Source organism: Ambystoma mexicanum, chromosome 3p, assembly GCF_040938575.1.
Source record: "Ambystoma mexicanum isolate Mex_15411 chromosome 3p, UKY_AmexF1_1, whole genome shotgun sequence".
Classification (NCBI taxonomy): domain Eukaryota; kingdom Metazoa; phylum Chordata; class Amphibia; order Caudata; family Ambystomatidae; genus Ambystoma; species Ambystoma mexicanum.
The window spans coordinates 185,287,604-185,575,961 of NC_090925.1; the positions used below are offsets into that span (position 1 = coordinate 185,287,604).

The 288,358-nt window shown below is 46.6% G+C and overlaps 1 protein-coding gene across 2 annotated transcripts; it reads right to left on the bottom strand.

Annotated features, from left to right (window-relative positions):
- Nucleotides 1-27,523: 27,523 nt before the first annotated feature.
- On the bottom strand, nucleotides 27,524-215,350 carry LOC138580224 (solute carrier family 2, facilitated glucose transporter member 3-like). 2 transcript variants are annotated; one of them, XM_069650588.1, is made up of 10 exons: nucleotides 215,111-215,350; nucleotides 109,509-109,607; nucleotides 108,668-108,828; nucleotides 108,309-108,549; nucleotides 40,694-40,856; nucleotides 38,862-39,049; nucleotides 38,261-38,365; nucleotides 37,836-37,937; nucleotides 36,821-37,024; nucleotides 27,524-33,073 (listed from the first exon to the last, which is right to left on the bottom strand). In XM_069650588.1, exons 1-10 carry the CDS (start codon nucleotides 215,129-215,131, stop codon nucleotides 32,705-32,707), a joined length of 1,653 nt encoding a protein of 550 aa, XP_069506689.1. In that variant the 5' UTR covers nucleotides 215,132-215,350; the 3' UTR covers nucleotides 27,524-32,704. The 2 variants fall into 2 exon arrangements, with proteins under 2 accessions (XP_069506689.1, XP_069506690.1); XM_069650589.1 differs by lacking the exon at nucleotides 215,111-215,350 and adding an exon at nucleotides 213,555-214,933.
- Nucleotides 215,351-288,358: the final 73,008 nt, after the last annotated feature.

The window sequence follows — 288,358 nt, forward strand, 5'->3', positions numbered from 1 at the left end:
ATTACCTCACCATTGCCCGTGCTCTCATAGGCTCAAGACTGGACAACTGTAACATCCTATTTACAGGCACCTGCACACAAAACATTGACAAACTGCAGGGCTGCCCTTAACATTCCGAAACGACATCACATTACAGCCGCCAGGAGAAATGCCCATTGGCTTCCTATACCCGAGCGTATCATTTTCAAAACTCTAGCCATCACCCACAGATACTTTGCAAATACAGCTACACATTACCTTCCCAAAAAATCAAAAAAGCTCAATCTTTAAGACCTACCTGCTCCTATCACTCTACGACTGGCAACGCCAAAATTCAGACGAAAGAGGATTGGCAGGCTTAGCTTCCCGGTCATCGCAGCCAAGAACTGGAACTCACTACCCGCCTAAACTAAGAGCAGAACAATCATACTGGTCCTTTCGAATGCACCTCAATACATTGCTCTTCACTCAAGGCCCCTCCCTGGTGGGAGCTAAGCACCTGTGACTCTGCAACATTTGACTCCCTTATCTTCAATGTAACCGGATTTCTTTCGTATGAGTCTATAACCAGTGCCTTGATGCCTCTTGGTTTAGAGCGCAAAAATACTCTATCTCCTCTTTCGCCCAAGTCCCTCACTGATGTTTCAAGACTAAAGGTCTCCTTACTTAACACCCGCTCCCTTGTGCAACATGCACTGGAGCTCTCCCATTTCCTAGTAGACTCAGGAATTCTGGCAGTCACAGAGACCTGGGTTCCATGAAGCGGCTTTCCATGCTGCTGTTCTAGCTACCCTGGAAGGCTATTCTTTGCCAGGGCTCCGGTCGGTCCCGGGGCGAGATGCCTTCTTCTTCAAAAGTCATCTTAATATACATATTTCTAACACTGTGTCACCATACAATTGTGAATCCCTTCTAGTAAAATTGAGACTTGGCCTGCACTCTTCCATTTCCTTCTTGATTTTATACAGACCGCCACATAAAATGCCACATTTTTAAGAACAACTTCTAGCCATCTGTAGTGAAATCTTGAAACCATCCTCTCATTTGTTACTCTTAGGTGATTTCAACTTATGGCTGAGGATGATCAAGGCTTGGATGCTGTCTCCCTTATAAATGCCTTAGAGGCGTTAGGTTTTAGCCAGCATGTGAAGTCTGCTACCCATAAAGATGGTAACATACTTGACTGGATCCTAACCTATAACATCACCATCTCGCCATTGATGGTTTCTCCCTGCCCGTGGTCGGTCCACTTTTCAGTTCACTTTGACCTTTTTCTACCACTGAGTCTTCCAGCCTCTATGCCCTTACCAAGAAGAATCAAAAAGGTCCAAAGGTTTAAGCTGGTTACCCCTGAGGCTTTGGCGCCGACTGCCATGTCTTACCTATCCAGACTGCCAATCTCAGGAGATGTTAATGTTCTTGTTGTACATTTTCAACAAGCCACTAGTGAGGCTGTGAATACCCTTGCTCCTGCCACAGAAATACAACATCAAAAACAGTGCCAAGAAAAACACTTGGTATAATAACGAGATCATTGACTGTAGGAAACTGAAACGAGCGGGAGAACTGCTTTGACGAAAAAATCTGTGCCCTAACACCTTACTCAAATATAAAGATGCTATTGCATCCTATAAATCAGCCATTCCAGCTTATAAGCAGGCCATCCATAACTTCAGAATCCTAGAAGCACAATCAAGCTCGAGGGAGTTTTTTATCAATCCTTCAAGAACTGGAAGGAAAAAATAAGAGGCCCATGATTGATAAAGGCGACTGTTGGTGCAAAGCAATACAGGATGTACTGTTCAGGAAAATATCTGGCCACCAATTGTCCATAAGATTGTGCCAACTGACCCTAGCTGGCTCGGCCATTGGGCCAGCTGAATACACCATTTATTCTGACCAACTATTATCTCTGGATCTGTCTTTGTTTTCCATTACACAGTTCTCTGAGAGGGAAGTCCATGACATCTTGAGCAGCATGAAAAACACATCTTGCCTGGGAGATATATGCCCGGCAAGTATTATCAGGGACTCAGCTAACCTTATTCCCTGGATCACTAAGATCGTTAATGCCTCCTTTGAACGATCTTGTCTTCCAACTGTGTTAAAGGAGGCCTGAAGAACCCGCTCCTAAAAAAGGACAATTTGGACCCTGCAGTTGTGAGCAATTACAGGCCAATAACTAACATCCACTTCCTCCTTAAAATCTTGGATAGGAGTGACTACATGCAACTGCAGCAGTTCTTGGAGACTCAAAATCTTCTGTGTGTCCGACAGTCGTGTTTTAGAGCCAAACATGGAATGGAAACTGCCCTCATCTATTTAAAATCCAACATTGTGGCCATTATTGATGATGGTCGTATAGTTTTTTGATGCTCCTCAACTTATCTGCTGCATTTGATCTTGTGGATGACTCCTTTTCATCTCAAGACTTACTGACATTGGGCCTCATCATGAGTCTGGCCGTATACTGGCAGTAATACTGCCGGGATACCACCAATACAAATAGCCTTACCTCTACTCGGGGCCTAACGGTTATTTCCCATTTCCCATTGGGTCAATTGGACCCAACAGGGATTTCATGGCGCTATTAGCAATGGCACAATAAACACCCAGCCTCGGGTTGGAGATGAAGCAAAAGAAGAGTGAGAAACTTCCAAACCTGATGAAGCACTGAACCATGGACTTTTCCATCAATACCATTTCAGAGGTAGGAGATCCCAGTAGAAGATACAGAAATACTGGAATACCATCCTCCCCAGTTGTACCCCTCAAAGACTTGTTAGAATCAGAGTCATATAGTGGTTCTGAAATCGAGGAACAATGACAGAGCCATTGAAGGAATGAGAGTCTCTCTTCTCTTTCGACATCATTAGAGGTTGAGAGACCCTACTATTCCTGCGGAGAGATGGGCCATCATGATGAACCATGTGCTCTAGATCTCCTCAATGGGTTACAAATAGAAACCCGGGAAACCAGTATGATAAAATCACTGACTTCCCTTAGGAATGAGAAAATCCTTGAGCTGGAAGAAGAAGAGAAGCCTTCCTTTGGGAAAGAAGAGAAACCAGGGAGTGGTTCGCAAATGGAAAATTTAAAAATGTTCCTTGCCCAAGCAGAGCCCCGACTATCCAATGGAACTAAGGACCAGATCCAAGTGTTTGACCCATCAGATCTGGGAGTAAGGGGGACAGCACTCTTCGGTCCTGAGCTTAAACCTTGTTTTTCCTGTAGAAAGGTTGGACATGTGGCACAACACTGCCCCTTAATAAAACAAATCTCACCACTGCCTTGTCAGAAAACCCCACTCAGGACAGATCAAGTAGAACGGAAATATCGTGCTTTAGTAATCTTTCTACCCCATCCAGTGAAACACCAGTTGAGAGGGAGGGTAAACCATATCATTTGAAAGACCAATTTGATGAATGGACAATCCAATAGAGGGAGTCCAACCGGGTAAATATGCAATGGGTCTTGGACTTGCAACCCTGCTGCTTCCCAGTTGAACACCAAAAGGGTCAGGAACAAAGCAACATCATTTTTTCTTTTTTGGTTCCCTTGTGAAGCAGTTTCGTCCACATTGCATAGGGGAAGGGTATGTGAAAAACCAGAGGGCTTTTCCCTACCTACTTCCTGGGGATCCTCTGTTCAGATGGCCAGGGGACGGCCATCGCTGTTGGATCCAGAACCTGGGGGTGGACAAGTGAGGGACGATCACCTGGGTAGAGGGTCCTCGGGGATTGGAAAGGAGGAACCTGAAGGTGAGACATGGTATCCCTCTTCCATAAACTATTTTGAGTCCAATCCCATTACCCCCTCCCCATTTGCAACAAGTACCGGGATAAACAGGAGGCATCCGAGAAAAGGGCATTAAATGAAGTACCCCGTTTTCTAAAACAATGTGTTTATGCCCCCTTTCCTGACAGTTATCTACCTAATTTATACACAATCTCTATGGGACACTATGAATCCGAAAACACCTCTTCCCCATTTCCAACAGACACTGGGAAGAAGAAGAGGTGACTGAGAGCATTAAGGATTGCCTCTGAAAAACACATTAAGAAACAGAGGGAAGACTGCTGCCAGCCACCACTAGCCTGTCCTTCTAATAATGCCAGGAAGGGTCAGGCAATCAATACCAACCATGCACACCTGATTTCACTTGACTTCCCAGCAAGGCATAAAAGGTGTGGTTTTACATAGAGAGGGTGGGAACAAGATGGAACAGCTGTTTCGGGACTGATGCGAACCAGGCTGTGGAAGTTGGAAGGCCAATGGGCTGATCAGCAGTTGTACAGATTGAGAGAGATCCAGGCGAGAAAGCCACACTTTTGGGAAACCGTAAGAGTTCCAAGGCTGAAACCGAGTGAACGGAGGATGGAAACCTTCAAGGTGCATGAAAGCAGTCCATGACCCTCCTGGGTGAATGGCAGAGTTGGGGAGGAGCAGAGGAGGCGTTGGTAATGGCCTTGACTGCTGCGTGAATTAGATGAAAGAAGACCAATTAACACTACTGGTGAGTTATCGAAGGCAACAAAAGTCTGGTTTGTGTTAAAAGCAAAAGTGAATATAAATTGAAAGTTGAAGGGTGTGCATGTGCCGATAAAACGCAAATCAAAAGGACAATTGCTGAATTGTAAATGGAAAGGATACAAAGTAAAAGAGTGATACTGAGAATAAGGTGAAAGAAGACTAATTAACATGGCCGATGAGTTATCATGTTAATGTAAATTGAAAGTTGAAGGTTGCCGATAAAACGCAAATGAAAAGGACAATTTCTGAATTGTAAACCGAAAGGATACAAGGTAACAGAGTGGTGCTGAGAAGCGAAGTCATACATTTGAAAGTCTCTGTGAAATGTTATTTTTTATTTTTTTTTTAAATTACTTGTCTATAATCAAATCAAAATTTGATTTTTACAAGAAATCACATCTCATATCTCACATCGTGGAGGAAAAGAAAAACCGTTGCACGAAGACAAAGTAGAAATGAGAGAAATGTGAAATGTTATGTGAGTGGAAAGATGTTACAGCAGGAACCAAAGGAAAGAAAGTAACCACGAAAAGGAAAGAAAATTAAATAAGAGGAAAGCGAAGCATCAACAGGGCGCTAGAGGGCCGACCAAGATGGCCGCTCCCTTGTGAGCTCCCGGCTGCCTCCCGCATGAATCCTGTTTAATCGCGGCAATCCTTTGGCGAAACTACTGAATCTGCACAAATAATGTATCCTAGCACGGCATCTCATCCCTGTCGAAAATCGGACTTGCCTTCTGTGAGAAACTCGCTGCGTAGTGTGGCCTGCACTGCCGCGACCTGCGTGAGGCCTGGGAGTCCCGCCCGCCTGCCCAAAATCCTTCGTAGACGGACGTGAGCCATCCGAGGGACCTGCCGCGACCACCTCCAGCAGAAAGCGGCGAAGGGGGAATCGCTCAGAGTTGGGGCACCCACAGCCGGTGGCGGAGCGGGAGGTGCGAGGAGACCCACAGAAGCACGCAAAACAGGCAAGTTGGCCGCAGCGTCCCCGCCATCTTGACTCACAGCGTCTCCCCGCGTGCCTTGATCTCAGCCCCTCGCACCAGATCCGGGTACCTCACCCGCGTCTTGACCAGATGTTCCAACTCCATAGTCAAGCTCATGATGGGGAAGCCGGACAGGTCCCAGAAACAGCTCAACTTTGATGCAGGCCCAGCGCCTAAAACACCCAGGCCGGAACACCGCCCTGAATCCCCGAACAACCAGTCGGAGGCAGAATTGCAGCAACAAACGGACATCAGGGAAATCCTGATGGAATTAAAAGCTGGCATAGGCGGTCTGGACAGCAGGATAGACTCGCTCTCGTCCAAGGTAGATCTGATACAGCACCGGCTCGACAAACACAGCGACAGGCTTGACTCCGTCGAACAGAGAGTGTCAGATCTGGACGACGGCACAGCAGCACTCACCTCCCGGGTCTCCATGCTCGAGGGGCAAATGAAAACTGTACTCGCCAAAAACGAAGACCCGGAAGGCCGCTCCAGGCGAAATAATATCAGGATTATCGGAATCAGAGAAAGACAACTACCAGTCAGAATGGAAGAACACGTTGAAAAATTATGCACAGAGCTTTTTGGTCCCACAGTCCTATCGCAAATGTTCGTAATGGAAAGAGCCCACAGAATCCCTTCAACAAGACCGGCGCCAGGAGCCCCTGCCCGCCCGATCATTGCCAAGCTTCTAAGCTACAAAGACAGGGACTCCATCCTTAGAATGGCAAGGGAAAAGGACAAACTACACTTCGATGGGGGCGACATCCAGTTTTTCCCGGACTTTTCGCCGTCTGTCCAAGCCCAAAGGAGATCGTTCACCCAGGTGAAACACAGACTGCGCGCCAACCAGATCACATACTCGATGCTCTTCCCGGCGAGGCTCTGCATTCAAATAGAGGGTAATACCCACTTCTTCAACTCCCCAGAAGAAGCCTCACTATACCTCGACAGGCGGGAATGCAAGTCCCCAAACCAGACTCCCGGCGCCTCAAACAGAGAAAGAGCAGAGAGAGTTCCGCAGTGACAAACACCCACACTACTGCACCAAAGCAAGCAGGAACCAAGCCACCAGGACAACCTTCGCAAACGGGAGGCTGGGGACTGTGCCTAGGACAGCCACCCGCACCCACGTGCACAGCACACAGTATGTTCCAGTTGGGGGGATTCCAAACGGACGAGTTGGGGGTTGTCCGTGTAAGGAAATTTGTTTGATTGTTGTTGTCGGTCGAAAAACGCTCAGAGCGCCACCGCCTAACCGCGGGCCTCACCCTGAGCCCAGCCGCCTCCCCTCTCGAGCCCTCCCACCTAACGCTGCTCCCATATGCCCGATCTCCGACTCCGGTCTAGCTGCATTTCGGTGTTATATAGATCATCACTGGTACGTTCAAAGTAGCAACCTGGAACATTAGAGGGGGCAACATCCCGGCTAAGACACGCAAGATCCTGCAACTACTCAGACGTCACAAGGTCGAGGTGGCTATGATTCAGGAAACCCACCTCTTGCCGCAAATTGAGCACCTGTGGGCCCGCAGCTGGGGTTGCCATCGCTACTTTTCTTCATACTCATCCTATGCCAGAGGAGTCGTTATTCTTCTCCACTCTTCACTGGGGTTTCACCTGATCCAAACAGAGAGGGACAGCGAGGGAAGGGCGCTTATGGTTCGGGGCATGGTGTAGGGTGAGGAGTTGGTGTTAGTCAACTCCTACGCCCCCAACACAGATGGCGCAAACAATTTTGACTGGGTGCTATCCCGCCTCTCGCAAGTGCGAAACGCGACCATAATCTGGGGTGGAGACCTGAACACCCACCTCGACCCACAGAAAGATAAATCAAAGTTAACAACAGCTCACCCGTCCAAAGCCAGCCTACAAGTGCAAGAGATATGTAAAGCATTTGACCTTTCAGACATTTGGAGGACCCAGAATTGGGAAGCCAGAGACTACACATATCACTCAAGTGTTCATAACACAAACTCTCGCATTGACTATCTGTTAGTCTCCGCTCACAGTAGCTGGCAATAGGGAGCATGCCAAATACTCCCCAAAACCTTCTCAGACCACGCCACGGTAACACTCGAATGCCACCGGCCGACCACCAGGCCACGTCCTCCACAATGGCGCTTCAAACCCAGATCCCTCGCCGATCCGACATTCGCCACCAAGCTAAGCGAGGAAATCAACTCCTTTCTTGACATTAACGAAGGCACCGTCAACTCTGCCGGAGTGCTATGGGAATCTTTCAAATGCTACATAAGAGGCGTCTGTCTAGCCAAGGAAAACCGAATCCTGAAACTTATTAGACGCAAACTAGAAACCTGTGATACGCACCTGAAGGAATTGGAAAAGCAGCAAGTCGCACACAATTCAGACCAAATCCAGGCAAGGCTGAAAGAAGAACTTCTGAACTTTAGAAAACTGGCTGAACGGGAGATAACATTTCTGGGGCACAACCACAGAATTAGACAATACGGTGAAGGCCAGAAGCCTGGAGCCCTTCTTGCTTGCCTCATAGCGGCAGACAGGAGGCCGACAAGGGTGGACAGTATCCGGACACCACAGGGAAATATGATGCACAAAGAAAAAGATATAGTCAAGGTTTTCAGGGCTTTCTTCCAGGACCTATACAGCACCGGGGGCCCTACAGACTCTGTTGCGATCCGCAACTACCTTAATGACAATGAACGTTATTGGGTGGAGGGAGAACTCTGTGAGCCACTGAATGCACCCATAATGCTGGAAGAGATTCAAGAAGCCATCAAAAATCTGCCATCTTCCAAAGCCCCAGGACCAGACGGGCTAACTGGTGAGTTTCATAAATACTTCGCCCCTCTCGTTGCCCCTCTCATGCTAAATATCTATGAGGAGGCGATCGAATCCGGCATTCTCCCACAGACACTAAGAGAAGCGAACGTAATCCTGCTACACAAAAAAGACAAGCCCCCCGAAGATTGTAAGTCCTATCGCCCCATATCATTAATTAATCTGGACAACAAAATCCTGGCCAAGATCCTCGCCAAAAGGCTTCTCCCATTAATGCTTGCACTGGTTGTCGCCGACCAAGCGGGATTTGTGCCTGGCCGAACCACCACATTCGGGATACTGAAAGGAAGCGCCCCCCATTCAGCACGATCCTCCCCGCAATGAGAGACAATAAGGGACTCTCCCGTAGTGGGAATAAGACCAAGACAGAGTGCGGGTGAGCGTAAGTGGGAGTTTATCCAAGGATAAGGCATGCAAAGAACTCTGCAACCTACGAGAGCGCTCTGCCTGACAATAGCAAAGACAGGCGTATTTCTAATACAAAAAACGTCATCAACACCTAAACACTATAGGGGGCACAAGTCAATTGGGATTGGGTGGTGTCGACTAACTATAGGTGTTGCTGGCGCGGGGTTGGTCTTGGCGGGACGACGTCACTGGTCAGCCTCGTGGGTTGGGTTGGGCCTGGCCGGCCGGCTTGAGGTCATCCATGCGGTGTTGATGTGCTGGGGCAGCCTGTGACAATAACGAATACCTTTCCTGTCTCATTTGCCCTAGGCCATGCACACTACAGTTATTCAGAAAATGACATTTACGTTCATTAATAAATCGCTTCACTAGCTTATCTTATAAAATAAACACAACACATGAGGAATGCACCTCGTGAGAGGTCTGGTGGTTGTTGGTTGGGGTGAGATTTACCTGTGTCTTATTGACCGGTATTTTAGGTCACGGGACGGGGCTCTGGGACCTGGGCCGAGTGATACATGTCTGTCTGCTGCGTTAGAAGTTATTATATAGATGGGTCTCTGTGTCTTGTCCCAATGATGGGGGTCGTCCTTACACGGGGTCAGGATTCTTGGGGGGGTTCGTGGGGATTTATGAGAGGGTGCTGGTAGATCAGTGGGTTCATCCGTGGGTTTATTACCGTGCTGTAAATAACACAGGTGGCGGGCTGTGGCCTTGGTTGCGGCGCCGGGGCCTCTGACTCTCTGAAGTAACGCCAGCTTGGTTGGGGGAGGTGAGGGAGCGCAGCACAAGTCTTAGCTTTTTTATCTGGCAGGCTTGGTGGGGTGGGAGAGGGAATGACCTTGCATATACTCACAAAGGTATTTTCCTCGTGCGTTGCTGATCAGTGAATGCAGAAGTTTTATACTGTTCTGCCTTATTTTAACGTTATTCAGACACACATATATATATATATATATTTCATTTTCGTTACACATTTCTTTAATACAGTCGGTTCCAGTACCTTTTCATTACCTAACATTATGTTCACTACATTGTGTGCGTATTGTATGTACATTAGACGTTATACGAGGGATATCTAGGTTATGGCCTACAGAGATTGATGCTCGCCGCTTTGGGTGATTCAAAACATATATGAGTTCAAGTTTCTACATACTATTGAAAAACACTTTTACAAATAGAGGTTACACGTTTGGTCAACATCTTTCTCCGTGGTTATAGCAGCATTAGTCCAGACCTGGAGGGATATCATATAACGTTACATTTTTATGGTTCGTTCACATTTTAAACAGAGGTAGTTCATTAACACCAATACTTGAACTATTTTCTACCTTCTTCAGATAGTGATGCTTCAGCTTTTTTCCCCGTTGCCCCGGCCTTGCGGTCCGGGTCATACGGGGTGCAATATCACATTGTTACTAATATAATGTTGCCGTGTTGGCATCTCGGGTTTAGCTCATCTCCGACTTTCTCATGGGAACGCGCTCGCAGCGGATCTGCCAGGGCTGCTGAGGCGGCAGAGATGCATGAAAGGCCCTCCAAAGGTGGGGGCCTCGTTACAGTGTGCTGAACTCACACCATGTTTGCTGTGCACGATGGCGTCTAGGCCTAACTTAAGTTTCGGTAAATGCAAAGACAGGGTGCGTGTGGGCAATGTCGTCGGCGGGTGAACCCCCCTCCACCTGGGCCCGGGTGGCATGAGGGTGCTCCCACCGAGCCATGGTCCTCACCTGGGGAGGGAGCTGTAGGTGAGGAGGGCCTCGTGGCCATTCCTCCCCTACATTTCCCCCCTTTCGTTACTTAAAGTAACGAATTTCTTTAGCTCTTCTAATCTTCTACATTCTTGTTCTTCTAACACTGCACCATCCCATGCAGGGGTTCCTTTTATAGGCATCCATGCTCTGCACACCCCCCTTAAGCTCTCACCTCTCCTGGCATACTCGTCTGGTGTACATGTCAAATATATACAGTCGCCGGTCTCTTCCAGATCTACCCAGACCTCCTCATACCATTCCAGTTCTACGTCTCGTGGTTCTTTAATCGTGGTGTGCCATAGCTTATCTACTATGTACTTGTCACGGCACATAGGCACTAACTGGTACCTGGGGGTGTTGTCTGTTCCTGTCTGCACATGTACTTCTTGTGTTGCTTTAATTGTACCACCGGAGTTGCCCATTGTCACCATCATCATTGCACCGTTAGGGACTGCATTAGCACAACATCGGAGGCCCACCTGGCACAGGCAGAACATCACAAGGATGATCACCACTATTGGTATCAGGAACTTCATTGTCACTCCAAGCCATGAGGGAACCCAAGAGAAGATATTGTCGAACCACGAGCTATCCTCAGCTCCACCTTCCATTTTCATCTTCTCGCCCAGGTTATGTACTGCTTCAATGACGTGGGACAGGGACCCATTTTCTGCGTCTTCGGAAGGTACGAACGTGCAGCATGCACTTCCTATTTTTCGGCAAACACCTCCATCGATTGCTGTTAACAGGTCTAGGACATACCTGTTTTGCATGGTCATTAATCGCAGAGCTCGTAGTTCCACCTTTATTATGTTAAACCCTTCTTCAGTGTCATTGGCCAACTGGATCAGTTCCCACCGTGTGATCTGGAGCCATTTTGCATTTGCTCTTGCTTGGACACTTGATACTAGTGAAGCAAAGAATGTTTCCACGGAGCTGAACAGGCGATACTTGTCTGGGATCTGTGCCAATAAATCAGATGATGCTTGTGATATGTAGTTCGAGGCTCGCTTGTTCCTTGAGAGCTCTTCTCCTTTCCCTCCGGAGGACAGGACATAAAGGTGCGCTTGTGTAGTTGGAGACGCTGCATTCTGGTTCAAGCCTTCGTTCATCGTGTTACTTCTGTCAATATGGCTTTCGGGAATCACCATTAGTGTTGAATGCAAAGTGGCCATTGAGCAGCTACCACTCCATGATTGGGGAAGGTGCAGGTACGCCTTATTCCCGCATACCCAGTAGGTGTCCATTAGTGCTGCTGTTCCTTTTTTCATATCTGGGATGGTGAGAGTTTTGTTACAGTTCTTGTTCGTTCCTATTGCCATTTTTCCTTCTCCCTTGAAACATAGTTTGTTTTGTATTTCACTTTGTAGCTTAAAGGGTTTTTCCATCGCTGTTACCCATGTTAATTTAGGGATGTGTTCTTTCCATATTGGCAAGCACGTTCTTTCCATCCACCGCAACTTTTCCGGTTGAACACCCTTCAGTGCTTCTGCCTTGCACAGCACTTCTTCGTCTTTCCATTTGCTTTCGGAAAACAGTGTCCCTTGTATTGCAAAGAAAGGTTCTTTAAGGCAGATCACTCCAGACGCTTGCGAATAGCACGTTTTGTTGTTCTGTACCATTCTGAAAGAGACATCGTGTGCTTGGAAAGTGTTCTTTATTCTACACAGCGTGAGATGAAGGAGACATTGGGCATCCACAATGGGCAATTCTCGTGGCAACAATACTTTAGGTGTGCCTGATGCATGGGGGATAAGTGAGCAGACATAACAGCTCTCATTGGTTGTTTGTTTAGCTGTTGTGCTCATATCTGCATACCATTTATTTGCTTGGTGAGGGTGTCGTGGGTCTTCCATTTTGTCTAACCCTAGCCCATAATACTCATCATACCCTTTTCCACCAGTCTCTCTTCTCCGCCTACTTTTCTCCCTTCTTCTGTACCTTCTCGTTATAGGAGGTGAAGAACCAGGCCCCCCTTCCTCCCTCCCACCCCCCTTTTCTAATTCTTCATATAGGGACTTGTGTTCTGTCATCATAATCACTTTTCCATCCTCATTAATAAACAAGAGATCGTTGTTTGAAATTGGGGCGGGAGGGATCGTGTGGTTGTTGTATGTTCCAGGTTGGGACATTGTGTCATTATCTACATTTTTGGTTCTCCATTGTGAGAGGACAGCAGTGGGTGGTGTAGTATAGTATCCCCACACAAAGTGTGATCCATCCCAGATCAAGAAATCACCTTCTTTGATACCTACAGTCGGAATTGTTTTCGTTCCAGGAGCAAGGGTGGTGTTGTTCCCCCCTCCCCCCTCGTTCATCTCGGTAGAGATGAACGCTATAATCCAGTGTAACACCAGACAAAACATTGAGATGAAGAACACGATAGCACACATTGATAAACCACATTCAAATTAATATGTTAATCTAGCCACTAACATTTCTCTAAATCTAACATATCTATTAGTTGCAGGCTGCCCATTCGATGCCATGATAAATCCTGTTTGAGACACAAAAGTTCATTAAATACAAACATGTAAGCATTTCCACATTGTAACGTTTCGGTGATAAAATATAGGGTTGGGTGAGGAAGGGGGTTTGTTGACAGACAAGGTAGCTTTCAGTCAATATTATTCGTACCTTACTATATATATATATAAATAATAAAAAACATGACATTTTTAAAAACAACAATAATAAAAAACATCCTAAACAGTACAGGAAGGGAAAAAAGAACCCCACGCAAAACTTTCAAAAATTGTAAAAAGAAAATTTACATATACATGTGTACATGTTTTAGTCCAGGACATTTGTTGCGCGCTAATTGTGTTCACTGTTCATCTCATGAAGCACACAAAATTCAAATCATTCATTCCGCACAACTTCATCGTCCGCTGTTGCCTGTGCCTCATCCTGCACCTCACTCTCCGCAGCGCTGTAAGCTTTACGTACATCTGTCAAATGCACCCAATATCGCAGGCCCTTAACCTTTACTGCTGTAGGCGTGCAAAACACTACCTCATAGGGGCCATGGAAGCGTGGTGCGTTCCACCTCCGCACAAAACTTCTAACATATATAAGGTCACCAGGCATTAGCTGTAGTGGTTTTTCAGGCAAACCGTTTGGTTCAGTCGCGTTCCCCTCCTCTCTTGTCGAGGGGGGGGCTAGTTGCTTTGAAATTACGCGCGCTGCCCGTGTCAATTTTCGCAGGTATTCTGTGAACTCCTCCCCCAATATGGCTGCGCTTCTGTGTGCATCAGAACGCTCACGGAGAGGCGAATGCGCTGTGTGCATTCTTCTTCCCGTGACGATCTCGTGCGGGGACAAATGGTGATCCTTACTTGGCTGGTTTCGTAGCTCAAACAAGGCCAAAGGCAGGCAGTACATCCAAGTCTTTTTAAGGGAAAAACAAAGTTTTGATAATCTGCTTTTTAACAGGCCGTTTATCTTTTCTACGACGCCATTACTTTGAGGATGATAAATCGAACATAATTTGTGCTTTATTCCCAATAATGTAGTCACTTCTTTAAAGAGTTCATTAACAAAATGCGTCCCGTTATCTGAGCGAATAACGTCGCAAATTCCCCAGCGCGGAAACACTTCCCGCACTAGGAACTTCGCGGCGCCCTTCGCGTCAGGGCGGGCACATGGGCCTGCCTCCACCCACCTCGAAAATGGACATACAACCACAATCATGTATCGAGCCCCGTTACACCTTTCTCCCATGTCTACATAATCAATGTGGAGCTCTCTGAATGGGCCACTTGGTTTTGGTATCGTACCCCTTAGTGTACGCAATGTCATACCTGAGTTGTAAATTTGACATGTCGTGCATTCTAGAGCTAACCTTGTGACGTGTTCCTGGAGGCAAGGTGTAAACCAATCTTCTTGTATCTCTGCCATTATGTGTTTCTTTGTGTTGTGTGCAGGAAAGTGTAGTTGTTGAAATGCTATTTCTAACAGCGTGATTGGCATTACCACTTTTCCTGAACTCTCTTGTCGCCACAATAAATCAGTCGGTGATTTGCTGCATCCTCTCTTAGTCCACAGCAATTTTTCCTCTGCACTAGCTCCCTCTTGCAGCTCTATTATCTCCTGTGTGGACATCATGTTGTATCCTGTGGGGACTTCTTGGCTTGCTGTGTGGTGCAACATGTACTCTCCTATTTCACCTTTTTGTAGATATGAAGCTGCTTTGGCAGCGGCGTCTGCTGCCGCGTTCCCCAAAGATATAAAATCTGTATTTGCGGTATGAGCTTGACATTTTACGATGGCCACTGCCGTGGGGTCTTGCAGGGCCTCAATCAGTTCTTTCAATAATTCTGCATGCTGGACTGGCGTTCCGTCTGCTCGCCGAAACCCTCTCCGCCCCCACCGGGCCAACCCGCCGTGAACTGTTGTTGTCATGTATGCTGAGTCTGTATATATGGTCACTGCGCACCCCTTGGCGGCATGCAATGCTTCTATTAGCGCTATTAGTTCTGCTGCTTGCGCTGAATAGTGCGATGGGAGGCGGTGTTGTACTAGTATCTCATATTCATCTTCCTCTAATCGTACCACTGCCATACCCACATGCTTTTCTCCTGTCTCCATGTCGATTGATGCTGACCCGTCCACAAAATACACCTCACCCTCGGTCAGGGCATTTTCAAAAATCACTTGATCCTTACTTTCGTCACCTGTGTACGTGGCGCAGTTGTGGTTTTGCATGTCCTCTATGGTGCATGCCTCTGTGATGAATGTGGCTGGGTTCACTGTTTTACATCTTACTATATGGATGTTAGCGCTGGACAGTATTATCTCATATGCTGTGGCGCGTTGTGTTGTCAATGTGCTCTTTGTTCGCTCTAATATTGCAAAAAGTGAGTGTTCCACGAACAGTGTCACCGGGCAGCCCATTACTATCGTGGCACTTTTTTCAATTGCGAACGCGGCCACCACTGAAAGGAAGCGCCCCCCATTCAGCACGATCCTCCCCGCAATGAGAGACAATAAGGGACTCTCCCGTAGTGGGAATAAGACCAAGACAGAGTGCGGGTGAGCGTAAGTGGGAGTTTATCCAAGGATAAGGCATGCAAAGAACTCTGCAACCTACGAGAGCGCTCTGCCTGACAATAGCAAAGACAGGCGTATTTCTAATACAAAAAACGTCATCAACACCTAAACACTATAGGGGGCACAAGTCAATTGGGATTGGGTGGTGTCGACTAACTATAGGTGTTGCTGGCGCGGGGTTGGTCTTGGCGGGACGACGTCACTGGTCAGCCTCGTGGGTTGGGTTGGGCCTGGCCGGCCGGCTTGAGGTCATCCATGCGGTGTTGATGTGCTGGGGCAGCCTGTGACAATAACGAATACCTTTCCTGTCTCATTTGCCCTAGGCCATGCACACTACAGTTATTCAGAAAATGACATTTACGTTCATTAATAAATCGCTTCACTAGCTTATCTTATAAAATAAACACAACACATGAGGAATGCACCTCGTGAGAGGTCTGGTGGTTGTTGGTTGGGGTGAGATTTACCTGTGTCTTATTGACCGGTATTTTAGGTCACGGGACGGGGCTCTGGGACCTGGGCCGAGTGATACATGTCTGTCTGCTGCGTTAGAAGTTATTATATAGATGGGTCTCTGTGTCTTGTCCCAATGATGGGGGTCGTCCTTACACGGGGTCAGGATTCTTGGGGGGGTTCGTGGGGATTTATGAGAGGGTGCTGGTAGATCAGTGGGTTCATCCGTGGGTTTATTACCGTGCTGTAAATAACACAGGTGGCGGGCTGTGGCCTTGGTTGCGGCGCCGGGGCCTCTGACTCTCTGAAGTAACGCCAGCTTGGTTGGGGGAGGTGAGGGAGCGCAGCACAAGTCTTAGCTTTTTTATCTGGCAGGCTTGGTGGGGTGGGAGAGGGAATGACCTTGCATATACTCACAAAGGTATTTTCCTCGTGCGTTGCTGATCAGTGAATGCAGAAGTTTTATACTGTTCTGCCTTATTTTAACGTTATTCAGACACACATATATATATATATATATTTCATTTTCGTTACACATTTCTTTAATACAGTCGGTTCCAGTACCTTTTCATTACCTAACATTATGTTCACTACATTGTGTGCGTATTGTATGTACATTAGACGTTATACGAGGGATATCTAGGTTATGGCCTACAGAGATTGATGCTCGCCGCTTTGGGTGATTCAAAACATATATGAGTTCAAGTTTCTACATACTATTGAAAAACACTTTTACAAATAGAGGTTACACGTTTGGTCAACATCTTTCTCCGTGGTTATAGCAGCATTAGTCCAGACCTGGAGGGATATCATATAACGTTACATTTTTATGGTTCGTTCACATTTTAAACAGAGGTAGTTCATTAACACCAATACTTGAACTATTTTCTACCTTCTTCAGATAGTGATGCTTCAGCTTTTTTCCCCGTTGCCCCGGCCTTGCGGTCCGGGTCATACGGGGTGCAATATCACATTGTTACTAATATAATGTTGCCGTGTTGGCATCTCGGGTTTAGCTCATCTCCGACTTTCTCATGGGAACGCGCTCGCAGCGGATCTGCCAGGGCTGCTGAGGCGGCAGAGATGCATGAAAGGCCCTCCAAAGGTGGGGGCCTCGTTACAGTGTGCTGAACTCACACCATGTTTGCTGTGCACGATGGCGTCTAGGCCTAACTTAAGTTTCGGTAAATGCAAAGACAGGGTGCGTGTGGGCAATGTCGTCGGCGGGTGAACCCCCCTCCACCTGGGCCCGGGTGGCATGAGGGTGCTCCCACCGAGCCATGGTCCTCACCTGGGGAGGGAGCTGTAGGTGAGGAGGGCCTCGTGGCCATTCCTCCCCTACAATACGCAGAATGTTTGGGGTTCTGGCAGCACTCGACCCTGATCAGCAGGCAGTGGCGGTGCTGCTGGACGCCGAAAAGGCATTCGACTCTGTTGAGTGGCCCTTTATGTTCGCCGTGCTACAGCAGCTCGGACTTGGGAAACAGTTTATCAGGCTAGTCTCACTCCTCTATACCCAGCCCCTTTCAGCAATCTCGCTCGGGTCGACCCGCTCGGCTCAGATCAACCTCCAGCGTGGCACTAGGCAGGGATGCCCATTATCCGCTATGATATTCGCCCTTGGCAGCGGGCCTTAGGGAACGACATATCCAGAGAGGTCTTAAAATGGGTCCTCACCGGCTAATAATATCACTCTATGCCGACGACATAGTCCTGTTCATGCAAAACCCCTGCAAAAACCTTAATCCAATAATGCGTGAAATAATCAAGTTTGGGTTGGTATCTGGCTTGAAAATTAACCAATCGAAATGAATCGTCTTTCCCTTAAACACAAAAACCAAAATTGTCCAAGACGATTTTAACTTCCAGTGGGAGACAGCTCACGTCTGATATCTAGGAATTAAGGTGTCCCTAAATCACCAAGATATACTGAAAGACAACTACGATAGCACACTGAAATTATTAAGAGACAAGGTAAACATGTGGAAATCGCTACCACTCACCATCTGGGGGTGAGCTTCATTGGTAAAAATGGAAATCTTACCCAAACTCCTATACCTTTTCGCTAACATCGCCATCCTGCTGTCCCGACGCTTCCTGGGTAATCTGAGAAGCCTAGTTCTAGACCTTATATGGTCTGACAAACCTGCAAGGATGGCTTACTCATCCCTAGTGCTTCCTGTTAATAAGGGTGGCCTGGCTCTACCCGATCTAGAACGGTACTACTGGGCAGCACAAGCTCAGTTTCTCAGTCATTGGTACGAACCAGACAAGATGGGAAACCACGCTTCAAACCCCCATTCCTGATGAAGACTGGAGCTATATTTTACAACAGACACAAAAAGTGGCACTGAATTCCCGCTTCAAACAAATCCACTTTGACTATCTGCATCAAACCTATTATACCCCTAACAAGAGAAACAGACACCACCCTGGGTCCAATGCATCTTGCGACCGTTGTGGGTCCCCGGACGCTGATTTCCTGCACCTAGCGTGGAGTTGCCCGCCAGTGTCTAAATTCTGGTCAGATGTGCTTGACGAAACTAACGCAATTATCGGCGAGAGAATGGGACACTCACCACTGGTGGCGCTCCTTGGCCTAACGAGACCCCTGTCTTCACACATCTGGAAACTGGCAAGCTTGTTATTGGTTTTGGCACGTAGAAGAGTGGCTATGGCATGGGGACGGGGCACACCCCCTACCCTAGCAAACTGGAAGAGGGACATCACATACTGCCAAGAAACGGAAACAGAATTCATAAAGACACTCCCTCTCCATGCAAGACCCCCATATATATCGGCCCATACATCTCGTACCTCCTCTCTAGCGCAGCACCAGCCGGGACAACCGATCAGCCACCACAGACGTCTCTTGTGTAAATGTAAATGCGTTAATTGCCTGTTGTGTGATGGGACTGTCGGAGGGTGGGAGGGTGGGCGTGAGGGGGGCATTCGGCGGCTTGTTATCAGCCCACTGGTTGGGCTTGTTGGTACTCATGTTCACTAAAATGCAAAAATAAAGTTTTTTAAAAAAGAGGAAAGCGAAGCATGTGAATTCTGAATATGCCAAGAGGGCAAATTATATACATTTTGGAAAAGGCCAAGAGGGCAAACTAAAGAGAATAAGAACTACAAATACCAAGAGGCATTGATGGTACAAGATGAGAAAGATGAAAGAATTGCAGAACTGTTGAAAGAGAGGTCGAAGTGGTCATGCTGAGGTCTATGTAAAATCCTTACAGTTTCGAAAGTCTTCTACAGTGAAAAGATACCTAAGATAAAACGTGGGGAAGAGAACCCTCACAAAGAGACAGGCTTGAGCCCGGCAGAGGGAAGTCTGTGCAGAACTGTGTGATAAAGTGACAAGAGATAGGCTTAAGCCCGGCAGAGGGAAACCTGTGCAGAACTGAGTGATTAAGTGAAAGATGAATGGACAAGCTCGAGCCCGACAGAGGGAAGCCAGTGCAGAACTGTGATGTGAACAGAGTATTGATGACAAGGCGCACAAAGCCTAAGGAAGTGATTCAACTACCAGAAATTTGAAGCCTTAGATTAAACCGTTGAAATGTACCAGCAAGCCAAAGTGTGCAATACTGATAGAACTGAGCCATCCACCTATCCTTTTTAAGAAACTCTCTAGACCCCGTGGGGCTGAACGTGGGGGAGTTGTTACTTAAGCCATTTTGACATTTCTTTTGAGACACTATTTTCCTTTGTATTGCCTTAACACATTTTTCATTTTAAGAAGGAGGGCAAGGTTAGGTTTTCTTAGTATAGGCCTTTTTTATTTTGACTAGACTGACATGGACTTCTTTGTTATTTATTTAATGGTCGAGACTACTCCCATTCTCGAGTTAGGGCCAGTTACGAATTCTACCAACCCAACCAAAATACTAAATAAAGGTTTTCAAAACTTGTATTAGTTGTGTCTGTGTCTACTGCTCGATACCATGCCTTCTGGTAAGCCATACCTCTTTGATAAGGACTAATGCTGTTTCCTTCCCAGGTTGATGGTCAGGCTAACTGCATGTTGTTGGAATGTCTTGTTTTTTTCCGTGCGCTCTGAGGGCTACGGGAGTGGTACAAAAATAGTGCCCAAAAGAAGAACTTTACAATGTCAATCCTTCTGTGTAAGATTAAGGTAGATAATGTGCGTGCTACGTGCCACTCTCTGGGATCTTAGATACCCCAACATCTTAGCTGCACTTTGGACCCTAGAAATGGTTTGCTCCTCCTTTCTCTACATTACGCAAAGCCACTCTGAAGACCATTTTTGTGTTTGCCCATTTTCTAAACATTGTTCCATACTGCAGTACAATTGCCATAGTATTCAGCTTGCATATCAGTATATATAACCATCGATGTGATGGGTGCATTTATCCTTCCAGCGTGGGTTATTTTTATAGAGCCTTGTTGGACATTACTTTCATTTTTGTGCTCATGGAGTTATTGTTGTTTGGAAGCTTCTGCTGGTGCTCCACATCTCAGGAGAGTATATGATATGATATGATGTGGCATTTATAACACACCTATACACAAGTGTTTCAAAGCGCAACGAGGCAAGGAAGGGGGAATAGAGGGAAGACAGAGAACAATCTTACTAGGCCAAGTGTCATTCAGATCGCACAAGTGCAAAGGAAGGGGGAGGAAGACAAGTGCAGGGGGGTGTGGGGGAAGTGCAGTGCATGGGATAATAGAATAAACAAGATAAATAAACGGCCAGCTGGTGGCAATTGCACAGTGAGTGAAGTGCTAGTGGGGGGACTGTAGGGATACAGAAACCAGTCCACAGGTGCAGGGGTGCCAGGGAGGCAGTGCAGGCGTGCATCTGGCAGGGCTAGGGCCCGTGATAAGATGGCTGATCAGGTAACCAGTGCAGTTTCGGTAACAGCCAGGACTTTAGCAGGGGAGAGGGGGAGAGAAAGCAGAAGCAAAGGGTTTTCAGGTGCTTCCGGAACCGCAGGTGGTTCTCCTCAAGTTTCAGGGAGGCAGGGAGGCTGTTCCAGAGGGAGGCCCCAGCCAAACAGAGAGATCTGCCACCAACTTGTTGCGTGGAGAAGCAACTGACCGTGAGGGAGTTGGAGGCGGATGAGCGAAGAGCTCGAGAGGGAAGATATCTAGGAAGAGAGAGTTGAAGGTATTGAGGCCCCAGACCCCAGAAGGCCTTGTGGACGATGCAGAGGGTTTTGAACTTAATCCTCGCAGCCACTGGGAGCCAGTGCAGAGATTTCAGTCCTGGAGAGATACGATCCCTGGGCTTGAGGCCAAGGACAAGTCTCGCAGTCCTGTTCTGGATGAGTTGCAGAGGGCGTAGAGTGGAAGCAGGCAGATTTAGAAAGAGGCTGTTGCAATAGTCGAGCTTAGAGAGAACCACAGCTCTAGAGACAGTGACCTTCTGGGGGAAGGAGAGGAAAGGAAGAATACCTCTGAGGAGGTGCAGCTATTAGTGTGACTTCTTAGAGACGTCAGAGATGTGAGGCGAGAAAGAGAGTGTGGAGTCGAAGATGACCCCAAGGTTTTTAGCCTTGCAGGTGGGAGCGGGGAGTGGGCCAAGAGAGGCCGGCCAGAGAGCTACAGGGAAGGGGGTGTGGGTGTGCCAATGAGGAGAATCTCAGTCTTACTGGCATTAAGGCAGAGGTCATTGGCAGCGCACCACTCCTGGATAGAAGACAGACAGTCAGAGATCAGGGATGGAGAAGAGGTGGCCGAAGGTAGCCTGAAAATGAGCTGAGTGTCATCCGCATAGCACTGATAGTTGGGGCAGAGAGCGGCAATGCGGTGGGCAAGGAGTGCCAGGTATTGGTTGAACAGCCAGGAAGAGAGGTTAGACCCCTTGGGGACACCACAGGTAGAGAAGAAGATAGCGGAGAGGAAGGCTCCTAGTTGGACCTGGGAGGGTCGGTCAGAGAGGAAGGAAGTCAGCCACTCCAGGGCCTGACCGGTGATCCCTAGGTTAACACAGAGACAATTAAGCAGGATGGCATGGTTGACGGTGTCAAAGGCAGAAGAGAGATCAAGCAAGATGAGGACACAGGGGGTGTTAGAGTCAAGGTTGGAGAGCAGGTCTTCACGGATGTTCAGGAGAGCAGTTTCCGTGCTTCTGGCAGCTCTGACGCCAGACTGATGGTCATGAAGACAACCAACAGATTCAGTGTGGAGATTTAGCTGGGAGATGGCCAGTTTGTCCAGGAGCTTGCCCAGGAAGGGAGTGATGGATATTGGGTGATAGTTAGCTGGGCAAGAGGGATCGGCAGAGGGTTTCTTAAGAAGAGGTTGCACCAGGGAGTGCTTCAGGGGGGAAGGGAATATTCCAGTGGCGAAGGAGTGGTTGCAGAATTCAGCCAGGGCAGGGGCAAGGGTGTCAATGTGGTCCTTGATGGTTTTGGAGGAACAGGGGTGAACCTGTTTTGACAAGACTTTCATAGATCAGACTTGTCTAGAAACCTTGTCAGCGGAGAACAGGGGAAAGGCGCAGAAGGAGGGAGGAGAGGTGGCTGCAGAGGGGCCAGAGGAAGAACAGGGAGTATTAGGAGGGAGGGGAGAGGAGGCTTGTGAGGACAGGATGTCCTGAGTTTTAGAGATGAAGTGAGACGCCAGTGCCGTGCAGAGGGCCTGGGAAGGGACAGGAGAGGTAGAGACTGCGGCAGGATTGGCCTGTTCCTTGCAGATTTTAAAAAGTTCAGCCGAGTTGTTAGATGCCGCGGAAATGCAGGCTTGGATATGAGCTCTCTTCTTGGTGAGGACAGAGAGCCGATATTGCCTTTGGAGCAGGCGACAGGCCAGTTTGTCAGAGGATGAACAAGAAGCACACCATGTCCTCTCAGCCACCCTGCACTTGCGTTTAAGGGCGACAAGGTCTGAGTCATACCAGGAGTTGCACTTGGCCTTGGGCTTCAGACGGATCCTCATGACAGGGACAAGGATATCAGGAGTATCAGAGATAGCAGAGTGGAGCGTGGAAAGGGCTGTGTCAGGGTGAGAGTCAGCCAAAGGGGATGGGGGGTGAGAAAGTGGCAGCAAAAGCCTCAACTGATACACGCTTCATGGGTCGGATGAACGGGAAGGTGGGGGGCAGTGATGGAAGTGGCTTGGCCTGAGAGGTAGAGAGGGTGAGATGGGAGGAAAGGATAAAGTGATCACTCCAGGAGAGGGGAGTGGTGAGGGTGACAGAAAGGGAAAGGTCTGAGGAGATCAGAACATCCAGAGTGTGCCCTGCAGAGTGAGTCGGGCCAGAGGGGAGAATAGTGAGTGAGGGAGAGTCACAGAGGTCACGAAAGAGTCCAGAGGAAGGACAGGAAACATCCAGGTGGATGTTGAAGTCTCCAAGAAGGAGGAGTTCAGTGGTCGAGGCCAGGAGTGAGGAGAGGTCTGTCCACTCAGAGAGGAAGGAGAAGATTTGACCATGTAGCCGATAGATAGTGGCCACAGTAAGGGAATGGCTAGGGGAGAGAGAGAGCCTGCAGACGAGGCATTCAAAAGAGGAGTAGGCCTGCGTAGGAATGACAGAGGCAGGAATCCACTCGGGGAAGATCAGGGCTACACCCCCTCCGGAGCGGATGGACCTGGGCGCGGAGAGGATCTTGTAGCCGTCAGGGAGGAGTGTGTCAAAGCTGGTGACAGAGCTTGCCATGAACCATGTCTCAGTGAGACCGAGGACATCGAGGTCAAGTTCTTCCAGAAGGAGGCAGATGTCGGAGGAGTGTTTGACAGCTGAGAAAGCGTTAAGAGTGGCAATGTGGAGTAGGTTGCCATCCTTGAAGTACTTACGAGGAGGGGTACAGATCAGAGGTACGCCCTGCGGAGGTGTGGAAGGAGCCAGGGGGGGCAGAGAGGGAATGAGAGGGCAAGGTAGCCAAGGAGGGGGCAGCAGGGGGAGGCAAGGAGGCCGTGGAGGGGGGAGAGAGGACAGAGGGAGAGGAGAAGAAATTGATGAGGTGCGGAAAGCGTCTATCAAAGAGGTGAAGGTTAGCCTTAGGGCCTTGGACCAGGACGGTCCCATTTGAATAAACATTAATGATGACCTTAGAGGAGTGGAAGGAGGCCAAGAGGGCATCCCACCGGGTGCCACCATTAATGGGAGAAGAGGGGAAAGGAGAGAGCACAGAGACCATATGTAGGGTCCATAGGTCTGGCGAGGGAACGACAAAGAGGATGTCAGTGAGAGTTTCCTTGAAGGAGGCACTGGTATAGGTATAGGTGTCAGCGATAGGGAGGCCTGGGTTGGAGACCATCCTTTTTAAACTTCTTCCTACCAGATTTCGTGAGGAGAGCAGGATAGTCAATAGAGAAGCAGTTAGAAAAGATTGGAGAGACAGAGAGCACCATAGAGTAGGAGGGGAGAGGAGAGGTGGAAGGGAGAGGGGGACACTAGGCAAAGGACAACGGGTAGGGTGTAGGCAGACGAGACAGCGAGAGGCAGGAGGGTGGCAATAGGCCAAGACGAACAACACTCAGGATTAAGGAACTATCAAAAAGCACGTTTTTGACGGTGGGAGAAAGCCACCTAAGTTTGAGAATCCTGAATATAGGGAGAAAGGCATAGGTTTCACAAAGCATTTTAAATACTGGTACAGTGCAAATGGTAAGCAACAGTGGGAGAAAAAGCCACCTAAGTTTGAGAATCCTGAATAGAGGGAGAAAGGCCTATGTTTCACAAAGCATTTTAAATACTGGTACAGTGCAAATGGTAAGCAACAGTGGGAGAAAAAGCCACCTAAGTTTGACAATCCTGAATAGAGGGAGAAAGGCCTATGTTTCACAAAGCATTTTAAATATTGGTATAGTGCAAATGGTAAGCAACAGTGGGAGAAAAAGCCACCTAGTTTTGAGAATCCTGAATAGAGGGAGAAAGGCCTAGGTTTCACAATGCATTTTAAACACTGGTACAGTGCAAATGGTAAGCAACAGTGGGAGAAAAAGCCACCTAAGTTTGAGAATCCTGAATAGAGGGAGAAAGGCCTAGGTTTAACAATGCAGGTTTCTCAATAGGACAAGAACGACACACACAGGTTAGGAGGACAATCACAATGCAATTTAAGAGGACAGGAGAGAACACCTAGGGTTTGGGCCCCTCAGCCCACGATACTGAACCTAGGAGAAGGTAGTATACTGTCACTTGTATCTGTTCAACCCTATGATTGAAACACCTCTGAGCCAAGTTGTGGGCACTGTGCATACACGCCTTTGTTCCCCTGTGTACTGCTTCTCGACAAAGAAGGATTTTGGGACACGCCTTCTACTCCCACTAACATCCAATCAAATCTGTGTCTTTGTTCTTATGTCGCTTGTCTGACAATGTGCTCATTTTGTTCAATAGTACTCTTACCCAGAGACGTTTTTTTTGGGAGGGCAAAAGGGGCACTTGCCCAGGGCCCCAACCTTGGAGGGGCCCCACAAGGCTGCCTGATCTAACGATGTAAGATTTGTTTGTTCACCAGACTTAAATAGCACACATCAGGATATTGTATTGCATCGTGCTGAGGCTCTAAACCTGTTGCCTGTCTGTTTTGGCAAGTACATTCTGCCTCAATCAATTAATCATGTAATTCTTTCAGTGTTCACTATGGTATATATAGTTTGTGTATTCCTTGTGGCACAACTGACACATTCTTTCTTTCCTGTGGGAATCATGTTGATCATGTGCAATAGCCACATTTGAAATGCATACTGGTAAATTGAGTGCCACAATGGTTCAGAAGGTAGCTCAGTGTGTTAAGCACTTATTGCAGTGATAGGTGTTCCTATGCAAGATTAGAATAGCACATTCCTGTAAGGCTGGTTGAGCCTTTCCTATGTCTGAAGTTTATAAACCTGCCTGCATATGTACTTGGCCTTGCAGCACAACAGGTGCTATTATCAGCAATATACCTGCACCAGATAGGGGTTGCTATAAAAACAAACATGTCATCCTTATGGTGAAGGTCTAGAAATTGGTTTGTTCAGATGAGGTGTTGTAAAACCTAGGCAATCATCTCCAACAATGAGCATAAACTGTTAGTCCAAGAGATGTGTAAGTATCAGAATTTGTAACCAAAGCATTCATGCTTGTATCCTGGCTTTGCCAGCAGACAATACAGTGATCCTGATCAATCATCTTATATCTTGTACATTATAGCAATGTCTTCTGTGAAGTTTGCCTCCTTGCATGCTGGTGGCATTGTTTAGCCCATTACTTGATCTTTCTTCTTATGTAGGCCATTTGAGTGGAAGGGGTGGTAGGCAGAAGGGAGTGGACCAAATGGTGAAGGACTCAGGCAAGCATATTTTAAAGTCTGCTCATTTGACACAAAAAAACGCTTTGGATTTTTGTAAAAGTCAAAGGTTTTTCTGTCTGCACATTTATAAATGACAATTTGACAAGCCAGTGTTTGGGAAGTATGTAAAGCTTTATAATACAAAATACCAACCCAGATTAAATCTGTTAAATCACACTGATTGGTATGCTGGGACTTATATATGTCTCTAGAATCATTATGTGTTACACCCTTCTATAACATTTTGTTTTTAAAAATGGTCATGTTTGGTAATGTGCTGTGTGTACTTTCCAAGTCCATTTTATAAAATGAGATTATTTTAGTTCATGGTGAGAACTGGTAATAAAAGTGTTCAAATGCAGAAATTGCAGAGTTGGCACAAATCCCAGATTCACCCCTTAACCAGTGTGGGTAATGTTGGGCATCTAATTTAATCTTGTTATGCCTAGCCTCTTTAAATTGTCAGTCCCTAAAACTTTCAAAATTGTCAGCCCTTCAGAGAGATTTCCTTCTCAGGGTATGATCTTCAAAACAGCCTCACTCATGGTTTCACTGGCTATAGTGTTGATTCCACTATAATAGTGAGCATTGATATATTGCACACCACAGGCACTTTATTCTTTTGATCTCTAAAGACAACACTATTTGAAAAACAGGTCTCATTTATAATCTCAGCCTGTCTGCATACTGACACCTTCATGGTAGCTTCTAATTTGCATCCACTATCCATGCTATGGTATGTGTAGCTTTCTCTTTCCTACCAATTGATCTCCTCTACCAATGCTTGAGCACGTTTGCATTCTGTGAGACAGCAAATGTGAGTTATCTGTATATTCTGGGTTACATGTACCTTTTACATATTGTCCTGCATTAATACTACAGGCTGCATACCTTCCTGGATTATACCGATAAAAAGTCTCCTGTATCTATGCTAGAACAGAAGTAACCTCTTCGTATACTGATAATGTTGGCCTTCAAATGATACTTGTTTATCTGTCTGATTAGAGCAAGACTGAAGAGGGTAAGGGGACTTAAAGGGAGTAAACATCCTTATTTTTAATGCTGTGAGGCAGCATATCAACCTATGGGTTGTGATTGCGGCAGGGGGGGTGGGCAGATATTCTTGATCACTTAATTCCTTTGGTTTGGTGGAGGGGGGGCAAAGATGTCCCTGCCCAGGGCCCCAACAGTGCTTATGATGGCCCTGTTCTTAACCCAGCGTGTTAACGCTCAGTGATACACATGAATATGATCAAAAAATAACTGCACAACACGAGGACTTTAACCACCAATAGATTTTTTTATTGTCAAATATAATAACTTACACTGTAACAATACTTGGATTGCATATAAAACTCTTGTTTAACTTTGGAAACAAACCGATAGGACACACAGACATACACCAAACGACGATCATAGCAAGTTTTCATCACTGAGGGGAATGCTGGGGATTGGGATTTCTAATGACGGCAACCCTCATGGTCGTTGGCCACTAATGCCCTTGCCCAGTCCTTAATTGGTTTGGTGGCAGTGAACGCTTTTAAGTAATGGCTCGGAAACATATTTGGCAAAGGATGAGCGCTGTCATTGAGATGTAGTCAATGGCCCAACATGGCAAAACCCTGTATTCCGTCTCCATCTGGAGCACAGTGCATTGTGGGGTTGGTGCCAAACATGGCAACCAAAAATCTCTAAGAGGGGTTCTGGCTGTGACTATCCAAACCAAGATAAAGGAGCCTCCGCGACCTGTGGTCCTGCAAAATATTTGGCATCGTAAAGCCACAAAGCCATTGCTCTTAAACGTGGTGTTCAAATATAGACCCAGTGATGCCACCAATTTACCCACATTCATGTTTTATTCCCACCAGGCCTTCATCCCCTGCCTCAATTCTGGCATGGCAATTTGAGCCTTGATTATTATTAGCCACTAAATAGAGCACATCCTTTCTGAAGGCCCATTATCCTTGTCCAGATTGCATTATATTCATCGTGTCCCCTCCACTATAATTATTATATATACACACATAAATATACTACTCATCTATATATATATATATATATATATATATATATATATATATATATGTATTTCTTTATTTACATATATTTTATCTAGAATATATATCTGGACACGCAACACAGACAAGACAGGTCAACGCACAGTCAAGTCATTCACCAGTGTACAGCCCCTTCTAGGACTCTGAAAATACAGACAGTGAGAGATGTAGAAAATACAAATGCAGACAGTGAGAGATCCTTGGAAAATGCAGACAGTGAGAGATTAGGAAAATACAAATGCAGACAGTGAGAGATCCTTGGAAAATGCAAATGCAGACAGTGAGAGATTAGGAAAATACAAATGCAGACAGTGAGAGATGAGGAAAATACTAATGCAGGCAGTGAGAGATCCTTGGAAAATACAAATGCAGACAGTGAGAGATGTAGAAAATACAAATGCAGACAGTAAGAGATCCTTGGAAAATACAAATACAGACAGTGAGAGATCTTTGGAAAATACAAATGCAGACAGTGAGAGATGAGGAAAAATGTGGAAAAAACGAATGCAGTGAGCGATGAGGAAAATACAAAGTGAGAGATCTTCTTCCGTTCCCTTCCCTTCCCTTCTCTGTGTGGTTGGTATGCGTGTGCTTTCCTGCAAGTAGGGGCTTTATTGGGTCATTATTTTGGGTACTCATGTTGGTCTTGGGTTCTGTTTTAAAGCTCTGTGTTAAACAGGGTATTCTTTGTTCCTTTATTCACTGCAACTGATCGGAAGGTGATATTACAACATTGGAACTAACCCAGTCATCCCTTGTTTTATGCAAAATTACTCTTTGACCCAACTAGAAACAAAAAACTCCCTTGAACCCAGTAAAACATGCAGGGGGTTTTACTACTGATGTTGCTTCTATGTCGAACAATACCACCTTTTGTGGTCTGTGTAACAAAGTCTAGTGTGAAAACTAAACTTACAGCATGCAGTCTGAACACTAGTTTAGTCTGAAACTATCTTTCCTCCCTATCTACTTCATCAATGTGACCAGCTGATCACACTCCCAGCTCCAAGCAGTCTTCAGAATTGTGAATCATTGTATAGACTTTTCAAACAGAGCTAAGAGGACTCAGCAAGTTAGTAGGACCGGATGAATAGCTCACAAGCTAAGCACTCTCCTTACGCAAAGGACCAGTCTAACCTTTGCAAGTTCAAACCCCAGTCGTTCTCATATCAATAATATGAGCACCATTAAACTGAGCAATACAAACACCTGCCATTACAGTGCTTTGAAGCAAGAGTAATATGGCATGAAGCTCTACAATTGTAGCATGGAGGACTTGAGGTCTACATAAATTTGTGGTACAAAAACAAAAGAGACACATTTCCCCACCTTAACTGCTAACAAGAGAAGTCATGAAGCCATTTACATCTGATTTACTTGATTGACGGGTTATCTTACATATTTATAGAACGTCTATTTTACCAATCAGTGGGTTCCAGTGAAGGCATAAGTCAGCAAATAATTCCGAAATCCAAAATTGCATTATCTGTGCAGGTGAAAACTATGAGTGGGTGTTCTTCTAAATAGCACCAGGACATGCTGAATGGAGTCTGTGCCAGCAATTTCCTTTGCTCTAAAAAAATACTTTAAGCCAATACCTTTAAAATGGTACTTTTAAACGGCAAAAACAATGTTTTTGTCCATTCTAGGAATTGGTATTTCCCTAAGTTGACATAATAGCTCATATTTAGGGTCAGTGCCCCAAAACCTTCATTGCTGTGTTTCAACGCTCAAAGAAGATTCCATGTATACGACCAGAGGCCAATGGCATGACTTTGAGATTCACATCAGCAATTCTCAAAAAACGAGGCTTGTCTGTTACGCAAAATGCATGTTTGTATATGCAAACCTAGGAGAGGAAAATAAAGGAAAACTGTTAACTGAAATGAACAGAGACTCTTGAGACAGCAGTAACATTAATCGTAAAGTTTTCTAAACAGGCCAGAGGACCCCGTTAAGTTTTTTTTCAAGTAAAAAAGAATGGCTCGCTTTAAATCTCGGGGGGAACACATCACTTAACTATCTCTCTGAAAGGATGAACCAGAACCATGTTTCTTTAATATGTTGATAAACGGAGGCCCCAAAGCGATTAGTAGACGCACTCCTTAGTTGAAATCAACTTTCTCTTTGGGGATCATTATTGAAAAACCCAGGGCCCCTGAGAAAATAATGCAGGGTTCTGCTACACGTATTGTGGTTCCTTGCCAAGGTGCACAGAAACCATCATAATTCTAGGTTTACTTTACACAGCTGGTGGGCAGGCCTCCATTAGGGGCTAGTCCAGGATAAATAAATGTTGCCCATCACAATTAACATCTAGCATCAATACCTTTTGTTGTACACATTTCTAAGTCCAATTGTGCATGTGCTGCCTCTCACTTATGCTGTCTTGCAAAATATAGTCCCTGTTTGACCTAGAGCGTAAGTCACTAGACACCATGCCAGCCAGCTCTGTCCTATTTATAGCATTTTCATTTCAAAACTGGGCCAGTGATTTAATTTAATAATACAAATAGGAACTGCAAGTTGCTCCACCAGACCACTCCGTATGGTTGTGCGCCATATGATCTCATATGGTGCAACATCGAAGCAAAACATATGGCGATATATTGTTTAAAATCCCTTTTCGTGTTTGCACCTGTGTCTCTTAATTGTCTTCCACCACTTTATCACCACTGATCTAGTGTCCAATGTTGTAATATGCCCACAGACAGAGGAAATTGCCTATGCAGCTTTTGGAAAGGTTTCACCTCACTTACCACTTCATTTACCATGATCCAAAATCACTATGAAGCCAGCATGTAACCAATAGGCCAGCAGGTTCTACTTACATCTCCTTAATTATCTTCGAACCCAATATTTGTAGACTAAAATCAACCGAACAATACATAAAATAAAAGTAACTTCTTAAGTTTCTGTACACGTTTCATCACTTCTTAGAATTGTTTGGATATTTTACTTCATGGCAGTGTAGTTTATGTTTTAAAGTGCGTGCAAAAATGTTCGATTTGTGCTGCTCCTTAAAAAACAAATTATGATTAGAAGAAACACAATAGTAAGACGTATGGCGTACACCTCCCTGCCACTGGAGACTGAAGAATCCAACAGCAACTTATCTAGATACAAAGGTACGACGTCATTTCATCGCCTGCCTGTTCATCCCCAGGCTTTTTAACGTGCACATTCCATCGAATGTGCTCATGGTTTTGTTTTTTTTTTGGGGTAGGGGGTACCCCCCAACCCCTCCAAACTTATTTTTTGCTATTGCCAACCCGCCCAAACCCTTATCTGCCCTTTCCCACCCCCCTAAAAAATTTGATGAGCGCATTCCTTGGAATGTGCATGTTAAAAAGCCTGGGGATGAACAGGCAGGCGATGAAAGGACGTTGTACCATACAAAGACATACACACACCCACACGCATACAAATGAAATGCCCCTCCCTGACCACCAGGTAGCACCAGAAATAAGGCGATATGCACATTTGCAACTATTGTCCATGGGCAGTGCTTAACTGGAGAAGTCTGACATCTTTAGCAGTAACACGTTTCAGTTCTTCGAGTAGCACAAAGGTTTTGTGGGTCAACAAAATGTGTAACTGTTAAACTGTGTAACTGTTAAACACAACTTGCACTGGCACTGAAAATAATGAATTGCATCAAAAGTACTTGAAAAACCTTCAAAGTCCCTTCAGCTTCCTAAAAAAACATAAATATGGCCATCTTTTTATAATTAAAATAAAAACAAATATTTAAAAACAATAACTCTGCGTCAGATCCTTTTCCTGGCTGCTCCTCCAGGCAGCTGGCTGATTGAACCACTTAGGCTTTGGTTTCACAGCTTTGCACCATGATTACCCAAAGTCTTCTGGGCCCCGTCACTTCCATTTGGACAGGCTGGCATGGAGTACTCGGAGGGATGCTCGCGATGATGTCACACTTCTTGAAGGAGGCGTTTGTGATGTTGTTCAGAAAGAACGCGGTTCATTCCTGAAACATGTCCGAAAGGAAACCTGGTACCTGAAATCGGCAGCTCTTTTTTGTACTCTCTTTAAAAAAAATGTAAATTGGTTTAGATCAGACCTGAACATCACTCTCTTCTATAAGAATGTCCATTTCACAGAGAATATCTCCTGCTTCTGTAGACAGTAGAGATCAATCCTGCGCAGGTTTATATTTCCAATATGGGTGGATTTTCTAATTGTTTATCAGGCAGTCTAGATTTTTTCCAAAAATAAGAGATCTGTTCTGGGAAGTGGTAACCCACCATGTGTTTTCATGCACCTTTTCGACTTGTCATAATGACAGGGGGCACAACTTTACAACATAAGTATCAACCATTTAAACAAGTTCACTGGAGCTTCCTCTTAAAAGACCCACGAGAGGATGGGGAGTCCTCTATCTCCTTATACCGGCGGTGGGGATTTTGGCTCTCTGTCGGCAACAGGAAACTCCTCCTTTGGCTCTCCATTGGCAACAGGAGAATCCTCTTTTGGCTCTCCGTTGGCAACAGGAGAATCCACTTTTGGCTCTACGTCGGCAGCAGGAGAATCCTCTTTTGGCTCTCCATCGGCAACAGGAGAATCCTCTTTGAGGTTGCCCAACTCCATCATGGGACCTTTATCCACTGCGGGCCCAGCGCGCTTGCTTTCGAAATCCTGTGAGATTTCATCAAAAGTCCGGCCCTTAGTTTCAGGTACTTTGAAGAAGGTGAATATGAAGAAGATGAGGAGCAAGACTGTGAAGATGATGAAAACGTAAGGACCACAGTAGTCCTAGGTGTAAGAGAATGGAGGCAAGAGATTGAAAGTATGTCAGTCCCTGCATGAGATCATAGCCAAAGAGTAGATTTCCTGATGGTTCCCATAAGAGACAACAGAAAAGCCACCCCCAGTATTATTAAAAAGTCAAGAGCAAACTCATAACAGCTGGGAACACCTCTGAAGTTTTCCCACACACTGAGCCCCCCAACCCACATTTGTAATATCAAATCCAGTGAAAGCAAACCTTCTTGAAAGTTTTTCTTAACATTCCTTACAATTACACTTACCTAATGACTCCCCAGCATCAAAACTAAATTTTTTGCAAATTCATAGCAGCCCTAAAGACCTCACAAGCGCAACCCCCTTGAAAACAAAGCTAATCTCCCCTACACATATTATTGCTAAACTCACAGCACAGGTCTGGGGGGTACAAAGAGGTTCCAGAGAACGACATAAGTAGATCTCTTTCCACTTTTAATACCACATGCTGAGCAACGTAACGAGAGTGTCCCCACCGTTGGCTTCATGCTAGAGGCAAACCTTAAGCATCTGGGAAGATCTTGTAGCTGCGCGCCAATAATGGCATCAAATAAGCATTTCTCTAGTCGTCTCTTTTCATGAGCTTTAAGATATAGATACCAACCTGGGGTTTTCCCAAAACATCATATACTCCCTAAAGTCAAACTAGTCTGTCACTTCTATTCACAGGCCCGCACACTGACTGACACCAAACTAAGCTCAACCTAGTACGGCAGCCTCGTTTGCCTCACATTCATGGACAGTAAACCAAGCTCAACCCAGAACTACAGCCACACACCCAAAAAAACTAAATTGAGCTCTAGGAAGAACTATAGCCCCATTAACCATGCACTCAATCCAACTGAAATAAGCTCTAGCCAGCAAAACATCCATCATTAACCGTGCACTCAATTCAACTGAACTAAGCGCTACCCATAACTACAGCCTCATTAGCCACGCACTCAATGCAACTAAACTAAGCTCTACTAATACCTGCAGCCTCATTTACCATGCTCTCAATTCAACTGAACTAAGCTCTACCCAGAAATACATCCCTCATTAACCATGCACTCAATTCAACTGAACTAAGCGCTACCCATAACCACAGCCTCATTAGCCACGCACTCAATGCAACTAAACTAATCTCTCCCAATACCTACAGCCTCATTAACCTTGCGCTCAATTCAACTTAGCTAAGCTCTAGCCAGAACTGCAGTCATGTAGGACGCACAATAAAAGCAGCTAAACTAATTTCCATCCAGTATTACAGCCTTATAAGCCAAACACGAAATTGACCTCAAACCAGAACTAGAGGCACAGGAGCCTAGCATCCAGGCTAAACTATACCAACTGCAACTATTTCACGGATCCTCACACTCGCTGATCTCATTGATCTGCGCCCTTCCCTCTCGCACACCCTCAGGAGCCACAAACTCTGTGAAACTATACACAATACTACACCTTTTAAACCACACACGAATACAACTTAACTACAAATTTAAATAGAATAACAGCCCCCTGTGTCAGACACTCAATGAAAGTGAAATAAGCTCTCTCTCAAAACTATGCTCTCATGTGCCACACACGAATTTGATCGGAAGTACGCTCTAACGAGAACTGCAGGACCACAAGCCTCCCGTTTATTGATGCTAATCTTCAATTCGACCAAGAGCGATGGTTTTATGGACACTGGCTGACAATAATCCGGGCTCTACCCTTTAGTACAACCCCATGGGCTACACATTCACTGACATCATTCTGAGCTCAAAAAAGCACTAACACTAAGATGCGCTCTCCCCACTACACAACTGCCTCCTGCCCACCGAAACCAAGGAGAGTTCTCCCTTATACCAGAGCATCATGGACTCCGTGCTCCACGTTATTACTAGGTTTTTAGAAATGACTAGAGTCTTGTGACCCTCACACTCACTGGCACTATGCTAACATCTACCTTATTTACAGACTCATAGGTCCCACATTCAAGAGCTCTCCCAAGTACAAGTGGGCACCAAACTCCCTATGGCAGCCCTCTTCATATTACTATGGACTCATGGGCTTTACACTCAATAAGCTCTTTCCAGTACTCATTATCCCTATTCTCATTAATATGTAACTAACACCCCCCAGTACCACAACCTAACTGGCCCTGCACTCACTGATACACAGCTTGACTCATCCCTGCACCACAGCCTCATGGAGCTCAAACTCCTTGATACTGAGCAGCACTTTCCCTTTTATTATAGGTGCATAGGTTCCACATTCACTGACACTAGGCTGAGCTCTCTATACAACATCCCCATGGATCCCTCATTCCCTGACACAAGCTCTCTTCTATACTATATCCTCATCGGTCATACATTCACTGACACTAGGCTGAGCTCTCCTCTTTAGTAAATACACATTCACCTAGACCGCACTCTCCTCTTTACTACATCTGCATGGGTCCCAAAATTAACTGTTACCAGGCTGAGCTCTCCTCTTTACTACATCCTCATGGATCCCACATTCCCTGGTGCTAGGCTGAGCTCTCCTCTTTAGTAAATCCTCATGGGTCCCACATTCACTGATTCAAGGCTCAGCTCTCCTCTTTACTAAATCTTCATGGGCCTCACATTCACTGACGCTAGGCTGAGATTTCCTCTTTTCTACATCCACATGGATCCCACATTACCTGTAACTAGGCTGAGCTTTCCTCTTTACTACCTCTCTTCATGGGTCCCTCATTCACTGACATTAGGCTGAGCGCTCCTCTTTTCTACATCCTCATGGGTCCCTCATTCACTGATACTAGGCTGAGCTTTCCTTTTTACTACATTGTCATGGGTCCCATATTCCCTGGTGCTAGGCTGACCTCTCCCCTTTAGTAAATACTCATGGGTCCCACATTCACTGATACTAGCCTGAGCGCTCCTTTTTTACTACATTGTCATGGGTCCCTCATTCACTGATGCTAGGATGAGCTCTCCTCTTTACTACATCTTCATGGGTCCCACATTCACTAATGCTAGGGTCAACTCTCCCCTTCAGTACCTCCATGGGACCCACATTCACTGATGCTAGGATGAGCTCTCCTCTTTACTACATCTTCATGGGTCCCACATTCACTAATGCTAGGGTCAACTCTCCCCTTCAGTACCTCCATGGGACCCACATTCACTGACGCTAGGATGAGCTCTCCTCTTTACTACATCTTCATGGGTCCCACATTCACTAATGCTAGGGTCAACTCTCCCCTTCAGTACATCCATGGGACGCACATTCACTTTGACTACGCTCTGCTCTCCCATTCAGTACAGACTCCTGGACGCCACATTCACTGATGCTAAATTGAGTTCTCCCCTGCATTACACTGTCATGGATCCACATTCACCATTGCCCTACCTGAACGCTCCCCTTCGCTCCAGCCTCCTAGGCCACACATTCACTGAAACTGAGCTGGGTTCTTCTGTGTGAAGCAGCCTCACTTGCCCAGATTCTCGCAGCACTGCTGCCTCAAGGATCCTGCACACAGTCACATGAAGCTGACCTCTTACCTTTACTACAGCTTCATAGGACCCACACTCACTAAAAATCAGCTGGCCTCCCTCCTTCCCCACAGTCTTGCAGGTCCCAGACTCACTAATACTGAGCTGGACGCTCCTCTTTAGTACAGTGTCATGGGTCCCACACTTGCTGATACTTAGCTGAGTTCTTGCTACGATCTTTGGCCAAGAGGAGCCCTTGTACATAACACTTTCTTACCGCTGCATAGGGGAACAGCATGCCCACAAGAAAGTTTGCTGTCCAGTTTGAACATCCGGAGACAGCCATGGCAGCTGGTCGCGGCCCCTGGCTGAAGAGCTCTGCCACGATAAACCATGGTATAGGGCCGGGCCCAATTTCAAAGAAGGCCACAAAACCGAAGATGGCCACGATGCTGACATAGCTCATCTGAAATATGGTCTCCTGCGATGACGAGAAATGGAAGTCTGTTAGACCAGTTGCAACAAGGAAGTAACATAATATGTGTATAAACCTACAGATGAGTCTATACTAACATGCCTCCTTTTTTGTAAATCACAATTAACTCTCGGATATAGTGCCCTTAATCACCACATATCTCACCTGAAAACACAGACACAGCAGCTCACCCCAGGTATATCACCACTAAGGTAATGGGCCCCATTATAACTGTGGCGGTACAGTGATAACGGCGCCGGTAGTGCTGCCTGCGCCGTTATCACTTCACCGCCACATGACGAGTTCTGCTTGCAGGTGCCGTTCTGCATGCCTGGTCAGACCATGCATGCAGAGCGGCACCCGCAAGCAGAACAGGATGGTAGCAATGGTAACGTTATGAACGGTACCGCTGCTACCATCCTCCCCATTCCCATTGAGCCCTATAGGGGCTCGAATGGGAATGGGGACGTACCGGCTCCGGGTCCCGCGAAAGGGGAATTACCGGGCCCGCTGAGGTCGGAATGGCCCGGTAATTCCCCTTTCACGGGACCCGGAGCCGGACCCGAGTTTGGGGGTAGCCATGCCATTTTTAAGGGCCTGGCTACCTCAAAACTCGTAATGAGGCCCAATGTGTATCAGTTCTCAGCCTACATATAGTTTTACTACAGGCTTGTTTCATGTAGATTACGTTGCAGTACCTTTAACTTCAGTCATATTCCTCGACCGTGCTACTTCATACTTGGTTTATCCAATGTATTTCCTCCCTAAACAGTACCCCTAGGCGAGCAGGTTATGAAGAGTCATACAAGGGCCTTACATTGAGTTTGAGCGCAATGGTCATCAGTAGAGCACAGAAGAACATGCCGCCAAGACCAGTTAAGTGGAGGGTCCGGCGTCCTGCTCGGTCAATCAGAAACAGCTGCAAAGTGGAAAAAAGCAAATTAGAGATAAGGCATCATTATTAGTGCCAGCCCTGATACTACGTCCAGATCAGTAACATGGCTTACCACACAGCAAAGTCTACAGTCTGGAATAATCCAAAGACATTCCATCATTCGTTGGACTCTGTGCATTTGATTGTCAAACCATTAGCATCAAAACTCTCAGGGTATCTATTTATTTCCTCAATGCCCACTTGCCACTTTCCTGCATAGATTTTTTTCATATACAACTTCTCATTATCTCCAATGCCCGTTCATTGTCTACTGGAAAATCAAACAGATATTTATCCCAGTGCCTTACCGAGACGACGGTGAAGGCTACATTAACGATTCCCGCACCAATGGTGGCATAAACTGGATGAGGGACTCCAGCGTCTCTGAAGATCTTAGTTGAGTAGTAGAATACCTGTTGAAGACAAAAAGGCATGGTGGCTTCTTAATGCATCTAGGTGGATAACTACAATTATTTTTGATGGTCTCAAATTTTTGCCAAATGCTCGCTATGCTCATAGAACATTCCTAGATGAAGCTGCTCAAAGGCACTTTTGCACTACTATTAATTGCACCTGTTTCAGAGAGATGGCACGATCAGCTGCCCTAGGACTGTATTAGTAGTTAGCGCATTATGCAACTTTTGGGATGATAACCCATTTCTCCTGTTTGTAGAGACTGTAACTAGCTCAAAGCTTTTGTGGGCAAGTTTGGCCTTATCTCACTGATAGCGGGCAACGTTTTTTTCTAAACTATATTGTGTACATGCTAATTAAACCAATATTCTTTGCTTATCCTGTTGAAGGAACATTTGTATTATTATTCAGCCTCCCCCTGCCTCTCCACATGCCTAATACTTATATTGGACACTCAGAACCTTGGGTTTGCAGGATGGCACGTGCATCACTCACCGCGTTGATACCAGATAACTGTTGCGAGAGTTGCAGCACAATAGCGATGAGGATTGGTTGGCGATAGTTACTGGAGAGAAAGAGCTGTATGATGGACACTGGCTTCTCTTGCGACATCTTGGCACTTTCCTCTTTCATCTCCTGGACATCTTGGTAAACATCATTTGTGCCTCGCAACCTTTTCAATACTGTGATTGGGGGTGGAGAAGAATCAGAATCAATTTAGCTGCAGCTGGCATGACAAGATGCATCGTCCACGCCCTTCACACAGACGTAGTCCTGCACCTTTTTCCAACATTGGCACATGCAGTAACTCATTATTCAATACCTGAACTACCCACGTCAATCTCCCAATAGCTATCAAAGACACCATCCCACAGAACTATCTCAAGAGTGCTGCCGGAAGCCCCACCACACTCAGCAATCTCCAGCGAGCTATCGGTAACTGGCAACATGCTCAAAAATCTACAGAGGGCTATTGCAAGCCCCACCACACTACACAACCTCCAGGGAGCTATTGGATAACACGCCACAATAAACAGCAATCTCCAAAAAGAATTGGGAAAAAACAACCACACTCAACAATCCCTAGAGAGTTATCAGAATCCCCACCATTCAACAATTTTGAGAGAGCTATCAGAAAACACAAACACACTCAACAATCTCCATACAGCTGTTGGAAACCCAACCACATTCAACAATCTCTGAAGAGGTGTCAGAATCTCCAGCAATCAACAATCTCTGGAGTGCTATAGAAACCCCAACAATTTCCAGAGAGTTATCAGAATTACAGCCACTCAAAAATCTCCAGGGAGCTATTAGAATCCCCACCACACTCAACAATATGCAGAAGGCTCTCGGAAACCCATCCACACTCAACAATCGCCACAGAGCTATTACTACACCCCCCATTCAACAATCGACAGAGAGCTATGAGAAGCCCCACCCCACTCAGCAATCCCCAGTGAGCTATCGGAACCCCAAAGCATTCAACAATCTCCACAGAGCTATCAGAATATCCCAACTCACTCAACAATCTCCAAAGAGCTAACTGGAGTCCAACTGCAATTAAGAATCTTCATAGAGCTATCATAAAACCCCAATACACTCAACAATCTCCAGAGAGCTATCAGAAAACTAAGCACACAAAACAATCTCCACACAGACATCAACAACACCTCCACCAGCAACCTCCAGAGGGCAATTGGAAACCCCACCACACTTAACAATCTCCAAAGAGATACCCGAAACACTGGCACTCCCAGCAATCTCCAGCAAACTATTGAAATCCTCAACAAACCAAACTATTTACTGACAGCTAACATAAGCACCACTACTCTCAATAATGATCAAGCAGCCATCACAGCTTATCACCCTTAAAAGTATCCTAACAGCAGTCAATAGTTCCTACACTCGCAACAACCTCCAGAGTCTTGATATTTACCACCACTCTCAATAATCTTCTGACAACTCACATATGTCCCATAACACTTTACTGCAAACTTTCAGAAATCTAGCCATCATTAATAACCTCGTTAAAGAAGCTTTCAAAAACCCTAAAACCCTCAATGTCAGCAGATATCAAAGGTCTATGACAACTGTCAAAAGCCATACCATCCTCAGCAATTAGTTGACGGTCTACCATCCCGCTAGGTAATAAGGATTTGGCCTGGCCAGTTTTATGTCAACCCTTTGGTCTTCAGCCCTTGGCCAGAAGAGAACATTCGGCTTCAGTGAAACCCCTATTCCACCCACCAGGATATATCGCTCAGAGCCTGAGACCAACATGCCCAAACACACAGCCAGAGAATGAGCAGGAAAAGCGGACGTACTAGACTGTGCGCGCTCTTCATCCTTCTTGATGATGAGCAAGAAGCGCGGGCTCTCTGGGCAGAAGGGCAGAAGTGCAATCTGGAAGAAGGCTGGGAAGACGGTAAAGGCCAGGAGCAGGGGCCAGAGGTGTTCCGTGCCCATGATAACATTCAAGCCGAACACCTGAAGAGAGAGAGAGAGGGGGATTTAGGGAGGGAGGGAGGGAAGAAGGAAGGAAGGAAGGAAGGAAGGAAGGAAGGAAGGAAGGAAGGAAGGAAGGAAGGAAGGAAGGAAGGAAGGAAGGAAGGAAGGAGGGAAGAAGGAAGGAAGGAAGGAAGGAAGGAAGGAAGGAAGGAAGGAAGGAAGGAAGGAAGGAAGGAAGGAAGGAAGGAAGGAAGGAAGGAAGGAAGGAAGGAAGGAAGGAAGGAAGGAAGGAAGGAAGGAACATAAGAAAAAGGAGAATGAGAAGAGTGAGGAGAAGCCAAAGGAGAAGATTCATAGTCAAAATAATAATGTAAGCAAGTTATTATATATTCCTGCATGCATGATTCCTCCTGCTTCTAAGCATTTTATTGATAGATGTTATTGTTACTCAATTGAATGACACTCAATGTACTGGTACTGCTGACGGTGCCTTCATACTCTAAAATGGCTCCTTATGTTATCAGGCCTTGATGATCGTTTCCGATTGTGGGGGACCACATGGTGAGATGACCAGTGTGGAGAGCCTGAGACTCTTCAGGAACAGGGTGACTCACTACAGCTGCTCATGGAAACTATATTCCAAACTGCCTTTTCTGCTCGCGTTAGTAATCATAAGAATCCTAAAAGGTAGTAACCGCCCCATCCGCCACCCAACAAACTGCACTGAAGAGTAAATCATGGGTGGAAATAGTTCATATTTTAGCAGAAAACTCTAGCTTTCTTTCTGCTGGACGTAGCTAACCCCGTCTTCAAAAACCCATGAATCATCCTGTATTCATTACACAGTGGTACTCCCATCAAGATGAGGCCCTTCAGAATGACTGCAGCGTGTAAGCAAGCCTGCACAGCCAGCTTTATAAAATAAAATGAAAAGCAATCATTTGTGGGCCGGAAGCTAGGGCTTCCTTTTGTCTGCCGTTGAGGTTTCCTATCCAGATTTTAGCAAAGTGTTTTCCATCATCTTTGTTGGTGTTTTTTTAGTTGCTTAGAGTTGACCTGCCATGAAAAGACAACAATAAATAGATAATTGAGTTGGAATCAACATCTATTGATATGAAGAGGGAAGATGTAATTCGCAGGGGTTTACATCTACGTAAGTAACGTCCACAGTAGCAGCCTGCGAGTGTAAAGGTAATTTGTAAAAAGATGTTTCAGCCTGCAAAACCAGCTGTCTGACAGGTTGCGGGTTTATTGATGATGCTGTTAAGTCTCTCCCCCATCTAAATGCTGTCCCCCTAGAGAGATTTAGCACTAAGGCAGCTGTTTGGATGGTAATAGGTTAACTGCAGCTAATATAGCCTTATATACCAAGGAAGGGGTCATTATTGCAGGATAACGACCAGCAACAAAGGTTTAACATGAGCATACATTAGTGTCAATTCAAAGTAAAAGCAATTCCCCATGTTTTGGCTTTCTCTTTGTAGTGTTAAATAGGATGTTGGAGCAGAAAAATCTCCTCTCAGAGTGGAAGTGCCTTGCTGAATAAAATATTGCCTAGAAATTACATTGTTGTTTGCCTGTTTACTTTGGAAGACAGACTGTTTAGAAGGCAGTCAATGCCAGTAGTTACTGACTGCACACTGAACTTGCTGATTGGCTGAGGGGAGGTCAATAACAATCTCCATGTGCTAATAAAACGTAAACAAACTTCTCCACAAAGCGTCCCCTTTTCAGCCCCCAACACGACATCCCATTACACTACTCTGCATTAAAGTACTTGTACAAAAACAAAAAACGTATTTAATAGCGAGTGAACTGTTATTTCAAAAGGTTCATTATTTTAAATCAATTTGAAAAAATATTAGTAATAATGATGCATTATGGCAGCTATACTTATTTTGACCCTTTTAACATGCTGCATGCATAACAGAGAAGCGTCCAGCCTCTTTGGGTAAAAGAGGGTTGGGGGCAGGAGAATGTTTGTCAGGAAGTGCTAAAAAGCTTAATAACAGGGTAGATTTATTTACAACATTTAGAAGAAATGCATTTCAGACAGTGGTCGAAGTGGGCGGGAGCGGTCGGAGCGGTGCTCCTCTACTTCTTTTATTTAGGTTTTACCGTTCCTATACTTTTATTTTAAAAAGAAACCGTTCCAGAACGTTTTCGTTTTAAAATAAACGTGCAGGAAGAAGTTGAAACTTGTTTGTGGTGAGCGGTGCAGGCCAGTAGGGAACATAGTTGCACTACTTCTTTTCGTACACTTCGACCACTGATTTCAGATGACCTGATACATTGACTTTTAGCTACAGTTGTGGGAAGATAGCTCAGTGGCAACAAACTCACATTAGAAACAAGCCAACGTTGAGCAACAGATGTTTGATCCCCGAGTCCGCCCTTCACCACTTCTGGGCATTAGGCGCGTTGTAAATAACCAATTACAGTGAACGGCTTGCTTAAAAATAAATGAAATAAAATGCCAATCAGAACTAATCATCAAGGCTTCAAGACCTTTTGGAACATTCGAGTTTTTAACGCATTCCTGAATTTAAGCTGTTCATGATCTGAGGCCTTATTCAACAGGTCAGTCCTCTGAACGCGATACTGTATTCGTTTTTTCAAATTCAATGGTCCGGTAGGATTATGTCGTTCCCATAAATGACCACTAGAGGGTAATATAGGACCTCTAACTGTACATAAATGGCATTCCGGCGCCGGCCGTTTTGGCCTGTTGGACATATGTCTCTTTTAAGCATATCATGTTGGCAGTGGAGTAACTTTGCTGAAAATGTGGGTGGGGGGTGGTCATGACAACTGAAGGAGAGGGGTGGGGTGAAGGGAAGGCGGATGGTGGCTCTGAGGAATCGTTTTGGGCAAATTGTATACAAAAAATGTGGTTGAATGGTAGATTTGACCGAATTCGGTCACCACCATTAGTTCAAAGCCGAAGATACCGAACACGAAGAGCAGTGGTTGCAGGGGTGGCCCCCTCAGCCCATGTTCGGTATTTTTGGCTTTGGCGGTTGTGGGGGTGTCGCCCGCTTCCTCAGCATTGGTGGCAGAGGACCCAACAAAAAAAAAAGAAAAAAAGGGACGCTGTAGCGTCAGATCCGACCCGCGTTAAACTGATGGATCTGACGCTGCAGATTACAGGTGAGGCAGAGGATAGAGAAAAGTTAAGTGGGGAAGTTTATGGGTGTACTGGCGGTTTGAGGGGACATGGGTTTGGTTTTTTGTACCGAGGTAAAAACTTATTCGCAGCAAAAATGACTACGGTTAATTCCGCCGTGATTTTGTACGTCGGTCAAACAACCTAAATCCCTGTGGGAAAACATTAAACTACTATACCACAAGAGTCCATTGCTGACTCTCTATTATAACTTTCCTAAGACTAGTGGCATATCTTTAAAATTCAGTTGGGCCCCCACACATCTTCGGCCGGCCTGCCATGCATCCAGTGACACAACATAACATTCACAAACTTAATTCCACTAGAACATACAAACAATGCATTATTTATCATTCATTCACACAAAAGTCAACACACATATGCTTGCACACACTCTCACTCACACACAAATGCACCCGGCACCTGCACTGACATACACTGTGTGCACACAACATTTATATGTACATTTAGAATAACACATGGAAACAGTGGCGCAACGTCCATTGAGCAGACCAGACTTTATCACCCCCTGATACCTGACATTTTGGGCTAGGTTGACTAGACCTAGCTGAACTATAAAGCCATGGCCGAAAGGAACAGATTCACTGGAATGTCAGCAATTTGCCTGATTTTTCCATTCATTCAAAGGCAGAAACCATTGGTTAATGCAGTGCAGTGGGTGACCAAGTATAATTGGTATAAATTTTTTAAATGCCATATATTTCCAATTGTGGGTTCTGCACAGCACCTTATATGTCTACGTGCTGATAGATGTTTTCTACAAGATTCTGACTGATTAAAATGAAGGTATGTTTTCCTGTGTTCAAATGGCTCCAAGCAGTGGAGTACCGAGCGGGAGAGTCGCAAGGGGGTGGACAAGCTGCACCCCCCGTAGCTCTTTTAAGAGCCAGACCGGGACATTTGTCATTGGGACACCTCTCCCATTTGGCACCTCAAAGAGGGTACCAACTGTAAAAAGAGTCCCGCTGGCAGGACGATGGGCCTCATTATAAGTTTGCCGGTCCGGTAGTAATGGTGCCTGACGGTACCAGACCGACAAACTACGAGTTCTCCTCGCGGGTGCCTTTTCACCCGCCAGGTCTGACCTGGCGGGCGTACCGGCACCCGCGAGCAGAGCATGTCGGATGCACCGGCACCATTCAGTAATGGTGCCGGTTCATCTGGCTTCCCCATTCCCATATAGGCTTCAATGGGAATGGGGAAGAATATTGTCTGGCGAATGAGCAATTACCGGGTCCTGCAAGGCCATAATGACCCGGTAATTGCCCATTCGCGGGCACCAGAAAAAAAATGATACCGGCGGCAGCTGTGCCGGTTTTACCAGCGCGGCTACTGCCAGTATCATAATGAGGCCCAATGTGTGCTGAGCAAATTCCTGCTCAGCACACTCATTGTCCTGGCAGCAGGACACCTTACCCGTTCCAAATGGTAGAGGTGTCCCGCTGGCAGGACAATGTTCCAAGGAGCGCCGGGCAGCAGAGGGTCCTTACGTTGCTCTGTATCAATAGAGTTTTGCAATGTGAGCCATTAGGCACTGACAGGAGTGGGGGGCTACTATTAGCAGGGACTTTTGTCCCTTTAGAAATGGGAATGGGAGGGAGTAATCGGAAGTGAGAAGGGTGCATAATGTTGCATACTTTATGAAATAATTACTATGGCTTTAAAATACAAGAAGGATTTGTTAGGCTCACATCTGCATGATGCTATTGTGACCTTGCATGCAGAATGGGGAGAATTAAACTAAAGCCATACTCCAATTGCTCAACATATTTCTATGACAATGTATATAGTGTATGGTTATTTTACTATGAAAGGCACGTTTATTATGTCATGTGGTTTGCTTCCAATGCATTGCTATAAATCATTATATGTTGTATGTATTATACAAATAATAAGCACATGAAATAATATATCTATATCAACTAAGCCTGGAAAGATGTGCACGGTCGCTTAAATTGTCCACATCCCAGTTTCACCATTTAACCAAGTGTGTGATCCTGAGAAAATTATTTAATCACATTGGCCCTCATTACGACCCTGGCGGAAATCGAAAAACGATGGCGGAAATGCAATACCGCCATCGAATAGCGCTCGGTGCGATTATGACCCGTCACCGTAAAGTACGATGCCATTAGCGACACCGTAGTGAACGCCAACGCTAACTGCACCAAGTACGCGCACGCGCGCCATGCCAAACCGTAATTACCACCATGGCGCAACGGTACGCGAATTCTGACCCTAGCGGACATATACCTAACGCCATCAAGCATGGCGGAAAGTACCATTCCGCCATGATGAGAAGTACGGCATCGCGAACCAACCGTAAAAGGCCCTACTGAGTGCCTTTACACCACTCCCTGGCCACATTGCACAACTCCTCGTAGGTGCAATGAAGTCACAATGCAACCAGTGAAATGTACAAGTCACCCATGCATGCCAACGAACAAATGAATCTAGGGGCTCCAAGTGCCTTGTGAGTGGCCATCCATATTTGCCATGGCACCATTGCCGTACTGATGCAGCACAGGCATGTGAAGGTTCAAGTCCAGCAACATGAACTGAAATATGAGACAAACAAAAACAGGCCCCCCATCGCTTGACACCAGTGTAAGGCAACATTCAAAGCAGTATCCTGAGTGAGACTGCACCAGCCCTGTACTCCTGCCAGTAAACAAACCAACCATCAGCATAAGCATGTACCACACAAGTTGGCAGAGTGACTGAGCAGCCAGGCTCATCTCAAGAGGGGCCAATGGGAGCTGCAGGGCACAGATGGCACGAATACAGAAGCTATTCCAATGGACATGACCACAGTCTCCCTCCAAGAAACGCACGCAAACACAGGCACCTGTGACCAGCCATATTCTGATAATCACATCATTCCACCAATCCACCTGGCTGACCGGCATCTGTTACACAAAAGCTAATCCCCCGCCCCTGAGCATGACATCATTAAAACAGTCATAATGGCAGCCCCTATCCCTGACCTCACTGGGCTTCGTAGGCAAACGCGCCCAGTATAGTACCACTCAACTATACTCAGAAGGCGGAACCCAATGCAGATCTTCTCACAATACATCGCTCCACAAATAGGAATATGCTACATTACTTGCAAAGAATAACGCTACACGGTCAATATCATAATCAAAATTTAATGCACAACAAAATCACCAAGCCCATACAGCTATTAGGTCATGAACTCCAAAATATATTTCATTATTGTGGGCTGCATCCGCAATAAATGACCAGCTTCTTCTTGTGTGACGCCCTGTTCCTTCATGGTACACAGGGGCTACATTCACGTTCAAAAAGGCAACATGGAAGCGCCTAGAACCGCAGGGCCATCCCATTAGGTAGGCACTAGTCCAGCTGAAAGGTCGATATGTTGCTCCTAGCCACTAGCACTGCGTAAGGGCATGTGGCCCATTGGCGATCGTCCCATAAGATCGTAATGGTGCTCCACTGATTAACACGAAGCAGCAGGTGTCGGGAGTAAAAGCCATCTGCAGGAGTGGCATACAGATGGCAGCGGCAAAAGGGGAGGAGATACCTGTCACCCAAATGAAATGAAAAAGAATAGTATGGGCATCAGAACTTCATTTGAATTACTCACTTCAATGATCACACTAAATCCACAGCCATATGCATGCTAGCCCACACAAAAGGATTATTCCCACCCAAAATTCACTTGCGAATCATAACTATATAAATCGAGGTGAAAACACTATTACAAACGAGTGTTTGTGTGCATGCGTCTGTTAAAACAGAATCCATTAGATGGGATTAGTAACGTGCATAGACACAAGTGTTGGAAGGCACGTCGAGACAGGGAGGGTTCAACAAGGGCAGATAGACGATGGTCCCACTATGGCAGCCCTGCATCACATAGCGCAGGGGAAGTGGATAGATTCCAAAAAGCCCTGTACATGGCAAACTCTCCATTAAATCATCTGTCCATGCATCCATACATCATTCCCTCATCCCGGTATGAAAACGCCTGATTATTTACTCACATAACATGTGAAATTTCCATTGAGTCTGTGCGTAATGCAGTCTGCAAAATCCACTGTGCTCCAGCCCGGAATTCCAGTGTTGTGAAGTAACATGTATTTGGGAACGTCCTGCCTTATTGTCCACTACGCTATTGCGCATCCCATACTATTCATATCAATCATTGCATTCTCGCCATGGCCCCTGTCCAAAGGACATTAAACAATAGAACTTTATATCTGCAGTCAGACCTGTGGGCGTCTCCTCGCCGCTAGCTGAAAACCGAAAGCGCTGTCCTTCGAATTCCTCATTTGCAACATCACGTCGAAAAGGCATCTGTGACCGCTTGAAATCACAAATCCATCCATGTAGTGCGGCAGTGTGTGAAAATGGCAACTGGCTTCACTCACAAATGGGACGCCCCGCCCGTCGGTGAACCTCGGTACAGTGCTGCATGAGGGTCCAGCGTTAATCGAGTACTACATTCCACTGACCCTTCACAAGTTTGTTCGCGACTGCAAAGATAGTATGTGAAACAATGGGACCATAGCAGAATGAACATATGAACCAATATTTCACTGCCATCGGGATTAAATACATGATTGTAATAGCAAGATGCCATGCGTCGAATTGCAGCGTTGTGTGCGGGACGTGCTCGCCCAAAGGGGATTGCAGCTTGCACAGGTGGAATGAATCACCACAGGTGGAGGCTATACAGCCTGAAAACACATAAATTGCACACCCAACCCCCTCCCACAACCACACTCCAAAATGCTACCGGCAGGACTAGCGATGTTGGCCCTGGGGGACCTGATAGCACTGCAAGTACTCCAACTTCAAGAAGAAGACGAACACCAACTACTACAACAACCGACCGCACAGAGGAGACGCAGGAGGAGGGCAAGGCAGGGCCAGCAAGGCCCACCAGCACAGCCACTACCACCACGCAGGCAGCCCGTAATCCCACGCCTCCGAGCACATCCGTTCAACCTCACTGATGAGCAGATCCACACCCTCTACCGTTTGGACCGGGACACCATAACCGCCATTGTGGACATGACACACGCTGACCTTGTCAGCATGATAGATAGCCCAACCGCCATCCCACCCCTACTGAAGGTGGTGTCTGTACTCCACTTCCTGGCCACAGGCACCTACCAGCACACAGTCGGACAGTTGCATGGCATTTCACAGCCACTGTTCTCACGGACACTATTGCAAGTGCTCGATGCCCTCCTGAAGCACGCAGACGACTACATCTCTCTACCACGCTCGGAGCAGGAAATTACGAACACAAAAGTGGGATTCCATGCACTTGGCGGCATACCGGGTTGCATTGTTGCCATCGACTGCACCCATGTGGAATTGGTCATCCCACATGCCATGGAGGCCCAGTACCGCAACCGAAAACAATTTCATTCTCTTAATGTACAAATGGTGTGTGACTCCAACAGGATCATTACACATTGTTGTGCACGATTTCCTGGATCAACCCATGATTCTATGGTCTTGAGGAACTCTACAATACCACGCTACATGGAGCGACACGCAGGGAACAGATCCTGGCTACTCGGTGAGTCTCATTTCATGCATGATAATGTGGGGTATGTGATGCGGCAATGACCTGGCAGGAAGGGGGGGGTGCGTACGTAGCAATGTCATTCCACAAACATCCTTTATTGTCCACATACAGGTGATGCCGGGTATCCACTGAAGAGATGGCTCCTTACACCACTCCGGAACCCACAGAACCAGCATGAGGAGGACTACAACCATGCCCACTCACGTACCCGTGTAGTCATAGAACAGGCATTCGGCCTACTGAAGACTCGTTTCCGCTGCCTCAGCAGGTCTGGCGGGGCACTCCTGTACCGCCATGAGAAGGTTGCAAAGATGGTCATGGCATGTGTCATGCTACACAACATGTGCGTACGTAGAAATGTGCCCATGCCCCCTGACGCAGAACTGCAAGCACCTGAAGATGGTCATGATGAGGGTGGGGCTGTGGCAGCACCTCAAGGAGTCCGCGAGGCACAGGAGGGCCGTGAAATTCGTCAGATTCTCATAGATTCATGCTTCTAGCACTCAGGCCTGGTGGCTGATACATGGACACGGGACTTGTGGCACTGTGTGTGTCTGGAACATGCACAATATGGACTGTACGCCTATAAAGGCCTCGTACACAAAGATCAATGTCCACACATCTCATTGGATGATTGTGCAATGTTTATAGCATATGTGAAATTATGTTACACACCCCATCGACCCGCCACCCAAGTGAGCCCAACACACCCCCTCCACCCTCCTACCTCCCCCCCGAACACCAGTGTCCAAAGATGCTCATTGTCAGTGGGCAGACGCTATTGCAAGCCCCCTCTCCGGGTATCAGGGGCACCCCTGCCTGTGGAGCGCAGGTTCCTCCCAGATCTACGTTGGGGGCTGCCCTGGACGGAACTTGCAACGGATGATGTCTCTGCCTGCTCACGTCCATGCATGTCCCTAAGGGTTTGTGAGAGCTCAGTGAGCACACGGCGCACAGCGGCAAGTTCAGCACATACGTCTTTGGACGTCGCATGCAGTTCCCCCCTCAGGCTCTCGGTGCTTCTCTCCATTTGTACTCTCAGGCTCTCGGTGCTTCTCTCCATTTGTGCCCTTAGTGTCTCTGTACTTCTCTCCATTTCTGCCCTAAGTGTCTCAGTTGATGTTTCTATGGCTGCCTTAGTACCCCCACATTCATCAGCATGGTCCTTGAGGAGCGTGGCCAGTTGCTGCTGTTGCACGATCACCTGGTCGAGGGACTGTTGCCTCTGCTGTGCCATGGCCATTTGCGGTGGTGTCACAGAGGGGCTGATCACCTCATGTTGCCTTGCCACAGGGCTTGTGGGGGATGGCCAGTCGTCGTCTTGTGGGTGCCCCTGCGTGGTATCCTCATGGTGTACGGGATGAAACAAACAGGGGGATTGAGACAGGTCATGGATGGATCCTACATCGACATCACTGTTTTCTGTGTCGGAGCATGCTGCCATTAATGCAGTGTCACCTTTGGTGCTGCTGCCACCAGAAGCAGTGCCTTCTGTGGCATCCATTGGGGGGACCTGTGGTGGTGCTGTTGTGGGCATGCTGGCTGCTGGGGTGCCTGTTGAAGTCCCCTCCTGTGTGCTGCCACTTGATTTGTGCTGCTGCCGTGTCTTGATCCGTGCAGCTGAGGTGGAGGGTCTTTGGCCGTTGGTCTTGGCCCTCTTTGCAGGTGTGCTGGTAGGGGTGTCCTGGAGCTCGTCGTTTGAATCGGACCCTGTGGTGGAGTAAAGGAGGGCGACCGTTATTAATAGGTCTGTGGAAATTGGAATGGCAATGTATCACATGCATTGGAGTGGTACCTGAGGGTGATTTGGGTCAGGGCCTTGGAGGTGGTTTCATTTTTGTGTGGAATGAGGATGCAGTTGTTTTGCAGCCTGCAGTTAGGGTGTGCCTGCTGCACGTGTAGAGGGTGTTTTTAGGATTTTTAATTATTTATGTATTTAATGTGACTTTTAAAGTGCGCTATCAGGCCAATGTATGTGGACGTTCTCCTGGCCATGTGTTTCTGTTGCACTATGTGGACACATGGTACTTCACATGATTGGACATTGTGGATTTAGCATTGTTTTATTTGGGCCACCTACCTGATTCTTCGGATGTCTGCACTCCTTTCTCCATCCCTCCGACTCCCTCTATACTCTCCATTCCAATGGTGGAGGCACAGATTTCTTCCCAGGGGGTCAACTTGATGGGTGATTCCGATCCTCCCCCGGTAGCTGTGGCAATGTTACGGTTGGCGGATAGTATGCTCCGTACGCGTATCCGCAAGTCGTCCCATCGCTTTCTGCATTGCTGTGGGTTGCGGGGTGCGGTCCCCACCGCACTTACCCGCTGTGCCACCAGGGCCCATATGGCCTTCTTGTTCGCAAGTGCCGTCCTGGTCATTTGCGTCGAGAAGACGACGGCAGCATTCTCCTGGAGGGTCTCTGTGAGCACGGTGAGTTCCTCACGGGAGAAGTGGACCTGCCGCTTGCGGTCGCACGCTTTTTTCGCTACTTTTCCCATTTTTATTGCTTTCACTAGGGTGGATGACGGGTTGGGATGTGTCTCAGGGTAGTATTTTTAATGGTTGTGTGGGAATTCTGATTTTATAGGTGTACGGCGTGCTGTTTCCCGTTCCGGGACCATGTTTTTACTTCCGTTTCCGTATATTTACGGTCACCGTATTTTCCGATTGCCGCTCATTACGGTGACCGCTATGATGGGTGGCGGAATTGCACCTAGGGCGCCGTACGACGGCGGTGAGGGGCGTTTTGGGGACATTTCCGCCATCGCGGACTTTGCACTTCCGCCATGGCGTAGTGCTCGTGCCCGATGGGTCGGAATTAGCCGCACTTTACTCCGTCGTGCAATGGCGGAAACGCTATTTACGCTATGGCGGTCAGGTCAGTTACTTTCCGCCAGGGTCGTAATGAGGGCCATTGTGCTTTATCTGCAGCGCTGTAAGTGATTCTGATTCACTTCAAAGCTTATGTTAATTTATCATGCTATTATAATGGAAAAGCCTAATGACTATAGAGTTGCTCCACATATAACAATAGTGCAATTTAGGTATTTTCCACCACAAAGTTATTTGTCACTTGACTTATTTATGGCAACTTATTCTAAAGTCCCTTCCATGGTGCCTCCAAGTATCAAATACTGATTATGCACCTTCCAATGTCCTTTTCTGTAAAGTCACTTCTGTTGGTGTAATCCTTATGCTAATTAGGAAGTTTGCATGTATTTTGACCCAGAGGGCTTGGACAGAGCTCCCCTACAAACATACATAAACACAATTAAACATTGTTTTTTTTTTTTTAAAGTACCTCTGCTCTGCTTTCAAATGCTGCTCGGGCCTCGTCTCATGTTACACCGACCTAACCTCTTCACACTCAGGCGCCTCCAGACAGAAACCAGGAGCTTCCTAGTTCCTGTCTGTGTGTCGCATGAACACGAACCCGGAAAGCGATGCTCTGTGCAGCTGGCGCCCGGAAGTGCTGCTGCTAGCGTGACAGCACAGGCGCCAGGCCCTGCAACACCCAGTTCTGCAACCTGGCTGCTGACTTTGAGTCAGGCCAGGCGGGGTGAGGGACGGAGTAATGCAGGGCATCCTAGCCCTGAATGTGTTGCAGCGCGGCTGCCTGGCAACTCAGAATTAGGTAATGAGACAGTGCAAGCCTGGCTGAGCACCCCAGCCGGGCTTGCACTGTCCAATTACATAATGGATGATTGCTGCCCCACTGCCCTGCCTCCAAAAGATGGGGGGACAAAAAGGCATGCCAGAGAAGTTGGGGGGACAAAACCCCCTGTCCCCCCCTATAATTACGCCCATGCATGTTGGCCGCGGCCATCATGGTGCAGGGATCTATCGCTGCAGGACATTACCGTGTCCTTAAATATGTTGTCAACCAAAGCACTCATAAATGCAGTGCCTTAAATGACAGTATATTTTATAAGATTTGGGGTTGATTTACCGAGGCGGAAATGTTTGAGGGCGAAAAGACTGAAGATTATTTTTTCGAAATAATCTTCGGTCTTTTCTCCCCTGAACATTACTGAGTTACCCAAACCCCTACCCCCACACCCTACCCACACCCCAACACACCGCTACCCACACCCCCCACACTCCTACTTACCTAGTATTCCCTCTCATGCTGGTCCCTGCAATGCCTGTTCCCTTCCACTTCCGTGATCAGGAACCGGCGCCGCAGGGTCCTTTACTTTTTTTTCCCGGGTCAGCTGCGGAGGTGTCCCCCGCAACTCCCGCTCACTATACTGTATACTGTATAGCCCCTCCAGCCTTTTTTTGTTTTGTTTGTGGGACTGTGGAACAGCTGCAGGGGACACCCCCGAAACCCTTGCTCACAGTATAGTGAGCAGGGGTCGCAGGGACCCCTCCGCAGCCTTTTTATTTTTATTTATTTTATTTTTTTGGATGGCAGCCCCCAGCACCAAATGCGTGATTTGGTAATACTTTTCAGCCGTCGGATTTTTCGAATGGCTGAAATTCGGCCCAATCACGCATTCGCTATTTTTTATTTGGTCATTTTGGCCGAAACCTTTAAAAAACACAATACACTAAGTATATGGAGCTGTACTTAAAGAGAACGATCCATGAACAAATGGGGTCGCTGTGTCTCGCATACAAGTCATGCGGAACACAGCAACGTATTTGTGCGTGGAGCGTTCAGTTAAAGTACAGCTCCATGTACTGAGTGTATAGCGTCTTCCTTAAATATACTATCATTCAAAGCACTGTATTTATTAGCGAATTGGATGAAATATATTTAAGGAAACTGTAATATCCAGATGCGGAAAGACCATGAACACTACTGGCCGCGACCAACAGGGTGTGCCTTAAAGCAGCGCTGATCATTGGGATGGATTTTCCTGGGATCCGAGATCTATCAAAACATTTCTCCCCGGTTCTCAGAAAACTATTTGTGCTCATTAATGTAACCAATATACTTTTTGTTCCAGACCAGGATTTGAACTCGGATCATCAGGACCAAAACGGAATAACTTATCTACTAAACTACAGGAACTTCTGGCCGGAATGACTTATCCACTAAACTAAAGGAACTTCTGGCCGCCAACCTAGCGAACAATTGTAAAGATGTTCACCTTTTCACATTTACTTCAAACATTAAAGGAAACTTTCTCCTTTCTTTAATAATTTAAGAATTACTCTCCTGAAATGTAAACGTTTATTTATGCGGAGAGGGGTGCTGAGAAAAATCTCCAGAGTTCCCCTTCTCTTTAACTTAAAACCCTGCATGCTCCTAACCTCCTTGCCCCTCCCTCCCCCCAGATGCTGTGGCTAGTGGGATCTCACAGTTAAAGGAATGGTTTCTTTTCCATTCCTCTCACTGTATTTCTTTGAGTATTCTGTGACTCGTTTCTGTGCTCTGGTCAGCTACCTTCGTTGCTTGCAGCCTGTGTGAACAGATACCAGTACCACCCCTATACATTATTTTCGTTTGTTTACCACACAATGGCAACAATAATGCCCTACCTGTACGAGCCCGAGTATTCCGAGGAGGAATTACTGGAAAGAGAAAGATGCGGAAACGATGGGGCTTCGGACAACCGTTGGGAGGACGATTCAACAGATGAAGAGCCTGGGCCTAGTCGCATGGACGGTGTTTCCACCTGGTGTAACTGCAATCAGTGCACGCTAATGACAACCGAGGAGGAGAACTGCTGCTGCTGAGAAAACTCTGGATGCTTGTCCTACATATCGCAAGGCGTTACCGAGCTTCCAGACTTCAGGGCAGCCTGCCTCACATGGTCCGTGTTTAGGATTTTGTGGTGCTTATGCACAAACTTCGCGCAACAGTTCGCCTCCGTAATCCAAGTAACAAGTAAGTATACTCTGGTTGTGATGTCAGTTAGGCCACTATTATTTCATGGTTGTCGCCTATATTCTCGTAACTTCAATATATCATTGTCATATTAGTTTAGTCTTGCAATTCTCTAGTAATAGTCGCATAAAAGTCGTTCAATATTGTGCAGTGTCTAGTTAGCATTTGTCCTGGCAAAAATGCCATTGGATACAAGAATTGTCATTGACAACTAAGGTTTAATATACTTATATTGGTCATTTAAAAACAGTTTCTATCTTTCTTTTTCACAGGTGGCACAGGCTGGTGGCCTATCGTTCGTTTACATGGTGGCTTCATGGGAGGCTTGGACACCGTGTTCGACGAGTAATGTGTCGTTGGTGCCATTAGAGAAACTTTCCCCAGTGACAGCGGTCAGTACAGGGGATTTTCCCTCGCTGTGCTGCAATCTGACCTTTACAATGTGTAGTAGTTTTGTGCTATCAAAATAAGAAACAAAATAAAACACAACATATTTTTTATCAATGGTTGTTTCAGTTTTTAAGTGAATCAAGTGTGTTTCCATTCAGCAGTGTTCCGGTGCCTTGTTTGCACGCCCCAGGCCCATCCATCCCCCCTCCACTATCAAAGTCAGTTCGCACCAGTGGATGTGCACTGCCAAGGGGTGCTGTCAGGGGCGCGAACGGCCAAAGTGCCAAACACCATGTACACTTCAAAGCTATCTTTCGCGCAGGGGTCATTGTTGACAGGGCCTCCTCAGACCCCGTGTCTCCAGGCAGGCTCCCCTTCAAGCAGGCCGCCCCAGTGCAATCCACATAAGTGAGACTCCATTCAGCAGTGTTCCTGTGCCTTGTCGGCACGCCCCAGGCCAATCCATCCCCCCTCCACTATCAAAGGCAGTTTGCACCAGTGGATGTGCGCTGCCAAGGGGTGCTGACAGGGGCGCGAACGGCCAAGGTGCCAGACACCATGTACACTTCAAAGCTATCTTTCGCGAAGGGGCTGTGTCTCCAGGCAGGCTCCCCTTCAAGCAGGCCGCCCCCGTGCAATCCACATAATACCACGACATATACACGTCATTCATTCACAAACACACCCCTTTTTGTAATTCTTTATAAACCACTTGATATTTATCATGAGAACATCTTTGAGCACTGCAAGTCAACTTGTGAACGTGCTGCTTGAGAAGCCTGGTGACCGATGCTAATCTGCTCTTCGTCGTGTTATCTGTGAACTTCTGTGACCGCTTCGAGTGAACTCATCAGTGTGTTACCTGTGAACATCTCCCTGTTCTCCACTAACCGCTCTGCTTGCTGAATCTAACTGTTTGTTGGTCAAGGTAAGGGCATGTATCCTAATCATATCTCATTCATTTGTAAATGTATATCTATTTCGAAGTAACGTAGTCAGTAGTGCTATGTTAATTTGTCTCATTGCTATTGACTTGAGTTTCTTTTGTTATGTTGTCGATATATCAATTTTTATCAGTGTCAATTGCCATCGAATTGCATCCTTCGCAGACCGTGTCTATAGTATAAGCATGTTTCCTTTTCATGCACGATAGTACATTCATGGGACGAGTAACATGTTCTGATTTTCAACACATCAATGAATTGTTTGTAAAAGTTATCCTATAATGCAGCCGCCCACGCTGCACTGGTTTTGCTGTGGTGCCCAAAAGAAAGCGTGCAATGAACAATGTATGGTCCAATTCCTTCTTTCTCACATTTGTATGCAAAATAATTTTTGAATAATGTTGACCTTTATTTTGCAGAATTCACAACAATGCCTGCATGTTCTATTTTCGGTTGCCATTTGAAGACCCATGACAAATCTGAAGGCATTACAGTGCATGTATTCCCTAAGACCGTTGATCGAATAAGAGAATGGGTCAGATATTGCGGATATCCACCGGAAGAGCTTCAAACAAGTCTCGGAGGACAAGAGGGGTCATCGATACCGCATCTGCAGCCTGCACTTTACCCCGAATATGTACGACACATCCTTGTACACAAAGAAGAATCAACTGAGAACAACTCGAAAATTGCTCCCAAACACTATTCGAACTTTATTCTTGAAAATGCCGCCACAGGTGAGTCACGCTTCCGGATTTAGCTTTACGCCTGTATATTCGGTGTAAATGTCACTTATAATACTTTAGATATTTATATAATTGAATAGCTGTTTAAATAATGACCATTTTGCTAAACATCAGTCCTTGTTTTTGAGAACCCTCATAGAAAAGTGATTTATGGGCACAGATAACTATGCTATATTATGCATTTACATAAGCATCATTTTCTTGTATTCAGTCTCCTTACATGCCACTTTTTAATGTTGGCATTTCTAAATCGAATAATACTTTCCCTTTACAACTCCAAGACTATCCACCGAATTTGAAGCAACAAGATTCAACATCCATGTCTTGCCTGGAGTCAACAACCACTTTGAGCGCGTATCAGGTAATCTTACTTAGCTATTCTGTTCCAGACTTGTTTTATGCATGGAATTTAAGATAATGTGATTATATTTTCGCAACGTATCATTGCTTTACACAATGTTTTTCATGGTTTGATATTGATATGTACCTTTGTCTGCGTCCCAATGTGTCCAATATTTTCATCCTTACTAATGCAAGTACTGTGTTTCAGGGAGATGCTGAAGCGTCCACTACAATTACAACATCCCTCGTAGTAGATACAGAGCCAGAGGTATGATTCTTGACAGTTCAATCGAACGAGATAATCTGATCATATTTCCATATCGTGCAATTGTATTACGCAATGTTTCATTCGTACTTTGTTATTGATATGTACCTTTGTCGTCTTTCCAAATTGTGTGTCCAGTTTCCAATATTTTAATCCATACTAATGCAAGCACCGTGTTTCAGGGAGATGCTGGAGCGTCCTCTACAATTACATTATCCCTTGTAGTTGTTGCGGAACCAGACCTTGTAGTTGATCAGGAGCCAGACCTTGTAGTTGATCCGGAGCCAGAGGTATGCGTACTGACAGTACCCTCTAATGAAAGAAAGTCAGTCTAATTTTATGTGTAATGCAAATTACTTATTTTAAATGGATACTCTTTTTTGTAGGGATGTATACAAGATCCGTATATTGAACGGGAGGCACGTGGATCTGAGTCGGTGCACCAGCTTGCTGATGGTGATGCTAGAGTAAAGAAGGTTTCAAAGAAAAGAAAGAAAAATAAGGTTAGTTATAAACAGTTCATATTTTTGGCAATTGTTTTGTGCCGAGGCCTTCCTTATATGCTTTTTTTAATGTAAATTGTACAACACTGTATGTTGGATTTACACTGAACCTCCCTTTTGCTATCTGTCCTGTAGTTGCCCGATGGAGTACGGACGGTTTATAGTCAAAATGTCGAAAAAAAAATGTCGACACGCAAAAAAGTCGAAAAAAAAATGTCGAAAACAATAATGTCGACATCCTATACATACAATAGAGGAAGTCAATTTTTCGAAAAAAAAATGTCGACAAAAAAATGGTCGATTATCATAGACAATAACCCGAAAATTATTGGGGGGGGGTCCCCCCCCCCAACCCCCCAACCTCACCCTACATCACGAACCATCCCAGCACCCCCTCCCCTTCCCTTCGTCCGTAATCACCCACTTGTCTGTTACACTAGATAAAGATAGGTTACGAAATAGTTAACACACTAGATGACATTCCTGAGTAAAGCACCTTGTTTTTGATAGCAGGAAACCAGTAACGGCTGTGGAAAACCGTCATTACCTGACAGAACATCTCTTGAGAGGTTACTTCGGGCAATTGATTACACTTCTTTCGTACTTATAACAGGATAAAAGGTAAGACGCACTACCATTATAAAAAATAACGTGTACAATAAAACACATAGTATAAAATACCACAAAAAAACTAATTTTATGTATCATTTCAGGTGATAAAATGGAAAACAAAGTAGAATTTATAGAAAGCCAAAAGGGAAGAAAGCAGTTAATTTGGAATGGATACATATTCTATAAAGAGCTTCAGCGAAAAGAGAGAATTTACTGGCGCTGCACAGAATATGCGAAAAATAAATGTACAGCCCGCGCAGTAACAGTGGGAACAGAAGTAAAGGGAAAAGCTGAACACAATCATATGCCTGATCAGACAAATATAATAATCAGGAAAACATTAACGGAACTAAAAAGAAAAGCAATAGAACATGAGGGGGAAACTAGTGGATCTGTACTCAGAGAAGTTTGTGGCCAATTACCAACACATGTAACAGCGCAATTACCAGCTGAAAAATTAATGCAGCGCACTATTAACCGAGCCAAACATACTAGTGAAAACCTACCCCCTCCACCTACATCCTTTGAAAATATAACTATTCCGGATATTTTTAAGGTTACAGCACGAGGAGAACATTTTTACTGTGGCTCAATTGGAATAAACAATGACAAAATCTTGGTGTTCGCTACCGCACAAAACTTTCAACATCTAAGTCAAAGCAAAAATTGGCAGAGTGACGCCACTTTTAAGGTATGCCCTCACCCGTTTTTTCAATTTTATACCGTACATGGAACAATCAATGACAAAATATTACCACTGATTTACTTTTTGATGCCAAAAAAAACAGAGGACGCATACAAAATCATATACAATAAAATTAAGGAAACTACACCAGATTCGCAATCAGAGACAATAATCATGGATTATGAAACAGCACAAATCAAGGGTTTTTCTAGCGTGTACAAAGAAACTAGAATCAAAGGATGTTTTTTTCATTTCACACAAAGTGTTTGGAGAAAAATACAAAAATTAGGTTTGGGATCAAAATATACGGAGGACAGTTACTTTCAGATTAACGTTAAGAAACTTTTTGCATTGGCTTTTGTACCGGAAAATCATGTTATTACTTATTACGAACATTTAATTGAAAGTCAGTACTATAAAAATCATGAGGATGAATGTACAAATTTACTGGACTACTTCGAAAATACCTGGATAGGCCAATTAACTAGGAGTGGCAACAGACGCAGACCGAAATACGCAATTGAATTGTGGAACTGCTACCAGTCTACCATGGACAACAAACCAAGAACAAATAACGCGTTAGAAGGCTGGCATAGCCGCATAAATAAAAATTTCAACACCCTACATCCACATTTATGGCATTTCTTAAGAGACTTAAAATTAGAGGAACAACACCAGGAATTGAGAATTTCACAAACAATTTCTTTGGCAAATCAAGCACCGAAAACAAAAAAATACAGAGACTATGATAATAAATTAGTGCAACTAGTACAAGCATTCACAATAGAGAACAAGGACATTTACTTAGATTCTATTGCATTTAACTTAAAATGTTAAGAAGAACACCTACAGTTTATGGTCGTCAAAAATCCGTGTTGAAAAAAGTTGAAAAATCCCAAAAAAAAGCATAAATCCAGGTGCAAAAGGACACTGCATTAACCATGAAAAAGTGCCGATAGGTGAAAAATCCCAAAAAAACCCATAAATCCAGGTGCAAAAGGACATTGCATTAACCATGAAAAAGTGCCGATTCCAGGCTAAAATCCACAGCTTGAGTAAAAAAAAGTATCCAAAGTCCACGTAAAGTATCCAAAATCCACATTAATCCAAGATCCAAAAATCCGTTCCAGGTAAACTCGCTGCTCCATGAAAAAAAGACTACCAAGAAAGCCATATCCCAAAAAAATGAAAACATCCAGGAATGCAAAATCCAACATCCATACGGCAAAATCCATGGAATCCAAGTAGACCCGGTCCATCCGATGAAAAACCAAGAAAAAAATGATGAAAACCCAAAAAAAAAAACAATCCAAGGACCGAACGGACGAAGACGCGACCGCGGTAGAAACAAGTCGATAGTGAGCTTTAAAAATGGCGCTCACGTTTACGTTGTACTACGTACCGTGCGTAGAAAGTCAAAACAAATATATGTTAATAATAATAAACATACATTTTTAACTCGCTAGCGCCATCTACTGGTTGTTTAGTATATAACATGTTGAACTGAATTACAAACAGTTGTTGCATTTATTTATTTATTTAACTGAAAAGAAGCATTGTTATGTTTATTTATTTATTTAATACAATACGTTGCACAGTTATGTTTGCATTAAGTATTACCTATAACTACTTTTTTAGATTTAATAAACATAAAGATGAAACTAAATTACCGTCCGAGTTGTTTATTTTATATAGAATGTATTTATGTATTTATTTATGAGTCGACAAATTAATGTCGAAAATATATAATGTCGACATTTTTGTATGTCGACATTATAGATTTTCGACATTAATTTGTCGACATTTTGACTGTCGACATTATTGATGTCGACATTATGACTGCACACCGTACGGACTATGCAGACACAGACAGCGATGCAAATGACAGATGCTGCTTGCCAAACTGTTTTCACCATGGAGGAACTATTAATAGAGGCGCGGCGTGTTCACACTCGAGATGCTTTTGTCCAATGGCCAGAAAATGTATTTAATGTGACCGGCGAATCCAGCAAAGTGATTTTGGACCATTGCTACAATGCGACTCCTCCGCCAGATGAAGATGAAATTGAATTTATAGAAGATAGTTTTACATTACTCGCAGAGCACTTGACACAATCGACACCCGCCAAAAAAATGCCCCCCAATACACAGTCGACATTGATGTTTTCTCCTATCCATAGTCAAGTAACAGATGTTGAAATGACAGAGACTGAAGCATCAACACTATTGACCGACGAACTAGACAAAGATATCAACTACAGTATGTCCAGTTTGGCTTATATGTCCACAACGGTTCAGTCCGAAACAACAGTGTTGCCAGATGACAGTCTAATAAAAGAGGCCAAATACATAGTATTCGACAGCAGCTTGATGGAGATTATAAAGTTGCTGAAATGTGTGCATTCAGTGGGAGGGGAAGTATGTGGGAAGCCATTGGTGAACGTGACTCGTCTAGCATAAGACAGTAACCTCAAAATACATGCCACCTGTGAAAAGTTACATAAAACATTGTCATGGTCCGCTCAACCAATTCTGGGGAAACTGCCAGCTGGCAATCTACTGTGTGCAGCAGCTTTACTTTTCAGTGGCTCTTGTTTCACGAAGTTATCCAGTTTCTTTCAGTTTGTGGGACTGCATTTCATTTCTGAAACACAATACTACAAAAACCAACGTGATTATCTATTCCCTGCCATTAGTGAAGCTTGGAAAATTTAACAATTGGCTATTCAAAATACATTCTCCGACAAACGATTCAGGCTAGCCGGTGATGTACAGTGTGACAGCCCCGGATTTTCTGCTAAGTACTGCACATACCATTTTCAGGACATGGAAAGTAAGAAAATTGTGAGTTCGGTGGTCGTGCAGGTGTCCCAATGTAAATCTTCAGTGGCCATGGAGAAACTTGGTTTTATAAAATCACTGGAATATCTACAATCGAGGGGAATGCAAATCAACCTCATAGCCACGGACAGACAACGTTTCAATAGCAAAGACAATGGGAGAGCAGTATAGAAATATTAAACATCAATTTGATGTATGGCATGTTGCCAAATCAATCAATAATAAAATCTCGGCTGCAGGGAAAAACAAAGGTTTGGAAAGTATTTCACAATGGTCCCAGACTTTCAGCAACCATCTTTGGTGGAGCGCCAAAACATGTGATGGGTCTGTGGAAATTCTACTGGAAAAATGGCGGTCACTAATGCACCACTGTTCCAAATCCACCACTGGACAGAAAACCAACTTTCCACCAATGTGAACATGGCCCTTTGTCCCCAGAGCAGGCACGGAAGAAGAAGTGGTTCATCCCATCTTCACCTCCACACAAAGCCCTTGAGAAGATTGTGTTTGATAAAACTCTATCAAGAGATCTGAAGGGACTCCCAGAATTCTGTCGCACAGGAGATTTGGAGGTGTTCCACAATATGTGCCTAAGGTACAGGCCAAAGAGATTACATTTCGGCATCCATGGGATGAAGTTTAGGACTTTACTAGCGGTACAAGCGCATAACGAGAATGTAGGCCGTAAACAATCTAGGACTGCAGGAAACTTAGGGATGCTTCGCTACACTATGGCCTTTTTGAAAAGAAGGACAAAATGGGTTGTCAAACCAGTATATGAGGAAATGGAATTCGATTTTGTGAAATATCTTATTATTAATGTCGTAGAGATGCATACTCATGGAATTGCGCACAAATCTGTTCAGAGCACACATACATTGCCACAAAACATTGCCAACGTGCCATGTCCACCCAAAGCAGAGCTCGTTGAACAGTTCAAATCCCGGTACAAATGATTACCACCTGTTTTTATTTTTGCCAATTTTTTTTTATAAAGTGTCCAAATAAAGTATGCAATTTGTCTTTTGAAATCTATCCTCTTAGTCCGTTTTTAAAAAAAATAGTACAATTATTACGATTGCTTTCACATTTCACAGTTTAGTCGAGCTACTGTGGAACCTTCATTTTTCGTGTTAATGACCAATGGATAACAGTGTGTAAGAATCTTTGGGTTTTGGCAGTAGCATTGCCATAAAGTTTCCCAAACAGCTGAATATCTGCTTGCCACACAAAAGGGATTAGACCTAGACTACATAACATACTAGGCACGCAAGAAGTACTGACTGTGAAAACATGCCATGGGGTAGGAGGCCATGAGATAAGCAGAGATGGGCCTATTACTAGACACACTTTGACTCCGTTTTTGTGTTACATCGACTATAATTTTGGAGTAGGGGGCATTCTGTCATTGGCAAGTTTCCCCTACCCCTCAGCAGCGCCACGAACAACGAGCAGTGACAGCCCCCAATTTGTTCCTCCAGGGCCTTGCTTCAAAATTCATGTTCTCATGGATGCGAAGACACGGGATGTTGCAAAGTAACAATGTATGTTCATTGTAAGTGAAGGTCACCAACTTTGAATTTTTGCTTGGGAGCTGGGAGGCCCACGCGTCCCGCACACAGTATAAGGTTATATTGTTTTTTGACCTTGAGAGACAGGGACCATTCCAAAAGGGATTGAATTGAAGGGGCGGGGGTGTAATAATGTATGATATGATGAGGTTGTCCATTCCGAAACTGGACCTAGTTACATGTAAGTTCAGTTTATGAAAAATCATTGACACGAACGGAGGAGTCTGCATTACGGTCTGCATTACGCCAAGAGAATGGAAATGCCGAATATAATGTAAGTTTCTCTTTAGACGATTTTATACCAGAATTAGTCGAAATACGAATAGCTGACCGTTATTGCTGGGTTACATTGTACTTGTTCGTTCTTTGTGGCATATTGCAATGAAGTGCTAGTACAACCTTTGTGTGCTGGGCTATCTACCGGGCACATGGGCAGGCCAGCATCGAGAAGCATGTAAACCACCACTGGTTTCCCCCTGGTTTTACGCTAATAAATCATTACATTGTGTGTGCACCTCGAATTGTTGCCTCAGTTTACACATTACGTTTAGAGCTCAACATACTCCATTGCACTATCCTCGGAAGCAAACAGCGAAGTACTTTGATATTCCATGTTGTATTCTCTCGGTTCACATTGTGTCACCTCTGCGCTAATAAAGAAAATGATTAATTGTAATAAAGATCGGCTACTGAGACACATTTCTATTTTTATGTTTTGCAAACAGGTACATCGTGCCATTCTGCGATTGTCACCTATTCCAGACCCGACCGATGGATTCTTCAATCTCCAGCTGCAGCTACATGTCAATCACTGGATTTACTTGACCATTTTTTGGGACGATAGACAAGGGCCAATATGCCCCTTCGCGAAACCAGCAGTTAGGAGCAACATAGCAACCTTTACGGTGGTCTAGTGCCAAGTTGATGCACCATTCTCGCAATTTACTGTGCGACCAAAGTGCTTCATTTAGCCAAAACGAACACCCTGTGTACCAAAAAGGAACAGCGCGTGACTCACGATAAACATTTGCGGATTTGCGGATCGAGAGCAATGAAAAAAAGTCCCATTTTGATTGAATATGTCAGATGCCGAAAGTTATCGAAACATTGAATGTGAAATAAATGTACTTTATCAATTGTACAGTCTTGCTGTTTCCTTTTAAAGTACAGTTTCATATTCCTAATAGTGACGCGCTGTGCTGTGAGACGATGTGTGTTGTTTTCTGGGTTCTGCGTCAAGTCGCGTAGATGACGACTGGGTGCGTTTGGCTACGCTGCCCAGTAACGTCATGGAGAGAGGCGGAGAATATCAATGATTTGGTGATGTCAGGCTCAGGGGCGGGGGATATGATTTAGTGCTGCAAAGGCAGGTCACCCAGGGTGATGCGGCAAGTGATAAGATTATGACAAGATGGCCGCGCCCTGCTGCCTGATTTCCCTTGTGTTCAAGAGACGAAAACTCGGGTAGGGTGGATAGGAAATGTTTGTACGATCGATCGATTTATGGTTAAAAACACATGACTAACCATAGGGACAATAATATTTCTGACCGAACCATTCCTTTAATAATTTCCATTTCCAGCACTGCCTAAAAGAGACCTGCAGCCAACAGGGTGTGCCGAAAAGGCTGCGCCTAATGAGGGCGTACCTATGGCAGTCCATGCTCACAAAAATATATGAGCGGAGTGGAGCTACCAACACCGTCAGTTGCATAGTGCTGGTGATCGGCCCGGCTCTTGCCAAATCTGAGATCCGGCACCAGATGTGTAGCCGGATCTCGGGATCCGGCCAGATTCAGCCTCCCCAAGCACATGCCCCAATTACCAAAAAAGAAAACTAAAGCGACGGTATGGAGTAGGGGGGCAGAGCAGCACATTGCCACCATGGCTGCTCTTCTGGCTCCGCCCCCCTACGTGTACAGGACAGACTTGGTTGCTTTCTCTGGCACTTGTTCCCAACAGTGCATGGGTATTCCCAGCCTTTCATTACCTTCAGGGCCTTTTCTACTCAAGTACGCCTAAAGGGCAATCATGTATGGCAAAGGGCTGGGCTACAGGGTAATGCACTGTTAAGCAGACCACATCGCTTATAGAGATTTTGCGCTCACAACAAAAAAGAGAAAAAGGTGTCATTTTTAAATGTGCCACGAAAATTCTGTAATGCTGCTGAAAGAACACGCAAAGGTCACAAAACAGTATTGTATCAATCTGCCATTCCTTTGATCGGAGGTCAACTGCCAGTTCCGCCCCCCTCTAAACCCTGCCTCCTCAGACACGGCCCCCCCCAACTCCGCCCGCATCCCTTGTGGGATTCCCCACCACATTTTTTCCATTTCCACCACTGCAGTTGCCAACACTGCCCCCGGAACTGGTGACGAATACACATTTTTGAATTTAATGTAGCAGCCGTTTTGAAGGGTGCCTAAACACTAATGTGAATATTAAAGCAAGTATAAAAACAAATAAAATTGGAATATAAAGAGACTTCCTTTTGGGCACACATTTACAGTTGGCTCAGAAATCGCGTGAGTTTAGAGTAGGCAGTGAAACTGAAAACAGACTAGTGCCTTATTTAGGGAAGTGCTGAAAGGGGAACCCCACATGTTCTGAAACATGTTAGTACTTTGGCTGCAGTGTCCTATCATTGCTCTTATTTCACACACATTAGAATTTTGAGGCCACAATGGATTTTCACGAATATCCCCAGACTATATGTTTCTGTAGGAAACTTTGAAGACTCTCGAATTGGGCAGCCAGTGCTATGCCATATTCCCAAATGATTGTCCTCATTAAGAGTTAAAAAGATTATTGCCTGATTCAGAGTCACTATTACTCGCCATTGGCAAATCCCAAAGGACTTATCGCCAACCATTACTGCCACGATTAGTGTCACAATTACTGCCGCTTGGTGGAAGTAATACCTCCACTCAAAAGCAAGCGATTTTTCCAGATTTGGTTCACAAAACACCTAATCAGGTGGAGCAGTAAAAGGGGCAGTATCTCGAAACACTGCCTGTTCTTACAGTACCGCATAACTAGCGACAGGCCCTATGACGGTTAAGGTGGGTTCTGGTGCAGCCTAGATCTCACATGGACTCAAGGCCTACCTATCTGTAAGACACCCCATTCAGTGGTTAAGTGCCCTGGTTTCCTGGGCAGCAAGAGGATGTAGAGCCAGATCACATTGCACAGAATTATTTTCTCAGTTGCCTTACCAAGAGTAAAAAATAAAAATAAAGGAGGGAGGTAGGGGGAGGCACATAGTGATTTACCCATGACGAGAAAGCACCCCTCCCAAAAAAAGGAGGCAGAGCAGTAAGGGAATAGTTTCTTACCTGTAACTCCATTTCTCCAGCATTGGTATCTTTCATGGATTCACATGCTTAGAATATTCCCCGTCGTCAGGCTGGGAATCCTCGGTAAGTTATATAGACATTTTCCATAGGAAAACTTCCGACACTTTTGTGTCCTATCTACGTTGTTTTGGGCCGTGTAAGGCAGCGCCACTAGGACGTACAGGTATAAATAGCCCCGCCCCCACGGCTCCCTCAGATTTCGGCCCCCAAAGTAGTATGAGGGATCTCTGGTTTGCATGCGTAGGGGAGGCTGGCGGGCGCATGTGAATCCATGAAAGATACCAATGCTGGAGAAATGGAGTTACAGGTAAGAAACTATTCCCTTCTCCAGCATTGGATCTTTCATGGATTCACATGCTTAGAATAGATTGTATAGCAGTATCCCCCAACGTTGGAGTTGTGTATGCAAACCAATATCACAATAACCATAATGCATATTTATCATGGTAAAACATCACATTATAGTATGTCAACAGTGAAAACACCACACTTAAAAGTACATTAGCCGAAGGATGTGACCCCTTAATTGGGGCTTACCTTATTGAAACAGGTGCCGTAGGACTGCACGACCCATCTGTGTATCCTCAGCATGTTGCTGTTCGAGGCAATAATGCCGGGTAAACGTGTGTGGTACCGACCAGGAAGCCGCCTGACAGATATCTCCCAGCGGAATTCCGGACCACAATGCCATCGACGAAGAAGTGGATCTCATCAAATGGGCACTTGGACGCTTCTCCAGCGGTTTTCCGGCTTTTGAGTGACAAAAGGAAATAGCAGACGACACCCATCGGGCTAGTCCTTGTTTTGAGATCGGTTTACCTTTAGCCGAAGGGCCATAAGCCGCAAATAGTTGTCTCGTGTCTCTGAAGCTTTGAGTGCGATGGAGGTAAAATTTTAAAGCTCTTTTCACGTCCAATGTATGGAGAGTTTCCTCCGCAACCGACGAAGGTGTTGGAAAAAACGTCGGCAGAACTATAGAAGAGTGCTTCTGGAACATGGTAGGCACTTTAGGAATGAAATGAGGATTAGTAGCCAACACAATTTTATTATTGAAAAACGTCAAGTACAGTGGATCGATCACTAAAGCTTGTATTTCCGACAGTCGTCGAGCCAAAGTAATAGCCACCAGAAAAGCCAATTTCCACGACAAAAATTTAAATGATGACGATGACATCGGCTCAAAAGGGGCCTTCATCAGCGCTGCCAGAACCAGGTTAAGACTCCAGATTGGAGGAAACTTTTTCGTGGGAGGAAAGGTTCGGAACAATCCTTTAAGGAAATGTTCAATCAGCCGGTCACTAAATAACGGAGTTGAATGTCTCTTCCGAGTAAATCTCGAGATGGCAGCCAGATGCACTTTTATGGATGAAACAGACAAGCCTTTTTGAGCTAGGAGTAGCAAGTATGGTAGAAGCTGTTCCGGTGTGATATTAAGCGGGACCAAACCTGGTTGACCTGCGCACCATATGCAGAATCTCTTCCATTTGTATGAATATGAAGCGTTTGTGGACAGCGCCCTCGCCGCTTGCAAAATGCGATGACAGTCCGCTGGAATTTCTAACATACCAAACTCGGAGAAATCAGGAGCCAGGCTGTCAGACTGAGGCTGTCCGGGTCGTGATGCCAAACAACCCCTTTCTCTTGAGACAGAAGGTTCGGGATTTTCTGGAACCTCATTGGTTCTGCCACTGAAAGATGAAGTAGATCGGAGAACCACACTTGTCTGGCCCAGTACGGGGCCACCAGGATCACCCGACATGGATATCTGTGGATCCATTGCAGCGTCCGACGTATGAGCGGACACGGGGGAAAGGCATACACAAACTTGTCCGTCCACGGGAAAGAGAACGTTTCCCTAGTGAGCCTTGCTCTGGCCATCTGCTCGTGTATTGTGGGCATTTCCTGTTGTCTCTCGTCGCAAAGAGATCGAGGGCCGGACGACCCCATTTCTCAAAGACACGGTGTAGTTGTTGGTCGTTCAGTTCCCATTTGTGTAGTCGATTCATCTCCCTGCTGAGAGAGTCTGCTTGCACGTTTTTGACTCCTGGCAAGTGGAACACCAATAGATATATCTTCTGCTGAAGGGCCCAATGTGAGATCTCCTGGGCTTCGGTCGACAGAGTTCTGGAGCGAGTTCCTCCCTGTTTCCTTAGATAAAACATTGTTGTTGTGTTTCTGTCATAATCCGTACAACTGATTCCTTTATCCGTGGAAGAAAGGATTTCAGAGCCCAACGCACCACTCTTAACTTCAGCACATTGATATGAAGGACGGACTCCTCCGATGACCAACGACCCTGAACCTGTAGGGAATCCAGATGAGCTCCCCATCCAGTTAGAGAAGCATCCGTTACCACTGTCATCTGGAACACCGGTTCCAGCAAGGGCATTCCCTTTGTCAGATTTATGGAAACTCTCCATCATTGAAGCGCCTGCACGAGTTTGCTGTTGATGGTCAATTTGTCCGACCAACGCCCTTGACTCTGTGCCCATCGATCCACCAAGAATTCCTGAATCGGCCTCATGAAGAGACGACAATTGTTGATTAAGGGTATGCAGGACGACATGGTCCCCAATAGGGACATGTACTTTCGCACTGACACTCTGGTGTCGACTTTCCAATCCGATGCTTTTTGCTGTAGTTTCAGAACCCTTTCGACGGATGGCTTTACCAGTCCTGACTGCGTCTGGAACTCCGCCCCCAGAAAGACCAAGGTCCTTGATGGCGATAAGGAGGACTTTTCGAAGTTTATTGCGAAGCCCAAACATTGTAGGAGGCACATGGTGGAATTCAGACTTTCCTGTGCCCTTTCCGGAGACAATCCCCTCACTAGCCAATCGTCCAGATAAGGGTACACATGATGACCTTCTTTCCTTAACCAGGCTGCTACTGGAGCCAGACATTTCGTGAACGTCGTGGGAGACGATTTCAGTCTGAACGGGAGGACCTTGAACTGATAGTGGGTTCGTCCGACGACGAACCATAGAAATCTTTTGTGTCGTCGACACATCGGGATATGGAAGTATGCGTCCTGAAGGTCTAGCGATGACAAATAATCTCCCGGTTGTATCGAACGGATCACCTCTTGGAGTGTCAGCATCTTGAATTTTAGATACTTGAGCAATTTGTTGAGAGCTCGTAGATCTAGAATGGGACGCCATTTTCCATTGGGTTTCTTGACGACAAAGTAACGGGAGTACACTCCCTGTCCTCTTTCTGCCACCGGGACCAGTTCTATAGCCCCTTTCTGCAGCATAAGCGCCACCTCTTGCATTAGTATTTGAAGGTGGGGCTGCATCGAGAACACCGGTGGAATGCGTGGTGGCTTGCCCTTGAACTGTAGAGAATGGCCCAGATGTATCGTGTCCAAAACCCATTGGTCTGTTGTTATGCGTGCCCACTTGTCGACGTGACGAGACACTCTGCCCCCCAGGGCGTCCTGTAAGTTGTCATTGCTGGCTTTTGGCCTGTTTATCCTTCGTCGACGAGGAGTAGGCGCCTCGTCGTCTGGAGGTTTGGTAATCTCTGCCTTTACGAGTAGCTTGGGCTGCACGTCTGTAGCCTTGGGAAGAGTGGGAGGGTCTGCTGAAACCTCGGTCTCTAGATGATCCAAACCGGGAGTTACCTGATGCTCCTCTGAAAGGACGAAAGGAATGAAAATTCCTACCACTCTGGAGGGCTCCAAGGGAACGAGCCGTGTCAGACTCTTCTTTCATGCCCTTCAAGGCCTCATCCACTTTCTCCCCAAACAGGTGTTCTACTTCGCACGGCATATCCATTACCTTATATTGTACCTCTGGTCAGAATGTCGTGCACTTAAGCCAGGCTTGCCTTCGTAACACTACGCCATTGTTGATTTGCTTAAAGCCTGATTCCGACAGGTCGACAGCAATGTTAATGGAATGATTGGAAGCCTTTTCTCCCTCACGTACGAGCAGCATGGCAGATTTCCTGGGTTCTTCCGGCAGATGGTCCAAGATAGGAGCCAGCCGATGCCACATCTCCCTAACATACCTGGCCATAATAGCCAGGGAGTTGGCTGCTTTAACTGTAGTTGCTCCAACCGATAGCACTTTCTTCCCAAAAGCATCTTGTCTCCTGGCTTCGTTGTCTGGCGGGGTCGTGCATTTGTGTTGCGACCTTGCCTTTCTGGCCGCTGCGGCGGATAACACTGATTCCGGCGAAGGTTGAGACGTCAAGCACTTGGGAGTCGATTCCGGAGCCTTGAATTTCTTTTCCAATCGACCTTTTACTGCCGGTTCCGAAAAAGGATGCCACATGGTTTTTAGTCCCTCCTGCCTGACATGGTCTAAAATGGGGATAGCAAATATCGACTTTCTTCTCTTGCCCATATGATCGAAAAGAAAACAATCTTTTTTCTCTTCTTCTGGGACTAGGCCAAACTCTGCACATGCCTTACCCATCATGGCATGGAAAGCACCCACGTCATCAGGTGGTGATGGCTGCACCGGACTCTTTGGAGTTTCCATCTCCGCTTCAGAGTCCCATGTAGGGTCCCTTGAGGGCGATAACGAGATGTCTGAACCCGACCCTTCACGTTCCGACTCTGACAGTTCTCCTTCTTCCTGTGGACGAGAACGATCTTCCTCAACCGGGTAAGTGGTAGGAATTCTGGATGGAGGGCGAGGAGCCGGGACTGGCTCGTCGACGACTGGCGAAGCCTGTAACACTGTCGGGACACTAAGCTGAGGTAACTGTGTGTCCAACCGCTCCAACAGCTTCTGTATTGTGTTCAACACCTTGCCGATCTTTAATCTCTCTTCATACATTCTGAGTCCTGCAGAAAAAAGCCTCCTGGCGAGAGGATTATCTTATGTCCCTGTGACCAAAGCTGATCCTTTCAGCATCGAATTAGAATTACAGAGGTTTTTCCGTAACATTAGACTCAAACACTTCTTCGAAATATATTTACCCAATCAAAATCAAACCAATATGGGGGATAAAGACCAAGACCCAGCAGATATTAACATTACTGGGCTCAAGATGAAGTCAAACTTTAATCCACCGGCACATACTTGTCCGCCGGAAATTATCACGTTCGAGAACCGAGTGACGCAACAAGTGCTCTCGAATCTTAAGAACAAAAACTATCGTACAGATAATTTGACAAAAGACGAAAGAGTGAGCCTCAGAAATCTAAGCAGCCAAGAAAATATAACCATCAAATCGGCCGACAAGGGCGGAGGGATAGTCCTCATGGACAGCCTCAACTATGACAAAGAATGCCTGAGACTGCTCAATGATACGAGATCATATAAAAAATTGGACCAAGGTCCAACTGCTCGACTACAGGAAGAGATTAAAAGCCTTACAACACACGCCCTGACAGAAGAATGGATCTGCACAGACGAGGCTAAATTTCTGAACAAAAGATTCCCCAAAAAAGCGGCCTTTTACATTCTCCCCAAGGTGCACAAGAGCCTCGAGAATCCACCAGGGAGGCCAATCGTGTCAGCGATACTCTTTATTGGAACCACTGTCCATCTACAGTGAATTTTTCCTGAAACCTTTTGTTCTGGCAATGCCTTCCTACATTAAGGAATTCTTCAAGATGTCACAATAGAAACAGGAGATCTGCTGGTCACAATGGACGTGGAAGCATTATACACGTCGATTCCTCAAATGGCATGTCTAGAAGTATTAGCCGAAGTACTCGACACATGTAATAAACCACATAAACCACCCACAGGGTTTATACTAGAGTGTTCGAAACTAGCAATGACAGAGAACTTCTTTCTCTTCAAAAAACAGCTTTTTAAACAACAAAAAGGGGTAAGTATGGGTGCCACCTTTGCCCCACATGTGGCCAATTTATATATGGCCAATTTCGAATCAAGAAACATCGATGACATCCTACGAACACAACCGCATGGACAGCTGAAGATGTGGCGCCGCTATATAGACGACGTGTTCATCATATGGCGGGGTGACAATACATCTCTACTCACCTTCCACAAATGGCTCAACACGTGCGATTCCAATATAAAATTTACCATCGAATGGAACAATGATCAAGTCAGTTTCCTAGATCTACTGATTAGAAAACAAGGGAATGCGTTGGTCACCTCACTCTATAGGAAACCCACAGACAAAAATACCCTACTACATTACTCAAGTTTTCACCCCGAGAGTCTGAAATTTAATCTGCCATATGGGCAATTTCTGAGGATTCGACGCAATTGCACAGATAGGGTCGATTATCAAACACACGCCACACAACTCAAAGAAAGACTGGACACACGGGGTTACCCGAAACAACTGGTAAAAAGGAACATGAAGAGAGCAGCCAATACCAACAGGGCTCTCATTCTACAGAGTCAAGAAAAAAAGATCCACGAGAGACAGGTCTGTGTCACAACGTATAATCCTATTAGCAATGCCATCAAGAAGATCATCAATAAGAACTGGGATTTAATCAAGAACCCGGGTACATTATCTAAGAAACCCATGTTTGCATTCAAACGAAATTGCAACTTGCGACAAAAGTTGGTGCACACTTATTATGAAAAACCCAAAGAGAACTCAATTTTGAACCAATGGGGACTTCCACCCATTATTGGACACTACAAATGCGGGAATTGCAGTGTATGTCCCTTCACTGAGACCAAACATACTTTTCAATACGGGACCAATACATGGACGATGAAGAATCACACCAACTGCCATACAAAAAATGCAATCTATGTCATCTCATGTCCGTGCAATTTACTATACGTTGGAAAAACCACAAGAGAGGTTAAAATACGTATTGGGGAACACCGCTCGTGTATTAGAAACCATACAGCTGACAAACCTCTGGTGGACCACTTTGACAGACTTCACCATAAAGATACAGACATCAAGTGGTTTGTACTACAAACCATATGCACCAAATCAAGAGGCGGGGATATGGCTAGTGCCCTACACCGCCTGGAACAGAAGTGGATCTATTCTCTAGATACGGTCCGCCATGGGTTAAACATTTCGGTGGAATGGAATGTCCTGAATAGTACATAACACTATGGTGGTCTAAGATGAGTACCAGACCCTGACATTCATCTGTAACCTTTTTTTCATAGCCCTGCGACATGGGAAGAGAGGTTTCACGATTTAAGCTAAATAACAACAAATGAGGCCCTTCGATAATTGGGACCACATATCCCATAGTGCCTAGATTTATCAACCGGCACTGGCAAACTGGACTTGTTTCCTTTCACGCTCAGTGAGCGTGCACAGCGGCACATTTACCACTGTTTGGTAACTTTATATATACCTCACAAGACGTACATTCCTGTGGAGACAGTTTTCGTTTCCGCTGTCTTTCGGGAACTACTTTGTCCTGAAGACCACTCGGACCAGAATTCCGAGCGGCCGTGCGTCCATTGGTGCTATTTGGTACGTACGCCGGATCGCCGCGATCACTAGCGGAGGAGCGCCAACAGATTCATACACTGACGGACAGAGCGGAGGTAAACTCAGAGTAAGTAGACAGCAGCAGATATAGTCTATGCCAGCTCGTGCTCATGTGGCTCCATATCTGAATCCATGCACTATTGTTACATCTTCGTGACTCTTTTATCTGCGACTGACCAGCAACGGGTACTCTCTTCCAAGGGATTCATTACAGAGAACCAAAGAAGTAAGCTTCAATTCTCTATTTTTTACGAGTGGTTTAGAGTTCACTGCAGAGACTTAGACATTCTGATTTTTAGATGTGTAGGCTCATGGCTCCCCATTGTGGGCCCACCACACAATTTTTCTATTCTATAGAGCTGACATTTACTATAACTCTTTAAGCAAGTTTTATATTGTGATAATAGTTACGTGACATATGGGTGTAAAATTCGGAAGCACTTACACTCTGTCTCCTCCCCTGCAGTCTGACTGAACCTACAGCTCGGACAATTTTGCGAGCCCCACTACTCCAACTGAGTGAGTACCGATTCATTAAATGTTCTTTTCTAATAGTATGCTACACTCTTCCTATAAACTTACGAGTCTATATGTCTTTTATCCTGTAGGACGTATGACGTGAAGCTCATTATTAGAGATCACTCATGCCGGGATTTACTCCACTGAACCGACACGCCAGCCACTGAAAGAATCAAAGGAGGTGAGCCGGTTCGCACACAGCTCTAGTAGATAGCTGTTACTCAAGAAATGGGTTTTTATGGAACAGAGATGACATCTTACATATTTTTCTTTATTTTATAGACCCAAGGCCTCTTTGCCTTATACACACCCCCACTTTTCTATGAGACCACGCGGAATTGGCGATCGTCTCTTGTCCTGAAGAAGGTTGAATATAATACACAAAGGGAAGTCATTGCCCATGTTAAGAACTCAACCGAAACATGTCAACAAACAGTTTTTCTATCCTCTGAATGTTGACAGAGGGACACATTGTAAATCAATCAAGTGTAAAACCAAGAAATGCTGTAATTGCCATTGTTATTGTGATATGAACAAAATATCATTTTTCCTATCGTTTGTGAATGTGATGAATGCATTTATTTATTTTAAAATGTTTTTATTGGCATTTTGAAATTATCATTACATCTTCGTCAAACTCCCTCCCCCTCAGATTCCTTGTGCCATTTTACAACTTTAAAACATATTCAACTGGTTCTCAAAAAACAACAACAACAAACCTGAACAAAACAGTTTTTGAAAAAGCTTGAGTTGTCTTCATGTTGGACGAGTGTGGCGATTACATTATCTTGGTTCCCCTTGATGGCCTGTCCATGCCCATTCGGTGGGGAGGCGGGTGGGGTAGAGCTTCCGACCTATCAAGCGGCGTCTCCAACTTTACTGCAATATGAGCTTCACAGTCCGTGCAACCTTGCACCACTCGTCCCGCCTGTTGGTTCACAGGGGCATGTCATCGGAGGGTAGGAACATATCTCTCACCACAGCCTTCCATGCATCAAAATTGGCATTAGTACCACCCTCGTCCCCGGCGATCCCCATCCCCCATGCTTCTGTTTCTGCGGAAGTCCATCGTTCCATTTCCCTCTTCCATCTCATGTACTGTGGGCCTTTTTTTGACTTCCACGACATCGCTATCTCTCTCTTTGCCAATATGCATGCCATGTCCATCACCCGTACGATGTGCTTTGATTTGCTCAACCTGGGATACATGCCCAGCAGGCATTCCTTCATCGTCCACCCATAACTACTTACTCCGCCCTTCTTGCATGTCTGTTTGATCTTGGCCCATAGGATGCCTACCTTTGCGCACCCCCAGAACATGTGTATCAGGCCTGCTTCATCCTCAGAGCACCATGGGCAGTGCGCCTCCGCAAGTCGTTTGAAGCTTGCCACCCTTTTCGGAGTCATATATGTTCTATATAGGACGTTTATCTGAATCAGCCTGAACCTGGCATTCCTGGACACTGCCTTTGGGTATTGCAGTGCCTTTCCCCAGTCATTGTCTGAGATCTCCCCTCCGGTGTCCAATTCCCATTTGGCCCTCAGTACGGCCCCGCTGGGGTTGGGCCTGTCGTTCAGCTGCGCGTAGATTCTCGAGACTGGCCTCCACCCATCACCAAGATTGTACATCTCTGTCACTAGTGGGGTCGGGGCTGGTTCCTCTGGCCAGTCAGGCCATCTCACCCTCGCCTCGTGCTTAATTTTCTGGTACCATAGAAATTGCCCCATAGGTAGGCCCTCTATCTCATGCAGTGATTCCAGCTCCCTGAACTCCCCATCCCCATACATGTCCCCCCAAGCGCATATACCTAGGCCCTCCCACTGTCTAAGCGTGTTGACATCAGCTGGTGTCATTCTCATTCCTGTCATTAATGGAACTTCCGGGGAGTAGGGATTCCTCAGGTGTGTGATGGCCTTAACTCTCTCCCATACCCGTCTACCCAACACAGCCAGCATCGGGGCTCTGCCTGCCTGATCCCGAGGCACCCAGATTAATTCCTTAAGGTACATGGGCTTGACGAGATCGCCCAGTAGGCCGGTTTCATTGGTGACCTCATCTGACAGCCATTTGGTAACGTGGCTGAGCTGGGCAGCCAGGTAGTACCTTTCGAAGTCCGGGAGCTGTATGCCCCCTGCGTCATGGGAAGGGTAAGGATATTCAGTGCCAGCCTGTGACGTGCCTTCCCCCATATGAAGTCCTTGATCTGGGCCTCCAACTTTCGGAAAAAAGGTGGTTTGATGTAGTAACAAATGGTCTGGAAAAAGTATAGGTAACGAGGCAGTATAATCATCTTTACTATTGATGCCCTGCCCATCATTGAGAGTGGTAGCCTAGACCAGAATTTCATTGAGTTATGGAGCCCATGAGATACCGACAGAGTGTTTTGTTCGTGCGTGAGTTCAGGTGTGTGTTTGATCTTGACCCCCAAGTATTTAAACATTTCGGGCTGCCACTGCACCCCCACCTGCGGTAGGTCGTCTACTCCGACCCCCCTCAAGCCCGCCAGCGGAAACATGCATGACTTATGTATACTAAAGTGTATCCCTGAGTAGCGAGCAAAGTTACGTAGCACCTCCAAAATTGTGGAGGCATTGTATTCTGGGTCTGTCAGGTAAATCAAGACATCGTCTGCATATAATGAGATAACGTGGTGCTCCCTTCCCAACCGTATCCCAGCATCCCAGAATTGCTTCCTTATATAGATTGCGATTGGCTCCAGCCCCAAGATATAGAGCATGGGCGAAAGGGGGCAGCCCTGTCTAGTGCCTCTCTGTATGTTCCATTCCCTGGATACCCATTTGCCCGTCTTTACCCTGGCTGTTGGGTCATTGTAGAGTACCTTGACCCAGCGCACAAAACCTTCCCCAAATCCAAACTCCCGTAGCACCTCTACCAGCCACTCCCAGTAGATGGAGTCGAATGCCTTTATGGCATCTAAAGACAACACCGCCATGTGCTCCCGGCTTCCTTCTGTGTGCGCTATAATGTGCTGTAGTCTCCGCAGGTTGGCCGTTGTGTTGCGGCCAGGGACAAAACCATTCTGATCCTCGTGGACCAGATAACCTATCACCTTGGATAATTTCTTGGCCAGGATAGTGGTCAGTATCTTGTTATCGTAATTTAGCATAGCTATCGGCTGATAAGAGTCGCATTCGTCAGTTGGCTTGTGGGGCTTGGGAATCGGGATTATTAGCGTCTCCCTCATAGTCTTGGGTAAGGTTCCCGTCTCGTAGGCTTCTTGGAATACCTCGTGTAGTAGAGGGGTCAGTGTCGTCTCGTATGCCTTGTAAAACTCCGGGGGGAGTCCGTCTGTTCCTGGGGTCTTGTATGTGGACAGGGATCTAATAGCGTCAGTGATGTCCTCAGGCGTAAGGGGCTCTTCTAAGGAGTCCCGCTGTTGGTCAGTCAGCCTGGGGAGTCCTATCTCTTCCAGGGTGTCTTGTATGTCTGTCAGTGGTACTTGGGTGTCATGTGCATAGAGTGTGGAGTAGAAGTCAGCAAAGGTGGTATTTATTGAGTGCTGGGTTGTTCTCATCACTCCCTCCCTGTCTCTTATCGCGGTCACTGGGTGTTTTGGTTGCTCGCGCCTGCACAGCCAGGCCAGCAGCCTACCTGGTCTGTCCCCATTCATGTGTGCTCTAGTGGTGCGCGTTGCATGATCAAAGTTTGCCAGCCGCCCCCACGCCTGGTGGCACCTCGTCCGAGCCTCCTGCAAAATCTCCTCCTCCCCTCTAGTTCCGGCATTATTAGCTTCTCCGAGCCTTATTTCCTCCTCCCTCTCCTCCAGTTCCCTCTTCAGCGTTTTCCTGACTCCCGCAGTCCCAGCAATAACTTCTCCCCTCGTTACCACCTTCAGGGCCTCCCATACTGTGCTCCAGCGGTCCACACTGCCATTGTTATTGGTAACGAACTCCTCTAGTTTTTCTCCCAGCTCCTCTTTAAATGTTGGGTCTTTCAGAGCCTCCGTGGGCATTCGCCATAGTGGGATAGGGGGTCTTGGGCCCCTCAGGGCCAAGTGCATAAGCAGGGGGGACTGGTCCGAGATCGATCTTCCCATGTATTGTATCGATCCCACCTGAGCTAGGTGCGCTCTGTCTATAAACATATAGTCGATTCTCGTGTGGAGATTGTGTGGGGAGGAGTAAAATGAGTATCCCCTGTCCGAGGGATAGTGTTCCCTCCAGGCATCTGCAAGGTCTAACTGATCCAACAAGTTGTTTAGCGCCCTTGAGGTCCCACCCGTTCTTTCCAGTGGGGGTTCAGACCTATCTAGGTTCCCATCCCTCACACAGTTGAGGTCTCCGCCCCATATGTAGAGGCAATCTCTGTTTCTCGCCAGTTTCGCCTGCAGCCTAGCGAGGAAGGACGGAATACCGTGGTTCGGGAAGTATGTGTTGACTAGGCAGATTTCCTGTTGCTCCAGCACACCCCACAGTATCAAGTATCTCCCCTCCGTATCAGCTTGAGTCCCCAACACCTGAAAAGGCACCCCAGGGTTAATCCAAGTATACACTCCCCTAGAGAATTTGGAATACGGGGCCCCCTGTCCCTGACCTCCCCAGTGCTCCTGTAGCCTCGATTGGTCCTCCACTGTGAGGTGAGTCTCTTGGAGCATCGCAATGTCTACTTTCTTCCTGCGTAGGTAGGACCTAATCCTGTTCCGGCGTAAGTAGGACCCCAGCCCCCTCACATTCCAAGTTAGAATTCGAAGTTGCATTGCCATGCATAGGGCAACCCCCCCGGGGGGCTCAGTTTGGCTCTCGCCCTCTCACCTTTTCTCTTGCAACTCCGGTTCGTCGGCCACCATTCCTTGTTCCTCGTTCCACATGAAGACCGTATCATCAATTTTAAACTACTGCGGGAACCATCGCAGCTCAAACAATTAACTTTGTGAACTAACAGTCCAACGGTCCAATAGGTCGGACTGTGTAACTGCAAACTGCCCCCAGCAGTTGCAATAAACGTGCAGCGCTCGGGGGCTCCCAAGCTTTCTGAGCCTCTCCAGGCTTTCCGGCGTGGGCGTTGTGCGGGACTAAGACCTGCACATGTCTCGTAGGGGTGGGCCATTAACATGTCCGCTTGTGGTTTCGGGTGCTCCTGTCCGATACAGCTATCTTTATGTTGTGACCCCAGGTGCAAGCTGAAACACTGCCTTGTGCTATAGTGTGGGGTCTGACGCCAGTATTAGTGAGTCCGGTTGCTTGTTCATTTATCGCTCGTTTTCCGAGATTCCTCGTCGTCGTCCGCGAGGTTGTTGTGCTCGAGCCACATGTTTGCGGCCGCTGGGGATTCCAAAAAGACTGCTTTTCCTTTATAAAGGACTTTGAGGCGAGATGGGTAGAGCAACATGTATTTAAGATTAAGTGTCCGCAGCCTCGCCTTTACTGGAATAAAGGAGTTCCTGGCTCGTTGCACCGCAGGGGTGTAATCGGGATACATGACTATCGTGGAGCCTTGCTTTCTAATCACTCCTCCTTCCCGGGAATACCTCAATATTATTTCCCTGTCTCGGAAGTTGAGGATCTTGGCTATAATCGGTCGCGGGTGCGAGCCTGGTGGCGGGCGCTTTTGAAGAGACCTGTGGGCCCGCTCCACCGAGAAACCTTGTGACAGTTTACCCGCACCAATTTCCTGCTGCAGCATTGTCTCTATGAAGTTCGTTGGGTCCGGGCCCTCCATATCTTCGGGGACACCTAGGATCCTGACATTGTTACGCCGAGCGCGCCCCTCTGCATCCTCGGATCGGAGCGCGCCTCCAGCCTCGCTACTTTCTGTTCCAGGTCGCGGACCTGCGCTTTCAGTTCTGTAGTGTTTTCTACATTTTCTTGTAGAGTAGCTTCGTTAGCGTTCACCCTCTCCGTCAGGTTGCGGGCTTCCTGGCGCATAAGCTGCATGTCTGATTTTACCTCGTCAATCCTGTTTTCGATGGAGGTGCGGAGTTCTGGTATGGCCCGGAGGACCTGTGTGTTGTCGGGCACCGCTTCTGGATTCGAAGGTCCAGTGTCAGCGGTGGGGTCGGGTTGCGGGAGCTGCTTAGGCCTTACCGTCGTGTAAGAATCCATCGTTACTGATTTGGGTTTGGCCTTGGGTGGCGACATCACTGTCCTTAGGGGGAGCGTGCGGCTCCCTCCGTCCTGTGGGCACCTGTATGGTTGCTTGTGTGGTCTATCCGATTCAGCCCAGTTGTGGGCCTTGCTGAGAAGCGCCGCGGCGGAGTGCCGTCTCCTATCCCCCGTCTCTCCTGTGCGGCCGGTGCTCGTGCCGCTGTGCTCCGAGCGCCCCTCTCGCTCCCAGAACCACGACCAGGGGGGGGCAACCGGGTCGGCGGGGGAGCGCCGATACAAGCGTGGGCAGGATCAAGGTCTCTGGCGATGAGCGGTAGGAGCAAGCGGAGACGGCCGCGGTTCGCGCTGGAGTCCGCCATCTTGGGTGCACCAGGGGCACTTCCCTACTTCCCCGGCCTCCGAAGTCGTGGCGCCCTATTTCCTCTGGGGTCGGATCGCAGCCGCAGGAGGGCAGGTGCCAGAGCACAATTGCTGCGTGGGCTGGGAGTCAGGTTCGGGCCGCTCGCCTGAAGGTGCGGGGAGCCCCAAAGGCCGCCGCCATCTTGGCGGGTAGAGTCGCCTCCTTGTTACGCTCGTGTCCGATGTTGCGGGGCCCGTTTTCGTTCGGAGGTCAGTTCGCATGTGTCGAAATAGGGCCCTCTCCCAGCAGATAGCGACTGTCTGGGTGTTGTATGATGTGGGAGCTGATTTCGCGTAGCTCACTTGAAAGCCCGGGCCGTCATCCGGGACTCCGCCATCTTGGACGCGGAGGGGTGCCTCTTCTCTTGGCTCGTTTCTGGCACCACCAGCTCCGATTTCGATCGGGGGTTGAAGCGTTCCAGTGCCAGGGAGTTCTTCTTTCGGCAGGCGTTGTTTCCTCGACGATTGCCTAGCGTAAATAACTATATTCAGGCGTCGCTAAGGATCGCGGACAGGAGCTTCGCTGAAATGCGACTTCACAGCATGCGTGCTGGCCACGCCCCCCCCGAATGTGATGAATGCATGAAGAAGTTGTGAATGAAGTTTGTTTGGAGGGATGTGTTTTTTCTAAGTTCAAAGAGCCACATTTTATATGAATATATTTGTTATTGTGTAATCTGACATATGGATTGTTGCAAAATAAATAGCTGACGATTACAAATTGAAAGAGTAATCAGTTGTTATCTCTGGTCTGGATGGTCTAATTTTCATTAGTCTTATGTGTTCAACACCTCCAGGGACAGAACTGTCTGGGGATTCAGTAAGGAAGAGGTAACTGGAATGGCACTTCCACTCGAGAGCGACACCGAACCAGTTGGTTGTAATCCCAGATCGGTTGGATGTGCGACCGCACCACGGTCATCCTCCGCCGACGAGATGGAGAAAGCCGTTTCTGGTTGCAGCAAGGCCTCAGGCGGGATCGGATCGAAAACCTCCGGTTGCCATCCCACCGACGGGGCCACCGTCCACGATGACATCTTTTCCATAGGCGCTGTTTGACCTGACGAAATAGCCGTAGGAAGAGCCGTCGCCGAAGACAAAGCCGGCGTCGACGGTCGGACCGACGTCGATGAAGTCTGTAGCGCAGGGCCTTGAGGCGTTCCTGCCGTTTTTGAACTCGACTTGTGGGACGAGGACTCTCGACTCGAGGTAGACTTATGACGGTCTCCTGAGGAGGATTTCGATGAGTCTTTTCTTTCCTTTTTAGATGAGGAGGAAGAAGATGAAGCCTTATGTGAAGAGGAGGACCTCGCAGGATGTTTCTCCAAGGGGCGTTTTTCAGATGAACGTGATTTCTTCGCCGGAGGCTCCGCCGACACTGAGCGACGAGGGGGCACAGGAGACTTAGATCTCGAGGCTGTAGAGCCTACCTCCGATGCCGGGTACGCACCCGCTCCGTCATTGAGCCAAGTAACCAGGCGTCTGTTGCGGTCTTTTAGGGACTTTTGTGAGAAGCCCTGACAGATCTCACACGTGTCCGCCGTATGATGAGGGTGAAGACAGTAAATACAGTCCATATGCCCGTCTCCTTCATACACTTTCTTAAGACCGCATGTAGCACACGGACGAAATAACGCCTTTCCAGACATTCTTCGAAACAGTCGAAGAAGAAGAAGAACGCACAACCTAATAAAATAGTAGATACTCGAGGTAATCCCACTACTTTGGAAGACGTTTGAAGTCTGAGGGAGCCGCGGGGCGGGGCTACTTATACCTCTACGTCCTAGTGGCGTTGCCTTACGCGGTCCAAAAACGACGTAGATAGGACACAAAAGTGTTGGAAGTTTTCCTATGGAAAATGTCTATATAACTTACCAAGGATTCCCAGCCTGACGACGGGGAATATTCTAAGCATGTGAATCCATGAAAGATCCAATGCTGGAGAAGTGCAGGGATCAGTGACTAGATCAAACAGTGGGCCAAGGGGTAAGACCTACATGTAATACATCGTTAACATAACCCCAATCCAGCAAAAATTTGATGCCAAGGTTGTTGCTGGTTAGAATTGCTTTGTTGTGCGTGTATGGCCCATTTCTTAGCCGGCTCACAGTCAACCACAAAGTTACTTTGACAATACATGATTATGCCCTTCCATTCTCCCTCTTTATCTTTTTCTTTCACTCCCTGTCTTTCTTTCACTGTTCTCTCCCACTCTCTGCCTCCCTCTCTTGATGCCCATCTCTTCTCTCGCTCTCCCTCCCTCTTTGTCGCTTTCTCTCTAGCTCTCTCCCCCCTCTCAGTTTCCTCTCACGCTCGCAAACCAATCCCAAGCTCACTTGTCCACCTTTTGAGTCCCCACCAAACACTAGTATAGATCCACACCTCTACCCTGCCACCCAGCCTCAAACGTCCACCGGACCAAACTCCACACAAAAAAAATCTACTACCTGCTCTATCTCCCATTATGTCACTATACAGTGAAAATTACATTCCTACTCTGATACCGAATAACATAGCCTCATGTCCCAGCGTCAAAACAGACGTTGGGAGAGCTGTGCTTTTGGCCCCATGAGACAATTCCAAGACCTGGGTTGCAGCTCTTGTCTCTGTATGCCCCCCCCCTTCCTGTGTGACCTTCAAGTGGCCATAGGACAGGACATGCTCAGCCTAGACTGGGACAGGACCCTGTGGTAACCCTGGTGGAAAGATGAAAGCGGTTCTTTGTGCCTCCACTTTGGGTGACTGGTGTACATAGAGTGCAGTGCTAGGGTGTTCAGACAGTGGAGCTGGTGCATACAATCTATGGAGATTCCATCAGCGTTGAAGCCTTCCTTGTGGTGGACAAGGCCAGCATCTTCTATCCTATGTCCTTACCTTTATGCTCTCGCCACTGTCTTGCCAGTAGAAACCCCCACATACGCTGGCTTGACAAGATGCATGACAGGCCATTAGGGGCCGAGCCATTGGCTTATGGCAGTGCTTGGGCTATAGGGTGGATAGTCTATTCCATGGTCCCTCTTGGTGGCTCGATGTCCAGAAAAGCCCAAAAGAGGGGAGGGGATTGTCATGTCCCCACAGTAGGCCCCTTGGTTCGATATCATGGTCACTCCACTGGGGTAGGAGCCCTGAAGGTGAAAGAGTATTCTATTCTTGAAAACATCTACAAAGGGCTCTCTCTCTCACTCTCTCATCTTTGCTCTACCTCTGGCTCTCCCGTTCTCTCTCATGACTTTGGGTTCTGGGGAGGAAGGTGGCCATGTTGAGCTGCTCTTTTGTGCCCTGAGTCACGCCACTGTGGACATCCATCCTGAAAGAGTATGTTAGTTGTTGATCTGTGGTGATGAGCTCATCTCAGAGTCTAAGGGGTATTGAGTGGTATTGGTTGCTGCCACAGCCAAGTATCCTGATTACCCAATATTGTGACATATAATTGGTATTCCCTATTGTTTTGTGTTGTGACTCATTCTATGGTGCAGCAGTGTTTGGTTAGAAGAACAAATTACTTGACCCATGTAATGTTCTTTCTGAGGGATGTTCCTCCCACGTATTCTGCATCTTAGATATATTCATATCCTGCTTTGCAGTCTCAGAATTTTTTTCGACAGCAGGGGGCACTAAGCGGCATCAGCGTCTATGCCCCTCATCTATGTCCCTCGACGGTTACGATTCCTGCATCTGTACGGGACGTCGATGATAGTATAAATAACACGCACCGCTTCAGTTATGTTCAGCAGTCTTGAGAACGTTTAAAGAGAGAAGTAACACACATTTGCTCACAGAGAGGTAGGATGGGAGGGCGATGAGGAATCGGTGGGAGGAACATCCATCAGTAAGATGGTAAGTAATTTGTTCTTCTAATGGATTTTGTCCACAAATTCCTCATGTTAGATGGACTACCATAGCAGTTTTGGAGATGGAGGTGGGAGAAGTGGATTTGTGTGAAATGTTTATTATTGCATAATATTGTGCAGAATGGCCCTTCGAAAGCGAGCGTCCGGGCCAGACAGTGTGTTTAAGCAGTAATGCTTTCAGAAAGTATGGATTGAGGACCAAGTTGCAGCATTGCAAATGTTCTGCACTCATACACCTCTTTGGAGAGCCGAAGTAGTTTCAACTCCCCTGGTGGAATGGGCTCTTTACTTCTCAGGAACATCTTTTCCAGCAATGGAGTACCACTCTGAAATGCATAAAATGATCCAACGTGATACCGTTTGTTTGGTCACGGCTTGGCCTAACTTGTTGCCAGTGTAGCCAATACATAGTTGGTCATCCGTCTAAGATTTGCCATTCTTGCTATGTAAAAGCTAAGAGCCCTGTTTGGATCAAGCCTGTGTAACCGCCCTTCATCCTTAGAAGGGTGAGGAGGTAGATATACAAGCTGGCAATGTAATGTTTGTGTTAAATGAAATGCAGATGCTACCTTCTGGAGGAGGGAGGCACAAACCCTCAAAACTACATTCTCCCTAGAGAATACAATAAATGATGGTTTGCATCATAGATCTTTTTGCTCACTTACAATGCGAGCAGATGTGATGGCTAATACAAAGATGGTTTTCCAGGTTAGTAACCTGAGAGGACAAGAATGTAGTGTCTCAAAAGGCGCTCCCATCAGTACCAAGTTCAGTTCCCAGGACGGAACCAGAAAAGGGACCGGTGAGAATGTGTTTGTCAGTCTTCTCAAGAATTGTATCACAATAGGCATTTTAAAGTAAGAGCCTTGTTCCGGCATGCATTTAAAAATGGATAACGCTGCCAAGTATCCCTTAACGGTAGCCACCCGCAGGTCTTGATGGGCAAGGTGTAATAAAAAGAAAGCACTGCAGGTGTATTGCAAGAGAAAGGATCTGTATCTTTAGCTCTACACCAGATGGAAAACGTGTTCCAACGGCAGCAGTATAGGGCTTTGGTTGTTGGTATTCTAGCCAAAAACCAACACCTCCACAACGTCTTCTGGGAGTTCCTAATCTTCATATTTTAGCTTCTCAGAAACCAGGTGTGAAGTTTGTGTTCTGATTCTTGGGTGAAAAAACTGCCTCCCTCTTGTGAGAGTAGACTCACTCTCTAAGATGAAATGGAGGGCAGATGGACATGTCTGCAAGTTCTGTGTACCACGTCCTGCTGGCCCAATCCGGAGCAATGAGAATCATGGATTTCCCGAATGTCCTCAACCTCCGGTTCACAAGAGGAATGACAGGCACTGGTAGGAATGCATATAGGAGTGGAAAATCCCAGTCCACTACAAATGTGCTCCTCTGAGGAACTTCCCTGGAACAGAACAGGTCACACTTTCTGTTGATACTGGATGCGAGCAGATCCACTTGAGGGGTTCCTAAAAGGACTTCCTGAGCCAACTCTCAGTCGTGGAAGAGCGGAGAGCGGCTGCCGTTGTATTCTCCTCCCCGCCTAGGTGAACAGCTGACAGAGAGATCCTGTTTTGACCAGCCCAAAATTAGAGCTGGACTGCCTCCTTGCACAGTGGCAGTGACCCTCCACCTCCACTCTTGTTGAGGTAATGTATGGCAACCATGTTGTCCGTCATTATCAGGGCATTCTTTTCCTGGATGGAAGGCAACAAGACCATCAGTGCCAGTCTGATCACCCTCAGCTCTAAGTTTATGTGTAGTCTTGATTCTGCAGGGGACCAAGGTTTGCTCATTTTCAGATCACTCATATGAGTTCCCCATCCCGTGAGAGAAGCATCCAATACTACAGTTATCTGCAGCCAGGGTTGACAAAAAAGTTCACTATAATCACATTCTCCTTGCAGGCCCACCCGGGAGATCCTGTGCAGCCTTGCTTGGGACCTGAAGAATGTCTGTCATCCTGCCTCAGAACTGTGACCATTGGGATCTGAGGACCCACTGGAGCAACCTCATCTTAAGGTGGGATTCTGGCACTAGGAACATGCTGGATGTCATGAAGCCCAGCAACCTCAGAAAGTCGAATCGCGATAGATATTGGGCAATCTTGTTACAATCTGCAAGATATTTTGAGCCCTCAACTAGGGAGGCAAAGCCTTCTGCAAGGAAGAGTCCACCTCCTTAGATTCGTTGCCACCACCGCCATCAACTTGGTGAAGACCCTCTGGGCAGCTGTGAGCCCAAAAGGCAGAACTTGAAAGCGATAGTGAGAACGGCCAATGTTGAACCACAGGTACTCCTTGTGTCTGGGATGTATAGGCACATGAAAGAAAGCATCCTGAAAATTATGTGAAACCATCCAGCCCAGGAGTTGAAGGGCCTGGAGGATCTGCGAAAGAGTGACCATCTTGAACTTGTACTTCCTGAGGAACTTGTTTAAGCGCCTCAGGTCCATGGTGGGTCACAGTTCTCTGTCTTTCTTGGGAACCAGGAAATAGGTGGAGTAGCAACTCTAGTTTTGTTCTGCTACAGGTACCTACTATACAGCACCTTTCTCCAACAGGGAGAGAATGCAACCGACCTTCAGGTAAGCCCAGCAGGGCTTTTTCAGAATTTTTCAACAACGAATGTTTGCTCAAATATCTCCTGAATTACCCCGTGGGTGACATCTAATGCGGCCTGGGCCATTTTGCCACTTTGTTCCACATTTTTGGAGTGCCTCCTCAGCACACCATGCCTCTGCTCTGATTGTCCACCCGGAACAGCCTTAAGCCCAAACAGGGAGCCGGCAGGCTGAGCTCGGCCCAAATCAAGGCCCACCACTAGGCCCCGCATGCTCTGCTTTGCCTCACTTCTTCTTCACCAACATCCCCACCACAAGCAGATCGAAAACCTCCCTTTGACCACGAGGCATCCATCTACCATTTACAATGCAACAGACCTTCAGGTAAGCCCAGCAGGGCTTCTTTTATAATTTTTCAGCACTCATTGAGCAACTTTGAATTTTTGCTCAAAGATCTCCTGAACTGCACTGTTGGTGACATCTACTGAGGCCTGGGCTTCTTGCCACTTTTTTCCACATTTTGTGCCTCTTTCCTTCAGAGCAGCCCAGCGTGGCTGTTGATTTTCATGAAGCCAAAGCTGCTCAAAGATGACGGCTCCCCAGCACGCAATGCCTCGGGTCTGATTGGTCACCCGGAGCAGCCTTAAGCCCAATCAGGGATCCATCCACCTCACCAAGGCCCACCATTAGGCCCTGTGTGCTCTGCCTCACTTCTTCTTCACCGGCATCCGCACCACAAGCAGATTGAAAGCCTCCCTTTGACCATGAGGCGTCCATCCACCATTTACAATGCAGCAGACCTTCAGGTAAGCTCAGCAGGGCTTTTTCAGAACTTTTCAGCGCTCCATGCGCAGCTACACATTTTTACTCAAAGATCTCCTGAATTGCCCTGTGGGTGACATCTACTGCGGCCTCAGCTTTTTGCTGCTTTTTCCCACATTTCCTTCAGAGCAGCCCAGTGTGGGTGTTAATTGTCATGAGGCCATAGCTGCTCAAAGATGGCGGTCGCCATACTTCACACTGGAATGCCTTCCCAGCACACCATGCCTTGGCTCTGATTGGCCACCCGGAGCAGCCTTAAGCCCAATAAGCGAGCCCGCTGGCTGAGCCGGCCCCCTCACCAAGGCCCACCACTAGGCCCCTGTCTGAGCCTGTCTGGAGCTGTAGGGAGCAGCTCGACCTGCAGCTACTCGCAACACTCCCAAATGATTCATACTGATTAGGTGACCTGCACGCTCTGACCACAAACAAAATCTTGCTTTCAATTGCCCTGGTAAGCAATTATAGATCTCACTGTTCCACCCACCTTCCTTGGACATTATGCCTGCTGAAATTGCTGCCTGCTCCTTTTCCTACGTGCCTAATCCGTAACCTCTAATTCTCTGCACCTACAGTACTTTGCATCTTGATGTGCATTATACTGACAGCTTCTCTACTGCCCTCTTAATGCCCTACATCAGAAGAAAAAAGAAAACACATGATTTATAACTCTTTCTATTCTCTGGTGTGCTTCCAACTGTGCATCCTCCATCATTTTGTACTGCTTTTGAGTGCTTTTGGTTAAAATCGAATTTAGGTGTGCCTCCAACTGTGCATCCACCATTTTGTACACCTTTTGAGTGCTTTTGGCTCAAATCGAATTTAGGTGTCCTTCCAACTGTTCATCCACCATGTGTACTGCTGGTGAGTGCTTTCTGACTAAAATCGAATTTAGGTGTGACCCCAACAGTGCATCCACCATTTTGCATCCAACATTTTGTATGGCTCTTGGCTAAAAAAATGTTGGGATTTTTTTAACTTTATTGTGCATTGGTTCCATTTTAAAAACGTTTAGCATTACACTAAATATATATACATTATACAACATGTTCCAATAAAAGTATAGAAGAAAGGTCTAAATACATTTCCCAGTCATTTCAAGAATAGCAATGTTATCATATATCTCTTCTTAAGCCAGTATTGCTGAACGATCTGAGCACAATATAAAATGCATCAGATTATGAGAGCTCTTGTTATAAAAACCTTCACAATAAAATAAACCATCAGGATAGGGCAATCAATTTAGAAGCAATTTTCCAGACATGGTATGCAGCAGCTGAAATCACAATAGACTCTGCTCCTATGATGCTGCTCCAGAACTGATTGGATGTAATGAGATCAATATTAGTTAGGTAACTGGAGTAGCTCCTCACATAGTAAAGCAGTAATCTAGTGCAATTAGTATGCATATGACGTGCTGTCTTGATAGTTGAGTTACAGAGACGACAGGTCCGCTCTGCCCGGGGTAACTTCAAAAACCTGCCTGTATGCTCTCTACAAGGTAGAATATTTGGTCGTAGGTAGATAAGAAAGCGACGACATTGAAATGAACATAGTTTGGTCAGATAACATGTTGAGTGACTTAATTAAAGCCCTGGGTGCTAAACATAACATACAATCTCTTTTTTGCTAATAGGTCGAGATTGGTTACCATATTAAAAATTCTCGTTTTCTCCTTTAACATTTTTTAAAATATTAGGCTTTAAAAACATTACCTCAGAATCAATTTCCAAATTACTAAAATGGTTAAGTTCTGTACAACTAAATTCACATAAAAAAGTGTTAGGTAATTCCTTCAGATAATGCTGGCAAAAAGAGCTATCAGTGATCCCATACCAGGGGGACAGGTAATAATTGTATAATAAAGACTGCACCGTTGTAGTAGCCACAAGGAGCGAACGGAGAGAACACCCAGCTCGCACTGAAGTGCCACAACTGGTACTGAGGCTGGAACTTCCAGGATAGATCGCAATATCTTGCCTTCAAGTCTAACAGCCCAAGATAATTTAGCTTCAGGTAAAATTGCCAGACCATAAAGAATCCCAGGTATTATACTCTCTGGTAGATCAAAATCAAGCCCTCAATATTGCTGCCCCCCTCCTTTTTAATAAATGTCTTAAAATAAAGCCATTTCTTGAGGACTTTATTTATCAGGAATGGTTATTTTGTTCAATCCCCTGTAATCGATACAGGGCCTAAGCTTGTGGGTATTCTTCTTAGGAATAAAAAATAGCGATGCCGCTGCTGGGGACGTGGACTCTGTAATCAATCCATTCTTTAGGTTAGTGTGTAAATATTCCCGCAGAACCTCTTTCTAGAGAGCGGAAAGAATGTACATTCTCCCAAATGGCAGTGGTTCTTAGGGTACTAACTCAATGGCGCAGTCATCTCTTCTGTGAGGCGGTAACTGAGAATATTCCGACGTGGAAAAGACCTCTGCAAATTGTTTGTATATGGTGGGAAGTCCGGATATGCAATTAAGGATAGTTGTTGTTTTAGGATCTTTCAGAGTAGTACAAGATTTGGTCAGGGGGAGTCCCTTCTCCTTAATACAATGAGCCAGACAAAACTCGGAGCCTAGGAAGAAAGACCCGGCAGACCAATTGATGAAAGGGTTATGCCTACGTAACCAAGGTAACCCTAAAGTGACGGGATAGTGAGCGGCTCTGATGATGTCCATCGAAATTTCGTGATGGTTTGCTATGGACATGATCAGTGACCCGGTTTGACTGATTATGGGGCCTGAAATAAGAGGACTCCCATCTACACTTTCGACCGGTATGGCTTCTAGTTTATTAGATTGTGGAAGATTATTCTGGTTGGCCCATAGATCATCAATAAAATTGCCCGGAGCTCCGCAATCAATCAGAGCGAAAACTTCAAGGCCATTCTGATTCCCGAAACTTAGAGTGACTTGAAGAACCATCATGAATGAATGAGAAGTCCCTGTACACATGGAATTCTGTATTTTGTTTGAGGAACCATTTGAGGTAGTGGGTTCCTGAACCGTGGTTCCTCCTACGGTCGGGCGTTGGCGTTTCCCGACCTTCTTGGAGGAGCGATGGGACATTCCTGAACTGAATGGGTATTCGCCCCACAATACATACACAGACCCTGGGTTCTCCTCCTCGACCTTTCGTCTGAAGATAATGGACCCCTAGCAGTGGTACCCAATTGCATGGGCTCTTCTGAGGTGCTGGCTTTATTGGATGAGGATGCTGGAGTAAAGGGGCGTTGGGTTCTTCCCTTTCTTCACTCACTGATCCGTTCTTTGAGACGGTAATCAATCTGCATCACCAATGCAATAAATTCAGACAATGATGCAGGTCTGGGTATCTGCGATACTTCATCTTTCAATTCTTCAGGCAGTCCTCTTCGAAACAGTGTGACCTGTGCATCGTCCGACCAGGTAGTTTCACTAGCCATCTTCTTGAATTTGGTGATGTATGCTAAAATGTCTAGATTTCCTTGTCTCAGATCTAATAGATGTTCTTGTGACGCGACCCGTATCTCTTGTCGCCGAACATCGTTTTTATGCTATTGCCAAAGGCTGTGTGTGAATCCAAGATCGGATTATTGGAGGTGACCAATGGGGTTGCCCAAGCCAATGCAGGACTGGTCATCTGGGAAATTATGTAACCAACACGGTCTCTATCTGTGTGAAAATAGGCATCCTTAAATGCAAATTGGATGGTACAGGCGTCTAAGAACTCTTTGACTTTATGTGGATTTCTGTGAAACTGACCTCCCGACAGAGGCCCAGGAGGCACCTCCGAACAGTGGGGGGATCGGTTTGTTATGGCTTGTTGGGCGGCCGCTAGCTGAGCTGTCTGCTGTTGGTTTTGCTGTGCAGCCTGCTGTTGGTTCTGTAGCAACGTGGCATTTTCCTGTTTAAGAGTTTGAACCTCGGATGTAAGTGACTGAACTGCCGCTATCAATTGCTGTATTTGTTGATCCATTTTAGAATCAAAGAGTTTTCTGAAACCTTATTCGAGTTTGAGTACTGTTCTCGTTCCTATCTTTTTTGGGCGTTGCTAACTGTGATATTTCAAAATCATTACATGTACTCAGACTCAAATACAGGTAAACAAAACTCCTACCTCTCTCTTCTTTGGGATCGATGGTTCGGTAACCTTCTGGAGTAGTGGGAAAATACCTAGAAACCCCTCCACCATACGACTTCAGAGAGTCCGACAGTGGTGGAGCCTCCAGGGAAAAACCCTGTATGGGGGAAAAAGCCCTGTGAAGGGCTGCTAGGGAGCATAGTTTCCTGAAGACTGCTCCCTGAAGGTGTTTCTGGTGGAGAATAATCAGCTCCTTTTGTTGAACTTCCCAATCTCCTCCAAGCTCTATAAGTGCTAGGCGCAACTAGACACAGAGAGGAATTAATGACACGAAGGATAGATGTTACAGACCCAAAGAGAGGATAAAAGGCTTACCCTAGGAACACATCAGGCCCGGAAGATCGGAGGGTTAAGTTCCTAAATGGCAGTTTTGGAGAAAACAGGGAGAATAGTTGCAAAGCCTAACAAAGTGTAAAGAAAATTAGACTTAGTCTTTCCCCTCCCAATCCTGATCTTTGTTAACTGAGAAGGAAAGTAACTTAGCTTACCCCCTGAAGGTTACCAGACATTTGGTCGAAGAAAATTGGTCGACCAGACAAATGGTCGAACCAATTTGGTCGAAAACCAAATGGTCGAATTTTTATTTTTTTTATTTTAACCCTTTATTTTTATTTTTTTGGGGGGGTCCCCCCCAACCCCCTTTTTTTCTCTAAAAACCCCTTTTTTTACAAAACGAAAACCCGAAAAATAAATATATAAATAAAAAAAAAAATTCGACCATTTGGTTTTCGACCAAATTGCGTCGACCAAATGTCATTCGACCAGTTTTCAGTCGACCAAATGACTGGACACCCCCCTGAAGGAGAGACTGACCCCCTGCTAGTACTGGGAAGAAGTAGGCAGCGTAATGGCCCGTGTAAAGAAATGAAGGAATCCTAAAGAAAGGAGATTGTGATGAATGGAAAAATCCTGGGTAAAGCAAAGGAAATGCCACTGAAGGAAATCTGACTTCTATAGCAAAGATCGTACCAAGACATGCGTCCTAGAATCCTTGGAAGAAGGATCGTCTTGTAAAGACAGGGACTCCTCGGATTCCACGGAAAGCAGAGAAGAAGGCGGAGGATCTAAGCCGCGATCAGATGATTGCCTAAAGCGAACAGTAAGGGAGTTTCAATAATAAGTAGGAGCAGAGAAACAGACACAGGATAACCATTAGCTGTACGAGGAAAGAAGTGGAAAGGCTGCAGGTACGAGTGCGTACTTACGTCTGCGAAGCGCGGCTGGACTCTGGAAAGAGAGTAGCAACGTGCCGATGTGAAGGTGCTGGATACGGAAGTACTGCTCGCCAGTCTGGGGGCGTGGCTACAGCCTCTTCCTCATGTGGCCCATCGGCTATACCATAACTTGCCGCAATGGGATTCTCCATGTTGGATGAGTAAAATGGACGCCGTACATCTCGTCCATTGTCCCAAGGTTTGTGTATTCCACGAACCATCACACAGTCTCCTATGTCATTCGACCGATGATGCGTATCAGTTTCTGTATTTGCCTCTTCCTACATCCCTCCTCCTGACTCTGTTCTAGCTAACCTCCATCTCCCTATCTCTAACACCCTGGACATCCTTTCCCCCGTCATGAGAATCTACATGAAGCCTGCCTCCAAATGCAACTCTTGGTATGACTCCGACTTGGCTGCTTTGAAACGCAAGTGCAAAGGTGTAGAGCAGAAGTGGCAGGCATCTAGCTCATCCTCTGACAAACTGGCCGGCCGCCTACTCCAAAGGCAATACTGTCTCTCTATCTGCTTCAAGAAGAGTGATCATGTCCAAGCCCGCACCCCTGGAGCCACCAATAACATGGCTGGAATCTTTAAAATCTGCAAGGAACTTGCTAACCCTACCGCAGTCTCCTCCTCCCTCCCAGGCCCTCTGCTCTGCCCTGGCCGCCTACTTTTCCTCCAAAACTATGGAAATTCTGTCCTCTCTGTCATCTGCTTCCCCCATACACCCCTCCTTCTCTCACCTCCCTTGCCCCCAACCCCTACAATACTCTCCTCTTTCTCTCCCATTGCACCAGATGAAATCTCCAGAGTTGTCCGCTCTACGTAAGTCTTCTATAAACAGGTGCTCCCCTATTCCTCCAGAACCATCAAGGACAACCTCCCCTCTCTCGCTCCAGCTTTGGCTGACCTCTGCATCCACTCATTTAACACTGGCTCCTTCCCTCAACCCCTCAAGCACTCTCTTGTGCACCCTCTCCTAAAAAAAGCCATCTGCTGAAACTTCCTGCCTGGCTAACTATCTCCCTATCTCTATCACCCCTTTCTCGGGCAAACGCATGGAGAAGCTGGTCATCCCCCAACTGACCCTCCACACCGAAATGGCCGGCTACCTCCACGATCACCAGTCCGGTTTTAGGGCTTGCAGAGGCATGGAAAATGCTCTCCTGAACGCCCGTGAAGACCTAGGGCCTCATTATGACCCTGGCGCTAAGGGATTACTGGTACCGGTAAGGGTACCGGTAATCCCTTAGCGCCTGATTACGAGGTCCCTTATCGGGCTCCCACCTTAACGGCTGGTTTCACCAGCCGTTAAGGAATGGACCCGCAAAGGGACCTTGGTGCTAATTACGGTACTGCAATTTGCGGTACCGTAATTACCGCGTTCCCCATTCCCATTATGCCCTATGGGGCAAAAATGGGAATGGGGAAGGGCCATGGTGAAATGGGGAAGTACCGCCCCACCAACCTTGGAATGGGGTGGTACTTCCCCATTTCACCATGGCGGACTTGTTACAATACCGGCAGCAACCATGGTGCTAATAGCGGCATGGTTTAGCGCTGGTGTTGTAATGAGGGCTCTAGTCTCCAACCTAGATTCCAACTCTCCCTCTGTTCTGATCCTTTTCAATCTCTCTTCTTCCTGAGTCAACCACTCCATCCTCATAAACTGTCTCCATGATACTTTGGGCATCACGGACAGGGCACTGGCGTGGCTCACCTCCTTCCTTTCAAACAGACTCTCCCAAGTGCAAATTGGTCCTTTTCTCTCCTCCACCACACTCTCTACTTGTGGCGTCCCTCAGGGCTCCATTCTATTGCCTTGGCTCTTAAACATTTACCTAGCCCCTCTGGCCTCCCAGATCAGCACTTTCTCACCTCATTTCCAGTGTTGTGCAGATGACACACAGCTCTCCTTCAAGCTGCCATCCTCTACCTCCTACTCATCCTCCCTCATACCTGACTGTTATTCAGGGATGGTGCTCTGCCAATCATCTCTGCCTTAATGCCAGTAAGACAGAGATCCTACTCATTGGTATACCTACTTCTTGTCCCCCCCCCTCTCTCTGGCCAGGCTCCTTGGGTTCCGCCCCCTCATCCACCTGTGCAGCAAAAAATCTTGGTGTCATCTTCGGCTCCTCTCTCTCTTTCTATCCACACGTCACGGACCTTGTCAAGAAGTCCAACTTTCAGCTCCACCCCCTTAAGGGCATTCTACCTTTCCTCACCTTCCCCCAGAAGCTCACTATCTCCAGAGCCCTGGTTCTCTCTAGGCTTGACTACTGCAACAGCCTTTTCTTCAATCTGCCTTTTTCCTCCCTTCGCCCCCTCCAACTAATCCAGAATAGGGCTGCAAGACCTATCCTTGGTCTCAAGCCCAGGTACTACATCTCTCCAGTCCTAAAATCTCTCCATTAGCTCACGGTGACCGCAAGGATCAAATTCAAGACCCTCTGCATCATCCACAAGGCCATCTGGGGCCTGGGACCTCAGTCCGCTGGCTCAAACTTTCTGCAGTTGAAAGGTTTCTCCAAAGCAGAGTGAGAGGTAGATCCCTTTCTTCGGCTGGCTCCTCCCTCTCGAACAGTCTGCCTCCGACTTGAACCAGATCTTCTAAGGTTCTGGAAACTTCTCACTACCTGTCTTTTCTCCTCTTCCTTCCCTCTCCACCTCCCGTGCTAACTCTTCCTCTGCCACTACGACTGGGTACTGGCCCCTTCAGAGTTCATACATGGGCCAGACCAACTCCTCCAGTCTCCCCTGCATCCTTTTCTTGCCAGCACTTCCCCTCTGGCTCCCTTTCCTGTACTAGCCCAACTTGGTCCACCCTGCCCACTGCACTAATCCTCCCTTTTCCCTGGCACTTGTCACCTTGGCCCGCCCAGCCGTTCCCTGCCCCCTTCACTCCTTCACTTCTCCCCCTACCCCTGCACTTACCACCTTCTCAAGCACTTGCACAGTAGGATGGTCACACAAGGCCAATATAACCATTTTTTGTTTCATGATTCCCTTGTCTCCCCCCGACCCCGTCTCATCTTGTGGCTCCTGGAAACACTTGCGTATGGCACCATACAAATGTCCAATAAAATAAATAAAAATAAAATATCCTGCGGGATGGTGGATGAGCCGCAGTTTTTGAAGTTGAGGTTGCCGCCTCTACAACTAAGCAGCGTGGTGTCGGATGCCTAGAGAGAAAATCAGGGTCCATAGAAGAAGATTTGTACTCCTTCACCAACTCTTTATTAGCAGCCGGAGCGGTGTCTGGTTTTTGCAATAGTTCCATAATTCGGTTCTTCAGTGCTGTATGGAAAGTCAGCACATGCTCCTTAGGAGGGACTCTGTTAGGGAGATGTATCATTGTTATACTTCATCCCCTCTCCTAGTGAGAACCCCAGCACTTTTTGCTTGACTTCTGGACCTTTTTCTGAAATACTGAATGAGTGGAGCCTTTTTCCACTCATTCATTCTTATGGGCTCTGTCTTTTGGAACTCTATTCTTTGTATTTTACCTGTCCCATTTGCCTTCATAAGCACTTAAAGGCATCTGTCTTTTACTATTGCAGCATACAGCTCCTTATGGGCAGTGTTGCTGAGGAGGGTCCTCTTTTGAGATGTTCTTTATCCTAGAGTACCTACAGTTCTTAAGGATAGGGAAAGAAGGTGGGCAACAATTGCACCTGAATGTTTTTCTATTGTGTGGGCCTTGAAGAAATTCAGACCATATCTCCATGGAACTAATTTCACGATTCAAACTGACCACCAACCCTTAAGGTGGCTGATGCAGATGAAAGGAGAAAATCAGGTGGTCCATAGTCCTACAACGCTTTGACTTCACTATTGAGCACAGGTCAGGTACCCAACATAAGAATGCTGATGGTCTCTCCAAAAAGTATGACAGACTGGATCAAGAGATGATTAATCCAGGAGTGGACTAGATCCTCCTATCCCTAGTTTGGGGGGACAAGTGTTAGAGAGATGAACAAGTTACTTACCAACGGTAACGTTCTTTCGACTGGATGTTCCTCCCACGTATTCCTTATCTTTGATAAATCCACTTCCAGCTTGCTGGCCTTGGAAAAATGTTTCACAGTAGAGGGCGCTGCGCGTCGACGTCCTTCGAAGGCTTCCGTATCGGCGCCGACGATACCATAGGTATAAATAGTCTTACGCAGCGTCCGTTGCTCAGTTACGTTTTGAGGTGCTGTTTTTGCCTTGTATGAAATGGTTAATGACCTTGAAGGAGAGTAGGCTGCAACTACAAGGGAAGTTTTACTGCAGGGAAGGATGGGAGGGGCGATAAGGAATACGTGGGAGGAACAACCAGTCGAAAGAACGTTACAGTTGGTAAGTAACTTGTTCTTCGAATGGATTGTGTCCTTCCACGTATTGCTTATCTTTGATAGACTCCCAAAGCAGTAGTGTGTAGAGTACAGAGTGCAACAGCTTTTCCAAATATTGTCTCCTGGCGAGAGGAGGAATCAAGACTGTAGAATTTAGTGAAAGTATGTGTGGACGACCATGTGGCAGCCGCACATGTCTTTAATTCGAACTCCTCTTTGGAGAGCTGAATAGGCTGCGATACGCCTGGTTGAATGAGCCCTGAGGTGCTGAGGGGGCTCTTTTCCTGCCAATTTATAGCATTCTATAATAGTTAATATAATCCATCTTGAGATGGTCTGCTTTGTAATAGGTAAACCTAACTTGTGCCCTGCATACCCCACAATTGGCCTGCTTGCCTAATCCTCGCAAGTCTGCTAATGTAAAAACTCAAGGCACGCCTTGGGTCCAGCCTGTGCAATCTCTCTTCCTCTTTCCCTGGATGGGGAGGAGGGTAAAACGAGGGTAAGGTAATTTTTTTTGTGATGTGGAATTCTGAGACCATCTTTGGGAGAAAATTCGGCTTCACTTGGAGAACTACCTTATCTTTGTGAAAGATTGTATGTGGAGGTTTGCAAGACAAAGCTTGTAATTCGCTCACTCTTCTGGCAGAAGTTAAAGCCACTAGAAAGACTGTTTTAAGAGTGAGAAACCTTAATGAACAGGAATGAAGGGGTTCAAATGGAGTACCCATTAGAAATGTCAAGACTAGGTTAAGGTCCCACAGTGGAACTTGAAAAGGAGTTGGGGGAAAAACATTATTTAACCCTTTCAGAAATTGAATCACTATGGGCAATTTGAAGTAAGAAGGCTCCTCCGCAGTGCGCTTGAAGATTGACAGCGCTGCGAGTTAACCCTTGATTGTACCACCTTGAAGACCTGAATTTGCCAAATATAGCAAAAAAGATAACACCATCGGTGTACTACATGAGAAGGGTTCAATATTCTTTTCTCTACACCAGCTGAAAAATGTGTTCCAACGGCAGCGGTATAAAGATTTTGTTGCTGGCCTTCTGGCTGAAAGAAACACCTCCATCATCCAGGGGGTCCCAATCCTTGTATCTCAAACTTTCAGAAACCAGGCTTGAAGGTTGAGGGTCCTGATATCCGGATGGAGAACCCAACCTCCCTTCTGCTAGAGAAGATCCTCTCTTTGCGGAGGATGAATCGGAGGACAGATGGACATGTCTAGAAGATCCGGGCACCACGTTCTCCTGGCCCAGTCCGGGGAAATTAGGATCATGGGTTTCTGGAATCTCCTCAACCTCTGGATCATTTGAGGAATGACGGGGACTGGAGGAAACGCGTACAGAAGTGGAAATTCCCAGTCCACCACAAACGCGCCCCCTAGAGCTCCTCTCGGGGGGAAAATCCCTTGAGCAATACTGATCGCACTTCTGGTTGATACTGGTGGCGAACAGATCCACTTGAAGGGTTCGCCAAAGGGCGAAAATCTCTTGAAGGATTTCCTGAGCTAGTTCCCACTCGTGGGTGACTGTGTTCTGCCTGCTCAGAGTGTCCGCCGTCGAGTACTTCTCTCCGGCTAGGTGAACTGCCGATAGAGAGATTCTGTCTTGATTTTCCCAGAACCAGAGTTGCATCGCCTCTCTGCACAGTGGCAGTGACCCTATGCCTCCTCTTTTGTTGAGGTAATGCATGGCCACTGTGTTGTCTGTCATTATCAGGACATTCTTTCCCTGTACTGATGGCAGGAAAGCTTTCAGCACTAGTCTGCTCGCTCTCAGCTCTAATAGGTTGATGTGTAGTCTGGACTCCGATGGAGACCAACAACTGCTGGTGTCCAGTCAAAAATTTGAATCCAAAAGGAACGAATGCCATACGATCGAGTCAATTTGCCCTAAAACAAAAGGGTCGAATATATTGTTTAAATACATATTTTTTTGTGTTTCCGTTTTGGAAAAAAAAGTGGTTTTTACCACAAAAAATGGGGGTTGGAGGGGTCCCACATAAAAAATAAAATTGTAAAAAAAATATATATTAAAAAAAGAATCGACCCTTTTGTTTTAGGTCCTTTTGATTCGACCCTTTTGTCATTCGATCCTTTGCATTCGAATCTTTGACCTATAACCACGACTGCTGATGGGCAAGTCGTTGACATGGGCTCCCCACCCCGTGAGCGAAGCGTCCGTGACTACTGTTATCTCCGGCCATGGTTGCCAAAACTGCTCTCCTTTCAAGATGTTCTCCCGGCAGGCCCACCACTGAAGGTCTCGAGCCACTCTGTCCGGGATTAATAGGAGATCTGACATCTTTCCTGAGTATTGTGACCACTGAGTACTTAGCGCCCACTGGAGAGATCTCATTCTCAGGCGAGCCTCTGTCACTAGAAAAATGCAGGATGCCATGAGGCCGAGCAACCTCAAAAAGTCGAAGGCTGGTAGACGCTGGGCATTTTGAAACTTGATGACCATCTGTAGAATATCTTGAGCCCTCACCTCTGGTGGCAAGGCTTTTCCCAGGGATGTGTCCAGGACTGCTCCAATGAAGTGGAGTTTCTGTGATGGTATCATCTGTGACTTCTTTAAGTTGAGGGAGAAGCCCAGCTTGTGGAGGAAGTGGCAAACATACTCTAGATGGATCTGAGCTTGTTCCGGGGATGCTGCTCTGATTAGCCAGTCGTCCAGGTAGGGGTAGACATGAATCCCTTCCCTCCTTAGACTTGTAGCCACAACCGCCATTACCTTGGTGAAGACCCTCGGGCGGAGGTCAGCCCAAATGGCAGAACTCGAAATTGATAATGAGAGTTGCTAAAGGCAAACCTCAGGTACTTCCTGCGCTTGTGATGGATTGGCACATGAAAGTAAGCATTATGAAGGTCTAGAGATACAAACCAGTCCTGAAGCTGGAGGGCCTGAAGGATCTGAGACAGGGTTACCATCTTGAACTTGTCTTTCCTGAGGAATTTGTTTAATTCTCGCAAGTCCAAGATGGGTCTCAATCCTCCGTCCTTCTTCGGTATTAGAAAATAAGGGGAATACCAACTCTTGTTCCTCTCTGCTACAGGTAGCGGTTCTATCGCACCATTCTCTAGCAGGTCTGAAATCTCCTGCATAAGGAGCGGGTCTGGAAGCTTCAAAGAGTTGTTCCCTGGTGGATGGCTCTGAGGAGTGTGTAGGAAAGGCAGGCAGTAACCTTGGGCAACTGTTTCCAATGCCCAAGCATCTGACGTAATAGCCTGCCATTCTGTCAGATGTTGAGTTAACCTGCCTCCTACTGGTGTCTTGTGTGGGGAGACCTCAAAGGGGTTTAGAAGCGGCTAACGCAGATTCTGAGGGTAAAGCAGCACCTGTTGATGCACATTTGGTACCTTTGACCCGTCAACCACGAGTGAATCATCTATGGCCTCTTTGAGCTGGCTGCCCTCTGCCTTTTCCAAATGTGGAGAAAAAACGAAAGGGCTTCCCCCTCCAGGACGTACCTGTGGGGCGATTTGGAGTTTGACGGATTGCAGCCCCAAGTGATTTTGTTGCCGCCTTTGAGGTTTGCAATTTCTCTAGGTTGTCATCAGCCGTTTTGCCAAATAGAGAGGTGCCGTCAAAGGGCATATTCAGAAGCCTGGTTTTCACATCAGGAGCAAAACCAGATTTCCTCAACCACGCAAATTTGCGGATTGTGATACTTTCCTGCCATGGCTCTGCTGATGCTGTCAGCAGAGTCGATACCTGTTTGGAGGGACTCACACATCGCATCCTTCCCATCCTTGATGATGTTCAAGAATGCGTCTTGTTCCTCCCTTTCTGGGAGACAATCAGCCGCTGATGAAGCACACTCCCAAAGGGTGTGGCTGAATCTAGCTAGCATGCAAATGGCATTAATAAACTTAAGTGCCATACTAGATGCTGAAAAGACTTTTTTAGACATGGCATCAAATCTTTTGTCGTCTCTATCTTGTGGTATAGTGGGGTATGCCGACTTACTATTTGATGACCTTGCTGCCTGCACTACTAAACTCTCTGGAGTTGGGTGCTTACTTAAATATTCAGGGGCTGAGGCGGATACTCTGTACTTCATAGAGAGCTTTTTATTTACTGCAGGGATAACTTCAGGTGTCTCCCAATTTGCAGCTACTTTTCTCTGCAATGCAGCATGAAAAGGGGCTATATGGTCTTCTTGAGGCTCTTTATCTAAGATGTCAGTGAGATCATCTTGCTGGAAAGAGGATGCAGGTGTTTTCCACCCCATAAATTGCATAATTCTAGGCATAAGGGCTCTTTTAAGCATTTCTGCATGTTCTCCACGTTCTGGTCTAGCAAATTCTGCCTCTGGAGAGGCATCTATGCCACTGGCATCTTGTCAAGATTCTTGTAGATATTTCAATCTATTCTCCTCAGAAATTAGTTCCTCTGGAATGGGCACTGTTGTTCTTTGTATTCCACAAGGTCTCTCATTGTCAGAGTCCTCCCCTTCCTCATATATAGAGGATAAAGCTCTGAAATAATCAGATCTTGGATAAGTGGTAAAACCCATTTCCAGAGAAGAAGGAGCCAAATCAGTGGATACTGCTTGGGAAAAGGTTGTGGTTGTAGATGTAGACGCTACAGGTCTCGACAAACCCGCAAATGGCATCAAAAAACTCGAAAAGGACCTCGATGTACTCGAGAGTACCGGAATCCTACTCGGTGTCGTCGATATTGTCGACACCACTCTCGACGCCTTGGGCGGGACCTTCAAAAAGTCTGGTGTCGGTGGCGTAGTTGAGGTTTGAGGCCTCGAGGACATATCCTTCATTGGTGTTGACGATGGCGTCGATGACACAGATTTGTGCGTCGAAGGTACGATGATGCAGCTTTACTCAATTATTTTTTGTTTTTACGCGAGGGTTCATGACACTCTCAAGGGTTTTTGCTTGCCGGGTTAGACGACTAACAGCGTTAGTTGTTTTTCGGGTCTTTCACCCAGGGTATCACCTCTAGGCATCTCCGAGGGGGTCAAGGCTGCATTCTCGAAGACCCTGAGCATTTTTTTATGAAATTCCTCCCACTTAGCTGGAGAGCTGTGTGTAGTGGGGCAGGTGTCCCTTTCAGGGGAATTTGAGGATGAAGAAGAGGGAGATCTATGACGTCTCTTCTTAGAGTGCCTCAATCTCGATGAGTGATGGGAACCGCTTCGAGATCTCGATCAGGAATGTTTCTTTCGATGGTGAGGAGACAAATGTCTCGACTCAGCCAAGGACAATTTTGAAGGGGTAGAAGATTTAACTGCCTTACCTCTTTCTAACTTCCCCTTACGCTCCTTCAATGCTTTCGCCGTCATAGACATGCAGTCCTCACATTCCGAACACTGGTGCTCTGATCCCAGGCACCACAAACAGATCCTGTGAGGATCCGTTAGTGACATCTTTTTACCACAATCTCAACATTTTTTGAAGCCCGATCGAATATATTGAGATTTTTGAAGATTTTGAAGATTTTTGAAGAGTAGAAGAACCGAGCGTTGCGTCTCCGAGGCTTACGAAGTGCAGAAAAACGGAACTGAGCAACGGACGCTGTGCGAGAGTATTTATACCTATGGTGACGTTGGCGCCGATATGGAGGCCTTCGAGGGACACCGACTCGAGGGACGTCGACGCGCAGCGCCCTCTACTGTGAAAAATGTTTCCGAGGCCAGCAAGCTGGAAGTGGATTTATCAAAGATAAGGAATACGTGGGAGGATACAATCCATTTGAATTATCGATTTTATGCTTCATCCCTTCTCCTAGCGAGACCCCCAGCACTTTTTGCTGGACTTCTGGACCTTTTTCTGAAATCCTGAATGAGCAGAGCCTATTTCCACTCATTCATGCTTATGGGCTCTGTCTTTTGGAACTCTATTCTTTGTATTTTACCTGTCCTATGGAGCCTATTCTCCTCCATAAGCGCTTAAAGGCATCTGTGTTTTACTATTGCAGCACACAGCTCCTTATGGGCAGTGTTGCTGGGGACCCTTAGGGTCCTCCTTTGAGATCATTTTATTTAGCCTAGAGTAACAGTTCTTATCTCTCCTAAAACTTTAGAGTCTGAGAGTTTGGGACACACCACCTTAGGTGGAGTGCCAAAGGGATGCCTAGTATCCCCCTTCTCTCTGCTCCTGTGACTTTTAAGTCACATAGACAATCTCCTAGTTATGGGTGGTGGCAGTGGACATGTTCTACCAACTATTGTGTAACTTTTCTACCGCAGGCTATGTCCATAGCCTCGGTAGTGCACAATAGGGGCACCCAAGTACCAACTTGGGATCTCCCTGCTTTTTCGCCATTACTAGCGTGGTTGTTCTTTGTCAGCCCTTCTTCTATCATTCTGAGAGAGGGAGGCCTGTGTGTGCATTTTGCTTTCGGTGGGAACACTTGGGTGTCTGGGCAGGCAGGAAGTGGGGGAGGAGTTTTCCACCCCCCCATCCTTTGTCTCCCAGAGTGCCAGAATGGGACCAGCTCCCACAGGACTGGCTGTCCTGATTGGAATATAAGGTCAGACTTTAGCCGGGCACAGGAGACACAGATTCATCCGTCTCCTCACTTTACATTCTCACAGTGTGTTCTTTATCCCCAATGACATGGGATACTTTGATTTTCAAGATGTTGGTCATATGCAAAAATGTTAAACTCACATCTATTGTCACTAAGTACAGTTTCTTTTTGATACAGTGAACCTTTCAACTATGTATGTTATTACATGAATGGACATCATGGACTGTTATGAAAAGAAACAACTTGTTTTTTCTGCACCAAAAAATCTTTTTTTTAAAAAAGCTAATAATAGTAAGCTAAATGAAAAATTAAAAATTCATTTTGCATATATTGTTTGAGTCATATGTTTAGCACCAGCAAGCATGTTGCTTTTCTTAATGGTTGCCAGAATGATATGTGTTCCCATTAAGGTCTAAACAACCAGTGTACACTGAATTGTTCCCATACACCTTCCAGATTCATAGAGGGGAGGACAACCCCCATGTTATAGCTGATTGGATTTCCAAACGCCCTTTTCTGTAGACTGCTGAGGAAGATTGCAGAGGAGTGAGTGCTGAAACTGTGTAAAAGGCGAGGCTCCTGCAGTGAAAAGCAAGTTGACCACTGGAAGCTGAAGTAACCGAAGAAGAAGAAGACGACCATAAAAGCCTTTAAACCCTTTGCAACACTGTGAAGCGACCATTGCTGTCCTGACCCCGTTTTCTGTGCGACAGAGGAACTCCGAACAGGACAACTGCCTTTGAGTGGTGGGAAGGACGAACTTGGTTGGAGCCATCTCGCGAGGTCCTTTGATTTTCCAGAGCTGCGGCACCCCAATACCAGGAGACCTGCTGCCCATTTCGAGTGCATCGTCGTAGAAAGGTTGAATCCATCCAAATCTTTGCTGAGCCCTCAAGGACACTCCAGAGATCTGATCCAACCCGCACAGACCCCTTCAGCAGAGCGTGGGACTGTAAGAAGCAAATAAGATTGACCAGGGGAATCACATCCTTTGTTGGTGCTGCAGAAAAGGCTCCAAAATTGCAGAGTGACCAAAGAAGTTGATGAAAGCCGTGCCAGAGGCCCTTTCTTGAGATTGCTGCAGAGAGATCCCGTCCATTGTCCTGCCTTTCCTTATCAGATCAAAGAAGCGAGAGGTTGGGTCCGGAGTTGCAACATCGCGGGGGATCCACCACAAGCGTTTTCTTCAAACCTAAGGTACTGTGGGGAAGAGGTATTGCTTACCTGATCCCAGAAAGTTGCTCCAGTTCATTGGAGTGCGCTTAGAGGTGTCCAGGGCAACTCCCTCTTACCTCTGACTCAAGCCGCTGCTTGTGTCCCTTTAGCGAGTCCTTTAACAGGGTCTCCAATGTTGGTTAAGCTTTCTTGTATCTTCCTTCCTAGAGACTAGAAAATATCCACATGAACTCTTGACTTCTGCTGCTTTTCAAGAGTTTAAGACTTTAAGCTTCTCCAAACTGCCTTTAGCTAGGTTTGCGTTTTGGACTTTAAAAGACTTGATGTGCAGGGAAACCACCTCTAGAACCTGAAGCTCTACTAGAATAACACTTACCAACTGTTTTCCTTCCCAAGAATCACTGTTATATGTGTATGTTGAGTAAATACAATTACTGTATTACTTTGTGGGTGCCTGGAATTACCTATAGCCCGGTAGACCTGTCAAACTCCTGTAACAATTGTGCGCGTTTAGCACTTACCAACTAAGAAGTGGCCTTTGAAAAGCATTGTAAAGTATACTTATGAGAGTTGGTTTATTTTGCTAAGTATTTATCAGTGACTCTTGTGTAAATATAATAAATCTATTTTTTTATATAAATGTATGTGTTTCTTTGATGTGCATTGCTAACTAGATTCAGTGTACTCACCTACAGCTCACATCTTCCTCATAAGATAAACCTGACTGTTCTGCCACTCTACCAAGGCCCTTGAGTAGTACAGACTGATACTAAGGCCCTCATTACAAGTCCGGCGCTGGACCATGGTGCTACATGGTGGACCGACGGCACTGTTAAACCCTTAACGCCTGACTTGTAATGAGGGCCTAAGAGTTGGGGATCTACAAACCACTGGGGTAGCTTACTAAAGTCTTACCTCCAAGTGTGACTTTAGGGAAAAAATCCTAACAGCCTCTATCTAAGATGTCTGTCAGATCATCTTCGGTAATGGCCTTTGCAGGATGATCCCATCCCAAAAATGTTATCACCCTGTTCATGGCAGTCCTATAGGCTGCATTTGGGTGAGAGTTCACATCTGTTGTGTCAAATTCAACCTCAGGGGAGTTATCCAAACCACTGGCATCCTTTAAACATGAAGCCGGGTCTTCAAGACGAGATTGGAAGCTTTGATCTGCACACCACCAACCCACCATGCAGATCAACATCTTCTGTCTTTTTTACCAATGGCTGGTCGACTATTCCCTTGCCACTTTCCCTTGTCATACCCTACTCCATATTCCATATTCCAAGTCAGCCGTAGCTTGTTCTACCATCCGATGCGCAACCAAACATTCTTTCCAAACCACCCAAGACAAATAATAGTATCCCTACCCTAAACTGAGTGTCTAGACCATATTTCCCGCCCCATCATCTCCTGCAATGATCCTCACATCTTCCCAAGACCCCATTCCCCTCACTATGAACTCCTTCAAAGCCACCTTCTGAAAGCCCCATTTCCCTTCTTAAAGCCACTGCAAAGACTCTCATCCGAAGACCCCATCTCCCATCCTAGAACCAACACCATGACACACCATCATCCTCACACCGCATTCCAACTTCTTCTTATTATTTTATCTGGCATCTTGCTCTGTCTCTCACCTGGGCAATCAGAATGCCCACCACGATGGCCAGCTGGTGGAGGGTTCCAAAGGCACCTCGTAACCTGGTGGGAGAGAGCTCTCCAACATACATGGGCACAAAGCCTGTGGTGAGGCCGCAGTAGATTCCGATGATGAAGCGGCCGATGATGAGCATCTCAAAGGAATAGGCCAGTTTGGAGAAGCCCATCAGTGCTCCAGCAACGATGGGCAGGGTGTTAGCCAACAGCATAGAGTTCCTCCTGTGAGGGAGATAGTGGGGAGGAGAAGGGGTGAGCACAGAGTAAACAGTCATATCCTTGTTGGTGGGAAATCAGTGGGACCAGTTATGTCAAGGCAACCCAGGGATTGGGCACTCACCTCCCGAGTCGATTGACGAAGAGTCCCACGGACAATGATCCAATCATGCCCCCAACTGGGAAGATGGCAACAGAGAGTGACCAGAGAGTGGTCAGGAGCTCAGAGGATATCGGCTTGCCAGTTCGACGGATGTATGTCGCATTATAAAATCCCTCGATGATCTAAGGAGGGAAAGAACATAATAGGGTCATAGAACACCATCACCCAGAGACAAACAGAAAGTAGGCAGGGTTGCTGCCCTTCTTGTCCTCCACAGATGTTAGCAAGACCATGGAAGAGAAGGAACCGAAACAAATGATCGTTTCTGCTAACAGACTATGCGCATCTCTAGAGATTTGTATATGTTGAATGTGGGTTCTGGTCAATAAACCAGATGGGGAGATTGTGGGGGCTATCAGAGAGACACCGACCAGTGCAGAGATACACAGAGACCAATATGGATCACAGTTCTGGGATAGCAACCGGTGTGGTGGGTCAGTATTCTCTTGAAAAGGGAGAGCTGTCTGTGGGTCTCATTTTTGGAACAGCCGGTGGCACTGCTGATCCAGACAGGTGTGCTGGCAGAGCTTTGAGGAGGCTACAACCTTGGAATAGCAGATGGAGCTTCAAATCCGGACTGAGGGGCAATTACAAAGCAGTGTTTGAATCTCTGCCCTGCGGAGTAGAGGTGCATAAAAGGAATGAAGTACATTTACAGAGCTGTTTATTGGTTTCGTATCTCGAGGTTAGAAATGACGGGGGGTTGTGCTGGTCAGGATTGAAGTTCCTTAGCAGAACTGTGTATGGAGGTAAACGTCAAGTCGCTGCGCCCAACAACCACCTTTCATGCTCCTGTTCTCACCGACTGAGGGGCGTTGATCACCCCAGTGTTGTATCCAAACTGCAGGGAACCAATCACAGCGACAGATACGGAGAACAGCAGTGAGAAGGTGAGATGCTTCTGAAAGAGAAGGAGCAAGAGATGTTCAAGAAATTGGTGCTTATGCAGTCCCTGACAGACTTTCTGTGTGTTGCACTCTAACTCTTCCCCCATTCACATGCCGGAGTACCCCTGCAAGGAAATCATTGGCCAAAAATCCCCCTCTGAGCTGTACGTTTATGAAGGTCTATATAAGTTACACAAGTGGGGTGAATTTAAACAGCACCGTGTGCCTCTTATCAAGAATTATAAATTGTAGCTGTCAGCAAATTCCACAAATGCCACTAGTACCGCCTGTGCCGAATATCAATACTGTAATATTGCATTTGTGCGCCTACTACAGTTTGAAGGTCTATATTATAAAACCATAGAATTAAAAGATAACATCATCCACATTTCAATTAATATAAACATGTGGAGCATTGTAAAACATATAATAAAGAACGGGGTTCGAAATTGAGGGGAGCTGTGGGCTATTGTGCTCCTGCTTGTAGCCTAGAAGAGTCTGGTTAACTTGACACAACCAGCTATTAGGAGTTAATTTTGGCTCGCCCGGCCAACTGATGCAAAACAAACTGTGAATGTAACTCTTTGCAGTTGGGATAATCTATAAATAAACATTAGGACGCATCCATTTAAAGCCTAAGGGTTCGTCAACAATGGACAAAATGATATGTGTACATCTTATGTGGAAGTAAGAATTGTGGAACACTATCGACTAGCTCCTCCATCCCCAGTGGTAGCTCCTGGTCACTGGTTAATGCTGTATACACAGGAGCTGCTTTTAACTCCATCTTAACCAATCTTAATTTCGATCCCTGAAAGAATATGCATTGTCTATATCCCTAGCCTTATTCCATTTTTAGAAATTTGAATAAGGCCAGGAATATATGCAGAGTAAACCTCAGGTTATGAAGGTCTACTTAGCAGTGCTCTTACTAACCCCAAACAAAGCAAAGGCTGCTTAGCTTTGTAAAACTCACAATTGGCAGAACACCATTTGCATATAAGCAAAGGCAGCATGTTTTTAGAACATAGGCATGTCATGTTTGTTTTCAATGGTCATAGAGTGAATCACATTAGAGAACAGGCCAGCTGCGTCAAAGTACCTTCATACAGTTGGAGACATAGATAAAGAAAAGTGTAATTGCTCTAACTATTGAATTCCTTGAGCGAGGCAACAAAACGTTCAGAGAAAGACCAAGAAACTACTCTTAAGCAAATGAGATAGCTCCGTAAATTAGGTGCTTGTGGATGATATCTGTGCAACAAGTTTCGTTCTCGGCAAGGCACTCAGTCATTTAGCATTTCAATGTTTGATAAAAATGTGCACCACTAAGTTGGATAGCAGTAGCACCAAAACAGCAAATCTCTGCAAACACTACATAAAAACAAGCATTGGCAATGCCAACAGTTTTGGCCTTTGTGTAGGCATGGGAAAGGCACTTGCTATGTACTCCCAGTATGTAAATAACTGGCCATTTAATGTTAGCACGTACAAAATGGTGCGAATGCCTGGGTATATAACAGCAATGCCTGGTATATGCCCATCTAATTCTTATACACACACCAACACTCACTTTTGGCTTTGCCAACACTTGTTGTTTTTAACAGGACTGGCATGCATGGACACACATGCTGTTTATAAATCAAATGGCTGAAGGCACAGTTCATTAAGGCATTTTTATTACACCATTAACTCTCACAAGACGGCTTTGAAATAACACAGTGAGGCATTTATAGCACGCAGTTCGATGTTACTGCTTGATAGGGCTAGATTAAAGAGATCTCAGGAGAATGTATTGTGGCAGGGAAAGCTAGGATGTGGGAGGACATGGACTTAGGAATTAACATGGGCATGGTGTTGTATATTTGCTTACAGTAAAGACAGGAGTCGAGAAGTCTTTAACGGCGCGTTTATTCCTTCTCAGTTTCATGCATCCATGCACGCAACATGCGTGTCTCAAACATAAAGGCCAACGTGCCTAATGGGGCTCAGGGTAAGCTTCCCTGAAGTCCGTGTGCAGTGTAAGCACTGCAAGCCCCGTTTATGGAGGAGCTGGCGGGACGCACCTTATCGCGTCGCTCTCTCCGCTCGTCTGTGCGCGCGAAGCCGCGGGGGCGGGCTTCGTCGCGTTGCGAAGTCTCGCGAGAGCTGGAGCTCTCGCGATGCTTCTACACATTTCCCTTTTCCAACCAACAGCAAAATCACTGTAGAACATAGTCATTATATCTCACCGGCCTTCTGTGTTCCCTTCTGGGCCGATCGCCTGTTCCCTGACACTCTTCCTGTTGCTCTGGTTCGGTATCTGCTCTCAATGCTTCTGGTTCAACTTCGATTTCCATCCTTTCTCTGTCGTCTCCTACAAGTTCTTGGTCTTCAGCTCTTTCGCAGTCCCTTTCGGTTTCCATTCGAGATCTCTCCAGTGTACTCGCCTTTTCCCGAGTCTTCTGGTACAGTGCAACTCTTTCAATGTTCCATGCGCGTCCATCTTCTGTGCGGACGTGATTTGTTCCCCTGTGAACCACTTCGATGGGTCGGCTATAGCGAGACCCCGTGACCTGATCTTTCTGGGGTAGTTTGATTTTAACCAAATCTCCTTTCCCTATGTCGGATGCTGGCTTTGTCCTTCTTCTCTGATCACTCCATGACTTCATGCGTGTTTTACTGCTTTCAATTCTCCACACTACTTCTGACATGTCGACTGCTTCGTCCTCTCGTACCTTTGACAACCATGGTGGAATCAGCGTGGATGCCGCACTCCTCCCTCTCAACATTTTGAACGGAGATATTTGGGTGATCCCATTTGGAGTGAGTCTGTGAGCCGCTATGGCCTCCTTGGTGATTTTGAGAGGGTCCTTACCCGAAGCGGTTGCCAGTTGAATTGCGCCCTTTATGAATCGGTTTGCCCTCTCCACGAGCCCATTGGCCTGGGGGTGATATAGGGCCGCTTTCTTTTGTTTGATGTGGTTTCTTTTCAAAAACTCCTCCATGTCCTTGGAAACCAGTTGCACCCCATTGTCGGTGACTACTTCTCTGGGGAGACCTTCCCTCTGAAAAATTTCTGTAAGTACTTCTATGACTGTTTGGGTAGTTATGTTCGGGACAAACTCCGCCTCCACCCACTTGGATAGGTAGTCCACCATTACTATTCCGTATCGATGTTCAGGTGCCATGGCTTCCAACGGCCCTATGAAGTCGATGCCCACTTTGGACCAGACTGCTTCTGGTATTTCTGTGGGTATCAGGGGTGCTTGGCAGACCTTAAGTCTCTTGTCACTATTTAGACATTCATGGCAACGCTCTATCATGGACCGTATTTCCTGGTCCATTGATGGCCACCAGTAGGCCTCTCTCACCCTGCGGCGCGTCATTGTGTTTCCCAAATGGCCCGCGTGGGCTCTACAGAGGATGGTCCTTCTCATTCCTGCGGGGGGATAATCTGATCGGTTTTCATGATTATCCCTTCCATTTCAGACAGCTCATCCGACACTTTCCAATAGGGCCTCATGCCCTCGGGCAGCGTTTTTTCACTTGGCCAGCCTTCTTTTATCCATTTGCGAATCATGGCCATGGTGGGGTCTTTTCCATCTTCTTCCTCCCAATGTCTCTCACTGAGTTCTAGGTAACCAGGTGCCCTCAAGTCTGTGATGGATGCAACTATGCATTCTCCTTTCAAGAATGTGGTGGCTTTTTCTTTACACTCTGGTAGTCTCGACATGCAGTCAGCTTGCGAATTTTTCCAACCTGAGATGTGCTGGACCTCAAACGTGTACTCCTGCAGCTTGGCCGCGATGTGTGCTAGTCTGGGTGTGGATACTTTAGTGCCTCCCGGGCTAAGCATATGAATGAGGGGCTTGTGATCAGTCAGCAGCTTGAATTTCGTGCCCCAAACGTATGTCCGGAAATGTTCCACCGCCCATGCACAGGCCAACATTTCTTTTTCTATGGTGGAATAGTTCTGTTCTGCCTCTGATAAAGCCTTCGAGGCAAATGCCACCACATGTTCCGTGTCACCTTTCTTTTGTGTTAAGACCGCTCCTAGTCCATATGCACTGGCATCTGTGGTGACAACTGTTTCCCACAACGGATTGAATGGCTGGAGGCAGGGTGCATCAACGATATGTTGCTTTATCTTCTCCACCGCGGTCTTCTGGGGTTCTTGCCATGTAAACTCCGATCCCTTTCTGAGTAATTCGCGGAGAGGTGCCGTGGTCTCCGAGAATTTGGGTATGAACTTAGCATAATATTCGGCTAGTCCAAGAAATGACCTCACTTCCTCTTTACTGGTGGGTTCCGGCGCTTTGACAATGGCTTGCATGAGATTCTGTTTGGGACTGATACCTTTTTCCGAAATTTTATATCCCAAGTACTCTACTTCCTTCACCTTGAATAGACACTTTTCATGCCGTAGTCGCACCCCTGCTTCTTGTAACTTGTTTAGAACTGTCCTCAGCGTGGCATCGTGCGCCTGCTCATCCGCTGCATACACTAGGATGTCATCCTGGAAGTATACCACATTTTGAACCTTCCGTAGCAGGACATCCATCATTCGTTGGAAAGCCGATGCCGCTGATGACAGTCCAAATGGCATTTTGGTGAATTGGTATGTCCCAAAGGGGGTGATGAATGCTGTGAGGGGTTTCGACTCTTCATGCAGTTGAATTTGATGATATGCATTTCTCATGTCCAATTTTGAAAATAATTTTGCTTCTTTCATTAGGAGAATGAGTTCGTTGATGCTTGGAAGGGGGTAATTATCAGTGACCACTTCCAGGTTCAAACTGCGCAGGTCTATGCACACCCTTAGTTCCTGTGACTGGGGCTTCTTTATCAGCGCAACCGGGCTCAGCCATTCGGATGCTTCAATTTCTTCAATGACCCCTTCCATTTTCATCTTTTCTAACTGGTTCTTAAAGGTGTCCCTTGCTGTGGCTGGTACCGGCCTCACACAGTGCTTTACTGGGACAGCGTTTCTTTTGAGCACAATTCTGTGTAGAAAGCCTTTGATGTGCCCCGGCTCCTCCGAGAAAAGTGTTGGGTAATCGCTTTTGACAACGTGTCCACTCGTCACCCTGACCGATAAAACCTGATCTTCTGTGCTGGGATCCAGTCTGATTTTTAGCTTGTCCTGGTCATCCCAACCCAACACCGCTGGACCTTCGTGACTGAAGTACACTCTGGTTGTGGTTTCCCTTCCTTTAAATTCTACTTTGCCCTTGATATATCCCAGCAGCTCGACTGACGCCCCTCCGAACACAGTGGGTTTGTGCCTCGTGGTTAGTACTTGCACCTTCTCCTTACCCACCATTTCCTTGTAGGTCCGAAGGGGTATGATCGTTAGATCAGAACCTGAGTCTGCCATGACCCTCGTTTCCCTGCCATCGATTTTGATCGTGCAGTGGGGCTTCTCTCTTCTTGCTCTAGTGCTGTTCACCATGATGACGGTGGGCCTTCCTTCATCTTCTGAGGAAGATTCTTTCTCCGCATTGCGATCTGCGTCGAGACTGGAGACCTTCTTGTTTCTCCACCGACACACTATAGAGAAGTGGCCAATTCGTTTGCAGATGGAGCACTCTTTGTCTCTGGCTGGGCACTCCCTGTCGAACGCTAGATGCTTCGTGCTGGTGCACCTGTGGCACTTGAGGGGTTCTCTCCTGTTCCCTCTTCCTTCTCTCATGTCCATTGTTGGCCTTTCTTTTTTTGCATGGAATCTCACGGTTTGTATCTCAGCGGGACCCTGGGCTCCTGTAAGCTCCTTTCGTCTTCCAGCCGTTTCTTCAACTGCCCTGGCGATCTCTATTGCTTTTTCCAATTGCAGTTCCTTTTCCACGATGAATTTATCCTGGACTTTGCGACTGTTAGTGTGCACCACCAACATGTCACATATGAGACTCTCTGCATTGTTGCCAAAACTGCACAGCGCCGCTAGTTCCCTCAGTTTTGTGACATAATCGTCCACTGGTTCAGACATCTCTTGCTTTCTGGTGTAAAACCTTATCCTATGGAGCACTGTGTTCTCCTTACTGGCAAATCTTTTTATGATTCTCCTGACCGCCTCCTTAAAAACATCATCATTATCGCCCGCCACCGGTATGGGGGTGAGACTCTCGAACACTCTTTGACCTTCAACTCCCAGGGCATTAAGTAGCATGGCCCTGCGCCTTGCCGCTGAGAACCCTGCTCCTCCTAGAGCTTCCACATATGTTGAGAACAGGGGCTGCCATTGTGGCCATGGGATGGCAGGCCTACCTGGAGTTTGTAGAAAGGGTGGCGGTGGCGTTGCGCCTTGCATGATTCTCCGTGGGTTCTGGTGATGATCCTCATCGCCAATTTATGTTGTATATTTGCTTACAGTAAAGACAGGAGTCGAGAAGTCTTTAACGGCGCGTTTATTCCTTCTCAGTTTCATGCATCCATGCACGCAACATGCGTGTCTCAAACATAAAGGCCAACGTGCCTAATGGGGCTCAGGGTAAGCTTCCCTTAAGTCCGTGTGCAGTGTAAGCACTGCAAGCCCCGTTTATGGAGGAGCTGGCGGGACGCACCTTATCGCGTCGCTCTCTCCGCTCGTCTGTGCGCGCGAAGCCGCGGGGGCGGGCTTCGTCGCGTTGCGAAGTCTCGCGAGAGCAGGAGCTCTCGCAATGCTTCTACACATGGGAAGTCAATGGGTGGATAAATAACGAAACACGACCCCCATCTATTCACAATCTGTATTCCAATACAACACTTTCAGGTTATTGGTGTCACTTTTTGTCATTAATTCCCTCCAAAAAATAAGTGCAGTTGGCAATCTCCACACTCATATGTACACTGGCATTTAGATATTAAAGACTAATGAGTGTGTTGCACACTCCTCCCATCCGGTCTCAATCCAACTAACAATCCTTGGAAAGTACTGCATTTGTGGCTGTGCAATTCTCACATAAGCAACACACCTCTACACTAAATGATTGACTTTAACCAGACCCATGCAGAGACATGTTGGCACATGTTGGCCAAAGGCTGGAACGCCCTACCTCTAGACATCAGAGCCGACCCTTCCCACGCCTCATTTCATAGAAATCTTAAGGCCTGGTTCTTCACATCCAATGTGTAGCCCTCGTTGCCTCAATGCTTCATTCTTCACTATACAATATGCTTCTGTAAATACACCTGTTCTACTTCATCTGTAAATTACTCATGTAAATAAGATTGGGCAATGCCGCAGGGCCACCCAAGGCGAGGCAGAGTAAATGATGTTACCATCCGGCAGGCCAGGAGAGGGGCAGCGCCTCACACACCTGCTCCTCTCCCCCACAAGCGCAGAGACGTGCAGTCTCTGTCACACAATGCAGAGGAAGGGTGAGGTGCAAACAAGCGCCTTGCCCTTCCTCCAAACAACAAGGTGCTAAGCACCTACGGAAAACCAACAGGCATGCAGGGCCCAGGTTCAAAGACCTGCCCCCTCCTCAGGGGGCCAGGCATGTCGGCTATCCAGCCGGGGGCTGGCGCATAGCCCCCACTACTATACACATCAAAGACCCAGCGCCTCCGTGGGTCTAATAAATAAGAGCAGAATGCTCTAAGAGAACACAATCTGCTTGTGGACCCTGAACGGGGACCCAAACTGACAGGAGGTTCGCTGTTCACTCAGAGTCTTCAACACTTTGCTTCTTTACCACAAAACCCTCCCACCCTACAAATAAGGGAGAAGAACAAAGGGAAAGAAGTACAGGGCACTGTACAGTGTCCACAACGAATCGTGGGACATGAGAAGGCGGCACGGGCCAGAGGGGGTAACCTCAGGACCCGGTGCCCAAAAGTATGATATTATTATGATATGTGATTATTTGTTTATATGCATAACCATATCTGTACAATAAAATCCTACGGCCTTTTATTGCCAACACTTGACAAAATGTTGTGAGACAAATCATTTCGGGTGAGGGTCGGGGTTCGGCCTACTATGATGCATGCATATGGGTTCATCAGTTATGCATATGTAAATATTATTGATTACTACGAAATCTGTTTATACTTAAGGGACCAATGTATTTGTAAATATCTCATGTCTGTAAATATGATGAATATGATATATGTCAAGCCCATGTTTTCCATTGTTGCCTGTAATAACTCCTATAATGAGTATTACCTGCACTCCAGAGCCCAGATACCCACGGGTTTGGCGCGCTCTACAAATGTTAAATAAATAAATAAAATTTGTCCCAGCAGACAATGTGCAGAACCAGAACAGGCTGATGGTGTCGCACACGAAATGAGGCCACAAGGGAGCTATGCAGACTTTCTTGGTAAATCACTTCGTGTTCTTGGGCCACGCTTGGCAGCTTGGCGCAAGCGGGCATGTAGGGACCCCCAGAACCTTTAATTGCCATGTGGTGAATGGCATTATCTGTTGCTGGCTATGTGGTAGCCACCATTATGAGCCCTACAGATAAGCAGGGCAGGCCACTTTTGCTCCATAAAAACAGGCAAATACTTCAAAACAAATAACGTGTAGGGAGAAAAAATACTCTCAACAAAAAAAAAAAAAAACAGACACATAGGAAGGTCCCATGCTTCAATTCATGAAGGCACAGATATGTTCCCGTTAGTGGAAACAGCAGAGCAGAGCCATTAGAGGTAGGTGTTATTATTACCTGATCTGAAGAGGAACTTTAAATTACGCATACATATTTTACTCTTCAAGAATTGCCAGCGGCAAAGAAGTATGGATTGCAAAAAAGATATTGTTTCAGAAGCAATGTTTGCCTTAAAAACGTCATTGCCAATAGGAAAACTTACTCCCACTTCAAAATCTGAAGCCCTGGCCATTATTATCTTTTACCAGCCCTTAAACACGGTTCATTCTATACCTGGACACGGGCAGACTTGCAATAATGTTTACTGGCTACTGGTTGGAAACAGGGATTTTCTTCTGCTACTGGCAATTTAAAAGTAAGATTATCTTCGGCTACTGGCCACTGGCCTTTCTAATGCTGGCTACTTTGAGGTTCTTTCAGTTTTATCGTGTCTCTACACAAGTAACGAATATGAATTGAAAAATACTTGTGTATATTGCATTATTTATAGCAGAAAGAAGCATGAAAACATGCAGACAACAGAAGAAAAAAACCCACAATAATTAAACAATAAGCCCTGAGGTGGAAGTGCGGGCTTTACCAATCAGTTAATGGCTCGTGAGGGCCTTAACATGAGCCACGGTGTCATTACCTGACTAGTAATGCCTGCCATCCCCATTGATGAAGTTACAGCTATTGGCAACCTGGCATTATTAAAGTGGTGCAGAGACTTTTTAAAGTTGGGAACGGTGCGGTCACTGCTTCTAAAGTTAAAAACTACAAATTCCATGGACGAATGGAGCAGGGAACTTCTTACAACTCCTTTGATGGCCCTTTTTGGGGCGAGGAAGAGGCGGGCGTGTGGAAGATCCCTGCGTATGGTGTGGGTAGCTGAAGGGGGAGGCAACGTAAGAGTGTGCATGGGGTGGGGGAATGTGGTGTGGGGGAACAGTGGAGGCAGTGGTAACTGGAGGCTGGTGCACCGAGAGATGAAGATGGTGGCCTCCCACTGTTCGTGGGCAATGACATGAGGTAAAGCCTGCCTTCCGAGTTCCCTGATTGGCTGTGAGGTCCAAAGATGTCAACTCCAGGGTGTGAATGAAAAATACAGATAGACAGTTCGAATAAAAAAGGTAATCAAATTTGGAGCCTTCATAATAATCTTTCAGAAGTGTCATCACAACTGGCTGATTAAATCCCAGACTTCTAGTTGTGAAACCAGTGAAATTTTAGAAAATACTGTACTCCTTAAGGCAAAATTGTTTTATTAAAAGTCACCATGGTGTTTGGTGACGGTCTAAAACACTAGAGATACCAGACATAATTTCTTTATTTTATTTTTTAAAAATGATTGTATTATTTCTTTACTTATACGATCTTAAATAAAACACAACTCGATAATAAGGAAAATAGGAACAAAATAAATTAAGCAATTCAAAAGTCATCATGCTAGCATTCATGATAATAGTTTCTCTAAACAAGCTATTTTTTTTTTTATTACTTGTATATAATCAAAAATCAGATTTTCACAAGAACTGGTTCCACTCGAAGCGAATCCCCTTTGCATTGCGGCTAGTTTCTCTAAACAAACTATTAATACTCTCCAAAGCATAACTCAGCGATAATAAAACACTAGCAAGCATTCCTAAAAAAAAAACGTAATCCAACACATGCATACAACAAAACACACCCCAAACACACACACACACACAAAACAATCAAGCCTCTACCAAGTTTCCATTCACAATCAACACAGAGGCCCTCCCCAAGCCGTATAAATCGTTAAAGGGTGTCCACATTTCCAAGTAAACGTCCTCCCGATTTTGTTTCAGGAGCGTAAACTTCTCATAACTGGATAAAACCTGTAAGTTGGCCAACCAGTCCTCCACCCTCTGCTTTTTCCTACTCTTCCACACTCTCAAGACTTGCTTAGCCTCCATCACCAAACCCTTGTTGTTCCAACATTCATATCTCAGTTCAATCACACATCTCCCACTATTCAATAGCAGAATTACCTGAGGAGGCGACCTAGGAAAGGTCATATTTAAGATCACATCCAATCTGTCCAACACTTCCCCCCAAAAGTCTCGGACTCTGGAACAATCCCATAACATGTGGAACAAAGTGCCCCTTTCCCTATCACAACCCCAACATGAATCATTGTTCAATAATCCCAATCTATCCCTCCATACAGGGGTCCAATATAGTCGTCCTAAGACGCTCTGTTGGATGAGTCGTACGTTCAAGTCTAGGTTTGACCTAACACCCACTCTCAACATACAGTCCCACTCTCTGATAGAAGTATCCTGTTCCAACTCATTAGCCCAAACCTGTCTCATCTTCTCCCAGGATTCAACATGAGAGTTTCATGGGTATCTTAAAGCTAGTGGAGACCATAAGTGGTGGTGAGTCAAATAAACCACAAGTTGCTGGCTTAGTTTCCAACAGAGGGCCTCATCACGAGTTGGGCGGTAGCCCTTAAATGCGGCAGTTAGGTATTACCACCGCATTTAAGGGCTGGCCCTATTACGAGTCTGGCGTGTTTACCCCCAGCTCATTTTTCAGCCCATTTCCGGCACAATTACCGGCAGCGGTATTACTGCACAGCAATTGCGCCGGAAATTCCCCATTGGGTCCAATAAGGACTTATAGTTAGCGCCCAACCCATGATCTGGCTGTAATACCGCCAGAGCAGTGGGCGCTAATGCTAATAAAGTTGGGCAGTATTACAGCCCAGATACAGCCCAACTCGTGATGAGGCCCAGAGTGTCTAGCATACCCTGTCTATGTGCTATAAGGGTTTTAGTTCCGTATACCTCCTTAACGCTCTCATCCCAATGCAAAACTTATGACAAAGAGATGTAAAAGACACCACTTGTCCCTCTTTCAATATATCACTTATCTTAAGTATCCCTCTCAAGACCCAATTACGCAACATAAAGTTTGGTTCCCAAGTTGTAGCACAGGGTTGTGCTCTAATAAGGCATCATATTGCAGCCACAGATTTTGAGCATTATCAATTAACCATGAGGCAAGAGCTACCAGAGCAGCATTTATTGAAGGCAATTTTTTACCCAGACTTGGCATTTTCCCCATGGAATACACATTCCCCAATACATACGTAGAGAACTTATCCCTCTCTATTGTCATCCAAAATGGTGCTGAATTCCCCTCCACAGCAAAGTAGTAAGCTGATTTCTTAAGCAAGAATCCTTCCAGATAATCATCAAGATCAGGGTATCCAAAACCCCCCTCCATAATATTATGCACCAGTATATATTGTGGAATCTTTGGGCTTTTCAGAGAATTCTGGAAAATACTATCAATCCTCTGCAGTAACATTTTAAGAAATTTCAAAGGAAGTGACCGAATGACATAAGAAGCATCATCTAAATGCTGTTAATCTTAGCCCAAACATTTAAAGTTAATATTCCACCATTTCTCACATTACTTAGCAAACACCTCAATTAGTTTGTCTACATTATTATTATTATTATTAAATTCAATCTTTTTAAAATCACATATTAGGTAGATCCCCAGATAAATAACACAGGAATCAGCCCACTTACAATTCCACAATGCAAACTCCACCTCGTGGACAAGATGCAGAAAGCAGAAAAACTTCAGTCTTGTCCCAAAATATTTTAGGACCCAAAACACTTCCCACCTCCGCAAACATATTTTTCAATAATACACTATCCTCGCCTGGATAAGTGAGGATGACAGCCATATCATTACCATATGACAAAACCTTAATCTCTTTACCCTCTATCTGTAGACCAGATACCGTGCTCCTGTCTAATATAAGCTGCTAATGGTTCCAAAGCCAGGTTTAAAAGAAAAGGCGACAGCAGACACCCTTGTCCAGTAACCCTTGTTAGGGGAAAGAGTCAGAATGTTCATCATTCACCCAGATCCTTGGAGTTACAGATGAATGCAAGCAACTTACTGCCTTCACAAAACCCAGCGCCAAACCCCATTTTTAACAATGTGTACTCTAGGAACTCCCAATTGACCCCATCAAAAGCCTTCTCAGCATACATGAAGACTAATACAGAGTCTGCAGGCTCACTTTACCAAAAAACCCAAATATCCACAAGCGTCCTGATACTATCATAACCAAACCTGTCATTTATAATATCATCACAATGAACAGTTGAGCTCTAAATGGGCAGTGCTTTGTTTACCTCGCCACCAATCGGCAGCCAGACCAGTCATGCCTCTGCCGGTGAATGAGAGCCCTTAGAGCCACCTGAGATGACATCAGTGTGGGCTCAGATGAACAAGTTACTTACACCTGGTAACGTTCTTTCGACTGGATGTCCCTTCCACGTATTCCTCATCTTTGATATATGATATCCAGCTTCAGTTGCTTCCGAATTTCTTTTCTCCAGCAGAGGGCGCTGTGCATCGATGCCGTCGACTCAATGTCCTTTGAAGGCCTCTGTCTTGAGGATGATGTCATCAAAGGCATATATATCACGCGCAGCACCCGTTGGCTTCAGATCTGTTTTTCCCTTACAGCAAAAAATACCTGCATAACTACGGAAATGACCATACTAAGCCTTGAAGGAACGAAAGCTGTAATAGCATGGGAAATTCTACTGTGGGGTAGGCTGGGCGGGCGATGAGGAATACGTGGAAGGGACATCCAGTTGAAAGAACGTTACCAGGGGTAAGTAACTTGTTCTTCGAATGGATTGTGTCCTTCCACGTATTCCTCAACTTTGATAGACTCCCAAAGCAGTATTTGATTTGGTGGAAGGAGTAGAATTTGTATTTTAATTGTTCTCATGAACCGAGTCAGGACTGCTTTACCAAAGCTACCATCCTGACCGAGGGAAGATTCCAGGCAGTAATGCTTTGTGAACGTGTGGATAGTAGACCACGTTACCGCTTCACAAATATTTTTCATTGGGACACCCCTTTGCAGGGCTGTAGAGGTAGCCATGTCCCTGGTGGAATGGGCCCTTAATCCTTCTGGAGGATCCTTACCTGCCAACCTGTAGCATTCTGAAATGGCCAGAATGATCCATCTGGGCAATGTCTGCTTAGAGACAGCCTGACCCAGTTTGTGGCCTGTATAGCCAATGACCAGCTAGCTGATCATCAATACAGAGTTTTGACGTTCTAGATATATGAAAGCTTAAAGCTCTATGAGGGTCCAAGTTATGTAATCTCTCCTCCTCCTTGCTAGGATGAGGAGGTGTGGGGGGTAGAAACAAGCCAAAACCATGTTTTGTCCTATGTGGGAATCAGAAATGATTTTTGGTAAAAATGAAGGTTTAACCCTTAGAACAACTTTATCCTTGTAGAAGATAGTAAAGGGTGGCTTGGACGAAAGTGCCTGCAACTCGCTCACTCTTTTGGCTGATGTTAGAGCTACCAATAGCATAGTCTTAAAGGTTAACAATCTTAAGGACATGAATGTAAAGGTTCACAATGGTGCACACATTAGAAATTTTAGAACCAGATTAAGATTCCAAATTGGAACCTGGAACGGAGATGGGGGAACACGTTGGCGAGCCCCTTTAGAAATTGTGTCACCAATGGAATTTTGAAGTATGAACATTCCTCTGATGAGTGCTTAAATATGGACAGCGCTGCCAAATAGCCTTTAATAGTACCAATCTGGAGTCCCAAATCAGCCAAAGATAGAAGAAAAGATAAAACATCTAGTGTTTTACATAGACAAGGATCTACATTCCTTTCTCTGCACCAGTTGCAGAATGTATTCCAATGGCAACAGTACAAAGATTTTGTTGCTGCTCTTCTGACCGAAAGCAAAATCTCCATTACGTCATCCAGGAGGTCCCAATCCTTGTATCTCAACCTTTCAGAAACCAAGCGTGAAGGTTGAGAGTCTTGACCTCTGGATGGAGAACCCGACTCTCTACTTGCGAGAGAAGGTCCTCTCTTTGTAGAAGACGTATTGGAGGACAGATGGACATGTCCAGAAGGACCGGGCACCACATCCTCCTGCCCCAATCCAGGCAATTAGGATAATGTGTTTCCCAAACATTCTCAACACCCGGATCATTTGAGGAATAACGGGGACTGGTGGCAAGGCGTACTTGAGTGGACATTCCCAGTCCAACACAAATGCATCTCCTAGAGCTCCTATTAGAGGAAATGCCATCGAGCAGTACAGTTCGCACTTCCGGTTGACACCGGTCGCAAACAGATCCACTTGAGGGGTTCCCCACAGGGTGTAGATCTCATGAAGGTCTTCCTGAGCTAGTTCCCACTCGTGGGAGATGGTGCTCTTCCTACTAAGAGAGTCCGCCGCCGTGTTTTCCTCTCCGGCTAGGCAAACTGCTGATCGAGAGGTTCCTTCTTGTATTGCCCAGTACCAGAGCTGCATTGCCTCTCTGCGCAGTGGTAGTGACCCTACACCTCCTCTCTTGTTGAGGTAGTACATGGGCACTGTGTTGTCCGTCATTATCAGGACATTCTTTCCCCGTACAGAGGGCAGGAAGGCCTTCAGCGCTAGTCTGATTGCCCTCAGCTCCAAAAGATTGGACTCCGATGGCAGACCAACGACTGCTGACTGTCAGACCGTTGGTGTGGTCTCCCCACCCCGTTAGTGAGGCATCCGTTACTACTGTTATCTCAGGCCATGGTTGCCAAAATTGTTCTCCCTTCAGAATGTTGTCCTCGTAGACCCACCACAGAAGATTCTGTGCGACCTTGCTTGCAACCTGAAGGAGGTCCGACATCTTTCCTGAGAACTGGCACCGTTGAGTTCTTAGAGCCCATTGAAGAGATCTCATTCTCAGGCGGGCCTCTGGCACCAGAAAAATGCAGGATGCCATGAGACCGAGCAACCTCAAACAATCGAAGGCCAGGAGACACTGAGCACTTTGAAATTTGGTGATCATCTGAAGAATGTCTTAAGCCCTCATCTCGGGTGGCTAGATCTTTCCCAAGGATGTATCCAGAACAGCTCCAAGGAATTGGAGGTTCTGAGAAGGTGTCATATGGGACTTCTGGTAATTGAGGGAGAAGCCCAGTCTGTGAAGGGAGTGGCAGGTGACGTTGAGATGATGCAGGACATCTTCGGGAGAACGTACCCTTATCGGCCAATCGTCCAGGTAGGGGTAGACGTGAATGAAGCAGTATTGATGTTTTTTACGAACGTGTTGTACAAAGCTGAGGTGCGAGGTGACCTGTCTAAGATGGCCGACATCGCTACTGTCACACCTTCAACCTTTGTTGCCAGCGCCTGGTAGCTCATTGGCTACTTACTTCCTTCTTTAGCCTATCAGAGGGCACCGGCACACCTCCAAGGCACATACTAAGGCTCCTGCCTGAGCCTGACCGAGGTGGTCCAGCGGAGAGCTCCTCCACATGAGTGCTGTTCTGTGCACCCTGTCAATATCCACCTTCTTCTACCTCCCGTACTCTCACCTGGTTAGTATCCCCTATACTAGCCCTCACTAACTATGGAGTGACAACGATCTTGTGCTTTCGCCACAACACCTACCTTGACTCTACCCGTCGTTTACCTACGATACCCAGCCCACTCCACTTATGCGATCTACTTCTGAACTTTGCCAATCGGTGCTCGGAAGGGCGAGTTGACCTCTGTCATTCGCCAATGGCCAACTTTATTCAGAACTCTAATTGCGTCACGTTATATCCACTGTACGCTGTCACTGTAAGCATCAACCTGCACTCAGCGAACCCAAACATTTAATATGTACTGGCCCTCATTACGACCCTGGCGGAAAGTGACTGACCGGACCGCCACAGCGTAAATAGCGTTTCCGCCATTGCAAGAAGGAGCAAAGTGCGGCCCATTCCGACCCATCGGGCACGAGCACCACGGCATGGCGGAAGTGCAAAGTCCGCGATGGCGGAAATGAACCCAAAACGGCCCACACCGCCGCCGTACGGCGCCCTAGGTGCAATACCGCCACCCATCACAGCGGACACCGCAGTGTGCGCCTACCGTAAAGTACGGTGACCGGAAATATACGGAAACGGAAGTTAAAACACGGGCCCGGAACGGGAAACAACCCGCCGTACACCTATAAAACCACTAAAACCACATAACCACTAAAATCACTACCCTGAGACACAACCCAACCCGTCATCCACCCTAGCAAAACCAAGAAAAATGGGAAAAGTAGCGAAGAAAGCGTGCGACCGCAAGCGGCAGGTCCACTTCTCCCGTGAGGAACTCACCGTGCTAACAGAGACCCTCCAGGAGAATGCTGCCGTCGTCTTCTGCACGCAAATGACCAGGACGGCACTCGCAAACAAGAAGGCCATATGGGCTCTGGTGGCACAGCGGGTAAGTGCGGTGGGGACCGCACCCCGCACCCCACAGCAATGCCGTAAGCGATGGGACGACCTGCGGATACGCGTCCGCAGCATACTCTCTGCCAACCGCAACATTGCCACAGCCACCGGGGGAGGGTCGGAATCACCCATCAAGCTGACCCCCTGGGAAGAAATCTGTGCCTCCACCATCGGAATGGAGAGCATAGAGGGAGTCGGAGGGATGGAGAAAGGAGTGCAGACATCCGAAGAATCAGGTAGGTGGCCCAAATAAAACAATGCTAAATCCACAAAGTCCATCCATGTGAAGCACCATGTGTCCCCATAGTGCAACAGAAACACATGTCCAGGAGAACGTCCACACACATCGTCCTGATAGCGCACGTTAAAACCCACAATAAATACATAAATAATTAAAAACCCCTAAAACACGCACTACACGTGCAGCAGGCACACCCTAACTGCAGGCTGCCAAACAACTGCACCCTCACTCCACACACAAATGGAAGCACCTCCAAGGCCCCGACCCAAATCACCCTCAGGTACCACCCCAATGCATGTGATACAATGCCATTCCAATTCCCACAGACCCACCAATAACCCTCGCCCTCCTTTACTCCACCACAGGGTCCGATCCAAACGACGAGCTGCAGGACACCCCTACCAGCACACCTGCAAAGAGGGCCAAGACCAACGGCCAAAGACCCTCCACCTCAGCTGCACGCATCAAGACACGGCAGCAGCACAAATCAGGTGGCAGCACAGAGGAGGGAACATCAACAGGCACCCCAGCAGCCAGCATGCCCACACCACCACCACCACAGGTCCCCCCAACGGATGCCACAGAAGGCACTGCCTCCGGTGGCAGCAGCACCATAGGTGACACCCCATTGATGGCAGCATGCTCCGACACAGAAGACGGGGATGTCGAAGTCAGATCCATCCATGACCTGTCCCAATCCCCCTGTCTGTCCCGTCCCGTACTACATGAGGATACCACGCAGGGGCACCCACAAGACGACGACTGGCCATCCCCCACAAGCCCTGTGGCAGGGCAACATGAGGACAACAGCCCCTCTGTGACACCCCCGCAAATGGCCATGGCCCAGCAGAGGCAACAGTCCCTCGACCAGTTAATAGTGCAACAGCAGCAACTGGCCACGCTCCTCAAGGACCATGCCGATGAATGTGGGGGCACTAAGGCAGACATAGAAACATCAACTGAGACACTTAGGGCAGAAATGGAGAGAGGTACAGAGACACTAAGGGCACAAATGGAGAGTAGCACCGAGAGCCTGAGAGTCCAAATGGAGAGAAGCACCGAGAGCCTGAGGGGGGAACTGCATGCGACGTCCAAAGACGTATGTGGTGAACTTGCCGCAGTGCGCCGTGTGCTCACTGAGCTCTCGCAGACCCTTAGGGACATGCATGGACGTGAGCAGGCAGAGACATCATCCGTTGCAAGTTCCGTCCAGGGCAGCCCCCAACGTAGATCTGGGAGGAACCTGCGCTCCACAGGCAGGGGTGCCCCTGATACCCGCAGAGGGGGCTTGCAATAGCGACTGCCCACTGACGATGAGCATCTTTGGACACTGGTGTTGGGGGGGGAGGTGGGAGGGTGGAGGGGGTGCGTTGGGCTCACTTGGGTGGCGGGTCGATAGGGTGTACAACATGATATCACATATGCCATAAAAAGTGCACGATCAACCAATGAGATGTGTGGACATTGATCTTTGTGTACTAGGCCATCATAGGCGTACAGTCCATATTGTGCATGTCCCAGACACACACAGTGCCACGAGTCCCGTGTCCATGTATCAGCCACCAGGCGTGAGTGCTAGAAGCATACATCAATGAGATGCTGACGAATTTCACGGGCCTCCTGTGCCTCGCGGACTCCTTGAGGTGCTGCCACATCCCCACCCTCATCATGACCATCATCAGGTGCTTGCAGTTCTGCGTCAGGGGGCATGGGCACATTTCTACGTACGCACATGTTGTGGAGCATGACACATGCCATCACCATCTTTGCAACCTTCTCATGGCGGTACAGGAGTGCCCCGCCAGACCTGCTGAGGCAGCGGAAACGACCCTTCAGTAGGCCGAATGCCTGTTCAATGACTACACGGGTACGTGAGTGGGCATGGTTGTAGTCCTCCTCATGCTGGTCCCGTGGGTTCCGGACTGGTGTGAGGAGCCATCTCTTCAGTGGATATCCGGCATCACCTGTATGTGGACGATAAACGAATTATGTGGAAAGCCATTGCTACGTACGCACCCCCCCGCCCCCTTCCTGCCAGGTCATTGCCGAATCACATACCCCACATCATCATGCATGAAATGAGACTCACCGAGTAGCCAGGATCTGTTCCCTGCGTGTCGCTCCATGTAGCGTGGTATCGTAGAGTTCCTCAAGACCATAGAATCATGGGTTGATCCAGGGAATCGGGCACAACAATGTGTAATGATCCTGTTGGAGTCACACACCATTTGTACATTCAGAGAATGAAATTGTTTTCGGTTGCGGTACTGGGCCTCCATGGCATGTGGGACGACCAATTCCACATGGGTGCAGTCGATGGCACCAATGCAACCCGGTATGCCGGCAAGTGCATGGAATCCCACTTTCGTGTTGGTAATTTCCAGCTCCGAGCGTGGTAGGGAGATGTAGTCGTCTGCGTGCTGCAGGAGGGCATCGAGCACTTGCAATAGTGTCCGTGAGAACAGTGGCTGAGAAATGCCATGCAACTGTCCGACTGTGTGCTGGTAGGTGCCTGTGGCCAGGAAGTGGAGTACAGACACCACCTTCAGTAGGGGTGGGATGGCGGTTGGGCTATCTATCATGCTGACAAGGTCAGCCTGTGTCATGTCCACAATGGCGGCTATGGTGTCCCGGTCCAGACGGTAGAGGGTGTGGATCTGCTCATCAGTGAGGTTGAACGGATGGGCTCGGAGGCGTGGGATTGCGGGCTGCCTGCGTGGTGGTAGTGGCTGTGCTGGCGGCCCTTGCTGGCCCTGCCTTGGCCTCCTCCTCCTCCTGCGTCTCCTCCGTGCGGCCGGTTGTAGTTGGTGTTCGTCTTCTTCTTGGAGTTGGAGTACTTGCAGTGCTATCAGGTCCCCCAGGGCCAACATCGCGAGTCCTGCCGGTAGCATTTCGGTGTGGTTGTGGGAGGAGACTGGCTGTGCAATTTATGTGTTTCCAGGCTGAATGGCCTCCACCTGTGGTGATTCATTCCACCTGTGCAAACTGCTCTCCCCTTTGGCCGAGCGCGTCCCGCGCACAACGCTGCAATTCGTGGAATGGCATCTTGCTATTGCAATCTTATATTTGTACCCGATGGCCGTGTAACATTGGTTGATATGTTCATTCTGCTGTGGTCCCATTGTTTCACATACTATCTGTGCAGTCGCGAACAGAGTTGTGAAGGGTCAGTGGAACGTAGTACTCGAGTAACGGTGGGCCCTCATTCATCACTGTACCGAGTTGCAACGACGGGCGGGGCGTCCCATTCGTGGGTGAAGGCAGTTGCCATTTTCACACACAGCCGCACTCGATGGATTAATTAGTGTTTTCAAACGGCCACAGATGCCTCTTCGACGTGATGTTGCAAATGAGGAATTCGAAGGGCGGCGCTTTCGGTTTTCAGCTAGCGGCGAGGAGATGCCCACAGGTCTGACTGCAAATATAACGTTCTATTGTTCAATGTCCTTGGGACAGGGGCCATGGCGAGAATGCTATGATTGATATGAATAGTATGGGATGCGCAATTGCGTAGTGGACGATAAGGCAGGACGTTCCCAAATACATGTTACTTCACTAGACTGGAATTACGGGCTGGGGCACTGTGGATTTTGCAGGCTGCATAACGCACAGACTCAATGGATATTTCTAATGTTATGTGAGTAAATATTCAGGCGTTTTCATTACGGGATGAGGGAATGATGAATGGATGCATGGGCAGGTGATTTGATACAGAGTTTGCCATGTACAGGGCTTCTTGGGATCTGTCCGCCCCCCCTGCGCTATGTGATGCAGGGCTGCCATAGTGGGACCATCGTCTATCTGGCCTTGTTGAGCCCTCCCTGTCTCGACGCGCCTTCAGACACTTGTGTCCATGCACGTTACCAATCCCATCTGAAGGATTCTGTTTTGACAGACGCATGCACAGGTACACTCGTTTGTGATGGTGTTTTCACCTCGATATAGATAGTTATGATTCGCAAGTGGTTTTGGGGTGGTGATGATCCTTTGGAGTGGGCTAGCATGCATATGGCTGTGGATTTAGTGTGATCATTGAAGTGAGTTGTTCGAATGTAGTTCTGATGGCCATTCTATTCTTTTTCTTTTCTTTTGGTTGACAGGTATCTCCTCCCCTTTTGCCACTGCCATCTGTATGCCACTCCTGCAGATGGGTTTTACTCCCGACACCTGCTGCTTCGTGTTAATCAGTGGAGCAGCATTACGATCTTATGGGACGATCGCCAATGGGCCACATGCCCTTACGCAGTACTGGTGGCTCGGAGCAACATTTCGGCCTTTCAGCTGGACTAGTGCCTCCCCAATGGGACGGCCCTGCGGTTCTGTGCGCTTCCATGTTGCCTTTTCGTACGTGAATGTGGCTCTGTGTACCATGAGGGTACAGGGCGTCACACAAGTGGTGGCTGGTCATTTCTTGCGGATGCAGCCCACAATGGTGAAATGTGTTTTGGAGTTCATGGCCTGATGGCTGTATGGGCTTGGTGATATTGATGTGCATTAAAATTCTATTCTGATATGGGCCGTGTAGCGTTCTTCTTTGCAAGTGATGTGGCATATTCCTATTTGGGGAGCGATGTCTTGTGAGGGGATCTGCATTGGGTTCCAGCTTCGGAGTTTTGTTGCGTGGTCCTGTACTGGGCGCGTTTGCCTACGAAGCCCGTGAGGTCAGGGATGGGGGCTGCCAATATGACAGTTTGGATGTTGTCATGCTCAGGGGCGGGGGATTGGGTTTTGTGTGACAGATGCCGGTCAGCCAGGTGGACTGGTGGAATGTTGTGATTTTCTGAATGTTGCTGGTCACAGGTGCCTGTGTTTGCGTGCGTTTCTTGGTGGGGGACTGTGGTCATGTCCATTGGGATGGCTTCTGTATTCGTGCCATCTGTGCCCTGCAGCTCCCATTGGCCCCTCTTGAGGTTCATTTGTTCGTTGGCATGCATGGGTGACTTGTGCATTTCACTGGTTGCATGTGGCTTCGTTGCACCTACGGGGAGTTGTACTTTGTGGGCAGGGAGCGGTGTACGGGCAGTCAGTGGGGCCGTTTACGGTTGATTCGCGATGCCGTACTTCTCACCATGGCGGAATGGTGCATTCCGCCATGCTTGATGGCGTTAGGTACATGTCCGCTAGGGTCGGAATTGGCGTACCGTTGCGCCATGGTGGTGTTTACGGTTTGGCATGGCGCGCGCGCGCGTGCTTGGTGCAGTTAGCGTTGGCGTTCACTACGGTGTCGCTAATGGCATCGTACTTTGCGGTGACGGGTCATAGTCGCACCGAGCGCTATTCGATGGCGGTATTGCATTTCCGCCATCGTTTTCTGATTTCCGCCAGGGTCGTAATGAGGGCCACTGTGTCATAGTTATATAGTAACGTATTGTGGTCGCAGTCATGCAACTCCCTGTTATTATGACTTGATAATTCACTACAAGCCGCATTAGTGAGTGTATTTGAACTGTTCTTTAACATGCCATACATAGTCATTGCTACTGTTGCTACCAGTGTTAGTCTGCTAGTTTAACTATAATTACAGGTCCACATGATTTTGTCTGTGGATTGCAGCAAATCCATAACAAGCCCACGCCGTTATTGTTAACTCGCATACAGTAAGTGAGTCTAATTACGTTGCGCTGCTTCACGCCGCATTACAACTGTTCATCAGCACATTACTAAACCTACCTATCCCAGCATTCCTAGTTAAGCTGTACATTATCTCATTTACCTTGACCTATATGCATTCGCACGTTACTAGTTCACAACCGTAACCTGCCTCAAATATCAAAACTGTTGAACATAGCTTGCAACTGCATTGATCCTTTACGTATAGACGTACTGTTTGGATTAGCCTGTATCCTGTGCTTCTCCTTCGTAAGCTAGTAGTACTACTCAAACTACATATTACCCAGTTAAGCTATATCGTGCTTTTTCTATCCTCACATTACCTTATGAGTACTGACCTTCATCCTATACTATATTACCAATAGTACCAACTGGTCCTAGTAACTGGGCATAAGTAAGCTGTCTGCGCCTCTGCTAGTCATGCACACCATTCTGACCACTAGTTCATCCTTCCTTCGTATTCTTAGGACCCTACTGACTCTAACATTAATAACCACACTAACTGGGGGGGGCGCTGTTGAGCAGCCTGCAAGATGGCCGCTTGATGCTCGAGCTCCACGCCTAGCCGCCTTCTATCCGGCTACATCTGCGGTTCCCTGCCTGATCCTGGTACCCCGCCTCGCACAAACGACGGCTGCTGGTGGGGGCTCTTCCCACACCAACTCCTGAAGGAAATCGGTCTACGGGTGCCCGTAATCCGCCCGCGTACGGCCCGAGTTGGCGCTTGCCGCCGCCCCCATTGCAGCCGGATCGTGCCTGCATCTCTGGCGCGGCTCCTCCACGCCGCTGCGCCGGGGCTCCGGCTGTCCCCGCTTGCCCGCCCCTCCGGGAGGAGGAACATTACTGCGCCGGCCGCCGGGCCGTGGCTGAGGGCGTGGGCTGAGCGGGCCCGCGGGTGACCATTGCCCGCCCGGCGGCGGACTCAGGGTGCCCACAGCGGCCCTGTCCCATCGTACGCCTCCCGTCCTGCGGATTGGGCGCGACTCCTCCACGACTCCTCCACGCCGCTGGGCCGTGGTTCCAGCCATCTCCGCCTGCCCGCCCCTCCAGGAGGAGGAACATTGCCGCGGCTGTGTGTGTGGGCTGTGCGGGCCTGCCGGTGATCGCCGCCCGCCCGGCTGCGGACCTCCCCCTCCGCCCCCGGGGGGTTGCTGGAGATCCGACGCGCTGCAGCGGCCCCGCCTGGACCTGATCGGCATACTACGAGGTGAGAGCCGGGGGTGGCTGTGATTTGCGTCGTCCCGGCCTGCTGTGACCTGGACGTATGGATCGCGGCCCCTCCTGTTGGGTCTGCATGGGGGCCTCTCCCCGCTCCTGAGTTTACGCTACACCTTACCTCCTCCGGGGCGGGTGACCTGCTCCACACCTAATGGACTCCCACCTCTCTGGTCCGGCTTGATCCTCGCCACATTAACCGGGCCCGCCACTGGCAGCGAACCTCCCCGCACCGTTCCCTCTGGCTCTGGGGCATCTCCTCTGCGCACCTCGCCTCCTCAGCGCTCCAACTTCATGTGGACTGCGCGCGGCCCGCCTTGGTGGGGTCCGCCGCTGGGTCTGTGCTGGAGGGGCAGCCGGTCCCTCTGCTGAGCCCTGCATTGGCTTAATATTTTCAACTCCCACGCATATGGTATTCTTCCCTCTCGGCTCGGGGACTTCACCGACCTAGGCCTACTAGGCCGCTTCCTGCGTGCCCGTAGCAGCACGTGCCACTGGATTTGGCTACCCTTCGCTCGGCATCTCTCTCTCATTCTCTACCATCGACCATGTCGAATCGCTCCAAGAGCGGCGCTAGAGGGGGTGCCATGGACAAATTTACTAAGGCGGTCCCTCGATCCGAGGGGGGCCACACATCGACTACGCCGGAGGAACCTGATGCCGAGCAGACCCCCGCGGCTCCATCCCCTGATCTTACGGCCATGATGGAATCGATGGCAAAAAACTTCCCCTCCTTTCATGAGAAGCTTGACGACATCAATGCTAATGTGGCTTCGCTCAAAACACGTGTCGATCAGGCTGGCTCCAGAATTACAGAGGCCGAGAATCGGATTTCGACCAACGAGGACGTTATACACACGCTACAGGACACAGTGGCTGCCTTGTCGCGCGACATGAAGAATGTAAGGGCCAAATGTGATGACTTGGAATCCCGCTCCCGTAGGAACAACCTACGCATCATTGGGGTCCCTGAGGCCGCCCTGAAGGGTCGAATGGAGGAGGCAGTCGAGCGCCTGCTTAAGGACTTGCTTGGCGACCCGGACCTCTCCCCTTATTTCACTGTTGAGCGAGCTCACCGGGCCTTGTCCCCGCGACCCAAGCCTGGTGATATCCCCAGGCCCATTATAGCCAGGATCCTCAATTACCGGGACAGAGACCACATTCTCCGCCTGGCGCGCGAGAAGGGTGAGCTGCGCTTGGAGTCTAACACTATTCGAATTTTCCCAGACTTCTCAGTTGCGGTGCAGCACGAAAGGCGACAGTTCCTTGGCGTCAAGAAGATGCTCCGGGAGCGCAAAGTCCCATATGCCATTTTATTTCCTGCCAGACTCAAAATCACCCACAGGGGCAAACTTTTTTTCTTTACCATCCCTGAAGAGGCGGCGAAGTTTATTGAAATGGAGATACCGCTCCAGGACCTTGCTGATGAGAATTGAAGGAATGTTGGGGAGAGGGTTTATTCGCTACATTTGCTGTCTTTGTAATTACGATACCTCATTGTGATGGTCCATGCTTCCGTTATTGCCCGGGTTGTGATGCCCGAGCCCTGCTCCTCCTCGGGTCTGGGTTGCCACTTTGCATAAGGCCAACATTGCAATGTTTTGCTGCCCAACTGTCATGTGTTCCTCCCTAAACGGCACCATTGCGAGACCCCCACTTCATTAAGACCGCTCCAGTTTCCCACTCATTGGACACATGGGGTAGATGCTATTCGTTTGTTGACACTGGTCTGAGGGCTGCGGAGCCGCAGGGGCTTGCGCGCGGTCCCCGCATTTCCGCTTGCGGGCGGGGACTTGCGTTGGGAGCCTGCTGATATTGTTTGTTTGGTAACAGAGCCGCTGGCTCTAGGCGTGCTAGTGCGTGGCAACGGCGCACCCCACTGCGATTGCACTGTTTTTCTCTGTTCTGTTGGTATGGATTGGCCCCTGTTGGGCCCTTGGGTGGTTTAGGCCAGGTTGGGGTTGGCCTATTTTTGGGCGGCTTAGGGTGGGTGATGGGTACACTGCTGATTCACGGTTAGCGGTGCGGGTGGGGGGTGGGAAGGGGGTTGTTTTTTCAAAAGGCACACGAGGTTCCACTGGGCGCAGGCTGAAGGGGCACAAGCGCGCATGCTGTTTTGACTACGGGGGCCCACACTGCCACTTGGGTTGGGATGTTCACTGAGGATGAATATTGCGGTTGAATATGGCTACAATTGAAATGTCTACTGTCATAATGTCCTGGAATGTTAGAGGATTGAGCAACCATACTAAAGCGCGCAGGATCATGGCGTATGCCAACAGGCATAACTCTAGGATCCTGCTACTTCAGGAGACACACTCCAATGGTCTGATACCAAGGGCACTCGCCCCATCCTGGGGTCCCGCCAGATTTTTCACTTCCTACTCCACGCAGTCCAGGGGGGTCCTCACGCTTATCCATAAATCAATTAAGTTTGGACTACATAAAAGTTACATCGACCCCGAGGGTCGCTACGTTATATTACACTGCACGTTGGTCAATAGGGAATACCTGCTTATCAACACCTACTGCCCCAATGTTGACTCACCGGAATTCTTTGACGCAATAGCCACCATACTTCTAGGTTATGTGGGAGTGCACATTATATGGGGAGGAGACCTAAACCTTATATTGGACACTGTCTTGGACAGAACATCCACGACTCCTAGGGCAGTCTCTCGCGCTGCGCGCAGGCTACGGGGCCACATGACATCCCTCAACATTTGCGATGCCTGGAGGACTCTCCACCCGCAGAAACGGGAATACACCTATTACTCGTCTGTGCACGACAGCTCGTCCAGGATAGATCTGTTTCTTGTTTCCGGTGGGGTAATGGGCGGGGTGGAGGGCGCGGGCATCCTTGCCCGTACGATCTCGGACCACGCCCCTATTACACTGTCCCTGAAATTGGGCACTCCTGCTCCTACGGTCAGCACTTGGCGTTTTAAGTCTGAGGCCCTAAAGGACATCGTGTTTAAGGCCGAAATACTAGCGGATATCGAGTCATTCTTTGAACTTAACTCTCTCCAGGACACGACCGCAGCGGTTAGGTGGGAGGCCTTCAAGGTATATATAAGGGGCATGTCCATTTCCCGGGAGGCCGGGGTGCTGAAGGCCATTAGAACTGCCCTGGGGCAATCTGAGGCCAAATTGAAACAACTTGAGCAACGCGCCACTACCGGCTCTGACCCCTCCATTCTTGCCCAGATATCTGACGAACTTCAAGTATATAATACACTGGCCACCTCCGAAGTCCGTTATTTCAGTCGCCCACAGGCCGCCAGGAGATATGGGGAGGGCGATAGACCTGGGAAAACGCTTGCAACCCTGGTTAGAGGGGAATTGGGCCGTACACAGATCTCCTCCATCAAAGATCGTAATGGGGACGCACAATGGGCGGACTCGAAAATACTGGAGACATTCACTGAGTTTTATAGCTCCCTCTATTCCCAGCCCGCAGAACACACCGAGCAGCATATGCGTGAACTCCTCGGGCAAATCCCCACTACGGAGATTTCCCAACTGACTAGGGACCAGTTAGACTCCCCGATTACATTAGACGAGATAGTGTCGTCCATCTCCAACTTGCCCAAAGGCAAGGCGCCTGGCCCTGACGGCCTCACCGCCGACTTTTATCAGGAACACATTGCTGTCCTGGCCCCTCGTCTGTTCGAGGTATGGAACGAGGCGCTACAAACCTCCATCCTTCCCCCCTCCATGCGGGAAGCGGTAATCACGGTGTTGCTCAAACCGGGTAAGCCGGAAGACGAATGTGGGTCATACAGACCCCTCTCCCTCATGAACCTGGACACAAAGATCTTCGCTAAAATTATTGCCAACCGTTTCTTGCCAATAATGACGCACCTCGTTCATGAGGACCAGGCGGGCTTCGTTCCGGGCAGGTCCACCTCCCACAATATCAGGAGACTGTTTAATGTCATGTCCCGCATAGACCAGGACGCCCATGCTGTAGCGGTTACGCTAGACGCCCAGAAGGCCTTTGACATGGTCTCTTGGAAATATATGTGGCTGGTCCTCGAGACAATGGGTGTTGGCCCCAACATGATAGGATTCATCAGACTTTTGTACACATCCCCCGTGGCGCGGGTTCGCGTTAACTCTCTTACATCTGAGAGCTTCACGCTTTTCAGAGGCACCCGGCAGGGCTGCCCCTTCTCTCCGATTCTCTTCGCACTAGCGATTGAACCGATGGCGGACTATGTGCGTTCGAGACACTCCCGCAAGGGTATAAGATTAATAGAGGAGCCTGAAATCATATCTCTATATGCAGATGATGTCCTACTTTACATCAGGGATCCCGCTACCCACCTCAACCCCATACTGAGAGACATCACTCGCATTGGTACACATTCTGGCTTCACGATTAATTACTCCAAGTCGGAGATCTTCCCGCTTACGAAAATTACCACACACCCCGCTTCTGAATATCCTCTGCGCTGGGCCCCTAACGGTATTAAATACCTGGGAGTACATGTATCCCTCACTAAACCCACCCTACTTACCGATAATTACTCCGCTGTGGCGCGAACTGTTGAGACAAAAATTTCACGCTGGCGCACTCTCCCGTTGTCCTTTGCGGGTCGACTGTCCTTGATCAAAATGATCCTCCTCCCCAAGCTCCTGTACACCTTTAGCAATGTGCCCCTGTGGCCTGGGAAGGCATACTTCACTAATCTTCACACGCTCTGCGCACAGTTCCTCTGGCATTCTGGTGCGGTGCGCAAAAAGTGGACTGACATGGCACTCTCGTACAGACGGGGGGGTATGGCTGCCCCTGACCTGGCTACATACTGGTTCGCGGCCCAAGCCCAGTATGCCACCCACTGGTACCCTGGCGCCCCGGGTCGCCCTCACGTCAAGCTGGAACGGCTGGCATCCTCGGGTATTAATCTGATGACCTTAGTTCTGCACCGACATTACGCACCGGACTCCCCCATTGACCCCTTAGCCGCGACATTATTCGCCTGGTCACACATACTAAACCCATCGCCTGGGACTTCTCCGTATTACAAGTGGCTGCCTGTCTGGGCCTTCCCGGGCCTGGAACCCACGCACGATGCGGCCTTGACCCGCCACTGGGAGGCGTTGGGATATAGGGCACTGTCTGACTTCTACCCAGAGGGCAAATTTATAGATCCCCAGACGTGGAGGCCGGGCCACACCAGTTCTCCCTTAGAGACCCTTCAATACTTCAGGCTCCGCGCTTCGTTCCGTACTATGTGGCCCTCCTTCCCGAACGAACCCCCAGACGATCCTGCTTTAGCGTACATTGCCAATTCGGGCGGGGCACGGGGGGTTGTCTCATCACTTTATCACATCCTGCAGGATGCCTCCCCTGCCCCGATCCTTGGGGCGCGCAACAAATGGGCTGGTGAGTTGGGTCTAGAGATACCGGATGGGTTATGGGAAGGCATGTGCCTACACACCAAAAGAGTTTCCTTCAACTTTCGCTTCCGGGCCATGCAGTATAAACTCCTCAACAGGCTATACTACACACCTCACAGGACTTCTGGGTTTGCTCGCTCCGAGGTGCGCCTCTGCCCGCGCTGCAGGGCCACAGAGGCTGATCACCTCCATATGTTCTGGTCCTGCCACAAGCTGTCCGATTTTTGGAGTGGGGTCATGAACACACTTAGTGCTGTAACTGGAACCACTGTCGATCCCGACCCTCTAGCAGCCCTATTTGGGGTTTGGGGCACCGAGGAAACTAAACGCCAAAAAAAGTTTCTAGACATAAGTTGCATGGTTGCCAAGAAATGTATACTTCAGGCCTGGCGGTGTTCCTCTCCCCCGACCCCTCAGAGATGGTTGGGCATGCTCACATGGTCACGGAACTGCGAGGAAGACTATCTGGCTACACTGCCTGCTCGTTCTCGTCCTAAGAACATTTGGAGTGAATTCACCTCATATCTCAATGACCTGTCTGATGCCACTTCGGAGTCTTCCCCATCCCCGGCACCCACCCATGCATTGTGATGTTACTCAGCCTCCTCTGTTGTTTGTAAAATATTGCAGTCATTATTGTAAAGATGCTATTGTGGCCCGTTGACAGCTCTGCGAGCCACTCGATTCATATGCTTGTTGTCCTATCGTTTGTACCCTGTGAACCTCTGCCAACAAAAATAAAAGTTTAAAAAAAATAAAAAAAAAAAAAATAACCACACTAACTTCTTACTTATCCAACACCTTGCCACAGAATACAATCTTTGTCACTAGGATGTCTCCCACTCATAAGTCAAGGATCGTGCTCTCTATGAACCCAGCACTCCCGCAGGCAGAGTTCATCAAACCTACAACATTCTTGCCACCTTGTCTACCAGACTCTACCAACACCACACTGAACTACACATCGTCCGTCCATCACTATTGCCTACTCTCCCCTTCCCAATGGATCCAGCTGTACGCCACCAGATCCACTGTCAACCAACCTTGCTCCACTAGCGTTAGAAACTCTAGACTCTGATCAAGACTTAACACTGCCTCTACACTGCCTACCAACTACCCAGGCAACCTATACCTCCAGCCGGACCTTAAAAAGAAAACCAAACTAAACCCTAAAGTCAACCCTAACTCTAACAACGTAGGCTCTGCATCTATCTCACTGCTGTACAATCAACCTGACCCTCCACATATCAAATGGACACTTGTAAATGCTAGATCGATAACCGCCCACGCTCTAGACATTGCAGATCGTATCATCGCTAACCAATTAGACTTCCTTGCCGTAACGGAAACCTGGCTGCATGCTGCCTCAGGTCCATCTTTATCACTAGCATTATACCATAATAAGATTAGACAGAGAATCTTCCCGAGGAGGAGGCTTACCCTTTATTGCCAGAACTACCTTAGGTTTTAGAGCTTGCCCACAACTTCACTTCCCCTCTGGTGAACTCCTTACAGTCAAACTGAAACTTTCACCTTCACGTATCATAACCTTAGGCATCTATCAGCCCCCTGGCCCTATCTCTTGCTTTGAGGAAGACACCACCTCCCTACTTTCTTCCAACATTAAGCCTTACTCACAGATATTCATTTTAGGTGACTTTAACTTAGGTCTTTATGACATCAATGGCAACAATGCCTCAACTCTGGCCAATACCATCACAGAGCTTGGCTTCACTCACCGCACCATCCTCCCTACTCACAAAAAAGGAAGGACACTAGACTGGCTTTCTTACTTTAATTGTGATACTAAAATTATCTCCAACGAACAATGTTCATGGACTGACCATCACGTAATCTCCTTCACACTGCCAGTCGAACCTCAAGCCACTATCAAACCGGTTGCCCCCCCCTCTCTGCCCAGAAATAAGCATAACATACCTATTGGTAATTTACTACCATTACTCCAAACCATCACCATCTTCACACTTGCCAGTAGAGACCCTACAGTACTAGTTTATCTGTACAATAATACTATCAATATAGTCATCGATAAAATTGCTCCCCTTAGAATGTGGAAACAGAAACCAAAACACATTTGAACTCTTGGTTTACACCCCATCTCAAAACCCTACGTAATGAGAAAAGAAGAGCAGAAACCCCCTGGAAGACCGACCCTACTGCTGATAATAAGGAAAAACGATCTCTAATATCTACAACATTCACGAAAGAAATTCTCCTAACTAAAAAAGACACTTTCAATGATAATATCAATAAAGCAAGCTCTAATACCAGAGAATTGTTCACTATATTAAGAGAACTTGAGTCGCCGACCCCCAATCAGAAACATTTATCAAGGACAAGATGTGCACCAATATTCAAACTGCCCTAGCTAACAAAATTTCGCTCCTTCAAAAGAAAATAGAAAATAAAAAACTGAACATAGCCAATGACCTACCTGTACCAAACTCTCACCCTACTCCCAAGAAATCATGTAACTGTTTCAAGTTCACCCCGGTTTCCATCAAGGAAGTAAAAGAAATAATATCCTCCCTTAAAGCGTCAAGGTGCCAGGGCGATCCCTGTCCGGCTCCCATCATCAAAGAGGCCGCCAGAGATCTAGGTTCCTTCATCACTTCACTTATAAACTCATCTTTTGATTCTTGCACCGTCCCCACTAAATTTAAAGATGCTTGGGTCCTCCAGCTTCTAAAAAAAACATAACCTAGACCCAAATATACCTACAAATTATAGACCCATACCCACCATCCCCTTCCTTCTTAAAATACTAGATAGAGCCGCCTGTCTCCAGATTCAGGCCTATTTTTAAACAAACAATCTCCTCGGTCTGAGACAATCTGGGTTCAGACCTAAACATGGAGCAGAATCCGCGTTAATTGATTTTAAAAAGCGAATGGACAATCTCCTCCTCTTAGACTTAGATCTCTCAGCCACATTCGACCTACTTGATCACAAGGCCCTTTGTAACCATCTTGTATCTCACCAACTCTATATAACATATTCACAAAGTCCCTGTTTGATGATCTTGATAGACTGGGTGTCATCTACACTAACTATGCAGATGACAACAGATTCTCATACCCCTTACGGGCGACTACGAATCTGACTCCGCCCTCCTCAATAAAATATATCTGATCATCCAGGCATGGATGGCCACCCATGGCCTCTGCCCAAATGACGAGAAGATGGAGCTTCTCCTTGTTGGATACTCAGCTAGACTAAACAACCTAAGTAATCACTTCAAATCATTCATAATCGACGGTAACAATATTAAAGTTTCCAGTGAGGTGAAAACCCTGGGTATTACCTTGACTCTAGACTCAATTTAAAGACACCAGTCAATGCTACTTCCTCAGCCAAAGCTTACACTTGTAAGCTAATCAATGCCTGTAAGCCTTTCCTGTCTACAGACAGTTGTACCACACTGGCAAGAGCCCTACTTTTATCAAAATTAGATTATTGCAACGCCCTATTTCTAGGCTCCAGCAATTACAACATATCCAAGTTTCAGACCCTACAGAATAATGCGCTAAGAACAGTGTTCAGCATTCCCAGACCGCAACACATTTCAGCTGTCAGACGCAGTACAAACTGGCTTGCAGTCAAAGACAGAATTAACTTCAAATCCCTTACCCTCAGGCACAAATGTCTAGCCAATTCTGCACCTAAATATCTAGTTAATAAATTTACCAGAAAAACTTCAAAACGCCCTTTGAGAACTACACACTCACACTCCCAAAATTACTCAGATATAAATGGCAGAAAGCAGGAGGAAGCAGCTTCCCAGTAATGGCCGCTAAACTGTGGAACTCACTACCTATAAACCTTAGAGCAGAACCCTCATACTTCAGCTTTAGGAAGAACACTAAATCCTGGATCTTGTCATGCAATGTTTAATTCTGATCTTGTCATGGGTACCAGCATGGGAACACAAAAACGTGGGATAAGGCCTGTAGCACAAGCTGGGGCTAGATGGGTGAGGGCTTGGCAAGCAAAACATGCACTGAGAAACTGTTAGTAGGAACATACTCTTAGGGGCTTGTTTTTTCCCATCCACTTCCTTGTACCCTCAACATGGCTGCTTAGGGACATCCAGGAAATGTGAGAACTGTAAGGCACGCTCTAGTATTTGGGTGCGGCTGCCTATATAAGCCACACCCAAGATTTGGTCCATGCTTCGTGTGCCTTCTGTTGCCTCGTGCACACGTTCACCGCCGCCTGGATATCTACCTGTTTTCAGCCGTCCTGCAGCTTGGAGCGAACCTACCAGTTTCCTCTCTCATCGCTCGGATATCCTGGGATCACCGTCAGCTGTTTTTTCTTCACGATCAGGTCGATCTGCGCTCTTCCGCACGTCCGGTCCGATCTTCAGTTCTCCAGTGCTGCGGACCCGCTCTGCAGTTCTGCCGTGCTCCGGACTCGCTCAGCAGTTCTTCCGAGCGTCGGATAAGCCCTACGGAAGAAAGAAGAGAACAAAAGTCAGTATAAGTAAGCGCATGCATGCAAAATAAAACATCAGTCTCCCGTGCAATCACATAACTTACCTTTTGAGTTGTGGCTAGCGGAACTATTCTCTCTACTCCTGCAACCAGCTAGCAGACCGCTTTGAAACCTGTGAAAGACAATAAACAGCGTTACTACTTTCAGCTTTTCTCACGCAACCACCCACCTTACAAAGACAACGCGCAATCCAGTGAAGCAACTGGTTGAACTTGCCACGCACAGTTGGACCTACTTACCTGTGGGCTCGTCTTTCATTGAACTTACAGACATACCCAGTGCTGTACCTGGGCGAACTCCGGAAAGTGCACCTTGCACACTCAACTGCCTGCAATTGGCTCTAAATCCCAGACTTCAGCGCCCCTGCAGATGCAGGATGGAGAACGCACCACTCTAATACAAAAGGTGAGCCACACCCCAGTAAGGGAAGAAACTCCACAGGGACACAGGGAGGACGGAGGGAGGTTTAGAAGCCTATTCACCAACCCCTCTCTAAACATCTATTCTCTTGACAGGTCTGCTTCCCAGTCCCGGGGTTACGCATGGAAGGATCCGGAGGACTCCATTGCTCCCGCAGAGACCCAGGTGAACGTGACAGATCTATAACTAAAAACCTTTGGGTATTTCTGCATGTCATTTCTGTCTATCTGTAATTATTTTGTAAATATTCTGTCTGACTGTTCATCGTTGCTCTGTACATAATTTATGTAACCTGTAACGCGCCCATATACCTCAGGGTTCAGTGTGTATTATAAAGAAAGAAAGTAATAAACAAACAAACTCACTGCCACCACCCCAATCAGTTTGGTGAAAACCCTCGGGGCGGAGGTCAGCCCGAATGGCGGAACTCAAAATTGATAATGAGAGCTGCGAACTGCGAACCTCAGGTATTTTCTGTGCTTGAGATGGATTGGCACATGAAAATAAGCATCCTGAAGGTCCAATGACACCAACCAATCCTGGAGTTGGAGGGCCTGAAGAATCTGAGAAAGTGTGACCATCTTGAACTTGTCCTTCCTGAGGAACTTGTTCAAGTATCTCAAGTTCAAGATGTGTCTCAATCCTCTGTCCTTCTTGGGTATTAGGAAATAAGGGGAATACCAACTCATGTTCCTCTACGCTACAGCCACTGATTCTAGAGCGCCTTTCTCTAGCTGGGTTCAAATCTCCTGTACAAGGAGCGGATCTGGAATCCTCAAAGAGTGATTCCCCATGGATTGTTATGGGGTCTCTGTATAAAAGGAAGGCATTAACCGTGGGCTACGGTTTCCAAGGCCCAACCATTCAAACTAATGTCTTGCCATTCTTCTAGATGCTGAGACAGTCTGCCCTCCACTGGTGAACTGTGACTCAAGACCTCAGAGAGGTTTTGAGGCAGCTGTTGCAGCGGCAGATGGTAAAGAAGCCCCTGCTTGAGCTGGCTTTTCATCCCTTCCTCGTCCACCACAAGGAAATCTTCTTTGGCACCTTTGACTGGCCATTCCTCTCGCCCTTCCAACTGAGGAGTGGTAGCAAAAAGATGTACCCCTGCAAGGTTGTCCACTAGGTCAAAAATGCTGAGGTTGCCTAATAGCAGCGCCTAAATATTTGGCTGCCACATTCAAGGTCTGCAACTTGTTGCCAAAAAGGTGAGACCCATCAAAAGGCATGTTGAGAAGTCTGTACTGCACATCCGGTGCAAAACCTGACATCCGCAACCACGACAACCTGCGCATAACGGTGCTGGTAGCCATGGCTCTGCTGATGCTATCAGCAGAATCCAAACCTGACTGAAGAGACTTGCACATGGCTTCTTTGCCGTCTCTATCTATGGCTAAGAACCTGTCTCTTTTATCCCCCTCAGGAATGTGCTCTGCCACCATGGAAATGCAGTCCCATAGAGTGAATGTACATTTTGCGAGGGCACATGTGGAGTTGGTAGATTTAAGTGCCATATTCCCTGCGGAAAATACCTTCCTTGCCCATCCATCTACTCTTTTGTCATCCCTATCTGGAGGATGGTAGGGCAAGCCGCTTGCTTAGATGTTGCAGTAGCTGCCTGTGGCATGATGCCTACCCCCAGGCATCTGGACCAAGCCCATCAGCCCCGGTATCTAGACATTTAGTAAAACCTCAGCAGCCCCGGCTAGGGGCTATCTGGGTTCAGTCCTGGCGCCTAAGGCGCCTGGCTCATAGTCATTACTTACCTCAGGCAGACCATGCTGCAAATGACTCCAATCCAACATGAAGCCTGAAAGGGACTATTTTTCTACAGGGACTATTTTTTACTCGGGTGTGGTTCTAGGGGCTTCTTACCTGGGACTACTTTTGAGGCTATTTAAACCACGCCCGACCAGCAACACACGCTTCGCGTTATTCTGCATCTAGCAGCGTAACGCTCACAGTGCCTGCAGCCTGCATCCAGTCTTCTGCCACGCCCGCCTCGAATCCGGAGCTCCTAAAACAAAGAGGAAAGAAAGGGACAAGGTTAGAAAACAAACTTATTTCTATTCCACACCTGATTCTGGATCCATCTCGTCTCCGGACCTGTAAGGAACATCATTTCTGCACGCGCCACACCTCCAGCTGCAGCGCCGCGCCATACTCACCAGTCTTCACAGCATCCTTCGGGTCGCCGCTGCCTCCATCATTTCTTCGCCGAACTTCGTCACCTAGGAGACAAAAGAAAACCACAAGGTGAGCCGAGGGAACCAACAAATATAATTCTTACCACCATAGACTTACCTGATTTACCACCGGAGGCATCCTTTTGTGACTCTCCATATTTTCACGTGCTGCATCTGTAAAGAGAGACAAAACAACATGTTTTCCACGTGCAACATTTACCGGACAGCGCCGGGTAATACAGACTCTTACATGAGCGCCACCAGCTGCCACAAGAGCATCTTTTCACGAGCCAGCTGCAAGACAAGAAAGGAAGGGGGGAACAAGAGTGAACATCGGACATATTGAACTCTATGAACTTAATACTTACTGGTCCTCACCAGGAACCTCAGAGTCAATACTCTCCGGAACTCTCCCGAGCCTTCAAACCAGTGAAGTAACTGGAATCGACGTGCCCCTGCAAATCCACGCAGGATGGAGAGCTCATCTTAAGGTGAGACTGCTGTGAGGGCATTTCGGAGGTGATTAGTTGGGGAGGACTGTGGGGGTGCCATTACTTGAATCCACAAGTGGCTAAATCCATCTCTCCACTTGCAGGAGAATATTTCTATGGGTTAACCAGACAAGATTAGGAGGGTAGATCCAGTCAGTCATCGCTGCACTACGCATCACGTGGGTGGACACCGCAGCTGTCCGGGTCCGACCGACGCCCCTGTGGGAGCCAGGTGAGCGTAACAGAACGCGAAGACTATCTACAAATCCCCACCCGGGCGTTATGGAAACCTCAGAAACTGACCAACTAGCCCTATTGTTAGGGGAATTTAGGGCAGAAGTGCACTCCGCGCGCCAAGAGACTAATGCCCTCAGGAGAGAACTGATTGTGTCAAAGGAGCGCACTGATGATCTTGCTAGACAATTACTGCAAAACCAAGCTGGGCAAACCCCATTACCTGGACTCGGGGGGAATCCAACTCCTGTTTCATCAAGCAATCATGTGCAAGTGGTTCTACCAGGGAGCATTCCTTTAGCTCCACCCGAACGTTTTGCTGGGGACCCAAAAAAGTTCGCCGTGTTTATGAACCAATGCCGCTTGCACTTTTTATGCAGACCTGGAGCTTTTCCGAACGACCAAACCAAAGTAGCCTTTGTACTATCATATCTTAGTGGCAGCGCAGCGGATTGGTCAATTCCATTAGTTAACCAGGATGACCCTCTTCTTCAGGATTTAAGGTTTTCAATTGAGCATGGAAAGACTATTTGCCAGACATTCACAGGGACAGGCCCTGGATAACAAACTTTTATCATTACGACAAGGTAACCAGGATCTACTAACCTATATCGCCACTTTCAATAGGTTAGTGGTGGAAACCGGATGGCCAGAGGTAAAACGAATTACATTATTTCATCGTGGACTTCGGGGTGAACTCAAAGACGTTTTGGCCCAAGTTGTGAACCCACCTCAGGATTGTGCAGAATATATAGGCCCTCATTACAACTCAAGCGTTAAGGGTTAACGCCACCGTTAACCCTTAACGCCTGATTCTGATTTCAACGCCTGCTTTTAGCAGGCGTTAAAATCCATGGCGCTAACTCGCCATGGTGCTAATTACGCCGCCGTAATTTACGACGCGTAATTATCGCCTTCCCCACTCCCATTATGCCCTATGGGGCAAAAATGGGAATGGGGAAGGGAAAATGGGAAATGGGGATTTACCGCCCCACTCACCTTGGAATGGGGCGGTAAATCCGCCATCCACCATGGTGTAAACGGAGTTTACACCATGGTGGTAAAGTTGGTGGACTTAGCACCAAGGTTGTAATGACCTCCAGAGACTTAGTGGTCCAGTTAGACCACCGACTTCAGAATAGAAAGGCTGATCGAGCTAAGTTCGAGAATCGGGTATTGGTTAAACCCAATGTTATCCTCAAAGGAACAGATGTATCAGAACCGATGCAGATCGGGGGGGTCAAGGGACCCTTAACTCAAAAGGAAAGAGAAAGAAGACAGCAGATGCAATTGTGCCTGTACTGTGGGGCCTCAGGACATTTTCTACGGGATTGCCCTATAAAAACATCTAAAAAAGTAGTCGGAGTTGCTGATAAAAATCAAACAGAGCCTGATTCGGGAAACGACCACGCCCGACAAGCGTAGAGGACCGCTTGCCGAGCTTGAAGAAGGATACTCAGACCTCGCACTTCATCATACCAATGGTCCTTATAGATCCAAGGCAGCCATCACGTATGCACGCAGTGAGGGCATACATTGATAGCGGGGCCATAGGAAACTATGTGGACCACGAGTTGGCTTCTAGGATGAATCTAACTCTCTGCAAAAAGACCACTTTGGACGTCATCACCACAGTCGATGGAACTGAAATTGCCTCTGGGCCTGTAACTCATTCCACCGCAGAGATGACACTATTGGGTCAGGATGGGCATGGAGAGACTATTGTGTTTGATTTAATCAAAGCCCTGCAGTTCCAAATAATACTGGGGATACCTTGGTTGGAAACACATAATCCTTGTATTGATTGACGAGAGAAGAGAATAACCTTCCCGGATTGTGCACATACTTATTACCCCAAAAAACCCTTGAACCAAGGCCTGGCCACAGTCGCTACTCCAGTCGTGCAGTTACCTCGGGAATATCAGGAATTCCAGGATGTTTTCCAAAAGGAACAGGCAAACACCCTACCACCTCACAGATCATACGATTGTCAAATTGATCTCATACCCGGTGCACAACCTCCATGTAGTAGGATCTACGCCCTTACGGAACCCGAAAACCTTCACCTACGACAATACTTGGACCAATACCTTGCTAATGGCTTCATTCGTCCATCCAAGTCCCCTGCATCTTCAGCTTTGTTCTTCGTGCCTAAAAAGGAAGGTGACCTCAGAACGTGCATAGACTACCGCGCATTAAATCAGATCACGGTTAAGAACCGATACCCATTGCCTCTGATCCCCGAATTACTAGACCAAGTAAAGGACGCTTGCATCTACACTAAATTAGATCTCCGAGGGGCATATCATCTGGTACGTGTAAAGAAAGGCGACGAATGGAAGACTGCTTTTCGCACTATGTACGGGTTATTCGAATACCAGGTGATGCCCTTCGGGTTGTGCAATGCACCAGCAGCCTTCCAGTATTTTATGAACGATGTCCTTCGTGAACTCATTGACGTCTGTGTTGTTGTATACATAGACGATATTCTAGTGTACTCCTCTTCAGAATCAGACCATGTGAAGCACGTTCGTGCAGTCCTTGAGAAACTACGCCAGCACAAGTTATATGCAAAATTGGAAAAATGTGTTTTTCATGCTACGGAAGTTGAATTCCCTGGATTTATCCTGACTCCAAAAGGATTCCGAATGGACTCTCGAAAGGTGGATGCAATCCTCAAGTGGCCATCACCCAGTTCAGTTAAAGGGGTACAAAGCATGCTCGGATTTGCTAATTTCTACCGCAGATTCATTCCGGATTTCTCACATGTTGAACACCCTATCACAGCACTTTTGCGAAAAAACAAACGCTTCTTGTGGACCGAAGAAGCTGAAAAGGCCTTCCAAGAGCTGAAAGCGAAATTCACGTCTGCACCTGTCTAAAAGCATCCACGCCCCGAACTTCCATACATAGTTGAAACTGATGCATCCAGTTTAGCCATGGGAGCTGTCCTGTCCCAGAAGGATCCTGAAACCAGTCAACTTCACCCAGTAACATTTTGGTCCGGCACCCGAGTTAAACTATGCGATTACCGATAAAGAATTATTAGCCATCAAATCCGCCTTCAAGGCTTGGCGGCATTATCTTCTCGGTGCCAGGCATACCATTACGGTAATCACCAATCACTGGAACTTGCAGTATTTAAAAACAGCCAAGGCCCATTTGTCGCGTCAACTTTCGATGGGCATTGTTCTTTGCCGAGTTCGATTTCGTGATCACTAATCGACCAGGTTGTAAAAATGGCAAGGCAGATGCCTTATCCCGAATAGGGATGGGAGAAGCATATGCGAACCCGGAACCGGTGCCTATAATTTCAGAACAAAGAATTCTTGGCATAACCACTCTACAGACACTAGAGGATATTCAAGTAAAGATCCAACAACTCTTCGATCCAACAGCCCTGCAGGACTGGGTGAAGAAAGGGCCGGACTACTCAGTCATCAATGACCTACCTTATTATCTAGGGCGACAATTTCTACCACACAAGGAACTACAAGAACTAGTCATCTCCAATTATCATGACACCCTGATGGAAGGACACCCAAGTATCGCAAAAACTGAAGCTAAAATTAAGAGACAATTCTGGTGGCCCACCTGGCGAAAAGACGTAAAGTCATTTGTAATGTCTTGTGGCATTTGCACCCAAAACAAAAGTCAGAAGAAAAAACCAGCTGGCCTCTTACAACCTTTGGATATTCCACCTACACCATGGCACACCTTATCGTTAGACTTTATTACAGATCTACCTCCATGTAATGGATTTAACACCATTCTAGTTATTGTGGATCTTTTTTCCAAGATGGCCCACTTTATTCCTCTAAAGGGATTACCTTCTGCTTCAATTCTGGCCAAGGAGTTCCTCGAAAACATTGTTCGAATACACAGATTTCCTTCCGTATTGGTCTCTGACCGAGGTAGTCAATTCATTTCACATTTTTGGAAGAAATGTTGTCAACTGGTGCAAATCGACGTGAGGTTATCAACCAGTCACCATCCCCAGACCGATGGTCAGACGGAGAGGACCAACCAGACCCTTGAACAGCATGCTACACCAGACCAAAAGTAATTGGAAAGATATTTTATGGATTTCCGAGTATGCATACAATAACTCTGCACATTCAGGAACCGGACAAAGCCCCTTTTATACCATAGATGGACATCACCCTCGAACCTCAGAACTAGATTCGCCTCAGCATTTAGAAATGCCTGCAGTTAGTCATTTGCAGTCTACTATTACACAAGCCTTTAAAGAGGCAACAGAACATTTGAAACAAGCAAAAGAGAAATATAAGAAAAATGCTGATCAACATAGAAGTGAAACTCCACAATACCAGATTGGGGAGCAGGTTTGGCTGGCTACAAAACACATACCTCTGAAGGGAACTCAGACTTTTAACCCTAGATATTTGGGACCTTACACTATTAAGGCCATTATCAACCCGGTAGCTGTCAAATTGGAATTACCCTCTAATATGCGCATTCATCCTGTCTTTCATGTTTCACTTTTAAAACCAGTTCAACCAGGAACAAGATTAACCAAACCACCCAACCCCATCTTGATAGATGGAGAACCTGAATTTGAGGTAAAAAATATCCTGGACTCCAAGATGGTTAAATCAAAACTTTTTTATTTAATCGATTGGAAGGGCTACGGACCACAAGAAAGGTCATGGGAACCTAGTGACCACGTCCATGCACCTCAGTTGGTGAAAAGATTCCATCGGAACTTCCCAGACAAACCAGGGCCCAGGGGAAGAACAACTTTAGGAGGGGCCTTGGGGGGGGAGTGCTGTCATGATGCCTACCCCCAGGCATCCGAACCAAGCCCATCAGCCCCGGGAGCAGGCATCTAGAGATTTAGTAAAACCTCAGCAGCCCCGGCTAGGGGCTATCTGGGTTCAGTCCTGGCGCCTTAGGCGCCAGGCTCATAGTAGAAAAGTAGTAGTAGGGAGCCAGGTGAGCGTAACAGCCTGCACCACCAGATTCTCTGGAGTGGGGTGTTTCGACAGGTAGTCGGGTCACTACTAGAAGGGCGGTACTTCTTGGTCAAGTTCTTATTTACAGCCGGATTGGTTTCCGGTGTTTCCCAATTCGTCGCCACCCTTTTCTGCAAAGCAACATGAAATGGTAATATGGGATCTGACTGAGGACCCTTATCGAAGGTGTCTGTTAGATAATCTTGTTCGAATGGCAGTGGAGGTCTACTCCACTCCATGTAGTCCACTACCTTGGACATGAGCAGCCTCTGGTCTCCCAAACTCCAACTCAGGTGAGGTATCCACCCCACTTGAAGTCTGTAGGTTGTCATAGAGGACCCTCAACCTTGACTTCTCTGCAATAAAACTCACAGGTACATTTGGCGTACCAAATTGGAGGCCAAGTGGGGCCTCTTCATCTGACTGCTCATTCTCTTCATAAATGGAAGAAAGAGACTTAAAATAATCTTTCCTGTGTAGTTGTACATATGTTTTCTCAGGAATGAGGGATTTTGCAAAAATGGGTTAGACGTTAGAAGAGTCGTCAATGATGACACAGCTGGAGTCGATACCTCCGGCGTTGATGTCGACGTCGACGGTTTGGGTGGCGTCGAAGGTGCTGCCAGCGTCGAAGGTGTTGACGACCTCGACTGATGCTTCCTGCTTGACTGATCCTTCGATGAGAATTCATCGGATCAAGGCCTCAATGGCACTCGATGCGGATCAGGCCTTTATCCTGGGCGGGCAGCATTTAGCTCAAGCCTTTTCCTTCCCGGCTTCATTCGAAGGTGCGGTAGGACTTAGCTTGGAGGCCTTTGTTTTTCAAATATTTTGAGCATCTCTGTTCTGAAGGCGTCCCACTCGGCCAGAGTGGACTTTTTGGCTGGGCAAGAAACCCTCTCGGGGGAAGCGTCCGGCGACGAAGTCGACGAAGGTGACCTACTGTGCCTTCTCTTTGACTTCTTCGAGGACGAAGAAGGGTGGTAGGAGCCACTCCTCTATCTCGACCGCTGGGCCTTCTTGCTCAGAAGAGAGTAGTCTCTCGTCGATTGAGGGTTTCTTGGTCGTGGTAGGAGATTTAGGGATTGACCTACCTTCAACTTCCCCTTACGTTCCTTCAAGGCCTTTCCAGTCATAGACTGGCAGTTGGTGCAGTCCGAGGTGTTGCGGTCTGCCCCGAGGCACCACAAACAGATTTGATGGGGATCGTCAAAGACATTTTCGTCCCACAATCCCGACACTTTTTGAACCTGGTCTTGGGGGTTGTGGGTGTTGATGAAGAAGACATTTTGATTTCTCAAAATAATGAAGTCATCACGAAAGTCGTGGAAAAACGGAACTGAAGCCAACGAGCGCTGCGCGTGCTATATATGCCTTCGATGACATCATCCTCGAGACGGAGGCCTTAAAGGGACTTCGAGTCTATGGCATCGACGCACAGCGCACTCCGACGATTTTTGTTTTTTTCCGAAGCAGCTGAAGCTGGATATCATATATCAAAGATGAGGAATACGTGGGAGGACACAATCCATTTATTTCCCTTTGACTCTGTCTGATGGGAAGTCCATTGCCAGACGCTTGAAACGTTAAGGGAACGAGAGTACTGAAGAGAGGGTCCGTGGAATGCCCCTCTTTTGCCCCCCATAAGCATGACAGCCCGAAGAGTCAGAGATGCAAGGAGCTAGTCATTGTTTGGACAGCCCCCAGGAGGGCCAGTGACAAATACATATGCAAACATATATTCTCTCAGTCAACCATTCAAACCCTATCCTGCTAATGTCATCATAGATACAGGTGTGCCAACACTTATCGTGGATCCAACCGCCCCGAAGGACATGATCGACTAATGACAAATAACCGTCGGTGCTGTCGTCATTAGAGACATCACGACATAGTAACGTTAGCCATGAAGCACACTTGCATCCACAAACGAATTTACAATGACAAACATGAGCACACACAAAGAACATGCTTACACAGTTCTGTAGATAGAGCGCAGATACAGACTGTCGAAAGCTTTTATTATTTTCCTCACTAGACAGATGCAGAAAAGCGGAACGCAAGGCAACAAAGAGATGCAGAGCAAACTTGCAGCAGCTTATTGCAGCTAACCATATGGAACAATAGGATCCTGTAATGAACCTGGAAGGACCACAATAACACTAACCTATATGAGCAATAGCACAATATAGACATATAGAAATCATAAATCATGACCATAATAGAGATACAAGAAGCCACAGGCCTCGGAAGGAAAAGCAAAGCAGAATCAGGCTGCACAAAGCACCAAGCCAGGGCTCACAGCCAAGGTCAGAGGCGAGCAGCACATTCCTAAGCTCAGAGACAAGGAGCCATCTGCAGAAAAACAGAATAAATCCTCACTAATTACAGAGCAGAAAGTTCAGTTTTGGGGTCTTCTCCCATGTGGTACAGCCGAGCCGAACAATGGCTATTTACCCATGCTGAGAAGAAGAGCAGTTCCCAGCGGAGCAGACAAGAAATGATACATAGAGTGTTTTACAACATTACAACCGTGAAGGCACTCTCAAAGTCAAAGAGGTAATACTGACTGCAACCCTGGGAACACATAGGGCCTCATTACACGGTAGGCGGTGGACCAAGGTGCTAATAGCACCTTGGTCCATGTCGGTAAAATACCGGCACCGCCTTGGTGGAAAGGGGAATTACCGCCCTATTCCAAGGTTGGCGGGGCAGTAATTCCCCCTTCCACCATTGCCCTTTCCCATTCCCATATTTGCCCCATAGGGCATAATGGGAATGGGGAAGGTGCTAATTACGGTACCGCAAATTTGCGGTGCCGTAATTAGCACCAAGGTCCCTTAGCGGGTTGGTACTTTATCGCCTGCTTTTAGCAGGCGTTAAAGTACCAACCCGCTAAGGGACCTCGTAGTAAGGCTGTAAGGGTTAACGGTCACCAGTACCATTACCGGTGACCGTTAGCCCTTACCGCCTTCCGTGTAATGAGGCCTATAGTCTTTCTCATAACCTTGAAAAGGTGCACTGATCGCTGAGAATACAGCTGGGTCCAAGGCCTGGGGAGATCAGATCCAGCCAATCAGGGAACACACATCAAGGGGTGGATGGCAGGGGGCAAGGGCCAATGGTAATCCTGTGACCCTGCAACAATATAATAGATAGTTTTTGGGGAAGGGTAAGGCAAGCCACCTGACATGCAAGGGCCAGTGGAATAACATCTATATGTGCCAGCCATAGGTGATACCAACCCAATTACCCAATCAGGAGGGCTCTTAGGTTTTTTGGGGAAAGCCCTGATTTGTGATCTTAGAATGGCACAAAAACTCCAGACACGGGCTCAGGAGCTGTGGACATAGGAGGATTCATTCCTGTATGATCCCTGTCTGTTATGGGAAATAAAGGACAGTTTTAACTTGCCCTTGGTTGAGTCCTCCCTTTGTATGCCAGGGATTGTTCGTTGGGCCCTGGGTGCCATGAACGGTGAGCGTGTAGTGTGAACCTCGGTCTCCTCTAGCATACCTATACAAAGTGGTAGTAGAGAGATGGCTAACTATTGTACTGCCACCTGTATCTTGATGTAATTATGTGAAACGTATTATGAATCCTACTGTATCTATATAATCAAGATGTCTGTAACTATGCCGTGACACCTCTGGGTTTGGGCATATAATAAATTAAATAAAAATAAATAAATAAATGAATAAAAAATGGCTCAATACGCCTCTTCATTATAGCCGCCTCTTCCGTCGCAGTGCCTGGAGGACTGTGAGGTGCCTCGCGGAGCGTGAGTGCACAAAGAGGTGGACCCTGTGCAGAGGTCGTCAAGAGCTGTCTTGTAAATATCCTGCCCGCTGTCCGTGAGGAGCCCAGCAGAGTGGTGTGGCAGCTTTGGGGAAGCCGGTGGCCAAGCAGTGTCAGCGAATCACAGAGTGGAAGCATTGACTCAGCCACATGGCAATTGAGGGGGGTGATATGATATGATATGGCATTTGTAACGTGCCTATACACAAGTGTTTCAAGGCGCGACGAGGCGGGGGGGCACAAGGGGAGACAGACAAAGATCCTACTAGGCCAAGTGTCATTCAGATCGCGCAAGTGCATGTGTAGAGGGGAAGGGAAAAGTGCAAGGGGGAAAGGGAGAGGGGAAAGTGCAGTACAGGGTTAGTAAATACAAGATAAATAATAAGGGCCAGCTGGTGGCAAGTGCAAGATAAGTGCTGGGAAGGGGGGGCTGTAGGGATACAGACAGGCCCTCATTACGACCCTGGCGGAGAGGGGTATACGCCAGCGTAATGCATGGCGTACCTCTCCGCCAGATTAAGACTTTCCGTAGCGCCATGGTGATTTTTCCGCCCGGATTTTCCGGCCGGAAAAATCCATGGCGCTATGGGACCTCTTGTTAATTACGCCACCGTATTCTACGGTGGCGTAATTAACGCCTTCCCCACTCCCATTATACCCTATGGGGCAAAAATGGGAATGGGGAAGGGTAAATGGGGATTGGGGACTAACCGCCCCGCCAAGGTCGGAATGGGGCGGTAAGTCCGCCAACCCCCATGGCGGAGTTGGCAGCTCTGCGCCATGGTCCATGGTGCAAATTGCACCATGGACCTCCGCCAGGGTCGTAATGAGGCCCACAGTCCCGTAGTGCAGGGGTTGCCAGGGATGCAGTGCAAGGGAGAGAGGCTGGGCCACGGACCGAGTTTGGTGAGTGACCCAGTTGCGGATTCAGTGCAGTTTCAGTGATTAGCAGGGGAGAGGGGGAGAGATAGCAGAAGCAAAGAGGAAGGTTTTGAAGTGCTTCCGGAACCGAAGATGGTTCTCCACAAGTTTCAGGGAGGCAGGAAAGCTGTTCCAGAGGGAGGCCCCTGCTGCGGAAAGAGATCTCCCCCCAACTCGTTGCTTGGAGAAGCTGCTGACCATGAGGGAGTTGGAGGCGGATGAGCGAAGAGCTCGAGAAGGAAGAAATTTGGGAAGAGAGAGTTGAAGGTATTTTGGCCCCAGCTCCCAGAAGGCCTTGAAGACAATACAGAGGGTTTTGAACTTAATCCTCGCAGCCAATGGGAGCCAGTGTAGTGATTTCAGTCATGTAAAGAGATACAGTCCCTGGGCTTGAGGCCAAGGACAAGTCTCGCAGTCCTGTTCTGGATGAGTTGCAGAGGGCGGAGAGTAGAGGCAGGTAGATTTAGATAGAGGCTGTTACAGTAGTCCAGCTTAGAGAGAACCAGGGCTCTTGAGACAGTGAGATTCTGGGGGAAGGAGAGGAAAAGAAGGATACCTCTGAGGAGGTGCAGCTGGTAGTGTGACTTCTTAGAAACATCGGAAATGTAAGGAGAGTGTGGAGTCGAAGATGACCCCAAGGTTTTTAGCCTTGCAGGTAGGAGCAGGAAGAGGGCCAAGAGAGGCCGGCCAGAGAGCTGCAGGGAAGGAGGGAATGGGTGTGCCGATGGGTAGAATCTCACTCTTACTGGCATTAAGGCAGAGGTCATTGGCCGCACACCATTCCTGGATAGCAGAAAGACAGTCAGAGATGAGGGAAGGAGAAGAGGAGGCTGAGGGTAGCCTGAAAATGAGCTGGGTATCATCCGCATAGCACTGAAAGTTGGGGCAGAGAGCGGCGATGCAGTGGGCAAGGAGTGCCAGATACTGGTTGAACAGCCAAGGAGAGAGGTTAGATCCCTGGGGGACACCACAGGTAGAGAAAAAGATGTCAGAGAGGAAGGACCCCAGTTGGACCTGGGAGGGTCGATTGGAGAGGAAAGAGGTCAGCCACGCCAGGGCCTGACCAGTGATACCCAGGTTATCACGGAGACGGTTGAGTAGGATGGCATGGTTGACAGTATCAAAGGCAGAAGAGAGATCGAGCAAAATGAGAACACACAGAGTGTTAGAGTCAAGGTTCGAGAGCAGGTCCTCACGGATGTTCAGGAGAGCAGTTTCCGTGCTTCTAGCAGCTCTGAAGCCAGACTGATGGTCATGAAGACTACCAACAGATTCAGCATGGAGATTAAGTTGGGAGATGGCCTGTTTCTCCAGGATCTTGCCCAGGAAGGGAGTGATGGAGATTGGTGGTTAAGAAATGCTGGGTTGGGGCGGTGATGAGTATTGCTGAGTATTGATGAGTATTGTCAAGTATTGTGAAGCATAGCAGGGAAAGGAGCGGAGATAGTTGTCATTTTTGCCTATACTATTAACTTAAGGGAAGTAAAAACTTTAGGGCGCCTGGCGGAATCCTGATCTACCCAGGTGGGTACATGTATACATATAAAAAATGATCACGATGAGAGATCCTATAAGCGGTTGTGTGGTTCTGAATATATAAATTTATTTCAAAATAACACAGAACTTTGTTGGTGACTTTTATAATTACTTTACAGTACTTTCGATAAGCACGAAAGTTAAAGACAACAGACAGAAGTGATTATATACGGTGGTAACACAGGTTGGTGTCAACCTCAGTGGTATTGAGGTAAAAACTCCACAGGGGGGCACAATCACAAATGAAGTAGGTAGGACCTACAGTTGAAAAGAGGTGCGCCTGGGACGGAAAGTAGTCCTAGGCGTGGTTAACACAGGGTGTACAGAGCAGTTTCTACAAAACATACACGAAAGGGGGATTTCACAGCTGTGTCATGGGGGATCGACACGGGTGTGTTTCGGCCAAATCGGGCTTGATTGGAGCCTGTCTGTGTGTTGGCCTTCATCAGGATGGACACCGATTGCGGTGTGGTCCGTGGTTTCTGTGGGTGAGATAAAGGCTGTGAGGATCTCGGGAAGTAGTTGACTCATTCAAAAGATTACTGAATAATGGCTGAGTGGTGCCGTGATGATACACCACGTGGTGTATCTATGTACAGCTTATCTGCTGCTGCAATGGCAGTGGGATGCTGTAGACAATCCTCAATTGGTTACTGGATTGCGAGTGCATAATGCACTAGGAGTCGGCCGTAGGTTCCTGAAGGCCGAAGTCTCTCAGGGTCCCGCGAGACGGAAAGGGCCTGTGTGGGTCCCAAATCTGAGAGAAACAAAGGAGGACCATGAGGTGTGATGGCGGTCCCATTTGATTGTGCAATCTATTAGTGACGGATACCCTGGTGGAAAAGGAATGCCGTCCAGGGTTGTTACACCCATAGGACGAGCGGACCAGTGGAAGAGTGCTCGTGCCAATGACTGTAAATGGTAATGTGCCTTGAAGTCGCGTGTGTCGAGAAAGCAACATCTCGATGGGCGCCATGTGCCCGTGGTGGTGTCCATGGAAGCACGTGGAGTAAGCATGGACCAGGTCTGCAGTGGAAGTTGTTTACCTGGAGCAGGCTTAGTGTGTTGGAAAGCACCTTATCAATGGGCTACAAATGCCCGTGGTGGTATCCATGGAGGCACGTGAGGTAAGCCGACCCCTAGGGGTGGTGTTTACCAGGTGTAGTAAGGAGGTAATTCACCTAGATCTCGTTCCGTGTGGTGCGGACGTGAGACAAGTCGTCAGGAGGTGCTGTGCTATTGCGCTTCCATGTGACTAGAAGCTGAATGCTTCGGCTGTGCATAGTCAATTTCCAAAAGTGGAGTGAGTGGAGGCGCATAACCACATGAGTGGTAATGCCGACAGAGTTATACAGTCTGAACATGGTGATCGAGTAGTTGACCACTAGCCTATCCGAGACATGTACTACTGTTACCCGGCACGTTGGTGGGGCGTTAGTGAGAGACGCTGCCCGGGTTTGCCAAAGGCCCTATGGTTGGAGTGGGCTGGTCTCCGAAGCGTGCTGGTGCCTGGACGGCTTGAGGGGGTGGCAGAACGGCTCAGAAGTGCAGAATGCCTATCTCTAAAGGCTGCGTGGTGACGGTGCTTCAAAAAACATCACAAAACGAGATGCTAGATGCACCCAAGAGTGCGTTTTAAGCGGCGGTCCCTCAAAGTGAAACTTACCGCAGTCTGGCTGGTGCGGGCGTCACCGCGTGGTCCTCAGCTCGGATAGGTTGCTGTGAGTGGCGGACCTGCTTCCGGGTGCTAAGTATGACCATCGGATGCACGTGAGCCAATGGGGATGCGTGGCTGATTGTGGAGGCAAGTGCCTCAGCCAATAACCACGATCCAGTCAAGTCAACCAGTAAAGCACAGGCTAGCTTGTTGAAAAAGAAAGGAAAGCACCTAGTGTGTCACGGACTACCCAAAGCCCAAGGCATCATGGGATTCGTAGTCTCGTGCCTGTCCCCCACCTGCACTGAATCGTGTCAGAGGTGGGAAAGTGTACATGTGTACATTGTAACTTAAAGGTGGTCTGAGCAGTCCTGGGGAAATAGGATGGGACTGAATCAGGGTGTGTCTGGGCACAATGGGAGGGTGCATGCATGGCGCATGGGTTTACTAAACAATAAAACATGCCAATGTGAATGTGTGCATCAGAGTTCGTGTCTGGAGAACATTGCACAGACACGTATTAAGCACATACAAATTGTCACTTTTTGCGGCTCAACGACCCGTCACAGCAGGAGGTGCATACAGTAATACATATATGTGGTTAAAACCGGACACTTAACATTTGTGTGATTGTAACCAAATTCAATATCAACCCTGGCACAATGCTAGCCACAAGTATATAAAACCTGAGTATATTGTTTGTTTGTTTTATTCACTTTTTGTGCGCGCCAGACCCAGGGGTAGCAGGGCGCAGTGGCAAGAAAATGCGAAACTTACAAGGTTACATCATAGCAAAGTGTACATTAGAAATTACATTAGGGTCACACAAATAATTACAAAATATATAGGTTCAAATAGGTCAATCAGAGTTACAATTGTATAGAATCAGGTCAGTCGAGGTAAGGAATTGAATGACTTTTTTCCTAAAACAAAGGTAGGGTATAAGGAACAAGTTACTTACCTGTAACTGTTGTTCTCCAGCATGGGTCTGGCATGGATTCACATGCTCATGAATATTCCCCGTCGTCAGGCTGGGAATCCTCGGTAAAGAAAAAACTAGTATCAGTTTCGTTTCTGATCTGTCTTTCGTAGTAATAACCAATCACTGGTCTCTGCGTCATACTGACCACAGCCAATGACTGCCCTCTACCTAAGCACCGCCTCTGGCAGCCATCTTCAGATTTGGAAGCACGTGAAGTGGCAGTATGACCAAGTGAAGAGCCGCAGAGGGGTAGGCGGGAGGGTTCGCATGTGAATCCATGCCAGACCCATGCTGGAGAACAACAGTTACAGGTAAGTAACTTGTTCCTTCTCCAGCATGGGGTCTGGCATGGATTCACATGCTCATGAATAAAGAATACATAGCAGTACACACATGCACAACCACGGGAGGTGGCAAAGGCTCAACATTAAGCATTACATCAAACTCAACATTAAGCATCTTACCTCCTCACCAGGCTCACCTCAGGCGAACAGGTTGCGCAGCACTGCTTGGCCGACCCTGGACTCCTCCCTGGAGTCCCGATCGACGCAGTAGAATTTCGTGAAGGTGTGCGTCGACCTCCACGTAGCAGCCCTGCATATGTCCAGCAGGGGCACACCAGAAAGGAACGCCGTGGTAGCTGCGATCGCTCTGGTGGAATGGGCTCTCGGACGGCCAGGCAGCGGTCGGTTTGCCAACCGATGACAGTACATGATACAGCCGGAGAGCCATCTGGAAATGGAAGCCTTCGAGAGAGCCTTCCCCTGATTGACAGGTCCAAAGTTCACAAAGAGTTGTGACGTCTTCCGAAAACACTTCGTGCGGTCCACGTAGAACTTCAGCGCTGTAGCCACATCCAGCGAGTGCAAAGTCCTCTCAGCCGGCGACGAAGGCGACGGGAAGAACACAGGCAACACCAAGGGTTCGTTGAGATGGAAGTCCGACGGTACCTTGGGCATGAATGAGGGGTGCGTCCTGAGCACTACCCTCGTGTCGTGAAAAGTCAAGTACGGGGCCTTGCAGGAAAGGGCCTGGATCCCTCCCACCCGTCGTGCGGAGGTGATGGCCACAAGAAACGCTGTTTTCCACGACAGAAACTTCAACGGGGCCGAGTGCAGGGGCTCGAACGGAGGTCCCATGAGCTTGGTCAGCACCACGTTGAGCTCCCACGCCGGGGCCGGAGCCTTCACCGGCGGGAACGATCTGAACAGTCCCTTCATGAACTCTTTCACCAGACGATGAGACCACAAGGACGTCCGGCCCGTGGTTCTGGTGTATCGGGAGATCGCAGCAAGATGAATCTTGATGGACGCGTGTGCCAGTCCAGCTTTGGCCAGCGTCAGCAGGTACGGCAGTACCTGGGGAGCCGTAATCCGTAGAGGGTTAATCTTCTGTGCGTGGCACCAGACAGAGAACCTCTTCCATTTGTGTCCGTAGCATTTAAGAGTCGAGGACGCCCTGGCCTTTGCAAGAACCTCTCTGCAGTCGGCCGGTATGTCGTATCCTCCAAACTCTAGCGCTGCAGGAGCCAGGCCTGCAAGTTCAGCGATTTCGGGTCGTGGTGGAGGATGGCGCCTCCTTCCCTGGAGAGAAGATCCGCGTCCACCGGCAGCTTGATTGGCGGGGACGCTGACAAGTCCAGAAGGTCCGGGAATCATATCTGCCTCGGCCACGCAGGTGCGACGAGGATCATCCTGCACCGTGACCTCTTGAGCTGGTTGACGAGCCGGATTAGCAGTGGCAAAGGAGGGAACGCGTAGAGGAACAGGCCCTCCCAGGGGAACGAGAAGGCATCGCCCATGCTCCTCGCCTGGGGAAACCTGCTGGCGAACCTCCGGCACATGGAGTTCGTCGCCGTCGCGAACAGGTCGATCTGGGGTGTGCCCCACCGTCGGAAGAGGCGATCCACTAGATCCTGCCGTAGTTCCCACTCGTGGCACGAGCGCAGCTCCCTGCTGAGTGAGTCGGCGATGGTGTTTTTTATCCCTGCCAGATGAAACGGCACCAGAAACATCCTTTGGGCGACGGCCCAATGCCACAGGTCCTGCGCCTCCTTGGACAGCGCTGGGGACCTGGTTCCGCCCTGTTTCCTGATGTAAAACATGGTGGTGGTGTTGTCGGTGAAGATCCTCACCACCTTGCCCTTGAGGGACGGAAGGAAGGACCTGAGGGCCCAGAACACTGCACGGAGCTCCAGGACGTTGATATGGAGGGACTTCTCCGTCGGGAGCCAAAGGCCTCTCGCGTGCCGATTTTCGGTGTGCGCTCCCCACCCTTCCAGGGAGGCATCGGTGGTCACTGTCTCCTGGTGGTCTGGGGTCTGGAAGTCCATGCCCGCCGTCAGATGCGTGCGGTTGCCCCACCACCGGACCGCTCGGCGGAAACTCTCGTCGAGTGTGATCCTCTCCTCGAAGCTGCCCGTCGTTTGGATCCAGCGCGCGTCCAGGAACTCCTGCAACGGGCGCATCCGGAGCCTGCACATGGGAATGAGGTAAATGCAGGAAGACATCATTCCGAGGAGGGACTTGATGGACCTCACCTTGGCCGCATCGGAAACCAACATCCGCTGTACCTTGCCCAGAATGGACCTGGTCCTTTCCTCCGACGGGGAGGCCAGAAGAGACACTGTGTCGAGCTTCGCTCCCAGAAACAGTGCGTTTTGCGCGGGTACCAGGTGAGACTTGGCGTAGTTCACGGAGAATCCCAGGTCCGTGAGAAGTCGGACGGTCCTTGCCGTGTGATCCAGGGCGAGCTCCCTCGTCTTGGCTCGGATGAGCCAGTCGTCCAGGTAGGGGTAGACGTGGATCCCCTCGCGGCGCAGCTGCGCCGCCACCGGTGCAAGGCACTTGGTGAATACCCTGGGGGCTGACCGTAGTCCGAAGGGGAGGGCTTTGAACTGGTAGTGACGCCCTTGGACCACAAACCTGAGGAATTTTCGTTGCCCCTTTAGGATGGGAATATGGAAGTAGGCATTCTCCAAATCCAACGACGACAGGAAGTCTCCTTCCTCCAGCTGACCCAGGACGTGCTGGAGGGTGACCATCCGGAACTTTTGCGCCTTGATGAACTTGTTCAGACGTCGCAGGTCCAGGATGGGGCGCCATCCCCCCGTCTTCTTCTTCACGAGGAAGTATCTCGAGTAAACTCCGGAGCCCCGAAGTCTCTTTGGGACGAGTTCGATTTGAAACTCGAGCGCGTGGCCCCGGGCCAAGGCGTCCAGCACCCAACGGTCGGTGGAGATGGACTCCCACACGCTGACGAAGCTCGCCAGCCGGCCTCCCACCGGGGTGCTTCGGTGGGGGCCCGACCCCACGGTCGGTTCAATCCTGCTTCGACGAGGCTTTGCCGCCTTGACCTCCTTGGAGACGACGGCGGGGTCCGCCAGACTTGCCTCGTCCTCTGTAGGCCTCCTGAGCCGACGAGCGGGCCGCTTGACGGTAGGTGGAGAAACCGCCGCCTGAACTTTTGGAGGCGCCCTTGCCTCCGCTGCTCCGAAAGGGCGTCCGTCGTTGTTGCCGAACTCCAAGGGCCCGGGCCGTCTCGGTGTCCGCTTTAATGGCCTGAAGGGAATCGTCCACTGTTTTCCCAAACAGGTTGTTCCCATCGAAGGGCATGTCCAGGACTCTGGTCTGAACGTCTTGACGGAAGTCCGTAGCCTTGAGCCATCCACGCCGCCTAAGGCAAACGCCGTTGCCCAACTGGCGGAACCCAGTGTCGGCGATGTCCGTCGCAACCGTAATGGCGTGGTCCGAAGCCACCTCACCTTCCGGCAGGATCTCCAGGGCCTCTGCCCTCTTGTCGTCCGGCAAGAAGTCCAGTAGGGGAGCCAGTTTGTAACAGAGCTCCCTGTCGTAGCGGGCCACGATAGCCAAGGCGTTGGCCGCTTTAATCGTCGTCGCCGCAGACGAGATGAAAATGCAACAGGGCCAAGGGGGATTTTCAGCGGGGTTTCGAGGATATGGACAACAAATGCAGCAAGGTCCGGAAATGTTCTCTGGAGGGTATCAGAGACAAATAAGAAAACCACCCCAGTGCTGGGTGTGTAGACAGATAGGACACATCTCGAGGATATGTAGAAACAGGGGAGGGATGCAACAGAATGGGGGAATGCCATACCAGCCAGCATTTTCAGGGGTACAGAATGAGTTCTATGCCCAGGATCAGACACAGCAGCAAGAACAGACCCTGCACGCATACCCGCAGGCACACCAGCCCATGATACAGATACCACAAATGCAGCATTATTCGCAGGCACCACAGATGCCGCAAATGCAGGGTAACACACAGCAATCCCACACGGCACAGCAGATACCGCAGATGCAGAACAGCATACAGCCAAACAACGGGACAGTGGCACACACGTACTCCATGACAACAACTCGCATTAGGAAACTAGGGGGGGTGTCGAGTGTTGGGGGGACAACCCATTCTTGAGAAACTGAATGTCATTATACCCGCAATAGGACATCCCACAGACAGACTTCATGGGCCTCATTCCGAGTAGGGCGGTAAGGGTTAACGGTCACCGGTAACGAGACCGGTGCCGTTAAACCCTTACCGCTCTACTACGAGATCCCTTTGCGGGTCCTTCCTTAATGCCTGCTTTTAGCAGGCGTTAAGGATGGGACCCGCAAAGGCACTTTAGTGCTAATAGCCCTGGGGGCTCAAATGGGAATGGGGAAGGGCCCTGGTGAATGAGGAATTACCGGTCCCTCCAACCTTGGAATGGACTGGTAATTACTCCATTCATCAGGGCGGAGTCGGAACAATTTTGGAGGCAGCCATGCCGCAAATAGCGGCGTGGTTACCTCCAAAGTCGGAATGAGGCCCCATGTGTTCCATCCAATCGATTACCCTCACCCCTGAAGACGAACCACGCATAGGGTCGACGATAGCTGAAAAAAACGTTTTCCTTTCTTGTAGACACAGGGGAGACTAGATCCTGCATCAGGGAGGGGAAGTATAGTATGTCAGGCAATGCCATGAATGCTCAAGGCTTCTCTGGGGCAACGGAAGTGGTTACATTTACAGATGATACTGCACTTTCTATAGGGGAACACGACTTAGCTTTACCCCTACTGTATTCTCAACAGACACCAGTAAACATACTGGGGAGGGACATCATGAGCAAACTTAACATGACCATTTCATTCACTGTCAAAGGGATAGTGTGTTCCACACCAGGGATACAGCTTCTAAACGTGAGGGAGATCATTCAAGCTTATTGTGGACACACGGTACAGAGGAGAGTGCCAGTAGATGAGGAGCTGTTTCAATATGGGACTGAAATAATCATAGGATGGCTCCCAGGTATTCAGGGAAAAATGTGGCGCCTTGCAAATGAGTACTTGTTCAGTCCAAAATTACCATTAGACGAGAAAGAAGGAACAGTGGTGCCACTAGAATTAAAGGCAGTAATAGTGGGGGATGATTGGATAGCAGTACACGGAACAGACAACACACAGCGACCATGGCGAGCAGTGATGGCAGTGGCAGAAAGATACAGGTTCACTACGGTTACAGACGAAGAACTATTCAAAGACAACAGATCAGACCGTGAGATGGTGTTTGAAATGAGCATCACATATTGGGTGAGAATACATTACAGAGAGGTCCCACAGAGAATGGTGATGATGCTGAAAGCACCGCCGACATTTCTCGAGGAAGAATTGGCCAAGTTCCCCAGCATCCTATGGCCCACAAGTCCCTATGATATGGGGTTTCTGAAAGTAATAGGGGCAGTGAAGATCAAATTGAAGCAGGGAGCCATTTTACCAAGAGCTAAGCTATAACCACTGTGGAGGAAGGCAGACAAGGGTATTTATGAGACAATTGTAGCACTGGTGAAGCAGGGCATCCTAGTGCAATCAGAGTCACCATGCAACAGAGCTGTGTATTCTGTCAAAAAGGCAACGGGGGGTAATGGCGTTTTATACAGGACTTGCGCCCTCTTTACCACAAGGGTATTTATGAGACAATTGTAGCACTAGTGAAGCAGGGCATCCTAATGCTATCAGATTCACCATGCAACAGAGCTGTGTACCCTGTCAAAAAGGTGACGGGGTTTGTGGCATTTAATATAGGACTTGCGCCCTCTTAACCCCATTGTAGAAGCAGAGTTTCCTTTACTGTAGCATTCCCCCGGAAGCTGCCGGTTGTAGGTCAAATGATCGAATCTAAATGGTCGACAGGACAAATGGTGGACACCAAAAGGTCGACAGGTCAAATGATCGAATTTTTTTTGTTTTTGTTTTTTCACATTTTTTTTTGCTAAAAACCACTTTTTTTCCCTAAACGAAAACCTAAAAAAATATATATAACTAAAAAAAAAATTGACCTGTCGACCAAATTGTGTCGACCTTTTGACTGTCAACCCTTTGTCTGTCGACCATTTGAATAGACACCCATAGATTTGATGAATGAATTCTTCTCTATACCATTACACCCAGACTCACAGGGCGTAACTTCATTTCTATATAGAAATAAGAAGTGGAAAAATACAAGACTTTCTCAAGGATACTGTGAATCACCTTCCATTTTCAACACGGTGCTCCAAAGGGACTTAGGCAACGTACAGATGGAAAGCACGGCCATACAGTACGTAGATGACATATTGATTTGCAGCAAGACAGAGACACAGTGTAGAAATGACTCTGTGCACATGTTGACAGTACTAGCAGACAAACAATTCAAGGGAGACAAGGCCAAATCACAATATTGCCAGACAGAAGTGTTATACATTGGACAACTGATATCCCAAGACGGGAGAAAAGTGACAACAGAAAGAGCAGAATCAATACGCAGGACAGCAAAGCCCACAACCATAAGACAAATGCAGCAGTTTCTAGGACTATTTAACTACTGCAGGGCATGGCTATACGACTACAGCACTTACACTATGCCCTTGTTGAGTGCACTGGAGGAAGCACAAAGAGGGGAGAGGACATCACAATGGACAACAGAAATGACCGAGGCATTCAACAAGCTGAAAGAAGCAATATGCACAGCACCAGTGCTACGGATCCCAGACTATCAAAGGGAATTGTTCTTATTCTCACATTCCGGTGGAGTGGTTATGACTGCAGTACTGACAGAAAAGATGAGCATAGGGCTCAACCCTCTAGCATACTACAGTGGGAAATTAGACCAAGTAATGAGAGGACACTATGCATGTGAACAGGTATTGGCTGCCGCTGCATTCGCAGTGGACACATCAGCGAGTATTACCTTGCGATGCAGCACCACTCTTCAAGTGGCGCATGCTCTCTTTGCAATACTGGAAAAACCGAAAAGTACATTGACTACACATAGAGTGTCAGGGTACCAGGTGTTAGTGTCAAATCCGGCTCACACGATAGTGAGGTGCAGACTGCTCAACACGGCGACTTTCATCGCCAACCTTGTGGGGGAGAACGACTACGTGCACGACTGCGCAGCCAACATAGAACAATTCAGTGACACTACAAAAGTACAGGAGAACACACTTGAGGGGGGAGACGTGCTTTACATTGATGGGATGTCGACTATTGACCAAACGACTGGAGAAAGACATACTGGGACAGCAGTAGTGAGATTGAGAGAGGACGGGACGAACGAAGTAGTGACAAGCGCACACCTACCATCACATTTTTCAGCAGCACAAACAGCAGAATTAGTAGCTTTAATATTGGCACTAGAGCACAGCAGAGAAAAAGAAGTGACAGTGTATTTGGATTCAGCCTACGTGACATCCACAGTGCATTCTGGGCTGTCACGCTGGCTAAGGAAGGGCTTCAGACGTGCTGATGGGTCACCGGTGCAGCACGCACTCCGATTGGGCAGAATGATAGACCTCCCACTGTGCATGGCAGTGGCGAAGTGCCAGGTACACACGAGAGGGGAGGATTCTGTCTCTCGGGCAACGAGGCAGCAAACATGGAAGCAAAATGCGCTGCTTATTTTGGGGGCATTTTAGAAATGGAGGCTTCGTCCCCAGCGCCAATCGTGCACGAATGATGATACTAAAGGAAGGATATAACACATTACCAGTAACACAGATTATTGAATTGCAGGGAGCTGCACCTAGGGAAGAAAAAGAGCTATGGGTTAAGAGGGGATGTACAGTGTCTCCAACGTCTTATGGCGGCAAACCAACACAGGAAAAGTAGTAATGCCATTCTCATTATTGCACATTTCACTGAAACAATGACACCATCCTACTCATATGGGGAAGGAGGTGCGTGCTGCTCATATCGGAGAAACATGGTTCTGTCCTAACTTGGCAGAACACGTGGCTGAATTCATGACTAATTGTGTAGTGTATAAACAATTTACAGCAGGTCTTACATTAAGGGTAGTGAGAGGAGCCATACCTCGCCCAGTGGGTCCATTCCGACACCTGCACGTCGACTATGTCGACATGATTCAAGTATGTCAAGGGTACCGCTACATGACAGTGGTTGTATCCTCATTTTCCCGTTGGATCAAAGCTGGTCCTTGTTCCCATCCGGATGCCCTTAGAGATGCAAAATTCCTGGTACGGTAGATATTCCCATGATGGGGCATGTGTGAGGTCCTCCTGTCTGACAATGGCCCTCACTTCACAAATGAGATGTTCCAGCACATCACAACCTTGTTAGGAATACAACACAAATTTTCTTGTACCTATCACCCGCAAAAAAAGGGGTGTGTGAGAACCTCAACGGCCTGCTCAAAGAAGGCATAGCCAAAATTAAAAAGACCCGCAATAAAAGTTGGCTCCATTGCCTTCCCTTAACATTATTTGCGTTACGCAATAAAGCAGGATCCGACCCCATTTAACCCGACATGAGGTGGTGACAGGACGGTGTATGCGACTTTCCCTGGCTCCTCCCACTAGTAGGGCAGTGTCTTCAAACTTTTTAGGCCTGGTCCCCCCCAAGCAAAATGTGGGCAGGCCCGGGCCCCCTCAAAAATGCCAAATGGACAGTAAGTCCAAATGGCTATGAACTACTGCGTGCCATCACCACACCCTACTCCCAAGTATACTCTTTGGGCTACCCCACCTACTCCCATCTGAGTCTCTGGACTCCCTCAGGCAACTCCTAGCCCGGTCCCTGTGCTCTCCCCACTCCACCACAGACGCTGGGCTCTCTAAACCCTGCTCCCACCAATATCCCATGGCTCCCGCCCATCCTGCTCCCACCACAGTCCCTGGGCTCCCCCACCCTGGTCCCAGCACAGCCCCAGTGCCAGTGGTGGCTGGTGAATTTTTTAAGTGGAGGGGCATAAATAGTTGCACCAGATATGCCATAGCGACTGAGCACAGCGAGGGAGCCCGAACCAATCAAGGGGAGTTTGGGGGGGTTTCCCCCTGTGAATTCTTTTTAAACAATGGGTTAGAATGTTGCATTTTGGAGCATAATTTAAAAGAAAATGGGTAAAAAGTCAAACAGTCGGCAATTGGCGCTGTGGGGCCCAGGAGGCAGGCATGATATTTTTTTTACTGGACATCTATGATAGATGTACAGTAAAAAGATGCTATCCCTGTCCCCTGCGCCCCACAGTGCCTAACACAATCAACATGATTATGTGTGTATGCAAGGCGCTGGGGGCCAAGGGGGAAAGCATGGTCATTTTGATTGGACATCTATGATAGATATCCAGTAAAAAAAAACATCCCTGACCCCTGGGCTCCTCAGCACCTCAGAAGGAGAGCTGATTTGGCAGGTGGGTAGGTGGATTGTGCAACAAAGGCATTTTTAAAATGCATTTGTTGTACAACCCTCCTTTCCACCTCTACTCTCCACTCACCAAAATCAGCTCAACGGACCAAAACACACAAACATTCACACAGCAATCACTCTGTCATTCACACAAGCACCCATCACCATACACTCAATCATAACACAAGCATACATGCATCCATACACATATTTAAATAAAAAATAAATGAACATAAATGTAACTTCTGCAGGGGCCTGCATGTAGGTGCTAAAACAGACTGCTCTGTCCGTATGTGCAAGGAGGCGCAGGAGCTCCCCATCGCACATACAGACATGCAGTGCCCCAGCCAGCATTTCCAATGAGCTGTGCAAGGCTGGAGAAGCAAAACGCACCCAGCCTTGCATGGCTCAGTGAGCATAGGCAGCTGGGGAACTGAATTGAACTGTCAAAGGGATACATTGTTTCCCTTTGACAGTTCAGCGAGCCCAGGAGCACACCCGCAGCTGGAAAAAGCAGTTGAGGGAGTGCTCAGTGTTCCACGGGACTGGCCCCTCTGCTCCTCCGGGCAATAGGGCAATCCCCATACCAAAAATGCAAAATGTTAGTGTGGGGCAGTTAAAATGGGGCACTTTTTTTGGCCAATGTGAGCCAGTTTGATGAATTGTTACTTCACTATGCAGCTAGTAGTTTTGACCATTGTTGCTGAATAAATATTCTTTAAATATCCAAATTTGGTTACATTTTAACAAAAAACACCCCCTTGGGTATTATTCAAACTTTCTGTGACTAAAGTAATGAATATCCATTTGCAACTGTGGGCCACTTTTTCATTGGTGCCTGAGACAGTTTTATGCTCCAGTCCGACCATCTGAGCCGCCCCAACCCATTTCTGCAATCTAAAAAAAAAGAAAACATGTGTTTCTTTTTTTTACATTTCATGCTGGGCTCTCACCCACCCCCCGCCCCTCCCCCTGGGGATGCAGCAGCGCTGCCCCGGTGGGGCACGCCCCTCAGTTTGAAGATCTCTGCGCTAGGGCAATCATTGATGCTGAGAAAGTTTCTGATGTATTGGGTCACAAAATGTAAGAAAGACACTGCTTCCTTGATGGCGTGTGCCTCTTTTATTCCTCATCAACTGCAGAGACAGCGGGAGGGTCCTGTTATGAAATTTGAACCGAAAGTGAGACAAACCGCATTTTACTGGACCGCACATTGTGGAGGAAGTGACTGAGCGTGCTGTTAAACATGCAGGAAAAACAACTTGGAATCACCTCGGGGACATCAAGCCCTACAAAGCGGTGGCCTCTCCTAGCATCAATAACGAAAGGGCCAATGATCCACAAACAGAAGAGCAAAACAATCATTTGGAATCAGCACAGTCCAGCAGAGGACATCCGATGATTACTCGCTCACGAGCAGGAGAGATAGGGCAAGTACTTTCTACACATCAAGAGTGAGGGCACACCGTTTCTTATTCTTCTTTCCGCATACATTCATCGTGAAAGTGCGACTGTTATTATTGCATAGTTAGTATTGCATTGTTTCATGATTCCCCGTGATGCACATCCCGAAACCTTCCAAGGCCAATTTGTCCAATTTGTTAGGAGGGCCAAAAGCACGAGAAGACGCCACCCTAAAGTGTATTTCCGTATCTTCATAGCCTATTTATCCCAAGTATACCCACACCAGGAAAGGGGAAATCCATCCGTACTTGCGGTGCTACTTGACCCCAGAATAAAAGATTTGTGGGAACAGCTATTCCTTATTGCTATGACAGATTATTTTGTTCGCGGAACTTGAACTAATAAAATACTAAAAAGATAACGCTTGTTTTTGCGCATTTCAGGTGGGTACCTGATAGCTTCAACCTACACAAGGATCCAAGAGGCGTAAGTGATGGAAGTAATTATAAAAGATTGATTATTGTGTTGTGTGCCTTATTCTCATGTAGTATTTTCGCCCTCATTTTGTGGCGAGTATCCTATGTTGCTAGCAGTACTACTGTATCTTCTACTAACACAAACCCAACTTCAGCAGGTGGAACGGCCATGTGAGGTGGGCAGGTAAGCACTGTAAGTGAGGTAGGCGCAGTGCAGATGCAGACATGGGGGGGTGGAACTATATCTCAGTGATATTGCTCGGGTATCCAATAACATGTGGTACAAGCACATGACAAAAGTAGGTAAACAAACCACTGGGAGAGCTGCTATGTCTGCTCACTAATCCCCTATTCCATGAGTGCCTCCAGAAAGCTTGTAGTAACGGTAATGCCAGAAGCAAGAGCACAATGCCTTATGTACCTGTCCATGGTTACAACCCGAGGAAGGTTCCAAGGGAGAACAGCAACATTGAGATGGATGTCCAAGGCAAACTTTCCCTATGAAGATAATTATATAAAGACACTTGACATGATGAACAATTACTGGAAACTAGACCAGGCTATACAATACATAACTGACGGCCCACAGAAAGGAGATACAAAAACAATAATACTGAAAGGATTACCATGCCCTAAGAAAGGATCTAAAGAAATAGGAGGAGAACCAGGGTATTGGGAAAGACCACAGATACGCGTGTATGGCCACGTGTACACAGCTGAAGGATGGAAGGAGGAAGTAATAGGTAGCAAGGCCCATACACTCCTACAGGCTCCAGTGAATACAATACGGGGAGAAAAGGACAAGTGCCTGAAAGAATGGGATGCAAGCACAAAGTTACTGACCTGGGTGGACAATTAAGCTGGACCAATGCCCATAATACCACTGAATAAACCAGCATTATGTTTCCAGAATGATGGTGCAGTAAAGGTCGGAGAAAACCAGGAGTGCAAGTACACAGAGAAGCAACCAGCAATGAAGATTGGGACGGCAGTATTAATGGATCATTATTGGGCATGTGGATCTAAGGCATACGAGAAGCTGCCACCCAACTGGGGAGGGGTATGTTCATTGGTACGCATCAATGCACACAAATTAGTAGCACCACAGAAGGACATCAAGACAGAAGAGTTTCCCAAGATGGACGATACAAAGCGAAAGAAGAGGTCAGTAGAAGTGAGCAGAGTGAAAAGAGAGAACTATTTCTCATCAGCATCAGAAGCATCACTAGATGACGTACCGCCTGAGCGTAGATTGTTCAGTAGGACGGTACCTACCCAGGGCTGCCGTTGTGCCACCTAGCACACACAAATGTGCCACTACTTGGTGATTTTGCTGGAATAATTGGCTGTGCCATGTCACTTTGGGCATGGTACAGTGCTCCTTTGGCATTTTAGAGTGACAAGAGGCAACAGGGCGCTGTTCCCTCTATCTTTGTGTGCCCGGAGATGGCCAGAGTTTGCCCTGGGATTCTTATCTCTTTACGAGGGTCTGGGGTTGGGTAACCCAATGATAAATATTCACTATGACAAGATAAAGGCTGGGTGATGATATCAATGGTGCCATAAGCATGTGTCCTTACCAAAGAGATTGCTAAGGATCCCCAAATGCCACTTGGAGAACCACTCGGCACACAAACAACATCCATCAGGCTCCATAGCCTGCTGAGCTGCAGAAACCTCTGCAGAGTTGGGATGGACGCAGGGTGGTTTTGGCCCTAAATGCAAGGCTGACCAGTCCCCTAGCTAGCCTTTGCCATGTTAGATCACTGGTGGTATGTCAGTCGGGCCTGATTAGAAAGGAAGCTGCTATCCTGGAAAGACCTAAGTAGTAACACAGAAACAAGGTGAGTGATTCCTGAAACCACCCCAGTGCATGTACTTCGACCACAAACACTGGTACAGAGAGGTGCCAAAATCCTGCAACAGGCCCTACATTAGCTACAATCCCCCGCGCTTAGAAACCGAACTCAAGTATGGTATTAAGCGGGTTATAAAAATCAATTAAATAAATAAATACATGAAATATGTTCTATAGTCAGTAGATCTTTCAAATTCTGTTCTACAGTAAATAATGCACCTATATGTCCAAGATTAAACCTGGTTTCTTGATGACGAGATTGCGCCCTTTTATGACTGAAAAGGGTTTAACCGAGGAGAACCTGGGAATACCCTGTTGGACAGGCAGGCTCTGTGCTGTATGGTTGTAGCCCTCTGACTGGTGGACATTTAAATCAGAGGAAATTACTCAGCCTAAGGGCAGAGAGACTGCAGAGCCACAAGTCGACCACACAAAGGTTCGAGCTGATCACCAAGGATATAAACCCCACTTAATAAATGGGAAAGCCATAACGCTATGAAGATTGCTTGAGAGGAATCGGATCAAAATAAGTTTAGAATGGCCAATTATTTTAGGTAAAAGCAGTCTGAGCAGGTTTTACTAGAATGCCAAAGGGAGGAAACAATGCGATAATAGGGATCATAACAAATTAATGAAGCAATTGTGGAAGGTGGGAAAAGATGATGTAAGTGGGGTCAGCAGGTATGGAAGCAATTGTGGGAAGTGGCAAAGTAGAGGGAAGAGGGGCCAGCACCTATTACTGACATAATTGGGGGAGTAGTGAAAAGCTGATATAAAGGGGGACATTGCAGATGATTCAATCAATTGTAGCAGATGGCAAAAACTCATATAAGAGAAACAGATTATTAACGTAATTGTGGGAGTTAAGGAAAGCTGATATAGGAGGGGTCATAGCGATTGTGGGTGGTGGGAAAAGCTGATGCAGAAGGGGTCACGGCATATTATTCAATTCGTTGCAGTACGTCAGAAAAGTGAATACAGGAGATGTCATGGTGGATTGTTAGAGTAATTGTGGGAGGTAGGAAAATCTATTATAGGAGGGATCATAGCGGATTACTGGTGTAATTGTGCGAGGTAAGAAAAGATGAGGTACAATGCATCATAGCAGAATATTCAATTAATTGCTGTAAGGTGGGAAAGATGATATTATTGTTGATAATTAAGGTTACTTTGGGAGGTAAGTAGAAAAGCTGATATAGGAGTCATAGTATATTATAAGAGGCAGCATCAGGAATAATTACATACATTTTTAAAATCTTTTTATTGGCATTTATAAACACAACTGGCAGCCATCGCTAGCCTTACCAACAACCCAAACCCCACAATGAACCTAGTACATGACATTTTAGTCTCACATTCTACCGACAGTCTTTTGAGCTACCTCTACACATTTCTGAGATATCACAATATATTTTGTTAACAGGACTTTGTCCTTTTCTACATCCTTGCATTGGAGCCAGGTGTGTGTTGTTGGGGATGTATTCTCCTTGAGTCCATTTAGAGTTTCTAATGTCCCGGTGGACCATTGCTACCCATCTCTTAGCTAACATCAGAAGCAGCCCAGTTAATTTCCTCAGTCCTTTAGGAATGGGTTTTGTGTACCCCAGCAGTGCCACCAGTGGATTCCGTTCCAACCTGTCTCCTATTATCTCTCCCAGTGTGTCAAAGACTTGGTCCCAGAAGGCGTGGACTGGGGGGCATTCCCATGCTGCATACAGACATTTTGCTGTGGTGTTATGACATCTTACACAGCCCCAAGGGGGTTTCCGGAAAGAACCTCTGGAGTTTGTCAGGTGTATAGTAAAATTGGTGCAGGTATTTAAAGTGGATTAGTTTGAATTTTGCATTGAGAGCCACTTTCCTCGTTCCCTTGCAACAGTACCTCCATGTCTCGCCCAGTATCTCACACCCCAGTGATAGTTCCAATGTTTCCCTGGAAGAGGCTGTCAGTTCCACCCTAGCATTGATACACATAACATAAATAGCTGAGACCACACTGGCACCTGCCTATCCCCCCCGGATCACTTTATCTAGTATGTGGGCAACCTCTGTTTGTTTCGGGAAGGTCTGGAAATTTTGCTGTATGGTATTTCTCAGTCTGTAATATGTAAACACATCTAGGGCGTTGAGTACCCCTCTTGCTCTGAGCTCCTCTAACGTTATGAACAACCCACCAGGGAAAAGATCCTTGTAACAGGTTATCTGTAATTGTTTCATAAGAGTGACATAACTCTGTTCACTAGTGAGCGGAATCCCAGGTGTGTGTATGACTGGTAACTCTGGGGAGTATAGGATTTCGCCCTTAGTTTTATGTTCGATACGTGACCACGCCCTACATGTCAGTTCCACCATGTTCCTTGCACGTAATGTTTTGACAGGTGCCGTGAGGATAATTGACTGTTGCAAATATGGTGCCGCTATCACCCGTTCCGCCCCCACATTTGCTCCCAGCTCCCCGAACCAGTACTGAAAGAAGCTGGCTTGGTCTGCGTTATAGTAGGTTTCAAACTCTGGTAGAGCTAGAAAATGTACAGGAACTGAGTTAATAATACCATTTTAATGAGAGCTATTCTGCCATATAGGCTGTGGGGAAGGTTCTCCCACCTGACCATTGTGGACCTGGCTTGCTCTAGTAGTTATGTTTATGCAGGGTGACTGGGTCCGAGGCGATATTGACCCCTACGTATAGGTTCTGGTCCATATGCCATTGAAACCCCCACTCGTCTACATACTTGTCCACTTTATACGTTAGCGGAAATAGGACTGACTTGGTTGCGTTGACCCTGAGCTCAGAGAAGTCACCAAACAGGAGGACATTGTGCATAACCGGGTCTAGGTTGTGCTTGGGGTCACTGATAAACAATACCATGTTGTTGGCATAGAGAGAGATAACCGCTCTATGTTTGTATAACTGAATTACCCTGTGTAGGTGACTCTTACTTACCTTTTCGGCCAGCGGTTCTATAGCCAGCGTGAACAACAGTGGCGACAAAGGGCAGCCCTGTCGTGTGCCTCTCTCCAGTTTTATATTCAGTGTGAATTGCCCATTCACCCTTATCTTATCTGTTGGTAGTGAGTAGAGTAGTGACACCATTGAGATGAATGGTTCCCCCAGTCCCATCCTACGGAGTACCATGAACAGGAAGGGCCATTCCACCGAATCAAATGATTTAGTGGAGTCCAATAAGGCTGCTATTACAGGGTCCTCCTGTTGCACCGCAGACATCAGCCCAAACATCCTCTGTATGCCATGTGAGGTGGATCGCCCCAGAACAAACCCTGCTTGATCTGCCCTTACCATCTTTTGCATCAGGGGTGCTAACCTGGATGCCAGTACTTTGGCCAGGATTTTGTTATCTAGATTGATGAGGGAAATGGGCCTATATGACGAACAGTCATTAGGGGCTTTACCCGGTTTGAGGAGCACCACCACCACTGCCTCCCGGAGAGAATCCAGTAACCGGCTGTCTCGCAGAATCTGATGAAACATCTGCAGTAGATATGGGGACAGTTTCTCAGCATATTGCTTGTAGAACTCTGCTGTGAAACCATCAGGTCTGGGGGATTTCCCAGATTGAAGTGACCTAATAGCTCCTTTTACCTCCTCCAGGGACACAGGACGACTCAGCCATTCCCTTTCTTCTTGATTGCACCAATATAGGGCCACCTGGTCTAGGTAGGTGCTTACTTCCTGCTGGGAGACCTGAATGTGGGAGGAGTATAGCTGTCCATAGAATCGGCAGAACTCCTGTACTATCTCTATATCCGTGAACTTTTCCACCACTTGAGTATCAGTTATGGATACACCACGGTCCTTGTTATTGTCTAGTTTTGCGGCTCCTGCTAGCAGCCTGCCCAGGTTCTGTCCTCCCCCATACTGTCTCCCCGCTGCTTTCCTTGACAGAAATATGGCCTCTCTAGACGCTAGTTCGTTGAATATCTGCAGATGTTTTTTTTATCTCTGCCTGTTCCGCTAGTGCCGGCGCGGGTGCCCCGGACTGTAGTCCCCTTATGTGGGCCTCAGTATTGGCCAGCTCCTGCTTATTTGTTTCAGTATTCCAGACTCTGTTGATATGCATTCCCCTCTCATTACACACATAAAGCTTTCCCATAGAACCCCTACTGACCCCACTGATCCTTCATTGATCTAAAAAATGAGGCTATTGCCCCACACAGGCCCTCCCGAAACTGTACATCCGTCAATCCTTTGCTCTTGAATACCCAGGGGGCCCTTTCATTCCCTGTACCCTTTAGCTCCACAGTTACTAACAAAGGGTGTGACCTGATAGTGTGCACCCTAGGATGTCCACCCTGTCACTGTGCCCATCAGTGTAAGAGACCAGGAAGAAATCCAACTGGGATGCTGAATTGTGGACAGATGAGTGGCATGTATACCCATATGCAACTTGCTTTCTAATTCTCCACACGTCGGCAATTTCCCATGTTAGGCACATACCCTTAAGTTTATTGTTCCCTTTGGGTGGTGCCTGCCTGTGGGCCCCCCATTGCGGTCCTGGAGAGGGCCCATAATCGTGTTGAAGTCACCTGCCCAAATTAAGTCCCTGGGTGTGAACCTTCCCAGCTGGATGTCAATCCACTATAGTGCCTCTGTGTTGTCCTGATTTGGGCCAAAGTAATTGACAAGGTATAGTTTACCATGTATGATTCAATGTACTTTCAGGCATCACCCCTCCTGATCTTTCATCGTGGTGATCATCCGGAGCCCAAAGGACTTATGAACTAGTATGCACCCCCCACCCTGGCGTATGACGAGTAAGAGGAGAAGTAGCTGAGGTATTACCAGTCCTTCCCAAATTTGGATTATATTTCATTAGTTAGATGCGTTTCCTGTAGGAACGCTATCACCACCTGGTGTCTTTGCATATATAGCAGGACTTTACGACACTTGGACGGGCAATTCAACCATCTAACATTCCATGTGATATTTCTAAGTGACCCAATCGCTTCTACTGCGTGTCAACATCCCTGTCCATGATTTCTTAGCTGGGAAAATAGTCCCATATCTGGCATCGCAAAGCTCAGCGTGATACCAACCCTATACCCCACCCCTTACTCCTTTGTACCTTGTTACTCCTTCCCCTACCTACAACCCACCTTTCCCTCCTCCCGTTCCCCACCAACAACCCCAACTCATCAGTAATAAAGGCTTTCTCCCCTGTTCCCTGCTGACAACCCCAATAGGTCAGCAACTCATCCACCGTTCAAACTTAAGCTTCCGTATGAGGGGTTGCTAGGTGCCCAGCCATCCACTACCTCCCCCCATTACATCAGCACTTGCTCCCCAGCTGACATCAGGTTCCATTTCCCAACATGCTGCCTTGAAGACAGCTGGTGGGAACCTATTACTTTATACGCGGTATCATCCGTTGTTTCCCCGTTCCTTGGTAGCTGTTCAAGGAAAACATTGGCCTCGTCTGGAGTATGAACAAAGAGTACTCGGTCCTCATGTTCAATCCGTAGTTTAGCGGGGAACATCATGGTATACCATATGCCTCTCTCTCGTAAACGTTTGTTCACATCCAGATATGTTCTCCGAGAAGCTTGTACCTTTTCCGTGAAATCCAGGAAGAGTCTGATAGTGTCCCCTTTGCATGAAAAGGCTCTTTTCTCCTTGCTTTGCGGAGGGCGAGATCCCTATCTCGATAGTTCAGCATACGGGCTATAATGGGGCGCGAAGGGGCCCCAGGTATCAGCCTTTTCCTGCTATTATCCTGTGTGCTCTTTCCACTATGAATACCGCAACAAATTCATCAGATCCCAGTGTCTCCTTCAGGATCTCCTCGACTAGAGACTCCATACATTTCCGCTCCACAGATTCCAGCACTCCTATTGTCCTCAGGTTATTCCTCCTAGATCTAGATTCGAGGCTGTCCTGTTTGTCAGCTAGTTCTATCAATGCTTGTCTCATTTCCCTAGACGTAGAAGAGGATTCATCCTCGACCCCCAAGACGCAACCTTCCACTTCGTCTAATCTCTCCCCATGCTTATCTAGACGGACCTGCATGTGGTACACTTTGCACGTTAAGGTGTTAATTTTTCCATCCAACAATTGTATGCTGTTCTGCAGCTGGTTAAACTTTCCTTAATATCTCGCAACGCTCCGAAGGTATTGTGTTCCGTGGGTTGGGTGCTCCTGCTTGGCAAATCATCTATGGTTCTATAGTTCTTGGAGTGAGAGGGAGTGTCAAATTGTAGTTTGGATTGTTGCTTCCCTTCCTTGCTGGCTTTGGACATCCTGTCTAGCAATATGTCGTTGTTTCGTAGATTCTGCCGTGTGTTAGTGGGTCACAATTCCCCAGAGCAGTCTATTGGCTTCTCACTCTGTGCCTCCTGTCTTTGACCCGGCCTCCAGGTGCCCCGCCAACCCCCATAGGCCCACTTCACCATGTGTCCTGTTTAGTCCATCTGTTAGTCACTACCCAACAGTGCCTTAACATCCATCTTGTGTTATGTTCTGGTGTGTCTGGCCACCCCTCTGTCACTCCCCTTTTCCTGATGTAACATGTAACCTTTCTCCGCTGTTAGGGAGAATTCTCTGTTTAGGCTGAATTTCCTAACCTAGTGAGTCCCCCAGCAGCTTTGCTGGATTTCTGGAGTTTGTTTTTTTCCATCCTGCCAAGAGTGAGACTCTTTTCTCCCACTCTTGGACATGAATGTGTGTAATTCCTTAAAATGTCAATGTGTTCGATGGGCTATGGGGTCTTTTACTCCATAGGGTCTCATATGTTTTTCTATGTGTGTTACACCGCACCCTCCGTGCCGTAACACTGGGGCGTCCTAGCGGACCTCCATCATAGACTCCATACCCGGGGACTGACTGCTGTCTCCCCGGGCATGTAAAGTCACCATTGGCTTTACTAGACCTAAATTTACTAACAGAACTAGTACAAACCATCCTATTGTGGACGTACTAGTAGGGGTAATTCGATTACTCCTGGGTCTATTATTCGAGGGGGCACTGTCCCGTCCCCCCTCGTCGAGTTTTGGCTGGTGGCAGTGGAAACTACTTGTTATATTCGACCCTGTATATAACCCTATGGGATTCTTCCCATTGTTGGAGATTAATACTTTTTCTCGTTAATCTCTAACATACCACCGGTTTACTTATCTTAAATAAGTCTATCGGGTGGTATTTTCTGCCAGAACTCGGTTTTTAAAATGGCGTCTGTGTTCGTCTCTGTGACTCCTAAACCAAAGGTTGAGCCCTTTGTTCCACTTTTGGCGGGCTTCTACACAGAGGCCCTCCAAAGTGGTGCCATTCTGTCTGGGTTACCACAGGGGTGTGGGAGGGGGTTTAGGCACCCTGGACTGAGTTGCCTTGCCAACTCCAGTCGCACTCTGGTGTGATTGGCCCAAGTGGTGAGCCACCCCGCTCACCACTTAGCGTGTTTTGATTGACAGCTAGGCTGAATGAATGGGGGTTTTCTGCATAAAAGCAGGGCTTTTGGGACTGGATCTTTAGAAGTCGCCACAGGACCTAAGAATCCGACGAGGGTAAAGCTGAGCCGACCTGCAACTACGACACCTCCGGTGGAGCCCTGCTGAACCGACTCACCACTTCCCGACGACAGAGGAGATCTCCCTGCCGGAGAGTCTCTTCCCCTGACTGGTGGGAACAACCAGTCCCCTTTGCTTTTAATTTGCTTCAGGACGCAGTGGTCGAATTGCCCGTGCAGAGCACCCCGGCAACCGGATAGCCACTACCCCTGTACCGCGACCAAAAGGTGGTGCCTTGTGACGGAGCACTCCACGGCTGGTCTCTTCCCTGGTGGTGCACCGAACTTCAACTTTCCTTCGACGATGAGATTATCTCTTCTCTTGGCAAAGACCCGACGTTCATCCACCACCAGGAACACCTGCCCCCGCCGGAGCTGTCTCTCCACAAACAAGGTACTGTGTCCGCCTGGCTTCCCTTGTTGCCGGATAGAGTGGGGTGTCTTAATCCTCGCCTCTCCATAGGGTCGCCTCCAAGCTTTCATAAACGCTTTGTTCTGAACTGGTCCAATCTGCCTATAACAATTTGCGACAAAGACTCGAAGCGCATTTCCACTAAAGATACTTTTTGGGACATATCGCCTTGCCTCTCTCCGAGTGGGCCTGGCCTCTGAACTTTGGAATCTACAGTGGTTCCTGTCTTCTTGCCTTGCATCTTTGTTCTTAAAAGTATTGGTATCGAGTTGATTTCTTAACCCGCTTTTTCTCTCCCGTCCTAACGAATACTAGAGTGCCATCTAAGTTAAAGCATACACCTCTGTCTGCAAATAAGTGATGCCGTTGAACCTAGACTTGTCGAACTATTGTTAGGGGGATTGATATTTTTCGTATAGTAATTGTGATTGAAATCGTTTGCCGTATTGAGTGCCAGAGTGTTTTCATAGATGTGTTGTTATAAATAAATACCTTTATATCTTTACACCGAAGCCTTGTTACGTGTTTGCTTGTCTTACTGTATAGAATTGCCCTATTTTGTATACTCCACATACTGCTTAACTCTTCTTGAGAGAAGTCTGACTGCTCAGCCACAGCTACCAAGTGAATCTGTGTGGTACAGACTGCTACCAAGTGGGTTTACTTCCAAACACCTGTAGTCCTAAATCTTTTGCAGTGGTCCCAGAGGGAACTGCACAGGTTTCCGCCTAACACTGCTGGCAGCGGTGGGATTTGTATCGAGTATACAGTTTAGAGTGCTTTTCGACACTTTAGGATAACTAACCACAAAGCTTAGCACTAAAAAGCAACTTTCAAAAACATGTCTACTATGGAAGTTTACAGTCAAGAATCCTTGTCAGGTGAAAATACTGAGAGTTTACGAGCCCCCTGTAGACAAGAGAATCTTCCTGTAAAGGGCAAGAAGTTAGAACTGATAGCGAGATTGCTGGCGAACCAAAGTCTGGGTACTGGTTCAGATGAACCAACTTCTCCAGCAAATGTAGAAAACAGTAATGGTGTTGATCTAAATCAAAGTAATGATAGTGATGAAGAGGCTGAAGAGGAAGGAGAAGCTAACGAAACTGTCTCCCCTGCTCCTCTACCTGCCTTACCAGCTGTACCTACGGGGCCCATACCAGGTCCCACATGTAACCCTGCTTATTTTGAACTTCAAAAAATGAAGCTCGAATTAGAATACAAACGGTTCTTGGCTAAATCTGAACGAAACCAAGAGCTCGAGTTCAGACGGATGAATGCCCAGGCTGAGCAGAAGCAAGCTGAGTTAAGGCTCAGGGAAATAGAACTTAATCACGAGTTACAGATGAAAAAGTTGTCTGTGGAAAATGCTTCTCTCTCCTCTGGTTCCTCTAGGAGCTCCAGTCCCAAAAGACCCCGGATGCCGAAGGAATTAGTGGGTATGTATGAACCGAGATTGGATGTGTTGGATTGATTAAAACTGTTTGAGTACAATCATGGGCCCCAGGACATCACCGGGAATGATTTACTTCCCTGGTTGTTCTCTAGGCTCCCCCCTGTTGCGACTGATGTGGTAATGGAGTTGGGGGAGGCGGATAAGACAGATTACGAAAGTGTGAAACTAGCTTTGATAGCTAGATTCGGGAAGACCCCTTCCCAGTATCTTAAGAGGTTTAGAACCCTCAAAAAGCATGATGGTACCCCTTGGGCTACCTGGGTGAGTGAGGGGATGAAAAACTTAGAGGGATGGATTAAGGGTTACAAAGCGAACACTTATGAGGGTATGAAGAATCTTTTTATGTTGGAGTCGATTTATGATGCCTGTTCTCCTGAGCTCAGACAGCACTTGGCTGATTCGAAGGAATTGGATTCCCGGAAGCTAGCTAAGGCTGCTGATTTATGGGTCGCCAACAGGGCTACTCATAAGGATTCTGGGGCAACTCAGAGAAAGGATGAGGGAAAACAGCCTAAAAAAGACTCAAAAGAGAATTCGAATAACTCAAATTCCAAAGAGGGCCCCAAACAAAACCAGAGGGTAAGCCACAAGGAAAACCGCAGCAGAATAGTGTGTCTTCTGGTGCCAAACCGGAAGGAGGCCAGAACAAGCCACCATTCCAGAAAGCATTCGGTAAATGCTTTGTGGCTCGACTGACCACGTGAAAGGAGATCCCAGATGTAAGGGTAAACCTTCAGGGGTCCAGCTTGTCTTTTTAGCCTTCGCTCCAGAGGAGGAAGTCCAAATGGCAAGTGGAAACTTTCTACTGCTAGCTGATGAACCCATTGGAGTCTCAGCCAGCGTTTCTTTAGTATCTCTGGGGTTGTGGGAACAACAGAATTTAGATGTCTATAATTCTATCCCCGATAATACTAAAGAGTATTATAAGGACAGTGTCCAGGTGAATGGTCAGGAGACTCATGCCATTAGGGACACTGGGGCCAGCATAACTGTGGTGGATAAATCATTTTTTTCAGGCTGAGGATGTTGCTAAGGCACCCAAACGCCTCACCAAGTTAGCTAGAGGGCCTGTGCAGATGCTTCCCCAATTACCAGTTCTCATCCAGTGTAACGACATGACTGTGAAGATACCTGTCAGCATACAGAGTGAGGTACCAGGACGCGTTCTGTTGGGTAACGATTTGAAAACTCTCGGAGTTGTATCACACACCCCCAGACCTCCTAGTAAACGGTTACAGGAGCTAACCAGACCTGCAAGAGAGAGGACCATGCGACAATGCGCGGTACTCTCCAGGAGATGATGAAGAAAAAATCACTCCTGCTCCACTGGAATTGTCGGCCGCTGTCTCGAAGAAATCAGAAGCGAAAGGGAAACCTAAGACTTCTACCCCGAAACCAGCAGCCAGCATTCCAGTGCAGCCAACAAGGACTTCCCCGCGGTTGTCCAAAGTTACACCCGTAACTCCACCTCCAGCTGAGCCTGAGAGGGAGGTACAACCCTGTGTGGTAGAATTAGACTCTGAGGAAGAGCTAATGGAAGGCCAGGAACTCATTGGAGATCTGGATCCTGTTGACCATCCTGAGCTGCAGTCTTTACTGGCAGAAGGTGGACCCAGCAGGGCTAACTTCAGTAAGGGACAAAGAGAATGTCCAACTCTGGAAGGTCTTCGCCACCAGGCAGAAGCTCAGGCTGAAGGGCAAGAGCCTGGGAAATACAGGTTGCACTGGGAAGATGGCCTCTTCTACATTGAGCCGACCGAGTCTGCACCTGGCGACTACAAACGACTTGTAGTACCCCAAAAGAAAAGACCACAGTTCTTGCAGTTAGCCCACGAGATTCCTTTGGCTGGTCACTTGAGTTTCAAGAAGACTAAGGAAAGGCTCTCTCTCTACTTCTATTGGCCAAAGATGGGGGCCGAAGTAGAAAAACACTGCAGGAGCTGCCACACCTGCCAGACCTCTGGTAAGGTTGGCTCCAAGAATGTGGCACCTTTAGTGCCTCTCCCAGTTGTGGGAGTCCCATTTGAGAGAGTAGGGATTGACATTGTTGGTCCCCTTGATCCTCCAACCTCCTCAGGCAACAGGTTTATACTTGTTGTAGTAGACCATGCTACTAGGTATCCTGAGGCAATTCCTATGAGGACTGTTACAGCTCCGGCTGTGGCTAAGGCCCTCCTTGGTATTTTTACCAGGGTCGGGTTTCCTAAGGAAGTAATCTCTGACAGGGGGTCAAACTTTATGTCCCACTACATGAAAGTCATGTGGAAAACCTGTGGAGTTACTTACAAGTTCTCAACGGCTTACCACCCACAAACCAATGGGTTGGTACAACGGTTCAACCGAACCATGAAGAGCATGATAGGTGCTTTAGAGGAACCCCTTAAGCGTAAGTGGGACCTTCTACTGCCATGCCTTCTCTTTGCTTATAGAGAGGTCCCTCAGGAGGGAGTAGGTTATTCTCCCTTCGAGCTTCTCTATGGTCATCCCGTCAGAGGTCCATTGGCCCTGATTAAGGAGGGGTTGGAGAGTGCTCCTTCCCCCAAGCCAGTCAGAGTGACTGACTACGTGATAGGTCTCCGGAGGAGAATGTCGCACATGATGACAGAAGCAAGCGATAACTTGAAAGCTGGACAAGCATTGGTCAAGCACTGGCACGATCAAAAGGCTAACATGGTTGAGTTCACTCAAGACCAGCTTGTTCTCGTTATGATCCCAACAAGGCAGAGGGCCTTGCAAGACAAATGGATGGGACCCTTCAGAGTGGTGGGTAAACTCGGAGAGGTCAACTATCTGGTGGACTTGGGCAACCCCAAGGAGGCTCTGACAGTCTTCCACACCAACCGACTCAAAGCGTATGTCTCAAGACCGGATGTAGGAGCGTTGCTTCTAGCATCATCCGAGGAGGAAGAAGAGAGTGAAGCTCTTCCGGATCTCCTCAGAGGCTTACCTTTGGACGAAAAAATTGAAGGAGTAAATCTCTCTTCAAATCTGACACCCGAGCAACAAGAAGAGTGCAAATCTATGTTGACCCAGTTTGCCTCTCTGTTCTCGCTCTCACCAGGCTTGACCCCTTGGGACCAGCACGACATACTCACTGGTGACTGTCTGCCAGTCAAAAGCAGAGGATACCGAATGTCAGAAAACGTACGAACCCACATCAAAGGTGAGGTCAGCAAGATGCTCGATCTCAGAGTAATAGAGCCCTCTACTAGTCCATGGTCTAGCCCAGTTGTGTTAGTACCAAAGGCCGGATCTAAAGAGCTTAGATTCTGCGTGGATTATAGAGCTCTTAATGCAGTCACCAAGACTGATGCCCACCCTTTACCAAGAACAGATGAGTTGGTGGATAAACTTGGCGCCGCCAAGTTCCTCAGCACATTTGACTTGACGTGAGGCTATTGGCAAATAGCCCTGACAGACCATGCCAAGGAGAAAACTGCATTTTCTACCCCCGTTGGCTTATACCAGTTTAAGGTAATGCCTTTCGGACTGAAGAATGCACCCCTCGCCCAAATTTCCTAAAAAGGTTAGATGGCACGAGGAGTGCAATCAGGCTTTTGAAAAACTAAAAAAGGCTCTTTGCCAAGCCCCAGTACTCCGAGCTCCTGATTACCGCCAACACTTCATTGTGCAGACAGATGCTTCAAATGTAGGAATAGGTGCCGTACTCAGTCAACTGGATGGGAAAGGTAGGGAGCACCCCGTTTGCTTCATCAGCCGCAAGCTGAAGGATCCTGAAACAAGGTGGGCAACAATCGAAAGAGAGTGCTTTGCTATCGTGTGGGCTCTGAAGAAGTTTAGGCCATACTTGTATGGTTCTACTTTTGTCATTCAGACTGACCACCAACCCTTGAGATGGTTAATGCAAATGAAAGGGAAATCCCAAAACTATTGAGATGGTCGATCTGCCTGCAAGGGTTTGATTTCACCATTGAGCACAGATCAGGGTGTCACCAACAAAATGCTGATGGTCTCTCAAGGATGTATGTCATCGACTAGAGGTATGAGATTCATCCAGGAGTGGATTAAATCCTCCTGTCCCTTAGTCTGGGGGGGGGGGGCGAGTGTTAGGGAGAATTCTCTGTTTAGGCTGAATTTCCTAACCTAGTGAGTCCCCCAGCAGCTTTGCTGGATTTCTGGAGTTTGTTTTTTTCCATCCTGCCAAGAGTGAGACTCTTTTCTCCCACTCTTGGACATGAATGTGTGTAATTCCTTGAAATGTCAATGTGTTTGATGGGCTATGGGGTCTTTTACTCCATAGGGTCTCATATGTTTTTCTATGTGTGTTACACCGCACCCTCCGTGCCGTAACACTGGGGCGTCCTAGCGGACCTCCATCATAGACTCCATACCCGGGGACTGACTGCTGTCTCCCCGGGCATGTAAAGTCACCATTGGCTTTACTAGACCTAAATTTACTAACAGAACTAGTACAAACCATCCTATTGTGGACGTACTAGTAGGGGTAATTCGATTACTCCTGGGTCTATTATTCGAGGGGGCACTGTCCCGTCCCCCCTCGTCGAGTTTTGGCTGGTGGCAGTGGAAACTACTTGTTATATTCGACCCTGTATATAACCCTATGATATGATATGATAGGATATGGTATTTGTAACGCGCCTATACACAAGTGATTCTTCCCATTGTTGGAGATTAATACTTTTTCTCGTTAATCTCTAACATACCACCGGTTTACTTATCTTAAATAAGTCTATCGGGTGGTATTTTCTGCCAGAACTCGTGGTGCCATTCTGTCTGGGTTACCACAGGGGTGTGGGAGGGGGTTTAGGCACCCTGGACTGAGTTGCCTTGCCAACTCCAGTCGCACTCTGGTGTGATTGGCCCAAGTGGTGAGCCACGCCGCTCACCACTTAGCGTGTTTTGATTGACAGCTAGGCTGAATGAATGGGGGTTTTCTGCATAAAAGCAGGGCTTTTGGGACTGGATCTTCAGAAGTCGCCACAGGACCTAAGAATCCGACGAGGGTAAAGCTGAGCCGACCTGCAACTACGACACCTCCGGTGGAGCCCTGCTGAACCGACTCACCACTTCCCGACGACAGAGGAGATCTCCCTGCCGGAGAGTCTCTTCCCCTGACTGGTGGGAACAACCAGTCCCCTTTGCTTTTAATTTGCTTCAGGACGCAGTGGTCGAATTGCCCGTGCAGAGCACCCCGGCAACCGGATAGCCACTACCCCTGTACCGCGACCAAAAGGTGGTGCCTTGTGACGGAGCACTCCACGGCTGGTCTCTTCCCTGGTGGTGCACCGAACTTCAACTTTCCTTCAACGATGAGATTATCTCTTCTCTTGGCAAAGACCCGACGTTCATCCACCACCAGGAACACCTGCCCCCGCCGGAGCTGTCGCTCCACAAACAAGGTACTGTGTCCGCCTGGCTTCCCTTGTTGCAGGATAGAGTGGGGTGTCTTAATCCTCGCCTCTCCATAGGGTCGCCTCCAAGCTTTCATAAACGCTTTGTTCTGAACTGGTCCAATCTGCCTATAACAATTTGCGACAAAGACTCGAAGCGCATTTCCACTAAAGATACTTTTTGGGACATATCGCCTTGCCTCTCTCCGAGTGGGCCTGGCCTCTGAACTTTGGAATCTACAGTGGTTCCTGTCTTCTTGCCTTGCATCTTTGTTCTTAAAAGTATTGGTATCGAGTTGATTTCTTAACCCGCTTTTTCTCTCCCGTCCTAACGAATACTAGAGTGCCATCTAGGTTAAAGCATACACCTCTGTCTGCAAATAAGTGATGCCGTTGAACCTAGACTTGTCGAACTATTGTTAGGGGGATTGATATTTTTCGTATAGTAATTGTGATTGAAATCGTTTGCCGTATTGAGTGCCAGAGTGTTTTCATAGATGTGTTGTTATAAATAAATACCTTTATATCTTTACACCGAAGCCTTGTTACGTGTTTGCTTGTCTTACTGTGTAGAATTGCCCTATTTTGTATACTCCACATACTGCTTAACTCTTCTTCAGAGAAGTCTGACTGCTCAGCCACAGCTACCAAGTGAATCTGTGTGGTACAGACTGCTACCAAGTGGGTTTACTGCCAAACACCTGTAGTCCTAAATCTTTTGCAGTGGTCCCAGAGGGAACTGCACAGGTTTCCGCCTAACATCCGCCTTGCTGATTCCTTGTATCCTTGTTCCACCCTATAACATATTTAAGGTGGTGTGCTCTCTTGTGTTAGCATTTTTGTGGTCTCAGGGGAGGGAGGGAAGAGGCTGTGTTTACAGGCAGGTAGTCTGCCAGGATAGTCTGTATGTTGGGGGCCAGCTCACGTATTTAAAGGGGTGTGCCCTCTTGTGTTAGCATTTTTGTGCTCTCAGGGGAGGGATGGAAGAGGCTGTGTTTACGGGCAGGTAGCCTGCTAGGATAGTCTGTATGTTGGGGGCCAGCTCACATTCAAGACCCCAGCATGATTGAGGAATTAACTGAGAGCCAGGTTTTTACCTGCAGCCCCTACTGTGCCACTACTAGTTCTGCATTTCATGGGAGGGAGGGGGTGAGTCATATTATAGCCACAGGTGTCTGGCAGTGTGTAGCCGGGCCTCGACAGATCCCGGGGGCAGGCGCGTACCTTGTATGGGTGTCTGGCGATTTCGCTGCCTGTTATGGGAAGTCTGGGGTAGTTGATCCTGTTGATGCCTCACTCTTCCAGGGCCCGCCCGTTCAGCCAGGTCGAGTTTGGTGTGCTCTCACCTCCGGCCTGATTTCATCAATGTCCCGCAGCCTCCACGAGCACCGTGGATCGCAGACTCACCTCCTGGGGTTTGTCTGTCAATGTCTAGGCGGTATGGTGAAGCACATATTACAGCGACCAAATGTATCCTTGTTCCGATGCCGCCCCAGTGGCCTCTCAAGGGGTAGAGGGAATGGCAGCTAACCAGGAGCGTGTCCCCCTCCTGACCGTGCGGGATCTGCTTGGTATTTCACTCAATGTGGCCTGGGTAGTTGGCAGGGTATAGGGTGCACCCACATCTGGTCCCCTGCTGGTCCACAAGTGCCTTATAGAGAGATTGCCCCAGCCTTAGGAGTCCGGCCGATTCCCTGCTGTGGCGGTTGTTGCCACCAGTCTGCTTGGGAACAACCCCACTGATGGTCCACTCTGTCAGGGAGCTCTGTGGAACTGCTCCGGTGCTCGTCCTCTGCCTTGAGGGTTTCCAGCTTCCCTCTGCCTCCGAATGCTCTGTGACAGGCAAACCCCATTCTCTGTGCTGCTAGTATGCCGTCGGGCCGCAGGCCCTTGCACTGCCTTTGGGTGCCGCTGCGCCCCCGTTGTGGCATCCTGGATTTTCCACCCCCGAAAACGTAGGTTTGGCCCAGGTGTCCCAGCCCCAGTCTCTCGTATGTGCTCCGACCCTCCGGATTGGTTCCAGCAGCTCACCACCAGGCTCGCAGCTGGATTGAGCCCTGTGCTCCTTCTGGAGCCGTCTCCTTCCTGCCAAGGTGGCCTTGCCGTCTTTAACATTCTCATCTATATCTCAGCTTCCCAGCGTGTGATTCTTTCCAAATTATCGCTCAATTACGGGCGGGACTCTTGCATGTCTTGTCACCGCTTAAAAGGGCTCACGTCAGTCGAGGAGTGTCAGGATTGTTTTCCAGATCGATTAGGTGTCAAGAAGCTCACGGGCTAGCGGCCATCTTGGCTGGGCTCTCTAGCGCCCTCTCATGATTATATTCTTAAGGGAGGTGCATAACCTTTAAGGGTTCAATGTGAATATTGAATCAGTTATAGGAAACAATGATATATATCATCTTATACAGGAACATTTAAACTCTTGTAGGGAAATGAAAAAACGATATTGTGGTAGAGGGCTGCTAAATGATCGAAGTTGGTGTAAAAATGTGGGAGACGTTCATATGAAGGGGTACCTACTAGGTGACTGAAACTGTTCAGTGAAGTGGTAAAAAGTAATATGAGTAGGTGACATGATAAATAATCAACCCTTTGTGGATTGTTGCTAGTGGGCCAGGAGTTGTCATACTTGATGATGTGGGAGCTGGGAAAAACAAATATTATGAAGGTGGCACCAAGCAAGCAAAGCAGTTGGGGGAGGTAGAAGAGGCTCATATAGGACTGGACGCACTGGACATTCAAACTTGTTGTGTGATAGAGAGAAAGTTTGTATGGGGATGTCATACTATTAATTGAGGTTAGAGGTAAAGGTTTATGTACAGTGAGGGAACTGCTGAGGTGGGAGCATTGTTGAGGAAATGGGGAGAAAAAAGAGCGAGCAATTAATTTCATTCATGGCACAGGACAAAAAAAAAAGCAGATGCCATTCTTGCCAGATATGGAGGTGCAGCATAAAGAAGTGGCAAAAAAATGTGTATGAGAAGCAAATAATTAGTGTGGGTATTATTACTAAACTTTGCCTCCCAATCAGAAGGATGAGAAACGGACTCCCACCCCACAGGGATTTCAAGCTACACCTTAAAAATGTAGACTAAGATCTCTACCCAGAGTGCCCATTTCAGTGATGGAAGCAAGTCCACTGGACGATTTGATTTATTTGTACCACGCGGGCCGGGCGACAAATCTACATCTGGTTGCAGATGGTCGGTCCACAGATTACTAAGCACAGGGTAAAATAATGAGGTGAATTGTTAAGTTGTCAGAGCCTCCTAAACAGAAAGCAGGAAGTCACAGTCACAAAGACTAAAGGGTAAGGTGTTCCAGAGCGAAGGACCATGCACAGAGAGGCGGAGGTGTTATAAATCCAATGACCAAGCAAAGAGAAGATCTGTCACAAATGGTTTTACATTGTTATGTTAGGTGGCTTTTATATAGCGCTCTATATATCATTGGTATGACCTCAAAGCGCTAGTGGGATGAACGCCCTCGGGACCGTAGTCCAGGTCAGTCGAGAGAGTAAGGTGTCATAGGGTCCTTGGGTGCCGATTATGTGGGATTGCCTGATGGTAGCTGTATCCTAGCATTAGGTGTGGTGGTATTGAGATCGTTGAATGTGTGCAGTCTGGAGGTTGGTCACCAAGACTGGGTTCTGGCTGCGTTAGGCCTAAGGAGCACGCTTATGTGTGCAGCTAGAACGATTTTTCGTGGGTTATAGCTGTGTTCTAGCCGAAGGTTGAGCTGTTCATGGAGTATTGTTCATATGTGAGCAGCTAGGCCGAAATCGATCGACGGGTGTAGCTGCACCCTATTGTGTGTTGGTGTAGAGTAGAGAGTGAGCATAGTGATAGGAGAGGTATCTTGAGTGTAGGTTTTATTCTTACGAGCCCACTATTCCAGATTTCATTTAGTCACTTGGAGACTCCCAGATTAAGAAGGGCATTGGAAGAGGGCAGGGGAAGTCTGTAGGAACATGAAAACAGCAAGATGCAATTAGCCCACTCTACCCCAGACTAGCGCCCTTATGACGAAAAACAACTGTCCTCAGTAGGGCCTGGCAAGATCGCCCGGAAGAAGCGGACCCGGGAAATAAACCCATTAACATAACCAGGGTAAAGGGAAGGGCGGGTGATGCCAAATAGGGGAGGCATTGCAATGGTGAACTGCCACCAGAACTGTGAACACAAATTCCATGAGGAATACAGTGTTCAATGTTTTTAGCAAAATCGGAATAAAACATAAAGTCAAGGAAGATGTTCTTAGACTTGTGTTCTGCAACAGTTCTTCCAAAATGTCATATTTTCTGAGATGGTGATACAGAAACAGAGCCAGAAGAGGAGGATTCAACGACGTCAGCCACTACCTCAAGGATGAGTTGGGTGGAATTCTAAGGGCACCAAACCTTCCTCTGAAAAACCGAACAGAAATGCTACGGCCTCGTACCTGTCCACTCTTCTCACATGCATCTACTCTCCCCTAAAGAAAAATGCAATGTCCAGGTGCCCTCTCAAACTCCAACCCCCATAAAACTCAGTCCTCTATCCCCTGCTCACCCAGAAATCACAAAACTACAGAATACTGCAGGTAATCACCCAGAGTTACAAGCAGTCAACTAAAAGTTAGGCACCAAGCTACACCCAGCCTACAGAGAGACCCCTTCCGGATTACTGCATCTGGCTGCGGAAATACCTATTGTGATTAACTCCCCTGCCTAGTTCTGGGGACCACCAGTTGGTTGATTCAGGGGGCTGGGTGCCAATCTGAGCCAGTAGATGTTGGGCTGCGGATGATATGGGGAGGATGCCCCGGCAACCTCTGGTGATCCCCATCACTGGTCAACAAATAATCAAAGAGCTCTTGTACTGATAGTCCTAGTGACTATGACCCCCAAAGCTCTTGAAAAGTCATGCATAATAGTGTTAGTGAACCCTTTCCCCAGACAAGAGAACCTTAGACCCTGTCTAAGAAGACCTAACATCCTAACATTGTGAAACAAATCCCTTGCTTCCACCTGCAGGTGGTAACAGCAAGTGGTGAAGGTGACACAGACAAGAAGGTACCATTAACAAAGCCTACGGTCAGGATAAGATACACCAGTCAAGGAGGTAGACAGAGTGAAAGAGGGACTGAGGAGAAGGTGGAGGATAGTCTACTAGAAAGGCATGTTAGGAAGGTTCCACTGGGCTAAGCCAACCATAGGCAGGACCGGTTGGTAGGAGCAACAACAAAATGGGACCAGTAAGGTAAACTGAGACTAGAGAGGTGAGAAAAGAAGAGGTTGTAGGGAACATGGGTAAGACAGTTCCCCACATGCACTTCTCGAGCTCTCCTTGTCGACTATTACCACTGACCCATCTACTTGCAAGACTATGCACCATAGTGAGCCTTGAAGTATGATACTCCCAGAAAGGCCATATCCAGATCAATGCCCAGAAATACTGCAATTCCCAGGGAGGAGATGGCAAATACAATTTCTAACTGGGGTAGACAATCCAGAAGACAGGAACGCCTGAGAACCCGGGAATACTGGAGAGGACATTGTGGGGAAATCACTCAGGGAAAAGGCCCCTGGCCACATCAAGGAGAAGTACCATCCAGGCCATTTTTGTTTTGGGAGATCCTGTTTACCCTTCTTATAACAAATCCCCAAATAAAGGTGTTGAGCTCTAAACTATGGTTCTGGCGTGCTTCATGGTCCAAGGCAACCTTGTGACACCATCCACCCATATAATCACCCCATCCAGCAGAGTAACCATTAAGACCACCCAATTCTCATGGCTGAGTGAAGAGCCACCCCCGCCCCAAGATCTTTGTTTTCGGTTGTGACAATGATCATCAAACATCATGAATCCCCCCAAAATCCCATCCAGAAGAGAAACCCTTCAACACTCACCACTCATGGAAGAGGCCTCTCTGAGTCCACCATTTCCCCATCAGAGTAGAAGAACAGAGTCACTGACCCTCTAAATGGTATAACTAGCTGTATAGACCCACACACCCTCTAATCGAGGCCTCCCCTAGTCAGACATTGTTTTTCCAGCACAAATTGTGTGTGAGGCACAATCAACAAGTGTTTGTTAGAGACAGCAGAGGCCTGGAAGGTTGCTACAGCTGGATGTTGTTAACTAGATACTACAGGAAAATCCTGTGTAGGCTGTGTATGCATTTGAAGCCCAGTCGCAGTAGTTTAAATTGAATTCTCTGGCAGGTAGGCAGCCATGATAGAGATTATCTATAACAAAAAAGGAGGAGGATTTAGGAAGTATGAATATAAGCCATGCAACTGTGTTTTCTACATTCTAAAGGCGATTGAGTTGGTGCTCTGGAATGTATACATGTATTAAGCAGTAGCATGCTCAAGTTTAGAGTTAGTGTTCATTAATATGCCAACAACCGCTGCATGATGCTCCCTTTTGAAGGTAAGGGAGAGTGCAGCAAATGAGCTATAGTCGAATAAATGAAGACTTCACAACCTCCCTCACTTGATAGTTGACCCCTAAATCAGATTGACAAACAAACACTCAATTCTTGACTTTCTCAGGGTAGAAGGTGGGAGTCCAAATAGCACCACGGGATGAGGGAAACTGGATGAATCTTTGGGTAAATGAGAGGGCCCGAAAAGCACCACTTTTATTTTCACTTGGTATCACACTATTAATGTTTCGGTTTTCCTGAGCCTTATTTGTCTCGTTTTCCTAGAAAAAAGTGGGAGAACTCATTTATGAGATTCCGTTTTAACGTGTTACAAACCGGTGAGATCATGGAGATGAGGGGCAGTTTGTCTGCAGCATCGATTCCCTGCAGGCATTGTAAAAATTCAGGCATTATTGAAAATGTAAGACATCTTCTTTTGGAATGCCCAGTATTAACCCCCTGGAGAATTCAATAATATTTTGGAAAATGTGTCCAGAATCATGAGAGAGTTGATTTGGATACACTTTGGAAATACATGCTGTTTGGAAATAAGGTGGGCCTTCAGCTTGCTATTGTTAGAGTTTTATCAGAAATATGTGGTTTATTAACATTATAATCAGTGCTTCTGGACAGACTGATGTCATGTTATATCATAGTTGTATCTTGGACTTGCGTTATTTACCAAAACAAAAATTACCAAACTGACACTGTGTTATTTATGGAACGTTATTATGTAATTTGACATTCTGGTCCTCTCAGGGATCGGACAAGGTTGATATTTTTTAGAAATTCTTATCGTGTTCTCACCAAATTTGTATATAGCACTTGAACTATGAAAACTGGGAGATGAAGGAAATCATCCAGTTAATGGGTAACCTGTTGTACTGCTACCTTTTTCTGTGGAGGTTGAGATTAAAGACATATTTTAGGAGAGATTTGAATTATATGTCTATAGAGAGTATTGTAACTGTTCCCCAAAGACCACATTATCTTAGTAAATATGAATTGTTTTTTAGTTCATTTATGAGTATGTTTTTAAAAATTCTTTTATATTTTGGAAATGTTGATTATTGCTACTGTATAGATGTAAATCAGATGTATATGTGATTTTTCTTTCTGTTTGCTATGTGATGTAACTTTTGTAAAGGTTTTTCTTTAAAACTAAAACTAAATAAATAAATAAACACCACTTTTATTTTAGAAGGAGAATGCTTCAACTGTAGACCATATACAAGCATTCAAATGTTCCTGCTACCCTAAACAAGAGACAGGTGTCTGAAGATCTTCACAAAGACCAGGGACATTAAGATACACCTGACTTTGACTGGCATAAGAGAGGTATGGTAGCACAAAAGTAACAAAAATGCCCAACGGTCGTTAAATATGATATGATATTTATAATGCGCCTATACACAAGTGTTTCAAGGCGCGACAAGGCAAACGAGACTGCTAATCCTGAAGGTTCTCAACTTTGAGAGTCTGCGAACGTTGAAGGTCATGTCCTCTGTGACCCTGCTAATTGTGAAGTGCATGGCCTCTAAAAGCTTTCTAATCCTGATGGTCATCCTCTTTAAGAACCTGATCATCCTAATGGCCATATTCTCTCACAATACACTCATTCTGAGGTTATGCCATCTGAGAGATCACTAATCCTGATGGTCTTGCCCTCAAAATGTCACCAATACCAAAGATCATACCCTCTAACAGCCTGCTAACCCTGAAGCTCATGCCTTCTAACTGCCTGCTTATCCTGTGGCCATGCCCCTTAAGAACCTAAAAATCCTGAAGGGCATGCCTTCAAGAGCCTGCTAACCCTGATGTCATGCCCTGTAAGAATGTTCTGACCCAGAGACTGTTAATAATCATGAGTGTCATGCACGCTAACAGCCATTAATGATGTAGATTGTATACCCTTTGAGAACCTGCTATTCCTGAAGGACTGACCCTGCAGATTTTTGAGGCTGTGTCCTCTAACAGTACACTAATGCTAAAGACCCTGCCCTTTGAGAGCCTGTTAATCCTGAGGGTCAGGCCATCTAAGAGCGCGCTATCATGATTATGATGCCCTTTGAGAGGGTGCACACTAATCCTGAAGGTCATGTCCTCCGACAACTCAATAATCCTAAAGGTCATGCCTTTTTAGAGCCTGCTAATCTTTAAGGTAATGCCCTCGGCACTGAGTCTTGAGTGTCTTGGAGGCACTGTGCTTTTAGTTTTTCTGTTGCTTTGGAGTCCTTCCTTTAGCTCCTTGTCAGCCAGGAGGTGGAGCTATACTCTTCAAAAACCCAGTGCACCCGCGCAGCGGCACGGAGTCAGCACTGAGTCTTGAGTGTCTTGGAGGCACTCTGCTTTTCGTTTTTCTTTTGCTTTGGAGTCCTTCCTTTAGCTCCTTGTCAGCCAGAAGGTGGAGCTATACTCTTCAAAAACCCAGTGCACCCGCGGAGCAGCGCAGAGTCGGCACTGAGTCTTGAGTGTCTTTGGTGCCTTTGGTCCCGCTGACCACGGTGGTGTGTTTTTTTATTTTTTGGTTGTTTTTCCCGCCTGCTTTTTAAGCAAGTGCGGGTCCTTTAACTATTCTGATGGAAAATAATGAAGCAATGGACCCGCCTCAGAACCGATCAGGCCTTCGCCGAGGAGGAGGTAGTTCTTCCAAACCTGCGGCAAGAAGGAAAACTTCGGCACATATAATAGGAGCCGATAAAAATGACTTAGTTGACATAACAACAGCTTCAAATACTGCAGATTTATCAAATGCTTTTCAAATGCATTCATTAGTAGGCGGTAGAGCCGTGACTTGTATGCAACAGTGTATGCAGGATTGTATGCAGGAGTGTTGTAAAAATGGCGAGAATGGTTAGTTTGGTGAGTCTGGTGAGATTGATGAGCGCTGCGCCTTTGGCCAGCATGAGCAGTTTGAGAACGGGAATGAGAATGGTGAGAACGGTGCTGATTTGGTCAATAATTCTATCAACAAAGGTGATAATGATTGCTTTATTACTGAAGCTGAAACCGAAATTGAAAGTGAAACTTTCAAAACAACTAAAACAAACAAATCTCCATACCCCACCAGTATTGTGCCTGTACCTAGCACTCCCACTAAAGATGGAGTCCAAGAATGTAAATATTATTCGTGTTCCGAGTTTCCAATTGATGGTAATACAGAAACTCAAAAAACGGTACCAGCAGAGATCTTTCCTCAATTGCGAATTTTAGCTGCAAAAATTGTGCAATGTACAAATGGAGATAACAAACTGAATACTCTGCCTCAATCTGGAGAATTAATGTGTGGCGAGCGGACCCAAGTCGGATTTGGACTTGGAACAGGTCACACGACTGAAATAATTACATTACAAATAAGTGATGATGAACAACCCCAATTTGGCAATTGCAACATATTGGATCAGCACCGCTTACCAAAAATCATGGTATATCAAACTATGAAAGAAGGGACTCTATTAGTGTGGCAGATAAACTTTTGAAAGATCTATTAAAAATGAATTTCGATTTCAACAACCGGACTAACAACAAACAAAAGAGTCTATCCACATTAAATAAAGGAGGCGTTATGACACGGCAGTTACCTCATGATGATGCATATACTGAACATTTTGAAATAAGAAAGAATTTCTCGGTAGACCTTGACACAACTATAATATCTCGCAGTCCTGCACGGAAAAGAGGCAGAAATAGCCTTTCGGGCGAAATAGCCTGTTCTCAAACAAGAACTCCAAATCAGTCATATACGCTTCATTCACCAATAAGATTCACAGCAACCGAAAACAAAAATCAAACGCATAGCAAAGGTCTAAGCAAGATTTCAGCTTCCGCAAATGAAAAAATAAATATCTACATCATCTTCTTCTTGTACTTCTGATTCTGATGATTCGTCTTTAATGGAAAGACCTTTTCCTAAAATAAGACGTGGGTATGGGAAAAAGAAAACGTCCTATTCACAAAAAGAAAAGGGTGTATCTGGAATAAATATACCGGACCTCCAAACAATGGTTATGTCCTCCATGAACATTGTACTTTCTCCGTACCTCAAATTGTAAGAACAAATGGATGGAAACATTAAAGACCTAACTACGCTAATAGCCTTGCTAAACACTAAAGTTGCTAACATGGAGGTCGAACAACAAAGAAGTCAGGACAACCAAAAACAAGATAAGACTCAAAATGCCAACTTTCTGAAATTAATCTTAGACGCCAATCACAACTCACGTGAGGAGAAAAAATTAATAGCAGAAGTTGCTCGAGAAGCGCTGAAGCTTTTTAATAAACCACACTTACCTGCCTCAAATGATGGTAAAAATAGCAGCCCTAATTTAGACAACTGCAAAGTTACCATTATGGAGAAATATCATCTGCCAACAGTGCAACCGAATTTTGAGTGCGGAACTATTGAACAGGTATCCAAAAAGAAAGACTGCACATTCCTGGAAAAGGATAAAGAAATTCTAACAGTACTTGCAGAAAAGGATATAGGAAAAATATGGCAAGGGTGCCTCCCTCTGTCAGAAGAATCCTTTACTGCACCCATGGCTGAGCGCAAGATTTTAGTGGATGGTCTGCAAGAGAAAAGGCTGGATAGATCTAAAAAGGACAAGAACGATTCAGCAAAAGAGCGTGTTTGTACCTTAAAAGCCAAACTGTGAAAATAGAAATATTGGAATCTTGGGAAAACCTCAGGTAGAAGACATAATTGAAATAATAGAAATAAATGATGTACGAAATGTCATTGAAGATCAGCCCAAAACATGCGCTAATGTCAGCGCAAATGAAGATCTTGGTACAAAAAAAACAACAAATGATAAAACAAAAGATGCTTCAAGTGAGATCAAAGATTTGCAAGAAAAAAATGTAGAAGCACCTAAGATGCTTTTTGATATATTCGGGAAAAATAACTCAAAGCAAGTTCTAAAAGGAGTTCTGCAAAAAAAGAAATCTAAAAATCAAAAAAGAGGAAAAATAACAAATGGGGCTCGAGCTTTCTTAAGAAATTTGAAATCAGTTACTGTTAATGTATCAGCCAACAACTACGATACTTTGAAAAATATCCTGGATGCATATGTCAATAAAGAAAAACAAAAAAAATACCCTTGCAAGATCTTGAAACACAAAATGAAACATCTATACCTTCCATTCCAGATCATGACTCTGTAATGGAGTCTGAAGCAGCTGACATTGAGACTCTGATGAATCTCTCAATGTATGAAGATCCACAGGAAGTGAAAAAAATGGGATGTGATAAGGAAAATGCAGAGATTGACATGGCTCCGTCTAAGACATCGATTGAGCCCCTCGATCCAACAAGGAAAGAAGATGAATCCGTATCTGGGCGTTTTTGTGAATGGATGCTTGAACCAAAAAAGCCTACTTCTGACTCATACGAAGAAATAGTGAGCCCGTTTAAAACCTTGGACGAAAAAAGGAAAAGATTTCTATTTATTTCGTTAAGCCAAGGTAACATCGACACAAAAATGAATATGGCTTCGAGTTATAAACCAGCTGATGCAGAAAGAATATTGGAAGAGGACAAATTATTTTCTATAGAAAAATTCGCAACCAACAAGGTGCCTGCAGATCGTAATTCCCGTAAAGCGAAAGGAGACTTCTCTAAAGCCCAAGGAAATAATGCCAATACTAATGGTGAGAAAAATAATATCAACAAAATAAAGGCAAAATACTGCCTAAGTCTTGAAAGAAATCTGAATATTCAGGATGGACTCATAACGAACAGAAAAAATGTCTTATGTCTGTTCCATCATGTTCCTGTGTTACACACTATTGAGTCCAGTGATATTCAGGCTGTGGAATTCAAGGATGATATTGCTTTGCATAGAGTGTTTTTATATATAAATTCCAGACTGGCGTGTGAAACTCTACTACAAGGTGCTGCAGCCCTACTACCTTGCGGCTTTGACATTATCGAAGTAGATAGTACCATTCTGACCAGAAAATCAAATGATGTAGTCCCTTTGACTGAATGTCAGCGAAATGAAGTTCCAAATGAAAGTCAGTCAAATTCGCAAATAATGGCAGATGAAAGTTGGGAAGCAGACTACAAACAATTCAATCTGCTTCGAAATGAACATACTAATAATCAAAAAGCAAAACAATCCGAGCTAATTCGAATTACAGTAAAAAACACTCATCAAATCCCTCAAAAAAAAAGAAGTGAAGAGAACCAAGTGCCTCATAACGAGTGGAATTGGTTAGCAGCAACCTTAACGAATAATAGCCGAAGTTAATGTTTATTGAAGCAGAAAAATGTTGGCCTAGCCATTAGCTCGTGGAATACAAGAGGCTTTACTCATTTGTATAACTTCAAAGATAAATGGGTAAATGAGATAGATATAATATGCCTGCAAGATACTTGGTTAGATATCTGTCCTATTACAGAGGATTATGAAATAGCATTCAATCCTGCTATTAAAGGTATTAAGAGAGGTCCAAGCGCAGGCATCCTCACTCTTGTGAAAAAAGCCTCTGGTTGTAGGCTGATGGAATATAATAACATATCATCTTATATTCAAGTTGTTACCATCAAAAGGAACATTAATAATGACAATAAACATCTGACACTTTTTGTCATAAATTTGTATTGGCATCATAGTAAAGCTGGAACATTGTCCTTTGTTGAACAAATTATGGATATAATTGACGAACTGATGATTAAAGATACCAGTGCCGGTCTGATTATATGTGGAGATTTTAATTTGGATTTTGTAGAAATAAGTAATAATAACTTCTCAAGGAAACAGAATTTGATACAAAATTGGTCCGAAGAACAAACTTTACGGAGAATCTCCAGGCTGAATGGTAATGTCGAGGGAGACATACCTGCCAAACCAACCTTGCAAAGAAATGAACAAAACTCCATCTTGGACTACATTTTTGTATCTGAAAATTTATCATTACGGGTTCTAAATTTCGAAGTGCTTAACACACAAGTCAGTGATCACAATATGATCGTAGCACATCTTGAAATGCCACAACAATCGTTTTCAGCAAAATGGAATTGGAATATAATTCCCAACTGTAGTGGTAACAGATTAAAACTTAATTCACAGCAGGTGAATATACTGAAAAATGATTATGAGAAACAAATCGACTTGTTGGGTGTAGAGTATACCCCCCTGTTAGAACAATATAAGATTTTGAGAAATCCGAGTGGTATTCAGTCTCAAAAATACTCTCATATTTACAACCCTGAAATTGTCATGAGGAAAAGAGAAATGCACTGGGCCCTGCAACAATTAAAAATTGACAGTCAAATGGATGAGCAGAAGATGAGTAAAATGATCAAACAAAACTATAAGAATTGGCTGATAGCACATCGTGCTCTAACCGAACAACATGATGCTGAACAAATAATGAAGTCCATGAAAGAGAAAAATTCTGCAGATTTCTGGTCAATTATCAACAATGAATCTGGAATACAGAGAGCATCAAACAAGAACATGGTCACTGAAAGAAAATGAATTGAGCATTTTTCAATCCTGTTCTCAAAAAAGGGAAACTCTCCTGACCCTGCGCTACCTGTTCTCTCTTCTTGGGATATTCAGTTTGATCAGGTAGAAATTTTATCAGACATCAAAAAACTTTCTAACTCTCGAGCACCTGGTCCAGATGGCATAACAAATGCCATGCTAAAATCTGATCCAGAAGCCTGGGCTGATTTCTGTAAGGTACTGTTTGATAGAATCGCCATGGAAGGTATCACCCCTGTGTCATGGAAAAAAGCCATTGTTGTCCCAATATTTAAAAAGGGCAATCGATCAAACCCAATGGATTATATGCCTATTGCCTTGCTAGATGTTATAGGTAAGATTTATGCAACACAACTTCAGCATAAATTGATGGAATGGTTAGTTTTAACCAATCATATTGATGCCAGACAAAGTGGATTTGTGAAGGGTGTTGGCTGCTGCCTAAACTTAATACTTATCAATTTAATAAAACTTGACATGATTATGAAAAAAACAAAAGTGTACCTTGCATTTGTTGACCTGTCTCATGCTTTTGATAGCATAGACAGAGAAGTCCTTTGGACAAAATTAAAAAGCGGGAATTGTCCAAACAGTCTTTTACATGCCATCAAGGATTTGCATACCGATACTAAGATCTATATTCGGTTGGATGCAAGTGGAACTCTATCGAAACCCATTCGTACTCATTGTGGAATCAAACAAGGGTGTCCTCTAGCGGGCATAATATTCAATGCCTTCATCTCTGATATCGGTGAAGCACTTGGAAAAGCAAAAGGATTTGACCCGAAAATAATGGACTCTGCTTTAAATGGGATCCTTTATGCAGATGACTTAGTCCTAATGGACCTTACACCCATTGGATTATAAAGGAAACTGCACGTGCTGGAACAATATGTCCAAACTAATGGTCTACAGATAAATCCAAGTAAGTCTGTCATTTTAACATTACAAAATTTGACTAAAGGTACATCTAAGAAATTCAACTGGCGCCTTGACGGCGAACCACTACAACAGGTAAAACAGGTAAATTACCTGGGCATGTGGCTAAACACCAACATAAATGATCATACTTGGGTTGAGAAAACAAAATAAAATGTCGTCAATTAAGTGCCCAAGCTATGGCCTTAGATACAAAATATGGCAAGTTTTCATTGGTTCCGACTTTAAAATTTTACAAACAAAAAGCAGTGCCTGCTATAATTCATGGCGCCGAGACTGCCTTTGGATGCCCTGCAAGTCTGTGGGATAACCTTGAAAATATCTTTTGGGGCAGAATTTTGAAAGTTGGTAGAGGATTGCCGGCAGTTGTAGTAAGGTACGAATTGGGACTGATCTCAATAAATGCAAAAGTTATATGGAACACTTTGTCAATTTTTCGCAAGATAATCTTGCCAAATGGTGCACCGCTAATGAAAATTCTTCACAAATTGGTTGCCAAACAATCAAAAACAGTTTTTTCACCCTGGATAAATCAATGTCACCAAATTCTAATGTATATAAATAGTGATGTAATCACTCTGATGGGAAATCCAGATGCTGTAAAAAAAAAAGTTGTGGGAAATTGATTGGATCAGCATCTGCACAAACAGAGCCAAATATTCGCTCTTGAAGGATGTTCCTCCAGAAGGGAAAGCCTACAGTTCAACCTACAAATATCTTGAAAAATGTCCGGACAAATAAAAGAGAACTTTGCTTATGAAATTCAGGCTAAATCAATTTAAGACAAAAGAAGTAATTAGACGATGGAGCAAATATGAGAAGCTGAACCCAAAATGCAGATTCCGTGACCATTTTGAAGAGAATATCAAACATCTGGTTTTAACTTGTGAAGCTTTCTCCACGAGAAGAATGACACTGTTTAGCACAATTGTAGCAAATAAACTTCTTCATACCATGGAAGAATGGTGGGTGGAATGTTTTACAGAGATAAATAATAAACTAACATACGCCCTGACATTTCTCCTTAAAAACAATGAAGATGAACTAGCCAAATCGCACGAAAAATGGACCTAAATATTGGCTTGCGATTAATGATGCACTTTGCCCAATTCAGTGTTCATTTCTTCTCATTACTTTTTATTATTTTAATTGTTTATATATTTTTATTCTGTGATATCCTCTGCTTCTCTTTGCTTTATTTGTTAATTGTGATTTCTTTTTTATGAATAATTAAATGTGATGTTATTTTTTCTTTAAAGGTTTGTTTAAACCAATAAAAAGAAATAAATAAAAATAAAAAAAGTAATGCCCTTTTAGAGCCCACCAATCATGAAGGACATGACTTCTAAGAGCCTGCTAATCTTGGTCATGCCTTCTTGGGATTCACGAACTCTAACCCGGGATATAGGTCGGTAGTAGCGATACTCCCAGAACCTCACCCCCCCCCCTTGTTTTTGCATATTCAGTAGCTTTGGGTTTTCACCCTGCGTTACGAGGGTAATCCAGACGTGGAACCCTTGCTCACTATTCTTAGAGAGGCACAGCTCCACCTCACTCATGAGGCCCAACCAAGCCAAAACACGTGTCTGGGGTTGCTGTTGGTACTCTTGTTCAGAAGAGAATTGCCAGGCATTGCTGTGCTGCACTGCCCTTGGGCAAGGCAAAGACTGACATGTAGTGGAAATGTCTCTTCTGTGAAAGGATGGTGAGCTAAAGACTCTGGTTGAGATTCTAACGCTGGGCTATAGGCCGGTAGTACAGATACTCCCAGAACCCCCCTTGTTTTTGCATTTAAGTAGCTTTGGGTTTTCACCCTAAGTTACGAGGGTAATCCAGATGTGGAACCCTTGCTGACTGTTCTTAGGGAGGCACAGCTCCATCTCACTGACGAGGCCCAACCAGGCCGAAACACGTGTCTGGGGTTGCTGTTGGTACTCTTGTTTAGAAGAGAATTGCCAGGCATTTCGGTGCTGAACTGCCTTTGGGCAGGACAAAGACTGATATGTAGTAGAAATGTCTGCTCTGTGAAAGGATGATGAGCTAAAGACTCTGGTTGAAACTCTAACCTGGGATATAGACCGGTAGTAGAGATACTCCCCGAACACCATTCTTTTTGCATATTAAGTAGCTTTGGGTTTTCACCCTAAATTACGAGGGTTATCCAGACGTGGAACCATTGCTCACTGTTCTTAAGAGAGGCACAGCTCCACCTCACTGACAAGGCCCAACCAGGCCGAAACACGTGTCTGGGTTGCCGTTGGTACTCTTGTTCAGAAGAGCATTGCCAGGCATTTCGGTGCTGGACTGCCCTTGGGCAGGACAAAGGCTGATGTGTAGTGGAAATGTCTCTTCTGTGAAAGGATGGTGAGCTAAAGACTCTGGTTGAGACTCTAACCCGGGATATAGGCCGGTAGTAGAGATACTCCCCGAACCCCATTGTTTTTGCATATTAAGTAGCTTTGCGTTTTCACCCTAAGTTACGAGGGTAATCCAGACGTGGAACCCTTGCTCACTGTTCTTAGAGAGGCACAGCTTCACCTCACTGACGAGGCCCAACCAGGCTGAAACACGTGTCTGGGGTTGCTGTTGGTACTCTTGTTCAGAAAAGAATTGCCAGGCATTGCTGTGCTGGACTGCCCTTGGGCAGGACAAAGACTGACATGTAGTGGAAATTTCTCTTCTGTGAAAGGATGGTGAGCTAAAGACTCTGGTTAAGATTCTAACGCCGGGCTATAGGCCGGTAGTATAGATACTCCCAAAAACCCCCTTGTTTTTGCATATTAAGTAGATTTGGGTTTTCACCCTAAGTTACGAGGGTAATCCAGATGTGGAACCCTTGCTCACTGTTCTTAGAGAGGCACAGCTCCACCTCACTGACAAGGCCCAAGCAGGCCGAAACACGTGTCTGGGGTTGCTGTTGGTACTCTTGTTCAGTAGAGAATTGCCAGGCATTTCAGTGCTGAACTGCCCTTGGGCAGGACAAAGACTGATATGTAGTAGAAATGTCTCTTCTGTGAAAGGATGGTGAGCTAAAGACTCTGGTTGAGACTCTAACCCGGGATATTGGCCGGTAGTATAGATACTCCGAGAACCCCCCTTGTTTTTGCATATTAAGTAGCTTTGGGTTTTCACCCTAAATTACGAGGGTAATCCAGACGTGGAACCCTTGCTCACTGTTCTTAGAGAGGCACAGCTCCACCTCACTGACGAGGCCCAACCAGGCCGAAAAACATGTCTGGGGTTGCTGTTGGTACTCTTGTTCAGAAGAGAATTGCCAGGCATTTCAGTGCTGGACTGCCCTTGGGCAGGACAAAGACTGATATATAGTAGAAATTTCTCTTCTGTGAAAGGATTGTGAGCTGAAGACTCTGGTTGAGACTCTAACCCGGGATATAGGCCGGTAGGAGAGATACTCCCAGAACCCCCTTGTTTTTGCATATTAAGTAGCTTTGGGGTTTCCCGCTAAATTACGAGGGTAATCCAGACGTGGAACCCTTGCTCACTGTTCTTAGAGAGGCATAGCTCCACCTCACTGACGAGGCCCAACCAGGCCAAAACATGTGTCTTGGGTTGCTGGTGGTACTCTTGTTCAGAAGAGAATTGCCAGGCATTGTGGTGCTGGACTGCCCTTGGGCAGGACAAAGACTGATATGTAGTGGAAATGTCTCTTCTCTGAAAGGATGGTGAGCTATAAACTCTGGTTGAGACTCTAACCCGGGATATAGGGCGGTAGTAGAGATACTCCCAGAACCCCCCTTGTTTTTGCATGCCCTCAAAGAGCCTGCAAGTCTTAGAGGTCATGATATCTGTTTGGGCACTAAATCCTGGCAGCCACACCCTCGTTTAGGGCTCCCATTCATGGAAGTTATGTCCTCCTAGACTCTAATCATGATGGCAACCTCCTCCGAGGGGAACTCTGCATCCTTGATATCATACCCTTTGAGAGTGCCACTAATCTATGAGGTCATGCCCTTAGATTGAGAGAATCTGCACAATTGACATCTTGCTCTCTGAGAGTCATTGCACTGTTCCTTTAAGTCCCATGGTGCAGCCCGAGTAACCAGTCAAGAAAGCCAAGGATCCGGAAGTATTCCACTATTCGTATGAATTGTAGATGGATCATACATTTTTTTTGGGTAAGGGGTGTCTAGAGCAGTTTCTGTACAGGTTAGATTATGCTACCCTCTACAACGCCACGTAGAGCTAGGTATCTGAGAAGCAGTTGTCCTTTGGCTATTTGACTTTTGCTGCTGTTCCCATGTGTGTGTATCAGCAGCTCGTGTGTAAACAGCCGTTGTACCTGTGCAAATATTTTGTTTTTTCTAATAGCTTTTTTGTGGGTCCAACTTTGACGCCATTTTATTTGTCCCTTTTCTATTCCGCTCTTTCCCTTTTTCTAATCTGATTGTTATCGGAAGTCTTGCACTGTTGCATTTCCGCTGAATATCATTGCCGTCACTCTGGAACCAATGTAAAGACTTGTCGCCCTTTTTGCCTGAATTTGATTCTACGATGAGTCCATTAGAAAAGCTTAGGCTCTGGATCTATTCCTAAATGGATTTGGGAAGAAAGTTGTTCAGTGTTGATGCCACAAACACATAGATATTCATAGACTGACCGAAGGTCATGACTTTGGGTTCAACCTTCTCAAGGAGAGTGTCTGTCTGCTTCCTATCATCTCTCCATGCACTGGGCACATCATTCCTATGTACATGGAGCAGGGGGAAAAGGGGCTTCTGACGCATCCCTGAATCAGAAGCCCCTGCATGCACCTGTCTGAGAAACAAGCTAAGACTGCAGCACCTCTACCCTTGTGCCCGAGGTGGTGTAGCCGACAAATGAACAGGTGAATGGACAGTGGTGTTACTCGTCACAAAAGTAATGACTTTGTGGCAATGTGTGCTATCTTACTGTGTATCAGTATTGAAAATGTGTTTTTCTTCTAGCAGGTGCGGTCAGAGGGTACATTCTGCAGCAGAGGGGCCATTTCTGATCAGTGTCTCCGAACGGCAGGAATATTTTTTCTTTTGAAAATAATTTCTACTTCAATTCCCTATATTCTGGCCAGACAGCATTTACATAGTGCTTCATGCGTGCTTCAAACTGCTTCTAAGCATAGTAATAATTGGTATTATTATAATCCAACTCACTGGTACTCAATGTATCGATCGCCGGAGGGTGAACATGGCCTTTCCAGGATTCCAACCTGTTAGTGTAGGTTGCATACAGGACTCTGAAGCAAGGATATTATAGAGATGGACATTGGTTCTATGTTTGGTTAGCAGGTGGTGATTCTCTGATCGGCTAATGGGTCTCCACCAGGAGTTCAAAGAAGAGCAACCATCAGAGTGTCTCCCACTTGGTGAGGCTGTTCCCTCAGTAGAGGGAAAGGGAGATCTGGTCTGAATGTTTATTCTTTTTAATTTGTACATGGCTTAATCAAGCCTGAATGTTTATAAAGTGTAGGCTGTGCCTGGGCTCCCCACCTGCAAACATTGGGAGCATTAATTGCCAGTGGTAAAGAGCTATAAAAACAGAATCATCTCTAGTCGCAACTTTCAGGTGTAAAGTGTGAGGTCAGAGAGGGACAGTGACAGTGCTCAGGACATAGCAGTGACTTAGGAATCTGGGATACAGCGAGAGGGATACTAGGGCCAGCAGATGACGGTGCATCAGTCCCACCCAAACCCCACACTGCTTAAAGCCTCTAAACACATCTGCACGCTGACCCTTGCTGCTTCATTGCGCTCCTATTGACACATTCCTTTGGCTCTCCATGGAGTGAAGATAGAATTGAAGGGAGGGAGAGATGTGGGGTCTGACATGTACATCCCCTGCCCTGTAATGGTGCTGGGGATCTCTGGGAACATAGCAGTATCAGCGTTCATGGGAGTGCCCTCCCCAGGGTGCTGACAGCAAGGGCCTAACCCAGGCTTCCTGAGCACCTGGGGTGATAACTCTGGCAATATCAGTCATGTATAGAGCGCACGCTGCATGCTAAATCAGGGGTCTGCAACCCTTGGCGCTCCATAATGTTGCACTACAGCAACACTATCATCAGCCTAGCCAGCATAGTCAATGATGAGGGATCATGGGAGTCGTACCTGTGCTAAGTCAATGCTCGGGCCTGAACATGATGTATGCAACTACCACCTTAGCTCAACAACCCCTTTTAGCAACCTGTAAAGGATGAAATACTGAGTCAACATTTACGGCATTCAAAAGTGTAACCCGCAGAATGCACAAAACGCCACTTCTGAGAAACCCATTGGACTATCTTTAACTATCTGATGTTGTAAGCCAAACGCGATGTGCTCCCAATCTACCCCACACATGAGCATGTCACTGCTTCTTCTTGAGGTAAAGACGGTCATGTCGAGTCATGTTTGCAAAAAATAAATATTCGCCATAATAACCCACCCAGACATAACGCAGCTCTGTTGCAGGCATTTATCAAGGCATTGCACTCCAGAATCAGAGCTCCACCAGCAGCTTTCCAAATGCAAGCTCTTGCCAATGATCACCCCTCCCCTCCACAGGCCTAGGACACAGCGAGAAATACCAACAAGGAGACATTGAAAACACTTCTTCAGTTGGAAAACCTTTCAGGCGCTGTTTTATTAAACAAGAAAAATTGTGTAATATAGCAAATTGCACACGAAACCGCGGCACAAACATTAATATATAAAACCTGGTTGGGGGTGCCTTTCAGTCCTATTCACTGCCCCACAGACAATGAGAACCACGTACAACCAATAATATGGCATGGACTCTTCCCAATCCCTGTAACTAGGGGCAAACTCCCTGCGCTCTGAATGGGGTAATGGGTGTGCCGTCCCTTCCCCCGATACACCTACACCCATCCCTACAGATAAGGGTGCATCAGCCACTTTTACTTCCTCAAAATAGGCAAATACTCCCCAAAAATTCAAATGGGGAGTAAAAATGCTCCCAGCAAAAAATAGGAGACAGACATATAGGAGCCTGTCCCCCTCCTTTCACCCCCACAGCTCTATAGATATGTTTGGACCAATATTAGGCATAATTCCATAGGAAGAAACGTCGATTAATGTATAACCAAAAGAGGCCAAATGACCTCATGACACTGGGCCCCCTGGAAGTACAATATGTTTCCCATCCCGCACCGGCCCTCCGCCTAACTGTGCAGTCCCAAGAAGGGCTGGGTGTACCGCCATTTTTCAGCATCATGGATTCCAAGGAAAAGCCTTCGTTCTGGGGTTGGAATCCTCCTATCAAGGGCACAAATGGATTGTGTAGGGCAGGGGTTTGCAACATGCGGCTCTCAGATGTCTTGGACTACGATGATCCCTCAACATTGACTATGCTGGATTGGGAGGATGGGAGTTGTAGTGCAAAATTCTGGAGAGTAAAAGGTTGCAGACACCCTGGGTGGGGCATATATTTATTTTAATTGGGACTCTATCTTCTATAAAGCAGCCTTTAGTGCCTGTTTTCCTCCGGTTTCTTTGGCTTGTCATATTATTCAAAGTGGGCGGAATGAGAAATCTCATTGTAAATTCAGTGTAAATATGACAGCTGGCATGACTTTGTCACCTCACTTTAATAGCTGAACTATGTTGACATACGTGTGTGATAAAAAAAAAGGTCTGCCAATATTCCATAGTGTGTGTCTGTGCATATGGGATGCATATCTGTTTAGGGTGTGCAACTCTGTCTCTGTATGCGGTGTTTGGGGCATGCTTTTGTATGACTATATGCATGTGTGGCTTGCCTTAGGGGATGATAGGATTTTGATGTGTGTGGATCGGAGGAAAGGCTTAATGACCTGGAACTAAATGCAGCTCCTGGTTATCAAGCATCATCGAGTAAGCAGGAGCTGCTGCTAGGGAGTGCAGAGATAGTACATAGCGTGCTTGTTATTCATTATATATGATCCACTATGCATTCAATGTCTTCTACCTGAGTCTGAATGCTCCTTTAAACCGATTCCCAAACATTCAGGATTAATGCTGCATAGGCACATTTTATGGCATTAGGGGGAGCCAAAAGTAGCTCCTGTTAGTTTTGTTTTTTGTACAGCTAACCAAGCTCTTCCAGACTGCAAGCAGTAGCTAAATAGCTCCCAGCAATTGTGATCCATGTGTGTGTAAATGGGGTGTGCCTGTGGTATGGGTGTGTGTGATGGATCAATATTCAGATGTGTGCGATTTGTGGTGTATTTGTGTGTATGGTGTGTTAGTGTATGTCGGTATCTGTGTGAAAGGTATGTGTTTTGTGTGAGTGTGTGTGTGTATATACATGACACTCAGGCAGATAAGCCACCAAACTCGTAGGATTTGCCAAGCTCACTCTCAGGCCCCCTACAACCAACATTACATTGTGTACTAACTTCCAATTCTCCAAATTTGCATTGGAAATACAACCCAATTATCAAAACACTTTAGGATAGATCCACCTCCTCTCTTTTGCATAACCATGGGCCACCTAACAGGACTGACAGGCACCCAAGCTATCACAGAAAACACCCTTCCCCCGTTGCAGATTCGTAGCACCTATTCCCTGCTTCCCCCATCCTCTTACCTTCTTGCTCAACGGACAAGCCTAGCTGCTCTGATAGTACTATGGTGGTGATTTGGCACAGTATAGAAGCGTATTAAAATAGCACAACGTCTATTTTTGGTTTCAGCGCATGTCTTCAGTGTATGTGTGTCTGTGTATGGTGTGCCTTCACGCTTGCCTCTGTGCATGGATCTGGCCATCTGCATGTATATTTGTGTTCTTCTGTGTATTTCGATGTGTTTGCATGTGTGAGTGTGTCTGTGCATATTTCTATGTGGTGGCTTGTACTCTGTGTATATATCTTCCTAAATACAACGCGCAGGGGGCTTCTGAAGAGAGAGAGGGGTGCAGAGAGAGCTTGAACTGCTCGGAATGATGTAAAAGGGAGCAGGCTAGAGGAGAACCCCTGAAGGGAGAGATGGAAACAAGGAGAACAAGGAAAAGGGGGGATAGGATCTTGTAATGAAGGAGAGGGGAAGAGAGAAGAAAATCAAGGGGATGGAGATGTGCAGAGGGTAAGGATGGAGAGCAGAGGCTGCTGAAGGGAGAAAGGGTAAAAGAAGGTAAAAATTAACTGCTGAAGAAAGGAAGAGGAGTGAAAAGGGAAGCAGGGAGAGCAGAGGCTGCTGAAGGGAGAAATGGTATATGCAAACATTGCTGGAAAAAAGGTAGGAGTGAATTGGGGATGCAGGGAGAGCGGGAACTGCAGAAGGGCGAAAGGGTAAAAGCAGGAAGCAAATGAACTACTCGAGATAGAGAGGGAGGGGGTGTAGAGCAGGAACTGCCGTTGAGAGAAGGTGAAAGCAGGGAGCACAGTAACTGCGGAGGAAAGAGGATTCGGGTGGATGATGCTTGCAGAGCAGGAACTGCTGCACAGAGAAGGTGAAAGCAGGGAGCACAGTAACTGCGGAGGAAAGAGGATTCGGATAGGTGATGCATACAGAGCAGGAACTGCTGCAGAGAGGAGAAAGCAGGGAGCACACTAACTGCGGAGGAAAGAGGATTCGGATGGGTGCTGAGGAGAGAGAGGGTGTGGGATGATTCATGCAGAGCAGTTCGTGCTCTAGAGAGAAGGTGAAAGCAGGAAGCACAGGAACTGATGAGGTTAGAGGGTGGTGCATGCAGAGAAGGAACTGCTGAATAGAGAAGTGAAAGCAGGAAGAGCAGAACTGCTGAGGAGATGGAGAATGATCTGCTGATGGGTGAGAAGGAAAAGGAAAGGTGTGCAGGAACGGCTCGAGATAGGGCAGTGAGTGGCAAACAAGGTGTGCAGGAACTGCTGTACATATAGGGAGCAGATAGAAGCATAGGACCCTGTGCAGGGAGGTGTGCCTGTACAGTCCTACCTTGCTGGATTCCATGGCTCTCTAATCGTTGTGGCTCCTTTTTCCCCCTGGGTGTATTGTGGTCACCCACTGTGCTTCAACGATGCTGGAAGTGGCCTCCGAGTCTCTGATTCGTTATTCTATTTATTAGAGGTTGTATGAAATGTGTCATTGATGTGGTGCAACCTTGCTGGCACTTCAAAGCTGGTCCACTAGGTTTAGATTGTCTAGTGCTGAATGCCTTTAGGGTCTATTTCTGCCTCAAAGTTTCTTGTTAGGAAGTCCTTCCTGGTTGCCCGTTAGTCTTTGGCTGCCTGTCACTCTTGGATGGTCCTTGATTGTCAGACTGTCTCGACGTTGCGCGTGGATCCCAGCTGCCTGATGGAGGGTCCTAAATGTTTTTTGGGTTTTTTTGTTGAATCTCTCCTGGAGGTTTCTTGGTTGGTCCTAGGTTGTCCTTCCTCCATGCAGTTCTTCTCTCTTGGTTGTCTGTTGTTCTAAACCCAGTATCCAGTTGTGCTCTCACAATAATTGTTTGCAGTCCTAGCTCTCTGTTGGCTTCCCATTGGCCAAATCGGGTTACTCTATTTTTGGTTGTCAATTGGTCGTTCCTGGTCTGTTTCCTGCCTGTCCGGGGAAACTATAGTGCTAGTTGGTCTCAGGTGTTCTTTATTTCCAGTTGACCATTATTTTCATCTTTATGGCATTATTTTGCATTTGTCCCTCGGATTCTCAGTCGCCCCTGGTTGTTCATTTGTCGATGTTGGTTGTCTGTCTCTCTGCCAGTGCAGCAGGGCCAGAAGTGACTGTAGTTTCAGTTGTGCGCTGGCTGATCTCGAGTGCCTTGGATCCCGGCTGCCTGTAACGGTGTGCTGGTCGCTTCTGGCTGCTCTTTGGTTGTGTGCCGCTGCCCCTTCAGTCTCAAGTGGCTTTGCACAAGTCATCTACTTCTCTATGTATAGGAAGGATGAGGGCGGCGTTTGGTGAGGCAAGGACATCACACAGCCAAGCCCCCGATCGCGTCCTATCCGCGAGCGCGTGCAGCCAGCGTGTGGCGCCATCCACGCTGCAGCATACCTGTACACTTACAACCTCTCTTATCCAGCCCGCTTCTTTAATTCCACCTACCTAGCTACCTTCTTTTCTTGCCTCGGGAGCGTAACGCCAAGCGCTGGCACTGATGAGTTCTCAGGGCGGGGTGGCCCTGCCCGCGTCTGTCCGTTTGTTTGCCTAATGAAACCCATATTTCACCCGCCGTGGAAAAGTGCCAACCTACCTCTCCGGGAGGGAAATTAAAGCGTGTGTCTGTGAGCCTGGCGGGACTCTAATATCGCCGTCTTTCTTTCTGTGTGTCTGCCTGGCCATCTTTCCTCCTCCACCAATGTTGCACCCCCCCCGCCCCGTCGCACCCCACTCTCGCCCCTGTTCAGCGGTTTATCTTTTTTCTTCCTGTCCCTGTGAGTGTCTCCCGCCCTCCGTTTGCGCGCGCGCTCTCTCTCTCTCTCTGCGCCCACCAGCTCTTTCATTTCCCGCCTCTATTTGTGGCGTTTCTTCTTTTTGGATTCATTTAGAATTACCGTGTCGCCTGCTCCCGCCATCTCGCCTTTACGTCACAATAGTTTCTATCTCTGAGAAAGCCCCTGTCGACGGCTCCGCGAGAGGAACGGAAGCGCCTGAGGTACCACGCAAGGAGACTGCGTGAAGAGATTCTCACTGAGATCGTTGGCGAAGCTGGCGTTGGTCTCCGATAGGGGGCGATAAAGAGTCAGGTTGGGCGGGAAAGAGCCCAATTGCACGAAAGAAGGCCTGCTCTGCCATGGCTGCGACAGTACGTGGGGTACGTGACCGCCGCGCCGTGCGCGCGCGACTTGTCGGAGCCCCCTCGCAAGCAACCCCCCACCCCGGACCCGCTCCCCACTAAGTGACACGGTTCCTAGTCCCCACGGGGACAGTCCGGCCCTTCGTCACTTGTCATTGATGTTGCCATAGCAATCGGCCTTAGTTGCTGCTGGACCACCCGTGTTGCCTTGGCTACCAACCCAGTGCTGGACCCGAACCCTGCAAGGACGACTGGACGCAGGGAACTTAATTGAAAGCGACAGGTCCCCGCTCTCAACCTCCCGGGGGCCGAGGCGAGGACGGCGTAGGTCAGCTTGCGGGAGGCACGGGTTGAAAAGCTGCCCTGGGAGGGTGGGCATAGCATAGAGAGCTTTGGTTACGATCCATCTTCACAAATGCGGCTACCCCAGGGCGGTTATTATTATGGAAGCAGCACTCAGCCTTCCTCCACAGACCCTGCTATCCCGAGAGAGTATGTTAAGAGGCCACTTCGCCTCTCCCCACGCCCAGCCACTACTGTTGTAGGGCAGATAAAGTGACAGAATCTCTCAACTCTTCTCTGCTGCCCCGGATATACCAGGGCAGATAATTGTTTTGGTAAATAAACATAGCTCTCAACCATTTGTGTCGCAAAAGCGGGTGAAAACACCCGATTTTATTTTTGGCGGGTGAGAGCCCATTGAAATGAATGGGTGTGCAGGAGGCTTGGCGGGCGTGTCAGCTCTTTACAAGGCTGTGACACACGCCAAAAGCGTGTGAGTTGAGAGCCATGAATACATTTCGTTATTTAGGAGGATAGAGATGGAACAAGTGCTCACCCCCAATCTCCCCAGCCATTGCTACCACTGGCCCTGCGCGCCCAGCCACTCTTATCCCAGGACAGATCAGATGAGCTGACTGTTGAGTTCAGGGTTTGGCCACAAATGACTCTGACACTCCAGTGAACTGTTAACTTATTTACTTAAGTTTAGGTACACCAAATACAGTTCTTAGAGTCAGGTAAGTAAAAGGGGACATAGGACACCCACCGGCATCCTCTCTCAGGGCTTACATCCTTGCAACCAACAAACCTGGAACCCACCCACAGACAAACACTCCAAGCCCTGCACTCCATCCCAAGACTCCAGCCACCTGCACCAGATGAATGCAAAGTCAATCACAACACATCTTTCCCCTATAGGGACAACAACAAGAACAGTAAAGTATCGGTGGCAAGATCAATATTTCATCAAAAGATTTGTCCAGTAAGGTCCCACCTGAAAAACAAAAGATTATTCAAAGCATTTCATATATAACCACAACCAACTCCAAAAGGTTTAGACCCTGTCACCACTTCAAAATCTATTAACATTAACATCAATGTCCATCTGTGGATTAAAATAAAAAGTCCACCTGTGGAGAGAACATATTAATATGCCTACATAGAACAACATTTCCCTTTTTATACAGACAGTGTAATGGACAGTAGTCCGCTCAATGGTTCACCACAACCATTGCACCTTTTCACACATGCGACACATGTAATGGACAGTAGTCCGCTCAACGGTTCACCTCAACCATTGCACCTTTTTACACATGCAACACATGTAATGGACAGTAGTCCGCTCAACGGTTCACCTCAACCATTGCACCTTTTTACACATGCAACACATGTAATGGACAGTAGTCCGCTCAACGGTTCACCTCAACCATTGCACCTTTTTACACATGCAACACATGTAATGGACAGTAGTCCGCTCAACGGTTCACCTCAAACATTGCACCTTTTTACACATGCAACACATGTAATGGACAGTAGTCCGCTCAACGGTTCACCACAACCATTGCACCTTTTCACACATGCAACACATGTAATGGACAGTAGTCCGCCTGTGGAGAGAAATATGTTAAACTACATAACTCAATTAAAGAGAGAGACATGCAGCACTCATGCCGAACTCCAGGACTCCACTCAAGCCAACCGCAGCAACCTTCGGTTCCAGTCAAAGGTAAGCACTGACATCGGATAACTTTGTCAGTGATCTCAGCTGCCTTCACTATGACCAATAGCTTGTAGCCTTGGCGCAACATATGTTTGCACAGTCCATGGGCCCCAGGCCCCTCCTAGATCCATTAACAACTTCCAACTCTTCGGAATGTTTGTACAGTCTCAATTCTCTTAAATGCTTTATGAGAGACTGCCACCTTGAACTTCACCATGCCAATGAATGAATGAACCTTGCTGCTCCAATGAACTTCACAGCTCCTTCTAATAACCATAAGTCTCACAGAGCCCACTGCACTTTACAGCAGACCGTTGTACCTTTCAACACTAGAACTTCTTGTCCCCACTGCCCTTTGCAGCACACCCTTGCCACTGAAGTGCCTCTTCACTCACTATGCAGTGCCTCTTCACTGCCCCGTGCAGCACTTCACTGCCCTCGCAGCGCCTCACCTCTTCACTGCACCATGCATCACTTCACAGCCTCTGCAGCGACCACTCACTGCCTCTTGCAGCGCCTCTTGACTGCCTCTTGCAGCACCTCTTAACTGCATCTTGCAGTGCCTCACTGCCCTTGCAGAATCTCTTCACTGCCTCATGCAGCACCTCTTCACTGCCTAACGCAGCACCTCACTGCCCCTGCAGCGCGTCTTCACTGCCTGTTGCAGCACCTCACTGCCCTTGCAGCACTTCTTCATGCAGCGCCTCACTGCCTCTGTAGCATTTCACTGCCCCTAGCAGCGCTTCACTGTCTCTGCAGCGCCTCTTCACTGCCTGTTGCAGTGCCTAACTGCCCTCGCAGCACCTCTTCATGCAGCGCCTCACTGCCTCTGCAACATCTCATTGCCCATTGTAGCGCCTCACTGCCCTGGCAGAACCTCTCCACTGCCTCATGCAGCACCTTTACATCCATAGCTGCTCTGTTATTCCAGTGCCTTCGTAGCGCCTCTGTCTGGGCCTTTCATGCCCCCTCTGCCTCTGTAGCACCTCTGTCTGGACCTCAATTGCCCTCACTGCACTTGCAGTGCCTCACAGCCATCCAGCGCTCTTACCTGAGAGAGGATCACTTCTCAGAGGGGGAGGGGGGGCGGTGGGTGTCTCCCTTTGGTGCTGTCCCCCCAGCACAGCCAGATCCCATCCTCGTCGCCAGTGTTGAGTTCAGGGTTTGGCCACAAATGACTCTGACACTCCAGTGAACTGTTAACTTATTTACTTAAGTTTAGGCACACCAAATACAGTTCTTAGAGTCAGGTAAGTAAAAGGGGACATAGGACACCCACCGGCATCCTCTCTCAGGGCTTACATCCTTGCAACTAACAAACCTGGAACTCACCCATAGATAAACATTCTAAGCCCTGCATTCCATCTCAAGATTCTAGTCACTTGCACCAGATGAATGCAAAGTTAATCACAACACTGACCTCAATACTCAGCCCTAGCTTTCCGAAGCTAGATAATGTGATCAGGGTCCCGTGCCGCATTGCCAAAGCTCTTGCTATACCCACCCACACAAGCCTTGGCTACTCTAGGATGCCTATGTAACTGGAGTACTCGGCCCTGGCCTTTGGTAACTCCCGTGTAAACATAAGTGCCTGTATGAAATGTGGATGAGCCTGCTGCTGCCAATCCATTACGTCTATGAGATTGCAGAAGCCTTTTAAGAAGCTCGCCTTCAGAGCTCCATCACTGAGCCATTGGGCCTCAGACAACCCGGGTAGGGCTCTTCGCCTAATTTGCAGGTGCAAGGAGGCATGCAGTGCTTGCTTGGGCATACCCTGGCATTCTGGACTTACAGCCATGTGCTAAGCCGCCGGTGCATGGCAGTGCTGCTGTGCCATACCCAAGAGGAATACACCTGTACCCGGAAGTAACCCATGAGTGCAACTTGGAGCTGTTCCAGGCTCACCATTGGTATTAACCCATTCTCTTTCCATCTGTTGTAATTCAAGGGGACTTGAATATACCAAAAAACGAATTTTGCTTAAATTTGGCACTTTGTGTACTCATAAGCCATTGACTGCACTGAAAATTCCTTTCCCATTGCATTTGCCCCATCCCAGATAAGCAAGATGCAGAGTAGCTGGCACAGCCACTGCACATTTTAAATCGCGTCGGCTGATGGTCGCTAAAGTGGTGGCTCTAATATTTGGCTAATTTAATTTCTAGATTGAACTGATAATTGATAGCAACTAGGAGAGTGCCCGTTATATAAGCATTCTTGACATTAAGTTACCTTGGAGAGTGTACAAGACTGATTGGGTACTATTTGTTTTTTATTTCCAGTCCGCTATGCTCATGAAGAAGGGGTCTTTACCTCGAAACGTGTTAGCAATGCAGCACACTTGAATACTGTATCTGTGAAATCTATTGTTATTAAAACCTTGTTTTTCTTGTTAAATTTGTATATATTTGTATCTATTGTGTTCTATATAGCGCCTTTGTCCAAAGCGCTTTGCATGGGACAGTCAACAATATAATGAATCAGAATGCAAATCAGCGTTCATAAACAGTAACATTCAAACTGTGTTCATTAATAACAACAATCAATTAGCATTCCTGGGTGTAATCAGTCAATTAGTGTTTATAAACAGTAACTATCAATTAGCGTTCATAAGAGTAAATGAATCAGTATTCAAGGCAGATGAAATCAATTAGAGGACTGTAGCAGGTGGGTTTTTAGAGAGGAACAGAACAGAGGATAGGAAGTAATGGAGCGAAGAGACAGAGGAAGCATGTTCCAGTGAAGAGGGGCTAGGAGCTGGAACGGGCGAAAATGGGATTGGGCACAAGGGGGACGTGGGACATTGGGGGTCATTACGAGGTTGGAGGTAGCCATGGCGCTATTAGCGCCATGGCTAGCCCCTTACCGCATACCGGGTCCGGGTTCCCTGAATGGGGAATTATCGGGCCATTCCAACCTTGGGGGACCCGGTATTTCCCCATTCAGGGAACCCATTCCCATTCGAACCCCCATAGGGCTCAATGGGAATGGGGACCATGCTAACAACGGGCCCGTTAATAACAGGCCCGTTGTTAGCATGCTGGTCCTTTAGTGGCTCCCACTAAGGGCGCCTGATAAAACCAGCCGGCCTTAGCGGGACCCGCTAAAGGACCTCGTAATGCGGCAGTAAGGGGTTAATGGCACCTTTACTGGCTCCGTTAACCCCTTACCGCCAACCTCGGAATGAGGCCCATTGAGTCTAAAAAGATTAGTATATCGGAGGGAGCGAGATGGAGAGTAAAAAGAAAGGAGAGATGAAAGGTAGTCAGGAGCAAGGCCATAGAGACATTTGAACACAAGACAGAGAAAGTTGTATTTAAGTTGAGAATAGAAGGTCAACCAGCCAAGAGAGGCCATGGAAGGAGAAATTCGGTCATGGTAGGAGAGAAGACAGAGTAAGCAAATTGAAGAATGATCGATAGATTTAAGAGGAGCAAGGGGTGAGTGGGGAAGACCAAAGACCAGAACAATAGTTTTGTTTGAATTGAATTGTTTGAACTCTAAATATAGATATCGGCTGTTTTTACAGTACCTGAAAGTGTGCACAGAACGGGAGGATCCTAATATTGGATCTTCGTTGTCTTTGTTTTTTCGCTAAAGAATGTGGCTCACTATGCAAAAACTCCCACCCATCTATGGGTAGGCACCAATATTTATGTTTTTCAAAAAGAGAGCATGTCTGTGTGGTAAAAATACAAGTTCAGCGCAAATGTGCAAACCTATTTGCTGCAGGATTAGTACACTAAGATTGAAGGGGGTTTCGTTGATAGACACACAGTTCTATGCCCTAGACTGGAGAATGCCCTAAATAATTGTGTTTCACGCAAATAACATATAGAGGATGAAGATGGATTACCAGTAAGTATACAGGGCTTAACATTAGACCAAGGCACAGTAAACAGGCCACAGAGCATGCTTGTCACTACAAACAAATTTACATTTGTATTAACTTGCTTAGTAGCCATAGAGGCTAGCAGCACAATGCAAATTATACGTTCCCAGAATCATACGGTAAGAAATGAACAGCCTTTGATACTTTCAAGGTCGGGAAGTGGAGCACAGGGGTGCCGGAGAAAGACAGTGAATGCACAATCATTTTATAATTCGGACTATTAGCTTATGAAACTGGTCTACTGACGGTTTCAAAATGTCCCATGGCGGTTTCAAATTGCCCCTTTTGCACATGTGAGCCTGGGAAGAGGTTCGAAGAGTTCCTAAAATGCAACATTAAAACAGTAACTTGTCAATGGTTCAAGGTTCCTCCTGTGTCATGATCGGCTGTATTCCCATGAGAAACATATGGAGATGACCGGCGGCAGATGAATAAAGATCCACTGGTCATCTTGAATGTCTCAATGTCTTGGCACTATGATGTGGGAATTAAGGGTTGATGTCACAGAGGTGGTCGAGGGTGATGTGGCAAGGTTTGTAGGACCCAATCTTTTCAGGATAATGTATATCCTACTATAGGGGAATAACGTAGCTCTACTAATTAGCCTCACATGGAGCACTAACCTAATGTTGCAATGTGGTTTGATGCAAATTAGTTTGTATCATTATAAAAGCTCTTGTCTTAGGGGCATTTCTTTGACAGCGTCTTTCATGCAGCACTGTTCTGCTGTCTGTGTGAATTTTGCTTTCCCAGCTGCGCCTGGGCCCAGAATAAATTGCCTTACTTCTTGCCTGGTGTACACTCCTTTTTTAAAATAACTTTTGTAATTTTATTGGTGAGTTCTGAGGCAACCCGCAATACATTTTGGTGGCCAGTACGGGGAATAACCTTTCCGGACCAGATGTGGGAATTTCAGCTGTGCTCCCGGAGGAGTGTGGGACAGCGTTTGCAGACCAGTTCTATAGCTCTACACCGTGGAGACCACGCAGACGCCAAGTTCACGAATTCTGCCTAGGCGAAACACTCGGTGCTCGGGAAGGGAGTGCTGGCCTCTAAAGGAAGACTCTGGGGTTGGGAAGACTCGAGAATCTCTGAAGAAGGATACATGAGTGTACCCGTGCATGAACCCACAGGGGGGAGGGATTCTTTTTATCTTGTATAGGACACAGCCTCAAGAGGTGCAGGGCGACTGGACGTACTAGTCGTAGATTTTAGGTCCACTTACCCGATAGGGAGCGAGTGGGCGGTGGCACATCTGCGTTAGTGCAGAGGGTTGTATAGTAAGTGGCAGACCTTGTTAGACGAGAGTTGCGCGTAGTGCAGGCCATTGGTATAGTTGCACCATTTTTATTTATTAACAGGATAAGAAGTATCAAAGTTGCGAAGAGAAAGGGCGTATATATTGGTGCTTTGGTGTAACAGTAGTAGTTTGTTGGCATAAAGTGAAGTTATCGTGTTTTATGTTTATTGTGGTTGTGGAAATCGTGCAAGGGCCGGAACCGACCTAATAAGTAAATATTGGAGGAGCTGTGTAGCACGTGCAAGGGGCACGGTTGAACGAAGGGAGGAGTAACCGGACCCCATGCACACTAACAGGGGGGATAATTGTTAAGGTGGTGGTCCTTTGGTGAAGGCCATTTGTCTATTAACTAAAATTAAGAAGACAGGCCTGTGGAGAGGGCCATTTATTGAGTATAAGTGGTGTGAAAGGGCAGGGCCTGAGGAAAAGGTCAGTGTGAACGAAATAGGGTGAACGAGTAAGACAGTAAAGTATAACAGTGAGTGAATGGTTATGAGTTTATGGGTAAGTCTGGGTAGGTAAGGCGGTATACAAGTGGTTTGAGATATAAGTAAGAGAGGCTGAGAATAAAAAGGGAGAGTACTCTAAATGGGAAGAAGGGCACAACAATGTCAGCCTATTATAAAGACTCACCCCTTGACCATTTGTGCAAAAAAACTGGCACAACAAAGTGGGAAAGTGTTCTCAGGAATGGCCCAGGGAGGGAACATTTCAAAAAAATATATTTGACAGTATGTATTCATATCTGTTGGCTATAACCACAAAAGTGATGGTTGGAATGTTTTGAATGAATCTCAACCACTTGTATTGCTCTGGGCAACCTTCCACACCAGCGTTTTTTTGCCCGTCTCCACCATTGCAAAAAGGATCCCGCCATATGCAAATCAGTCAGGTACTGCCACCAATTATAGCAGCCCAGCCCAAACTGCTAGGCCAGGTCCCCTCTGCATGGAAACACAAGCAACCCCAGACAAGTGTCCGCCTTTACACAGACTCACCCCTTGACCATATGTGCAAACAAATTGGCCCAATATTGGGATATAATATTGAAATATCACTTTCAGTGGATTAACGACACAGTGGTAAAGTGTTATCAGGAATGGCCCGGGAGGGAATATTTCAAAAGGATATAATTGACAGTATATATTCATATCTGTTAACAACATATAAAGGTGCGAAGGTTAAAAAGAGACAGGACATATTGGGTCTCTGGAAACTTTACGAAGAGACTAAAGTGGAGAAAAAGAAGGGAGCAGGGGAATAGGATTGTTTCCATTATTAAAGCCCAGCTGCAGAATATACAAATCCTAGGCGGGCATCTCTAGATAAGGAGAAAACAAAGACAAATAAGGCAGAGCCACAACCTCATATGAAGGATAAGAGAGAAAAAGGGAATACAAAATATCTAGCAGACATTAAGGAGCGCACACAACAGCAACTGCATTCAATGTAGATAAGCGGAAAAGATAGTGGAGAGGGATATCCTGAAAAAAGGGAAGGAACAGGAAAAGGGAGAGGATTAGCAGGGATGGACGGCAGTACGTATCAAATTTAAAATTGATAACTGGGGATAGGACATATAAGAGTATGAGCGAGATACAACAGAAGGAAATAATACTGCATTGGACTGGGAGGAGGACAGCAGTGACAATGACAGCATGCAAGATGACTTCGACACTTGTGATCTAACAAGTGTCGGCAGAGGAAGGAGGAGGAAAGAAGGGGAAGAAGAAGAAAGACGAACAAACAGGGAACTGGTGAATTAGGCTTCGAAACAGGAAAGCAAGGGTGGCAGTAGTAAAAAGACCACAACAAGGTGTTAAGGAGTCAAAAGGGGAAGTCCATTACGTCCCAGGCAGACGGTGGATATGGATCATTTGGTCTACAGTTACCTTCACTAATGGCAGTGGTCAGCAAGTGGATATATGTATTTGAGAAGGAGACAGCAGCGATCCCACTGGCCATAGGGGACATCATGAGTTTATTAGCAGCTTTGGTAGGGGAACAAAGTGACACGATTTAGCAGCAAGCAGGATATGCCAGGGTAAAACTAAGCACTAACATAGATGACGGGGCACCTTTCAACAATTATGGAGCACATGTGTGGAAAGCTCTGTGAGAGCTGTATCCAGATACGTCAGATATGGGTTCAATATTAGCACGTAAAATGAAGCCAGATGCGGACCCTGCAGAATACATACAATCAATACAAGAAATGTGGATGCAAGAGAATAAATAATCATGGGACGATAAAATACCTTTGCTCTATCACATTCTAGTGAGGGGGCTCCTCACAGATGTGCAGGCTTCCCTAGATATAGTAGTAGGGATAGAAGCAAAAGCATGGACCGAGATACAGGCGACAATTGTACATTATTGTAAAAGAAAGCGGGAACAAGACAAGGAGATAGTAGAGAATGCAGTAAAAGCGGAAAACAAACGAGTGCAGAAAAAACTTGCCAAAATGTCATGGAAGTGGCTGTGCTAACGGGACCAGTTAGCGTTCCACCCACCCAACAGGGGGGGCTTCCAGTAGCAGCAGTGGCAAAGCAAGGGGGATATACACAAACATCATATAACCCACAATGGGGGCACAACAGATGCAACAGAACCACAGATTTACAAATTCGGGAGGAGTAAAAACATACACGGGCAATATCAAACAGGGAGAGGATATTATCCAAGTGGAAGGGGATTTGGATATGGGACCCCGGTTCCGAAGCCAGTGTTTTGTTTGAAGCAATTTTGGTCACTATGCCCGAACATGCCCACTCATTCAGCAAACAGGACAGCAAGGAGGAGTGCAGCAACAGCAGCCATATGTGCAGACATACACACAACCTCAGCAGATGCAAATGATACCACAGCAAAGATGCAATTGCAACCTATACAGACACAGGTTGTACTAACACATGGACAAGTACTAACACAAGGAGGAATGATAGCTTGAATGCAGGGTACAGTAAGCATACTGCGGGCACCAGCACAGACACACTCTCAAGAGAAGGTGACAATATTGGGACAAAATGAGGTACCGCATTACACTCGGGTCACAGTGTTGGGTGGAAATCCATTTACATCCTCGCTCAAAACATTTCCCCAATATGGGTGCCCACGGGAAGTGTGAGTGTTTCCAGTCCTAGCAGTAACTGAAGACCCGAAGAGGAGCCCAAGGTAGTAGTTCAAATAGGACAAAGGGACTTTCTAATAGATACTGGAGGAACTAGATCCTGTATAAAAGAAAGGGGGTTCCCATTATCAAACAACAAACTGGACACGCAATTCTTTTCGGGGACAATTCAGACTTACCACAAACAATAGGGACGCAACATATTGTGAGAAACCTGAAGGTGTCTCACCCGCTAGTCCCCGGGGAACTGTCATCCAGGTAGCCAGGACACGGCCATCTCTTTTGAATCCAGTTCCTGGGGATGGACCAGTGCGAGAGGATCAGCTGGATGAGGGGTCTTCGAGAAGTGGAAGTGGGGCACCGGATGGTGAGACACGGCATCCCCTTCCCTGTAACACCTTTTCCCCATCGTACCAGGTAGGATACCTAGGAACTCAATCTCCCTCCGCCCCCCTTTCCTGACACAAACACTTTCTCATGGAAAGTTCACTGTGAGCGACAACAACAGACTAACATCAGAGCCATATACCTGACATGTCCCATTACAATGGTCAGGCAAGGTCAGGCAATAACTGATCATTACACACACCTGACTTCCATCACACTCCCCGACACAGATAAAAAGTGGAGCACGAAAGCACACGAGGAGCAAGGAAAAGCACACGAGGAAACAGCAGTTCTAAGATGGCCTTTTAAAACAAGGAGTAAGATGGCAAGACCAGCGAGGGTTGCAAGGAGGGAAGTGCCCTTGACCTTTAAAGACCATTACTTTCGTGAACCTTGGAAAGTAAGAAGCTTAAGACCAGGAACCAAAGCTGAAGAAACCTGCACTATGCATCGAAGGTACGCAGGGCTCTCCTGTGTCGATAACCAAGGAAGGGAGGAGCGATTGCCGCGACTCCGACAACAAAGCAGCGCCAGTAAAGACAGCACAGCTGGTGAGTCTGAGAAACTGATGCCAAACCAGCTTGTGTTTGAACCAAGGTTGCAAGTGCCAACATTGTATGAAGAAATCCAATGAAACACATGTTATGAGCGATGCAAATATAATTGGAAACCAAAAGGAGTGAATTCACGTTGGGAGGCCAAGTGAGTTGCCGTCTACAGAGTGGTCGGGCGCTACATGGGTGCTCATTCAAAGGTCTCTTTTAGGCATCCAACTGAATGGCAACTGAAAACTGAAGTTTGTATCGAAATGGTCCTGCAATGGGTCAAGCTAAATCCTGTGCACATTTGAAAGTGTTCGATAAACCAAGGTAAACTACAATTGGTCTGAGCCCGGCTGAGGGCGATTCATTGGAAAAGGGGAAGGATCTGAGCCCGGCTGAGGAGGAGCCGGGGTGAACCGTGATTCACCTGAGAAAACAAATATTATTTGAACTTTGTAAAATGTGGGATCTGAGCCCGGAAGAGGGGGATCCGCAGTCATAATCATAAAACAACAGATATATGAGCCCAGCTGAGGGGAATCCAGGGTGAAGCACCCGAGATGAATACTTATAAGAAGAAAATAACTGTGTATCTTATTTTGTGTACATCAGGCCCTCTGAATCAAGAGACTTTGATGAGAAAAGAGACCTGAGCACAGACGGCCCTGTTGCTGGAAGTAGAACTGTATCCTCATGTCGAAGAAGCCAGAGTGTGCTTTGCTAGAGTGAACCGCCATGCCCCGTGCTGAAAACGCGGGGAAGAGAGGCCAATGGCCCGAACATCCTGACATATCATTTTGTGAACACTTATATCTTTTTCATGAACATTACCCCACACTATTTGTAAATTAGCGGTAAGGATTGGCAATAGTTTTTTTTAGTATAGGCCCTTTTATTTTGACAAGACTGCAGTAGGACTGCTTTATTATTATTTGATGGTCATAGCTTGCTCCCATCTTTTGATTTAGGTTTAGATAGGTGTTTATCACACCCTTGTGAAAGTTCAATAAACACTGTTGAACTGTGGTCACATGTGTCTGTTTTACTGTTGATGCCATGCCTTCCTTACAATATTGTGGCACCATTATTGTATTCAAAAGACACACCTATTAACATATTAAGAAGAGATTTGTTAAGCAAATTGAATGCCACAATTTTATTTTCGGAGAAAGGGATGGTATGCACCATGCCTGGGTTTATCCAGTCAGGGTGGCAGTGTTGATACAAGCATACTATGCACGCAGCACATTGAGAGGCATACCCACACACACACAGATGCTCTTGTAGGTAGTGCAAGTACTGCTAAGCTGGGTCCCAAGGATACAGGGAAAGGTCTTTCGACTGTCAAATGAGTTTGTATTCAGATCACGGTACCCCTTAATCATTAATTTATTTTTATTTTGTATTTTTTACATTTATGTAGCGCACAAACGCAGGGATGTAATACATGTTATGCATAAAACGTACACAGTTCAAATATCCATGTAGGGGATGGACGTCATGATAGGGGTAAGGTGATCAGGCGAATAAGGTGGTTTTCATGGTTTTACGGAAGGCAGTGAGTGAAGGTTCAGCTCGCAGGGCAGTGGGGAGGGCATTCCAGTGCAGGGCAGCTAGGTAGGGGAAGCTGGCACCACCTGCTCTTGCTCTTTTTACCATGGGTACGGTGAGTAGGTTAGCATAGGGGGTCCTAGTTGGTCTTGAGGAAGAGGCAGGGTGGATCCTTTGCGATAGGTATGCTGGTGCGACGAGGTGAATGCATTTGTGGGTGAGGGTCAGGGCTTTGAAGATGATCCTCTCTTTTATGGGGAGCTAGTGGGAGGCTCTTTTGGCAGTAGAGATGTGCTCTCTTTTGGAAATGCCTTGTGCTTCGCGTAAGGCATTGTTCTGGATAACTTGCAGTTTCTCAAGGTTTTTTGTGGAGGTCCCTAGGAAGAGAACATTGCAGTAGTCCAACTGTGATCCAGTGGTAGCCCTTGCTATGTTTGTGCAGGTGTCGTTGGAGAGGTAGGGTCTGACTGCATTGAGGAGTTTTGCATGGTAGGCAGCCGAGGAGGCAATGGCATTCACTTGTCTGGTCATGTACAGACTTGAGTCCAGGTAGACACCTAACGTTTTTACTGACTCGGATACTGGAATTTTGATGGAGTCGATGATGAAGTGGCTAAACTGGTCGTCAAAAGTTTTTTGAGAGTGTCGGGTGAGCCTACAAGCAGGAGTTCGTTTTTATCTGAGTTGAGACAGAGGCTGTTAGCAGCCATCCAGGTTTGGATGGTCTTGTAGATGATGTTGAGGGTCTTGGAGTCAGTGTCATAGTCACCTGTCAGGATTAGGAGGATCTGCGTGTCGTCCGCGTAATTAGTGTATGAGATCCCCATGGCGTCAAGGATGAGGAAGAGGGGGCGAGTGAATATTGTAGAGGGTGGGAGAGAGGCATGAGCCTTGTGGTACCCCACATAGCATAATGGTGGGTGAAGCAGTAATTAGATCAACAAGGTGGAACGCGGCAGAGAGATCGAAGAGAAGGAGCAGGACGGGTTTGCCTAAGTCTCTTGCATCATCCATGTGGTTTTTGAGGTCGAGTAGGGCAGTCTCAGTCCTGTGTTTGGGGTGGAAACCGGATTGTCCCAGACCTAGGAGTTTATTCTCTTTGAGGAAGTGTTGAACTTGCAGGTAAGCTGCTTTGTCCAAAAGTTTAAGAAGGAAGGGGACGGTGGTGATGGGCCTATAGTTGTTGGGTGAGGTGGGGTCAAGTGTGGGTTTCTTTATGAGAGGCCTGACCCATGCTTCCTTGAGGGATGAGGGTACTTTCCCTGTGGTGAAGGAGGCGTTGACAAAGGCTGTGAGAAATGGGGCGAGGGAGTCGGCACAATCCTTGATAATGGTGGCGGGGCAGGGGTCACCTTTGCAGTTGGAGGGTTTGATGCCTTTCATTAAGTTAATGATGTCTTCTGGATGGTTTTGAAGGAGAAGGTGGGGGAGGCATCTGAGGTGTGAGGGGGGGGTGGGGGCGTGGGGGTAGGGAGAGTGAGTCGGGAGTTCATAATTTTGGCTTGAAGCAGATCCAGTTTGTTGCACATGGCTGTTTGAATGCCATCGCACCAGGCCTTATCTTTAGTGAAGTTTTGGGGTGTGGGGGTAGGGCTTTCAAGTTCCCTAAATATGGTGTTGGATTTAGCTTCGGTGATTCTGGCTTCGAATGATTTGGCTTTGGCTTGGATGATGGATTTTTTATACTCCTTGGAGTGAGTTTTGAAGTCAAGTTTGTCTTTGTCGTCTTGGGAGGTTTGCCAGCGTGCAAGGGCAGAGCGTTTGTCCGTCCGCAGTTTGAGGAGGTCTTGGGTCAACCAGGTGTTGGTGTGGCTTGTGGGTTTGGATTTCTGAGGTTTGAGAGGAGCGATGGAGTTGATTGCTGCCAATATAGCATTGTTGTAATTTTGCGCCAGGGTTTCTGGGTCGTTGGAGAAGGGACGTCTGAAGGCAGGTCCATGAAGGAATGGTAGGAGTCTTTCTTTGGTGAGAAGGCGGGCGCTTCCGGTGAGGGCTGGTGGCAGGGGTTGGGGAGGGTAGGGTGGGGCAGTGGTGGTGGGGATGTTGAAGGTTATGATGTGGTGGTCAGACCATGGGGTGGGGGAGTTGCCTGTGATTGTGAGAGGGCAGTTGTGCTGTGCAATCCAGTCATGTGTCCTACCTAAGGAGTGGGTGGGGTCTGTGACAGTGTTTGTGAAGCCTAGAGTTTCAAGGGCTGAGTTAAATGATTTAGAAACAAGGTCTTTGGGGTCATTTAGTCCAAGGTTAATATCACCGAGGAAGATAGCTTTGGTTGATTTCTTTAGGTTGTCAGCCAAAAGGTGGGTGATGGCGGATTGGAAGTCCCCTATGGTGCCAGGTGGCCGATAGATAAGATGGATCGTAATGGTGCAGTGGTGAGAGAAGGAGAGTTTGAGTTGGAGGTAGTCGCTGTTGTCATTGGTAGTTTTATCATTTTTTCTGATGGTGATGGAGTCTTTGGCTATGATTGCTACTCCTCCACCTTTGGTGGGGCGGTCTTGTCTAGTGACAGCATAGCCAGGTGGGAGAACAAGGGAGAGTTCAGGGCCTGAGGCTTCATGCAGCCATGTTTCGGTGACCAGGAGGAGGTCTAGGTCATTGGTAGTGATGAGGTCATGGATGTCCAATGCATGGGCATTGACAGACCGGGCATTGACCAAGGCACATTTGAGGTGAGGGCGATGGGGGAGGTGGATTCTGGAAAGGGTGCAGTGGTTTCAGGAGTTGCAGGCATAGTAACAATGGTGGGAGCATCAGTACATTGCATGGTTAAGGTAGAAGAATTGGCAGTAGTGGGGGTCCCATTTTCAGGGGTCACAGGCATAGTAACAGTGGCAGGTGCATTAGTACATTGCATGGTTAAGGTAGAAGATTTGGCAATAGTGGGGGTCCCATTTTCAGGGGTCACAGGCTTAGAAGTTATGGTTTTGTAGACCCTAAATGCATTCTTAGGGGGTTCCAAGTGTTTGGTGGTGGGCATAATGTTTGGTGCTATAGTGACAGTCCTAGTGGCTAGGCTGGATAAGGGGCAGGAGCCTTGGGAGGAGGTCAGCTGGTGAGAGGTAGCGCATGCTTTTTTGTGCCGAGAGAACATACCTGTAGCAGTCAAGTAGGCGGATTGGGAGGCAGCACATGGCCTAGATGGTAGGCGTGTATTACGAGTGCTTGTGGGCTGCGGTAGAGATCTGGGTGGGGCAGTGAAGGTACGTGCGCATAGACGTTCGCATCTGGAATCAAGCAGGCAGAGCTGCATGGGAGGGGATGCGAGGTTCCTCTTACCTTTACGCATTGGCAGCATGTCGAGGGTAGGGACTCGTGGCAAGAGTCTGCAGTGGAGATGCATTACTATAAGCCAAACAAACCATCCATGTAATGAGTTAGCTTTCCACTTCAAATGTCATTAACTTCGCCGAAGTGCAGAGAAAGTCTGAATGCGAGCTAATTATAACCATGCAAGGGCGGCTTGCCAGACTGAATGGTCAAACAATATCCTGTTGACTGTGGATCATGACGAAGTGTCACAGGAAAGTTTTGATTCTTAGTTTTTTGTAGTGAGACGTAGGGTTTGGAAGCAGAGAGGTGTTTGGGGAATAAGAAAGCGCAACCATGCGCAAACAGGGCAAACAGATTCGAAAGGCCTTAAGAGGCCTTCGGATGGCCACCGGCTCTTCCGCCTGCCGGCGGATGTTTGTATTTAAATATTAATACAAACACACGTTGCCTAGCAACATGGAGGCGTCTCAGCCTCGTTTCCATCCTGCATCGCGCCAACATTTTGGAAATGTTGGATGTCGGCGCGTGTGGATTTGAGGTGATTCTAGGGCCCAAGGGTGTCGGGGAGGCAATGGGGTGCCCAGACAGGGCAGGATGTAGCATCAGCTGGTGTCTGCAGGCAGGGGGGACAGGCTGCCGCTCAGACGCGGCGTGCTCCTTGCAGGGTCCTCGTCGCAGGGTCCTTGTTCCTGGTGACTGTGGGGGCTCCTGCCCTCTCCACGAGTGGGGACACAGGCACACACACACTGCTATCCCTAGAGGAAGTAGTAGTGAGAAAAGATATGGTTATACTGGTTGCTACAGATGATGATAACATGATAACGTGTATCAATCCCACACTAACACTGACAGGAGTAACAGACACAGAGTTGTTCTCTACAAAAGATGAAGAGGAGGTGGAGATAGTTTTCCAGTTGAGCATATCCTGTCCAGTACAGATAAAGGAAAGAGCAGTGCCCCAGATGACACAATTGGTGAAAAAAGAGACAAAATACATGCAGGATAATTTAGAAAAAGTTCCAGAGAATTTATGGACGGAAGGACCCCATGATGTAGGAATACTGAAGGGGGCGGGAGCATTGAATATTAAGATCAAGGAAGGAGCACAGCTGCAGAGGGTGAAGCAATATCCTCTTTCACGAGAAGCAGATGAAGGCATATATGAGACACTACATGCCTTATGGCAGCTCAGTATATTACAGGAATCTACATCACCGTGTAATACAGCGATCTATCCGATTAAAAAGGCAAAGGATGGGACTTGGACATTCATACGGGATCTCTGCCCCTTAATCACATAATGGAAGCATAATTTCCACTAGTTCCAAATCCGGCTGCAATTTTCTGCAGCATCCCAGCAGAGGCATGCTACTTCACAGTAGTAGATTTGAAGAATGCATTCTTCTCCATTGCCCTGCATCCAGATTCCAGGTATCTCACTACGTTCATGTATCGCAGGACCAGATTTGAACATACCAGAATGCCCCAGGCGCATTGTGCGGGACCCAGCTTATTCAACAGAGTGATACAAATGTATTTGAGCAATTTGCAAGTAGCAAGTACAGTGATACAATATGTGGATTACCTTTTAGTATGTAGCACAACAGAAGATGAGTGCAGAGAGTGACTCAGTGACACTACTAACATTGCTGGCTCACAAGAGTACAAAGTAGACAAAGTAGACAAAGAAAAATTGCAGTATTGTCAAACAGAAGTGGTTCACTTAGGGCAGATAATATCAGCAGATGGGAGAAGAATAACACTAGAAAGGGTTGAAGCAATACATAAAACACCCCAACCAAAAACAGCAAAAGAAATGGAACAGTTCCTGGGTCTATGCAATTACTGTAGAGCATGGGTTTTTGATTACTTCACATACACTAGACTACTCCTCCAGGGACATAAAATGGACAGCTGAGATTAGCTCAAACATGAGCTGGCACATGCACCTGTATTGGCCACACCCAATTACAAAGAGAAGTTTAATTTATTTTCTCATTCAGACGATAAAGTAATGACAGCCATACTAACACAAAAGAAGGGACAGAGACATAAGCCACTCTCATATTACAGTGGGTCTCTAGGCCCAGTGATGCAGGGAAACTTTCCTTGTGAGCAGACACTGGCTGCTGCTGCATTCGTTAATTGAGAAAGCATCAACAATAATAATAGGGTTCCCATTAATTTTGTACGTGGAACATGCATTGTTTACAGTACTAGAAAGGTCCAAATCAAAGTTGACAACACAGAGAGCATCAGGTTATGAAATTATATTGATAAACCCTGCGATAGAAATTATAAGATGCAGGACGGTAAACCCAGCAGAAGGAGATTATATACATGATTGTGTGGCATGAATGGACAGGAATGACGGGAACCCCCTAGTAAAAGAAGAAGTGATTGATGGAGGGTACATGATTTTTATTGATGGGTCTTCAAGTATCTACAAATATTCAGGACAGAGGCATTCTGGTTCAGCAGTAGTAGGACAACAAAAGTTTTCTCCCAAACACGACTGCCAGCACACTACTCCGCACAAGCGGCAGAATTGATGGCATTACATGCGGCCCTAAACATGTCAGAAGTACAGATGTTGATATATTTTTAGATTCTGCATACGTAACATCTACAGTACATTCAGGATTAGCACGATGGAAAAGGAGAGGGTTCAGAAGAAGTGATGCAACACAGGTATAATATGCAGCACTTCTGAGGAAAGTATTAGCAATACTACCAATCCCAGTAGAATTGGCAATAATATAGTGCAAGGTCCTTACTGGGGGGCAAAATCTTATCTCATTTGGTAACGAAAGAGAAGACAGAGCAGCAAAAGAAGCAGCATATTTGCCTGAAGCGACACAAATACATGATGTGCTGTTCCCTGGCGAGGAGAAAATAACACTTATAGCATTGATGAAATCAACTAAAGAACAAAATGCACTGTAAGAGGTATTCAATGCAACACCAATAGTACAGATAATAGAATTACAGGGCGAAGCACCGAATGATCAAAAAGAGCCTTGGAAGAAAAGGGGGTGCACTCTGTCTCCAACAGATTTTATTTGGCGGCAAGACAACACCGGCAAGGTTGTAATGCCAGGAAAGTTGTTGAATGTGGTCCTGCAACAGCTTCACTACCCTGCCCACGTATCGAAAGAGCATGTGGCTGCCGAGATGAGTGAGGATTGGTCCATGCCACATTTTTATGAATGTGTGTCTGAATTTGTGAACAATTGTATAGTTTTTCAAACATTTTAATTTGGTCGCACTTTGAGAATGATATAAGGAACGACTTGAAGGACCCTTACGGCACTTGCACATCGACTGTGTCTATATGCAAGATAGATGTACCTCTTGTAGATACATGCTTACTGTGGTATGTCCGTTATCATGTTGACTTGAGGCTGGTCCATGTGCTCGTAATGACACTCGCTTAGCGACAACTTTTTAAGTGAGGGAAGTATTTCCAAGACGAAATTCACTTTGACAATTGTAAGCATTTTGCAAATGATCTGATTGGGGAAATAACTGCCCTTCTAGGAATACGGCAAAAGCTATGTACCATTTACCGCCCACAGACAACTGAGTGGCTGAGAGAATGAATGGATTACTAAAAGAGCACTTGGCTAAGCTAACACTGATGCTTGGTAAGACATGGTTGTACTGCTTACTTCTTGCTCTCTTTACTTTGCGAAATTCACCTGGAGGAGACCATCACCTCACTCCTCATGAAATTGTTACTGACCAGATAATGCATGAATCTATCCCTCTAAAATGTACAATTTATGTTGCTAACTCTTCTTCTAACTTTCTGGGGGAGGAGTTCCATACGTACCTCACAGAATTTACAAGATTGCTTGCCTATATATCCCAACATACAAACCCAAGGACACAGACAGAGCAAGCAGGTGAAATAAACAGTAGCGCGCAAGGAAGGGAATTTCTACAAGCAGCACTTCTCTATCCCGGGGACAAGGTTTTTATAAGAAATCACATTAAAAAGTGCAAAGAAGAACATTTTACTGGTCCGCATACAGTGACATGCTCACAACGTCTGTCAAGGTCGAGGGTCATCGAGGATGGGTCCATCTTCCTGACGTGCGCAGGGACAAGAGCACTGGGTCCCTCGGTGAAGAGTGGCAGAGCGCAATGTGATGGGGAGCATACATCAGCTCTCATTAACTTTTTTTCTCAGCAATAAGGTTTTAAAGAAGACCAACAAGGGAAGAAAGAGAGGGTGTTTTGCAGGACTGTGGTATAATAAACAGACAGCAACACATTTCTATTCTGTGGAGTGTAGAAATATTAACATGCATTAGTATAGGATTAATATTGTTATTATGTTTTTTTCTTAAAGAAGGAAGTGGTATACGTTAAAATATTAGTGTGATAGAGCAAAAAGAAATGTGTTAAATGAAGAGGAATTCCATTATGACACTAAAAGGTGACATGAGATAGCATCCGAGAACGTCTGGTACGATTAAATGTTACGTGTGGGAAGAGAAAGGGCGAGCAGCACATGTTGCGTCTGCTCACTCATCCCGCTCGTAATAGAGGCACCCATGCCTTTTCTACCTCCGGATGTATCATATGTGGAACCAGGATGTGTAATGCACCTTTTCCTATGCAAAAGTAGGGGTCTATTTAAAGAACAAGTGATTCTGTCCAATGGGCGGATGAAGGGGAAGAGGTTTACACAGATAAGTATGTACAACCTGACAGGATGGCCGAAAAAAGAGAGACCAAAAAAATGATAGTAGAACATAACAGAAGGCTCTAAAAGGGGGGAGCAAATGATTAGTGAACACAAACGACTGCAGTGTGTAGATAAAGAGTGACGTAGTATCTCCTGGTGTCACACAAAGCCATTTAGGAGAATAAGAGGGGCAGGGTGGTAGGGTGGCCAATGGGGGCAGGGGATAATGCAATGTCGTACTGAAGGTTTGCTGGGATTTGAGCAAAATGTGGTGTACAAAGTAAACAATAGCTTCAAGGCAGCTTGGGGGAAGTATGCACATGCATTGACTTGGATAGTTAAAAGTCATGAACCATTTTACATAAAGAGCTTTACACGATTCCCTTTGTTTCAGGTCCAGTGGTCCATCAATTTGGGAAATAACACTGGCTGTGCTAAGGTGATGAAGAGTGCAGCGCTGACGCAGGGGACAGCTGTCATAATGGACCTGTGGTGGGCATGTGAATCGAAGGCCTACGCCCAGCTTCCTCCAGATTGGAGTGGGGTTTGTGTGTTTGTTAGACTGCACAGCCCTGCCCTGGTGGTGCCATGAAGCAACAGCAACATGGGGCATTCGTTAAAGGAGCAGTCAGCCGCGCTGAAGGAAAAAGTGGTGCAGCAAGACAAGGAGCAAATAATGCAACTAATGCTGAACAGAAAAAGGAGAGCACATAACTATTGGTCCGAGAAGAGTGCAGAAAATCCGACAGCAATTCCTGCTGAGGTTTGATTGTTTTCCAAGGCAACCACTATTTTATGTCTTTACTGCTTCCAGGTGTGAAAACTGCAGCAAATGCCAAGTGGCTACAACTCACCCGGTACAAGTTACACCGAGTGGCTAATTCAACAGCAAAGGGCCCAAACGCGGTAAAGAAAGAGCGGAGGGCGCTATGTTTATTGGTACTTCAGAATAGGTACCTGTTGTCCTTCTCACTGCCATAGAGGGAGGAGTTTGTGCCAAGATAGGGAGCAGCTGTTTTACTGTAGTGCCCGATGGAGAAGCATCAAATGGAACATTGAGTGCAGCTGTCAATGAAATACAGACACTCCATGAGAAGATGACAAACAAAGCTAATGGAGTGCAATAGAACAATTGGTTGGGCCCCTTTTTGCATGGGTGCCTGCTTGGCTCTCAGGAGTATTTCAAATGACTGTCCCCACGCTGGTCCTCATGCTCGTCACCGTCTGCATTGGCAAAACTGAATTGAGACTGTATACTAACAAAAGGAGAGGAAAATGTATGTTGACCCTGAATGTTGATGGGGTAAATGATAAAAAATAAGTCCATTAACAAACTAACCAAGGGTGAAAAAGTTGATGATGAAGTTGACTGGGTTACAATACCACCAGGAGATATAGAGATATAGGGCCTCATTCCGAGTTTGGAGGTAGCCATGGTGCTATTAGCACCATGGCTACCCCCTTACCGTATACCGGGTCGGGGTTCTTTGAATGGGGACTTACCGGGCCATTCCAACCTTGGAGGACCCGGTATTTCCCCATTCAGGGAAGCCATCCCCATTCCCATTCGAGCCCCCATAGTGCTCAATGCGAATGGGAGGGAGCTAATAACGGGCTTGTTAATAACGGGCCCGTTATTAGCCCTGGTCCTTTAGCGGAATGAGGCCCATAGAGAACTATGATGGATTTCATGTGATAAGGATGGGCAGGGGTGTGTGCTGATAGAGGGATCGTTAGAAGACTGGGAAGAAGATGGAGGTGACATGAGCAGACTAAAAAGAGTATGGATCCCTAAAAAAGAGTTGCAGCATGGGGTGGGAGAAGGAAAAGAGTTAGTTATTGAGGGATCAATAAAAGGGGGAATAATGTAGTTAAAATGCAAGTTCAGCGTGGTAAAAAGGCACAAAGTTATCAGCTGCGGGATTAGCCCACTAAAATGGGAGGAGGATTCGTTTATAGCCACACAATTCCATGCACTAGGCTTAAGAATGCCCTAAATAATTGTGTTTTAAGCAAATAACAGATAGATGATAAAGATGGATTACAGGTAAGTATATGGGGCTTAGCATCAGACTGAGGCACTGTAAACAGGCCTCAGAGCATGCTTTCCCCTAGAAACGAATTCACATTTTTATTAACTTGCTTAGTAGCTGCAGAGGCTGGTAGCACATTGAAAATGATACGTTCCAGGATCATACGGTAAGAAATGAACAGCCTTTGATAGTTTCGAGGTCAGGAAGCGGAGCACAGAGGTGCCGGAGAAAGACAGTGAATGCACAATCATTTTACAATTCGGCATATTAACTTATGAAACTGGCCTACTGATGGTTTCAAAATGTCCCATGCTGGTTTTAAATTGCCCCTTTTGAACATGTGAGCCTTGGAAGAGGTTCGAAGATTTGCTAAAATGGAACATTAAAATGGTAACTTGTCAATGGTTCAAGGTTCCTCCAGTGTCATGATCGGTTGTTTTCCCATGAGAAACAGATTATGACCGGTGGCAGATGAATAAAGATCTGCTGTTCATCTCAAATGTCTTGGCACTATGATGTGGGAATTAAGGGTTGGACTGTGACATCACAGAGGTGGTTGAGGGTGATGTGGCAGGGTTTGTTGGACACAATCATTTCAGGATAATGTATGTACCACTACAGGGGAATGATGTAGCTCTACCAATTAGCCTCACATAGAGCACTAACCTAATGTTGCAATGTGGTTTGATGCTAATTAGTTTGTATGATTATAAAAGCTCTTGTCGTAGGGGCATTTATTTCACAGAGTCTTTCATGCAGCACTGTTCCGTCATCTGTGTGAATTTTGCTTTCCCAGCTGCGCCGGGGCCCAGAATAAATTGCATTACTACTTTCCTGGTGTACACTCTTTTTTTTCGATTACTTTTGTAATTTTATTGGTGATTTCTGAGGCAACCCGCGATACACCTGCTACATCTCTGATTGCTGTTTTCCCCGCTACGCCACCTTCAATGCTGCCTAGAATGGGGCCTAGTCTTAGTTTTATTTGTTTGAGTAATATAGATATTGTATTCATGCATTTGTTTATTGGTCTGTTGAATAGTGCCATTTGGAGGCATGCCACTTCTAAGTCCTCTGAAGTTAAGGAAGAGGAATCCGGGGGTGGGTTGTAAGGGGTCAAGTGCAGTAACCAGCCAGAGTAAGCAAATTATACAATCATGGTTACCAATAGACAAAATATCACAATAACAAAATCGGTGATGAGTGCTAGAGTATTTCTATCAGTTATACCAGATTAGTAAATAAAAACGTGCTTACATAAAACAAGTTCTTATATATTTCCTTGACGTAATAATTTTCATTCTCAGTTTAGAAGGTGAAAAGGTTCAAATACTTCGGCACCACGACAGCTTGAGTAAGAGCCCCATAGCAAAGTCCTTTTGCAAAGGATCTTGTTTTCTCTTGAAGTTGTTTCCTGGTAAAATCTTTAGCTAAATACTTGGGCCCAATGTTCCAGAGAAAGCGACATACAAAAAACAGTGTTCTTAAAGGCACTCTTTGATCAATTGTGAGGAAAATAGGCCAGGTGTGATCAGAGTCTCTTAGTTCAAGGCACAGTCCTGTCCTTGCTGCTCTATTCTTGAGCAGTTTTTAAGTTGCTAAATAAGGTTGTTATTTAAGCCCAAGCTAAATAATGTTATGGTAATTAAGAAGGATTAGCTCTAGTGCTCTTGGTACTTCAGTGTTCCGCGACAATTCCAATAACGGCACAATGTATTTTAGTAGGTTCCATGTGTTAATATCCCTGGAAAAATATTGCCATACAAAAATATCGCCATATTTTTACGGCGATATTAAGACATGGAACCTGCGGGGGACACCCTCGCAACCACAGCATTATTTTTGAAAGAGTGGAGGACACCCCCGCAACCCCTGCTCCCAAAAATCCCCAAAATTATTCCCCCCAAAAATATCGCCTATGGCCGTTCCAAACAACTATATACAGTGATATTTTTGGTAGGGATAATATTACCTGATACTTTTAATAGGTCAAGTTGGAATTGAGATTTCCACGCTATCTCCCCTTTCACCTGTGAGAAACATGTATGTCTATATTTTCTGCTTCTTTAACTTTGATCAAAAGGAGGGCAGCCCATCGTGGAGACTGGGAAATTCAAGGAAGAGGATTTGGGGCATTGGCTGATTGATGTATTGATTGGGTGCACTTGTATAGAACTTTGTGCCCTAGAGGAGGGTAGTCGACTTGTGACACTCCAGGTGTTTTGGCTTCCAACTTCCAACCAGTACCTACCCATGCCCTAGATGGTCCTTACACACTGAATAGATTCAGTGCCTCCATGCCACCTCTTTTGTCACTGGCCAAAGTCTTCTAGAGGTGTGATATTCCTGATTTATTGGGGTGCAGTTTCTACTGAATGAGTACTTGTACTGAGAGGGTGCTTGCCCCATTTCATTTCATTTCAGTTTTCAGCTGAAGGATAGTGCTCGGTCTTGATTAAGAAGCCCGGTGCCAGATTGTACAGGCATTTATAGTCTTGGTCATGGTTAGTCATTATGTAGCCCGCTAGATGTTTTGGACTTCAAGTTCCATCAACCCTCACAAGCATAGTCAGTGGTGAAAGACCATGGATGTAGTAGGTATCCTCATTTGAGGCCAGAGTTTGAGTAAGCATGGTCTAGGCAAATAGTCTGAGCTTGACGCAAGCCAAAATAGGGAGCCAGTGGAGGTTCTTTCTCTTGCCCCTAGTAACGGGTCCCTTTTTCAGAATCCAGTGCCAACTTGCACTCCTGTATCTTGTTCTTATCTAGATTAGCAATTGATATGTTTTGTCTAACGGTTTAGTGTGTGTTGCAGCAATCTATGCTGTATTAGACCATTTATTGTATTCACTGTCATCACAGAAGACCTCTGAGTCTTAAACAAGCCGAAGATGAACTAGAAATACAGCTGATTATGTAATGAATGAGGTCGTTTTGTGGTGGTTACAGCATATCAGATATTTGGGAATTACTTTCCAATCAAGAAGGAGGGCATTCCGTAGTTCAAAGGCCTGTACTGAAAAAGTCACTGTTCCCATGGATGACCTCCATGCCCACTCTGAGGTCTTGTCATAAGATGTTGTGATGATCAGCTGCTACATCTACCAATATAAACACCAGAAGCCCACCTTCACTTCTCCTAGCCACAGGCTACCCAGATCATGTGCTGCAAACTAGCCCTATGCGGATCAAGTCGATCGTGAGATCAACTGTGGCCCTGCAATTGAAAACCGGAACTCTCTTTGAAAGCTTTAAAAGTTTTTATTTTTTATTTTTTTAAGAGTGTCACCTCTATAGACAGTTTAATTGTGGGTGGACCTCACTCTTGATGAGGGATTTATTCAGTCGCATTTTCGGAATATCTGCCCTTTTCTGATTTCATTATTAGCCCCTCAAAACGTTTGACCTGTAACAGGGTCGCATGAAGACCATTGCCAGTGTTATGATCGAGGCACCATGGTTTCAGTTTTTATTGATTTTTATGCATAAATACAGACGGGAATCACTTAGTATTTGTTTGTTTTCAACGGAAAAAAGCAGAAATGAAGGTCTCTTTCTCTGCCAACATTCGTTTACAGGCATCCAAGCATTAAACCTTTTTCATTTTAATATATGTGGAAAAATACTAGTTGCGCCATTTATGTTTACAGAACAAAAAATAAATGTGGATGAATACAGATGTTATGACCAAAAAATAAAAATGGATAAGTACAGACAGATATATTGGAAAAATAAATACCATTAAACTAGGGAGCCTTAGTTGTGATGATTCAGAGGTTAATGATGGAAAGTTGTTTAGGACTGCCAGCTTTTCTTTTTGTTAGATTTGAAAGATGTAAATAGCAGAAGGGTGTATATATTTGAATGCACTTTCAGTGTGTCAAAAATGTTGACCAAATTGTCGCAAAACAAAAGGGGTTATGGCTGCAAGGTACAGAATGAATCTCAACCTCTGGCATTGCTCCAGGCAACCCCCCAGACCATATTCCCTCACCTGCAGAGCCATTACAAAAGGGGAAAGACCATATGCAAATCAGGCTTGGACCCACTCTAAAAAGGGCAGTCTAGCCCAAACTGCTTGGTCACATCCCCTCTTCATGAGACCACACGCATCCCCAAACATGTTTCTGCCTCGTTGGGCCTCATCATTGAGGAATAACCTGGGTCTCTAGACCCAGCAGGCACAGGACCCACGAGATATACCCGTCCCACTCGGGGGGGTGTGGGGGGTGACCATAGCAAAACAAAAGTGGTGATGGCTGGCGGGTTCAGAATGAATCTCAACCGCTGGTGTTACTCTGGCCAACCCTCAGACCATTGTTCCTCTCCTGCCGAGCCATTACAAAAGGGGAAAGACCATATGCAAAACAGGCTTGGCCCACCGCAAAAGGGGCAGTCCAGCCCGAACTGCTAGGTCATATCCCCTCTGCACGAGATCACAAGCATCCCAAAACACGTTTCAGCATTGTTGGGCCTCATCAGTGAGGAGTAGCCTAGTTCCCTAGGCCCAGCAGGCACGGACCCATGTCTGGTGTGAGAAACCTGAAGGTGTCTCACCCTTCAGTCCCTGGGGATATGTCATCCAGGTGGCCAGGACACGACCATCGCTTTTGGATCTAGTTCCTGGGGGTGGACCAGTGCGGGAGAATCACCTGGATGAGGGGTCTTTGGGGAGTGGAAGTGGGACACTGAAGCGTGAGACGTGGTATCCCCCTCCCGGTAACACTTTTTCTGTATCCTACCAGGTAGGATATCTAGAAGCTCAACCCCGACCCCCTTTCCCGACACAATCACTTTCTCATGGAAAGTTCATCATGAGCAACAACGGACACGGACTAACACAAGTGCCGTATACCTGACATGTACCAACACCATGGTCAGGCAAGGACAGGCAATTATTGATCATTACACACACCTGACTCCCATCACACTTTCCCACACGTATAAAAGGTGGAGCATGAAACACTCTGAGCGAGGAAAAGAACATGAGGAAACAGCAGTTCCAATAAGGCAGTTTAACACTAGAAGAAAGGCGGCAAGACCGGAGAGGGGTGCAATGAGGGAAGCTCCCTTGACCTCTAGAAATCATTATTTTCATGAGACTTGGAAAGTAAGAAGCCTAAGACCGGAAACTGAAGCTGAACATTCCTACACTGTGCATCAAAGGTATCCGGGGCGCTTCTGTGTTGATAACCAAGGGCGGGAGGAGCGATTGCCGATTTGGTACTGTGCTTGGCTCCTGAAAGAAAGCCGCACCAGTAAAAGCAGCAGAGCCGGTGAGTCGGAGAAACTGATACAAAATCAGCTTTTGTTTGAACCAAGGTTGCTAGCTGCAACATTGTATGAAGAATTTCACAAAGGACAGTGTTTGAAGCGCGTGTAATGAGAGGCGCGAACAAGTGGAAACTAAAGGAGTGAATGTACTTTGAAAAAGCCAAATAAGAGAACGTTTACACAGTGGCCCTGCACCACGTGGGTTCTGATTCAAAGGTCTTTGTTTGGTATCCAACTGAATGTCAACTACATTGTAAAAGGAACTTTATAACAAAGTGGTTCTGCAACGGGTCCAGCTAAACCCTGTGTACATTCGATTATTTTTTTCGATAAATGTAAACAAAACTGCAATTGGTCCGAGCCCGGCTGAGGGAGACTAATTAAATATAAAGAAGGGATATGAGCCCGGCTGAGGGTGATCCGTGGTGAACCATGAGTCACCCGAGAAAGAATAGTTTCTGAGCATTAAAACAAAAGGATCTGAGCCCGGAAGTGGGGGATCCGCAGTAACGGAAAAGGGATCTGAGCCCAGCTGAGAAGGATACAGAGTGAGACACCCGAAGTAGAAAATTGTAAGAAGAAAATAACTTTTTATTTCTGTTTTGTACATCAGGGTCTCTGAATCAAGAGACTTTGATGAGGAAAGAGACTTGGTAACAGAAGTCCCTGTTGCCTGTAATAGAACTGTGGCCTTGTGCCAAAGAAGCCCAGGAGTGTGCTATACTCGAGTGTACCCCTTGTCTCGTGCTGAAAACGTGGGGAAGGGAGGCCAACGGCCCCAGCATCCTGACTTTTCATTTTGTGAACACTTCCTTACTTTTCATGAACATTACCCACTATTTGAAACTTAGCGGTAAGGATTGGTAATAGGATTTTTTAGTATAGGCCCTTTTATTTTGACGAGAATCCACTAAGACTGCATTATTAATATTTTGATAGTCATAGCTTGCTCCCATTTTAGATTTAGGTTAAGATAGGCATTTTTCACTCTCATGTGAAAGTTCAATAAACACCCTTGAACTTTGGTCACTTGTGTCTGTCTTACTTCGATACCATGCCTTCGTACACTGGGCATACCCATCCCAGTCGGGGTGACCATAGCAAAACCAAAGGGGTGATGGCTGGAAGGTTCAGAATGAATCTCAAACTCAGCATTGCTCCGCGCAACCCTCCAGACCATCGTTCCTCGCCGGCAGAGCTATTACAAAAGGGGAAAGACCCTAGGCAAATCAGGCTTCGCCCCACCCCAAAAGGACCAGTCCAGCCTGAACTGCTTGGTCACATTCACTCTGCACGAGACCACAAGTATTCCCAAATATGTTTTGGCCTTGTTGGGCCTCATCAGTGAGGAGTAGCGTGGGTCTCTAGGCCCAGCAGGCACGTGACCCATGTCTGGGCATACCCGTCCCACTTGGGTGACCATAGCAAAACAAAAGCGGTGATAGCTGGAAGGTTCAGAATGAATCTCATCCTCTGGCATTGCTCCGGGGAACCCTTCAGACCATCGTTCCTCGCCTGTCGAGCCATTACAAAAGGGGAACAACCATATGCAAATCAGTCTTGGCCCCACCACAAAAGGGGCAGTCTAGCCCAAACTGCTAGGTCACATCCCTTCTGCACAAGACCACAAGCATCCTAAAACATGTCTCGGCCTTGTTGGGCCGCATCAGTGAGGAGTAGCCTGCATCTCTAGGCCAGCAGGCACGGGACCCATGTCTGGGCATACCCGTTCCACTCAGGTTGACCATAGCAAAACAAAAGGGGTGATGGCTGGAAGATTCAGAATGAATCTCAACCTCTGCCATTACTCCGGGCAACCCTCTACACCATTGTTCTTCACCTGCCGATCCGTTACCAAAGGGGAAAGACCATATGCAAATGAGGCTTGACCCCACCCCAAAAGAGGCAGTCTAGCCTGAAAAAGTTGGTCACATCCTCTCTGTACGAGACAACAAACATCCCAAAACATGTTTCAGCCTTGTTGGGCCTCATCAGTGAGGAGTAGCCTGAAACTCTAGGCCCAGCAAGCACGGGAACCACGTCTGGGCATGCCCGTTCCACTCAGCATGACCATAGCAAAACAAAAGGGGTGATAGCTGGAAGGTTCAGAATGAACCTCAACCTCGGCATTGTTCCAGACAACCCTCCAGAGCATCGTTCCTTGCCTGCCAGCCATTACAAAAGGAGAAAAACCATATGCAAATTAGGTTTGGCCCTACCCCTGAAGGCTTGTGGCTTGTCCCCAACAATGCACGTATACCTCAGACCAAATAAATGGACACACCCACTAGGGAATGAGACCAAGAGAATAATTGCAAGTGAAACAAATTTATGTAAAGTAAATGCAAGCAGAGAACTCTGATGCCAGAGAGCGCTCTGCCAAACAATACATGGGCAGCACATTATGAACCAAAATAACATCACGAGTGATGTAACGACATACAGTATGAAGTAAAAATTTCAATTGGTCAGCCCACATAATAATAATAATTTAGCATTTATATAGCACTAAGAACCCTCAGGCATTTGAGCGCTGCTTATTATTACCCATGGTGTGTAGTGCTCATTTATCGACCTAGGAAGGACGAAAGGCTGAGTTTGGCCTTGCCAGGATTCGTACTTCCGTCAGCAAGCTCTGCACAGATGTCAAAGCGGGCGCTCTACTCGCTGTGTTATCGGTCCGGCACAACATGCTCTATAGGTTATGTCAGACTGCAATTGGTAACTGTGTCCAAGTCGATCAGAGGGCGCGTGGGTCCGCTGGGCTCATCTCTGCGATGAAGATCAGGTTAGAAGAATTCTACATATCTAACTCGCTAAGCTAGCATAACAGGAACTGATGGCATGAGACAAATGGCAAACATAAAATTCTAGCATGAATTTGGGGTACTTTCAGAACCTACTGGCAGATATATTGGCAGTTCAACCATTGTACCCAGGTCCTCATAATCCACAGTGGCCCACACTGCAGTGCCTGCCCTGTGTGTTTTGATCTAACTGATGCCTCATGATACAGATGGACATGTGTTATTTCTACAGAGGATATATTAATGCATAGGATTAGGGCTATGGCGGGTGTCCTCGTTTGGTCACTACGAGGGATCAGATGTGCATCTGTATCAAAAGAGCAGAGGGGCGTGGGTCCAGTGGATTGGGGCCTGGTGGGGTGGGGGTTGAAGGGACATAGGCAGGTTAGAGGAGATGGATGTGCACTCGAGCTGAAGCCTGCTCCGGTCTCACACAACGCAGGGAGCTCATCTGATTTGGGATAATACTAAATGTTGCAACAATGAATGGCTGGACTTCCGTGAGAACAGGGCTTGTGCGGAACTGGCAGAAGGCAGAGGGGCCTGGGCTGTCTGTGCAAGGCACTGGGCAGGGGAGAAGCAGTATTAGAGATAATTTTCAGGCCTGGTAAAAGATGGTGTCTGGTGTCACAAAGTGGAGTCTCTAAGCATCAATAAAGGCTTGGTTGTTTGTTTACTACTATTAATTAGTATGGGTTATGGACAGGAGAGTGGGACGTCTTCCCCCTTTAGCACACACAGGATCTATTTAGTGCAGGGATGGTGAAGGAGCGGAAAAAGACTGCCTCTCCCCAAAATTCCCCCCTTTCATTACTCCTAAAGTAACAAATACCCTCCCCCAGTATGTTTACGTTCCTCAGCTCGTTTTACTGCTTCATCCCAGGCGGTAGTACCCGTTATAGGCATCCATGATCTACATACATTCCTTAAACTTTCCCCACGTTGGGCATATTCTTCAGGAGTACATTTCATATAAATACAGTCCCTATCCCCCATCCAGGTCAACCCACACTTCTTTATAATTCTCAAGATCTTGGAGTTGTTTAATAGTAGTGTGATAGAGGTTGTCGACCACGTCCACTGTGTTACATATTGCTACCATGGGGTATTTGGGCTCATTACTTTCACTGGTTTGTATTTGGGCTTCCCTAGTATCATGAGGCATCTTCCCGTTACCATGATTTTTGCCTATAGTCACCATCATCATCGCACTACTAGGAATCACCTTTGCACAGCATCAAACCCCTAACTGGCACACACAGAAGATCAGCAAGATGAAGACGATGACGGGGACCAGTAATTTAATTGTAGTCCCAAGCCATGATGATACCCAGTCGAACGCCATGCTGAACCAGTCACTTGGCTGGGCACCGCTCTCCTTTCTAATTCTTACTCCAAGATCGTGTACTGCAGCAATTATGTGTGAAAGTGTCCGGTTCTCAGCATCTGAAGCGGGTACAAATGTGCAACATGCACTCCTGATTTTTCGGCACACAACGCCCTCCATAGCTGTGAGGAGGTCGAGCACGTACCTATTCTACATTGTCATTAGTCTCAGTGCTCTTAGTTCTACCTTGGTGACGTTGAACCCCTCCTCAGTGTCATTCGCCCGTTGAATCAGCTCCCAGCGGATGATTTGGAGCTACTTGGCATTTGCTTGCGCTTGAATGCTGGGGATGAGTGATGAGAAGAATGTCTCTGCCGAATTGAAACGTTTATATTTGTCGGGGATCTGTGCCAGGAGGTCAGAAGAGTCCTCAGAGAGATAGTTGGATGCTCTCTTTTAGCATGACACTTGATCCTGCAGCTTGTCTTCCAACAGTATAACATAGATAGGGGTACTTCATTCGTTGGTTGGGGCGCCAGTTGCTGTCTGTTGGGCATCACTTCCCCATGGCATGTTTTTCCGGTATCACCAGCAGTGCAGAGTGCAGCATTGCCAGAGCACAATAGCCCCTCCATGATGATGGGAGGTGCAAGTATGCCTGTTTGCCGCACCCCCAGTAATGGGCCATCAAGGCAGCTGTTCCTTTTTGCATGTCCGGGATAACGAGGGTTCTGTTGCAGCGAGTGTTTCCCCGCACTCTTCCTTCCCCGTGAAAGCACAGTTCATATTTCTCTTCATGTTGGATCTTGATAGGTTTTTCAAGCGCTGTGATCCACGTCACCTTTGTGATGTGTTGAGACCAGTTTTGGGCATATGTATCTTCCATACACTGCAGTCTCTCATCCGATACGCCACGCAGTGCTTCTGATTTGCACATGACCATTGCATCTGCCATTTGTTTTCTGCGTATATTGTCCCTTTAATTGCAAAAAACGGCTGATTGAAACACGTCGCACTTTCAGGCTTATTCTTGCAGATTTTCTCATATGGAGGAAGCGGTTGTAGTTTTACTGTGTGCGCCTGGGAAGTGTTCCTGATTCTACATAGTGCAAGATGAACAAGACATTGGGCTTCTACTATTGGGGTCTTTTGAGGTACTAAAACATTAGGCATTCCTGACGCATGAGGTATCAGTGAACACACATAGCAGCTACCATTTGTGGCCTGTCTCCCAGTGGTGCTCATTTTCGAGTACCATTTGTTAGACTGGTCCGAATGGCTGAGGTCTTCTACCTTATCCAACCCCAATCTGTGGCATGCATCATATTTGTGATGTTGCACTTGTCTTTTCTTTATGATGACCAGTTGATATTTATCATTAGCAAGTGACCTTTTGGCTCGTCTATTTGCAATACCAGGGAGTTTGTGTGCATTTGTAGTTTTCAGGTGGTAGATCTGAAAAATACCAGTCTTCCTGTTTACATTTGGATCACTATTAAGCTGCTAGTATTGGGAACCTTGGGGGGGCACTTGGAGTAGCAGTGGGGAACATATATACATCATCAACAATTGAGGTAGATTCTATGGTTGGCTGTGAGGCAGTCTGTGGCAAAGTAGACATTGTTGGTGTGGATAATTCATCATTTTGCACATAAATTACTCTTTCACTTTCATTATTTATTACTACTTCAGGCTGTGGGGTTATTTCTTTGTGATTATTGTGTAAGGTAGTGAGGTGTAGTGAGGTTTGGTGATGCATTGTGATCCCATATTAGTTTTACTCCATCCCATTTTAGTTGTCCCCTTCCCGTATTAGTTTTCCCCCACCCCCCTTCTTTTATTTCTCCCACCATAAAAGACACCCTCAGGTATATTCCCAACCCTAGCATGATTGTAGAAAAAATAATGGGAGTAAAATACAACCCACAGTCATGCAAATATGCCCTAGTGGCACTTATTTCATTCCCACTACTATCTAACTGGGTTCAGGCATTTGCGAGTGGAGTTCTCTCCATCATCATTGCACCTACCAAGTGGAAAATAAAGTGTAATACAGTTCAAGTCTGAATACGATGTGAGTAGTGTGGGGTAATAGAGAAAAGCATGGAAACGGGGTGGAGAGAGAGAGAGAGAGAGAGAGAGACAGAGAGAGAGAGATAGGCAGGTTCACATTACAATGTACTATTTCATTCTATATACATGTTTCTTCCATTACTGCATTGGTGTTTGTGCTTTTATTTTTGCTTCTTTATTTTCTGTTTTTCATATTGTTTCTCTAAGGCACTGCTGCCTCTTGTTAACTTTCTTATGTATTCCCTTGTGTTACAATATCATTGGCCTTTCTGATATCTGACAGATGGACCCAATATTTGAGTCCTTTCACCTTCACCGCCATAGGCGTGCAATACACCACCTCATAAGGGCCATGGAACCTGGGCAAGTTCCACCTCCTTACAAAGCTACGAACATACACTAGTTCCCCAGGCATTAAAAGCTGTGTTGGGCTGTCTGTTGAGGCTGTGGTCGTGTCTGTTTCACTCTCCCTTGTAAATGGCGGGGCAACTTGTTTTGCAATGCTCCTTACTGCTCTTTTAAGTTGCATAAGGTACTCCTTAAATTCCTCCCCTAATACTGTTGCTGTTCTGTGTGCATCTGACATTCTCCTCACCAGTGACAGTGGCGTTTGCATACGTCTACCAGTCACATTCTCATGGGGGGGACAAGTGATGGTCCTTAATGGGCTGTGTGCATAACTGGAACAAGGCCAGCGGTAAACAATAGACCCAGTTATTTTTGAGAGTGTGACATAGTTTGGACAATCTGCTTTTAAGGAGGCTGTTGAATTTTTTGACCAACCGCTTTGCTTGGTAAATGGAACACATCTTATGTTTTATACCTAATAAGGTTGTCACTTCTTTGAAGAGGTCATTTACAAAATGTGTCCCATTTTCAGATCGTATGACATCACATATTCCCAACGCGGGAACACTTCCCTCACTAAGAATTTCGCTGCACACTTTGCATCTGCGTGGGCACAGGATTCTGCTTCCACCCAGCCTGAAAAGGGACAGACCACCACTATCAAGTATCTTGCCCCATTGCACCTCTCTCCCATGTCTGCATAATCAATGTGCAGTTCACAGAAAGGTCCGATGGGGCGGGGCAATGATCCTCGCAGGTTTCTTGGGGTCATTCCTGAATTAAATGTTTGACATGTCATACATTCAATGGTCATTTTAGCAAGACACTCCTGGAGGTTCGGGACGAACCAATCCTCCTGGATATCTGTGGCTATGTGCTGCTTTGGGGTGTGGGCTAGAAAGTGCAGTTGTTGGAATGCTACTTGCAACAATTCTGAGGGCATCACTACCTTCCCTGTGGTGGCCTGCCTCCATGAGAGATCTGTCGGTGACTGGGTGCACCCTCGTTTTATCCATAGCTCTTCTTCTACAGGTAGTCTTTTCTTTTAGAGTTCGATTATTTGTGCTATTGGAAGTGCATTATATCCTTCCTCCTTGGGCTCTTCTGGTTTACCTTTTAACACACATTCTGTGTTCAGTGGTTTTAAAAGGTATGCTGCTTATTTTGCAGCGGTCTCCGCTGCTGCGTTTCCAAGTGTTATTTCGTCACTGTTGTTTGTATGGGCTTGGCATTTTACCAGTGCTACCACTAATGGTTTTGCAAGGGCTTTTATTAGTTCATTTAGTAACTCTGCATGTTGTACCAGGGACCCATTAGCCCTTCTAAACCCCCTCCTTCTCCAGTGGGACAATCCAGCATGCACCGTAGTGGTAACGTATGCTGAATCAGAATATATTGTCACTGCGCATCCTTTTGCTGCATGCAGGGCCTCAATGAGTGCTACTAATTCTGCTGCTTGGGCCGAATAGTGCATTGGTAGGGATGTGTGGACCAGAATCTCATATTCTCCTTCCTCCAATCTCACTACTGCTGCACCCACCTGTTTTTCACCCGTTTCTGGACAGATAGATGCTGATCCATCTACAAAGTACACTTCCCCCTCATCTAAAGTGTTCTCATTAGCTTTGGGAATGTCACCCTGCTCTCCTTCATAAGTAGCATAGTCATGATCTTGCATATCCTCTACGTGCATGGCTCTGTGAGGAACGTGGCTGGGTTCACTGTTTTGCATAGTATTATGTGAACATTTGGCCTTGAGATGATTAGCTCATATGCTGATGCTCTCTGCGTGGTGAGTGTGGACTTTGATCGTTTGAGTATGGCAAACAGTGAGTGTTCAATGAACAATGTGACGGAACAACCCATCACAATTGTTGAGCATTTCGCAATGGCAAAGGCAGCGGCTGCAAGAGCTTGTTTGCAAGTGAAAGGCCCTTATATCACTGAATCAAGGCTGTTCTTCGTGTCAGTACTGCAGTCATCTGTGTTGCATTTGAGTGTGAGAACAAGACAAATTCCTGTTCATAATCTGGCGTGGCTAGGACAGGAGCTGTATATATCAGTTCTTTCAGTATTGTGAAGGCAGTGTGCATCTCAGGGGTCCATGTGATGGGTGTTTTTTCTTATTGGGCCTTTTTTAGTCCTTGTAATATGGGTCGTGTGTAGGTGGCATAATCCAATATCCATGCCCTGCAATAATACAGATGCTGAGGAACTTCTGCATGTCCTTAACAGTATGGGGTCTGGCTGAAGCACACACTGTAGCTGCCCTATCGGGTATTATTCTCTTACCATCTTTTGAAATCAGTTGGCCCAAGTACAGGACCTCAGTCAGACAATACTGCAATTTGTTTTTGTCTACCTTTATTTATTTTATTTTATTTATTTGAATTTATAGAGCGCACTACAGCCCTTGGGTATTGAGGCGCTGTGAAAGGACATGGATGAAGGCTTGATTCAGGGTTACAAGAATGCGGCCCAACAAAAGTAATTAATGCATAGTGATCAGTTACATAGTGATGCAGTTGCATAGTTACAGTTAACATTACAGGGAAGCATACAGTGTGTGCAGCATTTTACGACTGTGCAAGGGAAGACCTTTCATACAAAGAGCCTAGTTTTGATAGCTTTCCTAAAGGCTGCGTGAGAGTCAATCTGACGGAGTTCCAGAGGGAGAGAGTTCCAGTTGGTAGCAGCCATGTCCGCACTCTGTGTGTGATGGGTGCCGTTATTCTGTTGACGTATGTGGCTCTCGACGGTCTGGAAGTGGTATGGGGGACAATTCTGTGGGCTAAGTAAGGTGGAGCTAACCCATGAAGGTATTTGTGTGTCAAGGCAAGTGTTTTGAAAACAATCCTTTCCTTGACGGGAAGCCAATGGACCTTTCTCCTGATTTCTGAGATGTGGTCTTTTCTTGACATGCCCGTAGCGGCTCTCAGGGTGTTATTTTGAGCAAGTTGGAGTTTGACCAAGTTCTTGCGCGAGGTCCCTACAAAGAGCACATTGCAGTAGTCAATCCTAGAGCCAATGATTGCCCTAGCAATGGTGAGGCAGTTACCTTGGGTGATGAAGTTTCTGGCTGCATTAAGGAGTTTGGAATGGTAGCTGAGGCAGATGCAACAGAATTAACCTGCCTATTCATGGTTAGGTCAGGTTTGATGTACACACCCAAAGTCTTGATTACTTGGGAGACAGCAATAGGGATGTTGTCAACAGTAAAGGAAGAGTATTGCTTGCCCAATTTACCGAGGGTACATGAGGATCCGATTAACAGAAGTTCAGTCTTCTCACTATTGAGACATAGCCAATTCTCTGCCATCCAGGATTGGATTGTAGAATAGATGGAATTGAGGGTGTCAAGGTCGGCCAGATAGTCACCTGAGAGGGGATCAGCACTTGGGTATCATCCGCATCGTTTGTATATGATGTCAGGTGTCTTGACCCACGTTTCAATCATTATGCTACAACATTTGGGGCCGTGGGCTTAGAAAATCCAAGATGGCCGAAAAGCCCACATTTGCGCCAGAATCCAGGAAAACCGCACAGTTTTTGCGCACACCAAAATGGTTGCCTGACCTGCCACCCACCAGTGCGGGCGTGAGGGGCCAGAAGCGCCATGAGTGAAACGTGGTGCCAAAGGAAAAACAGCAGTGCCTGTTAGCTCAAAAAAGCGCTTTGAAATCACCTTTGTTTCTCTGAATGAAAGCTCAAAATGCCTATTTCAAACATCGCAACATATCCAAAAATCTTACTGAACACCAGCAGACATCTGGCAGAATGAAGTCTTGTGTGCATACAAAATCTGGAAAGATGAAGAGCCTAAAATAATGTTCATAACAAAACTGGCTGAGCTGTGGATGTCAGCAGCTTAAGTGAAATTGGACTTAAAGCCACTAAAATCGAAATGTTTAAAATAAATGAGTGATTTACTTTCGAGTGTCACATAGGTTGCAACTGTTTAAATGTCATAGTTTTGAACTTAGAATCAGCATTCTAGCTGCATGTGTCAAAATTGTAAGTTTGATTTGAATGAAGAAAAATGGGAACAAAAGTGACATTTGGCTGAAGCCTGGCTTAAAGAGATTGAATTCTGCCCGGCAACTACCCCCGACAGGAGTTGAAACTTGCCCAGCAACTGCATTCACAGGCCTGGCCTGTCTTCTCCTGCCCCCACAAAAAGGAGATTACACCCCTCTGATTGAATTAGGGGAGGGGTACCTGAGACTGCAGGAAACAGAACAATGAACTTTCCTTGGCTCAGGCAAATGCTAAATCAGGGGATCGTAAATGGCTTCCTCCCGGAAGGAAATGGGAGGGGCACTGCCTCTGTGAGCCAGCCGAGCTTGGAGGCGGGGACAGACAGAAATTCCCCCATGTGCTTTGGAACCTAAACCACACCCCTCTGGGCCAGAGCATAATTTTAAAAAGATGGATAATTCATAGTACAAAATTGTCAAAATTATATCAATAATATCATTATTCCTGTTATTTTTCTGTGCACATTTTAAGAGGTCTTAGGATTCTGTGGTATGTTCTGGGGGGTTGTAGCGGAAAATAGGGTATTATTCCAAATGTCTGTATGTTAAAAATCTGACACTTCATCATCTGATGCCCATATTCCTTGCGCATATTTGTGTAAATTCTGGAAAAGTTTAGAGGTTGTGTTCTGGACGAAAAGGGCAGAATTCTGTCAGAAGTGGACACAACATCTTACAAAGACAGGGATCGGGTGGTTTGGCGCTAAAGAAAATATGTTAACTGGACATATAACATTAGAGAAATTTTACATAGATAAATATGCTTTTGGATCAAAAATAGATTTGTGTGCAAAGTGACAAGGGGAGTGTTCTTTCTGTATGCCATTGGGCATAGAAAGTCAGCCTTCCCACCCGTTTTCAAAAGGCATAAAAGGAGCCACTGAGACCCAGGTAGGGACATTCACTTTCCACTTTCTTGTGAGGCACTTTGCCGGACGACTTCTAATCCAGACAATATCCAGAGACCAGAACTTAGAATTCAGACTCCAGAACTTGAAGCAGAGAGGCCAATCCACAAGCTGAATCCTTTTCAGCAGGCCTCAAAATCTTTTGCAACCTGATTCTCAACAGCCAGGCGAGCTGTTTTGCTTCTGGATAGAACTCTGTGCCAGAACCAGACCGCTGTATCCAGACCGCTGTGCAGTGCCGCTAGCAGACCAGACCAGACCGCTGTGCAGTGCAGAGACCAGAACCAGAGATCCAGACCAGAGAGCAGAGCTGACCCAGATAGCTGTGACTTCAGAACCACCCGCCGGAAGTCCACTCCCAACCTAACCAGATCTTGACGGCCTAGTTCAAATTTATAGTGTGAGTACTCAGCCAGAACTGTGCAAAACCAATCTCTTAGTTTAAAATAATCTCATTCAAACCATTTCCACCTATTTAGAACTGCATAGAAATCGTGTGTCCATTCTCTGATTTCAAACCTGTGAAAGTGTCATTTGCCATTTGAATCTTACTTTATTTCTGAAAATCTACCTCCACTAAATCGTCTGTATCTTTTGAACAGCGTGTGCTAGGAATGAGATTTAACTTTCATTTTAAAGCTAAGATCCTCAGCATTCCAACAAGCCTAACACCGACTACTCCTTATAGTTTTTCCGTAATCGCGCTTTACGCACTCTGGAAATGTGCCGCAAATTGCAATTTGAATCAAATTTCTCCACCTGTCAAAATCGCTGTCTTTTGCTTGCAACTGCTGAAATCCATTTTCAACCTGATAATCCCTCATGTATCATTGGTAGTGTTGACCTGAGCCAATCTTAAGTAGCTATCACCTACCCTGAATCTCCTATAGGGAATTAAAATCATTTTTAGCATATTTTCACTTCTTTGCAAATCACATTTAAAGTATTTTTGCCTGTGTTTTAAAATCATCCCTGTTGCTCTAAGCTTGCTAGGGGGGGACTGGAATTTGAATTACATGTTGGTTGTATTCCTGAAAATTGTGTGCTCCCCTTCCATCTCTTTATATTGCATATGGGAGGGGGGGTGAATTGCCACAAGGGGAAAAGTGATTATATTATCTCTTTTTGAAAGCATATCAGTTTATCCCTGTGCTGCATTCTTTTCCGTCATTGCATTTCCTTGAAACCATAAAAGCATTCTCAGCTACCTTATCCTCACTATACCAACTCCTAAGTAATTAAATAAGTGTGCTAGTGTAATATTATCCATTGTTGATCAACATTATCTTCATAAGTGTGCTATCAAATATTAATTTATTCATAAAAGTGTGATATATATATATTGTTTAACTTTTCCAATAAATCTTTTAATTTGCAAAACAAACCTACTTCTTGGCTCAGTGAGGTCAGGGGGATTCAAATAGAGGGGCGTTATATAAGGGTTTATCATCCAGATTATAACTTGTCATAAAAATATATAAATAAGGGCTTCCCTTGGGCATGCCAGACAAGGCATTGACTTAGTTGGAGTGCTGAATTGAAGTCACTTTACAATGAGATGCCCAATGAGTCCAGGATTTTGAATAGCAGCCTTGTAAAAAGGTTGCATAGTGTGGGAGCAATGCAGGAGCCCTGCGGGACCCCGCATTTGATGAGACTCGGGTTGGCACAAGAGGATTCTGAGAAAACCTTCATGACTCTGTCCTGTAGGAAGGAGGTTATCCAGGCACAGGCGCTCAGGGAGAAATTGGCTGCGGTCGAAAGGTTGTGACAGAGGGTCTGGTGATCCACCAGATCGAAGGCAGCAGATAGGTCCAGTAGGAGAAGCAGCGTGGGTTTGCTGACGTCTCTGAGATCATCCATTTGATTTTTTAAGATGAGCAGGGCAGTTTCAGTGCCATGCCTAGGCCGGAAGGCGGATTGTCGCAGACCGAGGAGGTGGTTGTCCTCGATGAATGCCCAGAAATTTTAGTAAGAACGGCACAGTGGTGATCGGCCTGTAGTTCCCTCGGACAAGTGGGTCGAGGGACGGTTTTTTCAAGAGTGGGTGGACCCATGCTTCCTTGAGTGTCTTTGGTACAAGGCCTGACTGGAAGGAGGAGTTGATAAAGGCAGTGATGAATGGGGTAAGGGACGATGCGCAGTCTTTAATGACCTGAGCCGGACAACCATCCCCTTTACAGTTAGAAGCTTTGATGGATTTGAGGAGAGCATTGACCTCAGATTCACTCATATCCCTGAAGTTAAACATTATGGTAGGGTTCTCTGGGATAGTTTGAGGTGCCGTGTCGAGGGATTTGGATAGTAAGTCAGAGAGGGCTTTTTGGTGGTTTAGGATTTTGGTGTGCAATGTTTCAAGTTTGTCCAGCATGGCTGTTTGAATCTTGTTGCACCATGTTGTATCTTTTAACATGGTAGGAGGAGGGGGTGCAGGAGACTCGAGCTCCCTGAAAATGGAGAAGATTTCCTTTGTCACTGATTTTGCATTTGCAATTCTGGTATTAAAGGAGGCCATCTTGGCCTGAGTGACGGAAGTTTTGTAGTTTTTCGAGATGGCTTTAAAGGCTGCTTTGGAGGCATCAGTGGGGTGTTTTATCCAGGTAGCGAGCGCTGCCCTCTTTTTGGCACGAAATGCCATTTGTTCTTGGGTGAACCAAGCATTGGCATGCTTGTTTTCTTTAGGTTTTTTTAGTTTAAGAGGGGCGACTTTATCAACAGCTTGAGTGATGGCTGCATTAAAGGCTGAAGCAAGGAGTTCAGGGTCATTGGAAAAGGGAGGCAGGAGGGCTGGTATTACGAGAAGGGGCATGATGTGCTCCATAGTGAGTTTGTGAGAATTCTTGAGAGAGCAGCAGGAAGAGGGGTAGTTACTTTTGGAGCCCCCTTGGAGGTTGTGATGCTGAAATGAATGCAGTGGTGATCAGACCAAGGAATGGGAGCAATCTCTGAAACCAGGATCGAGCAGTTACGAGAGGACACCCAATCGAGCGTGCAACTCTTCTCCTGAGTGGGCTGGGAGATAGCTTGGGAGAATCCTAGGGTGAAAAGGGCTTTCTGGAGGGTGGCGGAATTCAAGTCACTTGGGTCGTTGAGTCCTAATTTGAGGTCACCAAGAAGCAGGATTTTAGAAGATCCCTTGAGATTGTCTGAGAGGGCATGAATTAAGGTTTCATGGAAATCTGTGACAGGGCTTTGTGGGTGGTAGACGAGATGAAGGGCAATGGTGCAGTTGGCGGAAAGGTAAAGTTTAAGAGGGAGGTAATCAGAGTTTTGGCCTAGTTCACAGTTGAGCCGCCTGATAGAGAATGTGTCTTTAGCTATGACAGCTACGCCACCACCTCGTTGACCCACCCGATCTTGACTGTAAATAGTGTATCCAGATGGGATGGCAAGGGAGAGTGTACCCCTTCTGGGCTAGCAATTTTAGCAGGGCAACAGAATGTTTCCTCTCCTTCACTACATACCAGGAAGTCATCAATGTATTGAATTATTGTGCTCCAAACATCAATATTGCAGAGGTCTTCGTGCAATATTCTGTTAAAAATGCTGGGGCTCTCACAGTAGCCCTGGGCAGTCGACAGTGTTTATACCTTTCCTCCCTGAGGGTGAAGGCTGTGAGATATTGGGAATCTGGGTAAAGTGGTGCTGAGAAAAAGGCGTTCTTTAAGTCCACCACTGTAAAGTACGTGGCCTGTGTTGGAATGCTACACAAAATGGATGCCGGATTTGGGACAAGGGGGAACTCCTTTTGGACAATATCGTTAAGTGGGCGGAGGTCTTGGATCATACGCCACGACCCCCTTTCACTTTCTTGATGGGGTACAAAGCGGTATTACATGGGGAGTTTGATGGGACAATGATGCCCTTCTGCAGTAATGCATATATTGTTTTTGTATTCCTTACTCTGCTTCTCTCGACAGGGGATATTGTCTGACCCTGAGCAACACGGCACCAGATTTGAGTTTGATTTTTATTGGGGTCACTTCTCTCAATAACCCTACATCGTGTGGTCCACAAATATGGCAGCAATTGTTATAAATCTGCATCCAAAAAGATGGTGATGCACTGACAGCGGCCCTGAGGGGGTTGGTCCCTCGTCTGTTTTGTATCATGATATCACAGGGCATGCATATTCCCAGTATGATCTCACCATCAGTGTTGCTGTCAGTGAACAGCTCTTCATCGTTTAATTCACGTAATGGTATGTTTGGGTCAATGCAGAACACTGTTCGCCATTTGCACCCGTGGGTGTCCAGGCCAATTGCTACAATACGCTTTTCTGAAAGCTGTAATCCTTGTAGATCAAGAGATAGGGTTGTACCGGGCAATATTTTGGGGGTGGCTACTTGGCGAAATACAAAATCAGAGGGTACTCTCCAATCTTTTTGTGTCATCTCTGGTACTACTCTTGCTAACACCTGTATGCCATAAACAAACAGGTCTGCATTAGTAGGCACCCCTCGTATGAGTGTTTCATTGGCTATTGTCTGTATTAGCAGCATTGCTCGGATTGAGCACATACCAGGGGTGGGACATACTATACCCCTGTCAGTGAAGGATATGGTAATGTTGAGCTTGCTAAGCAAGTCTTGTCCCATTAAGTTTACAGGGAAATTGCCAAGGTAGGAAAGGAGTGCTCGTACTGTTTTTCCCCCCTATCCTAACATCCAAATCTTCTGTGTAAGGAACCGTGGCCACAGCCCCAGAGAATCTTTGCGTCTCGAGATTTTTGCCAGGTAGCGGGAAATCACCTTCACACAGACATGATTTCTCCACCCCCGAGTCCACCATAAAGATGAACTGCTTGTTTCCTATCTCTGCCCCACCAGTGGTTCCTCATCTGGGCGTAAGGTAGTTGATAGGACTGGACACGCAGGTGCTCTCTGTGGACGGTCCTAATGTGGGTAAGTGTTCGTTCCAGGGCAAGAGAAAACATTTTCGCTCAGCACACATGTTCCCTGATAAGACGCCGGTGGGCCGTTAGCTGTAGTGACAAATGGGTTTGCGTGTGTTTTTGTTGTATTTGTCATTTGGTGTTGGCGGGTCGGGCGAGTCTGCAGGCAATTTGGGGGGTGTCTAAGGTTATTGTACCCTGGTATTGGTCGGCTATCAGGCTGCCCATCTGGTTCATAATTTCCCTTTGGGCAGACCATACGGGCTTCCCAGGTGTTGGTGTCCGTACTGTGGTTCATTGCATACCTCTGGTTGCTCTGATAGTTAGCTATCAGCCGAATGCGGCATTCCCTCACGAAATGGCCCCACCTCCCGCATGACCAACATGGTCCCGGCCCATCCCCTCTTGGGCCTTGTCCTCCATATCCCCCTTCTCTTCCTCTCTGGCCCCAGTACCCACCTCTCCCTCTTGCGGGTCTTCCTTGCCATTGGGGTCCCATGTACTGTTTATCTCCTCCCCACTGCTCTTGCCCATTGTCTGCCCATACTGCAGCCATCCAGGCCTGCAGGGATATTGGCACTCCCCCTTCTTCCCCCTGCTGCTCTGAGGGCGGCACTACTGTTACTGCTGCGACCTTCACTAACTTGCTCTGTACAAGCTTTGCTTCTTCTGCTAATCTCCTCTGGGCCGTTTCTTTTTCCCTCTCTATCATCCTTCTGCAATGGTGTACTATAATACTCTGTATTTCTGGCCACCCTTTGGCTTCTATCCCAGCTATTTTATCAAGAGCCTTCTGTACCTCCTTCGGGAGCCCCCGTTTAATGATAAAGTAAAATAGGGAGGTGGATTGGTCCCATGCTGTGCCCGCCTCCACGTGCCACATCTCCTGTACCCGAAGAATGAAATGCGCAGCATCTTCCTCATCCCCCATATTGCATTGCATTATCGAGTGTTAATCGGGGGTGTCTGGGGAAGGTCCTCCGCAGTGCGTCCCACACTTGTGCTCTTACATTATTAAAAGAAGCCCCATCATGCAAATCGGTTCCCATGGTTACTCCTGGGAACCTCGCCTATACCCACACTGAGTCTGCTTGGTCTCCCACAGCCGATACCAAAAGGCTTTTAATATCTATTATGGCCAAGGGGACCTCTGCTGTGTTCTTTTCAAATGCATATATCAATATTATGAATAAGGTGCATTTGTAATTTAGCCTTTGTCCTCCCTTTGGTCATTTTTGTTTGTTTCTTTTTTGCCAATGCCATTCTCCCCAGCCTAGCTCAGAACCTTCCCTCCCATCCTTCTTCCACCTCTGTTATTTGTCCCACTGGACCTGCTGTACCCCTCTTACCGCCCCTTCATCGGACTCGTCGAAGTCACTGCAGCATTCCTCTTCTCTCTCTGACATCACTGTATTGTATCCCACACTTTCTATCTCCCCTTCTCGATCTACCCAAACCATTTTTATTGGGGCGCTGGCTATCCGGAAAAGGAAGTCCCCTGATTTCCATTAATCTTCTGGCAGTAAGGAGCAACTTTTTAATGGGGGTTGTAATTGCGGTTGCCCTCCCCCGGATAGCAGCAATGTTGTTTCACACAGAGTTATTAATCTAGCCAATTCTGCCTGGGTGGATGTTAGTACTATTTCTAGATCCCAGGTAGTTGGTCCCGTGGGGGAAGGTGTCGTAGTTATTGGGACATAAGGAGGGGGTGGTGCGTGGCAGGTGTGGTTGGCGTACTACCCCCTGGTACGTACACTGGGTCAGCAAATCCCTCTGTGGGTCTCGTGAGCAGTGGATAGATTTTCATAGGCTCTTCAGTCCCCTTCTCTTTCTTTCCCTCACCCTCATTTGGTATTACTGGGGACCCTGCCTCCTTTTCCTTGTTATTTGTTGTGGGTGTTTCTTCAAACATTTTCCACAAATATAGCAACTCTCGTCTATTTTTGAGCTGTTTTCCTTTGTACTTGCCCATCAAATATGCCGCTAGATGTTCCAGTATCCCCTTATCAAAAGACCCTTCCTCTGGCCATGCATGGGGCGATCCCTACCCTTTTGGTTCCACTATCCACTGACTGTGGTACTTCTTTATTCGGTCACTGTACAAGGGGAGGTGTTGAAGTATGTGAGTGGGGTATCTATCCCTATAGTCAACAACAGGCCCCTCTTACTCAGCCCCTGGGGGGGCCTGGGCCGTCTGTGTGAGGCACCGGGCAGGGGAGAAGCAGTATTAGAAATCATTTTCAGGCCTAGTAAAAGATGGTGTCTGGTGTGTCACAGTATCAAGGAAAGAAACATGTTGGGTATTGTGTGAGTGTTGCATGAGAGATAGAATGAGTGACGGTAGAACGGGTAGTATAAGATTGTATGGACTGGGGTGTGCTCCCTAAATGGGAGAGGGCAGCAAACAACAGATCCTTATTTGAAAACTGATTCTAGTGACACAAAGAATTGTTGATGAATTTGGGTACCACAAAATAATGCTGATTTACAACATAATGGTGTTTAAATTGTAATATATGTTTTATAATTGTGTATAAACAATCTAAATAACAGTAGATGTTGATACTTTTATTGAAATACGTTATGCAAAGAATACATTGATATTTTTTGATACACATTGGAATTGTATGTGATGATTTAATAAATATTAATACATACAAAAGGGATAGACACAAATGGTTGTTGGGGAAGCAAGTGACCCTGTGAATACATGACATTGTACTGTTTTGGAGAGGGTTGTTCACAAGTGGTCCATTTAAATATTTCCTCTTTTCTCTCTGGTGTTTGTAAGGAGTCTGTTGTGTCACAAAATTGAAAACACTGTCACCTTTAACTGTTGATCTTCTCTATATATCAAGACAATCTAACAATATCTTCTTACTTCAGACCATAACTTATATATTTCAAGACAGCCACATGGAACATGAACCATGGAACATTTTACACAACAAACCGACGAATGAACTAACAACATAAAACTGGAAACATAAATGTTAATACATTCCCTTTTACCGAAACCTTTTCTCCCCCCTGGTTATAGCATCACCCGTACTTCACTCACTCTATCATTCACATCACCTCGCCCTCTCCTGGGCCTACCTCCACACTTGTAAAACAATAAAATAATAAACTAAGATAACAAACTAAAATAACAACCACTACTTGTTCCCGAGCCCACTAATTATACGAGGCTCCTACTTTGGTTCCTTTTTTCTCCACTTAATATTTGCACTGGTCGGACAGTGCATTGCAGCACTGCCTTCTACCCACGGTTAGAGCTAGGTTCCCATTTCTCCTCTATTTTTCAACTTGTCATTCCATTTAAAAAATAATGGCCATAAAAAGAGAATGCTTGTTTTCAAACTCATCCTGCTCATTGATCCTCTAATCATGTGTGTTCCCTTCCCTTATTATGCTCCATATAAAATCTTCCCATTTCCCCTCATTTGTTTTCCCTTACAATTAATCTCACATGCCCGTGTTCTTCCAAGAGCCTCAGTTCATAGTCTATCCACAACCTCTGGGCCTCCCCGTCGTGGCCTAAGCCGGCTCCGGCGAGCAGTTGGGTATTCGCAAAGCTGGGACCCACAAAACTTTCTCCACCCCGTACAAGTTTTATTTGGGGACTGGTCAGACGTAGGTGGGGGCGGCCCTTCCGAGGAAGCCCTGGATCTCGCCACAAGTACGGGGTATCTCGAAGAATATCATGCAAGAGCGGTCACCAAATGAAGGCTTGTGCACAACAATGCACCTGAGACCAAATAAATGTATACACCCCGCTAGGGAATGAGACCAAGAGAATAATTGCAAGTGAAATAAATGTATGTAATGTAAATGCAAGCAGAGAACTCTCGTGCCCGAGAGCGCTCTGCCAAACAATGCACGGGCAGCACATTATGAACCAAAATGACATCACGAGTGATGGAACGACATACAGTATGAAATAACAGTTTCAATTGGTCGGCCCACATGGCACAGCATGTTCTATAGGTGATGTCAAGCTGTATCCGAGCTGATCGGAGGGCACGCGGGTCCACTGGGCTCATCTCTGCGGTGAAGGTCAGGTTAGAAGAATGCTACATATCTAACTCTCTAAGCTAGCATAACAGGAACTGATGGCATTAGACAAATGGCAAACATAAAATTCTAGCATGAATGGTGGGTACTTTCAGATCCTACTGGCGGATATACTGGCATTTCAACCCTTGTACCCAGGTGCTCATAAACCACAGTGCCCCAAACACAGGGCTTTTATCTACCTGATGCCTCATGATACGGATATACATGTGTTATTTCTACAGAGAGTATATTGGTGCGTAGGATTAGGGCTATGGTGGGTGTCCTCGTCTGGTCACTGCAAGGGGTCAGATGTGTATCTGTATCAAAAGAGCAGAGGGGCCTGGGTCCAGTGGATTGGGGCCTGGTGGGGTGGGGGCCGAAGGGATATGGGCAGGTTAGTGGAGATGGATGTTCACTCGAGCTGGGGCATGCTCCGATCTATCACAGCGCAGTGAGTTCATCTGACCTGGGATGATACTAAATGTTGCAACAATGAATGGCTGGACTTCTGTGAGAACAGGGCTTGTGCAGAGCTGGCAGAAGGCAGAGGTAGCCTGGGCCGTCTGTGCGAGGCACCAGGCAGGGGAGGAGCAGTATTAGAGATCATTTTCAGGCCTAGTAAAAGATGGTGTCTGGTGTGTCACAAAATTGAGTCTCTAAGCATCAATAAAGGCTTGTTTGTTTGTTTTTTTACATCTATTAATTAGTATGGGTTATAGACAGGAGAGTGGGGGCGTCTCCCCCATTTAGCACACACAAGATCTATTTAGCGCGGGATGGTGAGGGGGCGGAAAAAGTCTGCCTCCCCCCAACATCCCAAAAGGGCCAGTCCATCCCGAACTGCTTGTTCACATCCCCTCTGCATGAGACCACAAGCACCCCCAAACATGTTTTTCCCTTGTTGGGCCTCATCAATGTGGAGTCGCCTGGGTCTATAGGCCTGCAGTCACAGGACCCACCTCTGGGCATACCTGTCCCACTTGGGGTGACCATAGCAAAACAAATGGGGTGATGGCTGGAAGGTTCAGAATTAATCTCAACCTCTGGCATTACTCCGGACAACCCACCAGGCCATTGTTCCTCGCATGCCGAGTCATTACAAAAGGGGAAAGACCATATGCAAATCAGGCTTGGCCTCACCCCAAAAGGGGCAGTCCAGTCCAAACTGTTTCGTGCTGTGCTGCTAACATTGGTGGCAGTGTCTGACTGATTTGCAAATGGCTTTTGGAATGGCGCAGACAGGCTAAAAAACAGTGGTGTGGAAGGTTGCCCAGAGCAATGGCAGTGGTTCAGATTTATTCAAAACCTTCCATACTTCTAATTCAGAAAAAATGCAAAAATCTGCCTTCTCACAAATGAGAATTAAGAATTATTTCCACTACTTTGTCTGCCTGTACCTATTTCTTCCACTTTCTATGATTGTATTCTGATTAACATTTGTGTGTGTATTTGTTTAACATTTGTACTGTAAGTAATGCACCCAGATGCATCAGGGCTTGGTGCGCTATATAAATAAATAAATACCCATCACTAAAAACATAATTTTACTCCCAACTTCCAAAATCTTATCTGGGCCACTGCCTTTGCCCTTACAAAGGGGTATCCCTACTTAACAAAACTAGCTATGGTGCTTGTCAGTTGTCAGTGAGAGTCCAAATCAGAATCTGTTCAACGCCCAAACAAATCTTTTCAAGCCTACCACCATTATAACAAACAAAAGCAGGAGAATTACTTGGTTCTCCTGAATATTGTTTTTTCATCATGAAAGGTTCAGTGATCTATCCTCAGGTAGTTCCTGGTGACTGTTATTATAAGTTCATGCAGTTCTGTTACAGGATTGTTTAAACCTGGGTTGTACTCTCTTAGATAACTATTCTCTATTTCTTTTTTGTACTTTGCTTGACTTGTTTCACATGGAATTATTCTTCTCTTTTCCCAAGACAGTTTTATCCAACACTTTGAAGTTTCTCCTGGGCGTTTCTGGCCCTTGATACATAGTTCATAAGGCCTCATTACGGCGTAGCCGGCGAGTTACCAGCAACCCTGTAACACCCTCACCACCACCGGATACCCCAGTGCCACCGGGATATCACAAGCGGTGGCAGTAAAGGTTAATCCACTCCATGGAAATGGGGACACAGAAGCACCAGCACTGTTGCTTCTTTGACAACCATGCCGGAAGGGGCCTGAAAACCTGGCAGGTCAGGCCTGCCGGCTGAATCCTTCCGGCATCATCGTAGTATGACGGTCCAGAAAGGGTGCTGGTACCTTGCTACCAGCACCCTTATGTCCGGACCACCATACTCGGAATGAGGGCTATAGTCTCTGGTTTCTCTTTGGCTTTTGCCCTTGCTCTCTATGTCCACCATCTGTTCCGGCTTTCCTTGTCTACGATATTCCTCTTCTCTGACTACACCTTCTTATTCTAATTTGCTCTCAATGTGAACATTCCAATCCTGAGATGTATTCCTTCTCTTTTTTTGTATCATATAAAGACGTTTTCCTTGACTGGGGTGAGTATGAACACTTCCCTAATAATCCTCCTTCACTTGGTCCAATGTCAGTCCTTGATCTCGTATGGGACGAGTATGATCGTTCCAGTAATAACTCTTGGTCACCCTCCCTGGTCTCCCATTTGCCCTGTTACCTGTCATGTTCTGGGATAATGACACTGGCCTTGCTCTGCTGCTGGAACCTTCTTTCCAGTTTGTCAGAATGGCCCCTCGAGATTCTTCTGTTTTTCCTTTGTGGCGCTTTACAAGCAGTTTCTCCGTTATCTCCTCTGCTGGTAGCTTCCATGTCAGATATGGTGGGGTGGTATTGGCGTTGTTCGAGGGACCTCTGGTCCACCACGGCTTGGTTGTGGTCACGTCACAACTCAAATCAAAAATCTCAGAATAAGGATGCTTTGCGCCCGCTTCAGCATCTCTTCTCCCTTCGGTTTCTCAACGCTGTGCATCTAACACTTCAGGTTGCTTCCTCTCAATCATAGGACGCTGCATGTTCAGTCTCCATCTCCCTGTGAGCCGGTGATCAAGTTTGGAACTCACTGACTTCGTCTCTCTTCTCTCTCCAGTCTCCTCCCTTTTCTATAATGACATTGCCATGGGACTTCCCCGGCGGAGTCTCAACGTTCTTTCTTTGTGTTTGTTCTGTCTTCATTATTTCTCTACCAATCTTCTTCGCCTAAGTGATAGATGATCTTTCTTATAAAAGAGAAATCAGAGTTTCTTGATGGCAATAACACATGTTAGCATTTTCTTCATACATTTCCTTCCTGGATGTAATTGAAGAGCCATGGTGTCTTCCTCACAGGAACAGGAGTCCTTGTCCTCAAAGGTGGAGTCTCTCCCTATGAGGTCCCACATGCCTCAACCAATAGGGAGGATGTTGTAGAGAGGGCTCAACTCTCTAGCCTCACATCGGTGGGCTCCCCCTTGAGAAGAAGGGACGATTTCTTGTGATTTGCCACATGGTAATGGCTTATATACAATAGTGGATTGTACCGATTGGCTGGCATTACTGGGGCAATTGAGAGAAACATAAAATGTCCAAATCTTTCAAAGGAAGTTTAAGACACATCTCTCTGCAACTTATAACAATGCTTAGACCCTTTTCTTTCACTTGCGGTACAGATGGGACCAGCAATAGTGCAAAGAGGCCACGTGTGGAAATATACGCTTCACAAATCTCAGCACATGGTATAACATGTGACTGCCATTGGATGGTCTTACGCTGGTATTGGGGGCTCGTGCTTGCGTATTAGCCTAATCACGTGCACATGTAAAGCTGCACCTTTAAAAAACAAAAACCTAGGGGCCAACACACAAAAAACAATCAATTCAATTCCAAATCATATGGCTTTGTCAAAGCTTATTTTTTCATTCTTTATCTTCCTCTCTCATGGACTCTTTTTCAATCCTTTAGCTTCTCCCAGGTATCACTTTATAGCAGAAAAGGTTACATATGACTGTCTGCCTGAAGTCAAAATGGATGGAAAAATAAATGCACTTTAAAGGTTCAGCAAGTGAACCCCTCCTAACCCCACCCATACCAGCTCAATCTCAGCTGTGCTGGGCATAGTAGCAGAAATGAGGTCTGAAGGGCCACAAGTGGCCGTAGGCCACTCAATGAGTACTCTTGCTATATACACAATGGCCCTCATTCCGAGTTTGGAGGTAGCGGTACCGTTATTGACCCCAGTATCCCTTTGCGGGTCCTGTCCATAAACCAGGCGTTAAGGGAGGATCCGCAAAGGGACCTCAGAATAGGGCGCAAAGGGATTACCAGCACCGGTGTCATTACCAGTGCCCGGTATCCCTTTCCGCTCAGGTCATAATGACCCCCAAAGTCTAAAGTCAAAACAAACTATGGAATGCCTGGACAGAAGGAGAAGGGCTAAGTGATTTATGCCTCAACTGAGGGAATCCAAATTTGGAGGGTAGCCAAAGGGACACAATAGTGATTATAAATATGACATGGGCACAAACATGAATATTTACAAAAGGCTAAAAGATATCACATTGAAGTAACAGCAACAACGAAGAATTACTTTGCCAACAGTATCCTCAACTTCAATAGCAATGACAAGGGCCTTTTCCACATTTTTACACACTACAGATATCCTGCGATCAGCAAGGTAATCTCCCTTTACCTTGACATATTGGAGACAATTTGGTCGACAAACGACAACCAAATCAGCGGGGCATGGTAAAACTAGGGCAGGAATTTAAGGTGGATTAATTTGAATCTGCTGTTGAGTGTTGAGTGCCAACCCTTTGGTCTGGGCACAGCAATATTGCCAAACAGTATCCGTGATAGGGTCACTGAGGGCGCTTTCCCACTTTTCTCTAGAATAGTCTGCCCAGCCCACGTAGTGTCAAACATTTTTGCATATAGCCCAGATACCAGCTTCCTGCCACGCTCAGCGCTGATCACGGCATGCAAAATCTGGGAAGTAGGGGCGCCGTGGGCAAGGCAGGCAACCATTCCTTCAACACATTCCGCAGATTGAAGTATAAAAATACATTAAGCACTGAGGCGCCACCCTTACCTGTAAACTCCTCAATTGTCAAGAATTGCCCCCTTGGAAAGACATCTTGCCAGTAGGTGATATCCAGCCTAGCCATTCATTGTACATAAAACTTTTCACAGATCAGTGGGATTCCTGGGACATGCGTAACAAGTAAGAGAGGAGTGTATAGGGCCTCCTGTCTCGATTTCCCCTCAATACATCGCCAAGCCTAACAAGTGGTCTCAACCACGGTTGATAGTCATAATGTCGAAAAAAAAATGTCGACAAACAAAAATGTCGAAAAAAATGTAGAAAACAATAATGTCGACATCCTATACATATAATGTAAAAAGTCATTTTTTAGAAAAAAAAATGTCGACAAAAAAATGTCAATTAGAACTATCAACACCTCACCCAACACCCCCCTGCCACCCCCCACCCCCCACCACCCTCTCACCCCTCATACTCAACACATTCTAATTATATATTTATTTATTTATTTATTTATTTTCAATAAATAAATAAACAAAAAGAGTATCATTTACTATGGGGGGGTCCCACCCAACCCCCCCTCACCCAACAGCCCCCTGCCACCCTCCCACACCCCCCCACCACCCTCTCACCCCTCATTTTCAACAACACATAGTAATTATATATTTATTTATTTATTTGTTCAATAATTAAATAAATAAAAAGAGTATCATTTACTATGGGGGTGTCCCCCCCAACCCCCGTCACCCAACACCCCCTGCCACCCCCCACACCCCCCACCACCCTCTCACCCCTCATACTCAACACATTTTAGTTATATATATATTTATTTATTTATAAATTTATTTTTCGAAATTTTGACTGTCGACATTTTTACTGTCGAAATTATGACTGACCACCCTCAACCACATTTGTGGCCCTGGCTATGCGCTGCAGAGAAGTCATTATCACTGCCCTCAAAAGTGATGGCGTTTCCAGTGCCCTTTCAATCTGAACATGTGATCTATCAGGCACCTGGTCATACCAGTAGGCGAGGAACGACCCCTGCACCGCAATCCAATAGGTTTCAATATCTGGTAGCGCCAGCCCTTCTTTGTGCATCGGGGCAATCAATTTGCTTCAACATAGGCTGGCCTGCTTACGCTGCCAAATAAAGCCAGAGATCAATGACTTCACCTTCTTAAAAAAGCAAGGATTGTTGGGATATGCAGGAACTTGGTTCCGTTGCGGATGGTGAGATCGAGTGACTTCAAAATTGTCCATCAACTAGTGACTCCCATGCTGGTTACAACCAATGTATGGTGCATGAACGACACAATTTTAGAATTCATCCTAAGTCATCATGAATTGTTTAACAAAGTGGGATATACATGTACTGAAACCTCCATGCGAAAGGTAAAGAATCAGAGGATAGCAATTGATCTCAGTAGGAATAGTAATCAAAAGATAGTAACATTAGAAGTGTCCTCAGAAACTGAGATATATTTGCAGAAACGGGATGGAGCAGGGGCAAAGGGACATCCATATGCCAATAATAGTCCCACAACTTCTAGGAACTCTGTGACCATGCAGACTAAAGAGATAACTAGGGAGATGAAGAAGAACGATGGGTATTGGCAATGGCTCCCAATAGAAATTAAACCACAACTAGAACAGTGTCCCTGATGAACTGAATGTGGTGATATCCTGGAACACCTGAGGAAATCTACATTATGACAAGGAAGATGGGCTGTTAGCAAATGTAAACAGTTTCTGTGTGGTAACACTGCCGGAAACATGGCTACATGAACTGTGTGAAATTGGTGGGTGGTGTAGTATTCAAAGTTTAGCGTCAAAAGGATTGAGAGGACGCCTGAAAGGAGGTTTATTAACAGCCATCAAACACCCCTGGTCTGGTGTTAAAACCGGTTGGTCCAATGAGATGGTGTTGGCGGTGTTGGTGAAAACCACCATAACCCAGTTCCTGAGCCTGATGGTAATAAATATATAATCCTCCCAATGGAATGCAGAATAAAGCAAATGTGGATAGAGTATCTAACATTATAAAAGAATGTGAAAGAGAGCTGCCTAATAGTTGGAGATTTCAATGCAAAGATCGTTCTCCCTGATGTTAACATAGAAGAAGAGAGGGGGTCGGGCCCATTGAATATGGATTCTCCAATAAATTTGGTAAACCATGGAGAAATATGATTATGAAACACCATTTGACAATGCTAAATGGCCACTTCAAAGGTGACGCTAAACGGAGGGCAACTCATGTGGGAGGGGACAGTTTAACAACAATAGATTATATTATGGTAAACGAAAGAGCCTATGGTATGTGCAATGATATGGCGGTGAGTTGTCGTGAGGAGAGCGACCATCTACCACTGTATTTGATGCTGGAATACCCAAAAACAGAGACTTCATATCACATGAGTGGTAATATTGCGGTTAATAATGCGGCAAATAGGATAATTTGAATTATTTCGAATTGCATGATGAAATTGCTAGAAAAGAACTTGAAGTGTTCAGGTCCATGATGGACAACATTCAAGAAGTAAGTGCGCAGGACACCATGCGGAAATTTGAAAATCTAGTGAATAAAATTAAAGAAGTCTCGATGCAGAAACTGAAGTATTGCAGTAATAGTGAAAGATGGAACCTCTCACACGGCAAGCGTAATACCTATGATACAGAAATTAATAAGGCTAAAAATTCATTAAGGAAAGTAATTAAACAAATAGAAAACTCCCAGGCAAATGATGCCACGAAACAGATAAAATGGGCAAAAAAACAATATGGTATGTGGCTGCGAACCCATAAAAAAAAATAATCAAAGGAAATCTGGTGAATATTGCAGCCCAAGCCAGGAGTAATAATCATCAGGGCATATGCAAAGTAATAAATGGAGCAAAAATAAGAACATTACCGGGTAATAGTGTGATAGAAAGGGATTGGATTCAACATGTAAAAAATACCCAAGGGTACCACGTTGTTAAAGAGGAAGGCTTCAAAGTTAGGCAAGTGCAATGGCAAGGGAATTTTACGGAAGCTTCCTTAGAAAGGATGATAGTTAAACTACATAACTCCAGAGCAACTGACTCTGAAGGGACTTGCAATGCACTGTTACATTGTGTGCCTGAAGAATGGGCCAAAGTACTTAACATTTTGTTTTCCTGGATTGGTATACATGGGATAATCCCAGAAACCTGGCGAGACAGTATTATCCTCTCTATTCATAAAAAGGGTGAGTGGAACGATCCAAAAATCTACCGAATGCTAGCTATGCTAGATATCCCTGCACAAATATTTGCTAAGGTCTTGTTGGAAGATCTGAACCAATGGATAGCAGAGACCGAAATATTACCGATCCATCAGGCTGGATTTCGTGCAAAATCATCCACAGCCCATAACATCATCAATTTAGTGTCTGCGGTGGAGTATTCTTGAGGTGTGAAAAAACCACCAGTATATGCTGTATTTATTGACTTTTCTGCGGCGTTTGACACCATTGTAAGGGAAACATTGTGGATAAAACTAGCATGGGAACCTGCCAGGACTATTATATATGATAAAGCTGCTATAATCAGAAACATCAGTTAGAATTAGTCTTGATGGTGAAGGACGATTGTCTGAGGCTATTCCAACAGTATGTGGAGTAAAAAAGGGGTGTAGCTTAGCAGCCATGTTATTTAATCTTTACTCTGCCGACTGTATGAAGGAGATGGATAAGACCGCCACAGATGCGATAAAGCTGGGTAAGACACACTTGGCCTGGCTAGGGTATGTGGATGACCTAGTCCTGTTGGACTACACGCCAGTAGGGCTCCAAAACAAACTAAATTGCCTGATACAATTCTCTGAAACTAATGGCTTGGCAATAAATATAGCAGAAACGAAGGTGATGGCCTTTTTAGGCACCACAAAACAATCCCGTTACAATACATATAAATGGACGGTGAAAAAAGAAGTCATCGATAGATATTTGGGAGTCTTATTAGACCAGAAGCTGTCTGTCATGGAAACTGCATTGGTGTGAGAATAAACTTAAATGCTTAAATAAAGCAAGTGCTCTTAGCCAATTCATATGTAGGCAAGGTGGGGTCTCAGTGAATACGATTTTACTACTTTTTTCCAGCAAAATAATATCTTGCCTACTATATGCCACAGAGATATGGACAAGTAGGTACTTAGATGAAAAAAGCAAACTAGAAGGAAACATTTTAAAATGGGTTTTTAGACTGCCGTCATCTGTATCATGTGAATATATTTTATTGGAATGTGATTTTAGATATGCAAGAGATGTTTTAGTGTATAAATCTGCCATGTTATATGTGAAGTTAACTACACTGACAATCAACACCTTTGTGAGGCAATTGATGGAAATCTTTGAAGAGCAAGAGCATGACAAACATTTTAAAACCTTGTGCGCGCTATATTTAACGTATGAGAAATGGGCCAAGGGGAATGCCTCAAGTTGGTTAGGCTTCTCGCATGCAAAGATTAAAAAGCTATTACAAAGGGAAATTTACGGCTGTGCTAAAGAAAGAGACATGATTTCACTCTCTACAAAATCAACTAGTGGCCTATTTTTAGAATATTGGTCTATTGATGCGCAGAAACCGAAATACCAATATGCCTTTCCTAATCAGTCAATAGTCACTCTGTATCTTAGGTTTAAGTTTAATAGATGTGACACTATGGAGATACTAGGTGCAAAACCTGGCATTGAGAGAAGTTTAAGATTTTGCAGACTATGTGGGTGGGAAAAGATTGAGCTAAACATTTAATATGTAAATGCGAAAGACTATGTAATCTGCGTGCCAAATATTGTCTTAGAGATAAGAACTCGTGTCTATCAGAAGAGACTGAAAAAATATGGCAAAGACTGATGGAAGGAAATTACATTAATTTGAGTTTTCACATGATGAGATTTTATGAGATTATTTAACAATTTTATATGAATTATCTGATGGTCTTAATGGAAAAAGGTAAAGTTGTGTTGTTAATGATGTGTGTTTGTATATGTAGTCATTGTTGGCTATGAACATATAAATAAGTAAGTAAGTAAGTAAATAAATAAATAAATAAGCAAGGATGGTCAAGTATAGGCACATTCAAGAACATGTACAGAAATCTGGGAAGGATTTTAATCAATGATATCCGTCCATGTAAAGACACCGGCGATGCGTCCACCTCTCCAGCGTGTTCTCCCTATACAACACCTCAGGAGATCACACAATCACCACTCCCAGATAACGAGTGCACTCCTTGTGCCATTGAAAGCCCAACCCCTCGCTGTACTGCACTACACCCTCAGTCAAGGAGAACAGCACGATTTTACGTGATTAATGTTAAGTCCAGAATATTGCCCAAACTTATGTAGGTCTGTTATAATGGGTGCCAGGTTCAATTCTGGGTCAGTGACAAACAAGATCATATCGTCTGCGTACAGTGAGATCACTAACCGATGCTTAAACAGGCTAGTCCCCCTGTGAATGTGTTTGGATCTAACCAACTCCAAGGTGAACAAAAGTGGGGAGAGGGGACACCCCTGCCTCGTTCCTCGACCCATCCCAATGGGATCAGACAATCGACCATTCACACTCAGCCATTCTACCGGTGTCCTGTACAACAAGGTGACCAAAGAAATACATGCCTCACCGACTCCTCTGCATCTGAGAACCGTAAATAAAAAGGCCCACTCCATGGAGTCAAATGCCTTCTCAGCATCCAGAAGGGCAGCTACATTTGGTGACTGGCGATCCAATACTGACAAAAGGCCAAACACTCTGTGGAACCCATTTGAGGTGGATCTCCCTGGAATTAATCCTGCTTGACCCCCCCTTAACGCACTTTGACATCAGAGGGGCCAGCCTAGCTGCGAGAACCCTTGCTAATATTTTATTATACACATTTATAAGAGAAATTGGTCTGTAAGATGAGCATTCCTAAGCATCCTTCACAGGCTTTAAAAGCAAGGTCAGCAGGGCCTCAGGCATCAACGCCGGGAGACTACCACCCGCCAATGCCTGCTGGTACATTTTCAACAGGTGAGGCACCACTATCGCTGAATATGCCTTGTAAAAGTTGGCTGAGAACCCATCCAGGCCCGGTGCCTTCCCCGAGGGCAATGCCTTAATGGCTGCGTGAATCTCCTATGCAGAGAGCGGGCTGCCCAACCAGTCCCGTTCCCCTTGGGTGAGTCAATACAACCCAACCTGGTTGGGTTAATCCACTTCTGCCTGACTCACCATGGTTGTAGGTGAATACAGTACACTGTAAAAGTCTACCAGAGCCTCTGCAATAGCCTCGTCTAAGGGTAGAAGGGTCCCCGCTAAGGACTTTATGGCCGAAATGTGGGAGCCTCCACCCTCACAGCACACACCAACAACCTGCCAGGCTGTTGTTCCTCTCCATACTGATGCACTGTCACACGCCGATGCAAAAACTTGAACTCCCTCTCAGCCACCACTCTGAACCCCCCTAAGCTTTGCAAGAAACCGTGCTTATAACTCAGGGTTCATGTGGAACCCAGTCGCAGTTTTCAAGCCCTGCAAGAGCAACTCACCATCGGCCAGCTCAGCCCGTATGGTCATAAGGATCCCCACCTCTTTGGCAATATAGACTCATTACATATTTAAAGGACTGCCAGAGCACATAGCAGTAGGTAACTGACACCTCATTTTCCTTAATTAAATTGAGAACAATTTCCCTGACCGTATCCCGAAAGGCTGCATCACTGAGGCTCTCATTCGTGAAAAATCATCCTTCCCCTCCTAACACCTTCCAGGACTACCCATCATTGCAACCACAGGGGCACAATCTGACCACGTATGCACTAATATAGAACAGTCCGATACACACCCAGCGCCCCTGCGTGAATCCAATATGTATTCGCGTCTGGACGCTGTGTGATGTACAGTAGACCTGAAGTATATCCCCTGTTGTGTCGGTGGCACTCCCTCCACACATCCACAATTTCCTCAGTTTGTGCATGGCCCTGGAGACAGATCTGGTGACACCCCCAGACCTGCCCAGGTTGGGACTCAAGACTGCATTGAAATCTCCTGCCCATATAACAATGTTCGCTGGATACTTCCTACGGTTAGTCTCGATAAACTCGAGCGTATCAAGGGAATCGGTATTGGGGCCATAATAATTGACAAATGTAATCCCCTGTCCTTGCACCACCCCAGAAAGGATCAGTGCCCTTCCCTCAGAGTCCTTAACCGGGTACACATAGTGAAATCCCAGCCTACCCTGTATAGCTATGCAACCCCCCTTAAGTAATTTGAGAAGGAGGAAAAATATCGATGGCAACCTCAAGATTTGGCAAATTTAGCTTATCTGAGGGCGAGAGGTGCATCTCCTGCAGGAAGGCCATGTCCACGTGATGCCTCTGTATGTACAATTATAGGTTGGAGGGGCAGTTAAGACCATGCACATTCCACGTCATGCATTTAACACCAGCACTGGCCATGCAAAACCCAGAATACCATCCTTAAGGCAAAAGTGCCCCGCTAGACACCCTCGCCAGGGACTGTGAGGTGGACGAATGCAGCATCTGCAACCAACTCAAGGTGGGTTTCCACTGCTCCAAGATCAACAGCCAGTTCTCCCTGCTGTCCCATACCCGAACACCCATGCACACCAACAATCACAACACCGGGACACTCACTCCACCATCCGTTTCTGAACCCTGCAGCCCCCACCAGTTACACCAGGCTTATTACAGCCATAGCACCTTGCGACTTCCCCTCCAAAGTAAAGACAGCATGCCTTCCCTAACAACAGCACAATAACAAACCCACCAACCATCACCCACCACACTGGCAACCCCAATCTGCCATTTAGAACCCCCACTTCCTCTCAACAATTGCAATTCACACAGGCATGAGGACCTCCCGAGGTGCAGCCACTACCACTTGCCCACATAACTATTACATGCCTCTTCGTAGAGCTAGCACAGTCCCCAGTGCTCAAAGGAAAAAAGAATGAAAAACATAATAAAAATGTGCGTGTGAGTCATCCAAGATCTTGGCACAGAGGGATGCCAGGATTATTTTTGGCCTTCGATGTTCCAGGGCCACTTGTCAGTCCAGAAAATCACAAACCTCCTCTGGGTTCTGAAAGAACCACGCTCTCCCATTATGTTCAATGCAAAGCCTCGCCGGGAACAACATGGCATATTTCAAGCCTTTCACTCTGAGTTTCTTTTTAACCTCAAGGAAGCTTTTTCTGGACAACTGTACTCTGTTAGAGAAATTGGGAAAGAGACGCACGTGGTCTCCCTTCTAAGAGAGGGTGCTAGTTCCCCGGATCAGCAAAGGGCAAAGTCTCTGTCCCTGTAATCGAGGAGCCGAGCGATTCTCGGCCTAGGCGGCGCACCAGGTACTGGAGATCTCCCTCCAGGTATACGGTGGGCTCGTTCCACCACAAACGCTGATGAGAAACCGACAGGTGGCACGCATGATAGTCTCCACCAGTAGCTCCATGGGGCCCTTATCCGCCGCCTCAGCATGACCTTGATTTCAGATTGTCCTGCTTCTGAGTTATATCCTTGACTACTTTTTTCAACTGCGCCACTTCCCAGGCATTCAATGAGGAATCATCCTCAATGGTAGAAAGATGGGTCTCGGCCTCATCAAGTCTATCGCCATGCTTATTTAGGCTGGCCTGCATATGGTCTACCTTACAAGTAAGTGTATCCAACTTGCCCTCCAATGAATGGATACCTGCTTGGAGTTGTGTCAGCACGCCTTTGGTGTCTTGTAGTGCATCAGCGGGAACACTGGCCTGCGGTTCTTCTGCTGGTTCTGTATCCAATGCACTCCCGGTAGAGTATCTGTTTTTACCATTTTGGCACTGTCAAAGCGAGTCCCAAATTACAGTGCAATCGACACCACACTGATATGGTACAGCACCCTCCTCCAGTAGCAGTGTTCAATGTTATGATGAACCAAGCAGCACGCCCAGTGCTACCAGTGAGGCTCCTTTACGGGTAGTTTAGCTGTTTATCATCCCGCAAGGAGACGGTATTGGGCCACCACGCACTTCACCGCTGGCCTCCAAAATATGTTGGCGGCCCTGCTTACATCCACCAAGCACACCGCTGTAATGAGGAGCTCTGCAGCGCTGCTCCCATTAGGGCCCCATCATGCTCCTCCCTGCCCCGCTTATCTGTTGTCTCCCACGGGGGTATCGGCTTTGCTCCCGATGTCCGCCCCCAGTATTCAAGCACACAGGTCACCTGCACTGCAGCACGATGATCTGCCCCTCTGCTCCGGGGCATATGACCACGTTTTCTGTCTGGCGCCTGGTGGAGCTCCAGTACTCTCCTCTCTGTGATGTATGGCGCCTCGCCAGCAACACTCGCTGGAACTTCCCAAACTCTCCTCTGTGTCCCGCAGTGTGGCGGCGAGGTCCACAAAGCCAGTCTCACCACCGGTCCTGGCTTTCTCCTCACTCCCGCCACCGCCCCAGCCCCTGCAGAATTCTCACCATGCCAGGCCGCCCTGTGGGAGCAATGTGCACAGAGCACTATGCCAGCACCAATTTCTTTCGGATTTGCAACCCATAGCTGCCCGGGAACACAAGTCATTGAATGCTCCACCTTTGTTAGCACACCTGCACCGGTGAATACGGATAATGTCCGGATATTTAATGGGCCTGCGGGGAGCTCATTCTAAGGCAGCCATCTTGGCGTGGCTCTCGAGCGCCCTCATCAGGCTGGTTCTTTAAGTCCAACAGGGCCGATTCAGTGCCATGTCCAGGATGGAACCCTAATTGCTGCATTCCCAGAATGTGGTTGGATTCCAAGTATTGCTGGATTTGGAGATAAGCAGCTCTGTCCAGGAGGAGGAAGGGGACTGTGTGGATGGGATGGTAGTTAGTGGGTGGTGGGGGCCAAGGATGTTCTTTTAAGCAGTGGAAGTACCTGGGCGTCCTTGAACCAGGCCTGTGGAGAAGGAGGAGTTTTTGAATGTTGCGATGAATGGGACCACTGCATCAGAACACTCCTTAATGATGGTGGCTGGGCAGGCGTCACCTTTACATCTGGATGGTTTTAAGCCTTTCAAGATGGAGGTGACCTCAGTTACGTTGACAGTGTTGAAGCCAAAAAGGGGTAGGTTTTGCGGGGCGATGGAAGGCGAGGGGGGGGTATGTATTGGGACTGATAGCAGATTTCTTTAGTTGTATTTTTTTGTGAAGAGTGGACATTTTTTCTAGGTGGCCGTTTTGTATCTTGGTGCTCCAGGCCTTGTCCTTGGTGAAGTTGAATTGGGGGTGTGGGGATTCCAATTCTCTGAGGATGTTAAAAATATCTTGAGTGTGGGACTTAGCTTTGACAATTATTTTGTTGTAGGTGGTGGATTTAGCATACATGATAGCTTGTTTGTACAACTTGGTTGTAGTGGTACACAATGATTTATGGGTGTCAGATGGTGTTTTTCTCCATTCAGACTCAGCCTCACGTTTGTTGGAGCAGAGAGCTAGGAGGTCTGGTGTGAACCAGGAGTTTAGGTGTGCTTTGGATTTGGTTTTGTGAGGCACCAAAGGATTGATGGTGCTGACTTTGCCATTGTGTTCAAGTAAAGGTCGGCTAACATGGCCGGATCAGTGGGGGGGGGGCTGCTCCGAGAGCAGTGTGCCCAGCAGGGGGTGGCAAGTAGGTAGGTTGTTGAGTGAGATTGTACAAAAGATAGTGAGGTTGTCTGTCCAAGGGCAAGGGAGATTAGAGTGGTCAGTGGCCTTGCAGTTGAGGTCTGCTATCCAGTGCAGGATGCGGCCTTTGGAGTGAGTTGGTGCCAATATAACGGCGCTGAGGGTGTTGGTGACAAAGGTAGCATTGGTGTCTTTCGAGTCATTGTCGCCCAAGAGGATGGTTTTATCGGTAGGCTTGATGTTAGTGCCTAGGGTGTGTAAGATGTCCTCTTTGAAACAGAGGAGAGGGCCTGGAGGACGGTAGATGACATACATAGTGACAGTGGCTGTGTGACATGGGGTAGTTTAATAGTGAGTACATCCCAGTTATCTATCTGCGTAGTGGTACACTGTCTGATAGGGAGACAGTCTCTCGCTATCATTGTGGCAACTCCACCTCTAGTTTTGGGTCTTCCGCTGCAGAAGATGGCAAAGCCCAAGGGGATGGCAACAGATAGGGCTAGGTCTGATGCAGGTTGTAGCCAGGTCTAAGAGATGGCTGGGATGTCCAGGTCTTTCGCTGTAATGAGGTCATGGATGTAGTGTGAAACCTTAAGGTGTCTCACCTGCTAGTCCCAAGGATCTGTCATCCAGGTGGCCAGGACATGGCCATCGCTTTTGGATCCAGTTCCTGGAGGTGGTCCAGTGCGAGAGGATCACCTGGATGAGGGGTCTTCGGGGAGTGGGAGTGGGACACCGGATGGTGAGACGTGGCATCCCCTTCCCATAACACCTTTTTCCCATCCTACCAGGTAGGATACTTAGGAACTCAGCCCCCTAACCCCTTTCCCGACACAAACACGTTCTCATGGACAGCTCATATACCTAACATGTCCCAATAAAATGGTCAGGCAAGGTGAGGCAATTACTGATCATTATGCACACCTGACTTCTATCACACTTCCCCACACAGCTAAAAGTCAGAGGACAAAATCACACTCTGAGCAAGGCAAAGCACACAAGGGGGCAGCGTTTCCAAGATGGAAGTTTAATAAAAGGAGAAAGACGGCGAGACCACAGAGGGTTGCATGGAGGGAAGTGCCCTTAACCTTTTCCAACTGTTACTTTAGGGAGTCTTGGAAAATAAGAAACCTAAGACTGTGGACTAAACCTAATCAAACCTGCATTGTGTGTCGGAGGTACCCGAGGCTCTCCCGGGTCGATAACCAAAGCAGGGACGAAAGATTGCCACTGTGGTACTGTCCTTGGCTTCTACAACAAAGCAGCGCCAGTAAAGACATCACAGTCAGTGAGTTGGAGAGACTGATACCAGACCAGCCTGTTTTAGAACCAAGGTTACAAGCGGCAACATTGTACGAAGAAATCTAAAGAGAACTGTGTGCGAAAAGTATGTAACGAGCGACACAAATATAATTGAAAACCAGAAGAGTGACTGAACTTTTGGAAGCCAAGAAAGATAAGAAAGATACCGTAGACAGAGTGATCCGGCGCCACGTGGTTGCTCATTCAAAGGTCTGTGTTAGGTGTCTAGTTGGACATTTTTGAGAAGGTAAACTGGAGATCGAAATGGTCCTGCAACGGGTCAAGCTAAACACCATGCACATTTGAAAGTCTTTTTTAGTTTAAAGAAAACTGAAATTGGTCCGACCCCGGCAGAGGGAGACTAATTGTGTAAGAGGAAGGATCTGAGTCCGTCTGAGGGGGAATCTGGGGTGAACCGTGAGTCACCCGAGAAAAAATATTCTCTGAACATTCTGAAAAGGGGGATCTGAGCCCGACAGAGAGGGATCCACAGTAATGATTGTGATAGAAAAGGGATCTGAGCCCAGCTGGGGGGGATCCAGGGTGAATCACAAGACTTGACTATGAATAAGAGGAAAGGAGCTTTGTGTTTTGTTTTGGTACATCAGGTCCTCTGAAACAAGTGACTTTGAAGTAAAGAGACTTGGGTACAAAAGGCCCCGCTGCTGGTAATGGAACTGTATTCTCGTGCCGAAGAAGCCAAAGTGTGTGCTTTGCTCGAGTGAACCACCTCGTTCTGTGCTGAAAACGTGGGGAAGGGAGGCCAACCGCCTGAACGTCCTGACAAATCATTTTTTGAAAACTTTTCTTTTTCATGAACACTACCCCACACTATTTTGTATTTAGCTGTAAGGACTGGCAATAATTGTTTTTTTTAGTATAGGCCTTTTTACTTTGACAGGACTCCACTACGAATGCATTATTATTATTTGATGGTTATAGCTTGCACCCATCTGTAGATTTAGGGTTAGATAGGAGTTTATCACACCATTGTTGATGTTCAATAAACACCCTTGCACTGTGGTCACTTGTGTCTGTCTTACTGATGATACCATGCCTTCCTTACAAATGGTGTCAGAGAGGGATGTGATTCATTGATATCCATGATGATAGTTGTTGTACCACCAGAAGGGGAAAATAGAATCGTTGACATCCTTGACTCTTATCGTGTATCCACTCTTAAAGAGGTTTTGCTCTCTAAACTACATATCCCAACTGTTCAATACTCAAGTACTATTAGATACCCTTCCAATCTCGCATTATAATATCCAACAGTTACAGGGCCATTAGGGAGACCAACCTCCCTAAATCATTCCCTTCGGCTCATTCAGACTCAGAAGGATCAGATGACTTCAAAACCATATCCGAAGGAGTCGACACCTGTTTCCTTTCTGATTCAGAAAAAAATACTGAAGGAATCCTTACCCACCAGAAGAAATGGTCGACCTAGCAGCTGTCATAGCAAGTTGGCAGCCCATCAAATGCAGGCGGAAGCTAGGCTTCAAGAAAACTTAATGAAATTGGTTGAGTTTCAAACCAGACCCCTCCTACCAGAGGGGATACTTCAACAATACTTAGAAGGCGAAGATCTAGGGAACTTCTTCCTGAATTTCAAATGATTAGCCAAACAGTTAGGATGGGAAGAAAACCTTAAAATATGTTATTTGGGGCCCATGTTGAAAGGTCAATTACAGGCCGCCTACAAACTACTCAACCTTGCCCAGGGAGCCACCTTTGTATCCTAAAAAGGGCTATTGAAAAGATTGGGTCAACCTTGTAACTTCCATCAGCAAACATTGAGGGCCATTAGATTACTTTCTGGAGAAACCCCCCTTGAAATGGATGAACGTGTCAAAAATACTGTAGCCCTTTGGATCAATAACAAATCATTGGAAAACTTGATAAAAATGATTAAGTTAGAACAGTTCACCAATTCCTTACCCCCTTTTCTGCAAAAGGCTGTATTACAATTAAATCGAATACCCTAGCCATGACAATTGAAACTGCATAAAACAACTTGGATGCAGCCAAACACTTCGACTCGGCACATCAAGGTGAGGAACGGAAAGATTACAAACCGACTCTAACCTCAGGGAGTAGACAAACAAGGAGGGTCATATAAAATCAAGGAATGGATACCGAAAGAAAGAATACAAGCCAAAAAATTGGACCCTAAAAGTAGAGAAGAAAGTAAAAGGGAGGAACCTAAAGGAAGCAGACCACCCCACCTTATCTGCTTTTCATGTGGAGAAACTGGGCATTTGGCCAGGCGCTGTCGGAAAAACTTAAAAGAGGAACCTATGGACATAGGCTGTTTAAAGGGTGAAGAGTGGGAAGAACCCGAAGAAGATGTAGAGACCTTCAGCATATATTTATGTCAGTCTTCTGTTGACTTCACATATGAAAAAGCTTGGGTGAATGAGAATCAAGTGAAGGCGTTAATTGACTCAGGTAGCAAGCAAACCGCCATAAGAGCTGACCTGGTCACAACAACGGACCTCGAGAACGCTACCCTAGTTAGAGTTACCTGTGTATATGGGGGCAATGAAGTATACCCCAAAATACCCATATACATTAACATCAGAGGTGAGTCATGTTTAATATCTTCAGCCGTCATTCCTGGGCTCCCAGAGGAAGTCATTGTGGGTCAGGATTTCCCTACATTTTCCACTCTTTTACAGGAATCCCCAACTCCTTATAGAGAGTGTTCACCCCAGGACTGCTGGCACTCTAATTACTATTCCCAAAACTCTCCAATAGGGGACTGGGAAAAGATGCAATCCCACGAACTTCCACCAAGATATAAAGCACCCATAAAACCAGAGTCAACCACAAGAGACCAGTTCATTGGTTATTTTCGAGAGACCAATGAAACCACCTCACTTCTACATACAAAGTCAAAAAGAATCTGTGGAATATGCAAGAGTCTTTGGATATATCTCATCCCGGTTCTTTCCCAGTTCTCAATAATGAAGAACCTGGACAAAGACCAGGCATATCCACCTCGCATAGGGGAAGGGATTGTGACAAACCTGAAGGTGTCTCACCTGCTAGTCCCCGGGTTTCTGTCATCCAGGTGTCCAGGACACAGCCATCGCTTTAGGATCCAGTTCCTCTTCCCTACAACACCTTTTTCCCCATCCTACCAGGTAGGATACTTATGAGCTCAACCTCCCCCCTTTCCCGAAATGAACACTTTCTCACGGACAGCTCACCATGAGCAAAAACGGACTAACACCAGAGCCATATACCTGACATGTCCCAATACAATGGTTAGGCAAGGTCAGGCACACCTGACTTCCATCACACTTCCCCACACAGATAAAAGGTGCAGCACAAAAGCACATTCTGAGCAAGGCAAAACACACAAGGAGGCAGCAGTTCCAAGATGGCAGTTTTAAGGAGAAAGACGGCGGGACCATAGAGGGTTGCAAGGAATGGAAGTGCCCTTGACCGTTTCCGTCTTATCTGTGAGTTTGGTGAATCTTGGAAATAAGAAACCTAAGACCGGGGACTAAAGCTGAACCAACCTGCATTGTGTGTCAGAGGTACCCTGGGCTCTTCTGCATCAATAACCAAGGTGGGGAGGAACGATTTCCACCGTGGACTGTCCTTGGCTCCTACAACAAAGCAGTGCCAGTAAAGACAGCAAAGCCGGTGAGTTGGAGAGACTGATACCAGACCAGCCTGTGTTAGGATCAAGGTTGCAAGTAGCAACATTGTGGGAAGAAATCTAAAGAGAACTGTGTGCGAAAAGTATGTAACAAGCGACAGAAATATAATTGAAAACCAGAGGAGTGTCAGAACATTTGGAAGCCAAGAAAGATACCGTAGACAGAGTGGTCCGGCATCATGTGAGTGCTCATTCAGAGGTCTCTGTTAGGTATCCAACGAGTTGGAAATTGTTGAAAAGGTAAACAGATGATCAAAGTTGTCCTGCAACGGGTCAAGCACATTGTGCACATTCGAAAGTCTTCAATAGTTTAAAAAAGGGGATCTGAGCCCGGAAGAGGGGGATCCACAGTAATGATTCTGATAGAAAAGGGATCTGAGCCTGGCTGAGGGGGTTCCAGGGTGAATCACAAGACCTGAGTATGAATAAGAGGAAATGAACTTTGTGGTTTGTTTTGGTACATCAGACCCTCTGAACCAAGAGACTCTGAAGTAAACAGACTTGGGTACAGAAGGCCCTGATGCTGGTAATGGAACTGTAGCCTCATGCGAAGAAGCCAGAGTGTGTGCTTTGCTCGAGTGAACCCCCTTGTCCCGTGCTGAAAACATGGGGAAGGGAGACCAATGGCCTGAACATCCTGACATTGACTTTCTTTTTCATGAACACTACCCCACACTATTTTGTATTTAGCGGTAAGGATTGGCAATAGTTATTTTTTAGTATAGGCCTTTTTACTTTGACAACTGCATTTGTATTATTATTTGATGGTCGTAGCTTGCTCCCATCTGTAGATGTAGGGTTAGATAGGCGTTTATCACACCATTGTTGAAGTTCAATAAACACCCTTGAACTGTGGTCACTTGTGTCTGTCTTACTGTTGATAGCATGCCTTCCTTACAATGTCTACGGGGTGGACTTGTATAGATCTAGCATTGATAAGAGCGCAGTTTTGCAGAGGGGCTGGTAGGTTGGGTGCAGTGGCGCTAGTCAAGTTGGAGGGAGGGAGGCTGAAGGAGACTTTGTGTGCCCTGGGCAGTAAGGTAGCAGGATGGAATAGCTGGCTGGTACTGACCATGCACATATGTGAGGGGCTGGACAAATCCGCTCTTCCACTCTTTGCTGGTGCTACAAGGAGGTTGTGAGAGCCATTCAGGGCCTCATTATTGTACATTTTTTTATTAAGTGTGTTTGGTTAAAAAATGCAACCTTTTGCACTAAACATAGTAACATTTATGCAAGCATTGTTTTCAATATCATAAAAAACACAAATCATCATTACATTCCATTCTGCAAATAAATAATCACTATAAAAGGACTAAACCAATTGCAGCGTTTCAAAAGATAATCATTCAAGAACATTTACAGTAAAACAGTTAAAATGGTGAGTGCTAAGGCATATCAGGAGGTGCTGGATTCCAGTAGGTTATTAGCAATCTTTCATATGGAGTGAGTGGCTGAAGAAATAACCAGGGAATTACTCCTCAAATCATGATCCAAAATTGATTGGTGGTGCAATTCCCTGCCTGCGCAAGATCTCTATAGCCCTTGATGTAGTGCAGGTCGAGAACACTGCATCAAGTCAGGGCGTACAGACTAGATTCTATTGCTTTTTTACATAAGCGACATTCCCTTCCATTGTAGGTTATGCTTGTCCAACCACCAATATACACCATTGTGGGCAAGATGTTGAATCGGAGATAGTAATAAATTCTTTGAGTTTCCTGGAGCATAATTTTGTTAAGTAACTGAAAGGAGCATTTAGTATAAAACTCTGTGTGCAGTACTGAGCGCAACACTTGAGATGCAATTTGGACGTGTTCTCAGAGCGGTCCCATATCTTAGTTTTGATCTTCAGTATGACATGGAAATTAGGGAGTGTCAAGGTCAAGGGTTAGACCTATATTCTCAAGATGGTGTAAGACAGTAGTTTGTAAATCTACCAAAAAGAATTTGGTTTGCTGTCCTGCAAGTGAGAACCGAGTATTCCCAGCAAAGTAGTGCTGTCAGCAAAGTTAGCATGTACATTTACAAAAAATGTGCTGCACTGAATTAACCAAAGGGTCCTGATAGGTGTAACTCCCAATTTTCTCCTCTACTGGCACTGCTTCAGGAACTGACAATAAGGAGTGCAAAATCCTTCCCTCAAGCTTCTCAAACCAAAGAGATTGGGAGTAGGGCCGGGCTTCAAGACAACACAGTATCCCTGGCACAACACTGTTGGCGTAGATTCTGCGGGGGCCTTCCGTGTTAAGAGCTCCCTTCCTGGTGATAAACTGCTTTATTAATCACCACTCTTCATTATCTTTAGGGAAATGTGGTCTCCATGGAAGAGAAGCGTAGGAGTAGGCTTGATTGGGTAGCCCAGATATAGATCATTGTCTACTACCTCCAATGTGTGATTTGCAAGGAGCCGTTTGACGGATGATTTCCTACAGCGCCCATTCCCTATCACCATAATCTTTGACTTAAGAGGATTGACTTCATGCCATTCAGCTTTGCATATTCAGACAAAGCATCCATGGAATGTTGTAGGCCGATCGGTGTATGATCTAATAATACTGTATCATCAGCATAACTCACCCATGGCAAAGGCTCCTTGCCAATTTTAGGTGGAACGTTTTGGCAAGCATTAATACTTTCGTCCATATCGGCTAGAGAACACACCCTTGCTTTAGCCCTCGGTTAGTCAGAATGCCCTGATTTATTTGTACCATTACACTGGTGTCCGAATAAAGTTGTTTTATAAGGCTTAGGGGGCGAAGGTCTAGGCCCCAGGGCTCCAATTTGTTCGATTGTTTAATTCAAGATACACAGTCAAATGCCTTAGAATAATCTACAAAGCTTAGCTGCTTTTTTGGCGGGATCGTCAGCCATGACATGTTGTAGTGCACATATGTTGCGAGACGTACTTTGCGCCTCACGAACACTTGTTTGATATTTTTTCAGGAGCGCCCCCTCCTCCACCCAATTGTTTCACTTTTGTAAGAGCAAGGATGAAAAGATGTTTGAGCTGGTATCCAGCTTTGCCAGCAATGTGTAGTTGGCGGGTTCCGACCTTTCCCCCTTTTTATGAACGGGGACCAGGGTGGACTGCCTCCAATTTGCAGGAATTGTCACCTCCGCAAATGATTCGTTTAAAAGAACACTTTAATAGGGGGGGGGGGCAAAAGTAGGGGTGGCTTTAATGAGAACTTTGTGGGCAGAGTCGGGCCGGGAGAGTGTAAGGCTTGTCATTTCTTTATTACAATGGATATGTCATCTACATCCAAGCCTTCGCTCATTGTGGGGGAGATGGAATACGTGCCAGGTACAATGGGTGGTATTTCATTGCCGAAGTAAAGATCACTAAGTTATCCAGCTGCTTCCACTGGTCGGATTTATTCCAGCAAGATATTTGCACAATAGTGCCAGAACTCTTTACTGTCATTGGTTGTAAGTCATTGGAATTAAAAGGTCCACTCTGGTCAAAATGTTTGTGATTCCTCACCCAGTTTTTGTAGCCCGTTGAAAGAGATACAGGTTGCTTTATACAATTCCTCTGCGTCCTCTTTATCCGGGACACTGCTCTCCTGCAGGGGTGTTGCTAGGTCTGGAAAAGATCTGGGGCTAGGCTAGTTTTGGGACTGTCGGGACTAGGGGCTAGCTAGCCTTTTTGGTTGTAACCCCTAAGCTTGTAGCCCCCTCAGCCCTCCCCTCTCAGCAACGCCTCTGCTCTCCAGTATTCCCTCGTTCTCCTATCTACCAAGACACCAAACACAGCAGCACAAGAAGTGTCATTGGTGCACAATACTGTGCCCAGGGGAAGAGTTAATACACGTTTGGACGTTCATTCCCCCATTTGTA

What these genes read in the sequence shown, in the direction of transcription:
- LOC138580224 (XM_069650588.1), bottom strand. Translation starts at nt 215,131, where the DNA reads ATGGCGGGAGCAGGCGACACG. An exon ending in TTCGTCAATCGACTCGGGAG is followed by an intron (nt 108,550 to 108,667) that starts GTGAGTGCCCAA and finishes TCTCCCTCACAG; the next exon opens with GAGGAACTCTATGCTGTTGG. An exon ending in TGCTGTTCCCCTATGCAGCG is followed by an intron (nt 33,074 to 36,820) that starts GTAAGAAAGTGT and finishes TCTTACACCTAG; the next exon opens with GACTACTGTGGTCCTTACGT.